A 209543-nucleotide genomic window follows, 5' to 3' on the forward strand; every position below is an offset into this window, starting at 1 on the left:
CAGGTGACTCCACTGAAAATAAACACGCCTTTGTCCCTACTGGCCAAGGACTTATTTCTAACTGGGAAAAAAAAATTTTTACCTGAAAAAGTGGCCTCGTCTCTATACAGGCCCTTCAGAGGCAGCCAACTCCAGGCAGGCATAAGCTCAGCCCCCTCCTTTAAGCATGAAAACTGTTGAGGGCATCAAGCCAACAAGAATAAGTAAATAAGAGAGAATTGTCATTTGACACCCTAAGTGCCCCCACATGCTTTCACAAGCAATGCTGAGGTGGGCGGACAGTATTGCAAGTGTGGTCTTGCTCTGCCTAAGAGCTTCTGCCTGAGGAGGAATCGGGGCATGCAGACAGCCATCCTAGATCTCCTATGCATGGAAGCAACTGAACCTGTCCCACCTCTTCAGAAGAAAGAGGACTTGCTGTATATTATTCCTAGTCTCCTCCCTTCCCTCCCCGCTAAAAGTCAAGGCTACAAAGCACTTGTTGACATCAAGTAAATGAACAGATACCTTGAAAAGAAAAATCAAAATTCAAGATGGAAACTTTAAAATCCATACTAGCTGCCATCAATGAAAGGGACTGCAGGACATCAGTAAATGTGAACGATGCCAATCTCCATACACCAATTGGACAGTCTCCCAGATGCTTCCTAAACTTTGATTTTTTCCAGCAAAACATTACCAATCCAGGTCCTTGCCCTTTGGTTTAGCAATAGCAGGGTGGCCAGAGAGGAGCAGCAGCAGCTGCTGGCCAGGAGCCCAGCTCTGAAGGCAGAGTCGCCGCCAGCAGCAGTGCAGAAGTAAGGATGGCATGATATGGTATTGCCACCCTGACTTCTGTTGCCGGCCAAGCTAGGCCCTTAGTCAGCAGCCGTCACTGTCTGGCCACCCAGCTCTAAAGGCAGTAGCACAGCAGTAAGGGTGGCATGGTATGGTATTGCCACCCTTTCTTCTGTGCTGCTGCTGGTGGGGCGCTGCCTTCAGAGCTGGGTGCCCAGCCAACAGCCATTACTCTCCACCTGCCCAGATCTGAAGGCAGCAGTGCCAAAGTAAGGGTAGCCATAGTGTGACCCCGTAAAATAACCTTGTGACCCCCCCCTCCTGCAACGCCCTTTTGGGTCAGGCCCCTCAGTTTGACAAACACTGGTCTCCCCCATGAAATCTGTATAGTATAGGGCAAAAGCACGCAAAAGATTTCGTGTGTGATGCATTTTTCATTGCTGTGAATTTGGTAGGGCCCTAAAGAGCCAGTCATGCATCAAAATCCAGACAGTCTGAGCCTAGCTGCCTGGTTCTTGAACGGAGTCTCTTAAGCAAAGAGATCATTCAGAGAGTTAATATCCACAATTTTAGCTTCCCAGAAATAAATAATCTAAGTATATTCAAGGGCCTGATCAAGTTTTAACCAGTGGTACCAGGACAAGGGTTTCACCTTCCCTCTCCAGTCCCCATGTGCATTGGTACCACTGAGTCGCAGATTTCTTCAAAATGGACTCAGGTTAGACCTGGCAGTTCAGACTCTCAACGATCAAGTTGCTGCTTTGTCTAGCATCTTTAGTGCAGTAGACAAGTAGTGAGTTTAGTCTTATCCAGATGTCCAACATTTTTCTTAGGAGAGAAGCATTGCTTCTACATTCTCCTGACATGTATGAAGTTCCTTTTGGAGCCTTAGTTCTCAGTACCATTACAGGCCCTCCTGTTGAACCATTAATGAAGATCTTTCTCTACTTGCTCAACATTATTGTTTTTTTTAAATGACAATCATTTCTGTTCAGAGTACACAATGTCATAGATCTGTGGACCTCATTACTCCAAGATAGGAAAATGTATTTGAAAATTTCGTATTTTCTGTTGCAAGAGAAATTCTGGACACTCAACCTCAGGTGAAAAACAAAACCAAAAAAACATTGTTTGTTGGCATTTTAAGCTATTTCTTGAATGGATTTTTTAAAAAATATATTGCTGATAAACAAAAATGTTTTTAAAAAATCCACCTACAAAGATGTTTTTGGTTATGCAGCCTTTTCTTGGAAAACTTAGAGAAAACAAACATAAAATCCCCATAAAACTTCAAAATTAAGCTGATCCTAAAATATGCCTGCTGTTGAGTATACCAGTGGGGAACAGAAATGAACAAAACCCACCATCATATCATATATATATAATTTTATGCAGTACTCCTAAATATTCTTGAATTGCAAGATAAAAACTTGTATTTTTTGGACATATGGACAGGGTAACATTTGAATTCATAGATTTTAAGGCTAGAAGGGATCATTGAGATCATCTAGTCTGACCTCCTGTATAACATAGCCCATACAGAGAACTTCCCCAAAATAATTCCTAAAGCAGATCTTTTAGAAAAACATCCAATCTTGATTTTAAAATTCTCAGTGATGGAGAATCCACCATGACCTTTGGTAAATTGTTCTATTAGACCATGAGAAGCTAGAGGTGTGTCTATGGATGCTGGGAAAGATACTCAGCCCTATATTTGCAGTAAAGTCTGAAATATGAGTTGACTTTGGCTGCATAATATTTACTTACAAGAGATTTTTTTTTTCTGGACTTGGTAGAATCTTTACTACATTGGCAAATCTAAATGGAATACAATAATTAATTTACTCTGAATGTCTTTCCCTCAAATGGGAAGATGCACCCAGTGAAATAAGGTTCTTTTGTTCTCATGTAACCAATATTAAGCACACATGCATCCAAAACAAAGTGATATTAAATGGGAGTGCCCATTTCACAGGGTCTTGGATTCCTGCACTGAGTGAGGCAGGGATCCTGTGGAAAAATAGTATGTAGTCTTGTAACTTAAAGACTGTCTCATATGCACCAGGGTCCGAATTAAAGTTGCACAGACAAGCATTTCTTAACTGCTGGGTGCTCGACTTTACTGTTACATTCCTGATATGTACATACATCATCTTAGAGTATCAAATACAGTGGATTACCTATTTACTTTATGGTTATAAAAACTAAAAAAAAAAGTTGTAAAAATCAGAGAAAGTTTTGTGGGAGTCCCAACAAATTCACCTGCCATTAGTCTAGCTGGTTCCAATGTCTCAGTGCAGCAATCTTAGCTGGAGTAGATCTTAAGATGTTTGTAGAAAGATGGTTCCCTCTTTCCAGCTTGCACATTTTTGAGGAACCTTAGCAAGGCAAATATTTATAGCTCTAATTTTATTTTTTAACAACTCATCTTTTGCATCAATTTGTCATTGAATCCTAACTTCTAATGAGGAAAGCCTGATGCAGGGCTCCTAAATTTTGAGGCACATGTCTACCCTTTGTTTTGGGGGAGAAACTGCTTCATTAAATTTACAAGTTAGTGTCTTGGAAACAATCAAATGTGTTTATAGAACAATTCTAAACTTGCAGCAACTGGTTTAAATTCCAGATTTTTTTCACAGCCTGAACCTAGTAACACAGTTGGAAGGCTTTCATCTATACACAGAATCATGTGCAGTGTCACCAAGCTCTGAATAGATACTGATAGCCACCTTTTTTCCTGGCACAACAGTGTCTTTTCTGTGTTGTACAACTAGCCTTCAGTCAGGGCATTATGGGAAAAGCTGTGCATTTTTCTTATATTACTTTAACTTTTAGTAATCATGGCTAAGGACTTCTGTGTATCTTTTCCATGTATAGAAAGGCACTTTAGGGTGCCTGTCGACAGAGAGAAGGGATGCAAAAGACCAGCCAACCTAACTGGACAAGTATGATTCAGGTAGTTTCCTCCACAGCAGAACCATGTTACATTCTACAAGTTGCTTTACAATTGTCCTACTCATGAGCAACCTCTAAAAGTGGTGCACCCACATCTTTTACTAAGCATGCTGTCAGAAATATGAAGGGAAGGGTAAACACCTTTAAAATCCCTCCTGGCCAGAGGAAAAACCCTTTCACCTGTAAAGGGTTAAGAAGCTAGGATAACCTCGCTGGCACCTGACCACAATGACCAATGAGGAGACAAGATACTCTCAAAGCTGGAGGGGGGAGAAACAAAGGGTCTGTCTGTGTGTGTGATGCTTTTGCCGGGGACGGAACAGGAATGGAGTCTTAGAATTTAGTAAGTAATCTAGCTAGATATGCGTTAGATTCTGTTTTCTTTAAATGGCTGAGAAAATAAGCTGTGCTGAATGGAATGGATATTCCTGTTTTTGTGTCTTTTTGTAACTTAAGGTTTTGCCTAGAGGGATTCTCTATGTTTTGAATCTAATTACCCTGTAAGGTATTTACCATCCTGATTTTACAGAGGTGATTCTTTTTACTTTTTCTTCTATTAAAATTCTTCTTTTAAGAAACTGAATGTTTTTTCATTGTTCTTAAGATCAAAGGGTTTGGGTCTGTGGTCACCTATGCAAATTGGTGAGGATTTTTATCAAACCTTCCCCAGAAAAAAAGGGGGTAAGATTTGGGAGGATTCTGGGGGGGAAAGACGTTTCCAAACGAACTCTTTCTCAATAACCGGTGTTAGACGTTTGGTGGTGGCAGCGAAAGTCCAAGGGCAAAAGGTAAAATAGTTTGTACCTTGGGGAAGTTTTAACCTAAGCTGGTAAAAGTAAGCTTAGGAGGTTTTCATGCAGGTCCCCACATCTGTACCCTAGCGTTCAGAGTGGGGAAGGAACCTTGACACATGCTAATTACGTTGTCTGTGGATAAGAACCAAGTGTGGTGTCATTCATCATTATAACCTTATTACAAAGTCATTGTAAATATTTGTGTGAGGTGCCATATACACAAGAAACACTGCTAATGGCACAGCTAAAAGTGACCTACATAGGAGAAAGGGGGCACAAATGCTTTTTTCCCTTTGTCTGTCCAGAGAAATCCTTACACATACTTAAATGAAATTTGTTTTGCCATATAAACATCAGGAACTTCAGGCTCCCTCATGACAGTTTCATCTCCTGGAGGACTAACTGGAAGACTTCTGAAGTGAATTGAAAGCTTTTTCAGCCCCTTCCCTGGAGGTTGGGCTTGTTTGAATCATCAAGAAATTTTCTTCCAGTTGCTTATAGGATGCTTTGGTTTAAATCAGTATTGTTAAAAATCAACACACTTTTTTCAAGTCTAAATAAGAATGCTGTTTCTTCTTAATCAGGTTTCATTTTCATGATACCTAACATGTCATCCAACTCTCTAGTTCTCCAGGAAAAGAACATGATGGACAAGACCAGAATTTCTAATAAAAACAAAACAAAAACCTTTTAGATCATTCCTATATCTTACTGTCACAAGGCCAGTATTTTTCTTCTGCAGCTCACCTTTAAAGGGGACTGTGCTGTACCTTGTTTATTTCTTTCATGTGTGGGTAAGGAAGAGATCATAACCCTGAATGAGCCCTAAGAGAGGCGAGGCCTTGACCTTGATATACTATGCTGCCCTATCATGTCCTTCTCTGTTTACATAGCCAAGAAACATTGGCTATGTAGACAGAGAGCTGCCTCTCTGAGCTGTCTAAGTAGAGAGCTGCCTCTACTTCTGACAGTGAACCATCGGCTATACTGTTCTCCCCTCCCCCTTTTTATTGATAGGGCACAAATTGGGCATTGAGCTCAAATACCATTGCACTTGGTCATTTGGGGGTGGCAATTTACAGATGATCATCTCGGGGATCAAAACTTGAATTATCATCTACCACATACTGAAAAAAATTCAAGCCAAGCTTTGGCTAGCAGAGTTCTCCCACTGAACTGTAAAAGAATTTCAGGACTGTATATATACCAAAGCTTTCCTTACAGATTTTTCCCTCTGGAAAAAGGATGGCGGAATCTTAGGGCTTGTCTACACCACCACTTAAGTCGATGTAAGTTAGGTCGCTCACAGTTGTGAAAAAGCCACCCCTGTCCACACTGCGCTATGTCAGCGGGAGACACTTGTGGAGGTGGAGTAATTATGCCGACAGGAGAGTGCTCTCCCATCAGGATAGCGCATCTGCACTACTGGGCGGCTGCCCCATAGGGAACTTAGAGGAGTGGGGAGCTAATGGGGGGGCTACCGGTCCACCCTGGTTCCTAGCCCCCACCAGCTAGCTCCAACAGGCTGCTCTTCCTGCAAGCAGTGGACAAAGCAGGCGGCTGCCAAACAGCATTATAAGGGAGCATTGCACAACTTTAAACAAGCATGTTCCATAATTGATCAGCAACATAACAAGTTAACCGCGATGAATTTAAGTGAGGAGTTACTGTACCATGTGAAATGAATTTATGATGGGGCACAATACACCCTCAACATTTAAATGTTATAGGAAAAGGGGTTATTCACTTGGGAATTGCTCGAATAAATACCATTTTGTACAATGTGCGTCTAAGAGGTCTGGCTGCCACCCAAGAACCCCCTCATGGCCAGGAGAGCTGGAACAATTTGTGTAGTGAGGGTGCTGAGAGCCACTCAATCAAACTGTAAACGCTGTATATAATGGAAACCATTTCAAGCCAGGGGTGCAGCAGCATCCCCCACACCTTTAGTTCCAGCACCTATGCCAGGAGATGCTGATGCAGTGCTCTGCCCCTATTTCCCCCTTCTTCAGGGCTCTTTCAACTAACTCCACAAAGTCTCTTTCAAATACACATAGGGTCTGGGTTATATTTATTAAATTAACAAAGTTAAAAAAAAACCACAAAATCTTCCCCTCAGGTTTAAACTGGCAAGCCCCTCCTCCCTGAGGAAGCATCCCTTCCTTGAGGACCACTGCAGGAGACCTGCTCTACAGTTCCCTCACTCCAGGTGCGTTCACCCAGCAGCTTCCTGCTGCCTTTTACCCTGAGATCACTTGATTCAATCCAGGTGTATCTCCTCCTGTAATCAGGGCTGGCTTAGCCCCAGGGTCTCCAGCCTATGGGTAATCCACCCTGTTACAAGTCTACATTCCAAAGGTATAGCATTCCTTTTCAGAAACATTTTTGCTACTTCTAAATTGGGCTAACTTCTATGAGCCTCTAAGCTGTTGTATCACAGGTATAAAATGGGGTAAAATCCCAGAAATCTTATTACGCTTTGAAGAGTTGAATCAGTATACTGCTCAACTCCAGTACAAGGAACCTCCATTCTCTAGTCTATCCTGACCTACATTTGGATTTTGGGGGGACCGCCATGGACAAATGTCACTGTGAGTCATGAGTATGTACCTGTGTTTTGAGGGCGAGGCTATGATTTTATTTTCTTCTGTTCTCCTCTACCTACCCAAGTAGCTTAGGGCAGTAGGTCACGGATTAGCAAGATTTGTTTCTGTCTGCTCCACCTCCTTCTGATGCTGCAGACACTTTAAATGGTGTGTTATTCAAGGCAGGGACCTTGTTTTCACACGTTTATAAAGCCACGTGCTCTCTAAACCATAAAAAATAATTCCTTCTGACTCATTTGTTTTTGTCATATCGGCCTGCAACAGTATGATGGTCAGACTACAAGAGATAATTACCAAAATCTAGGGCTGAATAGCTCCTGCTCCTATCTCTCAACTGTTTCCACCACATTTATTTTGTTCTCACCATGTTCCAGTGTGCACCACAACAGTAATTGGTTAGAAAAGAGAGGGAGGGAGCTCAGGAAAGGGAAAAGAGGAGTAAGAGCTTCAAATTACTCAAGATGGACTACAAGCCGTCAGGAAGAGTATCCCCGATGTCACAGCAAACCTGGTGGCTGGACTTTGTCCTCCACCCATAACTATTTCACATTTGGGGACAATATATACCTTCAAATCAGCGGCACTGCTATGGGTACCCGCACGGCCCCACAATATGCCAACACTTTTATGGCTGACTTAGAACAATGCTTCCTCAGCTCTCGTCCCCTAATGCCCCTACTCTACTTGCGCTACATTGATGATATCTTCATCATCTGGACCCATGGAAAAGAAGCCCTTGAGGAATTCCACCATGATTTCAACAATTTCCATCCCACCATCAACCTCAGCCTGGACCAGTCCACACAAGAGATCCACTTCCTGGACACTACAGTGCTAAAAAGCAATGGTCACATAAACACCACCCTATACCGGAAACCAACTGACCGCTATACTTACCTACACGCCTCCAGCTTTCATCAAGACCACACCACACAATCCATTGTCCACAGCCAAGCTCTATGGTACAACTGCATTTGCTCCAACCCCTCAGACAGAAACAAACACCTACAAGATCTCTATCAAGCATTCTTACAATTACAATACCCACCTGCTGAAGTGAAGAAACAGATTGACAGAGCCAGAAGAGTACCCAGAAGTCACCTACTACAGGACAGGCCCAACAAAGAAAATAACAGAACGCCACTAGCCATCACCTTCAGCCCCCAACTAAAACCTCTCCAACGCATCATCAAGGACCTACAACCTATCCTGAAGGACAAGCCATCACTCTCACAAGTCTTGGGAGACAGGCCAGTCCTTGCTTATAGACAGCCCCCCAACCTGAAGCAAATACTTACCAGCAACCACACAACAAAACCACTAACCCAGGAACCTATCCTTGCAACAAATCCCGTTGCCAGCTGTGTCCACATATCTCTCCAGGGGACACCATCACAGGACCTAATCACATCAGCCACACTATCAGAAGCTCGTTCACCTGCACATCTACCAATGTGATGTACGCCATCATGTGCCAGCAATGCCCCGCTGCCATGTACAGTGGCCAAACTGGACAGTCTCTACGTAAAAGAATAAATGGATACAAATCAGACGTCAAGAATTATAACATTCATAAACCAGTCGGAGAACACTTCAATCTCTCTGGTCACTCGATTACAGACCTAAAAGTGGCAATTCTTCAACAAAAAAACTTCAGAAACAGACTCCAATGAGAGACTGCTGAATTGGAATTAATTTGCAAACTGGACACCATTAACTTAGGCTTGAATAAAGACTGGGAGTGGATGTGTCATTACACAAAGTAAAACTATTTCCCCACGTTTATTTCACACACACACACACCCCCTCTGTTCCTCAGACGTCCTTGTCAACTGCTGGAAATGGCCCAGCTTGATTATCACTACAAAAGGTTTTTTTTCTCCCTGCTGTTAATAGCTCACCTTACCTGATCACTCTTGTTACAGTGTGTACGGTAACACCCATTATTTCATGTTCTCTGTGTATATAAAATCTCCCCACTGTATTTTCCACTGCATGCATCCGATGAAGTGAGCTGTAGCTCACAAAAGCTTATGCTCAAATAAATTTGTTAGTCTCTAAGGTGCCACAAGTACTCCTTTTCTTTTTGCGGATACAGACTAACATGGCTACTACTCTGAAATCTGTCAAGTGGAAGAGTGGAGCATCTCTTAATAGATTGTCATCAAGGCCCGTTGTTTTGGGGGTTTATTTTATTTATATCTCCCAGGAATTTATTGGTGTTTATTACAAAAATTAAACAGGTGAAAATCGGTACCAAATATTCATAAGAATGGCCATACTGGGTCAGACCAATTGTCCATATAGTCCTGTATCCTGGCCAACAGTGGCCAGAGCCAGATGCTTCAGAAGGTATGAACAGAATAGGGCAACTATCAAGTGATTCATCCCCTCTCATCCAGTCCTGGCATCTGGCAGTCAGAGGTTTAAGGATACCCAGAGCATGGGATTGTTTCCCTCACCGTCTTGGCTAGTAGTCATTGATGGGCCTATTCTTCATGAATGAACGTATCTAATTCTTTTTTTAACCTGATTATACTTTTGGCCTTCAGAGCATCCACTGGCAATGAGTCCCACAGCTTGACTGTTCATAGTATGAAGAAGTACTTCCTTCTGTTTGTTTTATGCCTCCCATTAACTTCATTGGGTGACTCCTGGTTCTTGTGTTCTGTGAAGGAGTAAGTAACATTTCCCTCTTCACTTTCTCCACTCCAGTCATTTACAGACCACTATAATATCTCCCCTTAGTTGTCTCTTTACTAAGCTGAGCAGTCCCAGTCTTTTTAATTGCTCCTCATATGGAAGCTGTTCTATATACCCTTATTGTTTTTGTTGTCCTTCTCTGTACTTTTTCCACTTCTAATGTATCTTTTTTGGGATGAGCTGATCAGAACTTCATGCAGTATTCAAGGTGTGGGCTTACCATAGATTTATCTAGTGGCATTATGATATTTTCTGTCTTATTATCTATCCTTTTCCTAATGGTTCCTATTAACATTCTGTTACAGAGTGCTAGGAATATTCTTCTATGAACATTCAACTGTGAACACAGCTCCATTGACTTAAGTGGAGTTTGACCCATTTACAGCAGCAGCTAATTTGGCCAAAATGTACACATAAGATAATGAAACCTGTTGAAAAAATGACAGCTGAGCTATTGAAAGCAAAAACATACTCCATATTAGAGTCAGGGGATGCTTTTTTTTTATTTTTCAGAAGTTTTAACGTATCCATACAGATATATTCAAATACAATGACAGAAAACACAGCAGTATCGTAGCAATGTTATATACAATGCTCACGCAACAGCCTTAGTTAAGGGAGGTTAAGATTAACTGGTTTTCAAGAATGTCAGATTTTAAAATAAGACCTCAAACATTAGACATCCGGGAAACAGAGAGTTAAGGAAGCACTTCTCAACCAAGACAGCAAAAGTGTGATATGAACTTTCACATACTGTGATCATCTTTTTCGTTCCTGCTGAGCTTAATTAGAGGCAGTTGTTTTGTGCCACTTAACAGACATTTTGGACACAAATGAAATATAACTCTGGGGCCTGCTCTACACATAAGCTTGAACCACAGTAACTAAATTGGTTAAGTTCATATCTTTTGTTGCGTTGGTGCAAAATGGTGTGTAGACCAGCCCTGTCTCTCTTCAATCCGTAATAGACTCCTAACCCTGATCCCCCTTAACTTCTCACTGTCACCATGGAAGCCAACAACTAGTTCACACCGCCGTTAGCTGTAACTCCCATAGCTGCACTGCAACAGCAGGCTTGTGCCAGGAGAAAGTGCCCCCCTGGCAGTGCTGAAAGAATCTCTTTACAAGAATGTATATGCATTACCATATACCGTATATACCCATACTAATATAAATAACCCACCTATATGTATCTATATAGTCAAGACACTAAGCTCAGGACCACTCAAAATATGCACTTAGAATCCTGTTGCATAACTAAACAATTTGCTGTGTAACTAATATTGCAACACAACCCTTCTGTAGTGTGCACATCAATGGAAGGTGTCCACAGACCACAGGCTCAGAACAGGTGGTCTTATCTGGGCAGGGTTGTTTCCTATTGCAACAGACCCTTAAAAGGTCATTATTGTTTTTCTAGCAGGGGGCTAGCTATTACAGTGTTGGGACTTAGATAGTATTTTGATGAACAGCTTAGTCCCTTCTTCTCCGTCAATCAGATTGCTATGGGGCTTGGAACTAGTAAAGAATACTTTTATAGAGCAGTGCACAAGATAAGAAATGTTGCAATTTTCAACATCATCAGGTTTGCACTTCAGATCTTCCAAATCTGTAATAGCATCAGTATGACTCTTTAGACTTTTAACTCTTTCACCTTATTTGGAAGGTCTCTGACTGAGGCTTGAATTTCAGCTGTCACAGATATGAGCTCAATAAAAATGTCTTTAATGTCAGTATTTGTAGAAGGTGTAGGCTTATCTCTTTCGACATTCTTTTGTTTAAGACATGCTCATTCTGTGCCAAAATAAATATTGGAGATGGATCTCTTGCCTTTTGGGGAAAAAAGGTATGGATAGATTTTCCCCTTGCTGATATTTAAGCAGCAACCTCTGCCTACCTCTTTCACACTCCTTCAATTAAGCTATTTCCTTTTCCCCAATTCATTCTTCTTTTCTCACTTTTCTCTCTTCCTTCCATTTATTTTCTCTTTTTCAACCCCCTTTCTTTCTCTTTTCCCCTTGTTTTTTCTGTCTCCTTACCTTTCTTTATATTTTAAAGAGGAAAAAAGAAAAGAGATTATCTTTGTGTTGCTTTATTCTTATTTCAAAGCAGATGGTATCTTCTTTTTTCTTTAGTTATTTATTCTTCCATTCTTCCATCTTTTCTGTTGAAGGAAGTTGTATACAGGAGAGTGGAAGGAAGAAAACAATGGGGGTCTGTCTCTTTAACTCCTTTTTTCCTCCAGAGCTACAGGGCAAACACAAATCTGAAATCTGTTCCCCTTCCCTTGTTTACAGCAGTAAATAGATGATGATTATGTTTATTTCTACTTCCTCCTGTGCAATTAGGTTGCTAGTAGCTCCTGTTGTTGCAGGGTAGCGGCAGAAGGGTAAAAATAATTGTGAGTAGCTCCCCTGCTGTGCAGGGTACCAGACAGTGCTGGAGTGGGCGGGAATTGTAGTGGAGATTCCCTTGCTTCCTACTAGGGCTGTCAATTAATCACCTTAACTCATGTGATTAACTCAAAAAAATTAATCGCGATTAAAAAAATTAATTGTGATTAATCACAGTTTTAATTGCACTGTTAAACAATAGAATACCAATTGACATTTAACAACTATTTTTGGATGTTTTTCTACATTTTCAAATATATTGATTTCAATTACAACACAGAATACAAAGTGTACAGTGCTCACTTTATATTACTTTTGATTACAAATATTTGCACTGTAAAAATGACAAACAAAAGAAATAGTATTTTTCAATTCACTTTATACAAGTACTGTAGTGCAGTCTCTTTATCGTGAAAGTGAAACTTACAAATGTAGATTTTTTTTTGTTACATAACTGCACTCAATAACCAAACAATGTAAAACTTTACAGGCTATAAGTCTACTTCGTCCTACTTCTTGTTCAGCCAATCGCTAAGACAAACAAGTTTGTTTACATTTATGGGAGATAATGTTGCCCTCTTCTTATTTACAATATCACCAGAAAGTGAGAACAGATGTTCGCATGGGACTTTTGTAGCTGGCATTGCAAGGTATTTACTTGCCAGATATGCTAAACATTCATGTCTCTTCATGCTTCGACCACCATTCCAGAGAACATGCTTCCATGCGGATGATGCTTGTTTAAAAAAAAACACATTAATTAAATTTGTCACTGAACTCCTTGGAGGAGAATTGTATCCTGCTCCATGGTTTTACCTGCATTCTGCCATATATTTTGTGTTATAGTATTCTCAGATGACGACCCAGCATATGTTGTTTGATTTAAGAACACTTTCACTGCAGATTTGACAAAATACTAAGAAGATTCTGTGAAAGTAGAATGAATTAAGAATGAATTATATTGAAATTATAATTCATTAAAGAAATGCTACTTGAAGGGTTTGTTGAAATATAGTTGTCAGGAAGAGAAACATTAAGGCGTGTGAGACAATGGGTCCTCAAACTAATTAACTTAGAGCTCCTACTGAGCTAGGAGATTGGTAAACGTTAGTATGCAAATAAGATATGTATGTATATTTGTCAGTTTCTGCTTCCTTTTGTCTCTTATGTTAAATTGGCTTTGGCTTAGCTGTAGAAATAAGTTATCTTTAGCCTCAGAGAGGGGCTCACATCTGGGTGCATTGGCAAAGCGCTTTGCTAATAAACAGAGTGGTCTGACAAATTATGTGAGTCCTGAATCTGACTTTGACAATTCCAATATCAGATTTCTAAAGATAGCTACAGCACTCGACCCAAGGTTTAAGAATCTGAAGTGCCTTCCAAAATCTGGGAAGGACAAGGTGTGGAGCATGCTTTCAGAAGTCTTAAAAGAGCAACATTCTGATGCAGAAATTACAGAACCCGAACCACCAAAAAAGAAAATCAACCTTCTGTTGGTGGCATCTGACTCGGATTATAAAAATGAACATGCATTGGTCCGCGCTGCTTTGGATCGTTATTGATCAGAACCTGTCATCAGCATGGACGCATGTCGTCTGGAATGGTGGTCGAAGATAAAGGGACATACAAATGATTAGCGCATCTGGCACGTAAATATCTTGTGATGCCAGCTACAACAATGCCATCCAAACGCCTGTTCTCACGTTCAGGTGACATTGTAAACAAGAAGTAGGCAGCAATATCTTCTGAAAATGTATACAAACTTGTTTGTATGAGCGACTGGCTGAACAAGAAGTAGGACTGAGTGGATTTGTAGGCTCTGAAGTTTTACACTCATTTATTTTTGAATGCAGTTTTTTTTTGTATATAATTCTACATTTGTAAGTTCAACTTTCATGATAAAGAGATTGCGCTACAGTATTTGTATTGGGTGAATTGAAAAATACTATTTCTTTTGTTTTTTACAGTGCAAATATTTGGAATAAAAAATAAATATAAAGTGAGCACTGTACACTTCGTATTCTGTATTGTAATTGAAAATCAATATATCTGAAAATGTAGAAAACATCAAAAAATATTTAAATAAATGGTATTCTATTATTATTTAACAGTGTGATTAATCGCACAATATATTTTTTGTAATCGCTTGACAGCCCTACTTCCTACTGTTGCTTTTTGTCCCTGGCCTAGCTAGGAGGAGGATGACTGATCTAGGTACAGGAGAGCCTCTTAAGCAATTCCTACTATGATAGGGTAACAGCAGCTGCTCATTAGCAGATTCTGACTCCTGACGCATAACCTTTGGTATCCCGTGCCTATGTCATGTAATTAGAGCAAGGAAATAAACATAATTCTCTTGCCAGCACTGCTGTGTTTCACATCCTTATTTCATGATGGCAAAAGCAAATGTAACCTTTGCCAAAAATTGATCAAATTAAGTCAGCTGAATATTTTAGTCTGGAAAATAACCTGGCAGAGAATTGGAGCAGGTGGTTTTAGTGCTTCCAAAATCCCTGCAAGCAACTGCAAAGACAATGGAGAAATTGGAGAGAGTGAAATCCTCCATATGGCTATTTGGGGCAGGCCTAGAGGCACTGGAGATGTATAATACATTCCAGTAGGAGCGTAAGCCGGATATAATAAGTGGAATACATATAATAACTGATAACTCAATCTCGGCTGATGCAAACTCACAAGGGGTTGGCAGCTGTCATTCTTCAAGATGATCTTCATGAGCCAAATGTGTCCGAAGTCCTGATTAAAACACAACAGAATTGTACTGAGATTGAAAAAGAAATGCTGGCAATTGGCGTTGCATGCGTGCAGTTTAATGAATACGTTTATTGACAGAAATTGATCATGGTAGAAAAAAAAGACCATAAACCACTGGAAGTCAAATTACAGAAACCATTGTGTAAAATTTCCCACTCGATTTAAGAAAACAAATAGGAAATTGTAAAAGTACTTGTTAAATGTGAAATACAAGCCTGACATAGAGATTCTTATAGTAGATATGCTTTCAAGATCACCTGTAAAAAAAGCAACGAACAGAGATGGAGGAACAGGCTGAAATAAATATAATTCAATAATACCCATTTCTGAAACAAAATGTGACAAGCTCAAATGAGATGCCCATAATGACCCAACTTCACAATAGCTTGAGAAAGTAATTCTAGATGGATGGCCAGCAAAAGAAGCCCAGCCATCTTCAACTTGAAGCACAAAAACATACTGGAACTATAGAGATTAAATTTCTCCATTGGATGGGATTCTGTACCAAGGATGAGCATGAGGTTGGAAATGCTAAACATAATCCCCTGTGCCCCTGTGGGTATTGAGAAGTGTAAGAGGAGAATGCAAGTTGTCCTATTATGGCCAGGCTTTAAGGTTGCTATTGAAGACAAGGCAACCAAGTGTAAAATCTGCAATAAATACAGGAAACAGAATGCAGAAGAAACACACAAACCAACTGGGATTCCAGATCACCTTGGTCCAACTTTGGTTTATGTCTATCTGAGTTGGAGGATAAGATTACCTCTTATTTGTAGACTTCTATTGTTTTTATTATTATTATTGAGCTCTTACATCACAGTTTGCTCACTGTGGGATTCCAGATGAGTTAGTAACAGATAATAATGTTCCACCATTCATAAGTGACTCATTTTCATTTTGGGAATTCCTTTTGTCAAATTTGTTCAAAATATGCCACGCCCTTCCTATGAATTGGTAGACGAGCCGGTGCTAACAGCAAAGAACTAGGTGTAGTAAATAAGGCAAGCCCTAGAGGATTCAGGGATGCACATTTAACATTGCTGGCATATCGCAACAAACATCACAATGATTTATTAGGATCTCCAGTTCAGAGACGTATGGCTCAAAGAATAAAAACCTTGGTTTCAACATCAATCAGGTTTCTTAAATCAAATACAATTAGCCCTAAAGTAGTTTCAAAAGTAGCTATATGTCAGGAAACTTGGCATGTGACGCAACCACTGCCTATCATGCTGACCAGTATCTTCTCACTGTTAACTGTCTCCCCCACCCCAGCATATATCCCATCAGAAGTGGAACACAATGTTCACTTTTGGAAAACAAACTGTTAGCATCCTGCCACGATAATACCAAAGTCATGTCATAGCCATCCCTGACTGTCAGTCAAGTGGGAGGGACAGAAGATGCCTAAATAAAACCCGGGGAAGAAGTTTCTAGCCCTCGTGGTTGTGAAGAAAAGCTTCTAGATATAAAGGATCATAGACAAGAAGGAAAATAAAAAGAACCCAACATTTATTATCATTTTCTTTTTTAATCTTGTGATTTTTAAGCTGGTTGTATGCTTTTTGGATGCCTGCCATGTGATTTTTGGACCATTAGGATTGATAGTTCTGCCTTGACCTCTATCCCAGATGTGTCTAGCTCTGTATTTTATTAATTGTCTGCATTAATCTGTGCTGGTTGTTTCTGGGTCATATGATATCTGCTTACCTCCTGCAGCAGCCCTGACTGACTGTTCTTCCCTAGGAGGTGAAGGAGCAGAAAAGGCAGGGAATCAGACTGGCTGGGCAAGCTGGAAGTTATCTGAAGGCTGGAGCTTTTCCCATCATTACAAGACTGGTTCCAACGGAAGCCAAAATCCCCCAGTGGGTCTGGGACCCATGTCATGTAGCCTTGACACATTTCAAGTGACTGGAGCCAGGAAACAAACATCAGTCTCATACCAGCTCTCCTGTGTGTCACATCCTAGCCATTACATTACAAAGAGAGGGTGTTTGGAGGGCAGAAGGAAGTTCTTAATCCTAGATCCTCAAAGGTATTGACATCTAACTCCTACTGAAATCAGTGGGATTAGGTGTCTCAATACCTTTGAGGATCTGGGCCTTAGTCTTTTGGAAAAATAGAACAAGAAATTACTCTGTAGCAGCTGCAGGCCACCTGTAAGGCCCAGAAAAAATGGCCACTGTCAGTCTATCCACTCCCGTCCTACCAATAAAAAAGGTCCTAGTGCAGACTATAGCCAATTGCTAGACTGTTTTAGAGAACCATTTTACAAAATCCAACCCACAATATGTGCACATCTTTTAACCAGCAGCAAGGCAGTACAAAAACCGGCCAGAAGGCAACAGTACCTGATGTCATTTCTTGTTTTCTTGCCCACAGTGGGACTTGGCTAGATCCAGGCCACACCAAGGACTTTCACCACAATGGTGCCCACTGGAGGGGAAGCGGAGCTATTGCTCCAGTTATCTGGTCCCTGTTTATTCTAATTTGCTGGTCAGCACCATATTGAGGAGTGGGATATAGGCAGAGACACTAGCACTGTTTCTAGAGTCTTCAACCTGCCTGCCTGTACTTTTAGTGATCTTTTCCTTCACCTGGAGGCATCTGAAATTGGGCAGATATTCTCACAGGTACTGGTTGTATTTTGGGACACTGTTCCAAGCTGTGTGCATGCACACAGATCTTAAACCCCGCACACACAGCAAAACACCACGCGCACTCCAGCTTTGGCTTTATTTAATTTATTTATTTTGCTTCGGAGGCAGCACAGAAGAAATTTTTTGGGCACACGGCCTGTTAAAAATTAGAGGGAACATTGTTTTGGGAATATTTTCTTACCAAGAAAGAGGTAAAAAGGACACTTTTTGTGGCAGCCATTTTGAGTGTGGCATCACCTATATGCTACCCCATCCTATTACTTTGATACTAAAATTGCCAGATGCCTTTGGTCATTACCAATAACTCACCTGTTACCATATTCTTCAACCTGTAACATAACTTGTTATTGCTAGATTTTGGTTGAGATTTTAAATGCACAAAATTAGGGACATATACAATTATGGTTGCCACAGCTGCTGTAATTTGGTCATTTGAATCTACATGGTATTATGTATGTATGACCTTTGGCCTTGGAGTTTATTTGCTATAGACCCATACCTTTCAGCTTCTTCAGCCCAGGGATGATGATTATCTCATCAACTACACCCTCAAATTACCATATTACTAATAATTAATTTTATGCAGTTTCTTAAATGCACACCAAACATTACAAAGCATATAAGTGAAGGTCTCTCAAGCACTGGGACCCTCCCACCTCACAGGGTCCTAGAACCCAGGTACCAGGCCAGTCCAGACCAAATGGCTATACCACAGTTAAACAACCCATTAGCCCAAGCATCATCAGCCTGAGTTACTGGGTTTTTAATTGCAGTGTAGTCATAGCAATGGTGGCTACATATAAATACTGAATAGATATATGGACAGAATTCAGCCTGAGACAACTGAGGGGTTTAATAATAGTTCTCATCACTACTGTCTGGTGACATCCCTCCAGGAAAGATATAAGTCATTTTAGTTTGTTTCCTTGGACTCCCACTACAGTAGAACCTCAGAGTTACAAACACCTCAGGAATGGAGGTTGTTCATAACTCTGAACAAAACATTATAGTTGTTCTTTCAAAAGTTTACAACTGAACATTGATTTAATACAGCTTTGAAACTTTACTATGCAAAAGAAAAATGCTGTTTTCCCCTTTTGTAGTAGTTTTTGTTTAACACAGTAGTGTATTTGCTCTCTCCCCCCCCCCCGTCTCCGCTGCTGCCTGATTGCGTACTTCCAGTTCCAATTGAGGTGTGCGGTTGACTGGTCAGTTCATAACTCTCGTGTTCATAACTCTGAGGTTCTACTGTACCTCCCTCAGACAGAACAGCAGTGGGGAGGGGGGTGAGAAAACCTGGATTTGTGCTGGAAATGGCCCAACTTGATTATCATACACATTGTAAGGAGAGTGATCACTTTAGATAAACTATTACCAGCAGGAGAGTGGAGTGGGAGGAGGTATTTTTTCATGCTTTGTGTGTATATAAAAAGATCTTCTACACTTTCCACAGTATGCATCCAATGAAGTGAGCTGTAGCTCACGAAAGCTTATGCTCAAATAAATTGGTTAGTCTCCAAGGTGCCACAAGTACTCCTTTTCTTTTTGCGAATACAGACTAACACGGCTGTTACTCTGAAACCTGTCAGTATCTTTAGGTTGACCATGTTAGATACTGTCCAAGGATAAGAGAATGGATTTCTGTCCTCCAGTATGAGATCATCAGTTTCATCCATGTGGTTTCCAGACTATTTCCTGTCCTGAATACAGATACCGAAGGGGCCCCATGTCATCTTTGGTTAGATAAGATCAGACACATCTTTTGGCTGGTGTCTCTTTCTCCCATATTCTCCCTGAGTCTTGTAAGGTCTTCTATATTTATATCGAACATTATTTTCTTTCCATTCCTACTGATAAAACACTTGCCGTCATGTTGGTAGTTTCTCAACTAATAGAATTCTTCCTCTTTTGCTTCCTCATATTTCTATTCAAAACATTTAAACTGAAATCATCTCGCTTCTTTTCTCACTCCATACCAACTCCTTCCCAAATCTCTAGAGCCCTTCACAGATACAAAATTTGTATCCTCATCCTATCCGCAAACCGCAAAAATGGTCCGTGGATATCTGCATCTGCGGATTTACAGGGCTCTACAAATCTCATCACTGGCTTCCCACCTTTCACTGCATCAAATTCAGGCTCCTTGCCCTCACCTTCAAAACTGTGCATGATCTCTGCCTACATCTCGGCTCCAGTTTCCTCCCACTCTCTAATCTCCTTGTAGTATTATTTGCACACCCTTCTTTTTTTCTGTCTTGGTTAGTCTCTTTGGGCTGGGACCTTGCTTTGTTTACTTCGTAAATAGCTGTGTGCAATTTTAAGATGCTGTATAACACTATTATTAATAATATAATCTGTGGGTGTTTCTCATTCAGGAGATAATTATATCCTAAGCTGAGAAAACTCAGGAACCTATATGCCTATAGCAAATACATTATTTGGTTAAAGCGGAGGAGTTGTTTAATTCCGATTGCCCAGAGCAGTTTTGTGTTTTTAAATGCTGTTCGACTCTCTTTGGATTCTGTCCTGCAAACAATTTGCTCGTGCTCCGTATCCAGGACTATTAGCTCGCTGAGCACACAGTTCTTTCTTAGGTTTCAGAGTAGCAGCCGTGTTAGTCTGTATTCGCAAAAAGAAAAGAGTACTTGTGGCACCTTAGAGACTAACAAATTTATTTGAGCATCAAATCTTTCTTAGCTACTCACCAGCTGCTCAAAAGCCTGGGCCCCCCGAGGGTCAGCCCCGCCGAGCAGCAGCACCACCAGCCGAGGTCCACCTCTGCAAATCAGAGCCCGGCGCTGCCCAAATTTCCTGCCAGGGAGGCCAAACCTCCCACCACGGGGAGCAGGCTGGGAGCTCTGCGCTCCCGCCCCGTGCAATCCGCGGGCACGAACCCTGCCTGCCCCCCCCTGCGCCCCCACAGTGGCGGCCCGTTCACAGCTCGCGCGTTCCCGCCGATTGACCCCCCCCCAGAGGGCCAGGGCCAGGCCCGCGGCAAGGCCCGGCCAGGAACAAACTCCCCGCTCCCCACCAGGGGGCGCTCGTGCAAACCCCCAACCACCGCCTTGCCTCGACCGAACTGCGTCCCGGGACGTACCTACGGGAGACCAATCCCCGCGCACCTTACGCCACGCTGGCCAATCCCCGGGCAGGATCGCACCCCACAGAACTCCGACCCGCCCGGCTAGCCAATCCCCTCGCAGCTCGCCCGTCCCGCGGGCCAATCACGGAGCGTAGCCGCTGCCCGTGTTTTCCCTCCCCCTCCCGCCTCACGTGACAGAGCGGTACCCTCGGGCTGGGGCTCGGGCGGCGCAGAGCGGCCGTCGCTGCGGAGCGACCTGGCCCCTGGTGCTGTCGGCCGCGGCCCCGCCCGCCCCGCGCCATGCTGTTGCTGCTGCTAGCGGCCGCCTGCGTCGTGGCTTTCGTGCTGCTGCTCTACATGGTGTCGCCGCTCATCAGCCCCAAGCCCCTCAAGCTGCCCGGCGCCCACGTCGTGGTGAGTGTGGGGGCGCTGCCGCCTCTCTCCGCCCCGGCCTCCTTCGCCCTCCTCACCCGCCTCCGGCCCCATCGCCCTGCCGGGTGGGCGGCCCCCGGGGCCAGGCTGGTGTCGGGGCGAAGATGCCGCCTTGCCTTGGTTTCTTGGTGTGGGGGGGAAGGGGCTGCGGGTGACTCGAGGTGGGGACCCTGCCGGGACATCGCGGGGGGTGTGTGTGTGTGTGTCTGTCTGTCTGTATGTATGCACCTCCTGTAGACAGCGGGGGGGGGGTGTGTGCGTGTGGACGCATCTGTACGTGAGGTGGGGATGTAGTGCGCCTGTGTCTGTGTGTCTATACACAGCGTGGGTGTGTGGTGGGGGGGTGTATATACATAGGGTGCATGCATGTGTGTATATATACACATAGTATATGGATTGGGGGTGTATAAATATGGTTGTGTGTGTGTATATATATATCTCCATATGCATATAGTGTGGGGCGGTGGAATGTATATAGGTGTGTGTATAAATACGTTTGTGTGTGTGTGTGTGTGTATATATATCTGTATATCCACATGCATATATAGATGCACATAGTGTGTGGGTTGTGAGTATAACGTGCACACATATGCACACATAGTGTGGGGTATGTGTGTATATTGTTTGCTGTGTAAGCAGTGAGCTTCCTTGACTCCTACTTCAGCCCCTCCCCCCCCCCCCCCCCCCATAGGAAGACCTAGCAAAAGAAGTTTGTGTCAGCTTCTTCGCCTGGATTAAGTGGGATTGGAGGATCAGTTTAAAAAGCACTCCCATGGTACAACAAAGTGGTGGTGATGGTGATAACTGATTGCAATGTTCACCAACATTCGGACATAATTTAGTTTAACTGGAGAGGAAGAGACGTCACATTTCTAACCCCAGGAGATTTATATTTTTGTCCTCACTGTAGTAGCTGAGGTCCTACGTAGAGGTAGTTCTTAACTATGGAGCCACTATCAGTGCCCTATTCAATATACATGTTTAAGATAGTATTGTGTGCACTGGGGATGTCTAAGCAATGTGAGAGGTGCTCTTTGTGTGTGTCTCTGGGAAACCATTGCTTATCTCAGCTGGCAAAAAGACATGCATCTGGTTCACTGGGAATGCACACTATCTTTGGTATTTTGTATTGTTAAATTGAATTTATTAGTCTTTAATGACACTTATAACCCTAGGTTTACTGGATACTTCATATTCATTGTTTCCAGTAGAATCTGCAATGTGGTACAGGTTGTATAAACACAAAAGAATTTATAGTCTAAGGCAGGGGTAGCCAACCTGAGCCTGAGGAGGAGCCAGAATTTACCAATGTATATTGCCAAAGAGCCACAGTAATACATGAGCAGCACCCCCTAGCAGCTCCCCCCACTCCCAGCACCTCCCACCCACCAACAGCCCTGCTGAACAGCGCCTCCTCTTCCTTCCCTGCGCCTCCTAATCAGCTGTTTCGTGGTGTGCAGGAGGCTGGGGAGGGGGAGGGAGGGCATGGCAGGCTCAGGGTGGGGATGGGAAGGGGTGGAGTGGGGGCAGGGCCTGTGGCAGAGCCAGGGGTTGAGCTATGAGCACCCCCCCGGCACATTGGAAAGTTGGCGCCTGTAGCTCCAGCCCTGGAGTCGGTGCCTATACAAGGAGCCACATATTAACTTCTGAAGAGCCACATGTGGCTCCAGAGCCACAGGTTGGCCACCCCGGTCTAAGGCTTATTCTCCAAGATAAATCAGAGCGTGGAGGAAAATGGGGACAACATACAAATAAAGTGGTCAGGTGTCATATCCTTTTTTCAAATTTAAAAATAGTCCTCATCTCCTTAAGCAGCTTGTTGGTTGCCTGTTGGTATCATGGTAGATAGTGAGTTTTTAGAAGGTGTGAGGTAGGCATAGTGGAAATGTACGTGCAGATAAATAGGGAGTGGGGGGGAAAAGATGGGCCTTGAAGGTGGGGTCAAGAAGCCACATGTTGCTTTAAATGCATAAAATAAACCTGGTCCCTGCCATGCGGAGCTTATAGTTTAATTACATTTGCCAGAGCATCTATGACTGCATAGAGTTCTATGGGAGTTGTGAGTGCTGTGCATCTCTTGAGGTCATACCTCTAAATAAAAGTGGACTACAGGCACTGGGGCTTAGTTTGTGTTGCACCTGTAAGAGGCACAGTATAGAACTCACAGGCTTAGGAACTACCTTTGCACTCTTCCAAACTGGGCTATTCTGCAAACTTCAGTGGCCACCAGCGTAACCTAGACAGCTCTGGAGACCTGCCTAAGTTACAGCAACATCCCCAATAGAGTGGGCTACAGTGCTACCTGGAATCTTTGTAGCACTGTGGCCCAGACCTCTCCTGTCTTGGAAAGCCCCTGTGTGCTAGGGCTTACAATAATGTCATCTGAAGGCAAACTTAGTAGCTTTTTCCACAGTGCTAGTACCAGGGGAAATTCTCCAGTAGGTAATCGGGGTTTTTAGGGCCCCTTTATGGATCTCTGGCCCTCTCACACAGCATAAAGGGGCCAGAACAAGGGTGAGGATCTTGCCCTATTACTGTACTTGTGTTGATTGACCAGGGTATAACATTGAACAGACAACCAGAGTGTTCTTAGTGTCGTGAATTTTATAAAGCCACTTATAATTTTGTGTTGCCAGTTCTCATACATATAGCACCTACATCCTTAGGTCTATATGTTGCTCTCAATGTATTTACCTTTCCTAAAAACTACTCTGATGGCTCAGAATTCTTAAATGGGAAACATCAAGGCCTTATTAAAAAGAGAGAGCCCCACAAACTTTAAGCGATCCCATTTTAGTTTTCTTTAACATAAATTTAATCACACTCTTTCACAAAACATTACTGATTGGGATGACTTACTGAAACTTACAGCAAACCTTTCTAAGGTAGCTCAGTTTTTAGGCATTTTAACTTTGATAATGGCCATCTAAATTTCACAAGTTTAGATTTCAATGTTTACCTACTATGTGGTACAATAGGTAAAAAACCTTAAATGACTGTGCCATCAGGAGGAGGTTCTGGGGATCCTGTTTATATTACCATTCCCCACTCAGAAAGCATCAGAACTTATGTACTGTATATACTCGTTCATTAGCCCGTTCATTTATAAGCCAACCCCCTAAGATGGATAGGTAAAAATAGTAAAAACTGTATGACCCTTTCATAAGCCAACTCTATATTTCAGGGGTTGGCAAACTTTGGCTCCCGGCCCGTCAGGGTAAGCCGCTGGCGGGTCAGGATGTTTTGTTTACCTGGAGCATTCAGAGGCACGGAGCCCCTCAGCTCCCAGTGGCCACGGTTCGCTGTTCCCAGCAAATGGGAACTGCGGGAAGTGGCGCGCAACTTCCCACAGCTCCCATTGGCTGGGAAGAGTGAACCGCAGCCACAGGGAACTGAGGGGCTCCATGCCTGCAGACGCTCCAGGTAAACAAAACGACAATGTATTAGATATTCAATTCAATGATTTCATAGTTTAAAATCATCACATTTTGGTGTAGACTTGTTTATAAGCCGACCCCCGCTCTTTGATGCATCCCTTTCTTACCAAATATATTTGGCTTATGAATGAGTATATATGGTACTCTGTTATTACAGGACAAAAAGAGTTCATAAGATGTAATTGCATAATTAAAAATTCATTATTGAAGGCGAACATTTGCTCTAGTGTGGTTTTGTGGGTTCTAAAAACTGTTCATGTAACTTTTTTTAATGGTGTTTCATCATATAAAGTATTATTTTAACAGATACATTTTTAGACCTACCTGTGTTCAGGAAAATTTTTAGTTAAATGTTTTCATTTGGAAATCTTTGGCTGGTCTGAACTGAACATAGCTTTCAAATTTATAAAGTTGTTTGGGAATGCTGGTAATCCTGTAGCGCTTAAATGAAATTTAATTTCAATAATGTAAACTGTGCATTAATAGATCCATACCAGAGTTTCCTGTTTTCATATTTCACACAGAAGTAAGGAATACTGTTGCAAATTAGACACTTTCGGATGTCCTTTTTTTAATAAACTATCACCATTTGACAATAAATACAATTATTATTTAGAATATCTCTCAGTAGGTAAAACTGTTTTATTCTGGAGCACGAAAAACTTCTATTTAGAGGCTCTCTTTTTCCTGGTGACACACACAAAATATCTAAGGTGTTACCTTGCAGGAAGGACCTTGTAGGACTTAATGAAACTTTGAATAAAATTTAGCCTAGTGGTTCTTTCTTTAGTTTTTTTTCAAGCCAAGTAACTTCCCCTTCCCACTCCACTCCCTCCCCAAAATAAAGCCGCCACAACCCCAGTCTTGTCAAATATCATGTTTAGTACCTTTAGTTGTATGACTTTCATCTAGATAATTGGCACTTTTTTGGCCTTGGCCATCTTCGTGTGCAAAAGCTGAGGTCCAGAAATTTAAGTGTTAAAAAAGAGGCAGAGCTGGGAACAGGACCCAGGAATTCTTAATCTTAATTCCCTCCTGCTTCTGGGGATGGAACACAAGTTAAGGCTAGCCTTTTTATAAAATCATGGAATTATACGTAGTGGAAGAAGCCGGTGAGGAGGCAGCATGGTTTAGTGGAGAGAGCACTGGTTTGGGGGTCAGGAGACCTAGTAGTTCTGCTTCTTTTGCTGACTCAACTCTGCCTCGGTTTTGGAAAATGTGTTGCTATTGAATGCTATAAGTGTGCATTTGTAACTGACTGCAAGAAATGAGGTAACTTTTTATATATACGTTTACTAACTAAATTATGTCTTAAATTGTTTAAAATAGAGGTGTAGTTTAAAATAGGGACGTGATCTCCCCATCTGTAATATGGAGAATAATACCTTTCTCTTTGAAGTGTTTTGAGATCTCTGAATGAAAAGAATGATATAAAAGCCAGTTTTAATACTACTTAGTCTTTTTGAAGAGGAGTGTGATGGGGAAGTGGTTTCTGCTTTAATTGTTAAAACAATCCCAAAGACATTTTCCACAGTCCCTTTAAAACAAAAGAACCACGAAAAGTAACTGATTCTAGCTATTTTGAAACGTCTGGTTTTTGTTAATTATATTGCCCAGTTGCGGGATTGAAAAGCTAAATACTATAGACATGGGAAGAGCTGAATTTTACTCAGTTTTTACAGCTTATCGGTTTTCTTGTTTTACAGTCAGAGGAAAATTTGGGCTAAACACCCAAAACACTAATTTAAAAAAAATCCATAAAATACCCAAGTGATCTGGGCATTAATTTTCAATATGTCTGACCAATAAGAACAGCCATACGTATCTTACAATTTGCATGAAATAGACTGAATTTTAGAAAAAGTAAACACAAAAGGGGAATACCCAATAGCTATACTCTATTTTATAATTTAGTGGAATTGCCTAATTGGTTAACAGAGAAGAAGGTATTTTGAATCATAGGCTGTAAATTTGAACTTTGTCTTTTTGTCAAGATTACATCTTCACTGAGCGAAGTTGAACTGTGTTCTTTGTTGCACAACTGATTTCTATTACTACTTCATATATTCACAATTGGATTTGGTCCAATGGTTAGTTAATAGTAATAGATTAAAGGGATGGCCAGCCAGCATTCATTCTGATTTAAAGTTTGCTATGAACTGTCTTGTCTTCTTAGAGAAACCTTTGTATCAGTTGTTTTTACAGAGTTCAGTCTGTTACAACTGAGTTTGACAAATAAAATGCTTGTGCAGTAGATAAGAGTCAAGCAAAAATATGAGGCCAGATGGAAGTGAGGTCTAGGGTATGGGCTAAAGGTATGTTCAGATTTTAGATGAAAGGTTGCAGTAGGACAGTGCATATTAGTATCAAATTGTATATACACCTAATACTGAACTAAAAAAGAAAATTTAAGAGACTCCTTGATGTAAGGAGCTCTGTTTTTTGTGTTTTGTTTTGTTTTGTTTTTTACATACACTGTAGAAAAGTGAGTATCTTTGATAGATTAATGGTCACCTTTGATATATTTCAGAGAATGATTAAGAACTCTGAGAATGCAGTTGTGATTTGTGGGGCTGGGGAGATGAAAATAATGAATTGTTAATTAAATTACCTAAATGATGTATCTTTTTTAGGTAACTGGAGGTTCCAGTGGAATTGGAAAATGTGTTGCTATTGAATGCTATAAGCAGGGTGCATTTATAACTCTGATTGCAAGAAATGAGGTAACTTTTTATATGTATGTTTACTAAGTTATGTATTTAAGTGTTTAAAATAGAGGTGTCGTTTCAAATAGGGATGTGTTATAAAATAATATAGTTTGGAAGTAATTGTTCATACTGTGTTGCTGATTAATATTTTAATTGAAGTAACTAAAATCTCATGAGTTTTTCGTTGTCCAAGCAACTGGCTTGTTACAGAAACAGATTCTGAATGTGTCTTAGAAATGTTATTGACTGGAAAAAATTATATTTACATATACTGCTTGTTTCCTATAACTGTTGCTTTCAAGAACATGTAACTTCTTTCCTCCCTGGTAGTTCTTCTTTCATTTGGAAAAAATTGGTTTCTCCTGTCTCTGTGTTCTTATGGAACACAGTCCAACATTTCTGTGTTGTTGGACTATGTTCCATAAGAACACAGAGACAGGAGGTTGTTCTTATCAGTAGGGCTCTACCAAATTCATATGAAAAATGTGTCACGGACCGTGAAATCTGGTATGTTACGTAATTTTACACTATATTTTAAAAATACCCTATGCTATAGGGTAAAAGTATACAAAAGTACACAGCGTTTCTCAAAGCAGGGGTCCTGACCCAAAAGGGGTTTGCAAGGCTATTGTAGGGGATCATGGTATTGCTACCCTTACTTCTGTGCTGTTGCTGGTGGCAGTGCTGATTTCAGAGCTGGGCACCCGGCCAGCAGCCGTTGATTTCCAGCCACCCAGCTCTGAAGGCAGCGCAGAAGTAAGAGTGGCAATACTGTGACCCCCTACAATAGCCTTGTTATCCCCCTCAGCGTGAGAGACGCTGAGTCTTAAGGGCTTTACATGTTTATATTTTGCTGTTTTCAAATGCATATTCATGTTTTGTTACAACACCATGAAATTTAAGATTTAAATATCTGAAACCATGAATTTCAAGATTTTTTTAAATGATATGGCTGTGAAATTTACAAAAATGGACTGTGAATTTGGGGGCCCTACTCATTAGTGATGGTATGGGCACAGCCTAGGGAATAGCATTTATTGTATTTACTATAATATTCTACTGACTGGATTTGTATTAGTCTAAAACAACATTTCCCAAACTGTTCCGCATGATGCGAATAGGTGTTCCGTGAAAGAATCGTAATTAGAAAAAAGGGTCTTGCACTTGATTTTTGTACTACTTTATACGCGCTTTCCAGTTAGAAATTGTTAGTTCAAGTTTATTTTAAATTTGTATTTTTGCTTTGTTTTATAAAACAAAATATATTTGAGCATAAATAACACAATTTTTTATTTGAAAACCAAATGACTACAAAATAATATTGTAAGTGTTCTGTAAATATACACCAGGTGTTCCATGGCCAAAAAGGTTTGGGAAACGCTGATCTAAAAGATAGGACCTTCAGAGCATGAAACACTATAGTAGTATGATTCACTGCTATATTGTATCATACAATGCAGATTTGTCTGTACCATGCTGCTGCCTTTTAAATTTCTTGTCAACCAGTGATGGATTTGACAAATGAATACTGTACATAGAATTCAGAAAACACTTTATGTCAGGCCTCTAATAATGTTAAGATTTAAAAAAAACAATCTAAGCCTGAATTAATTAAATCTTTTCCTTGAATTGATTTATCTCTTGCTATTGGAGCTCATTTAATTTTTTTATCAACACTTTTTTATTTTAAAAAAAGGGTTTTAATGAAAAGTAAAACTTTTTCAGAAAACATCTAGTTTTTTCAATGGAAAAACTGAACTGAAAACTTTCCAGGTTTCATATTTTTGTCAATAAGTTGGGGTGGGGGGAAGAAATCAGGAAACATATAGCAAACTTTGAAATTAAACATAAAAATTGGCATTTTTTCAATTACCTCTACTTATTATGTTTGGTAACTTACATAGTTGAAAATGTCTTTTGCATAAACTTCACCAGTCTGATAAATTTAAAATTACCCGCGCGCTGCCAAAAAAAAAAAAAAAAAAAGTGATATTTCAAACTTTCCTTATCTGTTCTGAATTTTGGAATAAATGATTGATTGGTTTGTTACACGGTTATTCCACGTGTTCTTCAGTATGATTTAAACAATCATATAAATAAACAGTAACCTGTAAAGCAATAACATACAAATTCCTAATCCCTTCATGTAAATAAATTAGGGCTGTCAAGCAATTAAACAATAATAGAATACCATTTATTTAAATATTTTTGGATGTTTTCTATATTTTAAAATATATTTATTTCAATTGCAACACAGAGTACAAAGTGTATAGTGCTCACTTTATATTTTTATTACAAATATTTGCACTGTAAAAAAACAAAAGAAAGTGTTTTTCAATTCACCTAATACAAGTACTGTAGTGCAATCTTTGTCATGAAAGCTGAACTTTCAAATGTAGAATTATGTACAACAAAAAACTGCATTCAAAAATAAAACAATATAAAACTTTACAGCCTGCAAGTCTACTCAGTCCTATTTCTTGTTCAGCCAATCACTGAGACAAACAAGTTTGTTTACATTTATGGGAGTTAACGTTGCCCACTTCTTGTTCACAATGTGACCTGAAAGTGAGAACAGGAATTTACATGGCATAGTTGTAGCCGGTGTTGTAAGATATTTATGTGACAGATGTGCTAAAGATTCATATGTCCCTTCATGCCTCAACCACAATTCCAGAGGACATGCGTCCATGGTGATGATGGGTTCTGCTTGATAACAATCCAAAGCAGTGCAGACCAACACATGTTCATTTTAATCATCTGAGTCAGATGCCACCAGGAGAAGGTTGATTTTCATTTTTGGTGGTTTGGGTTCTGTAGGTTCTGCATCAGAATGTTGCTCTTAAAACTTCTAAAAGCATGCTCCACACCTCATCCCTCTTAGATTTTTGGAAAGCACTTCAGATTCTTAAACCTTGGGTGGAGTGCTGTAGCTATCTTTAGAAATCTCACATTGGTACCTTCTTTACGTTTTGTCAAGCCTTCAGCAAAAGTGCTCTTAAAACGAACAACATATGCTGAGTTAGCATCTGAGACTACTATAACACGAAATATATGGCAGAATGTGGGTAAAACAGAGCCAGAGACATAAAATTCTCCCCCAAGGAGTTCAGTCAAAAATTTAATTGACACATTATTCTTTTAACGAGTGTCATCAGTATGGAAGCATGTGGCTGAAGCATGAAGAGAAATACGAATGTTTAGCATATCTGGCACGTAAATACCTTGCAACGCCAGCTACAAAAGTCCCATGCAAACACCTGCTCTCACTTTCTGGTGACATTGTAAATAAGAAGTGGGCAACATTATTTCCCGTAAATGTAAACAAACTTGTTCGTCTTAGCGATTGGCTGAACAAGAAGTAGGACTGTAAAGTTATAGGCTGTAAAGTTTTATATTTTGTGTTTGAGTGCAGTTGTGTGACAAAAAACACATTTGTAAGTTGCACTTTCATTATAAAGAGATTGCACTAAAGTATTTGTATGCGGTGAATTGAAAAATATTTCTTTTGTTAATCATTTTACAGTGCAAATATTTGTATTAAAAATAATATAAAATGAGCAATGTTTACTTTGTATTCTGTTTCAGAGTAGCAGCTGTGTTCGTCTGTATCCGCAAAAAGAAAAGGAGGACTTGTGGCACCTTAGAGACTAACCAATTTATTTGATCATAAGCTTTCATGAGCTACAGCTCACTTCATCGGAGGCATTCAATGGGGAAAAAAAAAAATCCACTGAATGCATCCGATGAAGTGACCTGTAGCTCATGAAAGCTTATGATCAAGTAAATTTGTTAGTCTCTAAGGTGCCACAAGTCCTCCTTTTCTTTTTGTATTCTGTGTTGTAGTTGAAATCAATATATTTGAAAATTATAGAAAAAGTCCAAAAATATGTAATACATTTCAATTGGTATTCTATTGTTTAACAATGCAATTAAAACTGCAATGAATCGCGATTAATTTTTTTGTTAATTGCATGAGTTAACTATGATTGACAGCCCTAAATTAAATATAATAACTGAAGTGTTTAGTCTCAGCCTTAACATTATCATTGTAGAGGTTTTTTCCTGATGTTAACCTCAGGGATAGGGGAAAGGAAAGTGTTAAATTAAATAAATAAACTGCAGTTTTGAAAGATGAATGAAAATAGCAATTTTGAGCCTTAGTCAAGATCTCACACATTTACCAATTCCAGAGTTGTTTTTACAAAATTAAAATAGCAGTTGTTAGGGGGCTGAAATGTTTTTAACTTCAGTGAAATACCAGAAAGTAATAAATTCTCGTGATTGCAGTGCCTTAATTGTGCTTTATATTCATTTTAGAGCAAGCTGTTGCAGACAAAGAAAGAAATTGAAAAATACTCCATTAACGATAAGCAGGTAAGATCATTGCCTCCAGGGTGTACTGAATGCTGAGCGGTTGTGCTACATAACAGTAAAAAATAAAAGGGGGGGAGAAAAGCTCCCCCTCCCAACCCCACTACGTGGTTTCACTAGTCTCGCTTTGAAGAATAAGTGCTTGTGTCCTGAAATACTGAAGTTTACAAATTAATATGTGGTACATTTTAACTTGAAAGGCATTTTACCTGTCTAGATGCAAATACAAGGTTCTGATTTCTCTACTGCTGTTGATATTGCTAACGTCAAACCTGCTTTCAAAAAATTGATATGTTAGTGATGTCACCAGCTGTAGTTGGGGGGAGGGGGTGTAAATATGTATGATACAACTATAGTTGATGACCAGTATAAGACCCTGACTCTAGATTTTGACAGCTATGTAAAGGAGGAAGTAGTTTTTGTTTTTTTTTAATCCTCTCAAAATCTTTAACAATTTTTAAGTCAAAATAAGTGCCACCAATTGATTTGGGAACTCAGATAGCTTTCTGAGCCCCAGAACTGAGAGCAGGGAGACTTGTGGGCTGAGAAAGCTGCCTGATTGCGGAGAGGAAAAGAGGTGGACCTGGGGCAGGGACAAGATGATTGGGACAAGGAACGTAGAGGGGAGGGAGAAGGAGTGGGATTGGAGGTTGGTTGAGGGAGGGAAACTTGGAATGGGAGTTGTGAGAGAGTGACGGTGCATAGCTGGGCAAGGAGACTGAGACTGGTAACCAGTTGGATAGGGATAAGGAGGAGTAGGGGAGACAAATCAGATAAAGAGCCTGTAGGAGTGTAGGAGGAGAGCTGGGACTAGCTGGGGACAAAGGAGACTGGGGATAAACACCCAGGAGGGATTGGAGACTAGAACTGGAAATGTCTTGGCAAGGAGACTGGGGCAGGAGGTAAAAATAGTACATGATCATATAATTAAAGACTGTATCGTAGTCAGGGCCGGCCCCAGACCAAATGACACCCCATGCCAGGAGAGTCTTTGACCGCCCGCTCTCCCCCCCATTTGTTAAACTTTTGAATACCTCATTTTTTATTACCTTTGTAGCCCATTTCATGACTTTGATGCATGACTTTGATATGATTTATCCCTGTCATATAAGATGATAAATTTGCACCCTAGGATCTGTAAATCTGTATTTATTCATGCCATTAAAGGAAATAAAAAAATTTGCTTCCTCCATGCTTATAGAAACTTTTCAATTTTAAGAGTAGCTGAAACATACTAACCTCAAGAAATTGAACGGTGCACCAACATTGGGTGGACCATTATTAAATAGTGTTACAGTAGGTGACAGCCTTAGAACGTTAACTCTAGTCTTTTAGTTCAAAAGGTTGCCCTCACAAACTGAAGCACAGCATCAAAGAGAGCCAAAGACTGGCAAAGGTGGCATTTTCAAGTGATAAAATAGCAAGCGATCTCAGTCTCTTGTCGGCCATCATCGACTGACGATAGGTTTTAATGAGCCTGAGCTTCGAAAAGCTGCACTTACCACTCTCAACTGTGACCAGCAGCATGAGCAGAATCCTCAAAGTTATCCACACATTAGGAGAAGTGTCCTTCAGCTCTGCATCAGGAATGAACTGCAGAATTTGGAGTGGAGAGCGCTTCCCGTGTGGCAAAATGTCCAATTTGACATAGAGGTCTTTATCATTGACGTCCAAACATTCCCCATGTGCCAGTGTCGGGTGAAGGTCCGTACAATTGTTCAAAAGTGTTTTCTATCTGCTGGCATATTTACTACAGACACACACGCGCATGCTCACTCGCGCTCTCTCTCTCTCTCTCATGGACATTCAAGCAGTGTCAACAAGCAAGCAAAAAAACTCCCTCTTGAATTTTTCTTCTGAGGTTCCCATCACCTCATTTCTGCCCTTGTAACCAGTCTGGCTCTTTTTCCGATGAATATGAGTTTCCTTAAAGACAGGCTCAACTTCTAAGTTTTCTGCCATTTCTTTGGGAGCAGTGGGGCAGCTTCAAATCCGTTCTCTGTAAGGCTCAATGAAATCAAGACAGCTTCTCATCAAAGTAGTAGCGGTCGCGATGTCCATCGACTGATCTTTGTAATGCCTTGCGTACAGCGTTTACTTGGAACAGGATATCATGCCAAACCACAGATGAGACCAGAAATTTGAAGTCAGTGATCTGGTTTGCCAGGCTTTGCGCCTCATTTTGGACTCCGGCCTCAGCTTTACTTGGCTGCTCCAGTTCCATCAGGGCATCATAAACCTCAGTCACTTGTAACCTCACTGGCCTTACGCTGTCAATGTGGCTCTCCCAGCGAGTGTCACTTAGCAGCTTCTTGGTCAGATTTGTAACATTGTCCATGAGGATCTTCCACCTGATAGTTGATGCTGAAAACAGGATGTATATTGTTTGCAGTACTCCGAAGAGAGAGAGTGAATCTAAAAAAGACACTGGATCTGACACAATCAGGTTGAAGGAATGGCAGGCACAAGACACGAAGAAAGCCCTTGGGTTCAATGCAAGGATTCTTCCCTGGACGCCACTGTTTCTTCCCTTGATGTTTGCGCCATTGTCATAACCTTGGGCACAGCAGTCCTGAAGCTTTATTTTATTCTCATTCAAAACGTTCATAAACAGTTTTGTTAGATCTTTTCGAATAGAGTTGTCCACAGACGTAAAACAGATAAAACATTCCTTTATTTGGATACAGCCATCCTTGTCGTCAACCAATTACTGTAAATGACATCTTTTCACTGTGTCTGTCAGGAGTGCAGTCCATCAGTATGGTGTAGTACTTCGCTTTGCTGAGCTGCATCAATATGTTATCAAGCACCTTCCTTGCCCTAAGGTCAATCAGTTCATTTTTAATTGTTTTGCTGCAGTAGTGGTCTAATAGCTTCATTACGAAATACTCGACATAGGTGCTCACGCATGACATCATTGTATTTCCCAAGGAGCTTTACCAAATCAAGGAAATTACCATTATGTTCAGTGAACAACCTATTCATGAGCCATAGAAAGCCAAATTATTCTTTGGAAGGAAGAGGATAATTGAGATCAGACACTCAAACACGTTCCTCCACTGCTGGATTTCTACATTAATAAAGTGCTGGTATTCATGTTGCTTCAGAGCATCAACTAAGTTATGCCTGTAATTGTACCCAGTAAGTGCAAGCGACGATTTGGCGTTTTTTGTCAAATATTTTTCAAAAAAACCAGAATACTTTGTCAGTTGATTTCGAATAAACTAGCCAATGTCAATTCAGTTGCTCAACCTTCTTGAGCACCCTTTCGCAGTGTGACTTTGAGATGTGTCATATCCTTGATTTTGCCCGGCCCGTTCAAAATTGTACGATCAAATATCAACAGAGTTTAGAATCGCTGGTCAAAAAGCAGGATCTTATGTACCGATTTGTGGTGTGCAATTTTTCTCACTGCTGTTTCTGTCATCATGTAAGGCTGATTCTTCTTTATCATTTCTCTCCTTTTCATGTAAACCAGATTTTTCTTTGTCATTACTCTCCTTTTCATGTGAGCCACATTCTTCTTCTTTATCATCACTCTCCTTTATGCCACCAGGAAAACTGGATGATTCTCCATCAGTTTCCTCACATTTTCATTCCTTATCTTCGGGTAAATCTACTAATTCCTTAATAGTGGGACTTCCATCATTTACTCTTCACTCCTCAATTTCTTCTGCACTGGGATAATCACTACTGCCTAAAACCCCATCTATGTTGTTCTGTTTCAGATATTTTCCCATCAGGTTTGTCCCTTGCTGCAAACTAGATTACAATTGAGCTTTTCGCTTCCTATACTGAGCTCCTGAAGGCTTCTTTGGGGGCATCTTTTATTTTCTATGCGGGAAAACAGACAGTATTAGAGAGAGCAAAAGCCTATGTTCCTCAGTCTTAAAGTCTTCAAACGTGACATGTTAAGCATGGGAAAAGAAGTAACAGAATTTCTATTATATTGTTGTGTAGATAGGGGTTCGATAGATCTCTGGCATCTGATTAAATATGTCCTTTATTAGTCACTACTTACTTTCTTCACGTCTTAAAATACAAGTAGACTTTCACAATTACCCAACAAAACAAGGTTCACAATATTGCAGCTGGGCTCTCGCTTCACTTCAGTTCATTCTTTTATCTCACTGACTGACTGGCGACGCCCCTGCCCCTTATATACCCACAAGGGCATAGCTGACGGCATTCTCGGAGGTTCGAGGAAAATATAGTTTTCAATTCTCTGAGATTCTACAAAGGTCCCAAACATTCTAGGAGGTTAGTGGAAAAATGAATCCACATATGGAATACCTGAAACATTTTACTTCAAACATTCTATTTTTTCTTTTGTCTCAAACAGCATCCCAAGCTCAGCACTCCAGCCAGTCGCCTGCCCCTAAATCTGGCCCTGATCATGATGCGTATGTGCAAGAAGGCCGAATTAAGGTTGCACAGGCTGACTGGTCCTGCAGTTGCATTCAGCTATTTACAAGACAACATTGTCTTTTTACAATTGCTTTTTTCTTAAATTCATATTTTAAAAAGCATTACAAAAATGTTGGTAAAATTGAATTAGCAGCTTTAAGAAAGCAGGATGGTAGAGCACAATAGTCAAAAGCCTTTCTTACTAATTTTTGGGTGGGCCTGCAAATAAACATTCAACCTTCTTTTTATCCTCCCTAATATTTTAACCAGTTTTTGTCCACCATTACCACACCACAAGGCTGGATTTAGCAATACAACTTTTTGGGATTTCAAAAATAGTTAACTCATTTCATATAAAAAGTGTACTTGTGTATGTATCTTGGTCCTCTCAACAGCCTCTTGCAGCAGAAGCGGAGACTTGTTTGTGCAGGGATTCATGTATAATTGCTAAAATTCCAAAAAAAAGTCTTTTAAGAGACGGTTGTCCAAATAAGCTGTAAGTGTGGGGGCTTCTTACAGGGTATGGCACATTTTAGCACATATTTGGTGTTTTATAAACATAAACTGGCTCAAGCCTTTGTGAGATAGTTAAGTATTAAGATAGTTAAGTATTATCCCCATTTTACAGATACAGAAACTAAGGTACAAAGTACAATTGTAAGTGTTCTGTAACCACACGATCCATTCATCTGACTCGGTTGTAAGAAACATGGTGCTTGTTAAGACAGTGCCTTTTTTCCACAACACGCCTGTTTGTCACTCTTTTTTTTGTGTGCGCACCTATCATCCCACCTGACTCTGTAGCAAAGCTTTCTGGGGATATCTGGGCATGTATTGTGTACAGAATGCACAGAGGGAATGTGTGTATATATAGTGTCAACAGCAACTTGTGATGCCGTGTATACTCAGATGTCCTGCTGCGCAGAATGCTGGGAGGAAGGTCAATCCAACCTTACACACAGGAATGATTAGCAGGTTCTGTTTAAACAGAAAAATTAAACGTTGCAGTCTGGCCAAAGGAAGACAAGCATATGCAGTCTAGACTGCCGGCCAACTGGACAAATGGTTAGCTTCCACAATTATGGTATGTTAACTTGTGTGTCAGCAGACATCATAACTAGAGACAGCCATGATGTTTAAAACAGTTTTAAAAACTCCTGGAGAGAGTTTGAGAAAGACCATTGAATGACGATGAAAGCCACAGAGGGTCAGCATCAGAACTAGAATGCCGAAGTCCCTACTCACAGTCCCATCCTTAAAACGTGAGAGGCAGAATGGTCTCAATTTGTTGAACTAGAGTGTCACCGGCAGTTCAGCAAAAGAGCTAGCGTTGCTGTAAGAAGCAGGTTGAGATTGAATTTCTGGTGGCTCTAGTGCAACAATTGATAGCCTAAACAGCACTGCTGCCCTTCAACCAAGAGTTGCTCCCAAAATTGAAGATCCTCAACAATCAGTGCCTACAAAGTGGAATGTGGGGACCATGAAATACCGATTTTTCTGAGTTACTGGTTGACTAACTTTCATCCATAGCAATTGGTTTCTATCAGTTTTATGTATTTAATGCTCTTTGCAAAGAAATCCTGGCCCAAGATCCTTATTTACATTTCTCTGTCTCCCAGATTAGGAGTTGTGGACTTCATGGACCCCAAAGAAAAGTGCTATCAAGGGTTATACAAATATAAAATTACGTTATCAAATGCTGTTTCACACCTCTCATGGGAGGGTGTTCTCTTTCCGTGGAGAACTGGGAAATTTATGGGTTTTTTTAAATGAAAAATAGGTTTGATGTAGTTTCTCCTCTGACTTTGTATTGTTTCCTGCTAAACTAGGAAGGGGTAAACTTATTTCCTGGAACAGGACAACTAATGCATTTGCTGCGGGGAGTGAGAAGTAGCCACCAAAAGTGTGAATAAACAATCAGGAACTTACAAATATTTGGGGGGGAATGAAGTGAATCACTACACAGGTAAACAAGTCTTCAGAGGTACTACCCCGTGGTTGAAGTTGTGTATATACTAGTTTTGACCAGGTTCAAGAGGTCCAGCAAGCAAAGAACTAAGAACTTATGTAAAGTGACCAACTTGATATAGGCTACATTTACACTACAAGCTAGGGATGTGATTTCCCTGGTTGCATATATGTACTTGCACTAGCTGTCATCAAGCTAATGTGAGTAGAAATAAAAGTGTAGCCACAGCAGCAGAGGCGTGGCTGAGCCTGGTTCAAGGCTGGTTTGTACTCTGCCGTTATCTGTGCTATCACTACCACACTGCTATTTATCATCAAGCTGGTGTGCATGTGTGTGCATGAGGAGGAAAATCACACTCTTAGCTTGTAGTTTACACATAGCTATAGAAGAAGGGTCTCTGGCACTGAAATGACACTGACCAAGAGGGACAGACTCTCCAGAAAGGGTTTTGAAGGACTTTGAAATCTACCAGAGTCTCCATATGTAAGATGGTGACACCTGGTAAGACAGGCATGCATAAAGCTGTTTGTTGTCTTTCAAGATATGTTTTGTCAGTAATGCTTTCCTTCTAAACAAATTGCTTTATGAAGGCTGGCTGGTCACTGGTTAAACCTGTCATTGCCCCTACAGAGAACAGGGTGACAGGTGCTAAAAGAAACTCAGACTTGCAAAGGTGATCAGAGTGAGCTGCAGGAGGAAATTGCACCCTAAATTCCTCATCCGGAGGCAGAGAAACACAGGTTCCCTCCCCAAGAAAGGCAATGGCTAGAGACTTGAGAGGAGTACCCTCAAGGAGGCCACATGAGTCACCATCACATCATAAATATTTGCCACAACTGTGTATGATTAACGAATTACTCATTGAAATGCTTTCCATGGAATCTGTTCCTTGCAGCTGTCCCAATTACGAAGCATGTCAACATACAGTTTGGGGGGGGGGGGGGGGGACTTGTTCTACAAGCTTTATATCCTGTTGATAAAACAACCTGTGGAAAAGAAAAGCATAGTTTCTAGCATACAGAGACTGCACCATTAGCATGGAGTTAAGTAAAACAATGCTGTTTTACTTGTTTGCTTTATATTGCATTTTTAAAATAGGTGTTAATCGTGAATTTCCCAAGAGCACCACAGAACAAGCCAGGGACTTTTGTGACGTGCAAAAACTACCTGTTAAGTTTGCCTGCAATTTTTAACGTCAGTGAGCCATATTGATTATCTGAGCATCAATATCGACAAATGCTGAAATTGAATTACACGGTTTGAAACCATTAAACTTGATCGCTCTCTCTTAGCGGGTTAACTTGTAAGTGAATTTTCTCAGCCTAAATTATTAGACCTATAGTATTATTTGTAAGTAAAATTGAAATATTAATACCGTGCACTTCAGTAGCTTCTTCTTATTGACTTCTCCAAAGCTGTATTTTGAGTTGCAGAAAAACATTTGACTTTTATAGCATTTTAAAGAGATAGGACTCTATTCTTATTCTGTTTGTTTCATTGTTGAACCTTTCATTCCCTTTTTCTTCATTAGGTTGTGCTTTGTATATCTGTTGATGTGTCTAAAGACTATGGACATGTGGAGAATGTCCTTAAACAAGTAAGAAAGTAATTTGTCTATTTTCAGTAATTTTTCCCTTGTATGCTACATATTTATAGTAAAAGTATTTTCTTTTCATGATTTTGAACATTTAAGTTGCTGCAAATGTACAAAAAATATTTTCCCTGCTACCAATATGCATACTACCTTTTGTATAGGCTCAAGAGAAGTTGGGTCCAGTTGACATGCTTATAAACTGTGCTGGAACATCAGTTACAGGAAAATATGAAGATCTTGAAGTGAGCTGTTTTGAAGTGAGTAAGCATGTTTTTTTTTTCCCTTTTAGCAGATAATTGGGCATAATTTCTAAAGAATCACTAATCCAACATTTACATCAAGTAAACTGTCTATTCTGAGGTCCTGGAAGCTGAAAATAAAATATATGTACTGAAGTCACAGTTTGAAACTTTGAATGCTGTGACAGTTTTCTTGTTTTATAGCTAGATAGATATAGAGGAGATGGGTGGACGGATGGACACTTAGTTTGTGGTGTTTAAAGTATCTTCCTCCCCAAAAAAATGAAATGTGCTTTTTTTTTAAACAAGGACAATCCCAATGAACTCCATAAAGAGTTTGAAAATTGACGATCATTAGCTCTAAACAAGAAGCAGCTATGTTTTGTGAATGAAATTATTACAAGCAAATTCTTCACTTGATAAAAGAAATTTAAGGGATTTGAGAAATTTAGGACAGATTTATAAAGGCAATTTATCAGTAAGTATTTGGGTATATAGTATCACTTAGTGGTTACTGAGAGGATACTATTAACTATTCTGTTCATCTTGACAGTTGTGGGCTTGTCTGCATAGTGTATTACTCTGCACTAGAGAGGTGTAAATTCTAGAACTCACTAACTTGTTATGCACTAACTGGCCCATGTGGATCTGGCTGGTGCACATTAGGGTACTTTTAGTGCAGACTAATGCATTGTGTAGACAAGCTCTATGTTTTAAGTTTTATTCAGAACTGATAAAGAAGTAATAAGCCACCTCTATGTTGCTGATGATTCAAGCCTTCATCTGTTAGCAGTCTTGCAGAATATCATATTTAAGGCTTTGTACCCTTGAAGAGTCTTAAGCTATGTCTCTTCACTGCTGAGTTAACTTGAGTTGTCTACACCTGCATTAACTCCTTTAGAGTTTGACTATCACAGGTGAGAACGGCCACAAACTAGCCCTCAAGCAGCACACAGGGTCTTGCCTACGCTCTAAGACTTTGGCTAGTATTGCTATGATGGCAGAGCCCCACATTGGAAGCTGGCAGAAGGAGTTCTGCTGTCATAGCTACACCACCTCCCTGAATGACATTACTATGCAGACAGAACCAGTCTTCTTCATAGTTGCCAGCATGGCCATGTCAGCTGGGGAGGGTGATCTCCTCTCAGTCCCTCCCTCCTGACACCACAAACTCCCCCCCCTCCCCCGTTGACATTGGCTGTGTTGGCAAAACTTTGTGCGGACGAGTCCAGAGTGATTGTGTGAACAGCTGACAAGTTATGCTAGCTCAAGCAATACCCTATACCTCTTTGTAGGCCACCCAACTTCAGTTAAAAGCACATCCATTCTCAGGGGTTTGTGTATGTGGATGGGACTCTGAGTGCAGCACACAAGTTCTAACTTGAGTTAACTCTGTAGTGAAGACAAAAGCCCTGAGCCAAGAAAATGACTGATCATCCTCACCCACAGTCAGCATTTCTCTGAAACTTAAAATCTTTTTTTGGTTCAAAAGACTGTGTTCATATGATTCATCACAAAGCATTCATTACTTTCCAGTAATTGAGATTACTGGTCTACAGATGAAAAACAGGCAAAGGAGAGCATATATTCTGATTAAATTCTTAGAATGTATTTCATAAGGCCATTTTGCCACATTAAGGACTTGAACAAGAGCCCGCTGAATTCAGTGTTAGTCTTTCCCTTAACTTCAGTGGGCCTTGTGTTATGCTGTAAATACCCAAATTGACTCATGCAGCTTAAATTAAAATTTGCAAAAGTATTTCTTGTAACTAAACTTCACTCTGTTACTACCAGTTACCCAGCAAGAAATCTACCTCCTTAATCAAAGTAGTTGAAACCACGCTGCAAATCAGACATGACTTTTTTTAATGGTGCCATGCAGGAAGCAGATCTGTAATTTTGAGTATCATTCAACTACATTAATTTGCTATTTCAGTTTAGTTAAGGCAAATACTTGAACTTGAAATCGTATAGTATAATAGCCACCACAGGTAGTGGTTGTCTTAAATTTACTATTAATGTCTTTCTCCTATTTCTGTAGGGGAAGGTTTCAGTTTATTTAGGAGCTGCTTTTTTATTTTTTGCAGGGCGTTAAACTTTAACTTGGGTGTGTTTACTTAAGTGCATTTCTTAACTTTGGGTGTACATTATGGGGACAAATTCTACACTCTGTGGATGGCCTCAGACACTGTCACTTGTGTGTTTCTGCTGTACTAAGTGGATGGAGAATTTTTTTGTCATGGAAAGGCTGTTCAAGTGTTGGTGCTGGTCCCCTTGTGTGTTGTGAAGTGTGGCTCTCTGGCATCTCTGAGTTACGGTTACTGGGGGATGACATGCAAGAATGGCAGGAGCAAGGCCAGTGGATTCACTCTAAGCAAACACAGGCCAAAATGGGGACTACAACTATGATAGCAGCCCTGAAACTGTTGTAGCAGCTCTGGAGCTATGTGGGAGGAATTCATTCTTGATCCCTGTGGAGGTCATCCATGCAAAGCTTGCTTACTTGAACTTTGCGTAAGGGTCAGGATTTGGTCCTTATTTTGAATATTAGCCCTCTAGCAGGTCAGAATATTGAATTATACTGTAGTTTAGTCTGTGATTGATTGTGATCTGGACACAAATGATCTGATCTTGTGAGAAATCTTTTCATAGTTGTGACTCTCAGAAATGGTTAGCTAGTTTTTTTGTGTTTGTTTGTTTTTAAGTGTTAACTGAAGTCAACACCTGTCTTTATGGTTTTGTTCCTCCATATATAGTCTGTATTTGTTCTGTACTCTAAAGTGAAGCACTACAAAGATGTTTAGGCATGAGTTGTAAAACAATATTTAACATATTAATTCAGTATCTTCCACAGTCTCCTGTCAGGTAATTGCAATACCACTCTGCTAGAGGCACAAATCAACATGCTTCTCACTCCCTTTGCTACCCTGCCAGTCATTGGACAATCTCCAAAATCTATTGCTTATTTACAACAAACTACCCTCCTGATACCTATCTTTAAAACAATGGCACTATCTAAAGTTTTTAGTAACTTTTATTCTTCACAGTATACTTTCATATGTTTGAATATTTAAGCAAATTGTTTCCTTGACAGTTGCAAAATGCCTTATCTATCATCAGATCAGATTCCAATTGTTGAAAGTTGCTAAGCATATTTTATTTTGAAGACCAGCATCATCTTGTCTGAGTGCATTATTAAATGCAGTAAATGGCATTAGATTATTTTTTGTATATATAAAATATATATGTGTGGTCAAGATTCTCACCTCAAGCATGTATAATGTTCTAAACTCAGGATATAACACTAATTATAGGAAGGATAGTTATATCCTTCCTATATATATATATATATATATATATATATATATGTCAGTTAGTATAAGCCTCTTATGATTGCTGTGCTATGACTGATGTAAATATGTATTGTTGAGATGTTGAACGCTAAGAATTTTGTATCTGTACAATTCAAATATGATATTTGCACAGAGGTTAATGGCAGTCAACTACTTGGGTAGTGTTTACCCAAGCCGTGCCGTAATTGCTACCATGAAGGAACGAAGAATGGGAAGGATTGTGTTTGTATCATCTCAGGCTGGACAGTTGGGACTATTTGGTTACACAGCTTATTCTCCAACAAAGTTTGCTCTTCGAGGATTGGCTGAAGCCCTGCAAATGGAGGTATGATTATCTATTTCTCAGCTACTTGTAGCATAATTGGTAGATATTAGAAATGTTGCATCTCTTGCATCCTTCCGTATGGTTTGAGCTACCATACTACGAAAATGCCTCTGCACAACAAGTCCAATTAAGAACAAGATGGCAGCCTTTATAGATTATTTAAATGAAACCAACCCTTAAAATGGTTCTAACAGATTATGAACAGTCTTTTTTAAAAGTGCAGTTCTGATCTGAAAGTGACCAGTTAAAAACCATTGAGTAGCCATGTTTGTCAATAATTTCCGTATTAAATGTATTTAGTTTACAAGTAAAAAAATTTTCTAACTGCTAGGCCCACTGTTCTCTCAGTCAAGCTGTGTTCTTTCCATCTTGTGCATCATTGCCAATAACAAACAGTTAAATGCCACATTAAGCCCTCAGTGACAACTGTGAAACCCCATTACTGTTTATAAAGTTGCACAGGTATAACTGACTGAAGCTCAGTAAAGAATTCTGATGCATGATAAGGCATAAATCAGCTCCTTTTTAGTTATGTAGGCTCCTTCCATTACAATAGAAGGAAAAAACAGTGAAAACCATTTTAAACTGAATTAGGATGCTATAATTCTGAATAATTCGTTCTCTCTCTCTCACACACACTCACACCTCTGTTATGTAAAAATACATCTTTTTTCTCAGTTGGTTTTAAGAGCAGAGCAGTACTTAAATAGACTCTCAGACTTTAAGGTCAAAAGGGACCATCATGATCATCTAGTCTGACCTCCTGCACACTGCAGGCCACAGAACCTCACCCACTCCTGAAATAGACCCCCTAACTTCTGGCTGAGTTACTGAAATCCTCAAACTGTGGTTTAAAGGCTTCCAGTTACAGAGCATTCATCATTTATACTAGTGACCCGTGCGTCATGCTGCAGAGGAAGTCAAAATAAAATCCATGGACATGTGATCTGGCACTAACCCATAATTACTCCCTTAGATAATTACATTCTATAAACTAAGTTGGGGCAGATCCAGCACTAAAACGCCTAACAGGCACATTCTTTCAATGTGGCAAGAAAGCTTTATATCATCCAAATGAACTTGAGTCTGACTACTTTTTTCATTTAAACTGTTTAACATTTCTGTGTGGATCTCCCCTCCTCCCCCACCCCATTTTTGATTCCTAGATTCTTGCTTCCTCAACCAGAATGGACTTGACGTGCTGTAAAGGGAGTGCTTAAAATATGCTTAGAGATGGAGGGTGGAGAGGGGGATAGAGAGTACCTCTCATCACTCCAACTCCATTGTCTATTATTTAGTGGCTCTGAATGCATTCTGTTCTGACTCTGATCAGAAGGTTGGTGGCTGATATTTTTGCCAAAATCTGACTCTAATTAAAAGAAAAAAAATCACCTATGGCCTTATGACTTGTAAGCTTAAGTTAATTATAGAATATTTATAAAAGAAAAAAACATATTAGGAATGTTTACAGTACTCTTCTCATGTTCAGTCTGAGTCTTAATCTTACAATGGGTACATGCATTAGAAAGCTAGTGATCTTATTTGCTAAGTGCTTTACAAACACATAACAGTCACTTTCTGCCCTGAGGATCTTTCTTAATGCTTTCTGTGTACTTATTCTTCTGAGTGTTTATTTTCACACACTATAATTTTTTTTTTAAATATGTGACTCCAATATTTTGAGACAGCACTTGGTAACACCTCTGTTTAACTTCAGAGGATCAGATTTATTTGTGCTGACAGAGTATTCTATGATCTCCTTTTCACCATATTTACAGTATACATTCACTGCTGGCAGAAGCATATTAATGTGAATTTGTGCCCGAGTAAGAGCCAGACTCATTGCTATCCTACACTTTAAAAATCATAGATGAGCATGGGCGTTCAACAGTGTTGTGATCTGTTCATAAGCTCAATTTTTTAAACTGAGAAAGAATGCAGCTTTCTCCTTTCTACACTTTTTGGAATGAAAAATGTTTTAAAGATCAGTTATGTATTAATAGTCCTTCAAATTCTTTGTTGTTCCTGTTATGCTTCCTTGTTAAAATTATAGGCCTGATCCTGCGGGAACTGGTTGTAAGACTGTATACATGTTTGAAACATCTCAGCACAATCGAATGTCAGTATAAATATATGAAACTTAACAATATTTCCCTCATATTAACAGATGCAATTGTTTGTCCAAAAAACAGGTAAAGCCTTATAATATCTATGTAACAGTGGCCTATCCTCCAGATACTGACACACCGGGCTTTGCAGAAGAAATCAAAACAAAGGTAACTTAATTCATAAAGAATCTTGCACACATGTCCAGGATCTGTCACTTCTGAAATTAAAATGCATTGTCCACTGTGTTCATTAAGATCATGCTTTATATGTTTAAAAAAATAAAATGTCCCCTAAATGTCATTAGATAATGCTACTGAACTTTAGCTGTCAAATATTTAACAGGGAACATTCAGAATCAATTAACTAGTAAGAAAACATTTTATTCAGATCAGTGTTTTCTTTACAAAGAAATTTACGTAAAAATCTACGTAAATTTTCTTTACGAAGTCTTGCTGAAAATGTGATAAAAATAGGACCAGTGTTAGCAATTGTAAACCAGTCTACCTTGTTTCAACACTGGTTTAACAGAAACAAAAGTCTTAACTGCTTAATATTTAAAGTTTAAAAGTTATTTGATTAAGATGGGCCAAATTTTGCATCAGTTACACTCATGAACCTATGAATTAAGTAGTTTTCAGGGGTATAACTAAGGACAGAATTTGGTCATAATTAAGGATACGATTTTGTCACCAAAGTCATGTGACTTTAATGGGTTTCAGAGTAGCAGCCGTTTTAGTCTGTATCCGTAAAAAGAAAAGGAGTACTTGTGGCACCTTAGAGACTAACAGATTTATTAGAGCATAAGCTTTCGTGAGCTACAACTCACTTCATCGGATGCATACATCAGAAAGTATAGTGGAGAGATTTTATATACACAGAGAACATGAAACAATGGGTGTTACCATACAGACTGTAACAAGAGTGATCAGGTAAGGTGAGCTATTATCAGCAGGAGAGCGGGTGCGGGGGTAGTGATAATCAAGGTGGGCCATTTCCAGCACTTTACAAGAACAGTAGGAGGGGAAATAAACAAGGGGAAATAGTTTTATTTTGTGTAATGACCCATCCACTCCCAGTCTTTATTTAAGCCTAAGTTAATTGTATCCAGTTTGCAAATTAATTCCAATTCAGCAGTCTCTCTTTGGAGTCTGTTTTTGAATTTTTTTTGTTGAAGAATTGCCACTTTTAGGTCTGTAATCGAGTGACCAGAGAGATTGAAGTGTTCTCCGACTGGTTTATGAATGTTATAATTCTTGACGTCTGATTTGTGTCCATTTATTCTTTTACATAGAGACTGTCCAGTTTGGCCACTGTACATGGCAGAGGGGCATGGCTGGCACATGATGGCATATATCATATTGGTAGATGCGCAGGTGAACAAGCCTCTGATAGCGTGGCTGATGTGATTAGGCCCTATGATGGTGTCCCCTGAATAGATATGTGGACACAGTTGGCAATGGGCTTTGTTGCGAGGATAGGTTTCTGGGTTAGTGTTTTTGTTGTGTGGTGGGTGTTTGCAGGTGAGTATTTGCTTCAGGTTCTTCCATGAGTACTTTGGCGTCAGCCTCCTGACCCTCCCCCACATACAGACACCTAGACAGGTCACTGGCTTCCATGAACTTTTGTTTATTGCCCGCAATCTGTGCATGACTTTGATGAAAAATCCCCAGTACAAAATCTTAACCATAATATAGTAATAAAGTCTGATGGAAAGTATGTGTTTTTCTCTTGGTATTAGACACCTAAATGCAATTCTACCATATCTCTTTCCACCAGTGTGTCTGTCAACAAGAGGCTTTTATTTAAATAAATATATAAAAAATCCCTAAGTATTCTAATATTGAACAAGTTGCTTCTCCTCACAAATAAGTTGCTTCTCCTCACTAGACATTCCAGAACAGATCACCAAACAAAAGTGTAACTTTTTAAAGAGCTGCATGGCTAGGATTCATATTGAAGTTTAAACTGAGCATTGAGAAGATGAGGCTCCTTCTATTACCATATAGAGAACTAGAAACCAAGTGGATCACCCTATCCTAGAACAGCTATAATGTTACTTCTGAGAGCCGTGCGTTATATGTAATAAGAGATCCAATTGAGTGTTGCGTTCCTTTTGTCTTTCTCTCTATTTATATAGGAATTAAGGATTATGTAACAGAACTCTTTTGCAATCAAAATATTCTTGTTTAGTCAATCTCTTTTGAGATAGTGTACATTTAATCCAAAATCCTTCTGCTACTCCCACCCAAAAAACCCCTAAAGGTGAAGAACTAGGAGTCTGATTTGCAAGAATATTTATGTTGATTGGAAATTCTTTTGTGTTGTAAATTTCTTGTGTCCCCTCTGGTTTTGTACCTGTTATCTTTCATAACTGATCCTATTTCAAGGAAGTAGTTACGAGGAAATGCCTTGTCTTACTCAAAGATTAGTTTGTGTTTAAAAGAGATACAATGGTTTTTATAGTTTATTTGGTAAACAGACTTTTTGAGATGTGTATTATGGAAAAAAAATCTAATCCTTAAATTTGGTTTTATTTAAGCAAACTATAGGAATTCTCATGTGACTTCATCTTGCTATTTGCTTTTTACAGCTAGCTTTTCCCTTTTCTTAAGGATCTGGCTTGTTAATATTCGATAATTTTAATTCTGTTGCTTGCTTTCACTCATTCATTATTCATGGACTAATGCCCCCCCACCTGTGGAATTCAGAGGTAATTAGTATTGTTGCTAGAGGCTCCAGGACTAAGTTTAACTCACCAGCAACTCAGGCCACCAGATTTTCTGCTTCCAGTGGTGGAACACGGTGGTGGTGAAGATTCTTCCGACCACTTTGTTTTAAAATATTTATTTTTATTCATTTATGTGAAGTTCCATCTTATGAACTTCCTCCTCCTCCCCTGGATCAGGTAAATGGCAGTGTGGTGGTTTCAATCACATGGATCTGCAACTGCTGCACCTCCCTTCCAGACAGCTCAGTCCCACTAAGGCATGGTAGAGCTTTCTGGCAAACACCTGGCTCAAATTTAAGCAGTGTTCCTTATGTGTGTGTGGCAGCATTTTACAAGCTCTACAGGGAGTGAATTATGCACTGCCTGTTCCCAGTCAGCTGATCCTTGCACTGCCAGGGTATAGGCTCAGAGTCAGACTATTGGGTCCCTACCCTGCCCCCAAGAGCCATGATTCCTAACACAGAAAAGCCTGATCAGGAACTCTGAGCTTCTGGGGAGAGGAAGCTGTCAAGCTAGCTCAGGGAGCAGGTCCTACAACAGAGCTAGGCTGGGGGGTTGGAGAAACATGAAATGATCCAGAGTCTCCCCTTACTGAAGTGGGTTCCCTGGGGAAAGAAACAGGGCTTCTACACAGGTCCCCTTCGCTCCTATTATGAGTTGGGGAATTCGCATGATAAGCAAGAGTAATTTCTACAAACTCAGGAGACTTTCAAAAAGCCAAAAGCAAGCATTGCCTTCCTAAGGCAGTAATTAGTGGGGTGAAAAATCAAGCCTTAAATCTATTCTCCTTTTGTCTTTTCACCCTGAGGGTGTTTGCTGGGGCTTTTCTCCTACAAAGCGTGTCTCTCTCTCTGCTCTAATCATGTCACTGCACACACACACACACACACACACACACCATGTTCAGAATGATGCTGATTACTAAGTAAAGCCCAAGTGGTACTAGGTTGCTCCTACAATACTTACTTGGGTGCTTGCCAGCCAGGGGGAACAGGTAGGCAGCTTTTCCTTTCCTGAGGGAATCTAGCAGTCTAGTTTCATAATTGAGTTGTGTGGTTCCCTCTTCTGGTGGCTTGAGCTAAAGGGCTGAGCTTAATGCATGAATAATGAATTCAGAGAGAAGCTGCTCATGTTTTTTTTTTAAAAAAATCAATCTCTGCTCTAATTTATATGTTCTTCCAGTTAGCATCTTTTACTTTTAAAGAAATACTAAATAAAGATGTTCCCTAACTTTGTGTTTTAAGTCAAGGCCAAATGCCTAATGTAATCCTTGCTTATATACTGTTTTAGGTCTAGAAGAAATGATGAGTGTCTGTTTTTTCTCCATTGTACATTGGACAGCCTTACAACTAAAGAACAGTCAGGAAAATTGTAGGGTATCTGAAAGTTAGAGGGAATAGTTTAAATTTTTTTTCCCCCTCACATTTAATAAACAACCAACAATTTATATTGCAGTAGTGCCCAAAGGCCTTAGTTGGGTTTAGGGCCCCAATGTGCTAGATGCTGTGCAAATACACAAAAAGACAGTCCTTTAATGTTCATTCTAAGCTTTTTTGGGAAATATATTTTTAAAATTTAGCTGTTACAAATAACATTGCAGATAAATCATAAACTTTTTAAATTTCTTTTCACTATGCTGTCTTTCATTTTTTGCTTCAACATCTAGTGTTACGGTCACTTAGCTAATTTTTATAGCCCATTTCACTTCCTGGTTCTCATATAATGTTCAGTGTTTTGGTTGCAAATACTACAAGAAAATACCTTTTTATTTTATTTATTTTAATAAAAAATCTCCCTATGGTTTATAATGGAATAGAAAGACACTGAAGTTTTTCTGGTGCATTTAGTATTGTAAATGATTGCATTTTTGGCATCTAAAATCTAAATTTTCAGCTACATCTTAAATATGCAACTCTGCATTTTTCCTTATCTCATTCTGTCGGGACAGGTTTGCATTAGGGCTATCAATTAATCGAAGTTAACTCAAGCAATTAACACACAAAAATAGTTATGATTAATTGCAGTTTTTATCACACTGTAAAATAGTAGAATACCAATTTAAATGTATTATAAATATTTTTGGAAGTTTTTCTACATTTTCAAATATATTGATTTCAGTTGCAACACAGAATACAAAATGTACAGTGCTCACTTTATATTTTTTATTATTTTTTATTATTTTTATACTGTAAAAACCAAAACAAGTAGTATTTTTCAGTCCACCTCATACAAATACTTCAGTGCAATCTCTTTGTCATGAAAGTGCAACTTACAAATGTAGAAATTTTTTTACATAACTGCACTAAAAAACAAAACAATGTAAAACTTTAGAGCCTAGTACACCAACTCCTACTTCTTGTTTAGCCAATTAAGACAAACAAGTTTGTTTACATTAATGTGAGGTAATGCTATCCACTATTTTATTTACAATGCTATCTTATTTACAATGTCACCTGAAAGCAAGCACAGGCGGGTTCTTCTTGATGATAATCCATAGCAGTGTGGACTGGCGCCCCTTTATTTTTATCATCTCTGTCAGATGCCACTAACAGAAGGTTGATTTTTCTTTTTTGATGGTTTGGGTTATGTAGTTCCTCATCAATATTGCTCTTTTAAGACTTCTGATAGCATGTTCCACACCGCGTCCCTCTCAGATTTTGAAACCTGGGGTCAAGCACCAACCTTATTGATACCTTTTTTTGTTACCAGGTTTGCCTGTTACTTTGGTGTATGCTCATTTATTAGGGTTACTCTTTTGGGGGAGAGGTAGGTTCTGTAATTCTATCAATGTACTGCTTGTGTCTCGTGTTCTCATACGGAGCTCTACTTCTCCTTGCTGCAAGTTCCGTCCCAATGGAGCTATCCTGCAAGACCTAGGTTCCCCAGAGCTGGGTTCTTCCAGCCCCAGAATCACACACTCTCACACAGCGTGTCTAAGAGGACTGGGTTAATCAGCACTCCCAAGCTGACCCCTTCTATGTCCCTGGACTCAGCAGGCTCCGTCAAGCAGCATTTCCAAGCTGTCACCCTCATAGGCCCTTGGATTCAGCAGGCTGGCAAGAACAGCACCTCCAAGCTGTCCCCCTCGTGTGCCACGGGCACTGCACCGGAATAGAGCGCGCCTGAGCAGGCTGGGTCAAGCAGCACTTTCAGTCTGCCACCCTCCTGTGTCCCAGGCTCAGCACGTCCCTATGCCCACTTTCACGTTACAATTGTTCTGGTAGTAACCCACTTGATAAGCAAACCCCACAGGATTTTTGGGTGCTGCAGGGATCTTTTAGTTTAGGTATGAGGAGTGTTGCTGCAGAGAAAATATGAGAGCCAAAAAACACTCATTGCGGGGGGAGAGAGAGGCAACCAGCTTAACCATGAAAGTTATTTATTGCCAGGTAATAACCATAGTACATTCAGATACTTGGGCAGCACCATCAGCCAGGATGGTGGAACAAGCCAGGAGATCCAGAACAAAATTAATAAAGCCAGGAACGCCTTCAGGAGCTTAAATATAGTCTGGACATCATCAAAATACAACACCAAAACCAAACTCAAGGTTTATTAGAGCTGCATACTTTCAACACTACTTTATAGTGTAGAATGCTGGGGAATGAGAAAGTATGACATGTCCAAACTGTCTTCATTCCATACAACCTGCCTCAGAAAAATCCTCCGTATATTTTGGCCCAGAACAATCTCAAACCAAGATCTATTGACACAGTGCAGCCAAGAGGATCTGAGCACCATCATTGCCAGGAGGCGTTGGAGATGGATCGGTCATGTGCTTCAGATGGAAACTGATTCCATCACCAGAATAGCAATAAGATGGACACCTGAAGGCAAGCGAAAATGAGGCTTCCCGAAAACAATGGTGAAGAGCTGTGGAAGCCAAGCTGAAAAAGACTTGCCAGAAACAGACAGGAGTGGAGGAGCTTTGTCACTGCCCTAAACGCCAGAGGTGTAATAGGGACAACATGATGATGATGATGATGATAAATAACCATAGGGGAGCCAAACAAACAAAACAGTTGTTATAATAAATCTAACTTAAATTTGATTATAAAATTCAGATTTAGAAAACTATAACTGATCACACAAGTCATGGTCAGAAGGCTATACCTGGAGGGAGATGGAGAGAGCTGGGTTCAGTAAAAAATTTAATTAACGCATTATATTTTCGATGAGTGTCTTCTGGAATGGTGGTGGAAGCATGAAGGGGCATACGAATGTTTAGCATACCTGGCATATAAATACCTTGCAATGCCAACTACAACAGTGCTATGTGAATGCCTGTTCTCACTTTCAGGTGACATTGTAAATAAGAAGTGGGCAGCATTATCTCCCCTGAATGTAAATAAACTTGTTTGTCTTAGCGATTTGCTGAACAAGAGGTAGGACTGTGTGGATTTGTAGGCTCTAAAGTTTTACTTTTTGTTTTGAGTGCAGTTATGTTTTTTTAAAAAAAAGTCTATTTGTAAGATGCACTTTCATGAGAGATTGCACTACAGTATTTGTATGAGGTGAATTAAAAATACTATTTCTTTTGTTTTTCTGTTTCAGTACAAATATTTGTAATTATAAATAGTGAGCACTGTACAACATTGTTCTGTGTTGTAATTGAAATCAATATATTGGAAAATATAGAAAAACATCCAAAAATATTTTATAAATTTAAATTGGTGTTCTGTTATTATAACAGATTTTTTCAGATCACAATGGGCCAGATATTCAAAAGTACCCAAACTGATTGAATACCTACCTCCCAGTGAAATTAATGAGACACACAAGGCAGGTGAGGTGAGGTCTTTTATTGGATCAACTGCAGTTGGTGGAAGGGAGAAGCTTTCAAGCTTCACAGAGTTCTTCCTGAGATCCTTTCCACAGGCAGTTGGTCACTAAAAGACATCACCTCACCCACCTTGCCTCTCTATACTGGCGGACCAACACAGCTATAGCAACACTGCAAATTGAAATTAACGGCAGTTAAGTGCCTAGCCTGCTGATGAACTTTTGGAAATCACACTAGGCATGTATATGCATCTTTAGATGACTAAATACCTTTGCAAATCTGGTCCCTATGTCCTTCAAAGCTTTAGAATTAGTAGATCTCATAGTCTTCCACCTGGTTGGTTGTTTTTTGGTTGGTTGGTTTTGATAGACTGAAAGAGGAAAACAGGCGTTCTTTTTACATTTTCTATTCCCAGTCAATTTCTCAACTTTTGAATAAATTAGTCCAAATGAAGAAAATATTCTCTGCACCTGCTAGCTAAATTGAAACCGAAAGCTTTTCTGAACAACAATCTGTGGAAGTACTTACATCTGGAAAAATGTAAAACAGCAGCTTCATTGAAAAGGCTGAAAGTAATATTGATTTTTAATGTGGTAGTGACATTGTGATGTTTCCAAAGCTTGAGATGACCTCAAAAGTCAAGATGTTTTTCCTACTGTTTTTGTTTTTTTTTATAGAATTAAAAAAGCCACACCCTTAAATCATTAAAATTTGAGAGAGGCTCATTGATTCAAATTTTTTATTTATCTATTTAAATGACCTTAATAGATTACAGTAAATTTAGGACTTAGGTTGTCGTAATTTGACATTAAATTTTGAACAGGTTTATTTTAAAAAATGCCTTGTATTTAAATAAATACCTGTTGTTGTTTAAGATTTTATCCACTTTGAGTCTTTGCTAATCTCTATAGCTGTGCACGTAGTTAAATGCTTTTGATGTGCACATGCAGCTAACTAAATGTATAGTTAACTTCTTACAGGCCTGGAGTTCGTGTTTATTAAACAACTTTATCTGGAATAGACTGTTGTGATGCAACTAAAGATTCTTTTATAATGGAAATGCACAATGGAGCAGAGTTAAGCTTGTGTATATGATCTTAACATAAGGTATTTCCATGCTCCTTGAAGTTTTGATTCTACAACCTCAATGTTGCACTAAAGTAGTTTCTGTATTGGAGTTTTCAGTCTTGAGCTGCTTAAATTTCAGCAGCAATTCTCATAGCAGTATGCTTGAGTTATAAAATTGCCCATCTGCCTAAGAGCTAGGCATGCCAGGCTCTGGTTTGTTTCTGTTCTTTTAACAAACCTGTTCGATTAAAAGAGATCTAAATGATAGATGCCAAGTTATATGTGCCTTGAGGCATTAATGTAGCACATCAGCTGCTTCATTTGAGAGGTGCAAGAACTTCACATGCGTATTTTGTAAATCCCCAACAAAGGGAAGAGATGCAAAAGTGGATTTTGAAGGATATTGTGTACAGAAAACTACACTTTTAATGATTTCTTGGTTTGTGGATCTAAAAGTATTTTCTTGTTAATGGAAAGCAGTTTAAACTTCCAGTATAAGCTACAAATGATAGAAATTGAATTATATCTAGTATATAAACTAAATATAGTTTAATAATTCTAAGAACTTCAATTAAGAATAAAACACTTGATCAATTACTATTTTTAATCTGCAATCGTAAAATATTACAAATAACTAAAAGCAAACAAAGTGTTGGCAACTTTTCATGAAGTTGTCCTTTTAGTTTATGAAATATGCCTTTACAGTTATAAAAGGAGTTATATTTGACAGTCTGAGGTGTCTTTTGTTAACAGTATTAGTACAGCGAACCTAAACTGATGCCAATTCACTTAAAGCAGTGGTCACCAACCTGTAGATCATGATCAGCTGGTCAATCCTGGAGCCTCTGACCGTTGATCACGATCTCCGGCCGTTAAAAGTGCCTGCCTGCTCTTTCCCCGCACCACTCCTAGAAGTGGCCAGCACGTCCCTGTGGCCACTGGGGGGCTGGGTGGGGGGGCAAGTGGTCTCTGTGTGCTGCTCCTGCCTGCAGGCACTGCCCCGCAGCTCTCATTGGCCAGGAATGGGGAACTGAAGCCAATGGGAGGGGCAACATGCGGAGCCAGAGCTGCAGGGATGTGCTGACCACTTAGAGGAGCGGCGCAGCACCGGGGCAGGCACGGAGCCTGCCTTAGCCCCACTATGCTGCCAACGTGGAGCCGCCCAAGGTAAGTGCTGCCAGGTGGGAGCTGCACCCCAGCCCTGAACCCCCTCCCACACCTCTGTCCCAGCCGTGAGCCCCATCCCAGAGTCAGCACCCCGTACCCTCTCCTGCACCCCAACACTCTGCCCCAGCTTGGAGCCCCCTCCTGCACCAAACTCTCTCCCAGAGCTTGCACCCCCAACCACCTCCTGCACCCCAACCTGCTGGCCCAGCCCAGTGAAAGTGAGTGAGGGTGGGGGAGAGCAAGCAACGGAGGGAAGGGAGATGGAGTGGGTGGGGCCTCAGGAAACGGGTGGGGTAGATCCTGAGTTGAACTTAAATTCAAAAAGTGACCTTGCTGACTTAAAGACTACTGACCCTAAGGCAGGTAAATTACATGACACAAGAAATAATGGTAACAGAGTATTTTTGTCTTCTCTGTGTTGTCTGTATAATCAAATTTATAATAATATTTCTATATCTTCTTTTAAAGCCTTTGGAGACTAAACTAATTTCAGAAACCTCATCTGTTTGCCAAGCAGAACAGGTTGCCAGAGTTATTGTTAAAGATGCCATAGTAAGTAATTTTTTAATAAGGTCTTTGAGGGGAGGCATGGGATGGGAAATGGTTGCATGAAGTACTTGTTTAAAGATGTAAATAAGAATTGTTAAATATAAAAACATTTATTCTACAGGAAATGTTACTTGTATTTTTTGTACCAGGGATGTTATTCTTTAGCATTTCTTTTTCCCTTTTTCACCCTGCCCCCAAACATGTTTCATTTAATCTTTTGGAGCTAACATGTCTTTGGAGCTTCTACTCTAAAGACAAAACAGAATGCAGCAATGTCATGTCAAAATAGACTCAAACAAAAATTATGAATGTTTTAAAACATTAAAGATGTTTTCCATGCATCAAATGGTTAGTAAAAGGTTACTTGCCTAGTGCCTATGAAAGATCCAAGAAAGCCTTCATTTCTCTGGTTGAGATCAGTTGACACTGAAATAACTATACAAAAATTCATAGTACTCTAGTGTGTGTGAATATCTGATTTGTGAATAATCATAGTGCAGAAATTCCCACTGGTTGTAGCAATGAAGACATCAGCCTTCCCAGCAGCTCTTTATTCTCAGAGATCTTGTGCTATAGAATCTTCATTCTTAAAGCACAAAGAGAAATGACATTAAAGAGGAGTGCCTGGCTTCAAGCACGTCATGAAAATAAAGTGTTGTCATGTTTGCTTGCAGCCACATAGTGTCAAATTTTGTTTCAGTTCTTAATTTATTCACATGGTCTGGCAACCCGATCGTATAATTTATAGTTCCAGACAGGTAGAGGCCATCCCTTTCTTACTTTAAAAACTCGATCTAAACCTTCAGCAAGTGTGTGTTTGGGTTTTTTTGAGTCTTCACCCATATGCTGTATGGTTGTTCTTAGCTATTTCCAGATAACCTAAAAAAGTAAACTCTATGGCCAAGAGAATGCAGTACAGAACACTGTTTCAGAATGTCCAAATGTGTCAAAAAAATTAAAATAAAGGGGAGGGGGTCAAATTATCATGACAAGTAGATATTTCCGTTACGTGCACAGGGTTATCCGGAGTAACAATAATACCTAAGAAGGAAATATTTATTTTCCAGTTTCCCAGTATTTTCACAGGGGCGCTGCCTGAAGATTACGATAATTTGCTATAGTTATCTGTGCAGTCATGCTCTTGGACAATTTCACTATTTTGTTGAATGAGAAATTCTTGTTCATGGAAGCCAAATACCATTTTTCATAATGTGCCATATGTAAAAACAAATCATACCAATTAAAAACTGCTAGATGGACAAGTCTGCTCTCTTATTTGAGAAGGCTATATCTTTTAGCTAATGTTAAATCTCTTTCCGCATGCTTAATTTCACATTTGTACAGTAGAGCCTCAGAGTTACGAACAACAGATTTATAAACTGACCGGTCAATTATACATCTCATTTGGAACTGGAAGTACACAATCGGGCAGTAGCAGAGACCAAAAAAAAGCAAATACAGTACTGTGTTAAACGTAAACTACTAAAAAAAAAAAAAAAGGAAAGCAGCATTTTTCTTCTGCATAGTAAAGTTTCAAAGCTGTATTAAGCCAATGTTCAGCTGTACACTTTTGAAAGAACCGTAACGTTTTGTTCAGAGTTACGAACATATCAGTTATGAACACCATTCCCGGGTGTTTGTAACTCTGAGGTTCTACTGTATATCACTAGCACTTAGAGACCACATTCGGGAATTAGATCCCCATCATGCTAGATGGTGGGTGGGGGTGTGTGTGCACAGTTATGTGCGCATACAGATGAAAAAAGATGGCTCTCGCCCTTAGTCATTAACCCCTGGATTTGTTCAGCCTTCCATGTGCACTTTGATTTTGGACACCTTATTCAGGTACTTAAGCAATCTACAGCTCAAAATAAAAACGTGTTTTGGGTCACTATCACCCAACATGAAGTCAAGCTGGTATATTTCCCACATGTACCTAAAAACTGTTGCTCATTTTGACACATACTGTGTAGGTGAAGGATAACAGTCTCTAACCCCACTTGAAATGAAGTACCAAATAAACAGCATTTACCTTCAGCAAGCTGACCTTGATAAGGAACAAGCAATATTTTCATTCTCTTCAGATTCTAGCATTAGAGAGTCTTCTCATTGTAGAAGAATCTAGTATTGTCTTTGAAGCCTGTTTATAAGTGGGGAAAACATCTTAAATAATCCATGTTCCTTTATCATCTTTCTGTGCTCTGTGGGCAGAAACCTGCATGCTGTTGGTAGTTAAGTAATATCTCTAACACTTTAAATTTTTTTTAATTTTAATTCTTACATTTCTTTTGGTATCGTGTTACTTCACAGTACTTCTCCCCATTGAATTAAGGGAATGGAAGGACAGCAAGAGCCTTTAACCAATCTGATTGGTAATATTACTTTAAAGCAATTAAGAGGGAATTTTGCAATTTGGTAACTTTTGTTTTTCTAATTTCCCCTCTTTCCCAGCAAGGAAACTTTAACAGTTTTATGGGCTCAGATGGTTACATGTTATCAATACTGACCAGTGGAATGTCACCTGTCACTGCTATTACTGAAGGTCTTCAGCAGGTAAGATCTGGAGAGGCTGTAATTTTTAACCATATTTATTCACAAAGATTTAGTCATAATTTACATTTTCAAGTACTTTACAAACCTTGATCCTTCACCTCTGTGAGATGAGAGAATATTGTACAGATATGGAATTTGTGGCACAGATAAGTTAATTAATTTGTCCAAGGCAAGTCTCCAGTAAACATTTATTCATTCACTGAATTTATATTACTTACCTGCATGAGGCTGTTTGCTTATTAAGTAAAAACAATCATGTTGTATAGACTATAATAAAAAAAAAAGCATGTTGAGATAGCTGTAAGTTCTTTTTCTCTCTGGTTGCAGGTTGTTTGCATGGGCATTTTTCGCATCATTGGCTTGTTTTACCTAGGAAGTTTTGACAGCATAGTTCGTCGCTGCATGATACAAAGGGAAAAATCTGAAAGTACAGATAAAACTAAATAATCTTTACTCACTGAATCAGAAGAATGTTAATCTTGGACAGCTGGCTGCTAAATGGGACTTTGTTTCTCACCTGAAGACTTTCATTTAAACGCTTGGATATGTGACAGATGAAATGGAAGTGAAAGAGAGAAGAAAAGTACAACCCCAGGAAATACCAAAACTATGCAAAAGTATGAATGAAGACTAGTTTTTTTTCAATGGTTTGAGTTGGAGAAACATTTGTGAATCTAGAGACTGTAAGTGTGAAGAGTAAAATTTCGAAGTGGGTTATTTGCTGGTAATTCTGGACAAATACTTAGGTTTTCTTTCTTTGATGGTGTGTTCAGAGATAAGGATAAGGGTAAGTACCATCACACATTGAACCTAAGAAGTTTGAACTCTCCTTGAAGAGGGAGTTTAGGCTCCTAATAGATTTACACAACCATATTTTAACTTTGAATGTTCTGATTACTTTCCCCATTGTCAGACAGACTTATCTGTGGCTTTCATCATGCACTATTATGCTGTGGGATCTTTAGGTGGGAGAACTGTATCTATATGATCCAAAGCTTCTCAGTGTGGGAGTAGTTGGGGTATGCTTTAGTAGCTGCATACTCTTCTAAAGGGAAATGAAGAACCCATTCTCCACTGAGAAATGCTGGGAAATATTTTTTTGGCCTTCTGAAATACCTTCTAAACAAATCAAACCATTAGAACAGCAAGTAGTTAAAATTGCTGAAAGCCACAATCTAATTCTAAATTGATGTATAATCTTCTAATTTACCCCTTTTATCTGTCAGTTGAGCTGAGGAGAGAAAGGTAGCATAATATTGCCATTATGCACACTTTTAAAAACTGCAAATGATGAGCCAAACAAATAGTTGATAGAATCATTTGTAATTAAAATGTTAATTTAAAATGCTAGGCTCTTCCAGTAGCAGGAATGTAGCTTTCAGGAGGGTCAAAATGGCATTCCAGGTTAATTTATTCCTGGATGTGAGTATATTTGTTAGGATGACATCGTCTGGTTTAAAAATACACTCCACTGTTTTGGTTTTTATTAGATGCACATATGAATCAAGACTGCTTCACCCCTGTGCCAGACTACACTGAACCCAATACTTTCTAACAGTTTTAAGTGTCAAACACTGAAAATGCTTAGTTCATAACAATGATAGCATAAAGAGATTGTGATATATTGTTCAGTTGGACGACTACAGTAAGTGCCTGAGAGTCTTCTTTTGCAAAATCTGTATCTTTCATATTTGTTAGCACTCCTACATTTTTAGATGTCAGGCTTTTCTAGTCTCAATCCATATTTTAAAGTTTAAAAGTTGGCTGGTAAAATTTGTCCTTCTCACTTCCTCCACAGGAATAACTTTTAATCAAATATTAGGTGAAATTGATACTGTTACTTAGTCTTCTATATCCCTCATCTAAGGAATGGTTTAATGGGACGCTATATGCTAAAATATCTTTTCTTATCTTGCATTATTAACTGGAATAATTTCAAAAATGTAACTCATTACTGATACTATTCCCCCCTCACCCCAGTGCAATTAGTCAGTTTAACTTATTGGGTTTTTTGCACTAGCACAGTGCTGCAGAGTTGCTCTGTAAACCCTGTTAGGGGAGTATTCAAACTGACAGTCTAAACAGTTTCTCATTGAGAGATTGAGTGTTTATACGAGGTTTTATAATGCTCTTCACAAAGCCTAAGTTTGGGGGCCAACCTACCAGAGTGCCTCTTTAAATATGTAAAATTTGCATGCCTCTAATTATCAGAAGAATGCATAGATTTGAGCATAGTGGGCATCCCTTACAATTCTAAACAGCTGAGTTTCACAGCCAAAGAAGCTATTTTGCATATACATTAGTTGCTCTGTGCTGTTGTTTATGGATTGTGTATTATGGAGTATTTACAATAGCATCCACAGTCATTGTTTGCTTTGTTTATTGAAAGTCATAACAGCCCATTCTCTCAGGACCTGATCTATCTTACTAGTGTGTATATTATATCAAGCCTTGATATAAATCAAGAATAAGATTAAATAAAAGTGTTCAAATCAGATACCAAGTCAATGAGTTAGTATTTCTGTCAAAATGCTAAAAATAACATCAAGTTTCTGACTTATATCAAAAGCCTGAATGCCAAGATTTCAAAAGCAACTAGAGACTCTGGGTGCCTCAATTTCTGGGTGCTGAACTTTTAAGTCTTAAGGACTGTTTTTTCAGAAAGTGCTGAGTACCCAAACTGAAAATTGGGCCCTGTTTAAAGTATCGTAAATTGAGTAGCCAGTCACTAGCTAGTTTTGAAAATGCAGGTTGAAGACTCCAAATTAAGGCTGGTGCTTGCTCTTAAAGTTTGTGCTTAGATAAGACTACTGAATTAATTTAACATACCGTGGCCCAAATCCTGCAGAGAGATGTGCATTTGCTTAACTTTGCACGTTGTAAGTAGTCCCTTTGACTATATGGCCTAGTCTGCACTTAAAACTTAGGTCGACAAACAGAGGTGTGAAAAATCCACATCCCTGAGTGTTTGTAGTTATGCCAACTTAATCCCTAAGTGTAGATAAATCTAAGAATGCTTCCGTCAATCTAGCTGTCATTGTTTGGAGAGGTGGAGTAATGAAAGAAACCCTTCCATCACCGTAGTCTGCATCTACATTACAGCATAGGCTACAGCATACTATAGCTAAGTAAGGCTTTGCAGATTGAACCCTATATCTATTTTAGTAGTGTGAACCAGGTAACTAAAGAATTTGATCTTTAAATGTCCTAGTTTTGTTGGTGCAAGCTAGTGCATTAAGTTAACTGACAGACTTTCATATACATTAGGATTCTGTAGTTGTTCATTACTTTTGTCACCTAATCTGGAAATAATCAGAGCTAAGGGATTCTAATAAGGCTTTAGCATAAAGCTGTAAACATTGGGAGAGAGCTAAAAACAAGAATGCTGTGTAATCTTGTGGAAAAGATGACTGACGGCCTATAGATTGTTGTCAGCTAAATTTAATGAAGATACTTGCATCTAATTTTTTTCAGTAGAGCCACAGATCTCTGAAGAATTTAAAACAAAACACTCTTTACCACTCTTTTGTCAAATTAACAATATGTAATCGATGCTATAACCAAACTCAAATGTTATGTCTTTTTTTGAATTCTTTTAAACATTCCAATTTAAGTTTTGATAGTTGAGCCAAAAAGTTTCTCTTACATTCGTTTAGTTTCTAGTTACTGCTTTAATGTTAGACTTATACAGTATACTTTCTTACTAAAATTCTGGTTTATGTGCAATTTAGGTAGGTTTAATATTTACTAAGAAAGAAGGAAATATGTAGTTACATGTTTGCTGTGAAACACTAGGCACTTTTAAATGGTAACAATGTATATGGCTGTTTTTAAAACCTATCCCATCTCCAGTTTATTGCTTCAAAAGCTTTTGTGCCAGAACTGTAAACTAATTTTCATGTTTTGTATTCCTCAAAATAAATGGAGGAACAGAAATGCTTATTCTGAAGTTCTAAATTTAAGTCTCTTCATATTTTAAAAAAAAACAAAAACACCTAAGGCTATGTCTTACAAGTTTTTGTAGTTTAAGTTGTTAGAGTTGCACTCAAACTTTGGAAATCGATTGTCATCTTTTCAGTGTGTGTGTAAAACTTTTATTGTAACTGAACTTACAGTAACAGAGGTGTTTGTTTTAGGAGCAAATTTTGAAGGAAAACTTTTTAAAGTAAAATTTGCATCGTAGCAGTGAACATCCTAAGTGCAAGAAAGCCTTCCATGTTATCAGTCTTATTATAAACTAATACTTCCTCATTCACCAAAGTTGTAAAGCATTCAATAGCCCTGATCTGACATGGAGATCAGTTAGCAGGGGCATGTGAATGCCCATTCACTTCACTGAAATTTGGCACAGATGCAGAGGATAATGGTTTGCTGAATATTTTATGCAACTTTCTAATACTGGTGAATCCTGATAGGGAAAGTTTGCTCTCTTCCTGATATAGAAAGCTTGAGATTTGAGGTTTGTTTGTTGTTAGTTTTTTTTACCTTAATATAAATCAAAGCAAATTGTAGAATGTGATATCTATGGGTTAGGATTGCCTTAGCTGATTTTCTAAGAGAAAAATCCCCTTTTACCTACTCCTGAAATAAATTCAAAATTTGAGAAGTTGCTTTTCAAAAAAACCTACTCTTGTGAACTCAGCTTCTCACCTGCAAGTGGAGAAGACAATGTGGCTACCAGGATATCCAAAGCAAGCCTGGATTGGGAAAAGAACATACTAACAAAAGATAAATTGCTTGGCAGAGTTTTAAAGCCATGAGGACTGATATTTTTTTTTATTATTGTAAATATTTGGGAATTAAGAAGTTGGAAACTCTCTACCTTCCAAGTCTATCACGGAGACAGGAGCAGGAAAACATTGCAGTTGGAACTGATCATCAAAGTAGTAGGCCAAAGCAAAACTGGATTTACGAAAAAGAGCAATGGAAATTAAAGGTGGTTCTTTGATAATCCCATTGAGTTTGACTGGCAGAGAGCAGATGAGATTGTAAGTGACATTGTTCTATCCTCTCCCAAGGTTAGCAATGGCAAGAGACTGTACTGTGAGGCTGTACTGCTATCACTAGAAAGAGGCAATCGTGAGAAAAGCTGGAGAACTGACTAAAGTCTCTTTTTTCTAGGAAGCAATATAAATTTATAAAAATCTCTCTGCCTACACCCTCGGTATTTTGAGGTAGTTTAAATAAAAAGGGTCTTGAAAGGTTCCATGATCCTTTACTGCTGGGAATTTCATTCTAGCCTTTCAGATACTATCTTATATTTAGGGGGAGAAATCCTGAAATTGATACCAAGCTCTAGCATAAGACTAGGACATAGGATAGGAAGAAGCAACAATGAAGCATTGGCAGCTGGTGAAACCTAACAAATAAGGACAAAAAGCTCCACAGTGCCAAGATACTGAAGAATTGGGTAGAATGAACTGAGACCACATCTTTGTATTTTGTTGGTAGGGAAATTCCCTTGTTTTTAAACCTTTAAAGTTCTAATTGTGAAGCTCCTTCTATGTTGTGCTGTAAAAACCATAATGGGTACTGATTAAAACAATGACTAGTCAGTACGTAATTATTTGTTTTTATTTACATAGAAATTCCAGGAGTAGAGCTGAGGATAATATGGGCTTATAATACTGGTGTTAGGGTTAATATTGAAATATGCTAATTCCCAAAATAAATTAGTGAGGATTATATCAAATGGAAAAGACTTAATAGCATTAATGAGAGTAAGACCTGAATGAATTTAAGAGATCTGCTCTTGATAACTTGTCCATAACAGAGATGTATGCTGATGTTACGAGAAATCTGGGAGAACTGGTTAAACAAGGCATATGTTCTTCATAGCCCTCTAACCAAAAGGGAGTTTCTAATAGCTACGCATCCCCTTTGTTTTAGAGAGAACTGAAACATAAAATATCATTCTTTTTACTTTAAAAGAACATGTGGGGTAGGACTAGAAGTGAGATTACACTGAGCTCATTGCATGCCAAAATCTAGGGCAAAATTTATATTTTTATGCAACTTTTTGAGATTTATTAAACCCTACACTGTGTTATCCGATGGGAAAGTTAAGATGCTGCTGCTAGTAAAAGCCATTTAATTTACAATTGGCTCACTATAAAGAGACTACAAATACATCAGTTATATATTAGAATAGGTTAAATTGTGTTCAGTTATCAGCAATACAGTATTCATATGTAGGCAAAAAGAAAAGGAGGACTTGTGGCACCTTAGAGACTAACCAGTTTATTTGAGCATAAGCTTTCGTGAGCTACAGCTCACTTCATCGGATGCATAAAGTGGAAAGTACAGTGAGGAGATTTTATATATACACAGACCATGAAAAAATATACATTGTAAGGAGAGTGATCACTTAAGATGAGCTATTACCAGCAGGAGAGTGGGGTGGAGGGAGAGAAAACCTTTTGAAGTGATAATCAAGGTGGGCCATTTCCAGCACATTTCCAAATGTATAGTTTTTTCATAGTCTGTGTGTATATAAAATCTCCTCACTGTGCTTTCCACTTTATGTATCCGATGAAGTGAGCTGTAGCTCACGAAAGCTTATGCTCAGATAAATGTGTTAGTCTCTAAGGTGCCACAAGTACTCCTTTTCTTTTTGTGAATACAGACTAACACGGCTGCTACTCTGAAACCTGTCCGTATGTAGGCAGTATTACACTAGCTCTGCTCACATGCAAGATTGTGGCCAAAACTTTCAACCTTGCCTGTTTGAAGTTAGATTCTTAACTCTGTATCTAGGCATTTAAATCTATGGCCTGACTTGAAGCACTGCACATCCATGAATTCCTCTGTAGTCCTAGGCAATGCGGATACTCATCACCTTTGAAAATCAGCCTATGTATATTTAAGAGCCTAACTTTAGGCAGCCAGGTTTGAACTTGTTGGTTTGTGTGGCCCATTAAATGAACTGGAGCGTTTAATTTCTTGATGCAAGAACCCTAAGTGGTGATTAAGTATTGATCTATTTCCTTTTCAGTATTCAAGTGTTTCAGGATAGCAGCAGCAGTAAGGGGAGTATTAATAAATTTGGCTTCTAGATTGCCAAAACACACAAAACAAAAACGCACAAAACTTATAGCAATTACCAAAATAACTTGGTAGGTATAAAAATATAAAAAAATATTTTAAAACATAAAATTGATGCCACTTAATTTTGTCTCGTATCAAGAAAACTCTCCACTTCCACCATAGTTTCCCAGTATTGTTGGTACAGTGGCACTATGGGCATATGTGTACTGGTATAATCAATCCTCCATCATTCAATCCTTCCAGAGTGACCGGCTGGGTAGCACTTTTGAACTCTGTTGCACAGGTCTCACAGGGAGCAGTAGTCCACCTCCTTTAATGCCCAGCCTGGTCTTCACAACCACATCAGTTCCTGTTACCTGGTACATTTTTGCTGCAAACATGGCTCCTTATTCTTGTGCTGCTTCCTAGTCTGGAGCAGTGCTTGTTTTCCTTATACAGGTGGGGGGGAGAGAAGTGTGTCCAGGCCCAACTGGGGTATTCCCTGAGATATAAGAATATAGCAACTAGAAGGAGATGGCAGAACCCTGATACCCCAGCGAGGAGGCCCAAGATGGCATGAACGGAACTGAAGCTCAGGCACCAAAAGGTGAAGGAGAATGATGAGTTCGAGAGTCACCTACATCTTTTATACCAAGTTCAATGTTATATGCAGCAGGGACCCAACCATCATCTCTGTAATTACTCTGTACACGGTATATCTGAAGGGGAGGAAGGCACTCTTCTTCCCCAGTGAGGTGGATGAGGAGGAAATGTTTGGCATGGGATGCAGGTGGATCCATGCCTCTCATTGTGAATATCTCATGTTAGCACATGTTATCCCTGGAGGAGAGAGACTTTGGTAGGTGGACGTGATCATTAATGCCCCTTAAATAAACCATGCTGTAAGCCCAAACTCTTGGCAAATATAGTCCTGTATGTTGGCTTTGCTGTGGAGAGGTGGTATCTACCACTATCCTCTTTCTCCCCAATAAGTCTGAACATACTCTGTGATGCGTGCTCTCGCATCACACACCCACGTCAACCTGTCCCCTGTTGACATTAGGAGGTAAGCGTGAACCCAGATCTCGTACCCACCTTATACTAAAACCTTCCTTTCCCCCATCCTGTTGTCTGTGCAGGGAAAAAAAAAATTTAAACAGCTGCTTTTTTTTTTTATTGCAGAGGCCCTAACTGCATCAATATTAGCACTAAGCAAGTGCATAGCAACTCAACTGAGGCAACACTAATAATTGGTTTAATGCAGTTGACATCATAGGGGAACACACATACGTGCTTACATGGTTGTTTAATAGCAGTGCTTTTAAGGCACTACATGTAGCTTGGCAAGACACCATAAATCATGAATAGAAATGTGCTACACTTCAGTTTACAAATTCAAGATCACACAATAAACATTTCCTTCTACAGTTGCTGTAGCATTGCAATCACTGAGCCAGAGGCATTGTATTGACTTTGAAAAGACAGCATGTACTGTGCACGTACATAGCATGTGTGCGGGTTACAGCTGGCACAGAAAGGAGACACATTGAGTGTTAAAAATCATGGTGCAGCATGGGTGGGGACAACACAGAGCCAAGCAAACACAACTAGGCACAATCACCAAAATGCATTTATGGGCTACTGGCAGAAGAGCCTGTTAACTTTTAAGCACAATTTTCCAGTGTGTAGGCACCCTGTCACAATTATTTCAGCAAGTAATATTTAAGCTTTGGATGGACACTGAGTCAGAGATGCTTAGGCCAGACCACCATGGTAAGACACATTCCCATGACCCTCTGTCAGGACCTCTGGGGCCATCACTTTCAGGCTGTTTGAATTGAGCAGAGAGCCTGTCCACCTCACACATCCATCCTAAAAATAGGGGCTCACTCTTGGTCTCACAGATACTACATTGCAAGGAAGGTTTTCCTCACTGAGGTTGTGATCTTACAGAACACTCCACCTGCCCTCCAGTCTCCCAACGGCCCACTCCATGGTCATGCTGCAATTGCTCCAGGCGGTACTTAAGCAGCACAGAAGCATGGAAAGGTCTACCAGTGTGAGCGCCAGGGAAATAAAGGCTAGGCAGTGTCACCAAGAACCACGATGGGGTTTCTATGCATGTCAACTAAAAGGAGGGGGAGCGTGCTTTCAGCTTGGGAAGTAATGCAGCCTTTCTAAAAATGCATGTAGTGTGGATTTTTCCAGAGCAGACAGTATTGGTCAGGTATGGAACCATAGTGATATACAAAAAGGCCAACATAACCATCAGGAAGTACCCCAGAGTCTGGGGATGGAGGAGTACACAGAATGGGGACATTCTGTATTACTATAGTGCATAGAAACCCAATAGATCAGGAGCCCATTGTGCTATTGCCACAGCACAGTTTGGGAAGTCCAGCTCACTGAATCCATTGATCATTGCCATGCTCTTCTGTACCAGATATGGACCAGTCACAGCACTGGCTTATACATACCAGCTGTGTTCATCATCTGATGCTCTGCCAACTATGGCTGAGGTTCATTTAAATAAGGTATTTTACACACAGTGCCACATCGTGGCTGAACAGTGTAATACAGATTAACGTTCCATTACAACTATTTCCTGCACATTGCCTAGCCTGATTAATCTGAGCAGCAGGACACGCTACTGCTTTGCATGCCTTGCTGATGACTGACCCGACTTGATTTTTCCAACATTATATTGATTTCCTACCATTCAATAACAGTCTGAGTTGCATGCTTCCATATGCAATTGCCACGGCTTCTGCACTGCAAGGAAAACTTTCATCTTGTTGTTTTTGTGCTACAAGGCTTGCTATTGCCTGTCCTTACAATAGAGAACAGAGCTATGTTCCTCTGTGCCACATTTATGGTTGCAGCAGACAGTTCATAAATGGTGTGCAACAGCAGCTGAGAGAACAGAAGGAAATGTGGACTCTTCACCCCATGCACCCACAATTCCCTGAGAGGCCCACAACACACAATGACAATTTCTAACAAAGCAGTGCATCTGAAGGTAATGTGGAGGACACTGTAATGCCTACAAACAGTGGAAAATGCTTTTCATTAATGCATTTTGGTGGCATGTGGACACAATGCATCAGCACAAGCAGTCAAGCGTGAATGCGCTCCGCCAAAATACTTTTGTTGCTAGCATTATACTGACAGAGCTTCTGCCGGTACAACTTTCTTAATTTTTTCACTCTTCACATAAGAATTTGTCATTCTCCTTGCCTGTCACTGAACCCCCCGCTCTCTCTCTTTCTATATATATATATATATATATTAGATGGATTCACCAGAACTGAATATGATATTCTAGATGAGATTGCTGATTTATATAATAGTATATATTCTGTATTATTCTGTATATGTATCCTAAAATTCAGTTTGCTTTCTTGACATTGCTGCACACTAAGCAGAAGTCTTCAGTGTGCAAACAAAGCCCAGATCTCTTTCCTGAGTTGATAGTTAATTTAGAATCCAGTAAGGTGTATGAGTAATTCAATTTCAATTTTGGTTTCATATAAACAATTGCAAGGTAGGCAACAGCTATCTCAATCTTATACAAGAAAAGAAGAGACCACCCTCTCTCCCAGCTTTGTTATACTTTCAGGTGTGTCACCTGAGATGACTAGTAAATTGGATGCATTGAAGTTAAGATGAGTATTGGCCCCAAAGACAGCAACCAAAATGCGCTGATGTGGTACTGAATGTAGTCACATGGATACCAAAGTAGTAGAGACCCTCTAATATCTACAGTTATTCATTTAAAAGAGTGACTCTAGAGATCTCCCATAAGGTTTTAAACAGACCTTCTTCATGTCCATCCCCATTGTCCTCAATTGTGGGTAATCCAGAATTCTGTGGGACTTAAAAGACTGAGATGTGGCCAGAATCAGGCCAATGAACCAATTGCTTGGCGGTGAAAGTATCATGTCTTATGTGGAGGTCAAAACTAAGTATTATTTCCCTTCCCTTACATTCCCCCCATCAATATCTGCAATTACAATGCTCTGTGACAGAATCACTAAGATTAATAGACAGTGAAATAAGGATTAATGTCTAACCATAGGGAATAGTAATTGAAACTGATGTGAAGGAATACCCACATTTCATCAGTAGATGGAATAAAGATACTAATGGGGGAAAATGCCACCAAGAGTGCCTGCAAATATGGAACAGAGACAAGTCCTGCAATTTGCAATGCCAGTAGGTGAAGCTGCTTAGAAAGCCTATATCCAACTCAGCTTGGTGATGTTTGTGTTTTAACAGACAATGCTGATTACTGTTGGCTCCCACACACTTCACTTCCAGTCAGCAACCAGTATTCTCATGAACTCCTAGAGCTAGAATATTAAAAAGTCTAGAAGCCTCATACACTCCAACTAACCACCTTGGGCTGGCTGAATTTGCTAACCAATGGACAGAATCATTTATTACATTCCACCACTTAAAGAGATATCATGGAATGAATGTTAAACAGGATTCTTGTCAGAACAAACTTTCAGTAAGTCTGTCCTATAAAGCAGAATTGAGGTTTTTTTAAAAAAATCAAAACTAATAGTGCCATATTTAAATTACTTTTTAGTCCAATTTAAGGGTAAAGTGTAACCCAAAGTAATCAAGTTCCAAGTCTTTCCACTTAAGCAATCTGTGCCTACCACTGAATACTTGCACTACCTCTCATTTGTCAGCATTTACCATAAATTCTGCTCATTCCCCAAGTGTATTGACCTTTACTGTATATTGCACTGAACCTCTTTCATCCTTTAGGGCAGCTGTGTCAAACACCTGGCTCATGCATGTACCTGTATTTACTCTGATGTATGTATGTAGTCTGTTTGCTATAGTCACATTTTCCAAAACCCAGTGTGATTAAAACAAAATTTGGCCCTCATCATTGCAAAGAAAATCTTCTAAATGTGAAGTGTGAATTAATACAGTGATATTTCCCTGAGTCTGCAGATGAAACATGCCTACAAGAGGTATGAACTCCCATACTTCGTGTTTCATTCATCTCATTGGGGTAAGGGTAATAATTCTAAACATAATAAAGACAGAAAGAAAAGGAGTACTTGTGGCACCTTAGAGACTAACCAATTTATTTGAGCATAAGCTTTCGTGAGCTACAGCTCACTTCATTGGATGCATACTGTGGAAAGTGTAGAAGATCTTTTTATACACACAAAGCATGAAAAAATACCTGCCCCTACCCCACTCTCCTGCTGGTAATAGCTTATCTAAAGTGACCACTCTCCTTACAATGTGTATGATAATCAAGTTGGGCCATCACAGGGCCTAATAACATCAGCCACACTATCAGAGGCTCGTTCACCTGCACATGCACCAATGTGATATATGCCATCATGTGCCAGCAATGCCCCTCTGCCATGTACATTGGTCAAACTGGACAGTCTCTACGTAAAAGAATAAATGGACACAAATCAGATGTCAAGAATTATAACATTCATAAACCAGTCGGAGAACACTTCAATCTCTCTGGTCACGCGATTACAGACATGAAAGTTGCGATATTACAACAAAAAAACTTCAAATCCAGACTCCAGCGAGAGACTGCTGAATTGGAATTCATTTGCAAATTGGATACAATTAACTTAGGCTTGAATAGAGACTGGGAGTGGCTAAGTCATTATGCAAGGTAACCTATTTCCCCTTGTTTTTTCCTGCCCCCCCTCCCCAGACGTTCTTGTTAAACCCTGGATTTGTGCTGGAAATGGCCCACCTTGATTATCATACACATTGTAAGGAGAGTGGTCACTTTAGATAAGCTATTACCAACAGGAGAGTGGGTTTGTGTGTGGCGGGGGGCGGAAGAGAGAAAACCTGGATTTGTGCTGGAAATGGCCCAACTTGATTATCATATTATACCTTTTTTACTCCTGTTTTATCCAACCTCACGGTTACTGTTGCAACCTCTTCTTTCCCTCTCTCCCCAAATCCCTACCTCCCAAACAGCAACCAAGAAACATGATTTAAAAACAATATAGAGTACAAACTTGTGAAACTTCAGCTGACTTAATAGTTGTCGCCCTCTTGCGTAACTTTATAATCGTATTAAAATGCCACTCCCTCACACTGCAGTGTTAAAAGTGCCTTTGACACAAAGTAACCTACCATGTCAAGTTGAGAAAAAAAAAAACCTTAAACACACTCAGTTTAGGTTTGGAGGGTTTGTTGGTTTTTAAACAGAGAGTCCAATTTGTTGGTCTTCAACTTGTGACTTATTCCTTATATTGCTTTAAACAAATATTATCTGGATTTTCCAGATTTTAATTAATCTTGTTTTTTATATTGCTCTCAATTTAAGTTCTATCTCAGTTGTTTCCAGTATTAAGATGCCTTCTTTTCAACCTCTAATTAAACAACATTTTCCTTTTAAAATTCAAAAATATTTTTAAAGGAATGCCCCACGTGGGTCCTATATTTTTCTGTGGTGGGACTCTGAGTCTAGATCCTGACTTAAAATGTCATTGTCACTGTTAATCCATTCCACTCCGAACAGAACAATTCTCATGCAGCTTTGTAGTATCTGTTCCTATTTGAAGTTAGTTATGAACATTATAGCTGTTCTGTTATTTATTCTGTTAACTTGTTTATATTCCCTCAGTATATTCTGTTCATTTAGCTAGGTCTTTTTAAACTCCTCACACAAAATATACTGAAATACTCTGAATAAATTAAATTAAATTTCCATCTCTGATTTTCTTCCCTCCCAGGATTCCATCAATTTTACATTTTCTCCAATCTCTATTTTCTGGATCAGCATCTCACTACTAACTTACCTCCTGTTGGACTATAAATCTCATCCTACAATGAATCTCAGCCATATCTTTATGCTCTTTACCCATGTTTTCTCCAATCTCTGAGATATTTTCTCATCTGTTTTATATCACTTAACCTCTGTGATGGCTTGTAGTTGGGCCACTTCTATATTTTGCTGTTGCAAAAAAATCAGTTTGTTTGCAAGAAAATGTCAGGGTATTTTGTGTCACCACTATTTTTCTCTCTGTCAGGACAAGGAAGTTCTACTTTTTTTTCTATCATCTATTCACTCTCAATTTTTTTCTTGTCTTATCATAGTGATAAAGGAAAATACCCTGGGATATTGGGAAGGACATAGTACATATGTAGTCCCCATTCCTGAAAACATCTACATAATGTCCATAAATTTACTCCCTTGACTAGTTCCCTTGACTTCAATAGGACTACTTATGTGAGTGAAGTTATGTATGTGTCAGAGTTTACAGAACTGAGTCCTTTAGACTGCAACTTCACTGTCAGAAATGGGACCTATGATTCATCACTAATGCAACTCCACAGTTGGTGGTTTCATTTAGATGAGGATCAGATGTGTTTACCTCTTTGGCATCAAACCCTGCTGGGAGTTGTTCATACCATAAGCGGAGCTGCACTGTTAGCAAATTATGAGTCCCTTTTTGACAGCGTACACAAGACCATGAAGGAGCAGGGTTTCATTTTATAATCCAACAGCAGTCACTCCTTTCTGCATTGTCATTGTCCACTTGGCTTCGGTTCACTTGACATACTACATGCTCTGCTTCCTTTTAAAATTCCTTCAGCTAATGAACACAACATACTTCTCATCCTAAAAGATATTAGCAGATTTACTCATCCTATGACTTTCCAGCAGTCATCCAACTTCTCTATTGAACAGATTTGAATCCATATCAATGGGATGCTTAACTATACTAGACTGCTATTACACTTTAGCTACCATTTTAGGATGTAGGGCTCTCAAGTTTTGTTGCTAATTAAGAATTATAAAAACACAACTGATTGTCTCTCCTAAATAATAATATTTCTTCCTAGACTCTTATTCTGAAAAACACTAATATCAAAGGGATGCAATAGCTTAAAAACCACCAGCAGTCTAACTTGTTTAACCTACTATTTTAAAATGTAATAAATATTCTAAAAATGAGTTTAAAGAAAACAAAATTTCTATATTTTCCCCCAGTTTGTTTACTTTGTATATTTGACCACACTTTGTACATAGTCAGTGTCACTGTCCCTCTTATATTGTCAGTTCCAGAGAGAATAAATGAAAATGTTATTTTAGAGCCCCAAAACGTAGCAGGGGTGCTCAGGGGCATGGCTGGTACCTGAAACCAGATTCTTCAAAACGTCTTAAGTGAGCAGCAGCCACTAGGTGGCAACAAGTGGTAAGAAAACTTTTTTTCATAAGTGAATTTAAAGTGGATTAGTAGAACAATGTGAGTGAACATTTTTCTCAAAGCGATTGCTCTATATTTGACCCATCAGTCCTCATCCTCAAAGGAAAACTGGACAACACTTTCAAAAGACAAGCCTGGGAGCTTAAATTCATAACACTGGTAGACACTAAAAATCATGGACAGAACAGAGGCACTGGATTTATGGCTTATTACAACAAGCTATAACCCATTAGCAACCTCCCTCTCACCCTCCCCCCCCATCATACCCCACCAGCTGCCTTCCCCTCTCCTTTTCATTCCCAGGACTGGAAGGGTATTAACCAGCCATTTCACCTTGAATGGTCCCTTGAAATATGTGTTAACTACCTATGCTAAACAATCTGTTCCACCTTGTATTTAGCTGTGACACTCTGAGTATGTTTCTCAGTCCTGAAGACAAGCTCTGTGCAAACTCAAACGCTTGTCTCTCTCATCAATAGAGAGTTGGTCCAATAAAAGATATTACCTCATCCACTTTGTCTCTCTGAAAGATTATCTAGTTTCTTTTACTTTAGCAACTGACAGAACTGAATCCAGCTGCATGATGCTGTTCTGTAACTTTCTACAGAAGCTCCTCAGTGCATTATAACATAATTATCCATGCACAATCTATTGCAAAAATAAGCTAAATCAGTGCACATTACTAACACACAGTGTGCACAATGAAAGAAATTATCTACTCTGACACTGGCAGTTCCTACACTTAGGGGAGTGAAATATTTCTCTTCTTACTTGTGTGATATTGTGAGTATGTAAGACAAGCATGCTTTGAATACAAAACAATGGAATTTACAGGTGAGTTTTAAAGAATCATAGTGCATTGATTCAGAAACTAATAGAAGGCAAAAATCATAAAAATCCTCCCCTAATTTTAAAATAATTATGTGTACTATGGCTTTGTTTTTCCCCTGGAATTTAGGTAAACATTTATGAGCAGCCTTGCATTTCAGTTCCTCATAGAGACTAAAGCATTAATGAACTTTCTACTCCCCATCCATGAGAATACTCTCAAATTCTCATCTTAAGTTTAAAATATTTTCCCCTCTAGATTCACAGTGGATAATGTTCCAGTTTCAGGGGGTAGCCGTGTTAGTCTGTATCCACAAAAACAAGGAGTCCGGTGGCACCTTAAAGACTAACAGATTTATTTGGACATAAGCTTTCATGGGTAAAAAACCACTTCTTCAGATGCATCAAATGTTCCAGTTAACACCTTGCATTTAATTCTTTAGGATTTACAAAGATTTTGCATTCAGATACATGAAAATCCTTTAAAGTGACATTTTATAAATTCTAGCAATCTGTTTCTGTCCTTTGATGCTAACAGCTTGATACTGAGAGATGCTGAGTACCTTCAACCCTGATTTAACTTGGGCCTTGTCCACACTGGGAATTTATCCTAATTTCAACCATCGGTGTCCACCCATCAGTGTAGCTGCACTGGTGTAGACAAGGAAAAATAGTAGTGTTGATTTTTCACTGGTGCATCTTACCCCATTTTCCAGCAGGATTCCTGTAGCCTTTAGTGTGTGTTGGATCAATCTCTAGATTAATTTACTCTCAAAAAATTGTATATCCCTTGCCCCTCAATCTAAGAATCTAGGTTGTGTACAAACTAAGGCCCCACGTGCAACGGTTTATGGATGTATTAAACTTTATATATGTGAGTAGTCCCACAGACCTCAGTGGAGCTATTCACATGCACAAAATTAAGCATGTGTGTAAATCTCTGCAGGATCAGGATCTACGGGCTTTAGCTGACATTTTACTATAGGGCATGATGCTAACTGTGATGGTAGGTGCATTAAACCGGACTATTAGAGTAGTAAGCACAACATCCAGGATTTGCATATCAGGGGCCTAAAATTAGATGTGATAGCCTCCAAAATATTTCCAAAGGAGCAATAAAGGAAAATCATACAGGCCAGTGAAAAGGGACGTCAAAAAGGTCATAAGTACCATCAATACAATGAACGGTTTCAGAGTAGCAGCCGTGTTAGTCTGTATTTGCAAAAAGAAAAGGAGTACTTGTGGCACCTTAGAGACTAACAAATTTATCTGAGCATAAGCTTTCGTGAGCTACAGCTCACATCATCGCATGCGAATACAATGAACATTTCAATAATTTGAAAGGTCTTCTTTATGTGACAAAGTGTTTTTGCAATAAAATGTTTCCCATGTTGCTATCTCTCCCGGTTTGTTAGTGGCGCCTTGAGTCTTTGCCACTCTGCTGCCGTTAATCCTGATGAGTGGGCACCATGAGCAAAAATGAACACAGGATTCCCTACGCCACCTGGCAGGGCTTTTCCCTCCAAAGGAGGGTTTCAGAAATGCATTTCCCCTACAAGCCTAGTGCAAGTGGAAAGCGCAAAAATCAGTGAGGGAAGAAATGTCCAGTGCTTAATTTGTGCCAGGGCTGAGCCTCTACGCCTGGGAGTTCATCACCCTGCACCTCTGGGCTCGCTGTCTGTGTCAGTTATCAGAGTAACAGCCGTGTTAGTCTGTATTCGCAAAAAGAAAAGGAGTACTTGTGGCACCTTAGAGACTAACCAATTTATTTGAGCATAAGCTTTCGTGAGCTACAGCTCACTTCATCAGATGCAACATAACTGTGTCAGTTATGAAAATAAAAAAATTGCTTGAGCCCCAGCACCTCTCTCTTTCATTACAAATGAAGCACTAGAAGCGTCTACCCCTGAACTAATCACAGGGCTAGCCTGGGATTTGGGGGGGGGGGGGTTGTTAAATAACAAACTGGCCTCTTTTCAGCTCCACCGGCACCACAACTTTGGAACTGGTTCGGATGATTATTATTTTTGTACCTATTTTATTTAAATCTCTCTCAAAGCAAGTCGGCCGCCTTTGTCTCCACGGCGGAGCTCAGCGCGGCGCCGGGCTGCGCAGGAAGCAGCCCCTACCAAAGCCCCCCAGGAGCCAGGCGGGACAGCGCGGCCCACCTGCTCCAGCGGCCGCTTCCTCTCCTCCCCTCGCGTCCTCCCGCCTGCAGGCGCGGGGAAAGCCGCAGCTGCCTGCGCGCAAGGAGCGGGCCTGCGTCTTCCCTCCCTCCCCGCCTCGGCCGGCCTCAGGGGAGGAGAAGCTGGGAAGGCGCGAGCGGCCCGCGGGCCGGACTTTGCACTCACAGCGGGGGAGCCGCCCGGCTGCAGGGGCCGCGGTGCGGGGGGCGGGGGGAAGCAGGCCCGGGGAGGGCGCGGAGCATTGGTCTGCCGCGACGTTACCCCAGGCATGAATCTGCCCCAGGGCCAGGAGAGCCCCGCCGCAAGGAGCCACCCGGGGCGTTTCTCCCCCCAGCCCCTTCCCAGCCGAGCCGCGTCCTCGCCAGCGTCTGCCTGGCGGGCGGGCGGCCCGCGGCCACGCACGGGGCAGCTGGCCCGCCCCGCCAAGGCTACATCGGCGGCTCCGGTGGCGAGCGGGTTCTCCTTCCTCTCCCCGGTTTCTTGAATGAACAGCGAGGTGGAGCTGTAGGGAACCCGCCCCTCTTGTGCGGGCCTCTCCCGGCCACTCTCCTCCCCGCCACTGGCTCTGCTCCTCCTCCGCCCCCTCCCTCCTGCTCTTGCACCCGCGCTGCGACTCTGCTTCCCCGGCCGCCACAGCTACACGGAGCGGACTGGCGCTTCAGCAGCACCACTGCGGAAAGACCAGGGGGCTGCTCTGCCTGGGGGGCTTGCGGGGCTGTCTGCGCTGGGGGGGGGGCGGGCGGGTCGTGGGGGAACAGCTTCCTAGCAGCGGTCCTAATTTGTATGAATAATATTCCACACACGCCCCCATCCTCTTCCCTGCACTCTGGGGGCGGGGGGGTGTTTCTTGCTTTTTATACAAACAAAGCTGCTTTGGAAATGCATTTGCTCCCCGGAGTTTAGGCAAAAGTCAAAATTTTGATGCTCCCTTTTGGTAGGTGTGGGTGTGTGAGGGAAGGGGGGAGAGCGTTGGGCTCTGCCTAGAGATCAGTGTCTGAATGAAACTACATGTATTTAATTGCATGTGTCTGTACGTTGCACTGGAGGGGAAAGCACAGCACTTCTGCAAGAGCTTGGAGTCAAAGGTGTGTTTCATCTGCTCTTCATAATTTTGCTTTTGTTTTGGGTTGTTCTCCTTCCTGGGCTCTGAGGCGGGATATTCTGATCTTTGACATGTCTTTGGAGATGTCTGTTTAACGGAAGTCGGGGAAATAAATTTTAAAATCCATAGGTTTTGGGTTTTTTTTTTTTTTGGTCCCTTTCCTGTCCCGTTGGTGATTTGATCTTGTGAAGCATCAAAGCAACCAGAACTTAACGTGTCTGAAGACTTGTTTTTTTTAAAAAGGAAACTTGACAGAGGAACGTATTTATAGTCCAAGTAAGTACTTTACACAGGAAATTTACTTTGTGTAATTAAAAAACAAAAAAGAAAGAGTTTTGAGATTTTTAGTTTAAAGTGCATTGGATTAACGTTCATGCAAGGCTGTTGAGCAAATCATTTTGAATTGCAGTTTTTACAGTGTATGTTCTTCAGCTCCTTCATTCACATGTGTTAGTTCAGCACCTAGGGGAAATATGCACTTGGTTTTGACTAAGTATGAGATTTTTAAAAAATATATGTTTCAGCATCAAGAAGAAAATGTTTCTAAAATAAATATATAATAAATAATGTGCTTCTGGAAATAAAATACTTACAGCATTTTAAATCTATTTATACTGTGCATCTCAAACCGAGAAGACGAAAGTACCTCTGAGACCTGAGAGCTCCTCATACCATCATGAATGAAACCACATCCAATACAATAACTGGATTATAATTTTTTGGTGGTATTATTATTATTATTGGCTGCTTTACTTTTTTGGGTTCATCCTGCTCCTCTTCTTCCTCTCTCCCTCCTCCTTGCTGCTCCCTGTTGGAAATTATGGCTCATCCTGGGAGAAGAGGCTATGATAACCGGGAGATAGTGCTGAAGTACATCCATTACAAACTGTCACAGAGAGGATATGATTGGGCTGCCAATGAAAACAGAGGACCAGTTTCTCCAAATCTCTCTCCTCCTACTGCTGCTGGGACCTCATCTGACCATGCTGGGCTGGTGTCTCTGCCTCCTGAGCCCCCTGGCTCGGCTGCTGCTAGTAACGTGCCCCTTGGTGATGGGCTGCGCCCAGCACCGCAGGCTGTTCACTTAACTCTGTGCCAAGCTGGAGATGAATTTTCCCGCCGCTACCACAGAGATTTTGCCCAGATGTCTGGCCAGCTGCACTTGACCCCATTCACAGCAAGGGGACGCTTTGTGGCGGTGGTGGAGGAGCTGTTCCGAGATGGGGTAAACTGGGGAAGGATCGTGGCCTTCTTTGAATTCGGTGGCGTGATGTGCGTGGAGAGCGTCAATCGGGAGATGTCGCCTCTTGTGGACAGCATTGCTGTGTGGATGACCGAGTACCTGAATAGACACCTACACAACTGGATCCAGGACAACGGAGGCTGGGTATGTGTCCAGTATTTCTTTCTTTCTCTTTAAATTACACTAAAATCTGCATCAACGGAATCACACACTATAGTGATGCAAGCAGTATAGGAACCTATATAGAACAGTATATGAAAATCATAGTATACTTTATCCCAGTGAAAGTACGGCAGTAGTTTGGTTTGTGTTACTGTAGTGTTTATCAACATGTCTGTTGTTGGTATGGGCCTTCTGAAATGTCATGTCATGCAGGAGTTAAAGTTTGGGTGTGGGAGTGCTCTCAGTTACCCAAGCTTTTAGCAGAGGATGGGGAAGCGACACACACACACCCACACACACACACACTTTCTTGTTGGCTGGTGCAGTGAGAGTTCTCCCTCCTGTTTCAATGTATTTTAACCATTGAAATCATACATACATGTGTCTTTATGGTAGAATGGGGTCACAGAGCAGGGTGGGAAAGGAAAGTAATGACATTATATCCAGGAATGATGCTATAGACATGCATGACATGTGCTGCCTAATGCTTTAATGAGGTTGCAGGTAGTAGGGGAAAGAAAAATGTGTGTGTTTTGTGTATATGCTCTTGTTAGGAACAACATTCTAGTCAGAAATGCTATAAGCAGGAGAACCCTATATTAAGGATAATAGTTTTGACGCTGCTCCATTCAGAGTATCATCTCATGTTTATAACAGCAAAGATTTAGAATGAGATTTTACTGCATACACTAAAAGTAATAATTTTAAAATTCTTTTTCTAGTGCTTGTCTTGAATCATTTTTAGGGATAGAAGGAATAAAGCCCTTCTAGGAGACCTGGGGAGGAACTTTCTGTGACAGTTTTCTGGAGAGTACATGATATTTGTTGTAGTCTGGTGTATTGCAAAGGCAAGAAGTATTTTATGAGTCCCAAGGATAAAAAAATCTCTGGCTGAGGTGATTTTAGATGGGGATAAATTCAACCATAGGCAAGGAAAATCTACTATTTTCACCCTTACAATCAAATGTCATCTCTTTCTCTCTCAAATAATAGTTTTATCAATTGAAAGTTGTTTTCGCTTTATTTTCTGTATTAAAATTGTGTTCCCATGCACCTGATCTCAATTCATTCCTGCAATGTGGATAAAACCAATCTTATATGATTTGCCTGTAATATATTTCTGAATCGGAGGAGTGTAATTGAGCAAGAGACACATTGCAACAGAAAACTTAACATATGAGTCAGGAGGCTGCCATAAGTCATTGTAAGGGAGAAAGTATAATAGTTCTGGGGAGCTATAGGTCCTAGTTCTTTCTGCTATGAGGTTAGGGTGACGAGACAGCAAGTGTGAAAAATTGGGACAGGGACTGGGGGGTAATAGGCACCTATATAAGAAAAAGCCCCAAATATCGAGACTGTCCCTATAAAATTGGGACATCTGGTCACCCTATATGAGGTATATTTATAGAGCAAAATCTGTTATATAACACAATTTTTAATGCATTTTGTTTATACATGTTTTTAAAAATGAGTTTAATAAACTGTTACTGTACTTAGTTTTCAGCATCCATCATTTTCATTAGGTAGTGTTATATTCTGAAGTATGCTACCTGCAGTGATTGTCTCTATTTAAATATTGAGAGCTTCCCTTCTCTTCCAGGCACATGCCTGGTTCTCAGCTCAAGGGGCTTTACATCCAAGGGACTAGGGAACACGCATGGCCTGATGTTGTGGGTAACGTAGGAATTTGGGGCATTATACCATATTTGTGTTCTGTTTCTGAAGTTAAACTCTTAGGACAAGTGATTAAGACAATGACGTTAACTGAAACATGAAGAAAAGCAGCTTGCTTTGGACATTATAAATATGGTATAAAAAGTTGCAATGGGGACCTGAAAGATAGCCTTTGAAGATGACATTTCTCTAAATGAGTCTTTAGCATTCCTTGGGACAGCTGTTTCTGCTGTGCATAGGAGAGCAGGATGTTTAGAGTGTTTTAGATCTTAAAAATTAGGCCAAACATTAAGGGAATGACTTCCATTGACTTCAGTGGGCTTTGGATCAAGCCCTAATGCTATACTGTGTGCATATTATCTTCTATTTAAAAAATATACATAATGAATACAAATGAAAACTGGAATGAAAAATCTTGGCTAGATGACGCAAACATACTAATGTGATTTCTCGACATTTAGAAATACAATAATTTAGTACTCTAATGGTAACAGCCTTTAAAAGGAAAGATGATTCTTAATGATACTTACTGTGATGTTTATTGAAGTTTCATGTAGTGACTGCTGATTTTTTTCAATGCATGTGACACCATTTATTGTGTATATATTATGCAAATTATCACCCACCATAGACTTTCATTTGTATCTCTGTAAAATAGGTTGCACCAGTTAAGTCCTATGATTATTAACAACATAGGTAGAAATTTCTAGGCTCAAATGCAGCTGTTGGGATCCTCATTTCAGATGGAGGAAATCCAAGGTGGCACTTCTCATAGAATTTGTTTTTCAAAATGTGTAAAAGGAAAAACATGCTTCATGGCATAATTTATAGTGTGATGACACTTGCCAGGTGCTGGAAGCACTCTATTCAACCTGGCATTTACAACATACCCAACATATGCCCTTATTACAGTATAATGAATGTCTCTTTATAACTAATTACTCACATGCAGACATATCAACACTTTATGTGGTCTAAGCATAACTGTATATCACATCTCTATACTACATGGGTACCTGGTACAACTATATGAAATGCATATTTTTACAGCCTTCTGCTTTACAGTGTCATGGTCCAATATGTAGTATTATGATCGTTTGTGGTAGGATGTGATACTACAATGTATTGTTTATGAAGACTGTCACAAACTGTAAGGGTCAAATGATCAGTCACAAGTTATGCAGCAAACAAATTGCTCAGCTTGCATTTACTCCATTTTGTGAGTGTACCTCTGGTAGCCAGGTCTGAAAGTTTTTGGCTGCAAATGTCTTTAAAAACAAACAAACAAACAAACAAACAGCTATTATACACCAGGAAATATCTTCAAAAGGACCTACATGTATTATTTCATAAGGAAAACAAAGAGAGAAACCCAGACAAACATAGGAGTCAGGAAGGGATATAACTTGTGGACTACAAATTTTAATGATTGTTAGATGTCTTAATGTTTAGGTTGTTTAATGGCTTTGCTACTCAAGACTTAAATACACAAGTCAACCAAACTGCCTACATTAGGCTGTATTTTTACCTTGCTATTCTGGTGGCACAGAAATATGACTAAAAGATTTGAACACTGGTCAGGATGCTACAGTATTGTACTGTGACTTGATAAAAACATCTTAATCATATTACAAAAGAAATAAGAGAACCAGGTCATCTCTAGAATTTCATGGTATTAAGTATAATATATATTTTCTGATTGCCCAGTATATGGCTTTATTTTTTATTTTATTTTATTTTATTTTATTTTATTTTTAATATCTGCTGTTCTCACTGTGGAATATTGATGAGCACAGCTTGTTACTTATGAATCTGATTTAGGGAATATTAAATGTGATGTACCTTTGGGAAATAACCATATTTGTTTTGGAATAATGAATTCCTAGTAGGCTAGCATGGAGCCCAAAGACTAAATTACAGATCAGCAGTGCTCAACCCTGGGCTTTTTTATAGCCCAGCAGGTGACTCTCTTCTTGGGTTTGAGGTTTTTTTGGAAAGAAGGAATTAAAAACAAAGAACAGAGGGTCATGGAATGAGAGAGGCACTCTCACACACATATATTATAGAGTGCTGGGTGCTGGGGGCAGGAGAGAGAGAGAGAGAGAGATTAATCCTTATTTGCGCTAATGGTTAGTTCAGGTAAGTGGGGAAAATGTTACTTTGATGATTTACTTAAAACAAAAAATGCTGTACTGGAAGGTAATTTATTTAGGGCCAGATTTTGATATTCTTACTTTGTTGAGTTGTCCTTTAGAAGTCCCATTGGTTTCAGTGAGACAATTTGCAACATAAGGTCTTATGCGGTAAGGGCATCAAAATCTGTCCCTTTTTTGGGGACAGCATTAGCTGTTGCTCAATTTATGATATCCTTTTTTTTGAAATGTTAATATATGAGTTCTTCTGAGCCTCACGTTGACTCCATTTAATGACTAAGTCACTATTTGACTGTTAAAGGGACACTGTCAGTTTGAAATCTGATCTGCTTAAAAAAATGAATTAATAGTAGTTTCAGGTACAAAACTTTCTGAGTCCTTTGCCAGGTTTTGTGGTTTTACAATGAAATTTTCTTATTTATCATAATATTTTTCTCAATGCTCTTGCTGAAGAAGCAACTAATCTTGTTAACGCCTGTGTAACAGAAGAAATTAATTCTAAGAGAAACAGTGAAACTGACTATATGCAAGCTGTTGTCAAATGCAAAAAGTAAACAAAGTGAAAAAACAGAGGAAATACAGAATTTTCTCTAATCTCTTTCATGTATAGTAATTATAGCTATACTTATAACAATGTTAGGTAAAATATTTTCTGAAATAAGTGGTTGGTTTTTAACTTGACCATGTCTTTTTAAAGGTTGAGTACTACTATTCTAGGAAATGGCTATACTGCCAATTGTAGCTAATTGCTTTCATATGGCAAAGTAATGTGATGTTCAAACAGCTGGTTTATAGGATGGGTTTATTCTTAGTTACAATATTGAGAACTATTTTTTCTGTGTTTGCACTAATACATGTGTCCTCGGAGATGCTGTGTTTTCAGTGGTGAGCTAAAAATATCTAGTTTAAGATTGGTGGGTTTTTAGTATGTGGATTGACACTACAATTTGCTAATCCACATATGCATGGTAGATCCAATCAAATTGCTTTGCCAGCCTACTGCGATGTAAATGCACTGATTCAGCGGAAGAGTCACAGGACCCATTCAGTGATGTGTGAAATTGTGTCGAGCAGGAGCATTTTCCCAGCAGCCAAACGTCAGGGCCCAGATTTTCCAGTGTGGCACAGCCTGTTTGCGCTGCATCAGTGGTGGAATCTGACCCAAAAGGGGATTTTAAACTCTCCAAGAAGAACTACCTCAACATAAAGTGGATCATTTTGGTGGTGCAGGGCTGGGATAACTGGGAAAAAGGGATATAATCAGAGAAAAGGGGGAGCCATGCCTGGATTAATGCTTTAACCCTCTGTGTTGGTTTTGGCCTCTTGTGGTTGCTTGATGCTGGTATAAATTATAGCAAGTCTTGGGATCCTATGGTGCAACAGAGGGAATGGCTAGGATGAGGAAAGTGCAAAGGGGTGTGTGTGTGTGTGTGTGTGTGGCAGCATTGCCTAGTGAATGTGGCACTGGGCTGGAAGTTAGGAGACCTGGTTTCTATTCATTAACCTGCTGTGTGACCTTGGTCAAATCAGTTCCTCTCCGTTGCCTCTGTTTTCTCTCCCACCTTTAGTTTGACTTGTCTGTTTAGACCAGGGGTTCTCATAATAAATTTTTTGGTGGCCTCAGAGTGCGGCCACCAACTCTGTTTTTTTCTTAAAATTTTTCTTAAAATACTTAATTAACTTTAGGGAAAATAAGTAAATATGCACACAGACATGTCCAAATCATTATAATTTATTTATGTAGGTTTTTTTTTCCAGACTCAATAATAAAAATAATGTACAGTTCTCTGTTCTTTACTGGACCTGAATAGATACACAAATAAGGTGCTTTGCACATTCTGGTCTTTTGTTGTTGTTTCTTTTGTTTTTGGTTGCCTTTTTTTAAAAAAGGCATGCTAGCTAATAAGTCTGCTGCTGCGAAAAGTCATATTTTATGTTTGCTAATATCACTTTTCATAGCAGATTTACTAGCTAGCTGGGAGGCTGTGAAAAGTGATATTAACTACTATACAAATATGAATTTTCACAGCAGACTTACTCAGCCCTGGAAAGCTAGGGGACAAATTAAGCCCTGGATGGGCAGGTGGGTAGCGAGACAATGGCGGCCGGGGACAATGTGTGGGGAGGTGATCCCAGGGTCCAGAGGAGGCTACAGAGGATCAAGGACAATGGGGGTGAGCCGAGAGCCAGCACCCGCCCCTGTGTGGCTGGGATCCAGGGCCGGAGCCCAAAGTCCCACAACTGGAGCCCGCCGCCCCAGGGCTGAAGCCCGAGCCTCACCATGCCCAGGAAGGTGGGGAACTCACTGGCTTCCTGCTCCTCCGGCGTTTGTGGCTCCAGAGGGCCCAATCCCTTCTGGTGGCCCTGGGGAAGAGGCACTGCTTTGCGTGCTCCCCCTCATCCCGCAGTCACTGCCCAGGAGGCTGTGGTCACAAGAAAAGCCCCATAGTGGCCACACTTGAGAAATGCTGGTTTAGGCTATAAGATTTTCAGGACTGTCTTTCACCATTGTGTTTGTAAAATGCTGAGTTTTGTGGGGCCCAATCGTTGGACCTCTAGGTGTTACAGTAATGAACTGTTGCTAATGTACTACTAATGTACTACTAGTGCATTAATCTTTTGCCTGTGCTTTGTGCAGATAAGGCATAGCTGCCTAAACTTAGTCAACGGCTGTAGCAATAAAACAATAATCAAAAACAGTGTGAGAAATCTGATTAAATAACACATCTTTAGCAAAGTGGATTTTTTTATTTTCTATTTTCATCCATTTTAGTAATTCAGTTTACAGGTAAAATGTAAAGCTGCATATTGATAAAAGTATCCATTTTGTCAAGTGTTGGAGCAATTTATTATTAGTGATAGCTTTGTATTTTGATTGGATGATTTTGTTCTGCTTTTAATAGATTGTATTTTCTCCTCTTTATTTCTAATTGACTACTTACTCATCAGAGTCTCCAGATTTCTGTAGTGATTTATAATTACGCTTTCTAGTAATTGTTTCTTAAACAGATGCAGTTCCAGTCTCTTAAATGTCAACAGTCACAAAGTAGCAGGAGCCCCAGAAAAGCCACAGCCATAACCTTGCTCTCTCCCCCCCCTTTAGTCTTTCCCATCTAAGTTCATACAGCTTGACAGCTGAATGATGACCCCTTCAGAAACAGTGTGTGTGGGTGGAGCATATTTAGAGGTTTTTACCTCTCAGTACATCCACAGAACCATTCCTAAATATGTGAATCATTTTGTAGCTGTAGTTTAGCAACTCTAAACAAAGAAACAACAAAAGGACACTGCAGATAGAAAACAGAACTGTCTTAATATTAAATGTTTTGGAAGATTTTTTCAGATATGTAGTGTATTTTGAAATTCAAAGGTTTAGCTAGAGAATCTAATTGTATGGCATTTTCATGGAACGTGATCTAATGTTCTTGGAAGTTGATGGGAACATTTCCACTGACTTCAGTGGTCATTGGACCAGGTCCATGGAGTGCTAAACTCATGGGTCCTATTTTCTGTTCACAATGGTATAAATTAAGAGTAACTGCATTTGTTACATTATGTTGGTCACCAGTTTTACACCAATATGACTTTTGGTTTATTCATTATGCAATAACAAACAAAGACAGCCAGAAAATTAGCTTTTACTAATTCACTTGGCACTTATGGCCTGACTCAGTGCCCATTGAGGTAAATGGAAAAACTCCAGTTGACAGCAGTGGGCCCTGGATCAGGCTCTTAATCTTTTCTCTATTATTTTCCATCACTGGTTGGAATATAAACCATTCATTTTCTCTCTGAAGTGGGTGCTAGTCCCTTATCAAATAGTAATAAATATCGTAACTGAAAAGGCAGTTGTTACTTAGTGACAACAAAATACAATTATTTTTGAGGGCAGTACTGGGATGGTGTTTCTCATTCCATGCACACTAATAGGATAAATGAAGGTGTGTGGTGCTATAAATCTGTTCCACAGCAGGGTAACATCCAGACCTTCTTGGCGCGCGCACACACACACACACACACACTGATGACCGGTTTGGAGAATTTTTATTCTGCTCTGGCTTTTGGTTTCATAATTGATCAGATTTTTATTTGGCTTGTAAAAGAGCATGAAGCTTGATAACTTTTCCAAGTGCACCCAGGAATCTAGCATTTCTTCTTCTTTTCCTGTTGGGGGTTCTGCAGTATGCTATGTCCAAGTTGTAGCTGGTTTTTACCAATGCTGTTATTTTGCATCTTGAATTATATGCAGAAAAATCTTGCTCATTCACACTGACTGGGAAGCTCCCTACAATTGCCTGTATTTTACAGATTAGTAAGTATCAAACAAATATGATTTGAAGAAGAAGAAAAAATACATTGCTTAATGCACCTGTTCATTTAGGGCCCAATCCTGCTCCAAATGAAGTCACTGAGAGTTTTCCATTGACTTCAGTGGGAGCATGAGCAGACCTTATTTAGGCAATTGTTAAATTTTACCTGTTTCCGATACAGTAAAATGTAACCATTTACTTTAACCAAATACTTTTTATACAACACATAATTAACCGCTGGTGCTTGGATTAGAAAACATGCCTTATAAAGAGATACCCAAGGAGCTCAATTAATTTACCTTAACTGAGAGATGGTTAAGGGGTGACTTGATCACCGCCTGTAAGTACCTACATGGGGAACAGAAATTTGATAATAGAGGGTTTCTTCAATCTACGCAGCAGAGGTATAACAAGACCCAATAGCTGGAAGTTGAAGCTAGACAAATTTACTAGAAATAAGGGATGCATTTTTAACAGTATAGGTAATTAATCATTGCAACAACTAACCAGGGAAATTTCCATCACTTGAAATTTCTAAATCAGGATTGGATGTTTTTCTAAAAGATATGCTCTAATTCAACCACAGCTATTGGACTTGAAGCAGGAATTAATTCCAGAAAGTCTTATGACCTGTGTTTATGCAGAAGGTCAGACTAGAAGATCACAATGGTCCCTTCTGGCTTTAAAATGTATGGATCCATTACACAAGATATCCCTGTGTTTAAGAGCTTAGTTGGATTCAATAAAGATATAGATGGATAATGAGAACATCGACATTTACATTAGACAGGATAAAAATTGCTTATAAGGGATATGAACCCATATGAATCGGGATAAATCACACAATAATTGATGAAAAGTTTGGGAAAAACTTCTTCTATTGGTAGTTTAGTCCATCATTATTCATTATGTGGTTTTTTTATACATTCCTCTGAAGTAACTGGTACTAGTCACTGTCAGAGACAAAAAGAACGAGGAGTACTTGTGGCACCTTAAAGACTAACAAATTTATTTGGGCATAAGTTTTCGTGGGCTAAAACCCACTTCATCGGATACATGCAGTGGAAAATACAGTAGGAAGATATATATACACAGAACATGAAAAAATGGGTGTTGCCATACCAACTCTAACAAGACTAATCAATTAAGGTGGGCTATTATCAGCAAGAGAAAAAAAAACTTTTGGAGTGATAATCAGGATGGCCCATTTCAAACAGTTGACAAGAAGGTGTGAGTAACAGTAGGGGAAAAAGTTAGCATGGGGAAATAGTTTTACTTTGTGTAATGACCCATCCACTCCCAGTCTTTATTCAAGCCTAATTTAATGGTGTCCAGTTTGCAAATTAATTCCAGTTCTGCAGTTTCTTGTTGGAGTCTGTTTTTGAAGTTTTTTTGTTGAAGAATTGCGACTTTTAGGTCTGTAATTGAGTGACCAGGGAGGTTGAAGTGTTCTCCTACTGGAACCATCAGAGGCTCATTCACCTGCACATCTACCGATGTGATATATGCCATCATGTGCCAGCAATGCCCCTCTGCCATGTACATCATCCACACCAGACAGTCTCTACGCAAAAGAATAAATGGACACAAATCAGACGTCAAGAATTATAACATTCAAAAACCAGTCGGTGAACACTTCAACCTCCCTGATCACTCAATTACAGATCTAAAAGTTGCAATTCTTCAACAAGTACTCCTTGTTCTTTTTGCTGATATAGACTAATATGGCTACCACTCTGAAACCTGTCAGAGACAAGATGCTGGACTAGATAGACCACTGGTATGGTGTGGGAATGCCTATGATTACTTCATAGTTTACTCAAATATAGAATAATGTATTTTTTGTAAAAGTAATGAAATCTCTAAGTATGAGGCCTTGCTATAGCAACTCTTCTATTAAAACTATGTTGAGAAGTGGGGATGAGTCTGCGGCTTCTTTTCAGGAGTGTTGTATTTGTGGGTTATTGAATTAGATATTGATGAGATTTTTACTGGCATTAGAAGATAATTTTATTAAAATAGTAATTTTAAAGGCATTTTCTTTTGTAAGAGCATCTACACTATTGAATTCACTGTTGTACTCACACATGTATTTATGATTTAGTTTAATTAATTTAATAGGAATAGTGATATGTTAAAAGAATGCTATCATTCTATGTTAGAAATAAAATGAGTGAAGAGTTGGTTACCATGTTTTGTTAATAAGAAAAGATACCTCATCACCACTATGTATGAGTGGGTTTCACTCTGTTAATATGTATGATTTTATGTACCGAAATCATATGTAATTAAGGGAAACAATCCCCTTTCCCCGCAAAGAGATATTAAAGCACTGTGGCCTAGTTATTACAGAAGGGGGCTGGGAGCCAGAACTCCTTAGTTTATTTCTTGGTTCTACTACTGATTGGGTGTGTGATATTGAGCCAGTCATTTAATCTCTCTCTCTGTCTCAGTTTACCCAACCATGAAATGGATACTTGATATGCCTTCCTCATAACAATGTTGAGAAGCACAGGCTACCAAGCAGTTTTGGTCTGCCTTTTTTTTTTTAATTAAAAAGAAAAGATTTTACAAGACCTAATATTAACAGAATGGTTTTCATGTCAGTTTTGAGTTTGGAGTTAAACAATATTCTATAATGCTTACATTCATCATTGCTGTAGTTGGCTGGTAGGTGCAACCAGAAGGTAATTAGACAGATTAGAAAGTGACTATTGGCCAAGTTTAGCTTAGCGAACTGCAGAAAAATAAAAGCTTAACTGTTTCAATATAAATTATATTTAAATGCTTTCAGTTTTAATAATGTGTTTAGCAAAACAGGTAGAGGAAATTACCAATGAATGGAAAAACAAGTTATTTTGGTCAATTTGGAGGTTGGTTTGCTGTTTGTAGATTTTTATTTGGAACCATGGAAAATTTTCAGTGCTATAGTTTGCAGCTTTAGGCCTTTTCCTTGTGCATGAGTAGGCCTTTCCTGGTAAACATTTAACAAAGGAAACTCTCCTTCCTTTCAGTTCGCCTTATACACATGTATAAAACTAATTACATTATTTTAGCAGTACACACACAATACATCTGTATGCATGCACACACATACTCCTCCACTAATGCAAACCTGCTTCCTAAATAAGTAAATCTCAGGTACAGTTAGATAAAATATGAAGACCTATTCACTCAAATAAGATATGCCTAATTACCAAACCAGTGGAGCTATTCATGAGCTTAAAATTAGGCACATGCTTCAGTACCTTGCTGAATTGGGGCCTGTCTGTAGCAAGGACAGACAAAACTCCTATTTAATCCTTTGGGACTTTTGCCTGTGTGATTACATTAGCATTGGGTCCTATGGCTGTAGTCCAATGAATTTTTACAGCAATATATTATACATTGCAAAGCGTGTATTGTGTTACTGCAGTTAAATAACTTTTTTTTAAATCAATTTCATACTAGAGGAAGTTGTCATTTTCCTTAGGAGAACCTGTGAAACTGATTCCAAGAAAGAAAGTAAGTAAAGGAGAAACAGAGTTCAGGAACAGGTTTGCTGAGTTGGATAATGAGGAAGGGGCACAGCAGGAAAAATGAAGGAGGAAGGGTAAGGAAGAAAAGACAAGTGGCTAATCCTGTAAGAAGAGGGGAAGAGCCAATGGAGATACCCAGAGTTCAGAGCTGGAATCCCAAGAGGATACAGGATGACTTGCAGAAGATTGCAAGGGAGAATAAAAGACAAGAGGACTTGCAGCCAGAAAGAACAGGCGGAAGGCCGGAGAATCACACCATCACCAGAAAAAGGCAAGTTTATGTGACTGGGGGCTCCCTACTAAGAAAAACATACAGGCCTGTCACCGGAGCTGATCTGGAGAACAGAAGAGTGTGCTGTCTGCCAGGAGCTAAGATACAGGATGTGGACCTAAGGCTGAAGAGGATCCTAATGGGAGCTGGAAATAATCCACTGATTGTCCTTTATGTGGGAACAGATGATACAGCTAGATTCTCAGTGGAACATATCAAGGGAGATTATGCCAGGCTGGGGAAGATGCTTAATGAAATGGAGGCTCAGGTATCTCCAGTGGGATTCTGCCTGTCCCTAGAGGAGGAGAATGAAGGCGAGACAAGATTATGACGATCAACAGATGGTTCAGGCAATGGTGCTATAAGGAGGGTTTTGGAATGTTCGACCACTGGGAGGCATTCGTGGACAGAGGACTGTTCTCATGGGATGGACTCCTGGACTTACTTATGGAGTAAGGAGGGAAATAGACTTCTGGGATGGAAGTTGGCACAACTCATTAAAGGAGTTTTAAATTAGGAACTTCGAGGAGATGGTTGGGAGATGCTCGTATGATCTCCACACCTGAATTTAACATTGAGAGGGAGAAAAATCAAGTAAGAAAGGATACAGCAATGGAGAAAGGAACAGCAGTGGGTAGGAGAATGGACATTACCAGGAAAGATAGTGCTGATACCAGTCAGGCGATACTGGCAGTAGAATGACTGACTGTACCCAATCGGGCGAGGAATGTGGGTGTAGCCAAGCAGCAACAATTAAGATGATTGTAGTTCAATGCAAAGAGCCTGGGCAACAAAATGGAGGAACTAGAACTAGCGGTGCAGGAAGTGAAACCAGGGATTGGGATAACAGAAATATGGTGGAATAGTAGTCATGACTAGAGTACAGGTTTTGAAGAGTACGTGCTCTTCAGGGAAGACAGAAATAAAGGCCAAAGGTGGTGGAGTAGCATTGTATATTAATGATGAGGTAGACTGTATAAAGAAATTAGAAGTGTTGGAATATATAAGACCAAGTCTGTTTTGGGCCAAAATCACTTTGGGGAACAAAGCTGCTAGAGGGTCCCCGGGCCAGTGCTCCGGGTGTGCTACAGACCGCTCCCCACCCCCTGGATCAGATTTGGCTATGGATAGAGACCTCTAATGTCTTTAATGAAATAAATGCTACTGGGAAATGTGTGATTATGGGAGACTTTAACTTCCCAGATATAGATTGGAGGAAAAATGCTACTACTAATATTAGGGCTCAGATTTTCGTGCATGTGATAGCTGACAGATTTCTTCACCAAATAGTAGCTGAACCAGCAAGAGATTTGATATTGGTGAGTAGTGAGGACCTTTATAAAAGAACTGGTTGTAGGGGGCAACTTTGGTTTGAGTGATCATGAGGTCATTCAGTTTAAATTAAGTGGAAGGATAAACAAAAATAGATCTGCAACTACTGTCCTTGATTCAAAAGGGCAAACTTAAAAAAATTAAGGGAATTAGGGACGTGGACAGGACTGAAGAACTCAAGGATCTGAATGTGGAAGAGGTTTGGAATTACTTTGAAAGTTGCAGAAGCTATCTGAAGCCTGCATCCCAAGCAAGGGGGAAAAATTTGTAGGGAAGGGCTGCAGACTAAGCTGGATGAGCAAGCATCCCAAATGGGTGATTAAGAAAAAGCAGACAGCCTACAAGGAATGGAAGATAGGAGGAATCAGCAAGGAAAGCTACCTCTTGGAGGTCAGAAAATGTAGAGATAAAGTGAGAACTGCCAAAAGCCAAGCAGAGTTATACCTTGCAAAGGGGATAAAAACCAATAGTAAAAGGTCCTATAACCGTACAAATAAGATGGAAAGAAGTGGGACTGCTAAACACTGAGGATGGGGTGGAGATTAAAAATAATCTAGGCCCAGCCCGGCACCAAAACTGATACTTTGCCTCAGTTTTTAATGAGGCTAATGAAGAGTTTAGGGGTAGTGGCAGGGTGGCGAATGAGGATATGGAGGTAGAAATTACCCCATCCAAGGTAGAAGTCAAACTCAAACAGCTTAATGGGACTAAATTGAGGGGGCTGGATAATCTCCATCCAAGAATATTAAAGGAACTGATTTATGAAATTGCAAGCCCAATAGCAAGGACTTTTAATAAATCTGTAAACTCGGGGGTTGTATCCTATGACTGGAGAATTGCTAATATAGTTCCTATTTTTCAGAAAGGGAACAAAGTGATCTGGGAAACTACAGGCCTGTTAGTTTGACCTCAACAGTATGCAAGGTCTTGGAACAAATTTTGAAAGAGAAAGTAGTTAAGGACAGAGAAGTTAATGGTAATTGGGATAAAACACAACATGGTTTTACAAAAGATAGATTGTGCCAGACCAACCTGATCTCCTTCTTTGAGAAGATAACTGACTTTTTAGACCAAGGAAATGCAGTAGATCTAATCTACTTGCATTTGAGTAAGGCATTTGTTACAGTTCCCACATGGGAAATTATTAGTTAAATCAGAGAAGATGGGGATTAATATGAGAATTAAAAGGGGAGACTACAACGGGTCATACTGAAAGTTGAACTGTCAGGCTGGAGGGAGGTTACTAGTGGAGTTCCTCAGGGATCGGTCTTGGGACCAATCTTATTTAACATTTTTATTACTGACAAAGTGGAGTGTGCTAATAAAATTTGCAGATTACACAAAATTGGGAGATATTGCCTATACAGAGGAGGACTGGAATATCATATAAGATGATCTGGATCACCCTGTAAACAGGAGTAATAGAAATGGGATGACATTTAATAGTGCAAGGTCATGCATTTAGGGACTAACAACAAGAATTTTCGCTATAACCTGGGGATGTATCGGTTGGACGTGACAGAGAAGGAGCGAGACCTGCATGTATTGGTTGATCACAGGATGACTAAGCGCCAGTGTGATGAAAAAGGCTAATGCAGGCAAGGTATTTCCAATAGAGACAGGGAAGTGTTAGTACCATTATACAAGGCACTGGTGACACCTCATCTGGAATACCGTGTGCAATTCTGATTTCCCATGTTTAAGACAGATGAATTCAAACTGGAACAGGTGTAGAGAAGGGCCACTAGGATGTTATAATGAATGGAAAACCTACCTTATTCAAAGGAGACGCAAAAAGAGTGTGGCTTGTTTAGCCTAACCAAAAGAAGGCAGTTGGGAGGTATGATTGCCCTCTATAACTACATCAGAGGGATAAATACCAGTGAGGGAGAGGCGTTATTAAAGTTAAGCACCAATGTGGACACAAGAACAAGAGGATATAAATTGGCCATCAACAAGTTTTAGGTTTGAAATTAGGCAAAGGTTTCTAACCATCAAAGGAGAGAAGTTATGGAACAGTCTTCCAAGGGGAATAGAGGGGGCAAAAAAGCTAACTGGCTTCAAGACTGAGCTTGATAAGTTTATGGACTGGAAGGTATGATGAGACTGCCAACAATGCCATGTAGCTGAACTGCAACTGCTAGCGGCAGATATCTCCAATGGCCAGTGATGGGACGCTAAATGGGGAGTGCCCGAGTTACTACAGAGAATTCTTTTCCAGGGTCTGGCTTATGGGTTCTGCCCATGTGCTCAGGATTTAACTGATGGCCATATTTGGGGTCGCGAAGGAATTTCCCCCCAGGTCAGATTGGCAGAGACCCTGGGGGTTTTTCACCTTCCTCTGCAGCATGGGACATGGATCACCTGCAGGTTTAAACTAGTGTAAATGGTGGATTCTCTGTAATTTGAAGTCTTTAAACCATGATTTGTGCACTTCAGTAATTCAGCCAGTGGTTAGGGGTCTATTACAGGAGCGGGTGGGTGAGGTTCTGTGACCTGCGATGTGCAGGAGGTCAGACTAGGTGACCATGATGGTCCCTTTTGTCCTTAAAGCCTATGAGAATACTTAGAGACTGCAATGCAGAATGTAGGAGAGTGCTTTATATCTTATTTAAAAAAAAACTAAAGGATTATTTCCTTAAAAAACAACTTCTACAAGTCATTTTATTCTTGATTTATTTATTTTTTAAAAATAAAATGTACCCAGTTAGAAAAACATCTCAGGTTGGATGTACAGAATTAAATTCAATTAATGACATTTAAAAACAAAATTAAAAACACCCCAAAGCACTCTACTGCCAAATTCTGAATAAAAATAAGCAGTGGACTGTGTCCTCAAGAATCTGCAAATGTAAGTTAGGTCAGACACGGTCAAGAACTATCCACTGAGATCACCTGGGAACTGCTCACCTCTGACATACAGTTTAGGGATTATTGCAGTGGTGGGAAACCTGCGGCTCATCAGGGTAATCTGATTGTGGGCTGTGAAACATTTTTCTGACATTGACTGTCTGCAGGCATTGCCCCCAGCAGCTTCCAGTGGCCGCGGTTCTCTGTTCCTGGCCAGTGGGCGCTGCGGGAAGCGGCAGCCAGCATGTCCCTATGGCCTGCTGCTTCCCACAGCTGCCATTGGCTGGGAACGGCGAACTGCGGCCATTGGGAGCTGTGGGGGGGCCATGCCTGCGGACCGTCAATGTCAGCAAAATGTCTTGCGGCCTGCAATCTGATTACCCTGATAGGCCGCAGGTTGCCCACCACTGGACTGTTGGCTAAGTTGCCTCAGCTGATCTCTGTTGCAGTGGTATATTTGTAGGCCATAGGCAGTCTGTGAGATAACCAGGACTCAAGCCATATAACACTTCATAGATCAAAATCAAAAGCCTGAATTGCACTTGGAAATGAATAGGAAGCCAGTAAAGTATAAAAGTCATTTACTCCAACTTTATGGCCTCTTATACTACCGGGGCAGATCTTCAATTGGTATATATTGTCAGGAGCTGTGAGATTTTATACTAGCTATGAATCTGATCTCTTCCCTGAATGGTGTAAAGGGTCCTTAGAGTAACTGAGAATCAGCACTAGTGTGTCCATCATTTTCAAACTATCGTTCGACCTGTCCCATTTCTTTATTGTCTCAAATATACTTCTCTGTAGTGTCAAATAGTAATACTATTTTACATTTTATAGGAGAGAACTAATTTGCTCACCTCTTAAATTCATTTGCTTCTAGAATGGAAGGTGGTAATCCTTCAGCAGTACACAGCATCACTAAACAGCAGTTTAGGACAGGACATGAAAATTATTGTGTTCATTTGAAACTTCACATGGCAGGCAGAATGTAAATAAATGACGCACCCTGGAATTCCATCAGAATGCTGTAGTAATTCATCATTGGCTTCAGAGCAGCTTCAGTAGAGGATTCTACCATTCTATTTTAGACTAGGGGTATCAAATCCTGGACCCGTTGAAGTCAGTGGCAAAACTCCTATTGATTTCAGTGGGTTCAGGATTTCACCCTAGGATTCTAAGACTATTGGGAGCTACAGTTAAACAGGGAGCACTAAAAGCATCCTGAATTGTTTAGCTGTGGAACATAGCATTGCTATGAAGAAGTGGCAGGCAACATTGGAGGTTCTAAAATTTTGGTCTAAGCGTGCATGTTCAGTGACAGGTTTCACCGTGTTAGTCTGTATCAGCAAAAACAATGAGGAGTCCTTGTGGCACCTTAGAGACTAACTAAGGTGCCACAAGGACTCCTCGTTGTTTTTTCATGTTCAGTGAGTCACTTACAGCAGCTATCAGACAGGTGCATTCAACAGTGACCATTTGCATGAAAGTTGGGAGGTTTCTTAGTTGTTTTAGAATTTTTGTGGTTCCACTGTGTCTCTTATTTAGTTTAAGGATTCCAGCTGTTAAAGCCATGTTTCATCCTCAGTGAATAATCAGCAGACGAAATCTTTGGTGCTTTATTGTTGTGAGTCAGAAGCTCATGACTGCTCTTCACTCTGCTTTTCATTATGCGACTTGCAAACAATGGGAGAACCTGTCAAGTCCTCCCCTTTTACCTTTTTCTAATCTTCCAAGGATGATTGCTTCCACTAAGAGAAATATATCCTTTGCAGGAGCCATGGGATGGGTTCGTGGTTTGGCTGGAGAAAATTTGTTCTTTATTTTATTTTATCTATATTTCCTGATACAGACTATATGTTTATCCTGTGCTCAAACCAGTCTATTAATTTTAATAAGTGTCCTAGAGATAAAACTGACAAGGGGAGGCAGGCTCTTTGGTTTGCAGCCTCTAATAGCTGGAATGCAATAAACAAACACCAGCTATCACTGTCGAGAATAGACCTGAGGTTCCTTTCTGAGTAACTCCCCTGGGATCAGATTAATCAGCCAGTTCGGTGTTTGTTTTATAACAACATACCTTGGGCTCGATGACCTATCTTGGAGATGAACCATTGTTTGTTAATCAAATATTAAATAATGCCATAATGCTTAATTTTGCCTCCATACCCATACGAAGATCTTGCTTTTCCAGCTTCCTGCTCAGAAAGAAATGGCAGCAGACTTCCCCCACTACTTTTTTTTTGCCGCCAGTGCCATTAGTCAAGACTCAAGTTATCTTTAGTGTTGTCCCAAAATAATACTGTGCTATTCTTGAGGGCTAGTAACATTATATGCTATTGCATGCAAGCCCTAGGTGTGAAAATAACAGGTGGCCATTGTGTAGAATGTATTTAATTCTCTTTATCAAAAAAAGAAGTAAAACACATGCTACAATCCAATCTCTTGCACTATTCTGGTGGCACAAAAGGGCTGGAAAGCAGCCAGCAGAGTTGGCATAGCTGGCTCCTATGTCTCTTTCCCTGCAGCAGCATCTGGTATAAGGGGTGTGTCAATGGCATAACCAGCATATATAAAGCTCTTGCAGTCCATAGCTGGCAGATGCCTCTTGCGAACTGTTACCGTTCAGAATACTGTAGAGTAGTCCACAAGGTTCTAAAGTGTGCTGGGGCTGGCATAGAACAGGCTCCTTTGTGGTTTCCCTTTCCTTGGGTGCACCTGAGAGTCTCTAGCACATGGACTTGATAATATGAGGTTTTAGCATTTAATTTTTTTAACATTGAAATCCCTGATCCAAATTGATTATCTATGTATCTGTATGCCCAAATGAATTGTGATTACCTTCTGACTTTTGTCTTTGAATTGCTAAGTTTTCTTTTCTTCTTTTTGTCATTATGGTGTTATTGTCAACTATGCTGTTGGGGATTCAAGTTGAGCTTTTCGTAATTATGAGAATTTTATAATTCTTGCCTATTTGACTTTTTGTTATAGATCTATTACTGTAACTTTATTAAAGGGTGAATAAAATATAATACAAAAATGCATGAATTTATATATCCAGTAACATTTGAAATACTTTCCAGTGTGTGTGTATATATACGTGTGTGTGTGTGTGTATGTATATATATATAGGTTACAGTATCTGAATCCTAATTATTTTATTCCCACTGGCAAAGGTTTCAAACCTTTAACACTTATAGGAAATGCTTTTAAAGTAACTATTTTTTAAAGAAAAAAAATTAAGACCTTTAGTTATTCAAACACATGTAGCCTTGAAATTACAAACAGATACATTTTCACAGTAAGATGAAAGAGTTGTTTTCTTAAACAAACAAATACAACAAATAAATAAGAAAACCCAGCCTGTCAAGGCCTGAGTTCAGCGTTCTATGTTTCTCCTAGGGGAATTGCTGACACCAGATTACCCTTACAGCAGAGCAGGAATCTGCGTTCCCTATGCTTTCAGTGTTAGTGATGTCAAATCCTTGCAGAGGAAACATAATACCTGGTGGATAAACGAACCGGAAATATTTTTCAAACTTTGTGTTTCAAAATGTATTGACAGTATATATAACTTTAAATTCAACCCCTGAATTATGTTAGGCCCCAATCCTGCAAATACACATACTTACCTTTGTGCACACAACTAGACCCTTTGAAGTCAGTGACTTCTGTGAGAACAGGATTGGGCAGTTGAACCAGAAAGTGAAACTGGCTAGAAACAAAAATTCAGCAGAGTATTGTTTTTTCATTTTCCAAACTGAGCATGACGCAAAACATAAAAAACTAATAATATTGGCTAGTATAGGCATTCGTATTGTACTGGCACTAGAGCCTGATGTAAAGCCCTTTGAAATCAATGGAAAGACTCCCACAGACTCAATGGGCTCTGCATCAGACCCATAGCAACACAGGCAAGGACATTTGCTTTGACAAAAAAAAAAGAAAAACCCTAAAAACAAAACTTGTTTTAATCTGACAGTGTCACTTAAAAAAAAAAAAAAGTGGAAAATTCTCCAGTTTTACCTCCTACTTGTTTCTATTATCAAACAGTCACTGGTCTTATTTTAGCCATGACCTTAGTGTTCTTTCCACAGTACACAGGCTGAATGATATGTTATTCAACTTCTTCTACAATATTATGATGTATCTGTTTTTATATTCTCTGTAACTTTTACTCTCCATGTAAACAAGCCCACCTCGTGCAACCACCTCCTATCCAGGGAGAGTATTTCCATTCCCCTTGGTTTAATTTGGACAGATTTGGCACAGAACACTGTAGTATTTCCATAATAACATTTGAAACAGGATGCCTGCTGTGTTGACATGTGGGTCTAAAAGTGAGTTTTACCATGTGCCAGGAAATTGCATTCTTAAGGAAAATCTAGACATAAATTTTGAACAATCAACACTTAAATTTTGAAAAGTCTGGCAGTAAGCTGTTATATGCCTCGTGGGTTTTCAGTTTACTAGTCTTTTACTTGATATAAGTAATACCCTTTCTGCATTCTGATCCTCTGGTCCAGCTCAACTGAGCTCACTACAGGACTCAAGAGAAGAGAGGGAGTAAAGGTGGCTGTATGCCACTTTTGTTCCCCTGTTACTTTATATTGCTGGAGATTGGTTTGGGCCCATCTTAAATTAGAGCAGCCTCTGGGTTGCTTAAAATTATACCAGCTTGTACTAGCTCTATAAAGGCTGTTACACCAGCAAGAGATTGCTGGAGCTCACTGCAATCCTGCCATGCCTCCTCCCACCCCGGAATTCTCACTAAGCCAGATGGGGGATGGAAAGGGGCGGAGCAGAGTTGGATATACCAGCTCTAAACTAGCTAGGGATTCCCTAGGGGTAGTCCACTTGGGAGTGACGCATAGAGATCTGGCTCATAGGGTCTTATTATTAGTATTATTATTTATTATTTGAATTATTATGATGCCTAAGAGCCCTACTCATAGACCAGGACCCTCTTGTGTTAGATGCTGTATAAACAGAACAAATCCATGGCCCCAAATCTGTGAGGTAATGAGTGTCTCACCTTGTGAGAAGAACAGGAGTACTTGGGGCACCTTAGAGACTAACAAATTTATTTGAGCATAAGCTTTCGTGGGCTAAAACCCACTTCATCGGATGCATGCAGTGGAAAATATGGTAGGAAGATAGACATATACACAGAGAACATGAAACAATGGGTGTTATCATACACACTATAACAAGAGTGATCAGTTAAGGTGAGCTATTACCAGCAGGAGAGAAGAAAAACCTTTTGTAGTGATAATCAAGATGGGCCATTTCCAGCAGTTGACAAGAATGTGTGAGGAACAGTAGGGGGGAAAAAAACATGGGGAAATAATTTTACTTTGTGTAATGACCCATCCACTCCCAGTCTTTATTCAAGCCTAATTTAATGGTGTCCAGTTTGCAAATTAATTCCAATTCAGCAGTCTCTCCTTGGAGTCTGTTTCTGAAGTTTTTTTGTTGAAGAATTGCAACTTTTAGGTCTGTAATCGAGTGACCAAAGAGATTGAAGTGTTCTCCGACTGGTTTTTGAATGTCATAATTCTTGACGTCTAATTTGTGTCCATTTATTTTTTTATGTAGAGACTGTCCGGTTTGGCCAATGTACATGGCAGAGGGGCATTGCTGGCACATGATGGCATATATCACATTGGTAGATGTGCAGGTTAACGAGCCTCTGATAGTGTGGCTGATGTGATTAGGTCCTATGATGGTGTCCCCTGAATAGATATGTGGACACAGTTGGCAACGGGCTTTGTTGCAAGGATAGGTTCCTGGGTCAGTGTTTTTGGTGTGTGGTGTGTGGTTGCTGGTGAGTATTTGTTTCAGGTTGGGGGTCTGTCTGTAAGCAAGGGCTGGCCTGTCTCCCAAGATCTGTGAGAGTGATGGGTCGTCCTTCAGGATAGGTTGTAGATCCTTGATGATGCGCTGGACAGGTTTTAGTTGGGGACTGAAGGTGACGGCTAGTGGCGTTCTGTTATGTTCTTTGTTGGGCCTGTCCTGTAGTAGGTGACTTCTGGATACTCTTCTGGCTCTGTCGGTCTGTTTCTTCACTTCAGCAGGTGGGTATTGTAGTTGTAAGAACGCTTGATAGAGATCTTGCAGGTGTTTGTCTCTGTCTGAGGGGTTGGAGAAAATACGGTTGTATTGTAGAGCTTGGCTGTAGACAATGGATTGTGTGGTGTGGTCTGGATGAAAGCTGGAGGCATGTAGGTAAGTATAGCGGTCAGTAGGTTTCTGGTATAGGGTGGTGTTTATGTGACCATCGCCTATTAGCACTGTAGTATCCAGGAAGTGGATCTCTTGTGTGGACTGGTCCAGGCTGAGGTTGATGGTGGGTTGATGAGGTCCTTAAGCGCTTTCATTTCCTATGAACTTCCTGAGATCTGAGTACAATCAGCACCTCACAGAAGGCACTCAGCATCTCACAGCATCGGGTCCATAGACATTGATGTGTATTTAACTAGGAAGGTTAGGTGACTAGTGCTATTTACAAATTTTATTGGAATTTGTATTTGCCTAACTATGGCCCCAACAGTATAACTGGCTGCACTTCGTGAGAAGTTTTCACCAATCCTTTTCAAAGCATGTCGAACCTCACAGACAGCAAAAAGAGGGCATTTAGTGAAAGATTTCACCCGAACCAGTCTGATTTGTATTGCTAGGGGATTGTTACAAAACCGGCAAAATTCACCAATCTCTTTGCAAAACTCACAGGATTTGCTGATGAGTTCAATAATGTAAACCAGCCAGTTTAATCAGTGATATGCTGAGCTGGATTTTTTGAGAGGTGTGGTAAGAATAATAGGGTGTTACACAACCATGGAACTCAAAGCAAAGCTAAGGGATATGAAACCATGCAAACTTAATCTATCAGGAGAGTTTTTTGTCAACATTTGTGCCAATGAAAATCATACAGCTCTATAAATAGGTATATTTAATTTGTATGTGAGTTTGTGTGCATGCATATGTACATGCATAGGGTCATGATGATTATGAAAAAAAAATACAGTTCTTAACATTTTAAAGACACTTTTTCCTAGAGACAGTACATTTAGGTTCTCTCCTTAAGGCCAAAGACATGTACTCTCTGTCATGAGGAAGCTTACAGAAAAAGGAAGGGAAAGTATTATGCAGCATAGTGGGACTATAGTAACCCTTTATCAGAGATACATGGCCAAACAAAGACTGCAATAGAAAATTGAAAATGTATTAGGAGCGGAAAAGATGATGTGTGAAATGTTTCCTTTTCCCTCTATATGTTTATGACAACCAGGCAAACAAGAGATTTTCATGGACTGTAACTTTAACCTTTTACATTTTACAATAGGATGGTACTAAAGTACTGGGTGTAGATTGTGAGATAGCAGTTAGGGGACAAACCATTCTTACTGGTTCTGTTCCTGTAATACCTCCATTTAATCTATGGTGTGTTAGAATACCATACTTGCTCACAAATTGAATGGAAAAGTAGCTGAATGCTTTGGAGAGGAGGGTTCTAACATAGTAGAAATGGGTCCTACCCTAAGTGGCAGCTAATTTAGAGTATTAAATGTTTATTAATTATATCTAAATAGTTTGTGATTTAGGGGCTGACTTTCCATTGACTTTTATGGAGTTTGGATCAGGCCTATAATGATTTTCAAATTATGAATTAACTTGATCTTTATGAACAACAATCTTTTTAGCAGGATTTAGAAAACAAACAAAAATACCTACATAATTAGTTGTTCCACTTTTGTTTCAGGGCAGAGTGGAGTTCTGGGTACATTCAACTCCTAAAGCCTAGGAATAAAAAATGCATTGATCTTCCTTCCCCTATTCATTTCAGTGATTATGATAACATTAGTACCCTAGTAAATGATGCAATGGGAATTAAATCAGGATGACAAGCACAGACCTCTAATTGTGCATGTTAATATTTGATGTAGTGTGCTAGGACCCAGTCCTGCAGTCTACATCCATACAGTCAATCTGTGGGAGTCAAAGTCACTAGAGACTGCAGAACTTGCACTTAATAGGATGTACATTGTATATGATGTGCCACCAGTGAATAACGTGCATGATCATGTTTACAGTTTGGTTCATGATCACTTTTAATGATTGAAAAAAATTCCAATAACTATTTACTGGGGTAAAATTCCCCCCTTTGCAGAGGTCAAGCACAAGATCAAGGCACCATTTAAATATATATATGTTGATATTTAGGCCTGGTGCTGGCCCTCTGTGTGTGTATGTGTGTGCGTGCGTGTGCGAGCTTTACACCCCAATCTGATGATGATCTGGATAGTCACTTAAAATGACAGTAGTAGAAAATATTAGTTTAACAAAGTAAGAGTTAAATCTGTAGTTGCTTGTGCCTTTAACATTAAAGCAGGCATTCTTGATAGCCATATTATATTGATTTTTTGTTTTAAATCGTCTTGACCCCATGTTCTTAAATGGGTCTGTCATTTCCTGCAACTAAAGCAGCTGCTATGTTAGTGTTAGTTCTTCGCTAGCCTCCTGTTTTTTAAGAAGAGAGTTATATTGTCTAACACAGACCTGTGTGTGGGTCATCAAATATATATATCCCCTAATAGAAATTCATAGGAAGAATATGACCAAAAATAGTGTTGTAAAAGGGATATAGAACTGAGTTAACTCTATCCAAAGTGTGAGCCATACTTTGCCTGAAAAGCACAATTTATTCCACAACTTTTGTGAAGGAGTGATGTTTGGGTATGACAAGTTGTGCTGGCCTGTGCAAAGGGGCTTGTTACTTTTGGCTTCTCTTTAGATGCTCTCATAGACAACAGCACTCGACTTGCATAGTCCTTGTGTTTCCTGAGCATAAGGACTGTGGTTGGGGCCTAGGCTTTACTCAGGGGTATGAGGGAGGAAGACTCCTCTTCTTCACCTCATAAGCATGTTGAGCCAGCCACACTCAAGTTGCTTTTTCCCGCTTTATACATTTTAGTCACTTTGCCCTGGTCTAGACTAGGAGTTGAGGTCGAATTTAGCAGTGTTAAATCGATTTAACCCTGCACCTGTCCACACGATGAAGCCCTTTTTTTCGACTTAAAGGGCTCTTAAAATTGATTTCTTTACTCTACCCCCGATAAGGGGATTAGCGCTGAAATCGGCCTTGTCAGGTCAAATTTGGGGTACTGTGGACGCAATTAGACGGTATTGGCCTCCGGGAGCTATCCCAGAGTGCTCCACTGTGACCGCTGTGGACAGCACTCTCAACTCAGATGCACTGGCCAGGTAGACAGGAAATGGCCCGTGAACTTGTGAACTTCATTTCCTGTTTGGCCAGCGTGGCAAGCTGCAGGTGAGTGTAGAGCTCATCAGCAGAGGTGACCATGATGGAGTCCCAGAATCGCAAAAGAGCTCCAGCATGGACCGAACGGGAGGTACGGGATCTGATCACTGTATGGGGAGAGGAATCTGTGCTATCAGAACTCCGTTCCAGTTTTCGAAATGCCAAAACATTTGTCAAAATCTCCCAGGGCATGAAGGACAGAGGCCATAATAGGGACCTGAAGCAGTGCCGCATGAAACTTAAGGAGCTGAGGCAAGCCTACCAGAAAACCAGAGAGGCAAACGGCCGCTCCGGGTCAGAGCCCCAAACATGCCGCTTCTATGATGAGCTGCATGCCATTTTAGGGGGCTCAGCCACCACTACCCCAACCGTGTTGTGTGACTCCTTCAATGGAGATGGAGGCAACACGGAAGCAGGTTTTGGGGACGAGGAAGATGATGATGATGAGGTTGTAGATAGCTCACAGCAAGCACGTGGAGAAACTGGTTTTCCCAACAGCCAGGGACTGTTTCTCACCCTGGATCTGGAGCCAGTACCCCCCGAATACACCCAGGGCTGCCTCCTGGACCTACCAGGTGGAGAAGGGACCTCTGGTGAGTGTACCTTTTTAAATAGTATACATGGTTTGAAAGCAAGTGTGTTTAATGATTAATTTTCCATGGCATTCGCAGCCAGTACAGCTACTGGAAAAGTCTGTTAATGTGTCTGGGGATGGAGTGGAAATCCTCTAGGGACATCTCCATAAAGCTCTCCTGGATGTACTCCCGAAGCCTGTGCAAAAGGTTTCTAGGGAGGGCAGCCTTATTCCGTCCACCATGGTAGGACACATTACCATGCCAGGCCAGTAGCACGTAGCCGGGAATCATTGCAGAACAAAGCATTGCACTGTATGTTTGCTGGCGTTCAAACAACATCCGTTCTTTATCTCTCTGTGTTATCCTCAGGAGAGTGATATCATTTGTGGTCACCTAATTGAAATAGGGTGCTTTTCTTAAGGGGACATTCAGAGGTGCCCGTTCCTGCTGGGCGGTTTGCCTGTGGCTGAACAGAAATGTTCCCCGCTGTTAGCCACGCGGTGGGGGGAGGCAAAATGTGATCTTGTAACGAAAGCACATGTGCTATGTATGTAATGTTAACAGCAAGGTTTACCGTGAAAGAGTGTACCCATTGTTCTATAAAATGTGTCTTTTTAAATACCACTGTCCCTTTTTTTTTCTCCACTAGCTGCATGTGTTTCAAGGATCACAGGATCTTTTCCTTCCCAGAGGCTAGTGAAGATTAGAAAGAAAAAAAAACGCACTCCAGATGAAATGTTCTCCGAGCTCATGCTGTCCTCCCACACTGACAGAGCACAGACGAATGCATGGAGGCAAATAATGTCAGAGTGCAGGAAAGCACAAAATGACCGGGAGGAGAGGTGGCGGGCTGAAGAGAGTAAGTGATGGGCTGAAGAGAGGGCTGAAGCTGAAGGTGACGGGAGCGTGATGAGAGGAGGCAGGATTCAATGCTGAGGCTGCTGGAGGATCAAACTAATATGCTACAGCATATGGTTGAGCTGCAGGAAAGGCAGCAGGAGCACAGACCGCCACTACAGCCCCTGTGTAACCAACCGCCCTCCTCCCCAAGTCCCATAGCCTCCTCACCCAGCCGCCAAGAACGTGGTGGGGGCCTCCGGCCACCCAGCCATTCCACCCCAGAGGATTGCCCAAGCAACAGAAGGCTGGCATTCAATAAGTTTTAAAGTTTTAAACTTTTAAAGTGCTGTGTGGCCTTGTCCTTCCCTCCTCTACCACCCCTCCCGAGCTACCTTGGCAGTTATCCCCCTATTTGTGTGATGAATTAATAAAGAATGCTTGAATGTGAAGCAACAATAACTTTATTGCCTCTGCAAGCGGTGATCGAAGGGAGGCGGGGAAGGTGGTTAGCTTACAGGGAAGTAGAGTGAATCAAGGGCCGGGGGGCTTCATCAAGGAGAAACAAACAGAACTTTCACACGGTAGCCTGGCCTGTCATGAAACTGGTTTTCAGAGCTTCTCTGATGCGCACCGCGCCCTCCTGTGCTCTTCTAACTGCCCTGGTGTCTGGCTGCACGTAACCAGTGGCCAGGCGATTTGCCTCAACCTCCCACCCCGCTATAAACGTCTCCCCCGTCCTCTCACAGATATTGTGGAGCGCACAGCAAGCAGTAATAACAGTGGGAATATTAGTTTCGCTGAGGTCTAACCGAGTCAGTAAACTGCGCCAGCGCGCTTTTAAACATCCAAATGCACGTTCTACCACCATTCTGCACTTGCTCAGCCTGTAGTTGAACAGCTCCTGACTACTGTCCAGGCTGCCTGTGTATGGCTTCATGAGCCATGGCATTAAGGGGTAGGCTGGGTCCCCAAGGATAACTATAGGCATTTCAACATCCCCAACAGCTATTTTCTGGTCTGGGAATAAAGCCCCTTCCTGCAGCTTTTGAAACCGACCAGTGTTCCTGAAGGTGTGAGCGTCATGTACCTTTCCCGGCCATCCCACGTTGATGTTGGTGAAATGACCCTTGTGATCCACCAGAGCTTGCAGCACTATTGAAAAGTACCCCTTGCGGTTTATGTACTCGCCGGCTTGGTGCTCCGGTGCCAAGATAGGGATATGGGTTCCGTCTATGGCCCCACCACAGTTAGGGAATCCCATTGCAGCAAAGCCATCGCCTATGACCTGCACATTTCCCAGGGTCACTACCCTTGATATCAGCAGATCTTTGATTGTGTTGGCTACTTGCATCACAGCAGCCCCCACAGTACTGTCCATGTCCTCATCGCTCTCGTCACCGCGCTGATGTTGCCTACTCACCCGGTTTCGCTTTGCCAGGTTCTGGTGCTGCATATACTGCTGGATAATGCGCGTGGTGTTTAATGTGCTCCTAATTGCCAAAGTGATCTGATTGGGCTCCATGCTTGCCGTGGTATGGCGTCTGCACAGAAAAAAGGCGTGGAATGATTGTCTGCCGTTGTTATGACGGAGGGAGGGGCGACTGATGACATGGCTTACAGGATTGGCTTACAGGGAATTAAAATCAACAAAGGGGGTGGCTTTGCATGAAGGAGAAACAAAAACAACTGTCACACAGAATGGCCCCCTCAAGGATTGAACTCAAAACCCTGGGTGTAGCAGGCCAATGCTCAACACAATGCTCAATCCACTGAGCTATCCCTTCCTCCCGGTATTTCAGGTAGGACTGAATCTCCATTAAGCTTTTCAAGGTGCCCCTGATAGACCTCACCGAAATGATTGTTGGCTGTTGATTTCACGGAGGGAGGGAGGGGGGAGCAAATGAATACAAAACAAAATCTGGTGTATTTCTTGTTTTGATCCACTCCATCTATCTTTTACATCTTTCGCTGGCAGCAGACGGTGCAGTAGGACTGCTAGCCATCCTCATCTCCTGGCTGCTCGGCAGAAGATGGTGCAGTAGGACTGCTAGCCATCCTCATCTCTTGCCTGCCTGGCAGAAGACGGTGCAATAGGACTGCTGGCAGGACTAAAGAGAATGACCTGGTCCAGTCACTTCTATTTTAGTCCCTGCGCCCATGTCTGCCCAGGTCCGACCTTACCGAGGCGGTCAGGAGCACCTCGGACATGATGACGATGGATATCAGTCCTATTGCACCGTCTGCTGCCACAAGGCAATGGGCTGCTGCTGTGTAGCAATGCAGTACCGCGTCTGCCAGCACCAGGAGACGTACGGTGACAGTGAGCTGAGCGGGCTCCATGCTTGCCGTGGTATGGCGTCTGCACAGGTAACTCAGGAAAAAAGGCGCAAAACGATTGTCTGCCATTGCTTTTGCGGAGGGAGGGAGGGTCTGACGACATGTACCCAGAACCACCCGCGACAATGTTTTTGCCCCATTAGGTATTGGGATCTCAACCCAGAATTCCAATGGGCGGCAGAGACTGGGAACTGTGGGATAGCTACCCACAGTGCAACACTCCGGAAGTTGACGCTAGCCTCGGTACGGTGGAAGCACTCCGCCGAGTTAATGCACTTAATGCACTTAGAGCATTTTGTGTGGGGACACACACAATCAACTATATAAAACCGATTTCTAAAAAACCGACTTCTATAAATTCGACCTAATTTCGTAGTGTAGACATACCCTTTGTAAATGGCAGCAGTAAAAACTGAGGTTATGTACCTGGATCTCTCATCCGTTAACTGGCCTAAAAAAAGAGAGAAAAGCCCTACTCCTAGTGAGAGCTAATGGTAATTATGCTTTAAAATTCAAGTGGTAGAGATGAGTGGCTTTTTTGGTGTAAAAAATTGCGAGTTCTGTTCCCCATGCGATATGCAAGCAGTTGGTTAAAGACCGTGCTATACGTGTGTATGTATATATGACCAACGATCATTGCAATTTAAACAGGTTTTCCTGTTTATAGGTTAGATTAAGTAAAAATCTATTGCCATACACTTTGTACTTTGGTCGATATAAGGAGTGCTATGCTGAGGAAAAGCAGACAAATATTTTTTTTTCCCATGCCAACTGTAATCGACCATTTAAAGGCACTGTACATTAGTAATTCACTTCAACAGGAAAACGTTGTTAGTCCTGCATAAATATTTGAAATTGCAGAACTCAGGTGTTTTGTTTTTGTCACATGACTTTTCAGAAAAGTATCTTGTATTTTATTATGGCTATAATCCAGATCCTGTTTTCAGTCAGAAGAAATACTAGTTAGATATCATTTGAAGGTTGTGTTTTGGAAATGAAATGCAAAACTAACAGGAAAGCAGTTTGGTTTTAAATGTGTGTGAGTATCTTTTTGAAGAGACACTATCAACTTAAAATTATCATAAGTAATCTGAACCAGTGGTCCTCAACCAGGGCTATGTGTACCCCTGGGGGTACTCAACTCATCTAGATGAGTATTTCTCAACCTGGGGGTTGCAGCCCCCAAGGGGGTTATGAGATGGGCTTGGGATGTGGGCGAGGTTGCAAGTACAGGGCTGGCATTAGAGGGTGGCAAGCAGGGCAATTGCCTGGGGCCTTGTGAACCTAAGTTACATGCGTCAGCCCCAGGCGGCGGGGCTTTGGCTTCAGACAAGGCTCATGAGTGCAAAACAGGCTCAAGTATTACACTGAAATGTATGTACACTATATTCCAGTTGATTTATTTTATAATTATATGGTAAAAATGAGAGAGCCAGCAATTTTTCAGTAATAGTATGTTGTGACACTTGTACTTTTATGTCGGATTTTGTAAGTTTTTAAGTGAGGTGAAACTTGGGAAACGCAAGACAAATCACATTCTTGAAGGGGGTACAGTAGTCTGGAAAGGTTGAGAACCACTGGTCTAAAATGTTTCAGTTACAGGTGTCATAAGTAACACCTAAAACTATTATAATGGAAAAAGATAAGGAAAATATTTTTCTCTTTTTGCCCCACTTTGCTTACTTTGTGTATTTGATAGTACTCTGTATAAAATTGGGAGAATTTGATTGTAAAATCACAACAGGTGTATTTTTATTTCAAAATGACTTGTTTTCATGTAGAGAAAGTCTGCGTATCTTCTCCATTCAGTCCAGTTTGTCAGAGGGTAAAAGTCACAACTGTACATAGACATTGTGCTGGCTCTCTGCACATCTTAATTCCAATTTAGGCTCTCAAAATACGGCTTACGTAAACCTTAAGCCCTACATAGGCCTCATGCTGGCCCTCTGTACAGCAGTGAATTTCTCAAGTGCTCTTTTACTATGCAGACACCTTGTAATGCCAATTTTTCTCTCCTCAGGAATGTGAGTTAAAATGTTTTTCCTTTGAATTTTAAAGTTAGCAGATGAATTTAAGAAAAATGTAACAATGTAAATAAGAAATGTGATTTTTTTTATTTTTTTTTTGCATTTTAACTTCATTTATTTGTGACCTCCCAAAACAAGACAGAAGTACTACATTAATTAATTAATGTAAGGACTCTTTAATTTCCCCCCTTCCTCTTGGCCCAGTGTTTTCTTGCCATTGTTTACATGTCTTGCTAGTCTTTCCATGCTATTCTTTATTTAGTCCCCATTGCAGCATCTGTGAGAGACCTCCACTATTTTCAGCTGAATGTTGGGATGCACTGTACAGACATGAGAGACCATACTCTATTTTACAGGATGTTTGGTCTACATCTTAAGACAGTTGAGATGTTAATCAAATTCTTTGTAATTGTAACTTTAAAAAAATGAAAGAGTGCAAACCAGTGTGGTTGTGTGACACTTCCAGAACGATAAGGGAATCTTCTTAGTGTCAGCAAGTGAACATAATTAATATAAGTAGCAATTCCAAAAGGACAATGTCATTACGGATTTTTACAGCTTGTGATGGATCTTGTAACCTGAAAAAAGTGTACAGTAGCCAGGGCTTTTACTTCCTACTTCCCTTCCTTTCTTTTGTGTGGTCAGATAACAACCACCATGAAAGGAAATGAATGGCCTGGGCTAGCATCTTCCTGTTAATAAATTATACTACAAATTGTGAACTGAAATCAGTTGGAATTGATTTTGCACAATGAAAGATTCTAATTTCTGTCTTCTGGTTTTTCTCTTGTTTCTTACTTTGCAAGTGCTACTGAAAGCCTGTGTGGTGAGAAACAAGTTGTTCTTCATATTCTAGAGCAGTGGTCTCCAACCTTTTTATGCCCAAGATCACTTTTTGAATCTAAGGGCAACCCAGGATCTACCCCACCCCTTACCCAAGGCCCCACCCCTTACCTAGTGGCCCACCCTGCTCACTCCATGCCCCTCCCTCTCCGTCACTTGCTCTCCCCCACCCTGACTCACTTTCACCGGGCTGGGGTAGGCGGTTGGGGTTCGGGGCTGGGGCCGAGGGGTTCGCAGCGTGGGAGGGGGCTCTGGGCTGAGCCTGGGGAAGGGAGTTGGGGTGCAAGAGGGGGTAAGGGGGTGCAAGCTCTGGGGGGAGTTTGGGTGCAGGAGGGGCCCTAGGTTGGGGCAGAGTGTTAGGGTACAGGAGGGGGTACAGGGTGCTGGCTCTTGCAGGGAGGTCAGGTTGCGGTTTGGGGTGCAGGAGAGGGTATGGGGTGCTGGCTGGGGGAGGGGGCTCGGGGCTGGGAGTTGGGGTGCATCCTCCCGTCGGGCAGCACTTCCTTCCAGCAGCTCCCGTTGGCAGCGGGTGCAGCGAGGCTAAGGCAGGCTCCCTGCTTACCCCGGCCCCACACAACTACTGGAAGAGGCCAATGCACCGCTGGGAAGGGAGGGAGCACATGGCTCTGTGCGTTGCCCCTCTCTGCAAGCACTGCCCCCACAGCTCTCCTGGCCAATGGGAGCTTCGAGGGCGGTGCTTGCAGGCAGGAACAGCGTGCAGAGGGAGACTCCTGGGCCTCGCCGTGGGGCCATGCTGGCCGCGTCTGGGAGCGGCGTGGGGCTGGGGTACAGAGTCTGCCTTGGCGGCAGCCACGCTGCACCACGAGAGATTGCGATCGACTGGGAGATCCTCTAGAATCGACCAGTCAATCCTGACCAACTGGTTGGTGACCACTGTCTCCAAATGCTGTCCTCAAATGAATGGAATGTTATTGTCAAATTTATTCAACGGTGTGGATGCAACCTACAGAGCATTTAAGCATGAAAGAAGAGAAGGATGGAGGAGACATAAAGAAGAGGAAAGAGAACCAGCTGATTTGCTGTGTTCAATGGACTCAGGAATATTTTAAATGGAAAGATTAGTAAATTCACTCAAATGTATTAGGAGTTATAAAAGCATTTAATTTGCTTGAGGTTATTCTATTCACCTATGTAATATGAGTTGGATTCAAATGTATGGCTGGATTTAAACTTCAAGTGTATAGGGAAGTGAACAGCAATATGCCCCCAAAGCTTAATTGGGATGGCCAATCCACATGCAAGAGAGAACCTACCAATAGGGGCTTCAGGAGTTTTGACCTGATAGTCGCTCCACTTCTTTTTATGAAAAAGGAGCAGGATACTGACACTTTGGCTGGTGGCAGTTGCCTGCATGTATGTAAATAGATAGCCAATAGATATGGTACCAGTAGATGGTGCAGAAGAATATGAAGCATAGTTCTTGGGTTTTGTAGTACTGATAAACGTGTTGGGCAGTGTAGATGGCTTCTTCTGTGCAGTTCTTTACATGGAGCTCATAACATCTGTTGAGTAGGCCATGGGACCTGAAGTTATGCAGTCTTGGGGCAACGAGAATATTGCAACTGCAATGGTCACTGTTATAATTCTGACACTTTTTGTTTGTTTGTTTGTTTTTGTTTTAAAGTAATTAGTGTTGTTGCCATAATATACCCAGTACTAAGCCTACACAGAAACTTCTTACTCTGAAATTCTTATTACTTACACAATAAACAGAAATATTTTAATGGCCCTAACTGCTACTCATAGTTAGAGAAATATCCGTGTCTGTTACCTGCTATGGGGACTAGCTTCCTCATGCTCTTCTGTAAAGTACTTATTTTGTTTTAGTGACTTTGCAGTTGTTATGGGCTTGATCCAACTTCCATACGACTCCGATGACTTCAGTGCATTTTGGGTCCTAAGCTACTGTGTCCCGCTTGCTATGCTCTTGAAAGTATTCAAGTGTACAAGGTTTTATAAGTGTTCATTACATCACTGACAAAGTTAATTGCCTTTTGAGGAAGGAAAACTTCTACACATGTAGAAAATGGTGTATCTTGAAATTGTTTCTTTAAAATAGATCCAGTGTTTTAGTAAAATTACACATTTAGCAGTAAGGTATCCATCCATATTTAGTTGTATGTGTTTTAATGGTCAATCTAAATTAGGCCACAGGGAAAGGGTGATTATACTCTTTCTATTTGTGTATTTACTACAGACCTGCTAGCATAAATAGGGATATTTGAGAGGAAAGCATAATTAACATAAGTACATAATTAACTCCAGTGAACTAGGGGAGATCTTTGAAGAAACAAAGTAGAAAAACAGTGACTATTATGCTAAAATGTAGGAATTGTTCTTTCTAAATTGGAATATTTGGCATATATTCTTGTTATATTTTATACAATCTACTTCTAGAATTAAATTTTGAGAACATGGCCTCCAGCCATGCATGCACATAGTCACTTGTAGACACAAACAGAATTTTACATGCAATGTCCCTCTCCCCTCATTTTCATTTGGTTTACACACAAACATAGAATTTGTTGCATGTAAAATGCTACTATTTGTGTGCAGAGTGGCAGTGTACAAAAATCACATGTGCAAGTGATTTTGTTGTTGTTGTGTGCAGGTAGAGGCTGGATTGAGATTCCTTTGAAAATTTGGGACCAAATTCTGTGTTGGCAGGACTCCAGCAGTGGCATTCTGCCAGCAGAGAATTTATCCTTTGGTCCTTAAGGTACTTCTAGCTGATGTTCTACTTCGATTTATTAGCGGCTTTTGATACAATTGACAGGATATTTATTTAACATCTGTCCTCCACATTTGTTACCTAAGGATTTGCGCTCACATGGCTGACTCATACCTCACTAGTCAATTGTTTCAAGCTTTTGGTGATAAGAATTTCTTTGTTCTTCCAATTAGCACAGTGATGTTCTGCAGGACTTGGGAGTTGGGCCAAGTGCGGTTTTATTTACATTGACTGCCAGTTGGTGCTTTGATTACATTTTTCTGAAGACTGTCTACACATTTCATGATATTCATGATTGGAATCCGAGAATATTTTTTCTGAAAAGTAAACTAGAAATACATTTTTTAAACTAAATAAATATAGAAAGGTGTTTTGATGGCACCAATCATCAACAAAATATATATATTGATTTTTAAATTAATAATTCAGGTTTTAAGCAACATATTTGAAAGTTATTTCCTGCTTTACTTGCCTGCCAGTGCACGACTAGAGAGACTCAAATTTCTCAGGGGAATGAAATGGTCGCTAATTTATAGCTGTGACTTGTTAGGCTCAGTTTGCTTAGGGCAACGCTGCCACTACATTTGGCACAGCAGAGGCCTATATTTCCCCTAGAAAGAGTTACTAAAATCACCAACACCTAAAGCAGTGTATGACATGGGCAGCTACTGGCACTGTTTGGATGTTAAAGACCCCATCAGCACTTGCAAGAGAGATTCAGTTCCCTGAACTCAAGTATTAGCAATTTAAAAGGTTTTCAGTCTACCTTAAAACATGGACTAAACTGATATTTTTATTTGATTCTTTCTTTTCTTGTTTTAGGTGCTTCTCTTCCCCTTCCCCCCCCCCTCCCCCAGCAGTTTATCAGCATGATTTCTATTTATGCAGTGAGAAACTCAGTGAGAAACTTGTTAAATAAGATTTATTATTTCCTTTTTATGGGTCAGATTCTGATACCTTATTCTACAACTAGTGATGATCTTGATAGTCTCCTTGATTTTGAGGAGTATGTTGACAATCATAGTTTGTACTAATGGTCTTCACATGACTCCATACACCAATTCAGGAAGCACAACGTTTAGTGCACTGGCCACAGAACCATGTCCTACTTTGTGCTGATTGAGCTGCGCGTTGTTTCCATGCCTGGCTCTGTTTTTCTAGTTGCTCAACGCTATTCTTCTCAAAGTCATGGGCATCTACCCTTACGGTGTGGTGCCATGCACTATGATCAATTGCCAGTTGCTCAAATTCGAGTCAGAAATGTTGATTCTGTGCAGATTTTTGTTTCAGGGTGTCTTTGAAGCATTTCATCTGTCCCGCATGTTTATGATTGCTGGAGCTTACTTTGGAATATGACTTGTTTTGATAAACGGATCTCAGGCATATGAATTACATAGTCAGGCTATCTCAATTAGGTGCAGATCAAATGAGCCTCGATGCCGACCGAACCAGCTTTCACCAAGACTTCTGTATTGGAAGCCCATTCCTGCCATTTGATGCCCAGCAATCATCATATTTGTCGCAAATAGAAACTGTCAAGCTTTTTAATGTGCTGTTGATAACAGGACCATGTTTCACACCCGTAGAGCAATGTTGTTAGGACGACTACATTACAGACTTTGATATTTGCCTGCAGATAGAGTCCATGTTGCTTCCAGATTCAGTGATGGAGGAGACCATATTCGGTGCTGGCTTTCTTAATTTATGCATCCACTTCATAGTTGATTATTGCTTCATTGTTCAACATGCTGCCAAGATAAGTAAACTGTTTGATAGCTTGGAACGTGGTACTTTCCAAGCGTATTGACGGGTCTTGGTAAGGTTGTTGAGAAGCTGTCTGGTACATAACCTTGTTTTCATTTGCTGATGGTGAGGCCAAAGTTATGAGCCGCTGCAGCAAAGCTGTTTGTGAGGTCTTATAACGCTGCTTCAGAGTGCACCATCAGGGCACAGTGATTTGGACCTCTTCAGCAAGTTTCATCTCACTCCAGCACCACAATGTCAATACGATATCTTTCAAGCTCTTGAGCAACCAGAGCAGTCCACCTGGCAGGCAGATCAGTTTCGTTTGGATGATCAAGGATTGTAAGAACATTCCACATTACAACACAGAGATAAAAATAAACTTTTCAAGACTTGTTTGAATTTGACCACATGATGGGATGGCCACGGTAAGCTGGTCAGGGCTTCTTAGGATGAGCTTCTTGGGATTTGGGGGATTTTTAGGGCACCTTGTATAGCCCCCTCCTTGGATTGAGGTCAGCTGTACTGTTCCTGAATACAGCAGCCTAGCTGATCAAGATGCAGAGCAACCAAAATCATGACCTGCCCGGTTGCAGGTTCACAACTATGACTCCCAGCAGTGTCCATCGCCTGTCACTTTCACCATTTCCCCCCATTGCTGTGGCACTTCTTGGCTTGTTGAAGACTGTGTGAGAATTTGCTTAAACTAGACCAGCAGTTGCGCACCAACTTTCACGCGCTTTGGGCCAACAAGACCATTTCCAGTAGCAAGGTGAACTGAGACAACTGAAAGACTTGCTGGCTCCAGGTTTATTTTTGGAGTGACCTTCTCATAGACTAGTTGCCCAGGCTAATGAGCCTGGTCCGCCTGGCCAGAGCCCTGTTAGCCAGGGTGTTTCAGAGTAAGTAGTATCACTGGAGTCGATTGGGTTGTTTGAAGAATAACTACTCTGCGTGAGTAAAAGTATCTGAATCTGGCCCTATATTTCCAAAATAATTTTTATCTATCTACTGCAAATACTCTAGATAATTCACAGTGTGATTATGGCAATGGCCTTCTCAGTAGGCTTATTGCTTCTTTTCTCTTTGATTTGCAAGCTACTCAGATTAGGTTACTTTCCTGTTTATTATTGGCTCTATCACTTTCACTTGACTTTTCATTCAGGAGTTTACACCATATACCTCGGGTGACTTACACTGATGAGGTGAGTTGACCACAGGAATGGAAACCGTGAAATCCTGTCCCAACGCTGACTTACTGTTTGACCTTAGGCAAGTTACTTACCGCTTTTCCCTCAGTTTCTTCTTCTCCTCCATGGGAGTAATAGTTACCTTCCTCCCTCACCTGCATGTTAAGATGATTGATTAATTAGTGTTTGGAAAGCTCTTTGAAACGTTAAAAATGAGAAGTATGAAGAATTATTATCCCCAAGTAAAATTTTCAAAAGCATCTCAGTGTCTCATTTTCAAAAGTGATTTTAGGTGTCTGTCTCACTGACTTCTAATGTGTGAGGCTCCTGATAGCTTAAGTCACTTTTGAAAATGGGACACTCAGCTGCTTTTGGAAATTTTATCCACGGATGATAATTCTTGTCATGTTCAATATTTCAAACACTAATTAATCATCGTACATCCATGTGAGGCAGGAGGGTGGTAACGGTTACTGTACAGAAGAGGAAACTGAGGAACTGACAAACAGACAAACCAAAATAAAACAATTCAAAAATTTCAAGTCAAAATGTTTCATTTCAGTCTAAAATGCTAAAACAAAATGTTTTGCCGTTTCCAAATTCAAAGTTTTCAAAATGTTTTGTTCTGCAATAATAATTCAACTTTTTGTCCCAATTCAAGACAAAAACAAATGTTGGCATATCAGAATTTAGGATAAATGTTTGTTTGGCATGAATCATAGTGCTTTTTCCTCAAATTTCCAGCATATAACCTAAGGAGAAATACTGAATATTACGGGGATTTTCAGATCGATCTGGTACTTAGTATACAAATTAAAATTAATTTAAAATGAGACCTTTAAGGAAAAACATTTGCTTTGTGTGTTACCTGTTTCCTGATCCTTCTTGATAACAAATGGCTGCTTTGTTATCCTTCACACTCTCCACAGAGTTAAAATTCATTGTAAGTGAGTGATTGACATAGATTTGAATAAATTGTGGAGGTACAAAACTTGACCTGGCTGTTTCCCTCCTTACCTTCTTTGTGAATTCAGTATGATATTATATTTGCAATCTTTCATATATTTCTGTAAATAAATAAATAACCCTGAGCCAAGAACTTGGCATTCACGTGTATCTATGGGGGGGCAAAACGAATGATCAGTGAGTGTACGGACTTCTAGATACTTGACAAAACTACCAAACCCTTTAAATTTCACCTACCAGTAATATACAGCCAAAACACTAGTTGTGAAATATATTGATAGAAACAACAAAAACAAGGCAATCCATTCTTGCAAACAACAAAAACAAGGCAATCCATTCTCTAAAAGGGTCCCATCTGTTACAATTAACATTTATATTAAATGTACTATGTAACATTTTAAAAGCTGGAAAATAAAGTGCATTTAGTAAGTAGTAATTTCTCCTGGAGTTTGGTTCAACAGTATGGAATAAACACAATTCCATTGAAATGAATGAATTTTTGATCAAAATTAATTATGCATAATGTACAGGGAGGTTCATTTGAATGTTGGAAGAATGGAAAACATGTACTGTTAGGGCCAGATTCACTACTGGTGTATACAGAGCGTCTAGTGCAATGACACACCAATCTCTGCTAAGATTTCTAGGCACTTCTGTAATGCTAATAATAATAATAATAATGGATTTTTGACTTAAGTGGAGTTATTGCTGCTTTTACTGGTCATGAAGTTGGCCTTTGTGCTTTGCGTGAAATTTGGAATGAAGTCAAAGGTGATCAACGTGCTGTTTAACATCATGGTGACAAAATAGCTGGAGACAGCAGGGCACCTTTTCAGGGATTTTTTTTTTTTTTTTTGGCTTGTGATTTTTAGAATGCTGAAGTGTCATTTATTTTGACACCTGGAGTTTTTCAGGCCATGATTGTGTGCTTTGTGGGAAAAGCATTAAAATGTGTTAAAGGCATAAGAGTGCGGTGTCTGAAGTTTTATTAGGAAGCTGTAGTTTATTATAAGTTATCCCAAGATTGTAAATATGTGAATTTAGAAATTCTGACCATAAAATTTTGGTGCATTTTTAAAAGCTTCACTGAGCTCAAAATGGAATTTAAAGGTAGTATTTAATTTGCAGTTTACAGGAATGCTGTTGAGTCCACTAGTCCTGAATTTAGAAGTCCTAGAAACAAAAGAAATACCTTAATTTCGGCAAGAATATTTAGCTAACAGTTTCAGCAGTAATACCTGATGTCTACAGCAAAATTACGGAGCTGCTAAATGTTATTAAATCATAGCAATTGTGGCTGATTTAAATCCCAACCCATGTGGAGGTGCCTCCTGACTCTGACAGAACTCTGCAGGGGGCACAAGGGTTCACATTAGCAGCTCCCAGTGCAGCTGGGCCTTTAGTACACATCAAGGTTTATTTTTCTCTATAAATGGCCAAAAAGTCAATATGATTCTTGCCTTTTAAAAATTATGTAGATGCTCAATAAAGACAACACAATAAAAACAATGGGAATGAGTGGACCTTTAGGCCCATACTTTTCCAGTAAATAAAGAATGTAAAGTGGCCTGAATAGTATTTCGCACTGATTGACTTATGAAATGATGTAACCACTACCAAATTTTAAAACCATGAATTGAGTTTAATAAAACCGAGTGCATCTCAAGCTTGTACAAGTTTGCCAGTTTAAAACCTTACTTTTTCACCTGGTGCTTCCTGTGTTCCCCTCACTTGCGTATATACCCTAACTCACCATTATTATTACTTATTATTTACGGTTCTCCAGTGCAGTGGTTTTCAAACCATGGGTCGTGACCCAGAACTGGGTCGCGGAATGGAAGGGACTGGGTCATGGCGGCTCTGGTCAGCATCGCTACTTGTGCACCTCTGCCCAGGAGCTGGACCTGATGCTGGCCGCTTCCAGGGCGCAGCACGGTCCGCGGTGCCAGGACAGGCAGGAAGCCTGCCTCTGCACCCCAGTTGCACCGCTGACCGGGAGGTAAGCCTGCGCCCCAATCCCCTGCCCCAGCCTTGAGTCCCCCACCCAAACCTGGAGCCCCTTCCTGCATCCCAAACCCCTCATCCCTGGCCCCACCCCGATCCTGCATACCCAGCCCAGAGCCCTGACCCCCTCCTGCACACCAACCTCCTGCCCCAGCCCAGAGCCCCCTCCCACATCCTGAACCACTCATTCCCGGCCCCACCCCGAAGCCCTCACCCCTGAACCCCAACCCTCTGCCCTAGCCCTGAGCCCCTCCCACACCCCAAACCCCTCATCCTCAGTCCCGTTGGATCATGGGCATCAACAATTTTCTTCAACTGGGTTGCCAGAAATAAAGTTTGAAAACCACTGCTCTAATGCAGTGGTCCCCAAACTGTGGGGAGTGCCCCCCATGGGGCCGCAGAGAAACGGGGGGTGGGGAGGAAGCACCCCTCAGCCCCACTCTGCCCCAGCCTAGTTCCGCCCCCAGCTGCAGTTCCCCCTCAGCCCCCTGCTCCAGCAACAGCTCCATTCGGCCCCCTGCTCCGCCTCCAGCCCAGTGCTGCCCTCTTTTCCTCCCCACCCCCAGGCCAGCTCTGCCTCTAGCCCCAGCTCCTGCCCCATCCCCAGTTCTGCCCCTAGCTCCACGGTCAGCCCAAGCTCCTCTGCTGAGCCAACTGTGCAGTAGTGGAGGGGGGCACAAGATTACTGGTAAGGGGGCACGTAACAGGAAAAGTTTGTGTACCACTGCTCTAGTGTATACAGTCCCCGGTCAAGATTGGTAGCCTATTGTATTAAGTACCATAAAAACATACAGGTAGAGACAGTCCCTGCACTGAAGAGCTTAATGTTTAGGTCTATGCTAGAAATTTTTGCTGATATAGTAGTATCACTCAGGGGTGGTTTTTTCTTTTTTTATACTGGCAAAACTCTTAGTGCAGATGCAGTTATACTGGGGAAAAATGCTTTTGAGGATATAGCTCATTTCACTTGGGAAACTGGTAGTATAAGCTATATCAGCAAAAGGACATAACCTGCATTTACGCTAGGAAGCTTTGCTGGTATAGCTCTGCTAGCAAACTTTTTCTAGTATAGAGCTGGCCTCAGCCTGAGCTGCTAAAAACACAAGATACGTTACAGATTAGAGGGCATACAGCTGAATAGTAGCATTGGTGTACCAGGCCCCAGCACAGAGGTTTATTGTTAAGATAGAGAGGGAACTTAGAGTGCTAGTCTCAAAAGCCTGCAACAGTACCAAAAGGAGGGACTGGGAATGATTATGTGAAAAGATGTCAGTATTCAGATATTGGTTGAGGCCTCTAGGTGTTGGCTCAATCCAATAATGAATTATAATTTAAATTTTCTCCGTAACATTATATTTAGCAGACTGGTAAAGAATTGTTTTACAATACAACCAACTTCTCTTGCCCATTCCCTGCTTTATGCTGAAAAATGAGTCAACAGAAGTGGTAGGAGTTGTTTTGTAATTAGGTCCGTATCTGCGTGCTGGACTGATGAAGTTGTGTTTGTAATAATATGAAGTTATTTTGTTAGCAGACTTTACTTTCCAAGTCTTTTCCCCCTTCCAGCACCCCAAGGTACAGCTTTACTGGATCAGTTACCATCTGCTCCAGTGTTTGCATTTAGCCTGCAGGGCCTGTGATCTCAGAAATGTTTCCTGTAAATGGAATCTCTCATGCCAGGCCTGTCACACAATAGATATATAATTGGATAAATCCTAAACTGGAAACTACAAACAATAATAATAATAAGAAAACATATTGTACTGTATGTGATCCATGAATCTCTCCAAAATGAAATGTTTGTTTACGTATGAAACTTAAGTATATTTTTCTTTTCTGTTTTTTAACAATAATGAAATTAATTTAATAGCTAAACTCAGTGGTGCATTTTTTCCATTCAGCATCTAACCTAAGCAGTTTGCTGTGTTTTAGTGGAACAGTATATTATAGCGAAGACAAATTTACCTCACATTAGGTCTCAGTTCTACTCTTAGCCCTGGTCTACACTAGGACTTTAGGTCGAATTTAGCAGCATTAAATCGATGTAAACCTGCACCCGTCCACACGATGAAGCCCTTTATTTCGACTTAAAGGGCTCTTAAAATCGATTTCCTTACTCCACCCCAGACAAGTGGATTAGCGCTTAAATCGGCCTTGCCGGGTCGAATTTGGGGTACTGTGGACACAATTCGACGGTATTGGCCTCCGGGAGCTATCCCAGCGTGCTCCATTTTGACCGCTCTGGACAGCACTCTCAACTCAGATGCACTGGCCAGGTAGACAGGAAAAGAACCGCGAACTTTTGAATCTCATTTCCTGTTTGGCCAGCGTGGCAAGCTGCAGGTGACCATGCAGAGCTCATCAGCAGAGGTGACCATGATGGAGTCCCAGAATCGCAAAAGAGCTCCAGCATGGAGTGAACGGGAGGTACGGGATCTGATCGCTGTATGGGGAGAGGAATCCGTGCTATCAGAACTACGTTCCAGTTTTCGAAATGCCAAAACATTTGTCAAAATCTCCCAGGGCATGAAGGACAGAGGCCGTAACAGGGACCCGAAGCAGTGCTGCGTGAAACTGAAGGAGCTGAGGCAAGCCTACCAGAAAACCAGAGAGGCGAACGGCCGCTCCGGGTCAGAGCCCCAAACATGCCGCTTCTATGATGAGCTGCATGCCATTTTAGGGGGTTCAGCCACCACTACCCCAGCCGTGTTGTTTGACTCCTTCAATGGAGATGGAGGCAATACGGAAGCAGGTTTTGGGGACGAAGAAGATGATGATGATGATGATGATGAGGTTGTAGATAGCTCACAGCAAGCAAGTGGAGAAACCGGTTTTCCCGACAGCCAGGAACTGTTTCTCACCCTGGACCTGGAGCCAGTACCCCCCGAGCCCACCCAAGGCTGCCTCCTGGACCCAGCAGGCGGAGAAGGGACCTCCGGTGAGTGTACCTTTTAAAATACTATACATGGTTTAAAAGCAAGCATGTGAAAGGATTACTTTGCCCTGGCATTCGCGGCTCTCCTGAATATACTCCCAAAGCCTTTGCAAAAGGTTTCTGGGGAGGGCAGACTTATTGCGTCCTTCATGGTAGGACACTTTACCACTCCAGGCCAGTAACACGTTCTCGGGAATCATTGTACAACAAAGCATTGCAGTGTTTGCTGGCGTTCAAACAACATCCGTTCTTTATCTCTCTGTGTTATCCTCAGGAGAGTGAGATATAATCCATGGTCACCTGGTTGAAATAGGGTGCTTTTCTTCAGGGGACACTCAGAGGAGCCCATTCCTGCTGGGCTGTTTGCCTGCGGCTGAACAGAAATGTTCCCCGCTGTTAGCCACAGGGAGGGGGGAGGGTTGAGGGGGTAGCCACGCGGTGGGGGGAGGCAAAATGCGACCTTGTAACAAAAGCACATGTGCTATGTATGTAATGTTAACAGCAAGGTTTACCCTGAAAGAGTGTAGCCAGTGTTTTATACAATGTGTCTTTTTAAATACCGCTGTCCCTTTTTTTTTTCTCCACCAGCTGCATGTGTTTCAATGATCACAGGATCTTCTCCTTCCCAGAGGCTAGTGAAGATTAGAAAGAAAAAAAAACGCACTTGAGATGAAATGTTCTCCGAGCTCATGCTGTCCTCCCACACTGACAGAGCACAGACGAATGCGTGGAGGCAAATAATGTCAGAGTGCAGGAAAGCACAAAATGACCGGGAGGAGAGGTGGCGGGCTGAAGAGAGTAAGTGATGGGCTGAAGAGAGGGCTGAAGCTCGAATGTGGCGGCAGCGTGATGAGAGGAGGCAGGATTCAATGCTGAGGCTGCTGGAGGATCAAACCAGTATGCTCCAGTGTATGGTTGAGCTGCAGCAAAGGCAGCTGGAGCACAGACTGCCCCTACAGCCTCTGTGTAACCAACCGCCCTCCTCCCCAGGTTCCATAGCCTCCACACCCAGACGCCCAAGAACGCGGTGGGGGGGCCACCGGCCAACCAGCCACTCCACCACAGAGGATTGCCCAAAAAAAAGAAGGCTGGCATTCAATAAATTTTAAAGTTGTAAACTTTTAAAGTGCTGTGTGGCATTTTCCTTCCCTCCTCCACCACCCCTCCTGGGCTACCTGGGTAGTCTTCCCCCTATTTGTGTGATGAATGAATAAAGAATGCATGAATGTGAAGCAACAATGACTTTATTGCCTCTGCAAGCGGTGATCGAAGGGAGGAGGAGAGGGTGGTTAGCTTACAGGGAAGTAGAGTGAACCAAAGGGCGGGGGATTTCATCAAGGAGAAACAAAGAGAACTTTCACACTGTAGCCTGGCCAGTCATGAAACTGGTTTTCAAAGCTTCTCTGATGCGTACCGCGCCCTCCTGTGCTCTTCTAACCACCCTGGTGTCTGGCTGCGCGTAACCAGCAGCCAGGCGATATGCCTCAACCTCCCACCCCGCCATAAACGTCTCCCCCTTACTCTCACAGATATTGTGGAGCACACAGCAAGCAGTAATAACAGTGGGAATATTGGTTTCGCTGAGGTCTAAGCGAGTCAGTAAACTGCGCCAGCATGCCTTTAAACGTCCAAATGCACATTCTACCACCATTCTGCACTTGCTCAGCCTGTAGTTGAACAGCTCCTGACTACTGTCCAGGCTGCCTGTGTACGGCTTCATGAGCCATGGCATTAAGGGGTAGGCTGGGTCCCCAAGGATACATATAGGCATTTCAACATCCCCAACAGTTATTTTCTGGTCTGGGAATAAAGTCCCTTCTTGCAGCTTTTGAAACAGACCAGAGTTCCTGAAGATGCGAGCGTCATGTACCTTTCCTGGCCATCCCACGTTGATGTTGGTGAAACGTCCCTTGTGATCCACCAGAGCTTGCAGCACTATTGAAAAGTACCCCTTGCGGTTTATGTACTCGCCGGCTTGGTGCTCCGGTGCCAAGATAGGGATATGGGTTCCGTCTATGGCCCCACCACAGTTAGGGAATCCCATTGCAGCAAAGCCATCCACTATGACCTGCACATTTCCCAGGGTCACTACCCTTGATATCAGCAGATCTTTGATTGCGTGGGCTACTTGCATCACAGCAGCCCCAACAGTAGATTTGCCCACTCCAAATTGATTCCCAACTGACCGGTAGCTGTCTGGCGTTGCAAGCTTCCACAGGGCTATCGCCACTCGCTTCTCAACTGTGAGGGCTGCTCTCATCTTGGTATTCATGCGCTTCAGGGCAGGGGAAAGCAAGTCACAAAGTTCCATGAAAGTGCCCTTACGCATGCGAAAGTTTCGCAGCCACTGGGAATCGTCCCAGACCTGCAACACTATGCGGTCCCACCAGTCTGTGCTTGTTTCCCGAGCCCAGAATCGGCGTTCCACAGCATGAACCTGCCCCATTAGCACCATGATGCATGCATTGGCAGGGCCCATGCTTTCAGAGAAATCTGTGTCCATGTCCTGATCACTCACGTGACCGCGCTGACGTTGCCTCCTCGCCCGGTATTGCTTTGCCAGGTTCTGGTGCTGCATATACTGATGGATAATGCGTGTGGTGTTTAATGTGCTCCTAATTGCCAAAGTGAGCTGAGCGGCCTCCATGCTTGCCTTGGTATGGCGTCCGCACAGAAAAAAGGCGCGGAATGATTGTCTGCCGTTGCTCTGACGGAGGGAGGGGCGACTGACGACACGGCTTACAGGGTTGGCTTCAGGGAGCTAAAATCAACAAAGGGGGTGGCTTTACATCAAGGAGTATTTCAGGCAGGACTTCACGGAGGGTTCCAATAAGAAATGGTGCACCTAAGTTATTGTTCTTATTGGAACAAGGAGGTTAGCCTGGCCTCTGATTGATATATGGCTAGATTTACCTCGCTGCACCTTCTCTGTGAGTGACTGCAGTGTGACCTAGAGAAATGAGTCCCCTAGATGGGGGAGGAGGCAAATGAGTACAAAACAAATCTGGTCTATTTCTTGTTTTGATCCACTCCATCTATCTTTTACATCTTTGGCTGGCAGCAGACGGTGCAGAAGGACTGCATGCCATCCACATCTCATGGCTGCTCGGCAGAAGATGGTACAGTACGACTGCTAGCCATCCTCATCTCTTGCCTGCCTGGCAGAAGATGGTGCAATATGACTGCTAGCCATCGTCATCTCTTGCCTGCCCGGCAGAAGATGGTACAATACGACTGCTAGCCATCGTCATCTCTTGCCTGCCCGGCAGAAGATGGTACAGTACGACTGCTAGCAATCCGTATTGCCTGCCTGCTCACCATAAGACGGTTCAATAGGACTGACTGCAGGACTAAAGAGAATGACCTGGTAAAGTCACTCCAAATTTAGTCCCTGCTCCCATGTCTGCCCAGGCGCTCCCAGCCGACGCGGCCAGGAGCACCTTGGACGTGACGATGACGGCTACCAGTCGTATTGTACCGTCTGCTGCCACAAGGCAATGGGTTGCTGCTACTGTGTAGCAATGCAGTACCGTGTCTGCCAGCACCCAGGAGACATACGGTGATGGTTACCTGAGCAGGCTCCATGCTTGCGGTGGTATGGCATCCGCACAGGTAACTCAGGAAAAAAGGCGCGAAACAATTGTCTGCCCTTGCTTTCACGGAGGGAGGGAGGGAAGGGGGGACTGACGATATGTACCCAGAACCACCCGCGACAATGTTTTAGCCCCATCAGGCATTGGGATCTCAACCCAGAATTCCAATGGGCAGCGGAGACTGCGGGAACTGTGGGATAGCTACCCACAGTGCAACGCTCCAGAAGTCGACTCTAGCCTCGGTACTGTGGAAGCACTCCGCCGAGTTAATGCACTTAATGCACTTAGAGCATTTTCTGTGGGGACACACACACTCGAATATATAAAACCGATTTCTAAAAAACCGAGTTCTATAAATTCAACCTTATTCCGTAGTGTAGACATACCCTTAGATACACAGATGGACATCTGTTTGGAGCTTGTGCATCTATCTACTAAGCTTGAACACACATGTCCTGCCATGATTTTTAGAAGATACCAGACTAGATAGTGTGATGTGAGCATGCTTGAGCCTGAGGAAAAGAAAATGGGAAAAATCCAGGTTGCCCTTGTACTATTCAACAAAAAATCTGCTTCATTTTTTAAAAAAATGACAAACTATATGTTTGGTGGTTTGGTTTTAAAAAATGAAGTGATTTTTAGTGACAGATTGATAACCCTGGAGATTGAAGCCCTCTGTTTTTTATCCACAGAACGTATACAGCAGGGCAGTGGCATTACAAACTTTTGCACACTGTCCCATTAATGGACCTCGCCCCTAGATGGGACTGTGAGGGTAATTCAGATTTCATGCTGATCTTTAGATTCTCTCCTAAGACTGCCAGCAAAGTGCTAATTGGTTAGAACTGTCGACATGTTTTCTTTGACCTGAACTGAGACCACTTATGCAGTGAGACGTGCACCATTTTACAAAAGAGATTATCCCAATTCCATGTTGTATACCGTCCTCCCTTACTAACAGCTTTAGTGTTCATCTCTGCTAAGGCTCATAGTTTTCCCAAGCAGAGTGAAACTGATCTGATTCTTGTCAGTCTTTCTGATTCCCAGGGAATTTTTAATGGCAGTGGGAAAATGACCAGTCTTGGTGATTTCAGTCTGCTGCTGCTGCTTCAAAAAGTTATAAACCATGGCAGCAGCACTAGTGTCATTTGTTTGCAGACTCAGAAAGACAGCGTTTCATTGGTTCACATTATCAAGGCAGTGTCACAGCTGGAAACTTAAAACAATGGAAACTTAAATACGACAGAAATTGATAGTTTAGATTTAGCCCTCCCGATTAACCAGGGAATTTTTTTCACTTTGCTATTGGATGAGTGAATTATTAAGACTGTGCTCATGCTATTATTCCAGTAGTAACCAGTTTACAAATATATTTTCTCTTTTGTTTGAGTGAGTGAAAATACTGTGCACTAGTCATAATTTGAAGGCACTACTCTGAGATGCACAACAGAGCATCAAAACAGAAATTGAATTTACCTTCAGTGAAGGAGAGTAATTGGTTTTTATACTTTTAAAAAATCCCCAACCAGAAGGCTCATCTGTCTCTGACAGATAAAGGAATTGAGTTAGAATCTGAACACCCTAATTGAAAGTAATAATAAAGGGACTGCTCTGTATATTTTTCCGAACAGCCTGTCATTTATGTATTATTCTAGGCTTATTTGTGATAAATGTTGATCAAAGCACAGACAGAATAAACCATTGAATCCTTTTAAATTCCAGGATAAAAGGATTAAATTTTATCAATGTAGCTCATCCGCCTAGCTGTCTATCTGCTTTTTTTCTTGCATGGTTTTTTTGGAACTTAAAAAGCCTCTTATTTTGGATTTTATGTTTAGCATGGCCAACATTGTCAAAACTGAGGGTGAAATCCTGTCTTGATTGAAGTCAATAGCAGTTTTCCTGCTGACTTCAGTGGTGCCATTATTTTACCCACAATGCCTTTTAGTCTCCTAACTCCATATTCAGTGGCCTGATTGTCAGAGGTGTTTTTCACCTGCAGCTTCCATTGAGTTCAGTCTGCATTGCACGTCAATACTGTCCTAAGCTGTCTAAAAAAACACCTAAAGCAACCAAAATTTGATGCCATTTAAAAAAAGTTGGGGCCTTAATACTTTGTGTAAAAACAGGGACAATACTTTCTCAGAGGTGATGTATGAGGGTCAGTGTTTGTACCATACTTTAAAGATGTGAACTGTTATGTAAGTTACAATATCATTGGAGACTTTGATTGTAGTATCCTTATTAGTTTCTGTTAAACTTTTTATGCAGTACTGATATCCTTTAGGAGCATAGTTTTTCTTCCTTTCTCTGTGTGTTTGTATATTTTTTTTAAAGGCAGATAGGTACATAATAGGCAACCTTGGGTTTTATATAAATGTGATTGTCTTTTCATGCTAATGCACAAATAGGATATACTGTATTAGTAGATTTAACATTGTGTATTAAAATTTAAAAACATTTTAACCCCAAAGAAAATTGAAATATAGTTTTGCTTTATGTGAAGAGGTATCATTGATTGTCTTAGAGAATTCAGTGCAAACTTTTGTCTCTCAAGTCACTTTTACAGGCCTAATTACAGTAGTATCTGAGCACCTCATATACAAAGAATTTAGCTTGACAACACCTCTGTGAGGTAGGGAAGATAACAGAAATGTTATCTCCTTTTTACAGATGGAAGGCCAGAGCCTTATCTCCAGCTTTGGCTACTTTGTGCTGTTTCAGCTGCACAAAGCAGCTGTAAAGCAGCCCTAAAGGAGTACCTGAGCATTCCCTATGGGAGAGGGCAATCCTCAGATGGGTTAGACTGAATCTGTGCCACTCGCTTCCCTGTCCCCTTCATTATGGGTCAGAGGGGATGGGACAGAGCATACCTAGTGTTATTTACAGTAGTCCCTTAAGCTGCTCTATGTTACTCTGGGGGCCATTTAGGCCCCTGATCAGTCCAGGATTGGGGTAGCACCCCAATGACCACTCTGCTTAACTGCTCTGAGTGTAAACATAGTATATTTGAGGATGTGGTGCAGAAAATGGAGATACAGAAAAATTAAGGCCCCAATCCTTCTACATCATGCTTAACTTGACTTTAGTGGAACTACTCACATGCATAAATCTTAGAGTAACAAAAGTGACTTACCCAAGATCACATAGAAAGTAGCTGGCAGAGCCCGGAATTCAACCCACATCTTCTAAGATCTAGACCAATGTCTTAACCACAAGACTATCCTACCTTTACCCCCAAAAAACAAAACAAAATCCAAAACCCCTCAACCATTTTTATGTGTTTATTTCTTGTATCTTATGTGACAAATTCTGCCCTGGTTTACATCTCATATAACTGATTAAAATCAATGGAGTTACACAGGGTACTAGTCATGGTACAATCTTTCTCTTTGAGTTCACTGTCAACCTGTATAATTCTATTGCTAGGACTCCTCGTAAAACATCTCTCTGTGTTAATTAACACATTTATCTCTATTTAAAAGGCACTTGCCTAGAGAGAGAACTGAAGACAGATTTATGTCCCTTTAATTAGTTTGCTTCAAAACAAAAGCTACCCTTGACTTACTGGTTCATAACGGGGCTTGCATTCTTACTCCACATAGCTTTGGTAGTCTGTACTCTCTCATTCTAGTTAACATATCTCTTTATGTCATCAGTTTGGTCATTTCAGTGTCTGCTTTGACTAATAATATGGATTAGCACTGCAGTATTTGTTGACCACAAATGAGCAATCAAAAGTTGTGGACTAATACTTGCAGTTGGATATACCCAAGTATGAATTTCCAACCCTGAAATACATAGTAAGTGTTTGCTGTTCTCTCATTTTATCCCCAGCTACTTAATACATTTGGCGTAGTTTCTAGTCAGTTATATTTGTAATTTATATATGCATGTGTGATTACTGGTACAGAAAGCTTGGAAAGTACCTATTGCTAGTACTTCACATGGTTACTAAACAACAATGTGATTGCTTAAACTCCTACTTGATTGAGAAACTCCAGTAATAAGGGACTAAATAGTGACTCAAGCTACATACTTGCACAGGGGAGTGAGAACGAGGCTCTGGGCACACAGGAGTAAGTAGGGGCTGCTATCCATCTCCCCAGAATAAGGATGTGGAGAGCAGGCAGGGCAAGGAATGGGCAAAGACTCTGCATTTCTCGTGCTTGCCAGTATATCCGAAATAGCAGGAGGGGAGCTGTAATTTGCTGTTAGCATAGGCCAGTAGCAAAATTACTGCCCTTTATTACTCCCCCTCAATGGAGCAAAGGGAAGTAGGGAAGGAGTTGTGTCTCAGCCAGCGTAATGCTTTCCAGTGCTACTGCTAGTTGGGTGCAGTATATGTACCATCTATTGCTCAAGGCGCAGTCCAGCCTCAACTGAATTGGAATTTGGAGCTACATCCTGCTCCTATTGAAGTGAGTGGGTGTTTTGTCACTGGCTTTGTTGGAAGCAGAATTGAGCCTCTAAGCTGTGGAAATATTGTAAATTTTACGCTTTTACTTACTATAAATTAGCCTCTGTAATAAGTGAAAAGTTCAGGAATAAAGGGATATAAATACTTGCAATTGTGAGCAGTATCATTTTCAAGAGACATTTAAGTGAGGATTTTAGCCTTCAGATTAAAATTACCACTTATGTCATCCTTCTGGTTATTTTCACTGCCCTTCTAACTTGGAGATAAAAATTCCTTAATGGTTTTTTTTTCTGTATTTTATTTCTTTTTCCATGATAATCAGATCTGTTCTGACTGAAAATGAAGCCAATTATCAAGAACAATAAATAAAAAGAATTGCATATTGCTTTCTTCCCACTGGAAGAAAAAGGAATATGTTGATACAGAACAAAGTTGGTTGCCAAGTATAAAGTACCAAAGGCAATGAGGAAGAACACAGGCCCCATCCTAACTGAAGAGCTCTAAGCACAATGAAAACACGCCGTACTGATGTCATACATTAAAATATTTATAATTGCACAAAAGGAATTACAATGGATTGAAAATGTTTATAGAATATGCCAATCCTGTGAGTTAAAGAGAAATGGAAGCAAGAAAAGCATTTTGTGCTCAATCATTGTCAGTGGAAGTTTTGTAATTAATGTCTCTTACATAAGGTCCAATCCTGCATTATGATGAATATTTCTGATGTTGTATTCAGTTCCTTTAACTCTGAGGTCAGTGGGGGTGGAAATCGTTTAGCACTTTGTAGGAGTATTCCTACAAATAATAATTCCCTGACCTAAAATTTAGACAAGGACCAAAGCAATGCTGTGTAATTGGAGATGCACTACAATTTGTTAACAAGGATAAACTCCGTGTGACCAGTCCAAAGGCTTGGCTGGTGTTTATGCAAAATGGTATTGTCTAGGAGACATTATCTCTGACCAGCTAAAACTAAGAGCATCATAGACAACATACTTTGAAGAAAGTATCAGTCATGAATCTCCATTTCTACCCAATTTGCTTCCACAATCCACTGGCTGTGGAACCATTATAGTTCTTAGGAAGTAATTAATTTAGTGAGAGGACTTTGTATTGGTCCATATTCAGCATACATAAATATTGGAGGAGGAGAAAGGGTTATTAAGAGAATGAAAATGGCAGTTTAGAAAAATAGAGGTGGGTTAAAACCCTGTGATCTTTTCTTGGATAGATCAGCCCTCTACAAGATTTAGTAGATTAGAAGAAACCCTTTAGCATTTTTACTTGGGTGAGACATTGGAAAAACCTGTTATCTATCACAAATCCCATTCAGCAAAAAGAGTAAGAGAATAATAAAGAACCAGATCTTTGACATAGTCCTATGAAAAGTGATTTTGAAAATGTCTAAATATAATACTGGACCTATTTTTTAAAGCTGTACTCAGTGCATGGGTACCCTGCATTTTGTATCTTCTGTATGCCTCACAGCCAGCTGCCTAAATAGGAATGTACTTGCATGCATATGGTATCCAGGCCTCCCAAATATACGGGCACAAGCTTTTATCTAATATGCACATTTTAATACCAGTTTGTGGTGTAAAAACAGATTATTTTTTGTCCGTTTTTCACATTTTGCATGGCTTGCTCATTGTGTGAGCATGAAAATGTAGCCCATTATACCTTCTTCATTTTGTTTCTATTTATATATCTGGATTATTTATTGCCTGAAGTGCTAGTGAGATCAATAAGAAAACAAATACATCAGAAAACAAAATATAACAAAGTCTTTCTAAGCGTATTTTTGATATGAAAAGCTCTGTGGCTGTTCTTGAGCTGAATATGAGGTGTGTCATGATCTTAAATAACAGGCTAACATTTCTTTGAAACAAGATCCAAATTTATGCAAATTTCCTCTAGATCGGTGTATCACCAACTGTAAATGGGTACTCCATGTCATACAGAAACTTTAGTGAATGGAATTTTAACTGTTCATTGATTTCCCCCCTCCCTTCCTGTAAGCTCGACATTTCTGATGGTTTTATCCCTAAAAATGTTGGAGTTACTATGTCCTTGTGTTTGACTGAAATTTGTTAACCAAATGGAAACAAAGCACTTGAATCTTAAAAAAGGTGGCTTAGCTGTGAGTGGCGAAAGACCACTACAAATGCACTTTTTGTGCCTATTGCCAGGCTCAAATGATCTGATGTATCGTTTGTGTACATTACTAATGGGTTTTGCAAGTGTACATTTGATCATGTGAGCGGGCAGGTGATGGCATCTCTTACTTGTGTGCACATAGGTGACACTGTACGAAAAGTGCATCGGCAAAGTTGCACATGTACATGTGGAAGTTTGGTTAAGGTCTCACTGAAAATCAGGCCCAATACGTATGTGTTTCAGGGAAAGCTATCAGTTGTCGTCATATTTGCTTTAGTGACTTTTATACTGGTGAAAGTTGCTGGCTTCATACCTTTTCAGATTGAAGTGCTCTATTTATTCACAAAGCATGTACAACGCAGGCAGCGATAATTCAGACACCCCCCCCATACTTACCTTCCAATGGTCCTGAACCTGGACATGAAAGGACCATTTCCAGGGCTAGTGACAGCTTAATTTGTATCTGTGTTTAGCCCTTGGCATCTTCATGAACTGTGGTGATGGTTTTGTGATGAGGACCCCTATCTCCTTAGAAATCAACTGAGACCACCAATTTGTATCAAAGGGCCAGGAGCAAATAACATTTGATCTGTGCTGACCCAGGCCAGACTTGAATTAGGACCCTGGAAGTGAATAGTCCCACAGCACACTCCCTGAGCTATCGTGGTCCCCCTTATCATATCAATTACTAATTACAGAAATATGTACTTTGTGTTTTTTCCTATTCATATAACCAGTACTTATACTTGTTTCTTTTAATTTGTATACCACACATGAATAAAAAGCCCTACACCATTTTTTAAAAAAAAAGATGGAGTCTTTTACAACATTGCACTACACTTGTGCAAAGAAGAGGAGAAAGAGGAGCATTTATTAGCTGTTATATTCATTTTATTTATATAGCACCAGAAGTGTAGAGGTATAGAGTGATACACACTCCCAGGTTTGAAGTACTAAAGGAGTACCTTATCCACATGCAGTGTAAATGAATATTTTGCCACCCACAGTATTTAAACATGAAATTAGAAATTAATTTGTCATCAGATGATGGAAAAAAAGAGCCAATATAGTTTGGGGGTGCTTATGTAGAGGCACGAAAGGCAATAATTTCTTCCTATAAAGATTCTAGTGCAATTGCACTTGGAAAATTTCATTCACTTCCTGGCACTTCACGATCAGAAATATATAAAGCAAAGGAATTATTTAAGGTGGTTGCAGGAAGTTCAACTAGCCGTGATGAGATAAAATTAAGATAGTAAAATTTAGGCTGAAAACAGGAAAATCTTCACTCTTTGGCTGAGATCTCTTAGGCTGTGAAATTGTCTCTCAAGGGAAGTGATGTATATCACAGCGTTTGGGATATTTAAAACTAGATACAAATGTCTTGGTCCATGACTGGGACTCCAAGCTAATACAAACAAACAAACAAATAAATAGATTGGACTTCTAAAACTATAGTAAATATAGCATAGGGAAAAATCCTGCAATGGAGATAGATGGATTATTATTTTAGTGTCTTGATCCTGATCCCTTTCCTATCCCTTAGCCTAACTGCATGCAAATATAAAGACTCCACCTTCCCTTTTCCAACCACTGTCCCTAATAGGATCATTGCTTTCAAGGAGAATAATGCTGAACCATTGTGTAGCTATGTTAGTTGGTGTGGGGGAAGCCCAACACAAAGAGAGAGTTCAAGAAGCAAGACCCATCTATCAACCTTAGCTACTTAGATTCCCCCATTACTATAGAATCTGCATACCTCACAATCTTTAATGTATTTATCCTTACAATAACCCTGTTAGGTAAAGAAATACTATTAACCCCATTTTACAGATAAGGAATCCTCTAAGATCTTGAATGGTATTTGGGCATATAACTCCCTAAGGAAGTTTTAGCAGAACTCCTGAGATCTCCTGAATCACAGGTTAGCACCCTGACTACTGGGCCATGCTTCCTGTTCTTACCTATAAGTGGCAAATGGGGCAAGCAAAACTCTGAAGCATTATAGGGACAATTTAAAATGTTGGCATTATTATTTCACTGCTAATCATGTTATCAGCAACAGTATCCAGCTATTCTTAGATAGCTGGTGGAATTTAAGTAGGGCATCACCATGTTTTCATCCCCCGAAGTGAAGCTTCTCAGGTCAATATTTTTAGTCAAGACTTCAGCTCTGGAAAGATACAGCTAGTTTAATATAGGATGAATGCATTTGTGTGATTAGTTTTATTATAGGTTGAACACATTTCTACAGTACAGTATTTAGTGATTGGAGTGTAGTGTGAATATAGATTGACTACATGGGAAAATGCACTTATCCTCTAATAATTTGAGACCTGATTAGTTGACAGATTACAGAACAGGTTTTAAAGTAGACATGAAAAGAATGCCAATTTTATCTTTGCTGGCAATAATTGCTGTGGAATGAAGTTGGCAGAGAGCAGTTAGAACTAGTGGCAAAAGAAAAGTTCTAATGACTGGTTTCTCTAATCATGTAAAATGAATGTTTTATGACAATTTAATTTGCTACTCTTAGCATTTCCCATTTTGTCAATCACAACATTCTGCGAGCCATTCTGGGATATTGTGACTGCATGCACTAGCCTATCAAATCATAGAATATCAGGGTTGGAAGGGACCTCAGGAGGTCATCTAGTCCAACCCCCTGCTCAAAGCAGGACCAATCCCCAACTAAATCATCCCAGCCAGGGCTTTGTCAAGCCTGACCTTAAAAACCTCTAAGGAAGGAGATTCCACCACCTCCCTAGGTAACCCATTCCAGGGTTTCACTACCCTTCTCACTCCAACACTATTGGGGTAGGGGGAACATAACACGTGTGGGGTTTTTTGTCCCCAGTTCAACGTTACGTCTATGTAGAAAGTTTTTATTGTTGAAGGTTAAAGGTACCCTATATTTGACAGGGAGGAGGTTAAGTTGTTTATTTGAAAAGGCTCAAATTTAAGGAGAGCAATCATTCATTTTTAACAAACTCCTTTGTGCATCATAGTAAATAATCTATGATTTCAGAGGGTAGTGACTTTTAAAAAGGGCTTTCATCATGGTTTATATCATTTTTCTCTCTTTAATCTTAAAATTTCCCCAGAGGTCAATATCAGTTCTTCTATACTTATGCCTAATTTGCACGGTTAAATTAGTTTATTTACAGAAAAATTCAGTTGCACTATCATTGACATTAAATCTGCAATTTAATTTATTTTATAATCTTCTCTTTTATCAATCAATGCTCTGTAGAAAATAATTATGTCTTAGTAATGCTTTGTGACAGGAACAGACTAGCATTTGTATTTGTGCTTCACCCCAGTGGTATACTACAATGTTTGCAGCTATGCAAAGTAGCATCTGCCCTACATTTCTCCCAGTGGTTTGATTATTAAATTATTTGATTATTAAAGTTTATTAAATGATGAGGTACATTGGGAAACCCAGTTTCAAATGGAATGGCACAGACCATGTACAACACTGTTCCTACTTCTAGCTCCTCCCTCAGCCCATCAGAGGAGCTAGAAGTAGGAACAGCTAGTATACCTCTCAAGAGAATAATATGCCGTATCTAAGTCCACTCTGCCATCACAAGCCTCAGCCTCACTCTGTAAGTTCACTCCAGAAATTAAAATAAAATACGCTGCTTTTCCTATTCAGCTTTCACTTACAACTCTTAGATGGGGTACTTCCGTACCATCAAGAAAACTTGGAATGGTAACATGCAAATTCTGGCCTGAACTAATAAGTAGTACCTTTATTGGTCAATCAGCACTTTGGTAAGGGAAGTATCTTGAATGAGAATGCAGTTCTTCTGCCCTGGGCCTTAATGTTCCTATGTTCATTTCTACTGCATTGAATTCATCCCATGTATTTTTAAATCCCAGTGGTTTGATTATTAAATAATAGGGTACATTAGAAATATTTCCGATCATTTCTGTTTATTTTTGCCGTCTCTTATATTAATCCTAAATCCCGCCATGTACAAGCTTTTCACGTTGAAGTTTGGCCCTGCTCACTCATGTCCATTTATACTTTTCTTTACTGCCTTTTCTGATACCTGCTGTTAGTCAGACTCAAAAAATGGTTGAGATTCTGCACTGGAAATCCTGCCAATGTCTATCACTGAATCTGTGAAGTGCCTAAGACCCTGACACAAATACACACTAACTAACCCTTGTCACCTGCTCTGAGGAATCAAAAATAGGACAGTTTTATATGTTCACCTTAGTAATAACTCTCTCAGTTGTAGGCAATATATCAGCTCAGTAGCTATGTCTTTTATTTCCTTTCTTTTGTGCCACACTCCTTTTAGAAATACCTGAAACTTCATCACCCAAAATGTTTTGTCCTACACAAAGGCCCGTACATCTTTATCAGTCTTTGTGGTTCATCACTATAGGTATATAATGCCCAATCTAATTTCCATTAAAGTCAATGGAAGCTTTATCATTATGTTCAACTGGAGCAGGATTAGGCCTTTATAGTAAAAACCTTAAGATCTACTCTTGGAAGCTTTGCAGAAAGTCTGAATTTACAGACTGTTCAGTATAAAAATGCCTCACTCCATAGTATGGCAACTGGTAAAGCTTCCTTTATTAAAATTAAGATTTTGACAAAATTAGAACCTTATATTGCTAAGTGCTGAGAACTGTTAATCCCATTGACTTCAGCTGGAGTTAAGGATGCTTAGTACTTGCTGCAAACACTGAGCACCATTTAGGGTCAGACTTTCAATCATGTACTGCTTTCAGTCATGCAGCCTGTTAAGCAGTTTATGTAATAAACGTGAACCTTGCAGATCCAAAGTTTATTTTAATGTTTCTGGTTATGTTGCTAGGAAACTACGTTGTACCTTAGATTATGTCTGTTCAAGTGAAACATGGCTCTTGGACAAATTGTGTGCTGTAAATATACACACACATTAAAATAAGAACATACCATCAGTTACACCTCACACAATCCTATAACTCTAGCACTGTTGCATAACTAATTGTGAGCAAAACTGTGTATAGTTTCTACTGTAGATACTTTAAAATCAGAGAATTTAAATTGGCGTTATTGATTTTAGAACAAATTAGGGGAAATATATAAGCAACTTCAAAGCATAACTGATAACTAATGTCTTTATCTTAGAACATCTGAAGCCTGAGCTTTTGATCTTCGTCATCATGTATCCAAAGGTGAAGTAGGGGAGGGGGGAAAAAAGAAGGTATCCTGTGAGAAAAGGTAACTATAACAAAGCAGATGTGTGGGAGTCAGTGTAGCTGTAAGTGAATCCAGATGTTCTTTTGTATGTAGGGACATGAAGGGAATGTTCCAATAAAATTCACATAATAAAAATCTGAGCCCTTTTTTTTTCTTGGTTAAACTTGGATTCACATGTGTAGGATTCTTATGGACTTTGATGTGGCTTGACATTAGCACCATACAAAAGTGTATTGGGAGAAAGATTTTTAACAGACTTGGGGTTCTGGAAGGCAAATGATCTTTGGAAATCTACAACTTTTGAATAGGAAAAACACTTGCTCAGTCTAGACTTCAGAGAACCAGATATCTTAATAGTGTGATCACTCCAGTGCTGTAAGTGTACTGCTCTAGGAAACAGGATAGAGTAGAATGAAAATTTAATTTTTCTCTTGTCCACTGCTGTAGTTGAGATTACTGTATATTGAATCCATTTACTCCTGGTAATTTCTGTTGCATAGTAAAATATCACACCTTTTGTTTTTGTCACATGCAGTCTGTAGTGCAAGCTGCACTCTATAATTTCTTTTATTCTAGCTATTTTTCAGGTACATCTACTCCACTTGCACTAGAGTAGACACTTAATACAGGGACAGAAGGGGTTTTTACATTGTTGTAGTTAATCCACCTTCTTGACAGGCAGTAGCTAAGTTGATGGAAGAATTATTCTGTCAGTTTAGCTGGGTCTGTATTGGGGGTTAGGTCTAGATAATTGCATCGCACAGGGTGTAGAATTTTTCACAGCCTTGAGCAATGTAGTTAAGTCGACCTAAGTTTTAGATGTGGACCACACCACTGTGATACCAAACACTGCCTCTCGTCTGCCTTAGGGCAGCTTACTCCTCTGTGTGTACAAATGAGTTTCTCTTTCCTAGGATATATTGGGAACACTGATGCATTGTCCCAATGAGTCATCTGTAGTGTTTGCTTGTTCCTTCACGTTATGTTCTTACTCATTCATCAATAAGCCCCTTCTCAGACACACTGTAGAGGACAACAACATTTTACCACAGAACATTTCTGGCTGTTTCTAATCAATGTGGTTATTATTCCTGAAGTGTTCATTGGGCACCAGGCTTATTAAGGCTGTGTAAGTTGCAAATCATGCTATAAGCCGAGGAAACCTCATTCAGCATCAGTTCAGAATATGCATATTCTAATAAGGCAGGATGAGTGTATTTGATGAGACACTATATAACTCAAATAAGGCTCTTTTATGAGTCCATCTCTGACATTAGACTGTTTAATTACTCAAAACTCCATCAAACAGCATTTTGCATAGCTATTTTACAATAGCATGTTTATTGAACTGCATGGCTGATTTAGAGAAAACGGTAAGTTTTTTAGGGCAGTGGCTCTGTCTGTCCTATATTCTGTGAAGCACTGTGTACATTTTCAGATCTAGATAAAGGTTTGTTAATAAATTGTGTTGTTAAATAATAATTTTTAAGCTTATGAAGGCCCTGTTCTATAACTGTCTGTTTTTAGTGGGAGGCAGGAGCCTGATGGAAGGATGGTTATTTGTATTATCTTATGTATGCGGGTCTCAAAATTGCTGTCCACCACTCAATACCCCTGTGAGAGATGAGTAAGACTCACCGTTTTCCATATGGGGAAAATAAGAGACAGAGAAGAAAAGACCAACATTTTCAAAAGTGTCCACTAGTTTTGAGTGCTCAGTTTGAGATACCTGAGGCATGACTTCTCTGTGAATCCTGAGTATCCTGGCACTCATTTGCCTCAGTTAGAGTTGCAAGTGCTTCGTGCCTCTTTCAGCTAGACCATAGGTATCTCATTATGGGAAGCCAAAAACTGAGGCATTCAAATTTAGTGGACATGTTGACAATTTTGGCCTGTTTGTTTAGCCTGGGCTAGAACTCAGATCCCTTTTCTTTGTACTTTAGCTATAAAATTGTCCTTCTGCGCTTTAGGAAGTTCTGACTTTTTTTTTATATTTTAATAGATCCATCCTAAAGATACCAGTGAAAAGTTAGTAAATTTGTTTTCTAAAAATGTAGCTGCTTGGGGAGGCAGCCATTGCAGGACCTTATCCAGCTAATGATGATGGCGGCATGGATAGTGGACGATATTTCCCACCTATCTTGCAATTCAGCAAGCCTCTTAAGCACATGCCTAACTTTTAAGCATGTGAGTAGTCCCATTAAACTTCAAAAAACTTAAGGCACATGCTTAAGTATCTGGCTGAATTAGGGCCCAAGTCATTTCACACTCACTTTGTGCAAGTGTAAATGACTACGGAAGAGATGAGACAGTGGAGAAGTAGGCCCAGTGTATGTGTATATGTCTCTTTTGGTTTATTGTTGGTGACATTAGTATCTATACAATTTTACAGATGGGGAAATGCAAGCAGGGAGGTTAAGGCAAAATCCAACTTAAGACCAGCCATTCCCCTTGAGGTGTGAAGCCTCAGCCTTTCAAAAAATCAGGCCCAATGACTCTCAGGTTGGGCACCCAAAATTAGAGGCGTCATTTGAAAACTTGGGACTAAGTATCTATCAAGGCTACAGCCCTCAGCTAATTCTCCTCGACCATCCTGCCCTTCAGTCATGCCATGATGGAAGTATAACTCTTGACTGCTGTACAGTTTGTGGGAGAGTTTCTCAGGTAATTCCTATTAATGCTGAAGAGTGTTCTGCACATAACTTCCCCATGTATCAAATAGGGAATGGGTCTCTAAACATTTTGTCTCGTAGATCCTATCTATCTATCTATCTATCTATCTATCTATCTATCTATCTATCTATCTATCTATCTATCTATCTATCTATCTATCTATCTATCTGTTTTTTTATACTGGTGACCATCACACAGTATCTGAGTGCCTGTCACATAAAATTAATAGCAATAGTGAACTCCCTAGTGGACTTCATGGAGTCAGGCACACTCCCTTTTCAGGGTCCAAACTCTGCTTGGAGTAGGGGATTTTGCGGGGACGGGGAGAGAACAGTGGGGTTTGTATGAGTTTGGGAATAAAAGGGGTTTTCAAACTGTGAGAATCATTTATGGTGGCCCTGCAACATTTCCTGAAGCTGGTTAGACTTTGGATTTGCCTGATCTCTGCTGGGAGCTTATTCTCTAGCCAGATCCCCTCAGCAAGAAATCCTTTGTCTCAAGCTCTTGGTTTCTCCTGGACTTGCCCCAGGGGAGCACAGTGACATGGAGATTGAGGGATTGAAATTTGGTCTTTGATGTAACTGGGGCTTTATTAATTTCTTTGAAAATTAGGATCAAAGCTTTAAACTGGCATCAAAAGATGACTGGGCACTGGCAGAGCGACATGAGCACAGGCCTGGTGTGCTCGTGGGGGCCTGAACCATGGAGAAGTGGGGCAGCCACATTCTGTACCAGCTGGAGGCTATGCATCGATTTCATGTTTGGTTTCACAAACAGCGAGATGTATAGTTGAGTTTAATCAGCCTATTGTTGGAAGCTGCAGCCATGGTGTGTGTGTGTGTGTGTGTGTGTGTGTGTCTGTCTCTCAGTAGTCTCATGTAGATATTGAAGAGAAGTGAGGATAGTATGGATCCCTACAGGCCCCCACAGATGAGGGCCTTCGGAGAGAAGGAGCAGTTAGCCATCACCATTCTCTGATGCAGGGGAACGAATGGAACCACTGTAATGCTAGTCTGTCTTCTGCTGTGTTGTGTAGGTATGGTTGTATTGCCTTGTGGTCCACTGTGTCAAAGGCTGCAGAGAGATCCAGCATAGAGATCTCACCTGTGTATGTGGCCATGAGGAGGTCATCTTTTAATACCACTAGAGCTGTCTCTGTGCTGCACCTTGATCTGACCCTGGCTGGTGAATCATTTGTAGAAAAGACCAAGGATATTCAAGGACAAGTTATAGAACTTATTTTGTTCTCTATATGATCTAGAAAAAGAAAAGTAGTATTTTATTAGGCAAAAGAGGAAAACTAGGCTGTTGAAATGTAACCTGCATAGAAGCTATTTAATAAAAATGACGTTATTTTTAATAGCCACTGTGACTAATTAAAGAGGATAATGAAGGTGTAAGTATTTATACACATCCTTGTCTTAAAAAAAGAAACTCTGACCTTTCTGTACAGGAAAGGACAGGAGAAAGAAAGAGAAAAAGAAGAAAAGGAAAGAAAAGTGGGAAGTTAGTCCCAAGAAACTAAATAGAAGACATGTCTAGTACAATTGCTTCATGTTTTTAAGCAACAATAAGCCCCGACAATTTTTTTTTTTTTGGTTAGTGTTCATAGCCACAAATATGTGTATTATTTCCTTTTTGCCCACACTGTACTAAGAATCATCTTTCCAATGCAGAAGTTAATCCCGAATAATCTCATCACTCAGAACAGTGAAAATGCAATGTTTTACCAGTGTTTTATTCACTTTGTACTGTTGTTCATATTTTAATAGAATGTACAAGTTTTATAATTTTAGAACTATTCACCATCCACGCTACCCTACTGTCCTATGTAAACTATTTGCTTTCATGATTATTCACATTTTTGCATTTTACATCCTTTTGCTAATTATTGCAGTATATGTCATAAACCAGACATCAAAATGCATATAATAAAATAATTAATTACATCACAAAGGAAAACAATTACTCTCTCTATAACATAATGTTTTCCATCAAACTTAGTGTTTAAATAGATAAAGGTTTAAGAGCGTCCACATTTTCATTGCTTACATACAAAGATAAAATTACTGATGATGTGGGGGGAAAGTGGTCATACTCTACAAACAATCTTTAACTCCACACTACAATTAAAAAGATTAGCAGTGAAATAATTAACAGTGTTATTTAAATTGTCATCAGATTCACACAGGAGCTGTCTTAATCTGTCTGGCTGTAGTTTCAGTATCATATCAGGCCGCAGCCAGAGATTTGTTTTGTAATCCTAAAGTTTAGAAACTTAATTTTTAAAACAATGAAATCTTAAACTTTGAGACAATTCAAATTCTGATTATATATTTTACAGTGAGGTTTTAAAGATTTTGTTTTTTTTCAGTGCAGATTGGGAAAAACCTCAATTCCTCCTTCTTGTGAAATCAAAGAACTAACAAGTAAGGGAGCATAGATTGATACAGGGTGCTTGCAATTTGCCATTTGCAGTATGAAGGTCATTTTCATTTACCAGCTGCTAATCCTAAAATCTAAAATGTTCTACTTGAAATTAAGGCAGAGCAGTGTCATACAGGGACATAGAACGCCTTTGCTTTCAGTTTTAGTAATTGTGTTTTACCAACTTTATAATACTTAAAGAAGAACTTATCTGACTTTATAATACTTAAAGAAGAACTGCAAGCTACACAACCTCCCAACCAACTATTGTCAACTATTTGTTATTAAACACAGAGACTTGTACATTGGGAATTACCCAGAAGAGTAAAATCAGTGATAAAATAAATATGAAATAGTCTGGATTTTGATAGTCTCTTCGTTGACTTTCTGGTTTAAGGCACCTGTCATAGAATCATAAAAGATTAGGGTTGGAAGAGACCTCAGGAGGTCATCTAGTCCAACCCCCTGCTCAACGCAGGACCAACCCCAACTAAATCATCCCAGCCAGGGCTTTGTCAAGCTGGGCCTTAAAAACCTCTAAGGCTGGAGATTCCACCACCTTCCTAGGTAACCCATTCCAGTGCTTAACTACCCTCCTAGTGAAATAGTGTTTCCTAATATCCAACCCACTGCAACTTGAGACCATTGCTCCTTGTTCTGTCATCTGCCACCATTGAGAACAGCCAAGTTCCATCCTCTTGGGAACCCCCCTTCAGGTAGTTGAAGGCTGCTATCAAATCTCCCCCCCCCCCCGAGTCTTCTCTTCTTCAGACTAAATAAGCCCAGTTCCCTCAGCCTCTCCTCGTAAGTCATGTGCCCCAGGACCCTGATCATTTTCATTACCTCCGCTGGACTCTCTCCAATTTGTCTATATCCTGTCTGTAGTGGGGGACCCAAAACTGGACACAAAACTCTGGGTGTGGCCTCATCAGTGCCAAATAGAGGGGAATAATCACTTCCCTCGATCTGCTGGCAATGCTCCTACTAATGCAGCCCAGTATGCCGTTAGCCTTCTTGGCAAGGGCACACTCCTGACTCATATCCAGCTTCTCATCCACTGTAATTCTCAGGTCCTTTTCTGCAGAACTGCTGCTTAGCCAGTTGGTCCCCAGCCTGTAGCAATGAATGGGATTCTTCCGTCCTAAGTGCAGGACCCTGCACTTGTCCTTGTTGAACCTCATCGGATTTCTTTTGGCCCAATCCTCCAATTTGTCTAGGTCACTCTGGACCCTATCCCTACCCTCCAGCGTATCTACCTCTCCCTTCATCTTAGTGTAATCTGCGAACTTGCTGAGGGTGCAATCCATCCCATCATCCAGATCATTAATAAAGATGTTGAACAAAACCAGCCCCAAGACTGACACCTGGGGCACTCCACTTGATACTGGCTGCCAACTAGACATCGAACCATTGATCCCCACCCGTTGAGCCCGACAATCTAGCCAAAATAGTCCATTCATCCAATCCATGCTTTTTTAACGTGCTGGCAAGAATACTGTGGGAGACCATATCAAAAGCTTTGCTAAAGTCAAGATATATTATGTCCACTGGTTTCCCCATATCCACAGAGCCAGTTATCTCCTCATAGAAGGCAATCAGGTTGGTCAGGCATGGCTTGCCCTTGGTGAATCCATGTTGACTGTTCCTGATCACCTTCCTCTCCTCCAAGTGCTTCAAAATGGTTTCCTTGAAGACCTGCTCCATAATTTTTCCAGGGACTGAGATGAGGCTGACGGGTCTGTAGTTTCCTGCGTTCTCCTTCTTCCCTTTTTTAAAGATGGGCACTATATTTGCCTGTCACTGTGGAATCAGAGAGACTTATTGACAAGTGTTGCCAACTCTTGTGATGTTTATTGTAAGTTTTGTTGTATCTGATAGTTTTTTTTTAAAGCCTTAGCTCTTGGAGGCATGATTCTGTGAGAATCCCAACTTTTTTTTTTTTTAAAGAAAGTTTCTAGCCCTCATGCTTGCAGAGAAAAGCTTGAAAACGTGACCCCCAGTGCAGCCTCTAATGACTCAAAAACCAGAAGACAAAGACAAAAAATTATTTTTAAGCCAAACTCATGATTTTGGGGGCCTGACATAATTTTTGAATGCCTGGGGTTGGCAATACTGCATTAAACATCTAATTGTGTGGGATTCTGTCTAATGTGGTTTAAAACTCAGAGCGTGATCCTTAATGGCTCACACAGGTGTTCAGTGGGGCTCTAGGAGGGCGGTTTCCAGGATAACTCCTCCAGAAACCTTTCCAAATGACACAGAGTGTCAACACTCTGAAGCCCCTGTCTTACTACTGGGTCTGGATGGAGCCTCTTTGTAGTCAATACAGTCACACCAGCCCAGGGATTTGCACCAGCAGATCCAATTGCAGGAAGGAGGGTCTAAATATCCCATGTAGATAAAAACCTTGAAGTATTTTATAAATAGATGACCAGCCTTTCATAGAATCATAGAAATGTAGGACTGGAAGGGAACTTGGGAAGTCATCAAGTCCAGCCTCCTGCGCTGAGGCAGGACCAAATAAACCTAGAGCATTCCACAACCTCCCTTGGAAGCCTGTTCCAGAGCATACCTACCTTTGCAGTTAGAAACTCTTTTCCTAATATCTCTGTTGCTGCATGTTAAGACCATAACTTCTTGTCCTACCTTCAGTTTGGTTGCTCATATAAAGGATTTGCCAGTGTTGATGTAGGCCAGTGTTGATGTAGGCAGAATCAAATCTTCTAGCAACTCATGGTCAATCCATCACAAAAGAAAATAAATGGAAAAGTACAGATTTCAGACAACTAGAACTACAGAAGAAGGCTGGTTTCTGCTGTATTGTTGTTTTTGTCTGTTTTTCTTCTCCCTTCATGTTGCGTTAGTGGTTAATTAAATTTAAATTTAAATTGCTGTGTACTGTACATGATAAAGTAAAGCTTAATTTTTTCCTAATAATTTTCTGTTAACATCTGGTGACGGTTTGTGTCCTTGTTACGGAGAATATTTAAGAAAAATTAGGGATTAGAAATTGAATATTGTTGATAATCTGCTGTCAACAAATACAGTACAGAACGTTACAATATAATCCCTATATAATCAGATAGAGCTGATATAAAGGGTCCTCTTGTTTTAAGGCTGGGGTAATTCAATTTCTACACTGACTTAGTCCTGTGATTCTTTAGACTCTTTCTCTGAGTGACATTGTGGCCTAGTAGTTAGAGCAGGAAACAGGGAATGAGAACTCTGCCGTGGACTATGCCTTGTGACTTTGAGTCAGTCTATGAGCCTGTATGTATATTCAACTGTAAAATGGGTCTAATAATATATACCATCTTCCAAGATCATTGTGTTGCATAATTTACCAAGATTTGTAAAGCACTTTCAGGTCCTTAGGGGAAAGATGCTAAATAAATGCAAAGAACTAGTGTCAGTGACTTTGGAGTATAGCCAGCTAAGGGTGGGAAAATAATTACAATTATGTATTTTTCATATGATTTAGCATCTTGGGAAGAAAAATATCAGCAAGATTTTCCACTGTAGGCTAGGCCTGTCTTATCTCGCTTTCTGCTGCAGCAGTCAAGAAAGATTAAACCAGTTCCAGCCCATGTACGATGTAATACAAGTATTCAGAGGTGGGCTTTTAGTTTCATAGTTCCAGCTGGTTGGCCTGTTGGTCCGTTTATTTGATTAATCTTTGCTTGCTGGCTGAAATAGATAATTGCTCCTCTTCCCCTTCAAAATGTACTTCTGATTTTTTTTTCCAGATATGAAGGGTGTTGAATTGTGTATATTTTTAAATGTGACTACATTGTAGAATAGATTTATGTCCTTGAACACTATTCAGACCTCATATAGAAGTGGAAAATGGATTAAAACAAGAGTACTAGACAAGAAAATCCAGGCCTTATCCAGTGAGCTATGAGTCCTTTAATCCTCTCTTCTTGAAATGACAGTAGTTTCTCCTTTCTTTTTATTGTGATTTCATATTCTTTGCTGAATACTATGCCTCAATGAGAATCCATAGCTTTCTTAATTCTGCCTATGATTATGGAGCTACACCAGTTTAGGCTAGTTGAAGATCTGGCCCTGTGTTTCTAAAGAACCACTTGCATTGTATCTTCATGGAATGGAGCCTTTTTCAGTCCTTAACTCAAAATGGACAGGGACTGAAGATTTTAGTAGTCTGAGCTCTTGCACTTGCTATATTCAGACCTGGACCAGTGCCAACAATGCAATGCTAGAGCAAAGAAACAGTGACAGTTTTAAGGTCTAGTATCTCATAAATCACTAACGCTAGAAACAAATGCATTATATTGTTGGAATGCTGAGTCGGTCGTGTTACTGTTCCAGTGGTGTAAGGCATTTGTTTCTACTACTGCTATATCACAAGATACTGAACCTTAAAATATATATATTGATAATGATTGTTAATTCAGATTGCAACATGATTATGAGGATCACTGTGTCAAGAACTGTTAAATATATCTACCAGTTCTTCATACTATCTGAAAGTTTGCATCCTTAGCTTTCGGGTGGCACAAAGGAATATACTCTCATAGTCTAATGAACCTTTAGCTACTGGCTGCTAAAATCATACTTTAAATGGTGGTGGTAATCCAAGATATTACTCAGTATTGAATGTGACTAATGCTCATTATTTTTGGCAATACCAAGACTTTCAGGACTAGTTAAATATCCCAGAACATTGTTTAAACAAAAATAAATAGGGAATCCCTGAACTGATGTATACACCTTTTTCTAGACATCTTTGGTTTTCAGTGGCTTCTTTTAGATTCTTACTACTGTATTTTTAAGGAGTTAACAAAAGAGAATGGGGCTTTCAGGTAAAAAAAGCATCTTTCTACCAATGCATTGTGCAATAATTCATGTAAGTAAGATTGCTTTTATTAATTTTTCCACAAGTTTTATCTTTTCACAGTTGTGTGTAGGCAACAAACCTTCTGAACTCATGTGGTCAAACTCTATCAATTTCACCTATTCAGACCTATTCAGATAAATGGGATTGGATTGATTTATGGTCCCCAGTTTTAGAATATTTATCATTAACTTTGATAGATATTGTAAAATGAACCCAGGACTGGGTGAAACTTTTATGAAAGTGTATGTTGCTCAGATAGCCATTCAGTCTTAAATCTGCTCACACATTTTGCTCCGGTTCTATAAAATCAGAATGTCGTATCTGAGTACTACATATTTCTTTAAGTAGTACAGTTTGGTGTCAATTTTCTTGATGTTTCACAACTTTTAGGCAGCTCAATCACATTTTGCTTATATATTTGCAGTTCTAGAAGCATTTATTTGACCTTTCAGAGTAGCAGCCGTGTTAGTCTGTATTCGCAAAAAGAAAAGGAGTACTTGTGGCACCTTAGAGACTAACAAATTTATTTGAGCATAAGCTTTCGTGAGCTACAGCTCACTTCATCGGATGCATTCAGTGGAAAATACAATGGGGAGATTTATATACGCAGAGAACATGAAACAATGGGTGTTACCATACACACTGTAAGGAAAGTGATCACTTATGATGAGCTTTTACCAGCTGGGGGGAGGGGAAGGGGAGGAAACCTTTTGTAGTGATAATCAAAGTGGGCCATTTCCAGCAGTTGACAAGAACGTCTGAGGAACAGTGGGGGGTGGGGGGGGGGGAAATAAACATGGGGAAATAGTTTTACTTTGTGTAATGACCGATCCGCTCCCAGTCTCTATTCAAGCCTAAATTAATTGTATCCAGTTTGCAAATTAGTTCCAATTCAGCAGTCTCTCGTTGGAGTCTGTTTTTGAAGTTTTTTTGTTGAAGAATTGCCACTTTTAGGTCTGAGATTGAGTGACCAAAGAGATTGAAGTGTTCTCCAACTGGTTTTTGAATGTTATAATTCTTGATGTCTGATTTGTGTCCATTTATTCTTTTACGTAGAGACTGTCCAGTTTGACCAATGTACATGGCAGAGGGGCATTCCTGGCACATGATGGCATATACATTGGTCAAACTGGACAGTCTCTACGTAAAAGAATAAATGGACACAAATCAGACATCAAGAATTATAACATTCAAAAACCAGTTGGAGAACACTTCAATCTCTTTGGTCACTCAATCTCAGACCTAAAAGTGGCAATTCTTCAACAAAAAAACTTCAAAAACAGACTCCAACGAGAGACTGCTGAATTGGAACTAATTTGCAAACTGGATACAATTAATTTAGGCTTGAATAGAGACTGGGAGCGGATCGGTCATTACACAAAGTAAAACTATTTCCCCATGTTTATTTCCCCCCCCCCACCCCCCACTGTTCCTCAGACGTTCTTGTCAACTGCTGGAAATGGCCCACTTTGATTATCACTACAAAAGGTTTCCTCCCCTTCCCCTCCCCCCTCCCCCCAGCTGGTAAAAGCTCATCATAAGTGATCACTTTCCTTACAGTGTGTATGGTAACACCCATTGTTTCATGTTCTCTGTGTATATAAATCTCCCCATTGTATTTTCCACTGAATGCATCCGATGAAGTGAGCTGTAGCTCACGAAAGCTTATGCTCAAATAAATTTGTTAGTCTCTAAGGTGCCACAAGTACTCCTTTTATTTGACCTTGTTTTTGTAAACAACAAAATCTATGAAAAGCATGATGTGTCTGACATAGGCCTTGGTACAGATTGATTTTATAGGTCTGTTGCCCTCAGAATACTTCCACTCATATTTCTCACAAACATTCAGTTGCATTTCTCTTGCTGCACTTAATTCCTGTACCCTGATACTTCTAGCTCAGAAAATAAAAAGCAAAAATTAATTTAAGAAACACGCGTTCTGAGAAAAAGAGTTCAACTGAACTATTTCCACAAAAGATTAAGGACGCTATTATCATCCACAATGTGTGGATAAAATATACACAACAAATAATGAAGTACATCATTTCCAATACATTTAATAGTATAGATTGTCTTAAGCTTTATACTCTTTTGTGGTAAGGCTTTATCACTTAATACGAAGAGAGATCATAATCCAAAATTTAATATGGTGATGATCTGGTTCTATCTGTCTGTGAAGAAGATTACATTCCAGATGGTGGAAGTTATAATCCAAGCCTGTTATGGTGCTCAAAATGTACCAAATAACTGAATAGAAATAAAACTATTTTTATTTATTTATTTATTTACCAGAGTTATTTATTCAGGAACATAGCTGATGCAGTTGTCATAAAACATTCAAAATGTCAGAAGTATATTAAAAGGGATTTGGATAATCATGACTGGAGTACACAGAGAACAGGCCAAGGAGTAGCGGAGGAGGAAGTAGACTGCAATGTGATGCAGGCCATTTTCCTATGTCATAATCTCAAACTAGCTTTTGCATCACCTTGTTATTGTCTATAAACCATACTCCTTTACTCTCTCAAATCAGCATGGAGGAATGGCTATGAAAAAGTACACTGAAAGAGGCAAGCCAAGTAGTAACAGCATGCTTTGCCAACTGTATTGTGGGACTCTACAGGGAACATGGACAAAAAAAAAAGAAACAAGGCAAACTTTGTAGCTAGTCCGTTGGAGAGACTGCAGAACCTTATGTCCTATTCCACAGACCACCTTCAGGTGACTAAGGCTTCAGCCTCACCGAAGTATAGACTACACTATTTCCAGGCCTTTATTTAATATCCAGTCAGGATCAGGGCCCCATTGTGCTAGGTCCTGTACAAACTCATTCAAAGATGCAGTTCTTGTCCTAAAGGCCTTGCAATCTAATGTAGATTGGTGCACACGCTTTCAGCATTTACCTACACTAAAGGTTTAGTGAAATCTGGTTTATACAGTAGTTTATGCAATGCTGCTTAATAAAAATAGGCTGTGACATCCCCTTTGAATCACACAAGTTTATATTAAAAGATCAGCTGCTCTCTTGATATGAGTTTACAATAAACATAACAGCTGATTCATGCTCAACTTATTACTTTAATAGTGGCATCAGAAATGACTAGCTTGAAGTATTCCTTTGCTACTAGTCAGAAAGAGATTGCAGTTAACGTAATGCAGAAATGACATTTCAGAAAGCATTGATTTTAGTGCTGCAGATAAAACTCGCACATACGCAAAATATGTGATCATTACTAAGATCTCAAAGCACTGAAAAACGCAAGTGTGTCATTATTTCCATTTTTCAGAAGGGGAAATTGAGTCACATAATAGTTAAAGGACCTACCAAAAGAGACATTTTATCTCACTTTGACGGGACATGGAATCTGGGAACAGAACCCAGGTCTCCTCATTCCAAGTCTTATGTCCTAGCCTTCTCAGCCCCTCCAGTCATTCCATTATGTTCCTTCTCACTCAGCTGCGGAGATTACCACTAAACAGTTACTTCGGATAGTCACATGACAGATGCCTAAAGGATTTTTTTTTTAAAGTATGATTTAATAATAATCACTTTTGGTTATTTTGAAGGACTAGCTGTGCTTAGGTGAGGTTAAACCAGTGATTATTCTAAAGTTCTGTTTTCAGTGCATTCTCTCTGGATGGTTGCTGATTTTGTTCCATTTAAAGCGTTTTGTGGCATGAACTCACTTTGTTTCTACCCACATCACTGCATTCCTGGGATGTTTTTCACAGGCCTTAGCAAGATCATCTGACAGCAACCAGTGAGGTCAATAAACTTTATACACAGCTAAATGCTTGAAGCTAGGAGAATTAATTATTATTTTCTGTACAAAGTTAGGAAAGAATACTCTGTATGTTACAGTGTTATGGAGTAAATGTTGTTTGTTGTAACTGAACTAGTTTCACATGATAATGCTGAACAGAGAAAGAAAACGTCTGCATCCTTTACATGGGCCTCACAGAACAGTCACCACCCACACTGTTTATTCAGACTCGGAGCTCTGCCATTCACTGTGTAAGCCAGGGGAGGAGAAAAAAAAAGAAAAAAAAAACCTTCATGAACAGTACACACTTGAAGCCATGTATTCTCTGTGCAAAGTGGAGTTTTTTAAAAAAATCCAAATAAGGGATTTTCAGTTGCAATAGTTTCAAGATGTAATTTTCGTTGAACATCCAGCTACATAGATTCAGCCCACTATTCCAATTCCCAAACCATCTCCTCTTTAACTTTCTGAGAATTTGATGCTGCCACTAAAATTCCCCTCACAATATTCCCCTCTTCTGATAGCTGAAAAAGAGTTAAAGGTATTTAGGAACCAAAGAGATGATACAGTTTATTGAAAAGGTGCAGAATGTTAAGATCTGGGTCTTGTACTCAGGCTCTTGACCAGTGACAGTTTTTTGTAGTCCTCTATTTTCCTAAGTCCTAGCTATCCATTGGTATAAAGTATTTGGATCTGATTCTCCACTCCGTTACACCTACCAATCTATTATTACAAGGAGGGTTATTATAAGGAATGGGAATTGCTGTATTAGATCATCTTAAGTCCGCTCTACACCAGTTCAGTAATATTTTAGATTTTCCAAATGACAGGGATTCAACCTCTTTCTATGGCTATTAGAACTTTTCAGGAAAATTTTCATGATATTCCATTGATATTTTCCTTTTTTAATTTCATCCCACATTTCCTATTTAATACCCCCTTTTATTATGGTTAGTAATTCCTCTCCCTCTGGCATTTATATTTAAAGTATTTACAGATTTAAGTCACCTTCAGTTGTTGCTTAGACAAGCTCATGTATTTGGCTTGATTAGAAATTTGTAAATCTATCTTTGGCTGCATTTGAAGTCCATAAAAATGCCAATAAAATATCATTATTTGTTCTGAAGACTGCAACCAAAAAAAAGTCCACACTGGATGCAGTAATTAAACTTTTCCTCTAAGGTACCAGAGAGTCAAAATGGTAAGCACCAACTGGTTAATCCAGAACTGAGACTGCTCTCAGAAGCCACTCATTCCCCCAACAAGCATTATTCAACATATTTTCAGTTCTAAGCCAAAGATTGTGGTGTTCTGCCCACCCCCATTTTTCCTTAATTGTTTATTCTGAATGAACTGAGCCAGTGGATTCCCTCAGAGAAACAAACACTCAGCACAAAGATAAGTAATTTTTATGATTACTATAATACTTTACTTAAAATTTGCTAAGTTATAAATCTATCTACCCTTATAGTAGTACTTTAAAACATTTCAGGCTAGACCCTCAGCTGGTGTAAATCAGTGTAGCTTAATTTATTTAAGTGACATTATGCCAAACTATACCAGCTGAGGATATGGTCTCTCTCATTTGTCTGCATTCCCAGTAAAAACAACAAGATAAACAATAGATAGATGTACTTGCTTTTGTTTTTCCTCCATGCAAACTATTATTTCTGAAATTCTAAGCACAGTTCTGCTAGTCTAAACCTGAAGATTCTACTCTTTGTTCTCTAAGTTCCCCTTTTTTATATTTAGGCCTTGTAGTGATTACTTAGTAGATTTTTCAGTAACCAAATTACTAAATATGTGTATTTATATCCTATTAATTATATTTAAACCCTATGGCCAAAATTCTCTTTGGACTTCAGTGGGAGCAGAACATGCAACGCAAGGGGTAAACTTTGGCCAAATGACTGGAGTAGGAAGTTTTAAAGCACATAACATTGATACATAAAGACCGTTTCACTCATTCATTCCTTCTTATTTAAAACATTTACCAAATGCTTTTTATATGTAGCAGGCCTTATTTATGCAGTATTTGTACTGCGAGAACAGCATTACTTTCTTGAGACCGTCCCTTAGTTTCTCTGTGTCTCTTAAATATATGATGAGAGCATTGCTTTTCACCCACCAACTAATTAGTGGTGTCCTCCTGCCAAGTAGTAACTAGGTGCTAGGATTATTATACGCTTCAATTCCACACTAGTTTAATTTGCTACTGCTTTCAAAACTTTGAACACAAACTTTTTATCTGCAGTCTCTCCTTTTCTCAGCAATTTGCCATTCTGATATTTGGAACCGTGTCTTATTTGATCTTGATCATCATTCTTAACCTCCCATTCCATCCTTTTTCCCCACTCCAAATGTATTTGTCCTGGGTTTGAATATCAAGCTAATACCAGACTGAATTAGCAGTGATGACAGGAAGAAAAATCTTCCGTTAGCTTGTAAACTGAGCAAACTGATATGGAACTCAGTAAAAGAATAAATATCAGGTTTGCTCAGTTTATGAGTCAAAGGATGATTTTTTCTTCCTGCCAGCCCTGGAGTCTGAATACTAAAACTGTCTTCTTTCTGCCTCACTCTCAGATTACCATCAGCCATAAAGATTTGGGGTGAAATCCTGGTCCCTTGGAAGTCAATGGGAGTTTTGCATTGACTTCTCTGGGGCCAGGATTTTATGCTTAATAATTAAAATTTAGCTGTCACTCTTGTAGATGATATATGAAACAGAGTAGAATCCGACTTGCCCCTCCATAGCTATATGGAGTAGGTAGTGCTTACATTTATTTTTGTCAATATAGTAATCTCATGTAACTCCAACACATGAGCAGATATGATGAGTTAGAAAGTGCCATTTTGACATGGTCACTTTTCTATGCATAGCTGCACTTAGTAAATTCTCCTCTCTTTGGTCATGGGTCTTTAAAGCAAACATTTCCCAACTGTATAAACTCAGAGGCATTATCTTTGGCTAAATTGATTACCACCCTGTTGTGTAAAAGGCATCGTTTTATTGTCAAGGTAGGGAACAATTCTGCTGGGCTCATTGCTAAATCCTGACAGCAAAATAGCAGCAGAGACCAGAAACACCTTTCTTCCACCTTCAGCTAGACTTCTTTGTTTTAGATGTGGACTTGTCATGCTAGTCTGTGGTTTTGTCACCTCTGAGCTAGCTGCAACCTTGGATTGACTGGGAAGGCCATTCAGAAGTTTCCTCCATTACAACAGGCAGCAGCCTAGCTTCTTAGAAACAGACTCACCAAAGGCAAAACATACTGTTGCTCTGCATTGTACACTGCCCCCCCCCGTCACCACCCCACCATACAATATAAAATATGTTTAATCTCCATGACAATCTCTCTGCACTCCTAGGGCTTTTGTATACTTAAAATGCTGCAGCGATGCTGCTGCCTACGCTGATAGGAGGGGTTCTCCTGTCGGCGTAGGTAATCGACCTCCCCAAGAGGGAGTACCTATGTTGACGGGAGAATTCTCCCATTGACATAGTGCTGTCTATGCCAGCGTTTAGGTCGGTTTAACTGCATTGCTCAGGGGTATGGATTTTTTATCCCATGACTGCAAAGTTATACCGACCTAACTTCCTAGTGTAGACCAGGCCTTATTAAAATGCTGTAATCAACAGGGAAGTTACTGCTGATGGAGCCCCAGGGGAATCTCTCAGGGGCTGGAATCAGGACATTCTTAACTGAGGACCCTCAGCTGTGGAATTCCGTGTCACTGGAGATTAGGCTGAGTGTGAGTTCTGCCAATTCAGAGCACAGTGCTTAAAAGTTGCCTCTTGTTCTCTTGATGTCAAAAATAAAGAAGATTGGATATGATCAGATTGGCCGGATAACTCCAATTCATTAATTCTGCATTGTTAAGAGTCTACGCCCAACTCAGAAAAATAAGGATAAAAGTTCAGGTTAATTCATTCAGTTAAGCATAAAAAGAAATCTCTAAATTTCTACCTTTCCCCTGCTTTAGAAGCTCCTAATTCAAGATTCTCTGCTATAGAAGCTCTTAACTCAATATCCATGGAACTTCTCAGTTAGTGAAATGTCTAAACAACACAGACTGATTGGGCCCAATTTCAGACCTTACTTCATCCATGTTTCTCCTCTGAAAAAGCGTTAGCAGATTCTGAGATGGCCTCACCAGGTTAGAGTATGTAACAGCAGAACAGAATGAAGCAGCCACTGCTCCTGCCTAATTAAGATTTGGCCCAGTCACAGAGTTCAGTGGGACTATACAACTTCAGTGGGAAATAAGCCCATGCTTAGAGCTTAAGTTGCTTTTCTGAATAGGGAGGCTTTCCTGCACTGTAGGCTCTGTGACTGATTTCCTCGTTTATAAATGGGGATAATTGTAACACTGTTATATTAATTTAAATGGAATAAATGGGCTGAAGATGTTAACATAACCCAGTCACTAGTAACCAGTAATTAGTGTTAAAAAGGATCAGAGTTTGGTACACAGAGACCTCAGCCTGCATAGTATTATGGCAAATGCATCATTAAAAATCTTTTTAACCTTTTATTAAAGATAAAGAAAAGAAGGATTAAACAGTTAAAGAATTTGAAATGTAAAGTATTAAGTTGGGTTTTCATTTTAGCAACATCCCTTGTTCCCTTTTCCCTTAGCTGGAGAGAGATTTTACAAGCAAAACCCATTGTTTGACAGTCTCTTTGATGGTATTAAATCTGATAATAATTGTCCTTTTTGGAGAAGTTAGTTGAATTGGGCTGGAGATGTCATTGTTAATGTCCAATCCCATTTCATCCCAGGCAATGTTAGGGATTTAGTTTGAGCCAGTAGAGGTGGAAGTGTTGTCTGGGTCCCTCTCTCTGGCCTGGTAGGGTCTGGACATCTCTCAAGATCAGGACAGTGAAGGTGCTGGGTCCCAGGACAGGATGGGGGTGGCAGCCATGATGGTGAAGCTCTGTCCCGTAGCCAGTTTTTCTCCCCCAAGTCTCTTTAAGGACCCACAAAGGGCGTGGTAGGCGGACTAGCCCATCCTCTGATTATTTTGTTCACCAATTAGGCCTAGTTTCCAACATACCAATTTTGGTTTACTGATTTTTGGGTCCACACTTTTCTTGTTTAGCAAGCATGATCATAACACAGTCCTTGAGATATGCCAGTAGGCCTTTTTGTTTGGACTAATGTAGTTTTGTATCCCTGTTTTTACCTTTTCCCGTTAACATTTGCTGTTATATTGTGGCATCTTATGAACATACTCACTTTTTACAGTTGGACTCACAATTAGGATAAATCTGTATGCCCAATTATCACAACACTTCCTTTTTCTCACCCTTTGTCTGTCTTGTCTATTTAGACTATAGCTCTTTGGGGCAAGGACTCTTACCTTATTACTGAGTTTGTACAACAGGGCCTCTAGACATACTCTTACCCAAAATCCAATAATAATAAATGGTGGGGACATTGCAGATTCTTTCAATTAAATAGACACATGGAGAAGAACTCACATCCCACGTGAGCAGGGCTGGGACACTGAGGCCCAGTGGGGTGAGTTACGAGATTGAGTTCCAGACTTAAATCTGAGAATCCTTAGTTTTGGGGAGTTGAAGACCCTTAAAAATATACAAACATAGTTTTTTGTGGTTTAATTTGTACAACAGTCTGAACAAGGTGACACATAGTTCTGTGGTTTACTGAGAACTATGCTTTTCTAAGAAAATGGTCTCTTCCTGGTGCATATCTAAGCCAAGGCCTTTTCTCTGTAGGATACAGTTCAAAATAACTGTTTGGTAGTAATAAGGCTAAACATTTGCCCAATTCACACCACAGGTGACTTCAACAGAAATCATATTGACTAAAGCAGTATTAAGCATATGACACCAGCATTACAGTTGAACATTTGCCAAGAAAAACCTAAAGGTGGCTGAAACTGGCTGCAAGGACAAGGGATTAGCCTGTACTTCTAGGTCTGTAAATAAGGTTCTCAGACGCATTTTTCATTTGAGAACATGAACACAGTCTGTTTGTGGTAAAAGAAAATAAAAATCCCCCTGCCTACATAGAGTCAGCACAAATCTATATACCTGCTATTCACATGTCCTGCTTCAAATATGTGGGTTGTTTGGAGTTCTGTGCAGATCAGGAGTGCAGCTTCTCTTCAAACAGTGAAAGAGCACAAGGATTTTAATTCCAGCACTATTTGCATGCTGTTTTTTTGTAATAAAACATACCCTAAGATAAACTGACTGATCTAAACCACAGAATAAATGAAATTTTTAAAAAATTCCCTCCCCCAAAATTTCCTTTTACTCATGTTCAAAATGTAAAATTTTCTTAAGACACATTTAAGACACATTTATTTCTTATGACACATTTTCTTTTAAACTGCAAACCAGTGGCTCTTGTAATTAAATAGATTTTTGGTAAAGTCTAGACTCAACTAAGGAAATAAAGGGTGTATACTATGTGATGTCATATGATTTAAGAGAAACAAGTTTGGGTTGCCAGAATATTTTGGTTTCAGTGTTAGTAGACTAGCTGAAGAGTTTATAGCATAGTCTGTTATGACCACATCAGCAATGCAGAAATACATATGACTGCCAAACCTAAATAATATCATTTGGTATCTTTAATGCTGAGGGAAAAAAATCATATGTTGACAATCCATTGTATGCATTTAGTAAAGGTCTAAAACCTGCTTCACAACTGAGTTGCTCTACTTTTAAGCTGCTGCAATTCCATTGAAATCCATCCGTACAAGGGATTGTCAATATATGATTCTTTTTATACATTTTGTTATTTACAGTTTTTACAGTGACGTGCTTGCTTGTTTTGAAATCAGTGGAGTTACACTGATGTAAAACTGGAATAACCTTGCAGGCTTGCATTTCCACACTGTCCAATCAGAGCGCAGACAGGATTGGGGGAGTTGGAGCGAGCTGGTTGTGGTTCACTGATTCAGAGCTGCGCAGCAGCATGGGTAGCCTTAACTTCTTCCCCCGACATAAGGTTTGCCAGGGTTCTAACGCCTGTGGAGTATCTGACATGCTAACGTTCTGCTCCACATGCCCCCTTAGGTTGAGAAAGTTCTTCATTTGTTATCTCCAGCCACCTTTAATTAGTGCTGTGAAGTACTGGATGCCCTTGGTTCACACTGGGTGAAATTCAACCCTGTGTAGAGACCCAATACAAAACCTGTGTACCACTTAAGGACCACATAATTCATATTGTGAGGTCTTAATAAGGATTTAAGTGGTGTATAGACCTGGGCTGGCCTCTTGGGCTGGGATGAATTACAACATTAGGACCCAATCCTGCAGTCCTGTGCATCCAACCTGCTCACTTAAAGAGTTGTGGGCCCAATCCTGCTTCCATTGACTCCAGTGGTGCAAGATCAGACCTATTGTGAACACAGATTCATAGATATTAAGGTCAGAAGGGACCATTATGATCATCTAGTCTGACCTCCTGCACAATGCAGGCCACCAAATCGCACCCACCCACTCCTGCAAAAAACCTCTCACCTATGTCTGAGCTATTGAAGTCCTCAAATCATGGTTTAAAGACTTCAAGGTGCAGAGAATCCTCCAGCAAGTGACCCGTGCCCCATGCTGCAGAGGAAGGTGAAAAACCTCCAGGGCCTCTTCCAATCTGCCCTGGAGGAAAATTCCTTCCCGACCCCAAATATGGTGATCAGCTGAACCCTGAGCATGTGGGCAAGATTCACCAGCCAGATACCCAGGAAAGAATTCTCTGTAGTAACTCAGATCCCACCCCATCTAAGATTCCATCACAGGCCATTGGGCCTATTTACCATGAGTAGTTAACATGATTTTGGCAATTAATTGATCTTTATCCCATCATACCATCTCTTCCATAAACTTATTGAGATTAATCTTGAAGCCAGATAGGTCTTTTTCCCCCACTGCTTCCCTTGGAAGGCTGTTCCAGAACTTCACTCCTCTGATGGTTAGAAACCTTCATCTAATTTCAAGTCTAAACTTCCTGATGGCCAGTTTATATCCATTTGTTCTTGTGTCCACATTGGTACTGAGCTTAAATAATTCCGCTCCCTCTCCAGTATTTATCCCTCTGATATATTTATAGAGAGCAATCATATCTCCCTTCAGCCTTCTTTTGGTTAGGCTAAACAAGCCAAGCTCCTTGAGTCTCCTTTCATAAGACAGGTTTTCCATGCCTCGGATCATCCTAGTAGCCCTTCTCTGTACCTGTTCCAGTTTGAATTCATCCTTCTTAAACATAGGAGACCAGAACTGCACACAGTATTCCAGATGAGGTCTCACCAGTGCCTTGTATAATGGTACTAACACCTCCTTTTCTCTACTGGAAATACCTCGCCTGATGCATCCCAAGACCGCATTAGCTTTTTTCACGGCTGTATCACATTGGTGGCTCATAGTCATCCTGTGGTCAACCAATACTCCAAGGTCCTTCTCCTCCTCCATTACTTCTAATTGATGTGTCCCCAGCTTATAACTAAAATTCTTGTTATTAATCCCTAAATGCATGACCTTACACTTCTCACTATTAAATTTCATTCTATTACTATTACTCCAGTTTACAAGGTCATCCAGATCCTCCTGTATGATATCCTGGTCCTTCTCTAAATTGGCAATACCTCCCAGCTTCGTATCATCCGCAAACTTTATTAGCACACTCCCACTTTTTGTGCCGAGGTCAGTAATAAAAAGATTAAATAAGATCGGTCCCTGAGGAACTCCACTGGTAACCTCCCTCCAGTCTGACAGTTCACCTTTTAGTATGACCCACTGTAGTCTCCCCTTTTAACCATTTCCTTATCCACCTTTCAATTTTCATATTGATCCCCATATTTTCCAATTTAACTAATAATTCCCCATGTGGCACCGTATCAGATGCCTTACTGAACTCTAGGTAAATTAGATCCACTGCGTTTCCTTTGGCTAAAAAATCTGTTACTTTCTCAAAGAAGGAGATCAGGTTGGTTTGGCACGATCTACCTTTTGTAAAACTACGTTGTATTTTGTCCCATTTACCATTGACCTCAATGTTCTTAATTACTTTCTCCTTCAAAAATTTTTCCAAGACCTTGCATACTACAGATGTCAAACTACCAAGCCTGTAGTTACCTGGATCACATTTTTTTTCCTTTCTTAAAAATAGGAACTATGTTAGCAAATCTCCAGTCATACAGTACAACCCCTAAGTTTACAGATTCATTAAAAATTCTTGCTAACGGGTTTGCAATTTCATGCGCCAATTCCTTTAATATTCTTGGATGAAGATTATCTGGGCCCCCAGATTTAGTCCCATTAAGCTGTTCGAGTTTCGCTTCTACCTCAGATATGGTAATATCTACCTCCATATCCCCATTCCCATTCGTCATGCTACCATTATCCCTAAGCTCCTCATTAGCCTCATTAAAGACTGAGGCAAAGTATTTGTTTAGATATTGGGCCATGCCTAGATTATCCTTAACCTCCACTCCATCCTCAGTGTTTAGCGGTCCCACTTCTTCTTTCTTTGTTTTCTTCTTATTTATATGGCTATAGAACCTTTTACTGTTGGTTTTAATTCCCTTTGCAAGGTCCAACTCTACTTGACTTTTAGCCTTTCTAACTTTATCCCTACATGTTCTGACCTCAATAAGGTAGCTTTCCTTGCCGATCCCTCCCGTCTTCCACTCCCTGTATGCTTTCTGCTTTTTCTTAATCACCTCTCTGAGATGCTTGCTCATCCAGCTTGGTCTACAACTCCTGCCTATGAATTTTTTCCACTTTCTTGGGATGCAGGCTTCCGATAGCTTCTGCAGCTTTGACTTGAAGTAATCCCAGGCCTCCTCTGCCTTTAGATCCATAAGCTCATCAGTCCAATCCACTTCCCTAACTAATGTCCTTAATTTTTGAAAGTCAGCCCCTTTGAAATCAAAAAGCCTAGTCGCAGATTTATTTTTGTTTATCTTACATTCAGTTTGAACTGAATTAGCTCATGATCACTTGAACCAAGGTTGTCCCCTACAACCATTTCTTCTGTGAGGTCCTCACTACTCACCAAAACCAAATCTAAAATGGCATCCCCTCTTGTCGGTTCAGCAACTACTTGATGAAGGAATCCATCAGCTATCGCATCTAGGAAAATCTGAGCCCTATTATTATTACTAGCACTTGTCCTCCAGTCTATATCTGGGAAGTTAAAGTCTCCCATGATCATGCAGTTTCCATTAGTATTTACTTCATTAAAAACATTAAAGAGGGCTCTATCCGTATCCAAATTAGATCCCGGTGGTCTATAGCACACCCCAAGCACTATCACAGGGGAGGCTCTAGTAGTTTTCTTCCCCAATGTGATTTTTGCCCAGACGGACTCTGTCTTATCCATTCCATCGCCTCTTATTTCTTTATATTCTACCTCATCATTGATATACAATGCTACTCCACCACCTTTACCTTTATTTCTGTCTTTCCTAAACAGCACATACCCTTCAATACCTGTAGTCCAGTCATGACTACTATTCCACCATGTTTCTGGTATCCCTATAATATCTGGTTTCACTTCCTGCACCAGTAGCTCTAGTTCCTCCATTTTGTTACCTAGGCTCCTCGCATTGGTGTACAGACATCTTAATTTTTGCTGTTTGGCCTCGCTCACATTCTTTACCCGATTAGGCACGGTCATTCTACACCCAGTATGACCTATTAGGCTGGTATCCACACTGCCCTTCCTCCTTATGTCCATTCTCCTACCCATGGCTGTATCCTTTCTTACTTTGTTTTCTTCCCTCTCAATGTCAAAATCCAGCGTGGAGATTACCTGGACATCTCCCAGCCATCTCCCTCATATTTCTAGTTTAAAGGTCTCTTAATCAGTTGTGCCAGCCTCCATCCTAGAAGTCTATTTCCTTCCCTACTCAGATGAAGTCCATCCCGAGAGAACTGTCCTCTGTCCGTGAATGCCTCCCAGTGGCCATACATCCCAAAGCCCTCCTTGCAGCACCACTGCCTGAGCCATCTGTTGATAGTCATAATCTTGTCACACCCTTGTTGCCCTTCTCTAGGAACAGGCAGAATCCCACTGAAGATCACCTGAGCCTCGATTTCCTTAAGCGTCTACCCCAGCCTGGCATAGTCTCCCTTGATACGTTCCAGTGAGAATCTACCGGTATCATTTGTTCCCACATGAAGGACGATCAGTGGATTCTTACCCGCTCCCTTTAGGATCCTCTTCAACCTCAGGTCCGCATCCCGTATCTTAGCACCTGGAAGACAGCACACCCTTCTATTCTCTTGATCAGCTCTGGTTACAGGCCTGTCCATCTTTCTCAGTAAGGAGTCCCCCATCACGTAGACCTGCCTTTTTCTGGTGATGGTGCGATTCTCCGGTCTATCCCCTGTTCCCTCTGGCTGCAAGTTCTTTCCATTCCTATTCTCCCTTGTAATCCTCTTCAACCCATCCTGTATACTCCTGGGGATCATATTTGGTGTAGTCTCCATTGACTCTTCCCCTTTTCCTATAGGACTAGCCGCTCTTCTCTTCTTCCTTGCCCTTCCACCTTCAGTGACCACCTGCTGAGCCCCTTCTTCATTTTCCAACTCTGCAAACCTGTTGTTGAGCTCTATTTCTCCTTCACTAGCCCGTCTTTTCCTCTGCCTGGTTCTCTTAGTCACATGCTTCCACTGTCCATTTTCTTCACCCAGCAGTCTCCCCTCAGAGTTCTTCGGTCCTGCTTTCATCTGCAAGTCTGAACTTTTCCCTTCAGCCGCCTCATGTCTTTGCTCCATAATCCGCTCGAACCCCCTTCTAAACTCAAGCAGACTTTCCACCTGCATCTCCAATCCTCGGATCTTTTCTTCCATCAGCTCTATCAGATGGCACTTCATGCAGACGAAACTCTTTCCAGGTACCCCCTCCAGGATCATGTACATACTGCAGCTTCCACATCCAGTCATTTTCATTGTGTCTTCCACTACCTGGGTCACTCCCACTGCTGTCTCTGTATCTGTCATAGCCTTCCCACCTAAATCCTGTTAATCTGGGAAACACAAACCACACCAAAACACCAGCACCCACAGCAAAAACAAACCCCAAACAAGCACTGCAGTACAAACTCCCCTTACAAACTCAGTGCTTTCCTGCTAAGAAAATAACATTCCTTTGCTTTCTCATCTTTTCACTCCTATCTGTTTATAAAATTGTGAATTTCATAGTGAAAACAGGCACTTAGGTTCTAGTGTGTCCAACCCCATAGAAACACCTAATAGAGACCTGGGTTCTATTCCCATCTCTGCCACTGGCCTGCTGGGTGTCCTGGGGTAAGTCACTTCCCTTCTCTATCCCTCAGTTTCCCCATCTATAAATCATGGATAATGATACTGACTTCCTTTGTAAAGCACTTTGAGAGCTACAGATGATAAAGCATAATATAAGAGCTAGGCATTCTTATTCTTATTATTTGAGAGGAAGATTAGACAGAGGCAACCCAGATAAAACATATGTGCATGCTGGGATGAGTACATGATGGCAGTTGGAGTGATTCACCAATGTTGGGGGTGCTCTCCGCACTGTTAAATACATGATTTCGGTTCAGAAGGTGGTTCTGACACCTGATGGGCAGGAAAAAAAATTATGTATTAAAAAAACCCAGAAACCACAACAGTGCCATGGGGAACTCTGCCTATTTTTGATACATGTAAGAGAAGAGACTGCTCCTCCCTGAGAGGTTGCTGCTTTACAAATGTGATAGTGGAATGGGTTGCAAGCTGCCCTTCCCCCCCCAACGCATTCTCCACATAATCTGCATATCCAAATGGGAACGGTGTCAGGCACCAGCAGCCTTTCCTCAGAGGTCTTAATTGCAGCAGAGCTTGTTATTTCACACCCAGAAAAAAAATCTTTCCATTATAAATGGAGTTTCACTGTAACAAGAGTGCAAAATAGCCCATCTACTTCACATTGGGAACCTGTCTTTACTTCACCTCCTGCCGTTGCATTGGGAACTGGCAGCTACCTTAGGATTTCTGGGAATTGCCATTTTCACTTCTGATGGGAAATAGTGACTGGTATAGTAAGTCTCTTCCCTCTGCACTGCAGGCAGCTGTAGCAAAGTCAGGGACCAGAAGGTCTTCACCACACAAGGTAGTGGCAGCTTCCAGATGGTAATCTCCTGGGAATGTGCCCAGTGTTTAACACCTTGGTGCTGGATATCCCCAAAGGGATTAGCACAGTGGAACCAAACTGGAGTGAAGATAATATTTATAGTCCATTGAATACACTGAAGCACCTTGGGACTTTCACTCCACCACACTAAAAACAGAGTTTTACCTTTACTGAATGCACTGCAAGCAGGTTCCATGGTTTGTTGCTAACCTATGAAAACATTATATTGACAAATGCAGAGTTATCTATAGATCTCTGTCTGATCTATTTGGTTTCCCGTTTCTCTCTAAGAAAAGTACGTAATAGCTAAAAGTTAGGGATTCCAGTGAAACTGTGAGTTCCATTGTACTATATTTGCTCAGTGAGGTTGTCAAGCCCTAACTCTAAGAATACCGGTAGTGGTATATATCTACATTCTAAGAATTCAGGGAGGTGAGGTTTGTACAGAATTAAATCATCCTGTCACATCTAAGAGGCTTCCTGCAGCAAAAGGAAAATGTCTGATACAGAAATAATTGCACGTGTTTCACCAACGACATCATTTCTGAACCATAGCTTGATAGCACAGCAGGGCAGTTAGTGTAGGGAGCTTGGATCTGTGTGTCATTGCTCAAAGATAGGGCTCTAACAAATTCACAGCCATGAAAAATGTGTCACTGACCATGAAATCTGGTCTCCCCCCATGAAAACTAGTCTTTTGTGTACTTTTACCCTATACTATACAGATTTCGTGGGGGAAACCAGCGTTTCTCAAACTGGAGGTCCTGAACCAAAAGAGGGTTTTGCGGGGGAATTACAAGGTTATTGTAGGGGGTCATGGTATTTCCAGCCTTACTGCTGCGCTTCCTTCAGAGCTGGGTGGCCAGAGAGCGACCGCTGCTGGCTGGGAGGCCAGGTCTGAAGGCAGCGCCCCACCAGCAGTAGCACAGAAGTAGGGGTGGCAACACCATACCATGCCACCCTTACTTCTGCGCTGCTGCTGCTGGCGGTGTTGCCTTCAGAGCTGGGCTCCCGGCCAGCAGCCATACCAAGAACCCCCCTTACAGTAGCCTTGTGGACCCCCTTCCCACAGCTGCTTTTGGGTTGGAACCCTTACAGTTACATCACTGAAATTTCAGATTTAAATATCTGAAATTGTGAAATTTATGATTTTTAAAGTCCTATGACTGTGAAATTGACCCAAATGGGGTCCTACTCATAGAATCAGCTCTCTATTACAGAAAATAATACATGCCATTCAGCATACCTCTAAAAGGGGTGGCAGGGAGGAGAGCACAGACAAGAGAAATAAGATTTCCCCACCCCTATTTAGTGTTACTTTTACAGTAACCAGCATGTGCTAGGTGATTTACAGTACGTATAGAAGGACATAGTCCCTGCCCCAAAGAGCTTACAATCTGGTTTGAGATATGATGTGAAAAGTTGGCAGTTTTACTCCCACCGAACATGAATTCATTTTCTATGAATAGTTCTCTTTCCTACTTCTTGGCTGCATTGTCTGCATGCTCCGCATTATATGTTTATGTGCATTTTAAAAGAAGCAGTTCATGCACACACAACTTCTTACTGTGGTGAATCTGTTCTTACGTATGTGTGTATCTTTTAAGTGGTCTGTATTTAAATTGGACTTCATTTTAGTGTAGCACCCTCTGGGAGAGAAGAGACAGAGGGAAGGAAGTGTATAGAGAAACAAAGAGGACATGTTCTCTGCTGTAATGTTTTGAAAATATTACTTAAGAAGCTGGGATGGCTCAGGTAATAGGATGCAGAACCTTTCAAATCTAAGTCACTGGTTTGTGTCTTGCCCAGTTCTTAGTGATCTAAACTTACTACAATCTGAGTGAGCGATCCTTGTGAACTGAATTGATGAAGTTCCATATAGCTAGCTGTCCATATCACAGAGAGCTACACAGCATACTTTGTGTCTATCTTAACACAGAGGCTAAGGACCAAATGGGCATGAAGACTGACCTGCCCCTGTCACTCCTTACAAATAGTCCCTCTAAATAAGGATTGAGTCTCAATGGCAGGGCAGTGGGGGGAAGCTGGGACTGTCAGTGCTTGACCTGATTGGTGAATAAAAGACTTCAGTTTCCAGGACTGTTAATCTAGCCCCTGCATAAGAATTAAATAAACTCCATCTGAATAAGTGTTGCCAGTATTTTCCATATGTTTATCATAGCATGTATTCCCTTAGTGAATATAATGCTAATCTAGGGACCTAGATAGACAGCCCAGGGCACTGACATCTTGTTATCCTAAAAACAGGTACAGCCTTAGTTGGGGCGGGGCAGGGCAGGGCTCCCAACACTGCTCACCCAGTATGTCTGATTGGCTGACATGGCCTCTTCTGAAACTGCTAGAGCAGGGCACCAGCTATGGTGTAGACATTTGGCAGCTCAGAACTGGATTGAACCTGCCTAGCTTATTTCACACAGGACAGCCATCTGATGGTTAAAAGCATGAGGTTAGTACTAACCATGGCCAGATTTGAACAGATGACCTTTATGTCAAAGACTCTATAACCCAGTTCATCCTGTCCGCCACTTCTTCCTCTCACCTGTGCCCTGCTCCTCAGAGGGAGGAGTCTAACTCACAACTGCTCTGTGAGTTATTGTGCTCTAACTCTTTAGGTATGTCTACACTGTGGTTAGGTGCCCATGCCAGTTGACTCAGGTTCACAGGCCTTGGGCTTAGGGGCTGTTTAACTGCAGTGTAGACATTCGGCCTCAGGCTAGAGCCTGGGATCTAGGACCCTGTGAAGTGGGAGGGTCCCCTTAGTCTGGGCCCAGCAAGCCCAAGTCAGCTGGCACAGGCCAGCCGTGGGTGTCTAACTGTAGTACAGACATACCAATAGTCCATGTAACCAGGAGGCTGGTGATGGGAGTGCTCCTTGAGTGCACTCCTATGCACTCACTCAAGGCCAGATCACCATTTAGCCTTACTGGCTTGTTCTCTGTGGAACTACAAGGAGGTCTATAAATTGATATTAAACTCTGTGGGCTGTGTCTGGCTCTGTGAAGCACAGCATTTATCAATGTAGATCTTGGAAAATTCACTGTTGTGATTCCATGTACATTTACAATAGCTAACTTTAAAAAAGATATAACATCTAGTGTTGAAGGACAGGATCAAGGCTTAAAGGTGTAATTATATTATTCCAAGTTTCTGATATAGGTGCCAGTGGTTCACACTTTTAAACCTGTAAATTGCTTGTTTGGATTGTAGTTTTATGGAGCAAAGTCACAGTTATTCAGGTTGTGGCCCATTGGGAACTAGAATTGCAATTTCTGTTCTCTTGAGACAGACCTATTTCACGTCAGCAAGGCTCTGCTCAATCGGAAGTAGTCGCATGTTTAAGCGAAACTAGAAGAATGGTACATGTTACGTTGTGGTATATTGTGTTATTTACAAAAAGAATGTGCTTCATTGACCTCAAAATTGCAGTCAGCAGAAGGTGGGAGATTCAGTTAATTTATACAATAAGTAGTAATTTTATACAAAAAGGCATAAAATTCAGCTCAGGAGGAACTGACACTGCGGGAAGCTACAGCGAGAGAATCCAATAGTTGTTTTTTTTTCTAATGAGAGGCTGGTGGGGAGTTTCCAGGTCACAGACAAGACCAGTCACAGGGAAACTCTCACTGCAGTTAGACACCAGCAAAACATTACTATCAAAAACAGGCCAGGAATCAATGGGAAACTCTTTAAGTTTAAAAGGCGTAGGCAAAGTTTTTAGTATTGGGGAAAGCATATACTGGTACAAAACAATGGTTAAATGGGGTGTCACTTTTAAAGTTGACTCCAGAGGGAACAGAACCAGCCCCTTTGCGCTTTGACTAGGATAGCCTCTTCTGTTTATGCTTCTCTGCTAAGCACCTCTTTCCTTTTCAAGCTACCCACAGCAGTTATGCCTCTTGTCCCGTAACAAATTCAGGTTCCACCTGTGTTCAATTAGATATTGGATAACCTGGATTATTGTATTAAGCACATCTAGGGCAATGGTCTAGGAAAGCTAATCAACCTTTAAGTCAAAGTTCATGTCATTCCAGTTTTAAACCAAGTGAAGCAATAATACATATGGAGCATGAAAATTAACTTATATCCAGAGCATTTTAATAAAAAGTTTAAAAAAAACCTATTCATACCCATTGGTTCATAACATATGTCTGTGATTATAAGAAAAAAAAAAAGCGAGTTCTCAGAAACATGTTTAAAAGATTAATTCTGCATCAAGTTTTCAGCTTATTTATATTTTTTATTTTAGTTTTGCCATGTTTGTTATCATCACACATGTTTAAGGACCAAGACCATGTATTTTGTCTATACCAACCTTTAGGCATGCAAGATATTTCATATTTGGAAAAGCATATGATAAATTGACTTTTTAAGGCCTTTACAGCTTCATGACTACTTTTACAGTATGGAAATGAGATGAAGACAAAACGTTTTTAATTATTTGGGCCTATCCTGCACATATCTTTATATTAACAACTCCAATTTAAATTATAGCTGGTTCTTCAGATAAGCTTTATTTGCATAAGGAGGAAAAACAAAAAGGAGTAAAGCAACAGTGAGAACAGAGCTCTGTGACTGACAACACATAAATAGGGTGACTTTTACACTTTTAATGTCAGTTGAGCTAGTTTTATGTCTGGCCAGCATTTGAATGCACTAATGTTCTGTAGTTTCCTGTGTGTAATACAACATGGGTATGTGTATATACTATATATACCGCCAAAGGATTCCTAATGGGATATGGTTTTTATCACCTTTATCTTTACTTAAAGATTTGAGATTGAGAGGTTGGATGCGACAAAGGGCCAGAACTTCTCAATGCAATAAGCCTAGAAGCTTCTGCTGTGGGTCCCTGTTCTTAAGAGTACAGAGAAGAGATTTAGGCTAGATGCAAGGAAGCTGCCAACTCAAAAGACCTCCATGCTCCAGGACTCCATCCCTGTACCAGCATAAGGTTATTAATGAACAGTAGCAGGCCCAGAAGAGCCCACGCAATCTTCACAGCTGCCAAACCTTCACCTCAGTTACAAAACCCCCTTCACTTCCCTAGCTCTCAACTGCCAAAACGTATGACTTTCCCTGCCCCCTGAAAATTAACCCAGCTTCTTCCTCCCACAGCGTCTGCCAAACACTGCCTACTCACAGAAACCCCGCTCTTGTCACTGGTTGCCAAAACTCTCCCTAGCTCATATTTTCCTTGGTGACAGCAGCCCCAATCCCAGTTATGGAAACTCTGATAGTAACTAGCACCCAAGTGCGTCCCTCACAAACACTTCTCCTAGTAAGTACGCTAGCAACTGGACTATTGGGTAAAAAGGGCACCTCATCTTCCTCCTCCTTCAGCTGTGTTTTGTATGGGGCCTGATCTGGTAAACGTGCTCTAAGGGAGCCTCTGAGCATATCTTCCCAATCAGGCCCCACAGGTGACATAGGTGAGGAACTTATTTTGTGAATCCTGCTGGGGGTTAGGCATGAGATACGTGCTGAACTGCTCAGAGATGTCAGGACTGAGACAGCTGTGTGTGCCCAGTGGCAAAAATTCAGGTGCCATGGGTACTCTGCCAGTAGAAACCCAGGTGCCTAGGGAGTTGAGAGAGAGTTTTTTTGAGAATCTATCATTTAGATTTAAATGCCCATGTCCCCCTTGTGAATCCCACCTCCAGTGGCTAAATCCTCCTTTCTCTACAGCATACTGTGTGAGTAAGTCTGTTTGAGGGCTCACTTATCTTCACACAGAACCTTGTAAAAACAAAGCAAGCTCTATTTGAATGTGCTGTATTGTTAATATCAGTTTCATTCACACCTTCAGGTGTGTGTGCGTACTTCCGAGCCCCCTCTTCAAATTAGGTCCTCGGCAGTACCTTGGAAACCCCATTGTCTTCAAATTAGTCCTGGACAGATACCTGTCCAACTCCATTGCCATCAAATTCTGCCTTTAGTAAAACCCATGCAATCCCTGCATTGACTTCAGTGGGTTTGCACACGTGTAACTAATTGGAACTTGGTTAACAGTTATGGTTGTGAAACATAAAATGGAATAGAATCCTCTGCGTTGCTATGCTTGCTTTGCAGTGCTGATAGGATTGAGAAGCTGTTCATATTGATTTTAGTTACTAAATTCAATAGCTCTGACTTGGAAAATGCAAGGGTCCAGATTCTCAGCAGATGTAAATTGGCATAGCTCCAATGGTAATCAATGGAGCTAAACGAATTTATGCCAGCTGAGAATCTGGCCTGATTAGCAGATGTCTAAAAAATTTTCGCTCTCCTTACAGTCACTTTTGGAGCAGAACTGCATGCTACAGGCTGGAGGGAAGAGGGTATGGGCTGACCTGTAAAATACCCTGTAATCATGATAGTCAGCAGTTCAACACTGCTGATGGTTTTGAAATGCATAGGGCCCTGGAAGCCAAAATAATAATACAGCTTTGCTGCCAAAGAAGTAAAAGATTGTTTTGCAACAGTTTTCACCTGTAACAATCAAAAGTTTAAACAAACAAACAAAAATCTAAAAAAAAATCCTAGACTGAAATCCTGTGCTGATCCAAATCTGAAATGAACTCAGTGTGAAACTGTGGAAAAATGCAGCTGTATGTTTTGAGACTCCATGGTGGGGCTTTGAACAGTCAGATGAGTGTTAGGAAAAAAAATCTCAGTAGTTTAAAAATAACAGATCTACTGCACGGCAGCCATAAAAGGAAATTTTAGGGAAAGGAATAGAAAATCATGCCAGACTAGCACATTAGGAACAGCAATTGTTACACCATATACAAATAGCAGAAAATGCATGGTCAAATGAAACATATGATGACTTTACACTTTCACCTTTTTTTAATGTTGCAAATATATTAATAATAGTATTCTCCAAATCTTGTAATTATTATAAGCCATTGCCAAATCTTGTTGCTGTTTCTCATCTCTCCAACCAAATCTACAACATGGGTCAAGGTTTTAGCAATTCTAAATTAAATAAACTCAAGAGATTCCCTTCCATCTGAACAACTGCATTCTTCATAAGGGCATCTGTGATGGGAAGAGCTTGAATGATAAACATTTGACAATCAGTGTTCTCCTCTTCTTTTGTTCAGTCTTCATATATCTCTTGTATATATTAAGCTACTTAATTTATTTGAATAGATTGTCGTCGTCCCCTTGCCCTCCCCGTCCGCCCTGTAATATCTCCTTAGTCAGAGCTCCATTTCTGCTTAGTTTATTGCTCTGGATCAGGACTTCCACCGGGGTGGTTAAACCAAGATCATTTATATTTTACTCTCTGTTTTGTACTTGCCTCAATTTAGCCAAATATATTCCCAAGCTGCTAGCACATGCGATTCCCAAAAGCACAAGATCTCCAGCAGGTTGACTTGTTCTGCAAAATGTTCAACCTCCCATAAAAGCCCCCCCATCCCCCGCAAAAAAACCCAGCCCATCTTAAATCATTGTTCGCCAGTTGTCCAGATACTAGGTTTCTTTGTACAGTGAACATATACTTAGGGGGACCATATTTCCCTAAAGTGAAAACAGGACACTGGGAAATGGTGTTGCCGCTCACTCACCCCCTGCCACACAGGGCCGCCCCGAGCTGACATCATGGACGTCACAACCCTTTTGGCAAAACTGGGCATTTGTCCCATTTTCTCTTACCTGATATTCCTTCGCACGCCCCTAGGGCAAGAGCAAATGGGACAAATACCCAGCTTTCCCCAAAAAGTCGTGACCTCTGGGACAGAGCTTAAAAAGGGGACTGTCCTTGCCAAAACCTACACATAGTACTGCAGCTCTAAGCTGCATAGATCTGATCATCCACACTGCCTTACAGCTTGGGGAGTCATTCTTGTCTTTTTTATCATTAAAAAATTAGTGTATATTCTTTTAAAGGATAGGGAATCACATCCTTTAACTGTATAACTGTATACAATAACTGTATAAAGGGCAGCCTTCCCAGGCTATGTGTGACTTTAGTGACAGCTCTTAACAAGAGAGGCTAAGTGAGGTATATGCATGGTAGAACAGCTGTTTCTAGGAGCCCTGGTAAGTAAGAGTGGCTGGGTAATTTGGGAAACATTTTGTTTTTTCTATATGTGCAAGGATTTTTTTTTTTAATTGCTCGTCTTTCTTCAAGTTGACCTTTAAAGGGATCTCCCTTGCCCCATATGTGAAATCTACCTGCATGAGTACAACTGGGACAGTCTCTGGAAAGTTTTGCCCAAGCCAATGATGTGGAGCCCTTCAGAGCAAGTTTACAGACTGTCTAATCAAACTGCATGTTCAAATTCCCAGCTACATCCCTCAGAGGATTTCCCCTCACTCCGGCTCTGAGAATCTCAATTAGTCTCTGTCATTGTGGAGCACAGGACCACTGCCGAGCTACTATAGGCAATCTGCCACATTGGCTTATATTTGCCTGGAGAAGGTCATTTCTTTCCCAAATTGAGCAAAACTTTAATTTTGGCCTAATCAGCCAGCCATTGCCAGATGAGTAGAGAACTGTTTCATTTTTATATCTACAGGGAAAAAAAACTAAATTATTTTGAGTGGAGTCCCTTATGGAAATGCTTAAATGAAAGATTTTGATCATCCAGTGCAGTAGCAAACGAAGCATTTTCAAAGAATGTAATCGGCCAGATCCTCAGTTGGTGTAAACTGGCATAGCCCTAGTGAAGTCAATGAAGCGCTGCTGATTTACACCAGCAGAGGATATGGCCTGTTATTTAATTTGAAATGCATGCAGGAGTTATCACAGTGCAGATTAGTAATTTCCACCCAGTGTAAGAATCGTTGCTTTGCATTGTGACAAGCAGTTGTTTACGGAGATTCATGTTGCTCAGAAAAATCTTTTAAAGCTTGTCTTTATGAGCATTTATTTTGCTATAAATGAAAATTAAAATGGAATTTTGGTGCTGTTGCTTTTGTCTGATGCATTATATCACTCATTTTGGAGGCAGAATGTGATATCTCAGGAAAATAACTTCCATTTAGTCAGTGCCAATCTGTCACATTCAATGATTTTTTTTTCCCCTTCACAATGTTGAGATAAAAAACATTTCCTATCTTCTGTCTTATATATGCAAGGCATGTCAAAGCCAAAAGCTTTTTTCCAAAAGGACTAGAGAGGTACTTGTGTCACGGAAAAAAACATAGTATCTGGATATGTATGAAATAAAGAGGGGAGATGCAGTGGATCATACTTAATTGAACACTTAACTGGTTCAGACTAGCCTAAGCTTACGTTAATTGAACCACCGAGCCCATCCAGGCTGAACAAATGTCGAGCATGTTGGGTGTGCAGTTAAATACACGTAAGCATAGTGTTCTTTACTTTGTAAGCAATAACACGGACTGCTTATGCAGGCTCATTGAGAGTTACACGCACACCATAGATACTCTAAGAAGTAACTATATTAGGTGTTATTTGGAAGAAGACATCCCTTAGTCTCTAATACATTGACTAAAAAATAAATGTTTGGCTGGCCCTCAGCCTCTAAATATAGTCAAAGATGATCATGGGCATTCTTCTTTCAGTTCAGGTGTTTGTACTGACACTCATGCTTTTGAGGGATTTCTCAGGCTGTCAGGATTTCAGCCATATGCTTCTTCCTTTTATGGAATCCAAATGCTGATATTTGAATTACGTTCAGTACTATTTCCTGCAATCCAGAGGCCTAATCTTGACCAGCACTGCGGTCCAGATCCTTAAAGGTGTTTAGGTGCCTCAACTCCCCTTGGACCTAAATGGGAATTTCAAGTTCTCAGCACTTACCGAGTTCAGCTCTTTAGTTTGCAGTGTGTAGGTCCGACTTATTAAAATCAGGATGATTGACAGTCTTAGCCTGAAGCAAAGTCTGAGCTCCACAAGCTCAGGCTGAAGTTAACAGTTTATAATCCTAGCTGAAATTTGCAGCCTGAATATTGGACCTGATTCTCTTCTCACTTACACCAGAAGAGATCAGCAGTAACTCTACTTCTGTTACTAGAGATGCATCGGTGCAAGACTGGTAGTGAGAAGAGAATAAAGCCCATTATGTTTATATTAAATCAAAATGATTTCGTTTTAAAAAAATAATTTTGCAGACATTTCCCTGGCTCTTTTAAAATTATTTTTTTCTCATGGGCATAGGGACAGTGCTTGTGAGAGGGTGTGCCCATAACACAAGAAGAGTCAGTACAGTTAATATATACACAAGCTGGAATTGTCCTGAAATTATGCTGATCCTTTGTTTCATCAGACTTGTAGGGTTAACTATGGTAATTTTTAGTGTATCCAATGCAGTTTTGCCTGAAATTTTGATACTTGTGACAAAAACAGTGAAATTAGCAAGAAAAAGTTCGATATGGAGGGCAAAAATATTGTTATTTATTACATTTATTTTGATAGGGTACAAACCAAGAACAACTTTCCATTATATTGTGTGGAAATTTGGTCCCTAATCTTGCACTGTAATCTGCGAGGTGTACTGCTGCACCTGAATGAAGTCCAACTGAGTTCAGTGGGGCTCATCACAGGTGCAGCAGCCCACAGGTATAAATCAGAAAGCAGGATTGGGGTCTTAGATTGTTTAAATTCATGATCTCTTGCTGTGACAGTCATCAGAGAGGGAGACATAGCCTCATAGCAATCAGGCAGGTTGCATTTGAGCATTATGTCCTGTGTACTTCGTATAAATTTCACCAGCACCAAGGACAGTTAGCTAATAAAAGACATGAACCTGCAAGAGGCTAAACAAACACCCACAACTCCCACTGAATTCAATTTCGCCAACAAACTGAAGTGAAATTATTTTTGAAGGCAATGGAGGGGCAGGTTTGGGGTCACTCTGCATTTCTCAAAAGGTTTGGGCACAATGTGAGAGGTATTTAATGTTGGACAATACAGTGTATACACTAAACAGTATATGATCATGGATATAAGGAGACCATGTGGTATTGAGGTGTATGAGACATAAATTAGTGTCATTTTTCTGTAAGCAAATTTATATTATGTACAACTTGGTGGGTACCAGCTCTTTTGGAGTTGGCATCTGGTGGTTGCCCCATTGTAAACATGTCCATGCAAACATGTACTGTATAAAGAAGTGTACCAGGTTTTTATAGTAAGCACAGATAAGTTTAGTTCTTTCATGTCCATTTACAGTGAGTAAACCCCAGCCCTCCAAAATGGAACAGATCTCAAAATACTCTTCTTCAGGCTTGTTTTTTGTACAGTATTCCTCCAAATTATTATATAATATAGATGAGGGAAAGTATTTTTAGCTTTGCTAAGAAAAACAGACAAGTGAAGCTAACTTATATAGAATATTCAGTAGAGTCTAATTTCCAGTTTGTACTAAAAACAGATTCTCTTTTTCCATTATTTAAAATTACTCAGCTGCTGTCTGAAAGAAAACAGAGGAGGCAATTGAACACAGCCTTGGTAATGGAACTAGCTCTGTTATCAAAGGCTGTTTCATACTAAATGTTGTCCTAGTTTTTCCTGTACTAATTCCTACAAAGATCCCATTCACAGTTAGTGGAATTCCAACTAATAAGGGTTGGAGTGGGAGGGGAGGCAGGCAAAGGAGCAACACATTAGTTTCCTGTTAGTCGTAATACATGAGTATTTGCATAAATTTTTATGTTTTCTTGAATGTAACAAACCTGTAGTTTTATGCTTTTTATCTGCATTTGGCCATTCCCAATTTGACAGTTTGATTGGGTTATTTTTAAAACTTCTGACTACTTCTCTGTAAACACACTGTGAGTAAGAGTGTATGTGGGCAAACTGAAGTTCAAAGGGTTCATTTACTGAAGAGAAGGTTTAGCTTAGTTACTCCAGATGTACACAAGTGTAACTGAGAGAATAATTTGGCCTGAAGTCTCTAATATAGAGGATATTTTTTCTCCCTTAAATCTTTAATCTTCCAAGCACAGACAAAGGCACAGGTTGCTAGGTATTCTCATTACACCTTATCTAAACATATTGATCAGTTCCTCCAAACTCTTATCTGTTTGCTCAGCAATGAGTCAGTTTCATTCACACTATGATTGTACAGTAGCTGAATGGATACTACAATATGAATTGTATCAATGGGCCATTTAAAACCTTATGACACCTTGATTGAATCCTCTTTTATTTTTCTAAGAGGCTAAAAAGCTATGTGTTTGACATCAGCAGCCTTTTTAATCCATTAAGTCAGTGTGACGGCAGAACATGAAAAAAGTAATCTGTATGCCGTAGGGCAGCATAATCTATAAATATAATAAACGTATGCTGTGATCATTGTGTGTGCGTATACACAAGTAAAATGCAGGCTGGAAAATTTATGATACAAAAGAGAAATCTTAAAAACAGTCAGAAGATGCTTTCAATTCTGAAACTCAAATTTGATTCTCCCATCACCTAATTTTTCCAAAGAAACAGAATATTTTCAAAGATAAAATACCCTAAAGTAGTGTCTCTTGGTGGAGTCTTATAATGGGCTGATACCTATAGTTAAAATACTATTTGTCATGCATAACAATGCATTTGAGAATTACTGCATTTTCACCATTTTTACACTGGTAGAACTGATTGTCCCTGATCTTGTGCCGTTAACACTGCCTGACTGATGCAAAGCAGCCTTGAAATCAGTCTGTCCAGTCATGTAGTATTACTGTGTGGCATACAACTGGCATAGTGGTCCCTTTTCCTTCCACATGCTCCCTGAGGTGGGTATATGGGACGTGGCTGGGAAAAAGCATGGCCCAGGCTCCCCTAAGTCACTGAGATCACCAGTGGCCATCACGGTGTTTGGGGACCAGACCAGCATACAGTGGCCCCATGATCTGGTGAGCGCAAAGTTCTTTTTAATTCCATCTTTGTCACCCCCACCTCCCGCATACTATGCACTCCTCCGCCATTTTAGGATTAGGACTATTGATTTTAGTGGAATTACTTCTGATTTACACTGTTGTGAAATTAGAATCAGGGGCATTGTTTTGAATCAAGCCAAAATTAGGACAGACTTACTTATGCATTGAGCAGCATGTGCTGATTGGAAATATTTAATCTTCGTAAACACTACTCTGTACTAAACATTGATCAGAGAAGACCTGAGTGCACGTTAAGCTTGTGGTATACAGCAAAAGCCTCATTTTGGAGAATCAGTATGATGTTCTTTATCCTACTTTATATCATGAACTAGTTCGAAAGAATTCTTTTTTGTCTTTAAGGGCTGGATTCAATTAAAAGTTCTGGAGCAAGTTACACAGCCTTCCACAATGTAAAATGTTGGGCAGACTTTTTTTTTTTAATTGAGTCCAGCTGAGTGGCTTTAAGATGGTTAACTATGATACTTCCTCCCCTCAACATAGTATAGCATTTTAAGTAGCTAAAAGGCATGTGGGTCCAATATAATCTTGTCCCATCCTCATTCCTGCTGGGTGGGTTTCCCCTTTTTTAACACAATGTGCTATATAAGTAGCAAACAATTGTGAATATAAATATTGTTTGTTACTTGCTTACATGACATATGTAAGCCTTACAGGAGGTTAAATGGTATTTGTTTCTAGCTTAATGGATTTTTATTGTTGTTGTTCTTTTTTAATTCAGTGCTCACGAAAGATGTCAGATTTGCAACCCTGACCAGGTGACAGGGGAAGGGACACGATGAGTCTCTAAAAAGAGGGCATTAACCTCACATACCTTTAGTGCTCCCAGATGAAGTGGAAGTGTGATGGTGACAGGCGGACAATAGTGAGAACCAGAAAGTAAGGCATGAGGACTGGCCATACTAAGGGCTAGTCTACACTAGAAGTGTTACAGCGGCTCAGCCGCATTGGCGCAGCTGCGCTGCAATACCGCATCTGGTGAGGATGCTCTAAACTGGCAGGAGAGAGCTCTCCTGTCGACTTAATTACTCTACTTCCGCGAGAAGCAGTAGCTATGTCGGTGGGAGAAGCTCTCCAGCTGACCTAGCGCTGTCTACCCTGGCGCTTAGGTCAGTGTAACTTACGTCGCTCACAGGGGTGGATTGTTCATGCCCCTGAGCAACATAAGTTATACCGAAATAAGTGGCAGTGTAGACGAGCCCTTAGATGCTTGGGCAGGCACAAGCCATCAAAACTAGGGAAATGGTAATGATCACAAATGGTAATGTTGTCTGCTGGCTAAAACAGGAGGCTGAGAGTCAGGGCTGCAGGGTTCTATTTTAAATTTTGCCACTGAATTACTGGGTGACCTTGGGCAAGTCACTTAACCAACCTCTTTGGGCCACTGTCTCCCTGTCAGTAAAATGAGTAAATAATACTTCCCATACCTGCCTGGGGTGTTGTGAAGACTAAATAATTCATCTTTACCAAGCATATTAGTATTCCTAGATGAAAAGTGCTAGGAAATTATTTGTAAGGACACAGTTAAGACCCACTTTGGAGTGGTTTCTTTCTTATGTCTAAGTGCTTTCACGCTATTCTGTTCAAATGCTTCTCAATGCAGCAAGGACATTTAGTTGTAAGGTAGTCGGGTTTTGTTACTTACTAATCCTCAATCAGGGCCTGATCCAGAGTGCATTGAAATTAGTGGGAGTCTTCCATTGACTTCAATGGGTTTTGGTGCTCGCCAACATTACATTGTTTTTCTGTGGTCTTCGTTCAGTGGTTTCAAATGTGTTATGTCCGTATTACTAATATTAAAGTTTATCAGCTGTTCTTTTCCTCCGCCTTTATTTCTCTATTGTTGGATGCTTTCTTGGTCGTCGTCCCCCCCCACCCCCCAAACACACGTTCTGCAGAACTGGCCATCTACATACACTAATCTATATCCTCCTCCTCTCATTTTGAAATCAAATTTAACCAACAATATTAGGGCAGGAAAATCGGTGTGGTGAGAACTGTTTTTATTTACAAATCTAGAGTTATGATCACTCCGCACCAGTACGTACCAACTACAACACTAGCGGAGCTGAGAATGAGTCATTTTTTTTAACATTGCTCATACAACATAAAAGTCTTAGAAAATACCCACATAATTTGCTTACACTTTAAGTGCAGCTCCCGGAAGCGGGAGGGCAACTTATGCGATGTACAGGTTGCAGATGTTGCCCACATGACAACTGGAAAGCACAAGAGTCCACATCAGAGGAAATATGCAAAAACTCAAGGACAAAAACATGGGGCCCAATCTTGCTAACACTTACTACGCATGCTGCCGCACAGATCGTTTTCTTGACTTATCCATGGTAGTTAGCACTAAGCTCAGTGGTAAGTGATTGCAGGATCAGGCTCAGTGGATATAATAGTTTTTCACCCATGCAATATTAGGTCAGATTAACATCTTGTCATGTACTAGTGGTTATCTGCATATTGATATAGTTGATGACTTTGTTTAGAAGAAGCAGAAAATGTGTCCAAGATGTGAATCTCAAAATACCCATAATCCCTCTGTCTCTGTCTCCATCAATGTGACATAACCCACATGTTATGAACAACAACAACGACAGAGCAAAGGAACCATGAGTGATTTAGCAGTGCAGGATGGAATAATATTTTGCTTTAGAGAAACACAGTGACTATATTTACAAGGTAAGTATTGCCAAGGGAGTCCAAGGCTGTGCTTGCTTACTAAATTGGGTCCAACTCAGGGATTTCACCAAATGCAAATGAACAATGAACAATATGTATGACTCAATATATCCGCTATACTTTGTGCTCTTAGAAGGGTGGTATAGCTGACCTTTTAAAGTGATACTTTAAAAACCACATTGTTATGATCATCAGAAGACCTTGTGTTTGTTTTAGAATACAATATTTGGACTCAATCCCATTGAATAGTCTCAAATATTGTTTTAAGACACAGTTCTCAACTATTTTAACATACAGCTCCCAATCAGATAGTAGGAATGCTGTACTTCTATTTACATAAGCATAGGGTGAGACAGTAGTGTGTCCTCATTTCTCTAAAGCCTGTTGCACGCCGCACGCCTCTGAAATACTGAAAACTAAGAATTATGTGAAATTGACCAAAATAGGTATTACCAGTTTTTGTGAATCCTTCCTGAGTGCCAAAAATAGTCTCCAAGAACATCAGAAGAAGATACATATGTATTACTCTTTAACTTCAACTTCCACCATCTAAAAGCTAATTTGCTCTCAGTTACACCTGCTTAAATCCATAGTAACTCTATTGACTTCAGTGGGATTACATCAGATTTTACAGTATTGTAACAGAGCATAGTCTGGTGTCAGATTTGTACAAGCGGTTGCATAAAAGACAATGCAGAAGACTCGAACATATTAACTTACACTTATATTCTACTATGATGATAACAACACTGACATGATAACACTAACATAATTTATCGGATATCTCAAATTGTGTCCATAAGACAGTAAGATTAACCAGAGACAGCCCTCTAATGATAATGAGATAGGTGATTGTTCTAGGCAGACATTTCCTCCTCATCCCCTATCAGTTAAGCCAAAAACAAATGGAAAAAAAGTTAAAGGAAATTATGCAATGTAGCTTCATAAAAAGTTCTCATTAGGTGAACCATTAAAAATGAATACCCAGGGCATGATTCTCCCCTGCTTTGCACACTGGCATAGAAGTTGTCTCCTGTGCAAAGTGGGTGTACAAAAAGCTACCATTCTGATCAGGTAGTGTTTACACTCACCTTGAACAGGTGTAAATGGCTACATAAGGGGCAAGGCAAGGCTAAATAAAACTGTCTTTTGCTCTAACCAGGACTATTATAGTTTGGGCCAAACAAAAGTTAAAGTAAAACTTTAATCATCATTAATACTGAGGTTTAGAAATAGGGAAGGGGGGAAAGAGTTATGCTTAACAACATAAAATAATTCTGTCTCAGGTCTGTTGCTTCTTTGGATGCATGTCAGACGTGCAGGCGTGGGAATTCCCCAGGTTGGTTGGTGTCAGTTTGCAAATTTGCTCAGTTTCATTTTTCTGACAAATCAGCCTTTTTATAATCATCCCATCTTGAAACTAGAGGGGAAGGGAATGTAGAGGTGAATTGCTAATATCAGTGACTTCTGGAAATTCCCCTTCTACGGTCTCTCATATTTAGTAACTGTACTTTTTCTGTTGTTTTCTTTGTGTTAAAAAAAAGTTATTTGACAATAAAATAACTTGGTCTATTCTGGTAAAACTGGCTTCACTTACAGTAAGTTTGAGAGAGTCAGTATTAAACGGTGCTGGTATTTTTGACCTACCCTTATGAAAAAAATACACATTTTACATCTAACATATAAGCAACGTCAGATATGTTTGCATGGTAAAAGGTAAAATATTTTTTCTTTTTCTTTAAGATATGGTAACCTGGTTTCAAGTATTACTTAAAAGTACTATGTAATAATAGTGAGATGTTTTATTGTAAACAATGTTATGAAACTAGTTTTAAAATCTTTTTAATAAATATATTGCCTTGCCATATATGAATTTAAATCACATCCATCTGGATATGTTTACCAAAATTAAAAATAATCCATGTCTATTATAAGCCATTTGCTGCCATTACCACCCACTGGCCCTTGACAAATACCCACCCAGTTACTGACCCAGATCAACAAATATCCAGATTAAACAGCTGCATCTTGCTACATATCCAGTTCCTTCCTATATGGTACATTGTTTATAATGCAAAATCTGGGAAGCTTTATATGATTTTAGTTACTAATTTTGTATTAAAGCTTAAAAGGGCTACATTAAAAGAAAAAAGCAAGGGTTAAAAACAAAAAAAAAAGCTTAAAAAAGAAAATAAGCATGTTTTAGAAACAACAAATAATGGTAAATAGGAAAAAAAGGAAAAGAAAAAAAAATTGTATAATCTTCCCATTCTTATGTTGCCTGTTTATATTGTAATTTCTTTGGAACAGAATCTCCCTTCTTACATGTCTAGGAAGTGCCTGAAACACTTTTGGCATTATATAAGTAAATAATAAAAAATCAAATTTCTGACAAGAGGATGTTATTTTCTTATATAATCAGCAATAGTGAATTTTGTAGGATTTTGATGAGAGTTGAGTCAAATCATTGAAATGCCCATTGGGTCAGTTGAAACTATTGATATTAATAAGCCAATTAGCAAGTAGGCATTTAGCCAATGGGTGTTAGATAGGTTGAGGTATGCAAACTACTTATGTTTGCTCCTTTTTACTGGTGTAACAAAACCCCAGAGAACCCTGGTGCAAGAATAGGTAAGGGCTGGGGTCCCCTTCCCAATTCTGCCCCAACCCCTCACCCCATAGCCCACAAACAACTTTCCCCTAGCCCTTCAGCCACCACCCCGGGGCCTTCCTGGTCACTCCCTGGAGCAGTTCCAGCTCAGCTCTCCACTCCCATCCTAGCTATGGTGGCTCCTCCTGAACCCAGCTGAACCCAGTGGCTCTGCTTGTTCCCACTTTCACACAGCATGGACCAAATCTGAGTGATGAGTGGCATTACAACCTGGTGCATGGAGTAACAGTCCCACTCAGGTCTGGCCCAGCCGCTCCTCCATCATGGGGTAGAGGTGGCCGGGCCAATCCTGAGTAGCAATCCCTGTGTGACAAGTTTCAATTCCACTCAGATTTGGCAGGGACGAATGGCATTCTGATCCCATGCGCCAAGTGAAATGCTGAAGCACCACTCCATCTCATTGGGCCTCTGTAACCTCATGGACTCTGGCATGACTACATCACTTGCACTATTGGAACTACACCCCTGCTCCTTTCCCCAAAGCAGCATGTAAAGAAATGTTGTAGCTATGGCAACTGAAACAAGCAGTAGTTTGGGGAGTGAATTAACAACATGCTCCCGCACTCCATTCCCACCCAATCTTTAACATACCTGTAAAAATAAATGTGTTTTTAGATGGAAATTCTAACATACAAAAGTTTGGTAGTTCACTCTCAGCTCATCTCTACTTTAACCCTGTCAGTGATTGTACAGATGTGTGGCATTCTGTATTTGATCAAATATATTACAATTAAGTGTCTTTTTGTTATTCCACTTTATTGATAATTATAGGGCTTGATTATCCTTTGATTTAAACAGGCTTTAAACTGGCATAACTCCACTGCCTTCAGTGGAGTTGCTCTTAATTTGTACCATAGTGTGCGAAAAGTAACCGGGGACCCACAGAGTTTTGTTTTATCAGTCTCTCTGTACCTACAGGTGCACAGTATACTGACCACAGTATAAATGGTGAGATAGCCTTCCTTGTAAATGGTTAATCATAGTCAAAGAAAGCCAACAATGTTTTGTTCTCTGCACCATTGCTGATGGAGAAAGACTTAGTAAAACAAATACATCTTTTGTTTTAAATTCTTTGGAACAATTCTGCCTGGCAGACCTTTCACCCTCCCTCCGTTCAGTTTTTCTTTGTTATTTCCCTAATTAAAATTCTGCAGTGCCCCCATCAAATTGTTGTCCATTTGAGGTCATAAATAGCTTCTGTTCTAATGAAATATGAATTGCGTTCGTTAATTGAATTGTATAGTTAATATATGTTGTGAGGGTACTGACTCCACTTTGATTCTTAATATACAGTGAGCATTTTATCAGGCTAGGGAATGTGTGAACACACAAAATGTTGTTGATCATTCTTTGCCATACAGTAGGGTGATTTGATTAAAAATTGAAGATTTTAGGAAGTATTTATTAAAGACAAGAATTGCATAATCTAACAAGGGCAACTTCTACCGGACATGAGCTCAGCTCTTTAATGGTTTAGGGCCAAGTCAGGGTCCCATGTAAAGCCCAAGTAAACTGGTTTTATGCATGGGAACGGTACAAGCTTTGAAAAGGTAGGAATGCTCTAGGAACTATACAGAATGCCTGCAAAGCCCCCTCCAGGGTCAGCGTTACAGCCTGCTATCCATGTGTTATTGGCCAGTTGGTCCTCAGAATTGCACACCCACTGCCCATGGGCTGGATTCGCAAAGAAATTAGGCATGGTGATGGCATCTAGAAAAGCACTGTGATTCACAAAGCCTAGGTTAGGTGCCTAGGTTTCCTACACAATGAATGGGAGGAGATAGTCACCTCAGAATGGGATTCAAAAAGGGCAAGCACATGAGGCAGCTCCTCACCCAATCTAGCCAGTGGGAGATGCCCATTCACTCTCTCCTGTTGAAACTGTTTCACTGTGGCTACATAAGGGGGAAATCGTTGGGTGGTGGAGGAAGGGGGAAAGAGAGAGAATGACTGAATGCAAGCGGGAGGATGATGCTGTAATGTGGTGGGTAGAGCACGCAGGAGGTGAGAGACCCACGATCCAGTCCCCCTGTGCCAAAGACTTTTTTTTTTTTATTTAAATAAGCCAGTGAAACAGCTTCAAAGAGTGGAAACTGAGAGCGCCCCACCTCAGAATATCCTATAGCCCAGCGATTGGAGCACTCACCTGAGACATGACAGATCCCTGTCAAATCCTTTCTCCTGCTCAGGTGGAGGAGGGACTTGAACGCATGTCCCTAGAGGGGCCCAAGCTGGTAGTTGAGCTGTGAGCACCAGACTGGGGCCCGCGTGCACATTAGGTGGAGGAACACCTGCTCTTCCCCGGCTTGTGTATCTCACTGGGGCCCAAGTGTCCACATGCCTGGTGTGGGGTACAGCGCACATGCTCGGAGGCAGAAACATAGGGAACTTTTACTGCAAAAGTTAAGGCGTTGAGTGTGTTTAGGCGCCTGCAGGGCTCAGGGGCAGCTGAGCAGAGGTTTTGTGCATCCCAGTGGGGCCTGATTCTGGGATTCAGATATCTGAAGTGGCAATTAGGCACCTAACTCCTTTTGTAAATCTAGCCCCATGTGCCTATGAAGCCCCATTCAGAGTTGCACTGGGGAGGATGCTCTGCCTCGCCTCGTCAGCAGTGGCTTATTAAAGGCCTGACCCAAAGCTTACTGAGACAATAGGAATCTTCCACTGACATGAGTGGAGTTTAGATCAGGCCCTTGATGAAAAATACAGACCCTCGCCATTGACTCAAATGTACAGGATGGATATAGCACAAGTCCAGCTAGTGACCAGTGGGATCTGCTGATTAGTTAAATAATTTCTAGTGGATAGTCACCAACTGGCAAAAAAAGTCACTAGGAACTGAATTTTATTTCTTTGTAATGTTCCTGATGTCTGGTCTGCCTCCTACTACACTGATATTTAGTGTTTTTTAGTTTTGCCTCTGGGTTTTGTTTACAGAAAAACTTTTGGGTACTGTACAAAAGCTGATTTATATTCTAAATCAGTCTATAATACTCCCTAGTCATTCTGTCAGGTGGCAGGTGTTGACAAGCATCTATTGTTCTGTCAATAAATGGTATATATACATGGCTTGAAAGGATAAAATAAGTCATTTAGGACTAGGCCACAAGAACAGTCCTGCAACATTCCAGTGAATTCACCAGATACCTAAGAGATTGAAGAATATTTGAGAAAAGTAATGACAAGTTTTTTCTCATTATTTTGTTTATTCTTTGAATCTGAAGGAAGATAATACACAAATGTGGGTCAGACTTATTTTCCTATAGTAACCAAGTGCAGGAATATAAAGCTAGATTAAGTAAAAGACAAGCTAAAACTGATTTGCTGTGAGCAACCTATCTCTGTAGTGACTATCGAAGGAAGAATACTCACCCCAGATCTGAGCATGGATGAATCTCAACCCGCTTGTGCAGGGGTGTAATGAACTTCCCCAGGTTGCATTCTGGAATTGGGGTACTGGTGAGCCCTCTGTCTCACCAGACTGGGGTGCCCTCTGTCACTGTGATGCTGTGACAAGCTGCAGACCTCTTGCAGTCACACGAACATTTACAGGCATGGACGCACCCAGCTGAGGTCCATGAGGCCACATCTCCTGACAATAGGATTTCCAGTCGAGTGCTGTCATCACTCTCTTTGCATCTTCTGACCTGAGAATCTCAGACTGATGCAGATAGGGACTTTAATCAATGTTCAGTCTGAGATTCTCAGGTCAGAAGATGCAAAGAGAGTGATGACTGCACCGGACTGGAAATCCTATTATCAGGAGATGTGGCATATGTTCCTGGTGTTACATGTCTCTGAGTTCCTGTGTGAGTTTGTGTCAAGTCCTTAGGCCCAGATCCTCAAAGGGTATTTAGAGACTAAATATCGCAGAGAATCTGGGCCTTACTTACCACAACCCTAGGGCTTGTCAAGTGGGATTTGTTAACCCTTTCCCCACTCCCCTGTGACATTCTGTACCCAAAAGCAACACCCTGGCACTCCCATATTTACCACGGTGATGTGATTATGATATGTTTTATACGAAGTATGTCATGTAAGGTATCAATGGAAAAGTTATAATTTACTGAATATGATTATCCTATTTGTATGCACGTATACTTTTTGTATCTAAAGTTATGAATATTGACTATGTACCAGTATTTCCCTATAACTCTCCAATCTACTCTTTGAGTCTTCCAATCTATTCTTGACCTCAGCAGCCTGTGCCAGTGAATCCTAAAGCGTAATTATGTGTTGTGTGAAAAAATATTTCCTTTTATCAGTTTTGAATTTGCCACTTTTTTATTTTATTAAAGGTCCCTTTTTTCTTGTGTTATGAGAGAGGGAGCTTCAATTTTCCCTATTTAACCTAAATATCATTAATTATTTTATCAACTTGTTGTCATGTCCCCTCTTATTCAGCTCCATTCTAAGATAAACAGCCCCAGACTTTTCCATTTCTGTTCATATGAGAGTGTTTTTGCCATGCTGTGAGTCATTCTTGTTGCTTTTCTCGGAACCCCCTCAAATTCTTCAGTGTAGCAGAAAATTAAACTCTAAGTAAATAGATTTCTTCAGAATTTACAAACAAGTCACATTTAAGCAAAAACCAAGCAAATTTTAGCCCAAGTGATCATAGTTTTAGAAAGTGATATGGCCAAGATTTTCAAAAATGGGAGCGTAAAGTTAGGTTGCCCTGTCCTCATCCATACTGTAATTTTGTAACGTATTACTTCACCCAAGATTTCCAAACATGCCTAATGGCAAAATTAGGCACCTAAATAAGTGGCATGATTTTCCCAGCAGCTCCCAATGAAGTCCTTTTTTGAAGGTGCTAGAGAGGACTCTGTGGTCATGTTACATCTTGGTACCAGAGATGCAGGAGAGAGGTCCTGGAAGTTAAATTTAGACTACTATGTCCAAGACCTCAGAGGTAGCTTTCTCTGAAATACTTCCAGTCTCTTATGCAGGTCCAGTGAACAGAGGGACCTTCAGGGTCTCAATGCTTGGTAGAGAAAACAGTGCAAAGAAGATGGGTGTCGGTTTATTAGGCATCAGGCAACATTTTGAGGAAGGCGGACCCTATACAGAGGGGATCAAAATGAAACCAACAGCTGCCATGTAAAATAAACAAGGTTTTAGAGGACTGATTAAGAGTGGGACAGGAACCAGCAGGAACAAGAAGCACATAGTCAGATAGAAACGTCTGTTAAAGACGTTCGTAATACAACAGTATCTGTGTATCCAACCAAGGATAGGATGCAAATTACATCTGAACTTGAACAGGGACAGGATAAAAACACAGGTAAATGCTATAAAACCAGCAGCATGTCAGATTAGAGTTAAATAAAAAAAGGTACCTACACAATAATAAACATCTATTAATATCTAAAGAATAATAAACATCTATTAATATCTATACATATATGTAAGAAGTTTAAAAATAAAAAACATTATTAATTTGAATACCTTGCAATGTATGAGGACCTTCATATAATAAACATTATGGAAGTGTGGTAGAATGACAAAAACCAATGGGATACTGCAATGCCTAATTACACCTATACACGAAAAACAGGCTAGTCCAAAAAGGTAGAGTACCACCATTGTAACTAAAGGATTAGATAGACCCTAGTGAGAGAAAAAATTCTGAGTGGAAAGGGCCACATCATTGAATCGCCAAATACAAAGATACAAATCCCAAGCTATAAGAATCTAAATATATTAGTAAGGCTATACTACCAACCTTGTGATCAAGAAAAGGAAATTGCGTGCACAACATTGAGAGAAATCAAAGAGGCAGCAAACTCGTACAAAATGATAATGTAGGACACACATATAAACTGGTTAAATGGCACAACAGGACAAAGTTTAAACAAACAATTTCTTGACACTTTATATGATTGCATCTTGGAACAGCTAGTTCTAGAGCACCTGAAGGGAGGGCAGCTATTCTTGACTTTGTCTGAGCTAACAAACAGAAGTTAATTGAAGAAGTGATAGTAGCTGAGCCACTAAGTAATAATGCCTAGATGGACCATGGGTCTGATCCAGTATGGCAGTTCCTGTGTTCAAAATATTAGATTCTTTATCTACGTGAGGTGACATTATTTTACTTGTATCCAAAGAGATTTGATAAGAGACACATCTAAGAAATTAAATAGAGAGGATCAGTCCCGTATTAATTTTTTTTTTAGAAACGGAATTTTTTCTGCTTCCATTTGGTGGGAAAGGCTTAACAAAACTTTTTTGAGAGGGATTTTTTTCTTATCTAAAGGGTGAGTGGAAAGATAACTGCAATCTTCTTAAAATGCTGAACAGTTTATTTTCTGGTAGCCAGATACACAGGAGAGGAGAAAGATGCCAAATATATCCTCAAGAGCATGTCCTCCTGCAGACATGTCAGTCTCAGAGCCTTCAGAGAACTTCTCATGCAGCCCAGCTGCTAATATCTCTTTGACCATTGAGGAGACTGCAGAATGGAAGGAAAAACCTCTCTTCAGGCAACAAGACAAATGCTCTTAGCTAAAATTTGAGCCACATGGATAGGGTGACCATACCTTCCATTTCTGCTGTCATGGTTTTGTGTTGGCTTCACAGCATTTCATATAACTGTATTGAAACCAATGTTTTAACCCAATCACAGTTTCAATGGGGATGTAAACTATATCAGGAAAGCACAATAACACAAGTTTCCCCCCATGCTTCTGGCTTCTCCAATAACCTTGAGCTTCTATTCTGAGCATGCATTACACATTTTATAAACCAGTTTATACTTTCTTCACAGAGCCACATGTGGGGCTTGACTTCACAATAAAATATGTTAAAACATGACCTTGAAGAGTCTCATTAACGCAATGCTACTCACAACTTTGCATTCGGTACAGATAAATTATGTCCAGCATTGTGTCAGCTGGTCATGGTTGAAACCTACTGGGACTAGGGTTTTACAATGATTAGCTAATGTGATGCTAAACATGTCTTTGTCCTTTTCTACATTCACTGCAATTTGTGGTTGGGAGTAGCCAATTTATGAGTAGAGGAGAGGCATAACAAGGCATAACTTGCAGAAATTTCCCAGGGTAGCACTGGGAGGGAGAAGGTAAAAGGGGGTGGGGGGGAGGAAAGGGAGGTTAAAGATCTGAAAGAAATGTACAAGAACAAAATTAAGAACAAAATATAGACGAAGTATACAAAAAAGAAAATTAGACTAAATAGAAGGAGTAGGGTGCAAGCAATGAGAATTTGAGTGAGAGAATAAAGCCTAAAATGAAATGAGAAAATATAGGAAAGAGGCGGGGCAGACACAGGGGGAACAATAACGTCTCCCACATTTTTATTATAAAATTATGGTCCCAAAATGTATGGAGAAAAGAGCCAGGCAAGATGGAAACAGTGCAGCAGAGTATTCTTTTTTCCCAGTCAGATGCTCTCTTTATTATCTTCCCAATATCCGGGGGACTCACAGGGAAATGAAGTTAATGATCCAATAGGTCTGTTCCATCTCTTAACTACTCTGATCCTACAATCCTGTGGCTTGTAAAAAATGCTCTCCTTTCAGGTCAAACAGATTCGGGAAATAAAATATAAAAAAATACTAACGACTCTGTGGGGAACATTTAAAATAAAGTGTTTCTCAAATAACCAAATTAACGTAGTGTTGCAGTCACGGACTTGGTTCAGTTTGCTTTCCAGAAACAAATCAACAAATCTAACTTTAATGTTATGGGATTAAGTAGTAGGGGAGAGGAAAAGGGTCTTTGGTGTGGTGGTTTTTTGTTTTTGTTTTATCTGCTTTCATGAAAGATCTGCAAGATCTTTTAAAGAACAAACTATAATAAATCAGTAGCCTGCAAATGATTCCTCCACCCTTGCTCCCTCACCCCCTCCTCTTGGCTTACTAGGTCCAGGTCTGCACCAGAAAAGTTATATTGGTATAACTACGTCATTTAGGGGTGTGATTTTTTTTTTTTTTTTTACGGATTATTTGTACTAGTATAAGCCCTAGCCTTTGACTACATTAACACTTTTTTGTTGCTGAGGGATGTGAAAAACACACACCCCAACTGACATAAATTTCACCGACAAAAGCACCGGTGTGGACAGCACTATGTCGGCGGGAGACACTCTCCTGCTGATATAGCTACGGCTGCTAGTGGGGGGTGGTTTAATTATGCATACAGGAAAGCTCTCTCTCACCAGCAGGGCCGGCCCACAACATTTTGGCACCTGAGGTGGGGAACTCAAATGATGCCCCCATGCCCCCTCGCTTGGGCCAAAACTTTGAAAGGTCTCAATTCTGCCTTCTTCCTGTTCTACTTCTCTCATGGTACTGCTCTGCTACCTACCCCAGTAAAGGAGAACTAACAACTTCAAATGCCTTGTTCAAAAATTTTAAGTAACACTTAACTTTCAAACGCCTGAACAGCAAATGTAACTTTTCTTGTCTGCATAATAAACACTGGCATTTTTATCTGTTTGAATAATCAAAGTGGTGCTTTCCGTGCCTTCTTGGTTGCAAAGATTTGAACTGCTTCCTGCTGAAGGTCCACACTCTGGGCCAGCTCATGCTCTATTGAGATGGTTGCAAGGCCGACCAGCCTCTCCTGTGTCATTGTGGAGCGTAGATGTGTTTTTATTAACTTCAACTTGGAGAAGCTGCATTCTCCACTGACAACCGTTACAGGAAGTGTTAGAAGTATGCGCAGAGCAACAAAAGCATTTGGAAAGAGGGTGGTCCTCTTATTTATGTACATATATTCCAGAACAGCCTTTGGAGTTGATCCTGCTGAAATGTATCTTGAAAGGGCTTTCAGTTCATCCCCTAATTCACTTGTGTCAATATCGCGCACGTCATCATCTGTCAACACTGTTTCTCGTGCCCTGCATTGCTGGTGTAGGTCTTCTTCAGGTACAGTGGGGAGTTTTGGAATATCATACAACATCCCAAATATACTGCTGTGTTCCTTGAGCTGCATGAAACGTTCTTCAACTGACTGTATTGCGCAATCTAGCACCTGGTTAAAGAATTCAACTTTGAATTTTTGGTTGGGGTCTCTTATGGGATTATCCCGTGCCTTGTAATCAAAATGTCGTCTTCTTTGGTGACTCTTGTATTCTTGAATGGGTGGGAAAATACTTCAGTGTGAAGTTCCTCTGCCAACTTCTGTGCACTCTTCAGAACATTTTGAAATCCCTCATCTGACCGGTAAGACTGTAGGTATGACTTTGCTTTGTCCAGTTGTTCCATTGCTCCAGATATATCAAGGTCATCACCTTGGAGTCTCTTGCTTACAACATTTATTTCAAACAGTATGTCATGCCACAACACTAAGCCACCCCGAAATTTGAAGTTATGTATGTTTCTGGTGATTCCATTTCCCTCTGCCACTGTTCTCCCACGAACAGTTCCTGTCATAGCATTATCCTCCATAATGGCAACTACGGCATCATCTATCTTCCCAATTTGGTGTTTGAAAGGCTTGAACGCCTCCAGTCAACTTTCCCATCGTGTGGCACTCAGCGGTTTCAGTGTCAGAGAGGATCTTCCCAGATGTTGCTTCAAAATTTGCCATTGATGAGTTGATGCAGAGAAAAATAAATAGATGCTTTGAATTACATTTAAAAATTCAGCAGCGTCACTAGAAGCTGATGCTGGGTCACTGACCACCAAGTTCAATGAATGAGAACTGCATGGGACAAAAAAAAAGCTCAAGGGTTTAACTCTCAGATCCGTGTCTTCACTCCTCTGTTCTTTCCTCTCGTGTTGGCATCATTATCGTAGCCCCGACCTCTCACGTCAGCTATCGCAAATTCCCGTATCTTCCAGCTTTTTAAGAAGCACATTTGTCATGTCAGCTCCTGTAGTATCATCAATGTCAATAAATTCTAGAAAATGCTCTCTGACAGTCACCATTGCAGGGACATTGTCACTAGGTTCTGTTGTTGTTACAAAACACACCATTAAAGTCATTTGTTCTGTATGGCTGATGTCAGGTGCGCAGTCCAGAATAACAGAGTACTATCGTGCTGACTTCAGATCTGCCTGAATCTTCTGTTTGACTTTTGTTGCCAGTAACTGTATGATCTCATTTTGAATTGTTTTTCCAAGGTAGTGGTGTGTGTACATTTCTTGGGCGGTGATTCTTCTTAGATGCTCCTGGAGTACAGCATCAAATTCAGCCATCAGCTCCACAGTTTTAAGGAAGTTTCCATTGTTTGGCACATACAGCTGATCTGAAGAGCCACACAGTGCTAGGTTTTGGGTGGCAAGCATTCTCACAATGGCAATGAGCCTTTTCAGAACACTTTGCCAGTAAAGAGACTCTGATGCAATCTTCTCTTGATGCTGATCATCTATGGTGGCCTTTAACCTTAGTCTCATCTCAAGCTCTTTCCACCTATGGAATGCTCTCTGGTGATTTGCTGCCTTCTCATGGCATGCCAGATTTCTAGCCAGATTTTTCCAGTCCTTTGTTCCTATATAACCCAATGTGGCTGGAACATTAGACTGGAAGAGTCTGCAACAAAAACAGTATGCAGCATTCTGGGTTTTTGAGTACATAAGCCATGGCTTCTCCACTTTGTCACCATTGGGTAATTGAGTAATGTGTTGCAGAGAGAATACATATGCACCAGCAGCAGACAATTTTCTACACTCTGGGTCCTAGTGGTGCCCCCCCATAACCTGGCACCTGAGGTGGCCGTCTCAGTTCGTCTCAGGGTAAGGCCAGCCCTGCTCACCAGCACAGAGCGGCTACAAAGGAGACCTTACAGTGGCGAAGCTGTAAGGTCCATAGTGCAGACATAGCCTCAGTATGCACACACTTATACCACTATAAAGATGCCTTATATCAGTATAGATTATTTTGCTTCATATACCATTATAATCAGGCCCACTCTAGGGGTTGCCACTTTAACTATACTGGGATATTTAAAGCAGCAAAATTTCTAGCGTAGACAAGCCCTCCATTTTTCTCTTCCCTTAAGCAAATCAGACCTCCAGTTTAACATAGAGTATTTTTGAACAATATTTAGTACAATTTAATCTTCCCCAACCTTCAGTCCCTCTCTATCTTCTTGTCTTGACTTGTATGATAATCAGAAGAAGGGGTATTTAAAACTGCTCTTTCAGGGAATGATCCTGTTCCTACTGAAAATCAGAGCAGGATCAAGCCTTAAGTATTCACAAAATCTGAAGGCCGATTCCAACTTTTGAAACAAAGAAATGATTTGTAATTGTTCGTGACTTTTTTATTTACTATGAATTAAAGAAGCAGTGATGCTCCTGGCCGCTGATGGATGAGCCTCTTACGGGATGTCTACACTTGCAGCTGGGGGTGAGAGTCCCACTTGAGAAGACACATCCACATGGCACGAGTGGTGGAAGGAGCTACCCACCCCATGTACATGCCTAACATCTCCAATGGGTATGCACTCAGGGCGGCTAGCCCGTTTCGCCACCATGCTGCTGTGGCTACACTCTACTTGATGTGTAGACATATTCCCCACGCAGACAGATACAAAGAAAATCAAGTTCAAAGTAAAATCTTGATGCAGTGAGCTTGTTGGGAATGATACAGTAGCATTTTGGCAGGCTGGTATGTTCCATTGGCTCTCAGACCTGCAGCACTTTGAATTTCTGTTTTGGTTCCGCGTGATGCTTGGCAAGTTTCCCATTCTATGTTCTTGTGTTATCTGGGAACATAACCGGGCAGAAGGCCTGCTAAGTTTGGGAACTTTTGAGGCAGCTTCACTAGAGCTGGTTTCTGGCAAACAGCTGTCTGTATTTAGGAGCAATAGGATATTGGGTTGCAACTTCCACTGTCAGCTTGCAGAAGGTCTAACTAAATTACATCCATCTATCACTAGATGCTCAGATTCCACAGCAATGTGTGTGGTATAAGAACCTAGACAGCATATCAGACAAAAATTTATTTCCTGAGACAGGCTAAAATGTAACAGTTAATTAGAGATGGTCCTAAAGCCATATCATTGGTGGTTATGTCACTTCTTCATTGGATTACAGCTGTGACTAGCCAACAGACAATGTTCTTTGCAGAGGTGAACTACCCAAGGGCATAACGTGAACAGAGATAGCTCCTGCGCCAACCCACCTCTGATGGTGGGGGCAGAGGCACACTAGGGATGGAAGGTTTGGGGGCATGGGGCAAAGTGAGGGTGTGGCAGAGCTTGAGTGCAGGGGAGACTTGAGACCTTGATCATCTTCTCAACTGAGGCAGCCCTCGCAGGTGGCTGCCAGCAAGAGTCATCCTGTGTGCAGTGCTATGGCCGGCTGTTGTGATTCATTGCTGCATCTGGTTCCTCTCTTTATACCAGATGTGGATCCCAAGGATCCTGTATTTATTTTCCTCTGTGCCTAGCTATCCTCTATGTGGATAGCATTTTAATAAATTCTTGTAGATACTTGAAGTGGCCACTTAAGACAGGAATTTGCCTTCCAGTGGTGGTTGCTAGTGCAGAAATCACTGTGTGTGGGATGTATACAGAGAATATTTTGGATTCTCTCCATATAGAAGAATCTGTAATATTTGCAGTGATGACTTTTGAACACCTAGTTATGAAAATTAATTAGAATTAAATGAATAGATTTTAGGAAGCACACAGTACACTTCTCTTCGTCTCACCCCAGAGCATCTTTGCCGACAGAGGGAGCAGTTACTGCATTGCCATTCATTCCTGTCCTTGGCTTGTTCCTCCATTAAGCCCAGCCTGGCCGTGCCTGTGCGCACGCTGTTTTGCTGCCTCGTTGGTGGTGGGCCCATCGGTCTGAGTGACCTCAGTTGTGGTTGCATTATTTTATCATCTGTTTGTCTTCTGCAGTTCCCCATCATTGTAATCTTTTTGATTGCAGCCTATGGCGTACCCTGATTTCACATCCTGCTCTCCTTCTTTCTAACTTCTTCATTTTGTATTAAAATCATTCCACTTGCCCCTTTTCCAAGGAACTCTCATCTCGACTGCTTCCAGACTGTTGATGTCCATTTCATTTAATGCAGCTGCTTCCAGACCATGGCGTAATGCTGGTAGTACACTGGTTTGATACACTTTCACTCTGGTACCACACAGTGTTTTTATCAGTCCAGGATTTCATCAACTTCTGTGCAGCACTTGTAGCTAAAGCACATTCCCTTTTAACCTCACTCTGGATGGACCCATTAGCACTGACCTAGCTTCCTAGGTAGACAGAAGATTTACTTGTGCTACATACAGTACACTTTACTTGCTCTACTATACACTTACGTCATGCCAATTGTGGTTGACAGTTATCAATTTTTGAAGTAATAGTTACTTCAGAAATAGAGTAATGCCTTCCAGCACAATTTGGATGTATATTTAATTGTATTTAATTTTTATTGCTGTCTCGGATGGTGTTCCTGTTTTTGCATCCTACTCTTCTTTTGATTATCTGAAATTGTGTGAATTTCCTATTCATTGTAGTAAAAGACAGACAAATAAATAAATGAAGCGTTTTCCTGTCGGGATCACGGCCCTCTCCTTCCTAGTGCTGTGAACTCAAGATCACTGTGACAGGCTTAAGCACTCCATGAACTTGAATCTGATTTGTTTTTCTCAGAAATTGTACACTAAGGGCCTGGTTTGTGAGAGGTGCTGGACAGCCACAACTCCAATGGAAGACAAATGGAAGTATGCTTGCTCAGCCCTTTTGAAGCTCAGGCCTTAATAGTGTCCAAGATTACAAAAAAAAATGGTTAACCAAATAATGTTCCTTTTCGTTTCTATTGTGACTAACAATAGGAATTCAGTGTGCTGTGGCTATGCTTTACTTCAGCTGTTCCCAAAGGCTTGCATGTACAGTTTTCCAACAGCGGTACGTCAGGCTTCAGTGGTACTTTGTTACTGGGACTCATTATTATTATTATTATTTTTTATTATTTGTATTGTGATTGTGCCTAGGAGCCCTGGTCGAGACCCCCATAGTGCTAGGTGCTATACGATTACAGAACAAAGACATGGTTCCTGCCCCAAAGGGCTTGCACTCTAAGCTTTCACTCTACCTAATGGCTCAGTCTAGAAAGATTCTATGCACCCTGCATGAGCCATTGATAAATTGCAATAGGCAGCACGTCACCATGTGATCAGCTGTGTACACCCTAGCAATGTTTATGTCTGGTAAACTGGTAGAATTGCATGAAAAATGTTGGAACTTACTGGACTTGTACTAGGGTCTGATTTGCAAGAGAGATTGAGCATTCACAACTTTAGCTGGAGCTGCAGGTGCTCAGCTACCCAATCCTAAATTTATGGTATAGTCAGTGTGTTAGGAAACTTATTGGTTCTCAAGGTGCATTTCATTTGCAGTAGAATTATTTAGCCTGCTAGGAAGAGTGTAGTATAAATTAATGCACAGACTAACAAAGAGATCAGTGCTTAACATTTAGTTAAAATGAATGATGGTTTGATTTTGAAAATAAAGATTTTTTTTTCTTATTCTCCTTTAACATCCGTTCAGTTTTGTGACTACAGGTATATCAACACTGCAGTTAAAAACCTGCAGCTGACCCATGCCAGGTCACTCAGGCTCACACTGACAGGCTGTTTAATTGCTGTGTAGATGTTTTGGCTCCTGGGACTCTCCCACCTCACGCTGTCCTAGAGCCTGGGCTCCAGCCAGAATGGCGACACTGCAGTTAAACAGCCCCTTAGCCCAAGCCCCTTGAGCCTGAGTCAGCTGGCACAGGCCACCGGCGGGTTTTTAATTGCAGTATAGGAATACCTTTTAAAACATGGACCTTCTGCCTTTGCTTCTATCACTAGCAGACTATTTTTGTACAGAAAAACATGTATGATAAGAAAAGTGTTGCTCTCTCAAACATCCCAGCAGGAATTGTCTTTTTTGAGGGAGTTTCAGCTATTTTTCACTTTGGTGCCTCTTGTTTTTAAGTCTTTGGGTTTTTTTGTTTTCTGTGCTGTGGTACTTGAACAAGCCTAACTGTTGTAGTTAATGGATTACAACTATCTATGCAAATGAACTTTGAAGGAGCTGATTTGAATAACAAAATGCAGTCTCTCAATCTGTATATTAATCATATTCTTACACACTGACCTGGCCCTGGATTTTCATATTGTCCGTGCTAGCTCCTACCTGCTAAGATTTAACAAGGGCTTAACTGCGTGAACAAAAGGAATTTAGTTGTATCTGCCAAAGTCTATCGTATTAGCTCTCATGCAACCCCAATGAAGTCAGTAGGGCGGAGCGGGTGTGTGACGCTGTATGGAATCTGGAGGATGCTTTAGGACGTTATGAATACGAGCAGAGTTTGGTTCATTGTGGCAGGAAGAAGTTTTAATTTGTCCCATTAAATCCGTTTTAATGACAACCCTCCCATGTGCCTAATTTCACAGGAGACTCATGATTTTTCTTCACACTGCTGTGCAGGTGCATGAGCCAGCTGAGTCTCCCTTTGTTTATCTCCTGGCTCCTCCAGTTGTGTGAGTCATTTATATTATGAAAAGAACAGGAGCTGGGAGCAGAGGGGAGGCCCTAGGACAAAGAAAATCTACCTTCCAACCAGCTGCAGATGAGGAAACTTCCCCATCTCATTTCCCCTTATTGCTTGGGAAGAGGGGAAGATAAAGTCATGAAGTAGGACTCCTGGAGGCCACTACACTGAATAGCATAAAATCTGCAGTAATGAAGACGAGACTTTGCAAACCGATGCCTTCATTCTTCCCATTATTGCGTGCTGAGGAGTCATCACGAGAGCTTACATTGCTCTACCATGCTTCCCCAATGTAATGTCAGCACTGCTTCTGTTTCCTGTATCTCCTGCCTTAACGTGTGCTATAGGAAGAGATTGACTTGTCGGGGGGGCAAGGGAGAGGAATTGCCAAAAACCAAAGCCCTGCTGCTACTCCTTTTCCTTATAACAAGTCTTTCCAAGTAAACGAAAACGGCTTGGGTTATCAGTAAACACGTAGTTGCCAAAGAACACACATGCACAAGTTCATATCATTTTTCCAAGGTGGTGGTGGAGGCGGTGTACTTGTCCAATAAAGTCTCCTGGGCTGTTTATTTGGCTCAAGCATTCTTACTCTGGTTGCAGCCTTTTTATTACAAATGTGAGTTCTTTCTGTAAGTCACTTGACAATCACAAGATTATTTTTCTGCTTTAGGCCATGTGAGGCATTTGTGGCATTTCTGAAGAAGGTGCCAGTGGCACTGCATGAACTTTTAACATCAGGTGCTGGAGCAACACAGAGTATACAACAGGCACTGGACTAGAACCCCATGCGTTCAAATGCAGTCCTGGGTAGCTATTGCTCAAGGGTGAGGGCAGGTCAGTCAAGCCAAAGGTGTTTGGATCAAAACTTAATGTCTAGTTTAAACGAGAAGGATCACATATTTTCCTAAGGTGTTAAAAAGCAAAAGCTAGAGAGAATGCATGACTGGACCCTCGTGGTGTTCAGCTGATGATGCAGCCTGCTCAGACTAGTTCCATTCGCCCTCTTCATGCTGCCTTGGCTAATGCTGAGATCACTCTGAGCAAGTTCCTTTTAGGAAACTAATCTTCCTTGTGTGTGTATTTTTTAACCTCAGTAAGCACCTGCTGATTAAAACAAGCAAGGTTCAAACCCATGATCCAGTGTAACTGAACAGCTGTAATAGAACACCAGGCCCTCCACCTTGGATGCAGTGTGTTGATGACAACTTGAACAGGCAACAAGCAGTGACTTTCAGTTCCCATTTCTCACACTTACATGAATTAACTCTTTTGCAGCAGTTTTTAATAGGTACTGGCAGCTGGAACACACAGGGATTGTAATGGGACATGTGCTAATATTTTTGTGTATTACTACAGCACTCAAGGGGAACCCAGTTTGTAAACGTGGGCTCCTGAGTTACGTGGTCTAGTGCCAAATTGACAGTCAGGCATCTAACATGAGAACTGCATTTCAGTGCTTAAGTGCAGAATTAAGCACCCTAACTTCAGGGGTGCTGGAACAATTTTTGTATAGTGTGGGGGGTGGAGGGTACTGATGATGGAAACCGTGTATTTGGTGTTTGTTTTTACTACTTCAAGCTAGCAGGTGCAGCAGCACCCCTAGTTCCAGCACCACTGCCTTCTTTAGGCCTCAAGCCGGTAAACTGTGATGGGACTACTCACAGTAGTAAAGTGTTTGAAGGCTTGAACCCTTACATACTCAAGTTTGAAATGTGGGCCTAGGCTGACTTTTTCAAACTCATTTTATCACTTTTATTTCTATTTGTAAAGTGATTTTTAAAGAGGTGAGAATGTAATAACCTATAACGCATCCAACTTCTCCACTTTGAAGGGTATGGCCCTTTTCAGCCTGACATTTCAGGGTCCTAGGGATGTTCTGGTTGGAAGTAGAAATCGATGGAGTCTGGTATTCTCTTTGTATATTCCTTGAAAGAAAACAAGATTGCATCAAAGTCCTGCTTTGCCAAACACAGGAGGAACCAACAACAACAAGGAGCAGTTTCTTATTTTACAGCCCCAAGCCTCTTTAAGCCAATAAACCCAAAAGATCTCTATCTATCTTTTCCTAGAGTCACGCTGTGCTCAAAGGCTACTGCTTGGCTTTATTCATTTTTGCCTCTCTCTCAGTTCTTTATCTGTTCTGAGTTTCTATATGTTCTGCCCGCTGTCACCCACAGCTGGCCACATTACCCTCTAGAACCCCTCCACCCACATGGTGCTAGCTTTTGGGCAGATTCTATTTGGTCTTGTTTTGAGTTGGGCCCCTTTAAGTGTTTCTTATAACTATCATAAGTGAAAGGCAAAGTCACACATCAGTTTGATTCACCCCGTAACAAGATTTTACCCAGCTTCTAATGGTAAAAAATGTACTCGTACCAATATAATATTTTACTTAATTTATGTAATGTGAAATTTCAGTTAGCAGTTACATGAAGTTTATTCCCTCCTCACAGCTGGAACAATAGAAAAATGTTGACACACATATTTGCCTAGACTATCATGCTGCGTGCAATTTAAATTCCTCAAAACTAATTTTATAACCTAGTTTGGCTAGAACAGGAAGATGGGCCTAAAATTGAATTATTCTTTGTGGAATTGAGATGCTTGGTCATACAGATCTCCTTCCCTCAGATCCCCCCACACACGCACTCTCTGCTCATTTTCCAATAAATATTGCTCCCTAAGAAGAGGTGTCACATCATCAGATACCACTGATTGGGTAATGCTGTTGCAATGATATTCCAGCTGGTATCCCAGTGCCAGAAGTATCTCATTTTCCAGGAATGAAAGCAAAACAAGGCAGCCTCTACTGGGTCTGGGGTTTTTGGGGGGAATTGCAGAACCATGTGTAACTTAGTGAGCTGAAAACACTAAGATTCATTGCTTAAACATTTCACATACTGACTTGGTTTAACAAGCATGCAGCCGAGACTGAACACTGTGTAGATTTCTGTGGAAGTTGACTTACCACTACCTTACCAATCATGTGGTTAACCAAACTGAATTAATCACTCTCCCTAACCAAGGTTTATTTACCGGTCTCTCAGAACAGTGGGTGAAATATCCCTTTTCTCATAGGCTCAGCCTCCAGAAGAGAGAACACCACCACTCATGCGATAATAATTATAATACTTACTATAATTATTAATATAGCGCTTTAAGTGTATTCAGCACTTTACAGGGGCTGGCATGCACAAATCAAAACTGTTTCATAGATCTTGTAGTCTGAGGGCCATATTTTGCACTCTTTATTCTGGCAATATTTCCATTGACTTTATTCACATTGTCTTAAATGGAAGTGTTGCCAGAATAAGAACCGCACGATTTGCCCCTGAGATTGAGGGGTTGTTAAGGCAGGTATTTGCACTAACAGGTAGTACCGATAAGGAACAGTTTAGCAAGGCCACCATTGTGAGAGATACTTTGTCTAACTGGGTTGAAAAGTGTTAGGCCTCAGGTTAACCTTTTGGGAAAGGTAAGAATCAAATCCAGTCCAGTTCCACTGCTGGAAAATGGATGACTGGAAAATAATGCAGTGCTTTGACGTATTGCACAGTGGGTTGCCCAGATGTGCAAAGTAGGGTATAAAAACCCTATCATCAGAATGATGAACATAATGAACCAAGCCCATCCCTGGATGCTTCCCTGGTGGTGTTCAACACAGATTTTATTACAGTACAATTCTGCTCCTTTGCAGTAAGATTTGAAAAGCACAGCCTGCTGGACTGCTAACATTTCAGCATTCCAGGCGTAAAGCTAGTGGCCTCTGTAAAAGTCAGGCCCATGAAACACCAAAACCAGGCACAACGTACTGTAGATCTGAGCTGCTCTTATTTGCATACGTACTCAGTCTGTATTTACATAAAATACCAATGAACTCTTCAGGAAAAACAGCAAGACATTTGTCTGTTTTTTTCATGTTCCAGGAGCATTCTTGTTACGTGCAGGATGACGTTTTAATGAGGTTTTATTTTATAAGATGGCTGATTTAGTCAATTCGCTATCCTTCTCCTAAAGCTAGAGATTTATGAAAATTTAAGCTTTATATATCAAGGCAAGGGAGAAGTGAAGAGTCATTCATCCACTCACTCTCTGCATCAGCAGTTATGTCATTCTCTGTAAAGCTGTGTCATGAAAGTTTCTTCAAAAGCCTAGAATTAGTGTTGGTTGTTTGTTTATTTTGGAGTCACAGAGAGGGCAGCATAAAATAGCTACAAGGCAATTCCCGTTCAGTGAAATGGAAGTCTCATAGGCACTTCATTCAATACAATGTGGCTCAAGAGGATATCCTGTCAACCAATGATAACAAGGGAAATAAAGTCACTTCCTCACCAGCTGTTTGATTCAGGTAGAAAAAGGAAGTCTTTACTTCCTCATGTTTGCTCTGCCCACCACCCCCTTACTAATAAATGCAGCGTGTGGCACTTAAGCTGGTTTTTCCCTTTATATTTTCAATGAAGAAAACTCACATTGTCAATGCATCACTGGGCTCAGCATATGGGAAATATTGAGTTCTACACAGCCTAAAAAGCTGGCCCCAGCCTGAACTGTACGAGAGAGAGGCAGATTATGTAGCAATGATACTGAGCCTTTATGAATTTGCAGTGATATTACCCTTAAATAATGACGGGGTGGCTAACTGGAGATGGCTGGTTATTGGGGGGGCAGATCCCCTCTCCAACTCCTGTGGGTGGGTGTGGTGGAGCAGAACTGTCATGGGGTGCCCTCACAGGCTGGCCATGGAGAACATCATGGCCAAGACCTCAATGCAGCTTGGGCAGTTTGGTAATGACACTCAGCTCCATAGATCCACCAGCCAGTCCTTTTCCGACTGTAGAAGAGAATGCAGCAGGTACATGAGGATTCCATTCCTCCCTCACCACCCTCTTCCCTTAAAGTCCAACATGATTTAAACAGATTAAAGGAAAAGGGAGGGTTTTGTTGTAATAGGAGTGTAGTAGGGTTCTACAGAAATTACTTTCAAAAACCTATAGTTTCATAGAAAAGAAAATCCTTTCTGTAGGGTTTTTGAACTGTCCTAGAGAATTCTATAACAGGGGCATAACTTTCTGTGAAGTTCAAAAGAAAATGAAAACCTACAAGAGTTACCATTCTCTCAAAATCTACAAGCCTTTTCAGTAAGCATGGCAGCTCTGCAGAGGCCCATCAAACTGTGCACAGGATTCAGGCTCTGAGCCTCTGTGTGGGTGCAAAGCATTTTCACTTAGGGAGAGTATTTCTCAGAGGACTTCAAACGCTTCAGGCAGTTTGTATCAAGTCGTGTGTGGGGGGTATTTTTGTTTTTTTTTTTAATACAGGCACTCATTTTAATCAGATAAATTTAGATTACAAAAATCCAATTACAAGTACTAATGTACATAGAAAGAGACCTAACTTATGGAACATTCTGTATACAGTTTAGAGTTCTCTTGGCATTAAAAGCAGTTTTCACTAGGCAGAGGGGGTAGGCCCCCCTCTTCTGTTGTTTTAATACATAAAATGGGCATGTGTTTATTTAAAACAGGTTTGAAACTTAAACAAATAGTGACAGGCTGTTCAAACAGGCTTCGGAAATAAGCCTAATCAGGATGTTTGAGAAGGCAAAAGCGCAATAAAAAAGGCACCCATAAAGTAGCTACTTGTAATATATAGTACAGAAACCATAAGGTTGGGTTCATCTTGTTATTATAATAGTCTCAATAACAAAAACTATTTCATGCTTAACGTTTTGTGCTGACATTCCTTTTCTTGAGCCCTAAGTCAAGGCTTTTGCATTGTGTTAATGCATCCCTCTCATCTACTTTCATGCCAGGCACCAAGAGCTCGCTCTCTCAGATTCCTAACAATCGTTTTTGTAATAAATTGGGCTGAGCATCCGCTAAACCTGGTGGGGGGGCGGGGTTGATACAGGACATGTTTCTACTCCCATTGGTGTAATGGAAGTAGGATCAAGACTGTAGAAAGAGCGTCACTGAAGTTTAACATTAAAAATTTTTCACGTGACTTGCATTTTCTCAATCCTTTTTTTGTCTCATAGCCGTAAGGAGGAGGAGTAAAAGGTGTTTTTTGAAAAACAGCACAGCAAGTGTGTTTTACAACCCAACATTAACACAACAAAACATTAAGAACGGCATTATTAACCTTGGCAAAGTGTCCTGTGGCACCTTATAGACTAACAGACGTATTGGGGCATAAGCTTTCGTGGACTAATGCGGCTACCCCTCTGATTATTAACCTTGTGTTTCTGAAGTTAGGTACGCAAATAAAAGTGACCTGATTTTCTCAGAGCTTCCATGGGAGCATAATTGAATATCAGACCTTTATTTAGGTGCCTATGTATGAATTTAAGTACCTACCTTCAGAAACACAAATTTGAAAATATTGGCCTAAAGGAACAAAGTGTCAAAAAATGATATGAAGAGATGCATTTTCTGCACACAGTCATTCTATGGGCCAACACTCACAGCCCCTAACTCAGGCAATACACCCACTGAAATCAACAGGAGTTTTGTCTCAGTAAGGGGTGCCAGATTTGGCCCGTATCACTTATTATAAAGAGAAATTGTGGAAGTAGACACAATTTCTCCATTAAAGTACATCTCCCTCAGAGCCGAACTTCTACTGAACAGGATTTGAATAGCAAAATGTAAAAAACGTACATGCCCTCTTGTGGCAAAAACGAACCTTTCCATTCTGACCTACAATAGCTAGTAATATCAGATGACAAAGGACAGCGTAAAGTACTATAATATGTCCATATCTTATGGAAAACACACAGCATGGTTGAAAGGTTTATTGTTATTTTATGTAATTCAGCCTTTTCCCCCCTCTGTTGCTGTAATTCATGAATGAACTCGTGTATTTTAAGAGTTAATTTAGGAGGCTATTCGCCTTGTATAAAATGTAACATTATAGATGCCCGAAGACATTTTACAGAAAGTGCAATTGAAAAAAAGGAATGTTTATTTTTTACAACAAATTGAAAGCCTGCCACTAAAACCTTTAAAAACAATGGTAGGAATTAGCAATATATATATATATATACACATATACACACACACACACCCAGATACTGATATATCTATATATCTATATCTATATATATCTATCAGTATCTTGGTAGCAGAGCATAGGAATTACAACAGGAAACTGGGAACCACAACTCTATTCCAAACTCTACCACCAATTTAATTTGAGACATTTTGAAAGTCCTTTCACCTCTCTCTTCATTTAGCTACCCTCAGGGATAGTAGAAGACTTACTTAATATTTGTAAGGAGCTCTGAGCTCCTCGGAAGAAAGACACTATGTAAGTGCAAAGCATTATTAGTATGATTACTAATTGGCATAAATCTTATTGCATTAATAATTCACACACAACTTCAGAAAGTTTTCATCTTTTCCCCCAGTGTCTAGATGTTTTTGACACCTTTCATTAAAAAGGTTAGTTTTCTTGTCTGTAAAACAGTTTTCTATGCACGTGAGAGACTACACATATAAAACAAGAAAATGTAAAGCTCAGCATGGTCACAAAATAAAAGCTATTTTTTCATTGAAAAGAAACCTGGCTGCCTAAAGTTAGGTTCCTAGATCCATATTTAGGAAACTACGCAAAAGTGGCCTCATTTTCAGAAGTTCTGAGCACCCACAGATACCAGTGACATCAATAGGAGCTGAAGGTGCTCAGATTTATTTTATTATTAATTATTATTATTTGCATTATAGTAGCACCAGGAGCCCATTGTGTTAGGTGCTGTACAAAAAGACGATTCCTGACCTAAAGAACTTAAAATTGTAGTCGTAGTTTGTATGCTAAAATGATTCCGGAGTTACCTGCATGTATGAAAGAGCTCACTCTTGTGCTTTTCTTAGTTTCTCTGAATAATTTGTGTTTATCATTATTATATTATTATCATTATTACCATTATCAATGGTAGCTTTAATGAATAAATGTCTTTTGTTTCTGTCTGCATATCATATTACTCTGGAATCTCACATTCCTATTTCCCTTCCTCCCAACCCAGGATGCCTTTGTGGAATTGTACGGCAGCAACATGAGGCCTTTGTTTGATTTCTCCTGGATCTCTTTGAAGACTATCCTAAGTCTGGCTCTGGTGGGAGCTTGCATCACCCTTGGCGCTTATCTGGGACATAAGTGAAGTCACCCATCTTAACCATGGATTACAAAAGTCTTACAAAACAATAAAATAATATGTTTTTTCTAGTAGCACAATGATATTAGTTTTATGAGCAGAAGTTCCTGGCTAAATATAAATCAGCTATTACTGCCAAAGGGAGGTATCATTTATTTTTTACATTGCAGGAAACAAAGTTATTTATTAAAGATATTTACATTTAACAATTTATATCTGAGTATCACATAATATTGTTATGAATTGTAATGAGCCCCAAACACCTTGAGCTTTTTTAAAAAAAAATAAATTAATGCAGCTGGATGGATTAAATATACTGACAAAGACCTACCTGCTTTCTCTTGGGGGAGCAGTTACTTGGGCTGCTTCAGGCTGTGTAATTGAATTGATTTTACTTACAATTTCTCACAGATCCAAGGAGATGGGATCCTAAAAAAGTCAGGGGGAGTGAAGTTAGAATTATTTCCAGCTGGCAAGTACTGACATTAGTATACAATTCAATATGGTACATACTTGGTGTCAGAATAGCAACTTCTCGAAGGACAGCCATCGATAGGAGTCTCCTGGAAGGACAACAATTTGAAATACGATTGCATATATTTTATGAAAGTATTTTTAAGCTACCAAATTGTGTCAATACATCATAATCATAACAGTATCGTCTGATACCTTAAACCGATATGTCAATTCAGATACACTTTATGAGCGCATGAAATGAAATCCTTTGGACATGCAAGAAATTACTGTTTCAATTATTTCCTCAGCAGTAAAATGTCTTTTACAACTACACACACACAAACCATGAGACTGTAAGTGCCTGCCTCTACAGAGCACAGCTGGAGTCCTGACTTGTGTCCCATTTTAGTGGGCTCATATCTGCAACTGATCCTGTTTACTTGCTGAGCTCCTTCAGGGTTTTGAAACCAATTAAGTTTGGCCTCTAAATCCCTGAAAGTTGAAAAAGGTTTAATTTAGTTGGCAAGAAACAGACCTCATCTGAGTTCCAGATTAGCTCGAACTATACTTGTTTATCAAACTGGGCACCAAAATCACATTCATTTTCATAACAAAGAAGTCAGATGACCTGTATTCTTTCCCCCATCTCACACCCACACCCAAAGTATTTCATGCTAATAATTTCTTAAGACTTTCTACAGAAATAAAGAAGATGAAGAAATTGTCCTAATCCTCAAGCTGGACAGAGACTCACTGACATCCAGATTCCTTAGGTGCCTATTGTCATTTCAGGGGAGAATAAGGAGGGGGAAAGGATGGACTGAGTCGGCGTCTCGAACAATAAATGCAGTTTAAATAAGATTAATTCAGAACACTTAATATACAGCTTTATAACAACTGCATAAATCCTGGAACCACATATCTTAGACATGTCAACAACTTTAAAGTGGGCTTTAACAAGCTTTTGGCTTCTGTGAATTCCACCTTAAAAATCTCTATAAGTCAAGTGTTTTTATTTTTTTTTTTTTTTATGATGAAATTGTCAAAATATGAAATTTATGGCTAAATGTACATCCAGGGACAAGTTAGAAAGCTCTGGATAAAAGGACAGGAATAACATACAAGTACTTTCAGAGTGAAAACAATACAATGAAAAACTGCAGAGTCAACCTTGAGATTTCAATAATCTAACTTTGTGGCATTATATGCAAAATAGCTGCAGTAATTTAGGAATGTGATATGTTCATTGTTAAGGCTGTAATTGATGGGATTTCTTCAAAGCTGCTTTTTTTAGATTTGTGCATCTCAGCATTTTTATTGCTATTTAGTCCGTGGCACCTACACTTTCTATGGGCAAAGATGGAGCGAGCGTTGGATTTTAAATTTGAAATGGGTTTAAAGTTACAGAAACATTTAATGGAACTAATGTTTCTAAAGCAAATGTGATCCATTTGTAAACTCTGCTGAGTAAACACACCTGAAATGTCAAAACTGTATGCATTTGTGCAAGGCACTTACGAAAAATATTTTAAAAGAATAGGGAACCACGTATTAGGAATTGAATGTGGGCTTGGTTTTTCCACCTAGCAGGTTTAATTTATGGAAAGCCAGGTACAAAGATGAACTAGAATTGGCACTGTACTAACGTTTCAATCCACATTTCACAATCTAGTCTTCATTTCAGTTTGTGCCCATTAACCCTCATTAGAGATAATGAATGATTTGACCTTGAACTTTTTCAATGTTGAATTGTTTATTGACGGTTTACATGATCAAAAAATATAAAAAGAGTAACTATGTAAATTCCTGTGCTGCTATACTACCAAGATAATTTGGAGAGAGTTTGTTTTGGACTGTCCTCCAGTAGCAAGATTTTTCAAAGCTGCTTTAGAAGTAATATGAAGTAGTCACATTACAGAGATGATTATGTAGATGCTGCCAATTTGTGTTCTGTTGTATCTATTCACTGGGATTCCCAGCATATTAGTTAATAAGTTAACAAAGTCAAGGCAACTGTTAATGGTTATTTTATTAAACAGATAATGGAGCTTTCCAA

At 40.4% G+C, this 209543-nt stretch overlaps 2 protein-coding genes across 5 annotated transcripts; both read left to right on the plus strand.

The window, feature by feature from the left end:
- Positions 1 to 20937: 20937 nt before the first annotated feature.
- KDSR (3-ketodihydrosphingosine reductase) lies at positions 20938 to 64062 on the plus strand. Its single transcript, XM_074944963.1, has 10 exons — positions 20938 to 21156; positions 27245 to 27334; positions 31640 to 31696; positions 39601 to 39666; positions 39825 to 39920; positions 43389 to 43580; positions 45773 to 45856; positions 55904 to 55987; positions 58436 to 58537; positions 58865 to 64062. Exons 1-10 carry the CDS (start codon positions 21043 to 21045, stop codon positions 58982 to 58984), a joined length of 1005 nt encoding a protein of 334 aa, XP_074801064.1. The 5' UTR covers positions 20938 to 21042; the 3' UTR covers positions 58985 to 64062.
- Positions 64063 to 77566: 13504 nt separating this feature from the next.
- Positions 77567 to 208838, plus strand: BCL2 (BCL2 apoptosis regulator). 4 transcript variants are annotated; one of them, XM_074944965.1, is made up of 3 exons: positions 77567 to 78177; positions 78538 to 79288; positions 206903 to 208838. In XM_074944965.1, exons 2-3 carry the CDS (start codon positions 78722 to 78724, stop codon positions 207035 to 207037), a joined length of 702 nt encoding a protein of 233 aa, XP_074801066.1. In that variant the 5' UTR covers positions 77567 to 78177; positions 78538 to 78721; the 3' UTR covers positions 207038 to 208838. The 4 variants fall into 4 exon arrangements, with proteins under 4 accessions (XP_074801066.1, XP_074801067.1, XP_074801065.1 ...); XM_074944966.1 differs by having other exon boundaries at positions 77567 to 77884; XM_074944964.1 differs by having other exon boundaries at positions 77567 to 77884; positions 78742 to 79288.
- The last annotated feature ends 705 nt before the right edge of the window (positions 208839 to 209543 follow it).

This window comes from Natator depressus, chromosome 2, assembly GCF_965152275.1.
Source record: "Natator depressus isolate rNatDep1 chromosome 2, rNatDep2.hap1, whole genome shotgun sequence".
Taxonomy (NCBI): domain Eukaryota; kingdom Metazoa; phylum Chordata; order Testudines; family Cheloniidae; genus Natator; species Natator depressus.

Coding starts and splice junctions, on each gene's coding strand:
- BCL2 (XM_074944964.1), top strand. CDS start 77,808: ATGTATTTAATTGCATGTGTCTGTACGTTGCACTGGAGGGGAAAGCAC. Junction 77,885..78,741: donor GCAAGAGCTTGGAGTCAAAG/GTGTGTTTCATC, acceptor TCCTGGGAGAAG/AGGCTATGATAACCGGGAGA. Junction 79,289..206,902: donor TCCAGGACAACGGAGGCTGG/GTATGTGTCCAG, acceptor CTCCCAACCCAG/GATGCCTTTGTGGAATTGTA.
- KDSR (XM_074944963.1), top strand. CDS start 21,043: ATGCTGTTGCTGCTGCTAGCGGCCGCCTGCGTCGTGGCTTTCGTGCTG. Junction 55,988..58,435: donor TTATTGTTAAAGATGCCATA/GTAAGTAATTTT, acceptor CCTCTTTCCCAG/CAAGGAAACTTTAACAGTTT. Junction 58,538..58,864: donor TTACTGAAGGTCTTCAGCAG/GTAAGATCTGGA, acceptor CTCTGGTTGCAG/GTTGTTTGCATGGGCATTTT.